Genomic DNA, 288,358 nt, shown 5'->3' with positions numbered 1-288,358 from the left:
CTGCGGGATATCACCCCTGATTCAAATGTGAGTCGATAAATAGGTACCATATTGGTGGGAAGGTAAACAGCATTCCATGTGTCTCACCATATAGTTATGCTGGCCACATGACCAGAAATGACTTTGGACAGTGCTGTCTTTCTCAGCCAAGAAATGGAAATGAATACCGTGAATACCTAGAATCAGGCATGACTGACAAGGAAACCTTTATCTTTAATGTGTTGTGAAACCTGCTATCCAATCAGTGTCTAGGTTTACACTAAACCTGTGGAAACTATCAAGGAGATGGTCTTCTCCAACAAAGGTTAGAATTTAAGAAGTTCTTTGTTGAAGTAGCACAACTCCCTTGCTTCTGAATTCTTCACCGTAATTTTTATTAACGTGTTCTCTTTCTTGTTTTTTCATACAGAGTAATTCATCCAGTTGCCAACTGGAAAATCAGGGGAAGTGATTTCTCACCACTCTAATATGGTGTTATGTCCCAGATTAATGACAACTTTTCAATTAACAAGGGCTGTTCCCAAGCTTTTATTGGAAGCTTCATCAATTGGTTGGATTCTCTTTCAAAGCAGCACACACAAAACTCTGTTACTATCGCTCTGTGCTGCAGTAATAGCATCTTGAGCTATTTAAATTGCAGAAAGGGGTCTCATGTTCTTGATGATCCATTAATAATCTCTTAAATTTCTAGAAATCCATAATACTGGGTTGACCTACCTGAGATTTTGATCATTGGCCCATGAACTTGTTTGTTTCTTGCCTACCTCCAAAAGGAGAAAGGACAGAAAAATGCATGAACATTTTTAGTAGAATGCCTCCTACACACATCTGCTTCAAGTTACAGAAGGCAGGGGGGGGGGGCGGGAATTGCTTGCAAGAACACACATTTCAGGGAAAAATCTGTTCATTTTTTTTTCTAAATGAACAGTTGCCATATTTTATCGATGTATAAATGCAGGACAAGTGCCTTCATTCCAATTCTGGCCATCTTTTCCTCTGCCTTACACCTTTAAATAGGGTGGTAATTTAGAGAAGAATGGAAGACTGGCTATAAAATATAAGTGTGTGTGTGTGTGTGTGTGTGTGTTGTAATTGTGCTGATAAATAAATAAAGGGAGACTAGTATAGATCTATTTCAAGCTATTTAGCTCTCATCAGCTAGCCATACCCTTACTGGGATTTGAACGATTTGTGACGAGCCGATTGACAGATGATGGAAGCTGTTAGCTTCCTCCCACCATAATTGGGGCTTACCAGGGGTTGTAAAAATCATATATATATATATATATATATATATATATATATATATATATATATATATATATATATATATATATATATATATATATATATATATATATATATATATATATATATATATATATATATATATATATATATATATACACATATACATATATATACACACACACACAGACACACTTAGATTTTCACAGGGGTAGGTATGTTGGTCTTGTTGTATTCGGGTCTTTTTCCGTGTAAGATTGAGATTGTCTTGGCAACATTTCAGCGAGGTCTCACTCGCCATCTTCAGGCTGGGTTTTGGGCTTAAAGTGTGATTGGAGCTGCCGTCTTTCTGTAAATCTTGGTGGGTGGGTGTGGAGTGCTGGCTTTGTTTCAATAAGTGGAGTGATTGGTGTGTGGTTGTATCATGATTGGCTGATTGGTAGCACCAATCAGCACCACTCTACCAATCATGATACAACACCACACAACCAATCACTCCACTTATTGAAACAAAGCCAGCACTCCACACCCACCCACCAAGATTTACAGAAAGACGGCAGATGTATGTATATATGTATGTATGTATGTATGTATGTATGTATGTATACATTGCTGTATGTGTGTGTATGTTGTTTCAGCATAACTCTGGAATGCCTCAAGCAATTTCAACCAAACTTGGTACACAGATGACTTACTTTTTGGAAAAAAATAATGGGGGGGTAAGACACACCTAATACTCCTTGGGTTGTGTGTTCTGTTTAAAATGATTTCTACTGTACTTCTATAAAATGGCTTCTACTGTACAGTGCAGTGGAGTTTCCATGGTAGCGGCTTCACAGTACTTCACAAGGGGGCTCCCTTTGCTAAGGGGGAAAGTCCAACATTAGAAGTTACGTTTGGTCGGGACAATTTCCCACTATAAATAAATACCCGGGCAATGCCAGGTTATCAGCTAGTTGGATATAAAACAAAAAATGCCATCTTCATGACAGAGAATTTTCCCGAGGATGGCCTAAAGCCTGAGTGCAAAAGCTCGGTAAACTAAAAGTCTGATCCTGTTGACTGACTCAGATTGGATCCTGCAATTTGCTTTTTACCTATTTAGCTTGGGTTCTGCCTTTCCTTCATGATAATTTGACAGCAAGTATAGAATTCCAGAAACAAAAGGATCCTGAAAAGCTATTTCTCCTTCTTGATGCAGAAAACCCAGAATTAGAGTAGACCTAGAGTAGACCTAATCACTGTCCAGCCAACCACAGCTTGAAGACCTCCAGGAAGCAAGAGCTGTCTACCACAGACAGCAGTTTATGAAATTATGCATTCTCTGGAGAAAGTAAATTGAAAATGTTGGTGGGAGACTTGCCGTTCACGTTGATTGAAATAACAGTTATCAAAACAGTGAATTGATGTAGACTGCCCTCCTTCACAAAAGAGACAAGTTCCCAGCCCTCTTCATAGAAAACGTGGGAGGAAACAGACAAGAGTTTTCCCTCCATAAATTGCTTATATAAACGTGTCTCATTTGAAGGTAGGGCACTTGCTGGAATTCTTGTGTTGCAACCTTAACCTTCCTACTAATAAATACAAGTAATCAGAAACCTGATTGCTTAGCTTAACTCTTTCTGATCTAAATGGCAAGGAAGGTAGCCTGACAGTATGCTTGTTTCTCCTGGGTTCCCACTTCATTCAGTGGAACTGATTATCGGACAGTTGGAAGCCAGTATGGATATAAATTTCTTGCTGAGTTGAGGAGATTAACATTTAGATCAATTGTTTAAATAGGCCTTTAAAACACATCCGGCAAAGAAAACTTGCAATTGTTTCCAGTGTGTGTGTGTGTGTGTGTGTGTGTGTGTGTGTGTGTGTGTGTATGAACAAACATGACAATATCTCCTGCCTACCATACATCTGGAAACCAGCCCTAGTCAACAAACGAACCCCACCAACCACCCAGGCCATTACAACACAAAACAACAATGGACACCAATCTACCAATCATGCTACAGCCACACATCCAATCAATCCACTTGCTGAAATGGGGCCAGTACTCCACACACCCCCACCAAGGTTTGTAGAGGGACGGCAGCTCCAATCACGCTTTAAGCCCAAAACACCAGCCTGAAGATGGCGAGTGAGACCTCACCGAAACGTTGTATAGACAATCTCAATCTTACACGGGAAAAGACCCGAATACAGCAAGACCAGCATACCTACACCCGTATATATATTATATTTAATTCAAGTTTTGTTTTAATTGCAAATTTCAAGAGAGGAAGGAAGGAAGGAAGGAAGGAAGGAAGGAAGGAAGGAAGGAAGGAAGGAAGGAAGGAAGGAAGGAAGGAAGGACTTATTCAGATAATGCACAATTGATTACAATAATTCATTGCTACAAATTGACAATAGTTTCACTACACACTTTAACTGATTTTGAACCATTTACTGGTTTGCAGAATACAATGGGAAGAACCAAGTGTGCCACTACAAATACCCTTAAAGAAAAAGGGCATAATAAATCAGGAATTGGCAGCAATTTTCAAGGGAAGCAGTTTTCTTAATTACCTCCAAAGATTTTAGGAGCTGTAACAGTGATGCACCAAAGTTACCACATGAAGGAAAACTAAAAAAGTTTTGCCCTTTTTCTTTCTTTTCTTAAAGAAATAAAATAGAGATATTAAGTTTCTCGGAAACTGAATGCACCTCGTTCAGTTTTTTTAAACTATAAAAAAAAACCTGTATGCAAATCACATTACCAGATGTTGCCATGATAATCAGGAGGTGCGAAAATGGAAAGTAGGAAGAAAAAAAAGTCCCCCCAAAAAGGTAACAAGGAAAAACAATGATAAGGAAAGAAGTAGAACAATCTGTCTCAGTAAGAGGATGTGTGAGGATTGGACTGTCAGTTTTCGAGAAGCAATGGAAGGACTATTCAGCAGGTGGGCACATCTATCTAACCATGTCAAGTCTTAGATCAGGTCCAGCTAGAATTCAGATGGAGGATCTGATAGAAATTCCAGAGTTGGAAGATGAATTTAATCACCAGAAATCAAGTTTGACTTGAACGTGTTTTTGCCTTTGTGACTTGCAAATGGCTTTCTTAAAGTGTCCAATTGATGGCCATAGCAGTCCATAAGAAGCCATAATGTCACATGAAAAGCAATGTATATATCCTGGCGTCATTGTGTAATTATGCAATTATGCCATGATGTCTGATGTAACTATGAGTCTCATTATTTTCATGGTGATGTAGGAGATAACCAGGCTGAGCCCAAGGGAAGGGTCAAACACATCATCAGTCATGAGTCTCTTCATGCCCACAAAAGATCTAAGTCCAGCTCACCTTGAACACCTTTGACTCTTACCTACAGCTAATTTGCTTGGACCATTAGTAGTTCAGATTCTCATAGAGAGCTTCAACTTGCAATAAATCTTTATACTCATCTGAACTGCCTGGATCTTATGATTTCCTTGACATAGTAACACACTGGTCGTGGACAGCTCTGCTATTGGCATCTATGATGGCTATGCTTTGAAGTAAGAAGATCTGTCAAGTTGCATATTAAATAGATAGCATGCATGTTTGTGTATTTTAGGGTTAACTGGATTAAAAAGTTATTTTTGAGGAAGGAGGTATTATGCTATCAAAATGAAGACAAACGTGGTTTCAGTATGGTCAATTACAGGCTAGGTGGAAAACAGATCAAAAAATTGGCTTTGTAAAAGTTGAGGATAATTTGTTTAAACAAATAAGAGATCAAAGCTCAATGCATATAAAGAGGATATATAATGTATTAGTACAGATGGATTCTGAAATGGAACTGATTAAGGATTGTATGATAAAATGGGCTCAGAATATCGAGGAACCAATAATGCTTGAAACATGGGAAAGAATCTGGGTAAGAAATGTGAAATTTACACAAGCACAAAACTTGAGAGAAAATTTTTATAAGATGTTTTATAGATGGCACCTAGATCCTAAAAAGCTTGCCTCTATGTATCCAAATGTTCAACCTAAATGTTGGAGATGTGGTTCTTGTGATGCTACATATTTTCATATATGGTGGACATGTCGTAATGTCAAGGCATTTTGGATAAAAATATGGTGGATCCTGCAAAATATCTTTAAAAGAAGGATAAAATTTACCCCCCCAGTTGTTTTTACTGGGTATATGTATTGATTTTACAGCAGCAGAGACTAATTTGGTTCTGTATTTAATAACGGCAGCAAGACTCTTGGTGGCGCAGTATTGGAAGAAGAAAGATTTACCTACAATTCAAGAATGGACTTTGAAAGTTATGAACTTAGCCGAAATGGCCAAAATCTCAGCATATCTCAAAGAACATTCAAACGAGAGATATAAACGAGACTGGAAAAATGGATTGATTACATAAAAAGTAAATATGGGACTAAGAAACTCCAGATAGCTTATGCTTAGTATCAGTAATAATTTAAATTGTTTAAAATTTGGGTAACAGTAAGAAGCTGAGTTCAATGTAGAGATATTTTAGACTGTGATTGTTCAAAAGTTATACCACGTATGGTCTTTGGGAAGTCGGGGGGAGGGAAGGGAGGTGGGGATTTAGGGGGAGGGGGGAGGGGGGAAATACAATATGTGTTAAATTCCATGATTGTATTGGTATACTGTGGCTTTTCAATGTTAGTGCGAAAATAGAACAAACCGAATATACTGGAAGGTAATAGATACCGAAGGAAAGAGTCGAGTGAAAGAAGAAGGAGGGTGGAGAGGGTGAGAGAGAGGAGGAGGAGAAGGGAGGGAGGGAATGGAGAGGGAGTGATAGGGTTAAGGTTAGAAAGAAGGGGAGGGGAAGTAGGCGTAGAGGGGTGTGTGAGAAGGAAGAATGAAAGTTGGAGGGGGTTGAAAGAGGGTGTATGGCAGGCCAAGGTGGTATACTGGGTTTGTATTGTAGAGGGCATTTTCTATATAAGTGAGGGCCGTGTTTATTATTCAATGTTATATGCCCTGATTAAGCACAGTGAATATGTGACTGTATAGAATGAAAACATAATAAAATATATATTTTAAAAAAAAATGAAGACAAAACAACAATCAACAGATTAGAAATCAGCAAAGGAAAATCTGCTTCTAACCTCCTTACTGACTGTTAGGAATTTAAAAGAATAAATCAGAAAACATTTGAGAAAACTTGAGTTTGATGTATGTTTTCCAAGTGAAAGTAAGAGTTTGCCAGCAGTAAAAGATGAATTGGTCAGTATCAAATTTCTCTTCCCACCCGCTGAGGTTTTTAAAATTTGCTTCCTCTCCTCCCACCGCCCGAATCAGAGAATATGTATTTAACAGTTTGTAAGAAAATTGAGGTGCACATGTCTACTCAGCTCATAAAATACAACGCATCACTTTGTTCAGCATATTCTCTCATTTCTCTCACAAATTTGTAGATTATTTTTAGGATTATGCATTATTTTTAATATTTACCCTTAGATATTTCCCCTCTGGTTTTATCAACCACCCATTAAAACTGCAGTTGTTTATCCAGTTGACTTTCTATATTCATCCATTAAACTTAAATGCACTTTAACTGGCTTGATTAACCTGCTTGCATTAGGGAACTGCATTTGTGTTTGGAATTTGTTTATGTACCAAAGGTGCTTTTTTTCAAGAGGTACCTGGACTTTCTGATTTTACTTTGAAGATGGTTCTTGGATGAGAAGCGAAAGGTTTTCAAAGAAAAAGCAAAAATCCAGTTGCCTCTTGAAAAAAGCACCTTTGGTACAACCATGAACTGGATGACTGAGAATCTCCATAGAATTTGTTTATGCTTCATTCATTCATCCATCCATCCACATTCTCCCCTCATTGTTACATTTATGTAGGTGGGTTTTGCCTCAAACGTCCTTCAAAATATTTGGGAAAGTCTACATTTTAAAAGCAGCTGTTTCTGCACTGCTACAAATGTGGTATGAAATGTTGTAAAATTGCATTAAAATGAACATTGAACCCCATTTCTTGTGTGCCCTGTACTTATAAGCTTTTGGAGTTTCGAAGCCAGTCTGACATTTTACACAGGGATGGGTTTGGAAGCACAGAGAGAAAAAGAAAAGGGGAAAGTGAGAGAAACTCCAGATGCTCTCTACAAGCAGCCAGTTGGCCAGATTCAATTCCAAAGACAGGAAAAGATATGTGAGGAAAAGTCTCCAAGTTCCAGGGTTTGCAGACCAAGTATGTATGAGCGTGCATTCTGGCAAACAACAATAATAATCTTGTTCTATGCATTGCCAAGAAACTTTAGCCGATGCAGGTGCAAATAGTTTTCCAATTCTGGCTCATTAAAATATGAATTTTGCAGTTTGAACATCTGGGATTCTGGGCTTTAGGGATGGAAGCACGTTGCAGAAGTGGACAGGACAGACACACGCACATTTATATGCACACCCACACACTGGCGCATACACCCAGTGCCTTGACTTCCAGGTCAAGCTGCTCAGTTTCAAGGTCTCGGAGTGGGCCCGAAATGGCAATTTGTGAGGAAGTCACCAAACAATGCCAAACACCCGGAAATTGACCCAAGAGTCTGTCGGTACAATCAACTGCTATTTTCATTGTTTCTGGGCAAATTTATACGCAGTCAGAAACACCTGGGCTGGCATCCAGCCCAGGTTTGACTAATTGCCAGGGGAAAGGAGCAGCCGTTTGTCTTCGGTGGGATTTCCTATATTGTTCCTCCAAACATGTGGTTTCACTTTTCCTGTCTCCCTGCAGGAAATGGCAGGACAGTGAAACACAGAATAAATGAGCTTGATTCGAAGAGTTTCCCTCCGCAGAGGCTGCACCAAAAATAATTGTCTTGTGAGACCCTGTTAATAATGTAGATTATATAGACAGTGTTCAGCAAAACTGCAATTCTTTCTTTTCTCCCCAAGCTCGTATGTATATCAATGGAGAAACAAGGGAGGAAGATGGAGCTTTATTTAAGAATTCTATATATTTTCGAGGAGGTGGGTATGCACTGAGATAAAACACAAACAATCCTTTGTCTAGTAGGCCTCATGGGCTTGGAGCTCTTATATTCCCGAGCAAAAAAAGAATTCCTTGTTCTAAAGTTTCTAGCCCTCATAAATGTATTGGAGGACCAGGTGGTCATTAAAATCTCAAACTACAAGGAATTTTGACAGGTGTTTCAGCTGTCAGAAATGGGAACAAAATCTATCAGTTATTGATTTCATTTTGTAATTGACAAGTACTGTACCTAAACAGTGATTTCTCGTAGTCTTCCACTTTGGACAATTTGGACATTGCCAATGGGGTTGGAATGACGAAGTTAATTATTTATACAAGAACACACCTATTTGAAACACAGAATGCAGAGAGAAGATTTTGCAGCAAGGATGTGCATATTATTATATTACCAATCTGATTTGTATCATTGTCATTGATTCAACTTGCAGTGTCAAGTTAACGCAGAGCAACAGTTTAAATCACTTTGAAAAAACCAAGTACATTTAAAGTGAAATCAAGAATGATTCCACTTTCACAACTTCTCTCTTATGTGGCAGTTTATGTGTAAGGCATGTCAGGAATAGCACTTCTGAAATTCAAGTTTCGTTTATCACATGCATCACCCTCAAGTTCTCAATGGCATGGTTTACCACACATGCAACCAATACGGAGGCTTGTAAATATTATATTTTACATGAAAAATCAATTTTTGACATCCCAAGAAAGGCAGTTAGGTCAGGAAAAACATCTGAGTGGTCCTAAAACTTTGCCCAATTAAACCCTCTGACATAAATCAGTCCCAGTAAAACCCAACTGATAAGAAATAGCCTAGATAAATCAATCAATGGATAATGTTCTAGGAACTTCATTTTGGTAGAGTGACATTGGAACTGATGGTGGGTGAGCCAAAACAAGACTCAATGGAATTAGGTCACCTGCCTCCCTCCTTCTGTTACTATGCCTTACAAGTCCCTCCTTCTGTTTTTAGAAGTTTTTTAAATTTAGAGACAGGGAAGGAGAGGGAGAGACAGACAGAGAGAGAGAAAGAGAGGGGAGTGGGAGAGGGGAATGGGGTGGGTGGGAAAAATAAGAGGAAGAGGGAGGGGGAGAGAGAGGAAGAGGGAGAGAGAAAAAGAGAAAGAGAAAGAGAGAAAGAAGGAGAGGGAGAGAGAGACGGAGACGAGTGTGTGTGATTATAGAGATTTAACAAGGTAATAATGATAACTGTCTTACTCTTATTTATCTCTATCTCTATCTCTATCTCTATCTATCTCTCTATCTCTATCTCTAATCTATCTACCTACACACACACACACACACACACACACACACCTACTTACCTACCTACCTACCTACCTACCTACATACCTACATACATACATACATACATACATACATACATACATACATACATACAGTATCTATCTATCATCTATTTATTTGTTAAATTTATTTGCCGTCAATCTCACGATTGGGTTATTCTAGGCATTTTACAATAATAAAAAGAAAAATGAAAGGCATGTAAACAGAAATAAAATAATAGAACATTAAAATAAGCAATGACAAAGGATCACAAGAAGAATAAATACATCATTGACCAATATAGCAATAGTACTTAGACTTATATACTGTTTCACAGTACTTTCTAAGCAGTTTATAGAGTCAACATATTGCCAGTTCCTGGTTACATTACCCTGGTATTGCAACCATTCTCACTTCCAAAACCCTAGAGCTGAATTGAAATACAACTGTATGATGAAATCCATATTTTTGTGAATTTTGCAAAGTAGAGTACCTATTACAAATATATGCAAAAATGTATGTATTAGGAGAGATTGTGGGAAAATACGTAGAAAGAACTGCACACAAAGAAGTCTTTCTCACGGGAATGCCTGTGTCAAAAATTTATCAAGCTTTTTCTGGGAACTGGGGAAAAAATGGTTGAAGACACTGATTGCAAACCTTTTACAACAACTGATTAGAACGTGTTTCTCTCATGACCAATTTATGCAGATTTAAGAAAACCTCCTACAATTAATTGATTAGGATGGACTAATTGATTAAAACTACTTGAACTGAGAGGTTGGCTTCAAGTATTCTTTTGGAGGAAATGTAATTTGTAACCAGAAGAGGCTGTAAGTTGGTTGAAAGATTTCCCTGGCTCATTTCTCAGCGATCTCTATTTGGAAAGGCATCAACAATAGTAATAATCCAAGAGGGTCTCGGTAGGTGGAGCTCAGCATCACCTTCCCAAGGCAAATTGTAAGACAAGGCCTGACATAAATCAATAGCAGGCTGGGGCTAATTCACACCAAATGTTTTCACGGGATTTTCTGATCAACCACAGAACTGCAAGGAATAGAAGAACTGACGGTATTATCCAGACATTGTCCTTTGCAACTTCCATCTGAAAATCAAGGTAACAATACACATAACCGCTGCCTGTGTGTTTCCAGCTCAAAGTCTATTCTGAGAAAATAATTTAAACTGCAAAGGACTAGAACAAAAACAAAAAATAGCCATAGTTTCAAGGTCTTTTAACCAAGAATTCAAATCAACTGCCAAAATCCTTTTTTTTAAATGGCACCTGTGAAATTAAGTCCTGGGACATCATTTCTGTACAGTGATAGATTTTGGGTTATATCTAGATATTTCCAATTAGAAACAGATAAGCAACCAGAATATCTTTGTTACCATTTGCCAGGCTAATGTCTGTGTCTGACTGTAACTTACAAAGTAGGTAGAGGAAACTCATTTGCTATTAGCATCATCTTTATTTATAAGATCACAGCAGATGGCAGCATGTGACATTGTGACAATCTTTTTTTAAAATGAGGTTAGGATTAGCACATGAATGGGAGACTGCCAAGAAATCTTGGATTATAAATTAGATTGGGAAATTGGAAAACCTTCCCAGAAGAAAGTGTATTGTTGCCAAGATGGATGGATTACATGGATGTGTAGTTACCAGGAATCAAGCTTGACTTGAAGGAGTTTTTACCTCTCTCCTGTTGTCATGTTGGGGGACTCAACCAGAAAACTTCTCAGGTTCAGTTACAGCACCTTTCATGGAGGGATAAGGACTGATAGGTTTAAATGAGGCCAGAAAAACAAGTGCAGATAAATTGGGTACTTACCTACTTACAACATTGTGGAATTACTGCATTCTTTCAGCCGTGGCTGCCCAACGGGCACTGCCATTGGGTTTAGGGTGTTACAGTTTCAGACAGTGGTGAAATCAAAATGTATTGCTAAAATTAATGTTGGACACTCACTGTAGCTTCTCTTCCCCCCCATTGATCTTCAGTTCTCATCTTGATCACCAACAAGGTTGAGGAACGTTCCAACTAACTAATTGAAAGAGTTAATGAGGTGACTTTAAAAAAATAATAGTGATCGTAAAACATTTCTTCAGAAGGAGAAAAGACATTGGGATAAAAGCAAGAACAGAATCTGGGCTAGAGTGAGGGAAGAAGAAAGTCCTCAGTTTGACATCTAGGAAGTACATCTTCTGTTTTTTCCTAGATGTATAGTAGCTATTCTAAGTCAAATTCCTAGAATTCCAAAAATTCATTAGCCCCCAAAGATCATTGTTCTTTGAATTAAATAGACAGCAATCTTGGAAAAGATGTTGGCTATCAAAATGGACACTCCGGGACCCCAACCAAATATTAGAGAAGGCAGTTTCATGTGTTCATGAAAATCAGAAAATCCAGGTAGTTCAAATGAGTAGAAAGATTTATAGCAAGCTTAAACTCTCTACAAGAATCTGAACTACTAACAGTAAAGGGAGATTGGTGGTAGATAAGAGTGAAAAAAATTCAAGATGGGCTGGACTTAGATATCTTGTGGGCACAAAGGGACTTATGACTAATGACATGCTTGACCCCCATCCTTTGAGCTCAGCCTGGTCATCTCCTACAGTTACATTCCTAATCCATGATTTACTTGTGCATATGCTAGTCATATATAGACTTGCTTAGACCCATTGAGGTCCTTCTACACAATAAAAAATATTCTTAACCACAATATGTCATTAACTGCAGATATTCATTTCTTTTTTAAATGGAAAGTTAAATCCCTTAACCTCAACTATGAAAAATTGATCTCAGAGAGCAAGATTAAAGCTTTGGGAAAATTTAAAATAAAAATGTTCAGGAGTCTTGTTCTTGGACAGACGTGGAGTCTTGGATTGGTATGATGCACAACCTTTATGTTGAATTCTACACAATGTTTCCATAGGAAAAAGGCACCTTTGTAAAACTGAGCTTGCACAGGCATTCTAGCTCTGTAAAATAATACTTAAGGATGGCCTGGACCCCTTAATCTTTCAGTCCTTCTAAATCCTACCCTTGGACTGGAGAGTTTGAAAGTCTCTGAAAAAGAACAGAAGAAATGGTGCAATGAACCTGCGTTATAGCTTTATCTCCAGTGAGACATGCAGTTTTTGACATTTTGAGACTCCACTGTAAAGGATTGCCTCTTTACAAGAACCACCTGTCTAAAATGACAGCTTGTTCCTTTAACTTCGGAACATATTTTTAAAATTAATTTACCACTTTAAAAAAAAGCAGGAGGGAAGTGGGGTTTCCCTTCCCCAGTTTTTAACAGTAACAATTAAGATTGCCCCCACCCGAGTGTTCTGCCTGTTTCAAATAATCCTAAACCCTTATTGGTAGTCTATTTTGTATAGATTTCTATTTCCTTGATCAGCTGAGACTGTATAATGTTTCAGTTGCCTTCATTTGGGGCAGAGGTTCAAGTCATATCAAGACTTTTCACACTAGCTATCAAACTCTTCATCCTGGTAGGGTGGACTGGATTACAATGGATTGGACATCCTGATCGTGCAGTAGGTTGGTGAGAGGCCCAAAATAATAGGGACAAGCAGGATACAATATTGTCCTTATCTCATTTTGGACAGACAATGAAGTCAAGGAGTTGGCAAAATGTAAGATTTTTGCTTTTGTTTTTTTTTAACTGAAAGCAAGGAGATAAATACTGTGCTCTTTCAACCAAAGTCTTCACTGAATCAGTGAAATAAACCAAATACTTATTTGGCTTATAATTGTTTATTAATTTATTTATTCAGTTTATTTTATTTGTATTTGTTACTTATGACTATTAATATTAATTAGTATTAATAAGCCAAAGATTTACTGTTTCAGTAGAATGGCTTATCTTCGGAAGTTGTGGATGGTCCATCACTAGAGGTTTTCAAGAAGAAATTTCCCAATTGGTCCAGAATCACATAGGGTCTCCTGCTTGATCCCTATTATTCTATGTTCTGTATTCTATGAATCCAGCATTCTGTTCCAAGAGTGTTCACCCACACAAGATTAGGGCTAGGTGTAGCTCCCACTTATTAATTCTAAGAATAGCACAGCACAGAATAGAATAGAATAGAATAGAATAGAATAGAATAGAATAGAATAGAATAGAATAGAATAGAATAGAATCACTAAACAAATATACAACAAAAGTGACCTTTAACTTATTTCATTACAGAGATCGTAATACAATATATCCAACTCTTTCAAATTTAAATGATAAGTATTTCAACTATCTTAAAACAATAACATTCTTAAAACTCAATATTCACATTATAGTCTTCTCTTAATTTTAACCTAACACATAATAAATGGACAAATATAAATAACCATATATTTTTTTTAAAACCACAAAATAGAGTAGAGTAGAGTAGAGTAGAGTAAAATAGAGATAGAATAGAATAGAATAGAAGAATACGACAACAGAGAATGGAATGGAATGGAATTTATTTGATGTGATTAGATACACAAGAAATTTGTCTCCAATACAGAAACTCTCAAGGTACATGCAAACCAACAGAGTAATAATTATAATATGACACCAATAAAATCCAACAATGATCACGAAGTTGCAAAAAAATAGCTAGTAGTTATTGTCTCTATGCAAAGCAGTCCATTTTGCCATCTCTGCTAATCAATTAGTTTCAATATACATTCTTCTATTTGTAGATATATCATCTTTGTTCCATCTTTGGTAATATAATATACTTATGAGGTAAAGGAGCAGAAAAAGAAAGAAACTTAGCTCTACTCGGGATCACTTTCCTTCCCTTTTTCTTGACAAAGGTGAAGAATGCAACAGATCATTTTACACTACGCAGCCCTAACGTTTCTCCTGCCACACCGATTGCAGTCTTGGCTTCTTTCTTAGCTACGTCTGAGCTGTTTTGACATGTTTATTTGTTTAATTTGTTTATTTTGACTAGCTCTGATTATAATTGGCAGCCAGGCGCAGAATTAACATCAGACAGTGTCTACGACTCGTCAGTTGCAATAATGCAAAAGGCATGCAACAACAACACTTTTCTGAAGTAGTGACAATCCTAAGAGTTGGTTGAGTTCCACTCCAGTCTCACGCCTCGCTAAAGAAGAAGAAAAGGGAACAGGAGAGCAGAAAGGTGAAATGACACAACCTGATGTTGTGGGCAATCCATTCTGCAGAAAACATTTTTCCTGTTGATGAAATGGAACTTCTGAACCATTTTAAATAGAGGAGATTTATTTTTGCATTGGGCATAGTAACATTGTCATGGTCAAAAAGATGAACCATCACTCAATAGATGATGATAGATGATAGAGATAGATGATAGATAGATAGGTAGGTAGGTAGACAGACAGACAGACAGACAGATAGATAGATGATAGATAGATAGATACAAACACAGATAGAATTATAATCAATTATATATATATAATCTGATTATATATAGAATAACTCAAAAATAAAAATATTGTGTTTCAATTTGATCTTCATTCATTCTCACTTAATGATTTTGGCAAACAGTCATGCCTCATTGCAGAATGTGTAAGTACCTTTTTGTCAACATTGGCATGCCTTAACTTATTCCATTTCCCCATTTTCTTCTTCTTCTAAGTTTTCATCATTTTCTGTATGCAATTACCCAATCAACATTCACTATTCAGCTCTATCTATCTATCTATCTATCTATCTATCTATCTATCTATCTATCTATCTATCTATCTATCTATCTATCTATCTATCTATACATACATACATACATACATACATACACACACACACATACACATACACATACATACACATACACATACATACACATAAATATGGTGTATATATACAGTGTATGTGTGTGTATACACACACGCACACACATATACATACATACACACACACACACACACACAAACACAAATGATGCATATTCTTCACTGCATGTGAAATACTGACCAAAACTCATTTGGGATCTCAGTTGACATCATGGCATTGTCTGACTGTCAACATACAAACACATTCACATCCCCAAGCAACATACATCTCTTACCTCTAAGATCCAGAGTCACCTCGTTGTGAGAAGCCCAGCAAACAAATTTAATAAAGAAATAAAGAAACAAGCAATAAATAACCACAGCTATTCCTGACACATTTATCTATGAATGTATTAAATAACAAAGAGAGTATCACACATCCTTGTCTTAGTCCCTGCTTACTTTTGCATCATTTGTTCAGCATTTAATTCATGCTCACACATGCTCTATTTCCTTTGCGGTATATACCACATATGTCGCATTCAGTAACCTGCTTTTAATTCCATACTTACCATCTGCTTTTTTCTAAATTAACAAATATACAATAAGTGTTATTATATTTGTGTATTTCTCAATGGATTACTGAAGATCAAAAATCAGATATGCATCTCCTGCTTCACATAAAACCAGGGCTGGTATTCTACCAGTTCAGACCAGTTTGGGCGAACCGGTAGCTCCAACCATCAGCTGGGAGAGAACAGGTTCTCTCTGACTTTGAAGTGGGCACGCCTGCCTGCCCCTGTGCTTAATTCACCTATATTTCCTTTTCCGAAGCCCAGCTGATCAGTGCGGCAGAGTGGATTTCCTTGCCAGTAGTAATGCCAAAGTTAAATTTTCTGTAAACGGCACACGGACAAGCTCAGCGAACCAGTTGTTAAACTGTTAGGATTCCACCCCTGCATAAAACCATGTCCCAAAGTTTTCTTACTGTCATCTTGAGCCTTTTAATCAAAATTCTGTCAAAAGCATTCCCAAGTTCTTTTACAAAGATAGCCACCTCATATTTTGTCTTCATTCTTGCTATCTTTTTCTTGATATAGTGCAACAATAACAGCATTTTTCCGACTGTCAGGCATAATATGTCGTAATGTCGAACAAGTCGTGCAGCCATAAGGCAGGTGTGTTCAAACTTGGGAACTTTAAAACTTGTGGACTTCAACTCCCAGAATTCCCCAGCCAACCATATCTTAAAGTTCCCAAGTTTGGACACCCCTGCTATAAGGAAACCACATACATATTTGAATCGTTTTCCGGTTACATCATCTGTTCCTTGAAAACCTACCATTTGTCAACTTTCTCACAGCATTTATGATTTTGTATCCTTCATATTGTTCTGGATGACTGCATTTATAAGCATTTCTTTCTGTTCCTCTCTTTAGCATACACAATCACTCCCATATAAATCTCCCCCAAAAATTCCTTCCAACTTTGTCTCCTGTCAGCTTCTTCCTACATGATTTCATCCCTCTGATTTTTAATTCCACTCATTCAGCGGGTGATTTCTTCTCACAGTCCCAAAATATCTTTGTATTTCCATCCAAAAAATAAATAAATGAAAATTATTTTTCCCCTCTGGCTTTTTTAACCTTAAAAGTTCCCTCTTCTTATTTGTGATATTCTTGGAAGCTTTTGTTTTTTTTTCTAAACGAGATCTCTTTCAGCCTCGTTTCTGCAACATTCTTCCATTTTGCGGGGAACATGGTTTTCTCTGAGCTTGGTGGTTTCCTTGCAGACATTTCCTTGCCTCTGCTTCGTTATTTGCTTTCGGCTGCCATTGAAATGGGGAGGGGGGGCTGGTATTTGGGAGGGGAAGATTTGGTATGGGAGAGATTGTTAAAAGGGAGTTTTGTTCTCACCATCTATTGCGCATGCTGATGGCTGGTGTTTAGAGTTGGTCAAGGCCAACCGTCCTGCATACCAACCTGATGATGCCCCTTGGAGATAAAACCCACATGATACCTGAGGGATTTGCAGATTGGACAATGGGATGGGGGTTACCGGGGGGAGGGGAAGAGGTCACATATTGATATGTATGATTTCGTGCTCTTTTGTCTCAGACCTTGCTTTGCTTAGCTGCTATTTTCATAACCAGTAAAAGTACTCTTAATTCTGCAAAATGGAGTTAAGTGGTTTCTTTCTTGGTTGCTGAGGGAGGCCGGCTTGATGTATTTCATTATTCAACTAGGTAACATCATCAGTACAAATATTTTCTTCTATTGGTACTTTTCTATATTCATTTTTTCTCATCCATGGCCTTGTTCAATTCATCCTCCCACCATGCACTCTTATTCAGACTTCTCATTAGCTTAGTGCCTACTCTTTGGTGGCATTCTGTAATTACTCTACTCCATCCTCTTTCCTCAGGTCCCCTTTCCAGTTATCCAATAGGGAAATTAAAATATCTTCATTTTTTTCCCCCTATAAGCCTTGTACAAGCTTTTCCTGTTATCGTTTTAGTTTCACTTTATTCTTTTTTTCCATGTCCATTTTTTCAAAAGTTCTACTCTTGAAACTATTAAAAAAACAAACCTCTGTCTCACATTCAGAATTTTGCATTAACCTTGTATCCTTTTGTAACCTGTCACTGTTTATCAGAAAGAGACAAATCGTGTTTTAGACTTGTATTCAATCTTCTGTTGTGAACATGCGTGGATTTATGCTTAAATGTGCTTAAAACAAACAGAACATTTTCTAAGCAAATGCTCATGAAAGAATCCTCATTTCATTCTTTCTTGGGTTTTTGGATGTTCCATAAGCTTTTTCTGTACTCTCATCTCATGTCATATAACCCAATATTTTTTGTGAGATTACCTTTTTAAAATATTGTGCAATTTTTCTCTCGAAATAACCTAGTTCTCCCGTTATCACCATTCATTAGAGCATTGCATGCAATTACTTCAGGGGAGGATTGCTGCCGGCATTACTGCTGGTTCAGCGTGCAAAAAAAAATATGCATGCACATTTGCACCTAAAAGGATCTGCACATGGGCAAAATATTTAAAGGGGGGGGATTACATTTCTGCAATGAAAATTGTTCCGCACATGCGCAGAACTGAAAATCAAGATGGTGCCCCCGAAGTTGAACTGGTTCAGGGGCATGGCAGGCCTGGGGCACTGCCGGTTCCAGCAACCTAGGCCGCCAAGTTACTACCGGTTCAGCCAAACCAATCCGAACCAGTAGGAGCCCACCTCTGAACTAGCATCAAGCTATGAATTCCTATTTTCAGACATATTCACCATAATCTACAGTAGATGACACCAATTTGTACTTTTTAATATACATCTATTCCTAACTGAACTTATATTTTCACTTTCTTATATGCATCCATTAACTCTCCCCACAATATCTTACCACCTTTATTTAAATGTATTACACTCGTCCCAGATTTTTTAAACTTCATAAGCATATAACATATTTATTTTCTTTCATTCATTTTATTATCAGTTTGTGTTCTTTATATCACTACTTTTAAGTTATTTATAAAAATAATGACTAAATAAATAAATGTTCCATATATCATGATAATTTCAAGATGGGCCCATAAATATTAGCCTCCATTACCCAGTATGGCTTTAGTGAAGCAAAGCTGTTAAATCATAGATGCAACAGCCTAGGTTAACGATTTTAGTCATTCCAGTGCCATAGTCACCATTCTGTGTTAATTTTAAGACTACCTGTTCTTTTCTAGTCTATTTTGGGTTCTGTTCCACAAACAAAATTAAACCCAGTTTCATCTGAAGCCCACTCATGCTATTCTGTATAGCTGTGATTTCTAAGCTGTGATTTCTAAGCTGTGATTTCTAAGCTGTGATTTCTCATTGATTTAACCCAGTTTATGTGTTAGTCTTGAATGTGTGAACTTCTTTCTCCCATATGTATCTGACAGAATCTTAAGGACCCGTCCTCAAATGCTTTGCTCTTCTGATGTTCAAAAGGGTTATGGAGAGATGGAGAGATGCTTTCTTTGTGGGGGCATACAGTACCAAAATGATTTCCCAACAGAATCCTCCCTACCACCCATCATTTTAATCTGCTTTTTTTTAAAAAAAACTTTTGCTAGGTTTTGGGGGTTCCAAGAGAAGAAACATTTTCATTTTCATCCCCCCCCCCCGGCCTTTTTACTATTTTATCCTTGTGAATAATAATCCATATATATATATATATATATATATATATATATATATATATATATATATATATATATATATATATATATATATATATATATATATATATATATATATATATATATATATATATATATATATGACCATGTGTCGATATGTCCCAGCATAACTCCGGAAGTCCTCGAGTAATTTCAACCAAACTTGGTGCACAGCTGACTTACCCTCTGGAAACAAATACTGTGGGGATAAGACACCCCTAATACCCCTCGGTGTGTACGTTCTGTTAAGATACAGACTGTTGTGCCTTAAAATGGCTTCTACTGTACAGTGCAGTGGAGTTGCCATGGTAACGGCTTCACAGAATTCCACAAGGGGGCTCCCTCTGATAAAGGGGGGGGGGAAACCTAACATTAGAAATTATGTTTGGTCTGGACATTTTCAACAAAGCTTTGATTATTAAGCATACCAAATGATCATGGATCAGCTAGCAAAACAACAAGGTGGTATCCCTTTCCTTGATGCTTCTGGGGGCACAGGGAAAACATTGGTAACTAATTTAATTGTTGACGAAATCAGGGCTTTTCCTGTCTAATACAAGATTAAGATAAATAAATCCCTCGGCAACATCGGGTTATCAGCTAGTATTTATATAATTAAAATCTGTCATGCAAAATCAGGTCCTCTTATTACAGTACAGTATTTGGGATCTTTTCTCCATTTTTTTTTTTAAAAAGGGGGTTGGATTGGATTGCTATTACTTCTTCCCTGCCTTTTTTTCCTGCTTAAGTACCCTGCACGACACCTACAGAAATAATGTTATGAGATATTGAAGAAACCAAATAAGAAAACGTCTCTTGGCATCTCTTCGCCAATCCCCAAGAAAGGCAGAATCTGAAGTGTTTGGCTTGCAGTCAGTTAACAGTGTTGCTGTAAACAGAGAAGAAGCTACACATTTTCCCAATCATGCCATCAGCAAGACAAGCAATTCCGATGTGCTATTGCAGTGCATATGGTCTACAGCCTCACACTTTTCATCGGCACCTAAGTAAATGGTGATGCTAGCAACCCCTCCTTCTGTCAGATAGACAATATAGCCATGTGCCCAGAAAATATGGGTAATTTTCTGTTGCTTGTAAACTGCACATCCTGCTCTCCTTAGTTGAAGATCACACATACGTAGAATTACACACACGCACCCACACACAAACTGTAGGCCCTCTTCTTCTCTGTGCTCACTGAAGCCTTTCCTAGCCATTGGTCCTCCGTGCTATGATTCTGCAACTTGCATCCACTTTCACGAAAGCCAGCCTTTGGGGAGACAGGATCAGTAGCTAAATTTGTCCCTTGGATTAAAATTCATTACCCACTAAGAAAATATCCTAAGTAGAAAAGTCAATCGGTTAGTTTTCTCTGTGATTTTCCTTAAGTGGAATCAAGATTTCCAATCTGAATAGGATAGGATAGGGTAGGGTAGGATAGGGTAGGATAGGGTAGGATAGGGTAGGATAGGATAGGATAGGATAGGATAGGATAGGATAGGATAGGATAGAATAGAATAGAATAGAATAGAATAGAATAGAATAGAATAGAATAGAATAGAATAGAATAGAATAGAATAGAATAGAATAACAGAGTTGGAAGGGACCTTGGAGGTCTTTTAGTCCAACCCTCTGCTCAGGAAGGAAACCCTATACCACTTCAGACAAATGGTTATCCAACATCTTCTTAAAAACTTCCAGTGTTGGAGCATTCACAACTTCTGGAAGCAAGATGTTCCACTGATTAATTGTTCTAACTGTCAGGAAGTTTCTCCTTAGCTCTAAATTGCTTCTCTACTTGATTAGTTTCTACCCATTGCTTCTTGTTCTACCTTCAGGTGCTTTGGAGAATAGTTTGACTACCTCTTCTTTGTGGCAGCCCCTGAGATATTGGAAGACTGCTATCATGTCTCCCCTAGTCCTTTTTTTTCATTAAATTAGACATACTCAGTTCCTGCAACCGTTCCTCATATGTTTTAGCCTCCAGTCCCCTAATCATCTTTGTTGCTCTTCCCTGCACTCTTTCTAGAGTCTCCACATCTTTTTTATATCATGGTGACCCAAACTGGATGCAGTATTCCAAGTGTGGCCTTGCCAAGGCATTATAAAGTGGTATTAACACTTCACGTGATCTTGATTCTATTATTTAGTTTGAGGACTATCCTTAAGTAGCTAGCCAGAGCTTGCCAAAGTACGTGAATCCAGAAGAAAGGGATAGCTTGGCCAGAAATTTTAAAACTCTAAATTTTAATTAATATGAATATAATACCTTGGGTATCCATTTATTTCCTATTGTCATATTCTCCAATGCAATGTTTAGGAAAGCTCTAAGAGGAACACAAGCACACTAAGGGCCACAGATAGTTTGCACATGTTAGATTCTGAGCAACCTCAGGAAGGAGAACCTCATAGATTAAACAATAAGAGAACAGTTTTACCAGCAATAGTAAGAATGATAGAGACCTTAAGTTATTCAGAAAAATAACTCCCATGAATTATAAGGCTGCAGCATCTTACTCTATTCTTGTGAAGGCAACCAAGTATTTCCTTCAAGATTCTTATTTGCTGGATCAGATTCTATGCTGGGAAAATTGATGGATCGGTACAGGATTGTAGCCTAAACAAAACAGTGCCCCATTGAATTGGTCAGGATTCCATAAAATGTTACTGATTCTAGTAGGTCTTAAATGAAAATAATACATCTCGACCCAATACAATATGGTTCCAGCACAAAACCGCACTCGACTAAACCGCACCCGACTAAACCGCGTCGCTGATGTCATCAACAGGGCGACAACAGCGCGGAGACAGAAGCACACTGTAAACCCTAAACCTAAAATTAACACCTAAACCTAAACCTAACCCTAACCCTAACCCTAAACCTAACCCCCCTAAACCTAATCCTAATCCTAAACCTAACCCTAACCCTAACCCTAACCCTTAACCTAACCCTAAACCTAACCCTAAACCTAACCCTAACCCTAACCCTTAACCTAACCCTAACCCTAAACCTAACCCTAACCCTTAACCTAACCCTAAACCTAACCCTAACCCTTAACCTAACCCTAAACCTAACCCTAACCCTTAACCTAACCCTAAACCTAACCCTAAAACTAACCCTAAACCTAACCCTTCCCTTAAGTTGAATCGGCTTGCTTTCAAAGCGCTATTTAAAGCGCCCTTCTTTCTCCGCGCTGGCTGTTGTCGCCCTGTTGATGACGTCAGCAACGCGGTTTAATCGGGCGCGGCTTAGTCGAGCGCGGTTTTGACGGGTCACGTACAATATAGATGAAAAATATCTCGTTCAGATTTTGTATTTTCTGGGGGAAAGTACTCAGAGTCCTATGGAGTGGGCTGCCTTAATAAATTAAACAGTGTTGGAAGGGACCTTGAATGTCTTCTAGTCCAACCCCCTGCTCAGGCAGGAGATCCTATATCATTTTAGATAAATGGTTGTCCAATCCCTTCTCCAAAAACCTTCAGTGTTAGACCACCCACAAATTATTTTGGTAATTTATTTTGTAGAGTAAATAAAATAGAACCATGTGCCCAACTAGCTAAGCTTTCAGTTTAATTCAGAAACTATAGGTAGTCCTTGACTTATGACCACAATTGAGCCCAAAATGTCTGTTGTTAAGTGAGATATTGGCTAAGTGAGTTTTGCACCACTTTATAACTTGCCAGTTATTAAGTCAACCATGGCAGTTGATAAGTTAGTAACATGGTTGTTAAGTGAATCTTGCTTCCTTGTTGGCTTTGAGGTCACAAAAGGGGAGCACATGAGCTTGGGACACAGCAAAGGTCATAAATATCATTTGCTAATTTTGATCACATGATCATAGGGATGCTGCAAAGGTCGTAAATGTGAAAAACGGTCATAAGTCAAATTTTTCACTGCCGCTGTAACTTTGAATAGTCACTAAATGAACGGTTGTAAGTTGAAAACTATTTAACGTATTTTTCAGAGTATAAGATGAACCTCAAAAAAGAGGCTGAAAATCTGGGTATGTCTTATACACTGAATACAGCAATTTTTTGCCTCCTGAAGCCCCACCCCCTTCACCAAAATGGCCATGCATAGATTTTAGGAGGCTTTCAGAGAACTCCTGGGGGCTGGGGAAGTCAGAAATGAGCAAAAAACAGGCCGTTTTTTGCCCCCTCATCCCCCAGCAGCACTCTATAAGCTTTCTAAAAGCTATCCATTCCCTTTTTTGACAAAAAATGGCCCCCTTTTTGCAAAAAATGGGCCATATTTTGCTCATTTTGCCCCCCCCCCCAACACACACCCTTAGGAACACTCTACAAGTAATAGCTAAAGGCTATTCATGCCCTTTTTTTTAGAAAAAAAGGGCCTGTTTTCATGAAAAACTGGCCATTTTGGGGAGGTTTGCAGAATGCAAAAACTTTTCTTTTTAATTTTCCTCTTCAAAACCTTGCTGCGTCTTATACTCCGCTGTGTCTTATACTCTGAAAAATACGGTATATTCAATGGGACAGATTCCTCCACTACACACAGAAGCAAACTACACATACTTCTTTTTTTTAACCTGCTCACTCTAGAATAACCTGTCCTTCTATGAAAAGCCAAGGAGCTGTTTTTTTTAAAAATGAATTATACCATAGAAAATAATATAACCCACCACTTAATCAAAATCAACATTGAATTTTCCTATTTTTTCAGGTGTGTTTATGTGCCTTTATGTCAGAGGGCAGATTCCATTACTATTCATTATACTGAGAAGTTGAATGCATAATATTTCATATCTTTTAGACGTCCAAGACCTTAAAAATACTAACAAAATAAAAAGAAATGGCAAAAACATGGCCAACCTGGGGAAAAAATGTGGCTTAGTACACATCAACTAAAAAGCAAGTGATGAAACAAAATCATGAATCATGCACCATGAAATCTCAAATCCTGGCCTTTCCTACTTGCATTCTGACATCAGACATAAGTGTCTAAGGCACAGGGTGTGTATCATGGCATAATATAAGCTTGTATTTTGCTTTCCTCTGAATCTTTATGTTAACATTTAAAGGGAATGTTATTATCGGTGCATTAACACAACTGAATAGGGGCTTGAAGCTTTGGGTGGAAATACAATTAATTGCCTAGGAAAAGAAAGAGGGGGAGGGAGGGAGGGAGGGAGAAGGAGAGAGAGATGTAGGATTGGCAAGAGGGTTCTGTCAGGACATGAATAGGAACAACAGAGAGCAAACTTCCAAATCACTAAATTAGTATTACATAAATATTAAATATATAAATATTACACTGTATTTTATTATGTAAATAACTAAATTTGTAGACCAGCGAAATGTTGTGGACATAACAGTTGGCTTTTGAAGGACATTCTGAAGCTGTACTCCTAAAATTACTATTATTTAAATAGTAGTTTAAATAGAGCAAGCAGTTAAAAGGGGGGTGTTGATCACTATTGCATGGTTGAATCCATATCTCCTTTTAACAAGAAAAAAAGTGGCAGAGTTTCTACTGTGTGGTTGCAGATGTCATCTTGACTTTTTATCAGCAGATGCTCTTTTTTAGTTGGGCACTTTTATACAAAGTCCTAGTGGACAACCATTTAAATATGAGCCAGCCGTGTGCAGCAGCTGCCAAAAATGCCAACACAGTTCTAGGCTGCATAAACAGAGGGAGAGAATCAAGATCACGTGAAATGTTAATACCACTTTATAATGCCTTGGTAAGGCCACATTTGGAATACGGCATTCAGTTTTGGTCGCCACGATGTAGAAAAGATGTGGAGACTCTAGAAAGAGTGCAGAGAAGAGCAACAAAGATGACTAGGCAACTGGGGGCTAAAACATATCAAGAACGGTTGCAGGAACTGGGTATGTCTAGTTTAATGAAAAGAAGGACTAGGGGAGACATGATAGCAGTGTTCCAATATCTCAGGGGTTGCCATAAAGAAGAGGGAGTCAAACTATTCTCCAAAGCACCCGAGGGCAGAACAAGAAGCAATGGGTGGAAACTAATCAAGGAGAGAAGGAACTTAGAACTGAGGAGAAATTTCCTGACAATTAATCAGTGGAACAACTTGTTTCCAGAATTTGTGAATGCTCCAACTATAAATTTTTAAGAAGATGTTGGATAACCATTTGTCTGAAGTCGTGTAGGGTTTCCTGCCTGAGCAGGGGGTTGGACTAGAAGACCTCCAAGGTCCCTTCCAACTCTCTATTCTATTCTAAAATTAATTCAGGACAAAATCTAAACTTAATTCACTTTTGCTTTTTATTAAATTCAGCTCATATGAACATTTTTCAGGCATGAATTTCATAATGGCGTCTTTCAATTACATTAAAAATAAATTCTGGAAGCAAGATAAGAACCTACCAAAGTTGTCCCAGGTATAAACTTTCAATCTATTTATATCCGTAGGTGTTTATTTCCATTTTATTTAACGTAAAAGAGAACATCGTTTGGACAGCAACAGAATTCTATTGTATTTGACTGATACTACTTCAAAGTGTCAGTGATAAGATTGCACCTTTAAATACAAGTCAACTTTTTCCCTCTTGAAGTTCACCCTTAATTATAAGAATGAGAACATTAGTAGGCAGCTCTCTGGTGCCATCCTATGGCAAACTCAGAAAATAGGAAATCTATTTGAAAGCCCTTTATAAGAACATTGGAACTGGTATCTTTAAAAGTGCTAGGAGTTCAACCATATTTTGGCTATACTAGCTGAGCTTTTTTGCCTTCTGTATTTACACCACATAGAGGTTGTTAGAGTTATATGAAGCTTTGATTTGGAGATTCAATTTGAAGGCAGTTCTAGAATCTTTGGACCAAATTGACTTTATGAATGGGATCTATCATACACTGCAGGGAATCAGATGTTGCTGACTCAATATGCATGCAGAATTTCTTTTTTTACAAATGAACTAGGAAAATGGATAACTGGATTTGACACTTTGAATCAAAGCATCAGATTGTCGAGTCGGATTGGATAGACCATCTAAAAGAAATGGACAGTTTCAATCAGTTGTAAGTTAATTCTTGGCATAACCTAGAAAGAATTTCCATTGTGCTAGTTGCAAGCACATAACAAGACATGGCACAGTTACAACAAGCACTGTAGGAATGCTACGTTCCTTTGAGGGGAAAACATCATGGGGAAATCAGCCAATAATAAAGGCAAATATTTTTAAAAGTGTACTTAAAAACCAGGTCACTTCAAGCAAAAGGAGAAGTTCGCAATCTGGATAATTTAGGACACAGGATAGCTTAACAATATTTGCAATGCCCCCACAGTTGCTATTGCTAGTGATTGTTTATCATGGGAAAACAATCATCCAGAGTGATGTTTCTCAACTTTGGCAATGTTAAGATGTGTGGACTTCAACTCCCAGAATTTCCCAGTGAGTTGGCTGGCTTGGAAATTTTGAGTGTTGAAGTCCAGATGTCTTAAAGTTGCCAAGACTGAGAAACATTGATCAAGAGAGCATTGCATTTCAAATATTAAATGAGAAAGAATGGATGCATGACAAAAGAGGAAGCATTAATGTTATAGACATAAGTATATATACATGCAGTGATAAAATAATGCCTCACTTCAGATCACTTTCTGTTTCTTTGCTTTCCAATATTACTATTTCTAGTTTTCATATTGTGAATTGTGGGATATTAGAAACTCTGAATGAGACTGGAATTGGCCTAAGCCAGATGATGACAGATTTCACATTCCTCAAATATAAGAGTTTCAATGCCATAGTGGCTGCAACACTTGCTTGGCATGTAGAATGTGACTAGTTCAAACCCAATGAGAAACATGAGAGTCCCAGTAAGGAAGTTACTGAAGTATTAAATATTAAGTGGGGAATATCAGATTCTAACCCACCTCTAGCAACATATTGTCCCTGGCTGACCTGGAGTTAGTCTGTCTGTCTCTCTCTCTGAACAACTTATCTCACATGTTTTAGTGGTGAAAAATAGATTTTTGCTACACTTGAATGTAAGAACAAATAGAAATCTAAATTGTTTTGTTCCATTTGGGATAGAACCCAAAATATCTTACTCAAGCAAGCCGATTTCTGTTGAACTTTGATGTTGGAGAATTGCAATTTAATTGTAGAAGAGTGTAATGCCAAATATATGTATTTTTGATATAATGTTAATTGCATGCACTACACATGGAATCATTCTCTCCAACATTGCAGATTCACAATTTTTTATTTATTTTCATAAATTTAGTATACTAGATCTAGGATGTAGAAATCTTCTTGTTGTTGTTGGTTGAGAAGTCATGTCCGACCCATTGCAACCCCATGGGCAACATTGCTCCAGGCCTTCCTGTCCTCTACCATCCTCTGGAATCCATTTAAGCTCACGCCAACTGCTTCAGTGACTCCATCTAGCCGCCTCCTTCTCTGTCATCCCATTCTTTTTTGCCCTCAATCGTTCCCAGCAGCAGGCTCATCTGCTAAATGGAAGCAAAGATAATTTTCTGTATCTTTTTGCTGTTGCCTAGTACCATTACAGCCAAGATCAGGTAACCCTAGCAAACTGTGCATAAATTTGTATAAATTTGTATATCGTACAGCCATGCTTGGAATAAAGGAAGGTATATATTTATAGATGAATACAGTGTGTGTGTGTGTGTGTGTGTGTGTGTGTGTGTGTGTGTGTGTGTGTGTGTATGTATGTATGTATGTATGTATGTATATATATATACCACTGTCCAAAGACGTCTCTGTGGTCATGTGATTGGCATGACTAAACACTGAAGGTAACGCTGCTACCTTCCCACCAAAGTGGTCCCTATTTTTTCTACTTTCATTTTTACCTGCTTTCGAACTGCTAGGTTGGCAGAAGCTGGGACAAGTAATGAGAGCTCACTCCATTACACGGCGTTAGGGATTCGAGCTACCAAACTTCTGACCTTTCTGATCAACAAGCTCACTGCCTTAGCCACTGAGACACCATGTCCCATGTTCTTATTTAGGCATGTTCTTTTTCACAGTGGCTAGGTGGATGTTTCAGGAAAGTCCTCAAGCAAGGTATAAAACAGTACTCTTTGATTTGTTCTTTCAACAAACAAGTACTCAAAGAACTCCTGCTACGTTCACCTGCTAAATCTAGTTCTTTCGATTTATATCACTTACTTTATATCACTTACTGGGTTCCTCAAAATACTAACCAGACAAATTGGATTTTCACAGCATGTCCATAAAGAATAATCATGTTTCCAAAGAATCAAGCTCCAAGTCCACTTTTGCCTCTGAAAATAACTTGTAACTTAACCACTGAGTCTGAATATAAATAATTTGGAAAAAGTAGTGTTGGAAGAAATGTCGTTCTGGGTTCGGCTCCAAGTGGGCAAAAAGACACTGGAGACATGGAGGTTGCTTGGAAAGATGGTTTTAACGGTGGACAGGACCACATGGCTTGAGTCCTGAACAGAAAAGGTGATCACATGTTTCAATGTTGGTGGAGAAGGGAAGGGAAGGGAAGGGCGGAAGAGAAGCTGAGTCCCTGGTTTTATGCCCTCTCTGGCCTTTGATCTTAAGCTTGTATTCTGATTGGTTGTCAGACTCCCATGGACCCATGCAGGGGCAACTCTCTAGGCTGCATTTTGAATCCAGGTTTGGTTGAGTTCTCAGATGCCATGTGGTGAGTTGGGTAAAGGGCCAATATTATCATGCCTTAATCCCATCACTCTGGAGCTGAAGGGGAGAACTCTTTATCATGTAAAGTGGACTAGCTCAGGCTTTAATGGCTCATTGACAAAGGGGGATGGGCAGGAAGCTGCAGGCAACTATTCTGCCTTTTAAAACATGTTTCTTCCTTTTCACATCCAGAGATCCTTTTCAATATTTCCTAGGATATTTCATTTTTTTCTGGGAGAGGGCTAGGTGATAACTTTCTACAGTAGGAAAAATGTAGAAAGTAGCAATTCAAATGATCAGGGGACTTGGAGCAAATCCTCTGTTTTTGTTTTTTAACAAATATATTAAAAGATGTGTATCCCTGTAGTTGAGTTCAGTAGTCAGGAGGAAGAGGACGAGAAAAAGGGTAGATAATGCATTTGTTAAACAAACCTGTTCATGGTATTTTGCTTTGGATTGCAACCTCAAAAATAGAAAGATCAGACAATTCTGCCCTGGTTAGTGGCCAATTCTTCTCCATAATTTCCTGTGACTTTAGCAAGTAGGTGGAAAGGTTCTGCAGTCTTTGGGAGTTTTCATCCCAGTGGTGGGTTTCAAAAATTGTTCAAATCTACTCTGTGGGTGTGGCCTCCTTTGTGGGAGTGGCTTGCCACCCATGTGACCGGATGGGAGTGGCTTGCCGCCCATGTGACCGGATATGAAGATGCCGACGACACTTGTCAGAACCACCTTAAATTACCTCACACACAGCACTGGCATGCATAAGAATATGATGTAAACTTGTTTTTTTAAAGGCATCTTTGTTTTGCGTGAAAACAACTTCAACACACGCAATGTTCTGATTGCACCACAAACGCAGTAGTCATCCTTACCTTTCACAGAGGCACTGAGTTTTATAAACATGAGCATGATAGTGTAGAATAATCATATCCAAGGATCAGTGGTGGGTTTCAAAAAATTTTGGAACCTCTTCTGCAGGTGTGGCCTGCTTTCCGGGTCCACTGGTGGAACCTCTTCTAACCGGTTCGGTAGATTTGACAAACCAGTTCTACCGAATAGGTACGAACTGGTAGGAACCGACCTCTGCTTCATCCCCAAGAGATGAACACTTGGTAGATAATAGCAATAGCTATTATGGAGTCCTTGGTGCACTCTGAAAAGATTGTTTTCTTCCAGATGTTTCACTATCCAACTTGGTAGATAATAGCAATAGCTATTATGGAGTCCTTGGTGCACTCTGAAAAGATTGTTTCCTTACAGATGTTTCACTATCCAACTAGGTAATATCATCAGTGCTAGAAGGGAGTGGGATTTGCTCTCTGTTTATAGAGAAGTGGTTTGCCCTATCCGTGTTGGGGGGAAGTGTTCTACTTGGTAGTTCCTTGATTAGGCTGTTGTTTATTGTTTGATTGCTTGTCTGGGTTGGTGGTTCCTTCATTGGATACAGTTATCATGTCAGAAAATGTTCCTTGTCCTATTGAACAAATGTCAGGAAAGCATATGTTTCACCAGCCTGCATTATAAATTTGGACCTGCTGAGAAGGAATGATAAAGGGCACAAAAATGGAGAAGACTCAAAATAGCAACAGTATCTCTCTCCTCCTGCCAGCCAGCTCAGAGCTGATGTTCTGCCAGGCATTGGGCAATCTGTCAAACAGCAGGTGTGTTTTGATAGAGACATCAATGGGTGCTTTAAATAAAAAGAAGGAGCAATAACTAGTTTCTTCCCCCCCCTCCACCCACCCACCCCCCACAAATAAAGAAGCCCACATTCTGTCGCTTAACATTAAAAAAAAATAAAAAGGTGTCCTTTGGGAAATTAAGTGTTGCCCTCAACAGAGAGTACAGCATATGTTAACTGTGTTCTCAGCTTCCTTCATCATACACTCAAACATCAATGTTAAATTATAGAAATGTGCTAACATTATTAGCCTAGTGGAAGCCTACATCTGAGTGAGGACCAGTGGATGATCTAGTCCATTGGTTGCAAAAGAAAGCTACCCCTTCTTTCTAAAGCTCTTGTAGAATATGACGTTGGAATCAAGGCAACAGTGCTAACCAGAGCCTATAGAAGGTTTGTCCTCTGGAGGCTGAACTGAAGAAAGTTGAACCAGACTCAGTTCCAGGAAGGGAAACTCTCAGGACCTCCTCTCCCTTCAGATCTAATTGGGATTAAGAAAGAAGAAAAGTGGAATGTAAATAAGGATTCTCCTGTACTGTATTTCAATATGAAAGAAGGGATGTATGATATTGTCAACCCTTCAAGTCTGACCTAAAAATACTTTTATTTTAAGACTAGCTGATAACCTGGTGATTTCCCAGGTATTTATTTATCCTAATCCATACATTTGTTCTCAAAAATAATCCCAGACCAAAGGTAATTTCTAATGTTTGATTTTTCCCCTTACCAGAGGGAGCGCCCTTGTGGAGTACGGTGAAGCCATTACTATGGCAACTCCACTGTGCTGTACAGTAGAAGCCATTTTACAGCAGTACGGTAGGAGCCTTTTTAAGTCACAACAGTCTTAACAGAACACACACACCAAGGGGTATTAGGGTTGTCTTATACCCACAGTATTTGTTTTCAGAGGGTAAGTAATCTGGGTACCACATTTGGTTGAAATTGCTCAAGGCATTCCAGAGTTATGCTGGAACACACATACACACACACACACACACACACACACACACACACACACACAGAGAGAGATTACAGAATCTTGTAACAGAATCTTGCATGTCTGAATATGTTTCCTCATCTCCTTAGCTTCATGAAAATTAGGGAAGGTCTGAGACATTTTCTTAAATTACATTTCTACATGGGACTCAGATTTCTTTTATCCAACAATTGAATTGATGGAGCTCTTCCTTTTGTTTTTCAAAATTATTCTTTCTTGCCATTACAGATTATCAATGGAAATTGCATTATCTAGTTATACCATTTCTATCTAACTCTGCTTCGTACAACATGCGGTTGTTTACAAAACACACAAAATAAAATTACAAATGAAAGCTCAATGTATTTTCTTCCTGAAGTCCCGCTGAACAAGAGAGTTTTCACTGCTTTGCAAGAAGTGGGAGGTTTTTCTTACCTCAAGGAGAAAAGGTGATTTTCCAAAAGGCAACTGGACTTTCTTGGTTTTTTTTTCCTTGAAAACATTTAACTTCTCATCCAATTAAGAAGCTTCTTGGATGAGAAGTGAAACATTTTCAAAGGAAAAGAAGAAGAAAGTACTCCACTCCTCTGCTCACAATAGAATCCCTTATGTCACCAGGCTCAAAATTTTGGGCTTGGACAACCTGGAACTACTCCACCTACGGTCTGACCTAAGCATAGTACACAAAATTGCCTGCTACAATGTTCTACCTGTCAGCTTCAACCACAATAATACAAGGGTAAACAATAGATAGGAACTCAAGGTAAAGCGCTCCAATCTTGATTGCAGAAAATACGACTTCAGCAATACAGTGGTCAACACCTGGAATGCTCTACCCAGAGGTGGGTTCCTACCAGTTCGCACCAGTTCGGTAGAACCGGTTCATCAAAATTTTGAAAGCCACCACTGACACACACACACACACAGAGAGACTCACACAGAGAGAGAAAGAGAAAGAGAAAGAAAGGAAGAAAGAAAGAAATAAAAAAAGAAAAAAGAAAGAAAAAGTGAGAGAGAGATGAAAGAAAAAAAGAAAAAGGGACATACAAAAGGAAGGAAAGAGAGAGAGAGAGAGAGAGAAAGAAAGAAAGAAAACACATGGCCAGCAAGCCACTCCCACCAGGTCACATGGCTGGCAAGCCACTCCCACAAAGGAGGCCACACCCACAGAGTATGTTCGAATTTTTTTTGAAACCCATCACTGGCTCTACCTGACTCCATTGCTACATCCTCAAACCCCCACAGCTTCAGCCTCAAGCTTGGTCCTTAAAGGTGGCATGTATAAGTGTGCAAGTGTGCCATCTATTTATATTCATTTCTTTCATTTATATCCATGTTTATACTTATACCTGTTATCTTGTAATGTTTGACAAACCACATACATACATACATACATACATACATACATACATACATACATACATACATACATACATAAAGCCCAGTTGCCTTTTGGAAAAAAAGACCTTTGGGATTTGGGGAACAAAATATCCCATAATATTTGGGCTGCCAGTGAGAAAGCTTCTTTTAAGTCCCACCTTGCCAATCTCATTTGAGGTGAGAACACAGATTGGGAGAGGAACAATTATGCAAATATGGGAACATATTTTCTTTTTTTAAAATGATTGTTAGAGGAGACAGCATGTAAATAAACATAAATAAATGAATAAAACTAAAATTAAAAACATGAATGATGTAATGGGCTGAGGAACAACTTTGGAAAACAGGAGGAAGAGCTTCAATCTAGAAAGGTAAAGCTTCCCCTCCCACATGCATGCTAGTCATTCCTGACTCTAGGGGGTGGTGCTCATCACTGTTTCAAAGCCAAAGAACCAGTGCTGTCCGAAGATGTCTCTCCATGCTCATGTGGCTGGCATGATTAAACACTGAAGGTGCACAGAACACTGTTACCTCCCCACCAAAGGTGGTTCCTATTTTTCCACTTGCATTTTTACATGCTTTCAAACTGCTAGGTTGGCAGAAGCTGGGACAAGTAACGGGAGCTCACTCCATTATGCGGCACTAGGGATTCGAACCACTGAACTCATTGACAAGCTCAGCCACTGAGCCACCAGGTCACGTTCAGTCTTGAAAACCAAAAAGTATTTCAGACTACAGAAGCAGAAGAGGGTGTAGGAAGCATTTCAGAAGGGACCCATGCTACTTTTCGGGAAAGTACAAATAAAGGAAGAGGAAATGCTTTCAGACTTGCAAGATTCTGTTAATCTTACAATAAAGATAGAATCAAGATCACGTGAAGTGTTAATACCGCTTTATAAGGCCTTGGTAAGGCCACACTGGGAATACTGCATCCAGAATTGGTCACCACAATATAAAAAAGATGTTGAGATTCTGGAAAGATTCTGGAAAGAGTGCAGAGAAGAGCGACAAAGAGGATTAGGGGACTGGAGGCTAAAGCATATGAGGAACAGTTGCAGGAACTGGGTATGTTTACCCAATGAAAAGAAGAACTAGGGGTGACATGATAGCAGTGTTCCAACATCTCAAGGGCTGCCACAAAGAAGAGAGGGTCATCTTATTTTCCAAAGCACCTGAGAGCAGGACAAGAATCAATGGGTGGAAACTAATCAAGGGGAGAAGCAACTTAGAACTAAGGAGAAATTTACTGACAGTGAGAACAATTAATCAGTGGAACAACTTGCCTCCAGAAGTTGTAAGTGCTCCAACACTGGAAGTTTTTAAGAAGATGTTGGACAACCATTTGTCTGAAATGGTACACGGCTGGAGTAGGGGATTGGACTAGAAGACCTCCAAGGTCCCTTCCAACTCTGTTATTCTGTTATAGTGTTAGTATTCATGCTTTGTGCTTCTGGCCTTGACTACCTTGAAAGGCTGGCATTTCAGACAAGAAGCTTATGTAGCAATTTCAAAAATGAGTTTTCAACTCAGGGTTTCCTTGTTTGTTCTTCAGCCTCTTTGGCAGGTTTAACCGACTTGCTTTTAACTTGGGAAGAGAGAAGCAAGCTGCAACATGAAACTGTCTCCCATCCAAACCAAAGGATCCACAGGTTCCACTTCTGCCAGCTCCTCGTTCCCATGCAACCCCATTTTATTCAGATCTAAATTCTAATGGTCATATGAACTCTAAAATCCTTAGAGCTGAATTCATCCAACACGTCACCTTCACCTTTGACATCTCGAGGAATCCGGATACCTGTTTTTTGTTCCTGAATGTCCAACTGCCCAAGATCAGTGAGTAAACCCATATCTGCATTCTGATTTCCACCTTCCCAAAGCCTGCACGGGTCACCTTTTAATGCAGGCTTTGTTTGAGACCTGTTCTTTGCTGTTAAAAGTCCTGAAGTTTTAATTGGTTTGACCAGAGGCCCCGAGGAAACTCTCTCTGGTTTCAGCTTTGCAGAAGATGTCAGAATTATTAAAGGAGACACTCTTGACCTCCGTGGAAAAACCTCTTCTTAATTTTCATCTTTATTGCTAGTCAGAAAGATATATATTCTCCCAATAATAGTCATTTCCTTATGGTGGAGTTATAGTGGCTTTGTGATACAATAAACAGCACCCTGTCATAAGTCTTGTGTAAAAAATGGCCTGACATTTCTTTAAAAGTAAAGAGTAACATGATTACGGAGATGACCTCTGCAAAAGGTCACAGATGTTTCGTATGGCCCAGAGAATGTCAGTTATATATTCCTGAGCTGCAATATATGATTTGCTTTTTTTATTTTTTTTGCAGAATGTTTGCCTGAGAAACTGCAGTATATATGGGTGGCTGGTTGATCTCCATTCAATCCTGTTAGTTTTTTCAGTGATATAAACCAGGGGGGGGAAAGTTGTTGCAAGGGAAAGAAGAATAACATAGCGTAGGAGTTTCCAAGACTTTTGGTTGTCTTTTTCCAAACTTATCTCCAAGTTCTCTTAAAGATATCAGCCCAATCTAGACAGGGATTAAGAAATGGGAAGCTACTTCTGGGTGTTCTAAACAATTTCTTTAAAAGAAAAACCCACATGGGGATTGTGGGAGAAACCAAGTTATAATCAGGGCCAAACAATGCAATTATATATACTGTACATTTGAAGAGTGACATTTCCTGGGATCATCAAGTTGGGGAGGAAAATTATCTGTTGTACTTTCTTTCAGCTAACTGCTGATCTACTCACAATTGCTCCCTCCTACCAGTAGTGTGATGAACGATTGGAGAAGACATTGTACCAAAACAAATCCAGAAGGATTGATATTTACATGAAGATTGCATAGGATAATGTAGGGATGCTCAGTTTGAAATGCAAGATGTGGAGAAGATTGCAAGCAGATGACCTCTATGGTTGCTGTTTCTATCAGTTGTCCAAGTCTAAGATAATGATATGATTTCTGCTATTGAAATTGGATTTGGAAAAGGTAGTCCTTCAAACAGAAGTAGAGATTGTTCTCTTAAAGTCAGTTAAATGGGGACTCACTTCTATCTCACCATGGAAGCTATTGTTTTCTTCAGAAGGAAATAGAGATCTCCATCTGTCCTTCCACCCTTAGGACATCAGAAACCAAGAAAAAGAGTCAAGGAGTTCCTTCATCTCTCTTAGAAGAGCCGAGGTGGTGCAGTGGTTAGAATGCAGTATGCAGGCCACTTCAGCTGACTGCTATCTGCAGTTCGGCGGTTCAAATCTCACCGGCTCAAGGTTAACTTAGCCTTCCATCCTTCCAAGGTGGGTGAAATGAGGACCCAGACTGTGGAGGCAATATGCTGACTCTGTAAACCGCTTAGAGAGGGCTGAAAGCTCTATGAAGCAGTATATAAATCTAACTGCTATTGCTAACTGCTATTGCAATTAGTCCTCTGATTTCAGCCTCCTGAACTGCATTCCTAAATGGTAGGGATACACCTGATGGGGAAAATAGCATGTGAGCAACTTAACCAAACACCCAAGGTTTGGGTGGGGGGTAATTAAAAAGTGATCTATGAATCTTCTCATTGGAGGTAGAGGGAATAAAATATTAGATACAGGTGAATTCAAGTGTATTACCTGATAGATGTTTAAATATACACATGTGTTATTTTTGCTACTATTTCATACTCCGATTTCTACAGTAAGGTTCTTAGGGAACTATGTTACCCATGAGTAATACTTTGTGGGTAATTCCTGCAAAACTCTGGTGGTGAGGACCAATTTTAAAGACTTGAGAGGGGAAAAGACAAATTCATGGAATGCAGGAGGAGCAAAATTCTGCTGAACCAGATTAAAAGCCAACAACTACAGATTTCTGCCCTCCTGGTGGCTAATTCCAAGCCCAGTCTAGCTGCAAAGAGCAATCCCACCTTCCATTTCCCATGGATATAACCTTTGGCCACCATAGTCTCAACCTTCACAAAATGATATACCCCTCTTTTAAAGCTCTCGTGTTGATGAAAACTATTGCATCAGCTGGCAGTGACTTATTTTTGAATTATGCACTTTCTTAAGTGACTTCAAATGTTCATATTATGAGCTACTTTCCCCATGTTAACCCCCCTCTAATACCTTTTTGCTTATGTCAGGGCAGAGGTGGGTTCCTACCGGTTTGGACCGGTTCGGCCAAGTAAGTAGTAACTCGGCCTTCCACGCCCCTGAACTGGTTCTATCATCGTCAGTGCCATCTTGATTTTCAGTTCTGTGCATGCGCATAACAATCTTCATTGCAAAAATGTAGCACATGTTTGGCTTGCATGCGAGTAAAGCATGCCAAAGCGGCAGTAATGCTGGCAACCCTCCCCTGGGTCAGCACCAGTCCCTGGCATGCCAGAAACTGGGCTGCATAAACCAATGAAGCCCCATCCATGGGATGCAGGCAGCATGTGAAACCACAGATGGATGAATTTTGGACTTGGCTTATTATAGCCAAAAGTTTTCTATTTCTTTGACCATTAAATTATATTTATAATTCTATTTTTCCCTTGACAGCTATTTATTTAGCGAATCCTGGCTGGGGAATTCTGGGAGTTGAAGTCCGGACATCTTCAAGTTGCCAACGTTGAGAAACACTGTACCAGAGGAAGATAATTGAAGGCATTGCACAATGAGGGAGCGGAGAAGAAAGGCAGAAACTAGAAGAAGAAAAAATAGGGGTGAGAGGAAACCGGGGAAAGATGGGGAGGGGGGTGATCTTCATCCAATTTTCCATTTCAAATTAAAGCAAGAACTTTCATAATTAGCTTTTACTCCTGAGAACCCTAGCAAGAAATTGACAAAGTGAAAGAACCATAAAGTAAAATACACCCCCCTTGTACATTAATATTTGCTCCCAAACAGCAGCAAAATAAATCTATCACAAGGAATGCGCAGTTTTAAAAATGGACCAATTGGGTATTTCAACTCCTGTCTGACCATTGGGATTCCTTAGCTCTTTGATCTTTTTTTCATCCGTTAGTATTTGCATAGTGGTTGGGGAAACAGAATGCCCAACGCTTGCAACAATCCCCAACTTGTCTCCATGTTTCCATATGAATCCACTCCTGAATCAGTCTAGGACAGCTGCCTGTAGGAAGGTTTGCCATGGCCAACTTGCCACAGGAAAATTCACCATGGCCAACTCTCCGTGGGACAAAAGTTACATTAATATGGAAGAAATGGGGGAGTAGAATCATTAAAGAAAGGATGCAAAAGGAGGAACAAAGTGAAGTGTGACTGACAAATAAATAATTTAATTAATTTAAATTGAATTGTTAGAATGTCCCGTGGCACGACAAAACCGCGCTCGTCAAAATAGCATTGATAAAACCATGTTGCTAAAGCCGCGATGTCATCACCGCGCGTCATCACCGCCGCGACAACAGCGCGGCGACAGAAGGGCGCTTTAAAACAGCGCGGCGGCAAAAAGCCGATTTAAATTAAGGTAAGGGTTAGGATTAGGTTTAGGGGTTTGCTTTAGGGTTAGGTTTAGGTTTAGGTTTAGGTTTAGGTTTAGGGTTAGGGTTAGGGTTAGGGTTAGGGTTAGGGTTAGGGTTAGGTTTAGGGTGCTGAGTGCTTCGGAAGGCGCGGATTTGCCCTCCGCCCTTATGTCAGCGCGGTAAGGTCACATTTGCTTTAGCAATTCGGACGGCGCGGATTAGCACTCGCGCTTATGTCTCCGCAGATAAGGGCTTCGCGGTATTGTGGTGGAACCAGAATGTCCTGCAGTGAGTTGGCCTGTGGCTAGGTGGATGTGGCAAGTTGGCTACAGTGAGCTCGCTGTGGTGATTTGGCTACAGTGAGCTGGCCTTGGCAAGTTGTCCCATTCCACTCCTGAACATGCTTTTTAAAACCCTCCTACAGGTAGTCCTCAACGTACGACCACAATTGGAAACTGATTTCCAGTCATAGGTCATTATGGTCATAAGGTGAGCTAACCACATGACTGGATCTGAATCTGCTGGAACAGATTAAAGGTCAGCAGCCAAAGGGATTTATTTATTTAAGTTATGACATAGAGCACATGGGTAACAGTAGTAAAAATATATGTAAAGGGAGCAAATACAACAGTGGTGCACAATCGATGGAAATACATAGTCAGTTTTGTAAGGTATGAGGTTATAGATAAGTTAGAGGCAGGGCCGGATTTTCCTATAGGCTAACTAGGCTTCAGCCTAGGGCCTCAAGATCAAGAGGGGCCTACATTCAAATTGTTAGCAAAATTAAAATTACACTATTCTAAAAACAGTGAACACTAAAACACTGAACCGAAAATAAGGAGAAATTCTACGCATATGACTAATAAACAAACATAAAAATGTATTGGTTAAGATCATTCCAGCGCTGCGGCAGTTGGGGAGCCCGCCCACATTCCCGGCACTGGCGGTCGGGCAAGAGGCGTGGCCGCTCCCAGTAGCCGCCCCGTCGACGTGGAGCCCGCCAGCGGCCAGGCAGATGAGGGAGAGGGGGTTGAGCCGGGCAGCTGAGCACAGCAGGGGAGGCAGCTGGCCTCGCTGCCTTTGCCACAGAGCAGAGCCGCCCTCCGTCGGGAGGCCAGCTATATATATTGATATATATTGATATATATCACAGTAATGATGTATTTTATTGTCTCTCATGTAATTTACAAACTTAAAAATGGGAGGTGAAAGGGCCTCATAAGTGGAATGGAATAGCCTAGGCAGGGCCTCTTTTCATCTAAATCTGTCCCTGGTTAGAGGTTACATTTTGAAATACATTGGTTCTTGAGAATGGAATAAGTGTATTAATAGGGCCACTTCAGTGGTGGGTTTTAATTTATTTTGACTACGGGTTCACTTGTGCACGCATGCTTGTGCGATGCTTCTGCCTATGTACAGAAGTGCCTGGGCAGGTGGGCAGAGTCTCCTGTCGCTGCCACTACCAGTTTGCTCAATCCAGGGTGAACTGGTAGAAACCCACCTCTGGGCCACTTATCCAATTAAGCTCAGGATTTGATAGTTGGAAAAAGTCTGCTTTCCCTCTGGTATAAGCTCTCAAATGCCAGCTACTCATTATGTGATCAAATGTTTGAGGATAATATCTATGGAGATTCTCAATCATTCTTGGGCATCAAACTGGCAGCCTGTGGGCTGGATCTGTCACGCACAGGCCACGCCCACCCCAGCTCCACAAATGTCCTGCAGTGAAATGTCATGTGATGGCAATGTGACGCCATGAGTTTGAAAGACATCATCTAGGTTGTGGTGGTCCCAAAGATTGCTTTTTTTCCCAAAGGCAACTGGACTTCCTTGTTTTCTCTTTTAAATGTTTTGCTTCCCATCCAAGAAGTTTCTTCAGAACGGAGGATGGGATGGGATGTTGGAATGTTTGACAAGGAGCATCACAGTCACACTCAGGGGAGAATACCCTGCCCAATTTAACAGAGAGTCTCGACAGATGTCATACAAGGTGCATATCCTATTCAGTGTTTTCCATCACTAGTTGGTATATTGAAACCTTCCAATTTTTATGTCAGGTCAGCTATAGTTGGTAAAGGGAGAACGTAAATTAGATCCTTATTAAAAAGGCAGAGGAAGTCGCATTTCCTTGGTCTGTTGTAGAGTAGTTGATCCAACTTAATCCCCTCCATCTTGGCCTTAGCAACTGCTCAGACAATTTATAAACAATATGGAAAAAAGAGAGAAGAGAAAATTTAAGGAAATGTTATAATTCTACTAAAGTGTAGACAGACTAATAGATGGAGACAGGTTGTGAAACTGCATAGATACTGCATTCAAGTCTTCTTTGTAAAACAGTTGTTGGAATGATTGTTAAGTCCTGCCTTAGCCATGAAACCTAACTGGGAAACCTTGCACCAATCTCTCTCTCTCTCTCTCTCTCTCTCTCTCTCTCTTCCTATTTCTATCCCTCTCTTTCTCCCTACAACTCCTCTCTCTCTCTCTCTCTCTCTCTCTCTCCCTCTCTTTCTCCCTATAACTCCTTCTCTCTCTCTCTCTCTCCCTCTCTTTCTCCCTATAACTCCTTCTCTCTCTTTTTTTTTATTTCTATCCCTCTCTTTCTCCCTACAACTCCTCTCTCTCTCTCTCTCTCTCCCTCTCTTTCTCCCTATAACTCCTTCTCTCTCTTTTTATTTCTATCCCTCTCTTTCTCCTACAACTCCTCTCTCTCTCCCTCTCTTTCTCCCTACAACTCCTCTCTCTCTCTCTCTCCCTCCCTCCCACCCTCCCTTTCATTTATTCTGGTTTCTCTTCAGATTGTATAAATCTTTCACCTTTTTTTCATTTCCTCTCTCCCTGCCACTCCATCTCTCTCCTCCCCTCTTCCTCCCCCCCACCACCACGCAAACCAAACTCACCTCAGAGGGTTATTGTCATGGGGAAAATAGAAAGAGGAAGGAATATTAGATATATTTGTTCCTTTGAGTTATTTGTAAAAAAATAATAAAGACAGGAAATAAACAAACAAACAAATTTGAAGAAGCACAGTGAGGAATGAAGTGCAATCTATGATAGATGTTTGCAAAAGGAATAAAGAGGTGTGTTCCACTTACATTTAAATGCCCTTTCTTGTAAGAAACAGTGCATTAAGAATCAGCTAACATCCAGCAAGGGTGCTTAAGTCTGAAATCTTATCTTAATTTCCTATCTACGATAATTAGAATGTGCATGAGAAATCGTTTTCATGCCTCTCCTTATCTTATGTGAAATGACTTACATGTTAATAATTTAATTGCATAACAAGATGTGAACACTGTATATAGATTTGTTTTGGCTTGTATAGGAAAGATACCATTGTATGTTCCTCTGTGCATCTTTGTGAATTTTCCCTAATTTCCTTATAAAGTTACAAGCGGAGGTGGATTGCTCCCGGTTCGGCCCAGATCGGGCGAACCAGTAGTGATGGCAGCAGAAGGCTCCGCCCACCTGCACATGCGCAAAAGCATCGCAAGCAAGCATGAGTGAACCGGTAGTAAAAGAAATGGAAAACCACCACTGGTTACAAGATACATCAGAATGGCAGGAGGTTGGAAACCCTTGCAAAATACAAAAAGTAAAGTGTGTAGCTGTTACCTTGTCCTACTTCCCATTCCAAAAAAATAACCCCGAACATCTATCCATGAACATTGTAGAAAGGAATTTGCATACTCTACATACTACTCAAGAGAATTGAATTGAATTGAATTTTATTATTTATATGCCGCCCTTCTCCGGGAGGACTCAGGGAGGTGAACAATTCAAAGGGGAAAAAGGGGAACATAAAAAAAAACGAAATACAAATAATAAAAGTAAGCAACAGTCGCACAACCATACATGTCGAGAGGGGAGGGAACTCATCACCCCCAGGCCTGCCAGCAAAGCCAGGTTTTGATGGCTTTTCGGAAGGCCTGGAGAGAGGTGAGGGTCTGAATCCCTGCGGGGAGTTCATTCCAGAGGGCCGGAGCTGCCACAGAGAAGGCCCTCCCCCGGGTAATAGCCAGGTGGCATTGGCTGGTAGATGGCACCCGGAGGAGGCCAACCCTGTGAGATCTAATGGGTCTGTGGGAGGTAATTGGCAGCAGGCGGTCTCTCAAGTCAAGAGAGACAATCAAAAAGCCAAAAAGGAAACCAATAGACCCAAACACCTCTTCACCAGCAATCAGCACGCAGGTGAGAAGAGCCTAACACCAAGATCAACACTAGACTGACAGTCAAGAAGTTAACCACACTCCAGTCAAGGAACCTGGGAGTCGAATCATGGTTACTGGACTTCATGTTATTTCGAAGCCTTTCATTGTTTATCTGAGTAGCTTCTCTTCATGCTTAGTCTTGGGAAAAAGAAATCAGAAACTAAGCTAAGGTTTATTTTGTGTCCAAGATCAATGCAGCGTTAAGCATTCGCCAGATTCCTATGATACGAGCTGATGCAGTTCAACAAATCACTGCATTAGATGTCAGGGGTTGGGTATAGATTTCATACTAATGAGAGCTATTTAGGGATGTTTGCTTGCTTGCATTTGCTGAAACATTAGAGATGCATCAAAAGCAGAACCAGAAGTGAAAGACATAGCATGTTCAAAAGAGTCCTTTGAGTATTCAGGTATAAAACCCTTTTTAATGAGCTTAGAAGTTGTTTTAAGAAGCAGAACTACATGAAATTTGTTCTCTGTATATGAATACATTCCGTACTTTCTATCAGAAGTTTAACTTAAAGGAGAAATAAATCCATTGCTTAAAATTGCTGGTTCACAACAAACAAGCTACAGATTGAAAGAACTTCAAGAAACTCTTAACAGTATATTACTTCTATTTTGCTGATGCCTATTGAGGGAATGGCCGCTAAAGGTTATGTTATATCAACTATCTGAAAAAATACGATAGCGAGAAGCTGCTGGAGGAGTTAAATCCAGAAACAGGAAAACTTTCTCTTTTTAATCAATCTTTCTGTTCCTTACACCTTACTGAATGGTCTATTTCAGGAGCTTCAGTTAATGGTCTACAGAGAGTTTAAATTTAGGAAGAAATGCATACTTGCTATTCCCAAATTGGTGTTATCTCTAAATCTTTTGGGACTGCAAAAGATCAAACTTTTTGTAGTGCTGATGTTAGATGTGTTATATTCTAAAAGAAATGCATCCACTTGCAGAAAAAAAATTCCCCTCATCTGCATATTGTACTGTACTAGCTACATACACTTAATTTACGTAATTGTATAGTGCATCTCTTGTTTGTCGTTTCTTTTCTCCCTTTGTCTCTCTTTGTTACATCCCCAATTCTTAGACTTTATTTTTAGATTAGAAAGTACAAAGGGACCTAACGAGAAAATAGTGCAATTATTTAGGGCTACCATATCAGGACTGCAAAAAAATCAATAGATGGTAATAAATTACCAAACAGTTCGGCTCTTTGCTTCCATCTAGTGGCCATCTATATATTTGCAGCTCAGATCTCAAAACCTTCCATCCTTCTATTTCAGGGGTGTGAAGCTCCATTTCATTGAGGGCTGCATCAGGGTTGTGTTTGACCTTGGGGGGAGGGAGGCATGGCCAGGGTGGGTGTGGCCAGCTCAACATCACTCATGTCGGCACTTCTGGTGGCCTGAGCACTCTGCCAGCGAAAACGGGCTCCTGAGCTCTGTTTTCGGCTGCGACAGCTTCCTGCAACCCTCTGCCAGCAAAATCGGATGTTGGGAGAGCCACACGACGCCCTCCCAAGCTCCATTTTCAGCCGCAATGGCCTCCTACAACCCTATGCCAGTGAAAATGGAGCTTGGGAGGGCTGCAGTGGTTAAATGCAGCACTGCAGGCTACTGCTAGATCAGCAGATCAGCAGGTCAGCGGTTCAAATCTCACCGGCTCAGGGTTGACTCAGCCTTCCATCCTTCCGAGGTGGGTAAAATGAGGACCCAGATTGTTGGGGGCAATATGCTGACTCTCTGTAAACCGCTTAGAGAGGCCTGAAAGGCCTATGAAGCGGTATATAAGTCTACTGCTATTGCATGCTCCATTTTCTCTGGCCGAGGCAACTTTGCTGTTTCCAGATCAGCCCTGCGGACTGATCTAAGCACCCCGCAGGCCAGATCGGTCCACAGGCCTTGAGTTTGACACCCCTGTTCTATTTCATATTACATGCAGTAAGCCTATGACCATTTCAAAAGTGGATCATCTTTGCATAAGAAAACAAGCCAGCCAGTGGTGGGTTCTGGATCCTGTGTCTTAGCCTGTGTCTTTGAATGCGTCTTAACGCCTCCGCGAGCATCCGTGACGCTCCAGCTGCTCGGCGGAGCATTGTACAGGTGTTGTATGCACCGTGCGCAGAAGCGCAGAAGACTCAAAAGACCGGTAAGGAGCTCGGGAGCACCTCCCAAACCCTCTCCATGTCAATTTTTGCAAGAAATGGGATGCAAGGGGTGGGGTTTCGGTAGGCTAAAAATGCTGTATTCAGTGTATAAGACGCACCCAGATTTCCTCTTTTGGGGGGGGGGAGAAGGTGCATCTTATACTCCAAAAAATACGTTAAGTAGTTTATGACTTACAACCGTTCATGTAGGGACCAATCAAAGTTACAAAAAAGTGACTTACGACTGTTTTTCACACTTATGACCCTTGCAGCATCTCCGTGGCCATGTGAAGAAAATTCAGACACTTGGCCACTAACTCATATTTATGACCGTTGCAATGTCCCAGGGTCATGCAATCCCTTTTTGCAAACTTCTGACCAGCAAAGTCAAAGGGGAAGCTGGATTCACTGAACAACGCTGCTACCAACTTAACAACGGCAGTGATTAACAAGTGTGGCCCAAAAGGTCGTAAAATGGGGCAACGCTCATTTAACAAATGCTTCACTTAGCAATAAAGTGTTGGGCTCAATCATGGTTGTAAGTTGAGAAGGGTATTTGAGTACGGTATTTTTTTCTACCAAAGACTAGTGTTGTGCTGAGGTGGGGTGGGGGAGGAGCATCTATCCATTCCCCCCCCCCCCAGTTTAATGAAAGAAAAATTGCAAAAAAAAATTATATTGTTGATGTTGCTGTGGTTTTACAGAGGTTTAGCTAGTTAGGGCCACTTCCTCTCTGCAGGGGTCTTCAACTTTCCTGGCTTCACACATTCCCATTCAATCCCCAGAGGAAACCTCTTTAAAAATGTCTCCTCTGGGCAGGTTGAGAAATGTAAGCATCCAGGGAGCATCCGAAGCAAGGAAAAATAACGGGAAATGAAAAACGTTCCTGACAAATAAAATCAGCTCGACAGCAACCCCCAAGAACTTCCAAAGACCTTCCCAAGCAGCCTGAGAAGACAATAGACATCGTCTCTCCCCCCCCCCCCCTGCAACACTGTGCAAATGAGCAAAGCACGACAACGTGAAGGGTCAGAAAATATTTTCCCAGGATGACTTCCAATTTGCTTGGGCTGCTCACAACCCTAAGAAAAAACGGATTGCTTCTCTCTATTGCCCGAGCCGTTCTTTCTTAACGATCTTCCTCGCCCCTCACCCCCCCACACCCTTTGCCCCTCGGTCCGCATTACATTTCAGACTCTGTGTTTTCAGGGATCTACGGGCTATTTCCAAACCCAGTCATTACCAGGGCACGCGGTGACATTAATATGAGTGAATGCAGGAAAGAGGATGAAATAAAACATATCCTATTGAAGGAAATGAGAGCTCCTTAAGAAAGGCAAACACACAGGGGCTTGGGCAACCCGGAATACAAATGAGGCCACGGGGAGCTCTGAATTCCACAAGCATGATGTTACTGAAATGTTTTGATACCAGAATAAGCACCTGCAGATATGAATTACATCCTTGTTCAGACCATGAACGCTGGAGTTCTGACATCTCAGGAAGTGCTTATGTTATATTTCAGGCCCTGCTGCCAACTGCGCCATGATCAAATAAATCAATCAGAGCTACAAGAGGCTCTTTTTTTTGGGGGGGGGGGAGGCTTGTTCCTCAAAAGCACCACCTGCGTCTTAAACGTCAAGGGGAAAGGCTTTTTTTTTCTGGGAGGGCTATGCAGAAATATCCTGATGCCAGCTCTCCAACAATGGCCCATCACCCATACCACGTAGATGCTTCTTGCAGTGGCAAGAGATTTCTTCCCCTACCTTATCCTGTTAAAACTCAATGAGTTGGAGAAGTTTAAGTTTAGTTTAAGTTTTATTTTATTTATATGCCACCCTATTCCCTAAAAGGGACTCAGGGCGGCAAACAACTTAAACGGGAAGGGGAAACATACAAGTACAAAATACACATATTAAAATGACCAACAACCACACCTGTCGAGAGGGGAGGGGAGCTCATCAACCCCAGGCCTGCCGACACAGCCAGGTTTTAACGGCTTTTGGGAAAGCAGAGAGAGAGGTGAGGGTCCGAATCTCCGCGGGGAGTTCGTTCCAAAGGGCCGGAGCTGCAACAGAGAAGGCCCTCCCCCGGGTCGTAGCCAGATGGCATTGGCTGGTGGATGGAAAGATGATACAACAACACATTGATTTGAAACCCAAAATATTTTTGTTGGGGATTTTACCAGAAACTTGAATAGAATAAAAGGGAATGGAATGGAATGGCCAAGTGTGATTGGACACACAAGGAATTTGTCTTTGGTGCAGATGCTCTCAATGTACATAAAAGAAAAGATACATTCGTCAAGAATAAAAAAGTACAGCATTTAATGATAGTCATAAAGTACAAATAAGCAATCAAATCCTACTAGGTAACAATCAATATAAATCATAAGGATACAGGCAACAAAGTTACGGTCATACAGTCATAAGTGGGAGGAGATGGGTGATAGGAACAATGAGAAGATTAGTAATACTGCAGACTTAGTAAATAGTTTGACAGTGTTGAGGGAATTATTTGTTTAGCAGAGGAATGGCGTTCAGGGAAAAAAACCTGTTCTTGTGTCTAGTTGTTCTGGTGTGCAGTGCCCTATTCGTATTGTTTTGAGGGTAGTAGTTGAAACAGTTTATGTCCAGGATGTGAGGGGTCTGTAGATATTTTCACAGCCATCTTTTTCACTCGTGCAGTATACAGGTCCTCAATGGAAGACCGGTTGGTTGAAATTGTTTTTTCTGCTGTTCTATAGTAAAGAAAATGTATATTTGATTATCCATGTAATAACACCAGCCAGGACTGTATTTGCAGAACACTGGAAAAGTGAAGAGATTCCTACAGATGAGAATGTGATTAGGAAAATCTTAGAATGTGCAAAAATGAATAGGTTGACACTTGCAATTAAAGAGAAGGAGCAAACTGAATATTATAGCATAGGGGAACTATTCTACCGATGGTTAGAGAACAAATATGAAAGTTAGAAATGGAAGTAGATTAGTGAAATATAGAAAATATATTAATAGAATTAAATAATTTAAGAAGAGGATTTGTTATAGTATCAGATATGTTATGTATCTCAGTATTAAGTCATGAGCACATAAATAATGAACGAGTATGGTTGTAAATTCTAATTGTTCTTGCACAAGATATTTGTACCCAGATGACACACTGTTTAATGGGAGATGGATTGTTTGTATTAAAATAAAATAAAATTTAAAAAAAAAAAAACGTCAGTGAGGATGGAGCTGTTCATCATCTCAGGTAGAAAGGAATTCTTGAAACCATTGAAGGACGTGCATTGCAGGCAAAGCATCTCTCCATAAAGTAAAATTCATGAGCAGAACCGGCAGAATATCATCTTTGACAGGTAGCTGAGCCCTTCAGATATTTTTATCATCTTTCGAAAAGCAAAACCCAAGTTTTATATTGGTTCCGGTAATACAGCAAAACACAATAGGTGCATGAGGCTTTGTCTATAAACATTCATTTGGTACCACTGGTGTTCCTCAGAAAGAGCAGGCAAAAAAGGGAAAAGAAAATCAAGGAGAAGTTTTTCGATCAATCTTTCAAATCTTGTACTATCAAGAAAAGTCTCCATTTTCCCATCCAACCCAACTGAGCAACTTCTATTTATCTATCATCTATTAATAATCATTTCAGCATCTTTATCTGCTGAACATGATGGCTCAGTGATTAAAAACGCTGAGCTTGCCAGCTGGGTTCGAGACCCCAGGACCATGTGATGAGGTGAATACCTGTTATTTGTGCAACTCCAGCTCACCTGGCAGTTGGAAAGCATGCAAATGTGAGTAGATAAATAGATACCATTTCAGTGGGAAGCTGTGCATCTTTGGCCTATATAGCCATGTTGGCCACATGACCACGGAAGTGTCTTCGGGCAACACTGATTCCCACAGCCAAGAAACAAAGAAGAGGACCATGCCCTTACATTACTAAACAACAATAAAAACCCTGATGTTTTATTCTCTTACTTATTCTCTTCCTTTTTTTCATTATTTCTCCATCCTTCTCCGTTTATATGCAAAAAAATCCTATTCCTAGTCAATTGGTCTAACATGTTATATGGCATTCAATTCTAAATTAAATAAATCAAATTTTCCCTTAGTCAACTCCCTCCTGAAGAGTTGGGACCATAATGCCTAGAGTTCCCCACCAAATGGGATTTCTGGAAACTATAGTTTCAAAAATTCTTAAGGAGTTTAGTTGGGAAAAAAACAGTTCTTTCCAAAAACTGACTATTACTTCATGAGGTCCATGAATACACATTCCCAGTTGTGATATTAGAAAAGGAATGGGCTCTACGATTATTTTACAAACCAGACTTAGCATATTGTGCAAACCCGACTAATTATGGTTTATTTAACAGAGCCTTCTTAAGCAAACTCAAGCTTATCACAATCTGTTGAATCAAATCTGTATCTGATCAAGAAATCCAATGAATTAACAGAAAGAGAATGAAAGAGAAGTCCTTCGTTATTATTGAAACCAGCTCCCTGTTGACAGGGAGATCATTATTTAGCAGAAAAGTTGAGTTAGCATCTCCAATTAGATTATGGATGGCAACTCACTGATGGGGAAAATATAGGGATTGCCATGGAATGTGACTCATGGATCCATCCATTTGAAAAGGTGACTCATCTACCCCAATCCCAGCTAAAAAGGGAAGCTGATCTAAGATTAAATATTACAAAACATGCCACTAGTCTCAAGAGAGCTCTCCACCGAAAGGAAGCCAAGTTTTGTTAGTATTGCCTCTGGAATTTTGCAGTGCTTAGAGAAGCAAGGAGCAAGTCACTCTAAGGGTTTTTTTTAAGCCAGTAATTCTTGCAAACTATTCATTGATTGGGTTAGTCTTCACTACATCACTACATCATGTTCCCAGTTGGAAGTTTTCATGTTAAAATACGATTTCACCTGGGTAAGATATACAGTGCAATTTCTCAAATTAATGAGATGGGGAAAAAAACCCGATCTGTTTCCTATGGAAGGGGATGGCGTAAGCAAGTTTCACTTTGTTTTTATATATTGGCTGTTCCATAAATCCTCTTCAATCCATCGCTCTTCTGCTGCTCTAAGCCCACCCCTCTCCCCCACCTCAGGCAGAATGATTGGGAAAGAACACACACAACTCAGGCAGTCCCCTATTCCCAAGGAAGGACCGTTTTGTAATTGTAATTTCATTAACAATCAGCCCCATCCAACAGAACCCATCTAACGATGTCGCTCTTAAGATTCTAGTTTCGTTTCAGCGTAACTGTCAAGATGTGAAAAGGAGGAATGAGAACAGCAAAGGACAGCAAAGAGTTTGAGTTTCTTTTGGAAAAGGAGAAGGGGGAAAAATTGCATCTTCAGGTGCAGTAATGCGAAAGGCTAAATGTGGGTGGAATAGTAATATGTAAGCAGTTTCTAAAGTTTTCTGATGGGAATATTTAACGGCAGAAGTATGCTTCCCCAGGAGATCTCCTCCACCATTTGGTCCAATTTCTTACTCTGAGAACTGAACCAGTTCGTGATGTAATGCTCAGGGGAAGGCGTTCCTCTGAAAAGTGTGCCTTTCTAGGGAGAAGACTGGAGAAAACATCTTAATATTGCTTAAATCAGCCTAGGTGTTTGCTAGCTGGTGTCTTTGAATTGAGAAAACCTGAAAAAACTGAAAAGGAGCTCCTGAATGTTCAGGACAAGCATGTTGCACAATCTAAGACTTATAGATTATTTGTGGAACCCAAGAACCTAAGGCAGTGTTGGTGAACCTTTTCTGCACCAAGTGCCAAAACAGGAGTCTGTGTGTGTGTGTTTGTGTGTGTGTGTGTGCCAGAAACCAGAAGATCAGCTGCCCGGTGTGAATACTCTTGATCTTCTGGTTTCCGGCATGCGCAAGCACACTGCTGGACAGCTGGACTTCACGCACGCATGCGTTCCAGAAACCAGGCAGCTGCTCTTCCAGTTTATGGTGCGTGCATGCACACCAGCCACCTGGTCTTCTGGTTTTTGGTGTGCATGCACACAGACATTGGAAGAGCAGTTGCGCATGCACGCACACCAGTCGGCTGCTCTTCCAGTTTTTGGTGCTCCCACGTGCGTGAAGACTAGCTGGCCGGCGCGCCAGCACCCAGAAGAGCAAAGGGCAACAACTCAAGTGCCTGGAGAGATGGCTCTGCATGCCACTTCCGGCACGCATGCCATAGGTTCACTGTCATGGACCTAAGGTATGGCCCCCTTGCAATCTTTCAAAATGATGTCATTAAAAGTGTAATTTTCAGTCAGATGCAACAGAATGGGAATTATTGAATCCTAACAAAGATGTCTTCAAATATTTTAAAATGCAAATGAATGAAGTCAAATTTGTTTCTGTCGTGGTCAAACCTATTTTTTGGGATCATGCTCTTTGACTCACTGCTCTTAGATCAATAGGAGTCTTCACCCGGGAGGAGGGGGAGGGAGGGAGGGAGGATTAAAATTAATCTGCACTCCTTTTCACTTTGAAGATGAAGGTGCAAGACTAGGCAGATTAATCCTGATTAAATGTATTCAAAAGCCATTCTGAGTAATATCCCTCTAATCTATACATCAGAACTAGTCTCAACCAACCTCATCACCAAACTTTGTGTGTGTGTATTTAAATCAATCTTGACTCTTGTTGACTTACAAGTCCATGTAGTTTCTGGGGCAACATTTTCAGAAGTGGCTAGTTTGCCCTTACCTTCTTCCTAGGGATGAGAAAGAGGGACTGGCCAAATGTCACCTGTCTTCACATCTAAAGCAGGATTAGAACTCACAGTTTCCAACTTCTAGCCCAGGGGTGGGCAACTATTGCAAATTTATGACTTGTAGAGTTCCATTTCCAGAATTCCTGAACCAGCTGACTCAGGAGCTCTGGGAATTGAAGTCTGCAAGTCATAAAGTTGTCATAGTTGCCCACCCCTGTTCTAGTCCAATAATGACTATACCACATTGGCTTTCTCCAGTCTCCTTATCCCTGCTCAATCCTCCTGAAGTCTGTCTTTGATTAAGGTAAGACCTTAGAGAACTTCTACAAAGATTACAAAAACAGGTTCTTCATTTTGTATGGGACATCCAAAGTACCTTGTAACCTGTTTTTTAAGGCTCCATCTTCCACACTTCATTTACTTTTTCAGGCTCAAAGACTATTATTATGCTGTTGAAACCTATCCATTTTTTTAAAAAATTGCTCTTCAGATGCAGTTTCTTCCTTAGCTCCCAATCCAGTCTCCCATCCCACTCTCTCCGCAGCCTCTCCCTTTTATTAATTTCTTATGTGCAGGAGTGGGCTTCAAAAATTTCAGCAATGGGTCCTCTGCCCAGTTGCTGGGTGGGCGTGGCCATGGTGGGCATGGCCTAGTTGGCCACCTGCACCATGGCTGGCGGGGGGGGGGATTTTCATCTTCCCCAGGCTCCAGAGGCTTTCCTTGAGCCTCTGAGATAGCAAAAACTGCTTCTTCCAGGCTCCAGAGACCCTCCGGAGACCAGCCTTCCAGAACTTCCAGGAGGCCCATTTTCCCCCTCCCCAAGCATCTGTACGGGCCCTGCACTTACTTTGCATCCAAAACGGGCCGCGTGGAGACTCCTGGGAGGGGAGGGGCAGGGTGGGCGGGGCCAGCCAGGCATGGGATTTATAGCATTGGTGGGTTGCAGACGGTACGCCCTGGTATGGGCATACCAGAGCCTGCCTGGAGCACCAAATACTGTTCCGGTACGGTGCTCCGGAGGGCCCATCTGCCTGCCCGAGCTTTTTACCTGTCTTTTAAGGCTTCCATGCTTCTGTGCACGCTCATGGCACATACAGCGCCTGTGCGACGCTCCACGGAGCAGCCAGAGCGTTGTGGAGGCTCGCGGAGGTGCTAAGATGCATGCTGGTTAGAACAGTTGGAATGGTATCCGGAACTCACCACTGATTTGTAGGTTCTTAGAACCAGCCATAACATTACCTACATGTTCTCCTGAACCCAGGCGAACCTGTAGCAGCCTGCTTCTGTGACTGAACAACTTGTCCAGCATAAATGATTTTTTTTTAGTGGAGAAGGGTGGAAAAGTGCTGGTTTTGTGAAATTGTCTGTGTTTTGTCCTTCAGCTAAAACCTGATTGAATCGCATATGAAGAGGTTAAAAACTATTATTCAATGCCCCACTGTAGTGGAAGGACACTCGCTATTTATAGTGATTTAATATGGTTTAATAATAACATTGAGTCATTTTTAACAATACTGTAGAAGCTAATGAAGAATGAAGTTCTTTTAATCTGTATTATGATAGCTGTTAATTTTATTTGCATATATATTATTATATATGATACATAATTAAGTACACTGGCCCAGTTAACTTTTGGCTTATGAAACCTGACTAATTGCAGTTTTGTGGTGAGGAATAATTTGGTTTTAATTGTGTATTGTATTTAGCTTTATGACATATTGTACTCTGCATTTTATATTTTGGTTAACTAGTAGAGTTGCCACTGCTCTGTTGTGAAAACTGTTGTTGGCTGTATCAATTATATTGTGTATCACAGATCAGAAACCTATTTAAAATCTTATTCTTGGCTTTACTTAGGTACTTGAAAATTTTAAACAATGTTTTTGGAATCTCAACTGCCTTTTTTATTAACAGTTGCCAGCTGGGGCGATATGAGAAAAATAATAAAGATTTGCAAGGGGTGGGGAGAACTAACACAAGAACAATTTATTTGCCAATTAAAAACCTGTTTGTAAAATGTGTGCGTGGAGAAGCAATACAGAAGAATATGTCAGAAGTGCATGAGGCAGTGCATTTGAATGTTTGTTGTTTATTATTATGTGGTTAATTTTTGGTGAGATTCACAGCCTTTGGGGCTGGTTGGTAGCTCATCAGCTCGAGTCCTAACCAAGGACCTAGGAACTGTTAAGGTAACATCGGAGGATATAAGCTGTTTCAAGTAGGGTGGTTTTTTGTAGAATCAGAATGTTCAAGTCTGATAAATGTAAAATTTCCAAATAGGGAGGTAGCTCTTTAGGTATTTCTGTAAGGGCTCCAATTACAATCGGGGCAACAGACGATTTCTTTTTCCACAGTCGCTCAACTTCAATTTGCAAGTCCCGGTATTTTGTGATTTTTTTTCTTGCTGTTTATCTTCAATTCGTGCATCTCCAGGTATTGCAATGTCAATGAACCATACATCATCATCATCATCATCATCATCATCATCATCATCATCATCATCATCATTATTATTGCTCGTTGCAGAGTCAGACAGATGTTTAGAATAGATTTGGCATTTGTATCCACCTATTGAGTCCTTCCCAAGGATTAGGACAGGCAGATGTTATTTGATGGTGCTAAATAATAAGCTATCCCAAGTAAAGCTGCATTTTGCAATTGACTGATTTTGTCAAAGCCGATGCTGTTCAAGTGATGCTCTAGTTGTTTTAGGATGAAATCCAAGGCACCTATTACTATTACAATTGGTACTATCTTTGCTTTTTTTTTTTTTTTTTTTTTTTTTGCTATAGTCATTCTACTTCTATTTGCAGGTCTTTATATTTCATTATCTTCTCCAATTCTTTATTTTCTTCTCTGTGGTCTCCAGCAGTGGTGGGTTGCAGGTGGTTATGCCCCAGTATGGGCATACCGAAGCCAGCCTGGAGCACCGAATACCGTTCCAGTGCGGTGCTCTGGAAAGCCCACACACCCGCCTGAGATCCTTACTGATCTTTTAAGTCTTCTGCGCTTCCGCGCACGTGCACGGCGGGTACAGCACCTGCACGACTCTCTGCTGAGCAGCTGGAGTGTTGTGGAGGCTCACAAAGGCGCTAAGACGCATGCGCGCTGCATGCATTTTTGTGGATGCCGCCAAGCCCGTTCCAACCGTACCGGTTGGAACAGGATCCGGAACCCACTATTGGTCTCCAGGTACAACTACATCAACTATCCACTTTTTGTCTTTTATATCAACGATTGTTAAGTCTTGGGTGTTAAGTGGCAGGTGCTTTTCTGCCTGTTTGAATTCTCAAACCCTCTGGTACTTTAGCTTCTTTATTTTCTATTATTTTGCCTATTTGTGGTCCCACCAGTCCTGCTCTTGCTTGCAGGCAAATGGTATTTCTTGCAGATCTTCTAACACACCATTGTTGCTACTTTATTATGCCATTGTTTGTAATCAGTCAGTGTGAGCTTCTTGCAGCAGTTAAGTAGGTAGTCCATTGTTTCTTCAAATTATTGTTAATATTATTACAAAATATTTTTTGTAATTTTATGGAAAAAAACAGATGTGCTTATGAAAAAGATCTTTGATTCTGACAATCTAATCTCTGCAATCTAAAGCAGGAGTGAAATTCAGAAAGTTCCGACAGGTTCTGGAGAACCGGTAGCGGAAATTTTGAATAGTTTGGAAAACCAACAAATGCCACCTCTGGCTGGCCCCAGAGTGGGGTGGGAATGGAGATTTTGCAATATCCTTTCCCCAGGAGTGGAGAGGGAATGGAGATTTGCAGTATCCTTCCCCTGCCACACCCACCAAGCCAAGCCCACAGAACCAGTAGTAATTTTTTTTAAATTTCACCAAGAAAAAGAACTCTCGGCCTGTGTGTGTGTGCTTGTGTGTGTATGTGTATGTGTGTGATTGCACAAATATACAACTGTTTATACACTTAAGATGTAGCCTAAGCCAAGAATTACAATGACTACTAGCTATTCAGTTTTCTGATTTATTAAACAAATGGTTGTACTGCTAACAATCTTGTGATATAAAATAATAACAACAACTTAGCAGAAGCGAAACTCTTGGTCACGAATGATGTTTCTAAGAGCCCCTTACCTTCCAATTAAGCAAGCTATGTTTGCACTTCTGTGACCACCAACAAAATTTGAGCAGCATCTGCTAACAGAGCACCAACATTATGATATTAGTAAAAGGGGAATATTAGTAAAAGGGGAAAAGGGGAGCGGGGAGAGAGAGAAAATGAACGAGAACACTTTCTGGGAGTCTGCAAGATGTCCAGACATATCCAGCAGAGCTACAAATTTTGAAGTGACTAGTTGAATGAAGGCATTGTTTCCGTTTAAGGCAGTGTACCAAACTGATCTGTTTTTCTTACTCATTCACTAGAGGCTATAGACTTTCTTTTTCCCCCCTGATGGTGTTGTTCTGTCCGACTTGTTGTGTGGCCAAAGAAAGTGTTGTCCAATTGCCCATCATTCTAGCACTCAACAGCTTCCTTGGGTTCTTAAATTTTTTGATTCTATGGTGGGGAAGATGAGAAGATTGGAAATTTAGGATGGAAACTAGGAGGAGGGCAAATGGATTTTCCTTCCAATTCTTCCACTGAAATTATGAGAGATTGGGGGTGGGTGGGTTGCACACCAGAGAGAAGATTGAGAGATTCTTGGTGCTCTCTGAACTTGCTTGTTTTCTTGCAGATGTTTCATTACTCAAACTAGGTAACATCATTGATGATGATGTTACCTACTTTCGGTAATGAAATGTCTGCAACAAAGCAAGCAAACTCAAGAGCACCAAGGACCCCTCATTTCTGGGTACTTGGGAGACCGCCTCCTGCCGATTACCTCCTCGAGACCGATTAGATCTCATAGATTAGGCCTCCTCCGAGTGCCATCTGCCAGCCAGTGCCGGCTGGCCACTACGCGGAGGAGAGCCTTTTCAGTGGTAGCTCCGACCCTCTGGAACAAGCTCCCCGTGGGGATCCATACCCTCACCACCCTTCAGACCTTCCGCGCAGCCCTCAAGAACTGGCTATCCTGCCAGGCCTGGGAGTAGAGATTGATCTGCCCCCACCCGAATGTTGGATGAATGTTGTTTACTTTTTAATTATATGTAATGTTATATGTTATTGTCTGTATCCCCCTTCCTATGAGTTGTTAGCCGCCCTGAGTCCCCTCAGGGAAAAGGGCGGCCTATAAATAAACCAATTCAATTCAATTCAATTCAATTCAATTTCAACCATGAGCTATAAATATTCTCCGTTATTGAGAGAGAAGATTAAACATTGAATAACGGGATATTTGGCCCTTGTGTCCTTCCATGTTTGTGATGAAATAAGCAAAAAAATACAACATACCAACCATGAAAATGTCACTGCAAATCTTTTCTTTTGTGGGGTGGCGTTAAGGCACTTTCTTTCCCATCAAAATGTGTGAGAATATCAAAGCAAGCACAAATGAAAATGAAAAGCAGGGTTGTTTTGACGCTTCTTATCATGAAGAACAGTGAGTATAACTAACTCCTACTAAATAAACAAAATTATATTCTGTGACCTAAACTCAACCAATGTTCTTGATACTGTAGTAATTGTTAATAGCAATCAAGAATCTTGGTTAGATTTTAGTAGCAGAATATAATTTTGCAGATAATTGTTTGGGCAAGTTATCTACAAGCAATTATACAAAACCAGAGGAACCCTCTGTAGCGAGAGAATTTGTAATGACGTGTACATGCTCTTACAGGTAGTCCATGTTTAATGACCACAGTTGGGGACTAACAATTTGGTCATTAAGCAAAATAGTTGTTACGTGAAATCATGACTGTGTCTTGCTTTAGCTTTTCTTAGTTTTACACACCTGTCAAGGTCATAAATGCAAGAACTGATCTCAGAGTTACTTTTCCGTCTCCATTCTACCTGAAAATGGTTGCTAAAGGCAGTTGCTAAACCAAGATTGGACATGCTTGCATAAGCTCCCCATATGTCCATGTGTTTGTTTCTATACATAGATTGAATTTGTCTACTTATAAATATAGGTACCTGTTCTGATCCCCTCCTCCGTCCAGTAACAAATGCCGAGACAAGCTTAACTGGAATTTCACAGCACTTTAATTAACAGGAAACATAAACTTTGGTGGCTGAAAGCCCAAGCATAAACAAACAGATAAGAACCTTGGCAGCAACTCAGACTTCGACATAGACAGATAATAGCTTCTCCAGCGTTCTGAATGAAGTTGAATCCTGCAAATTAGACTCCTCCCTGAGTCCCTCCTTAAATACAATCTTGAGAGGAGCATAATTACAACCAGCTGAGTCCAATTATTTTTTGTAACTGTGTAGCTGTTTTCTCCGTTGATCTGCCCGGCGTTGCCTGGCATCCAGGACCACCTCCCTTGTCTCCTCGTCACTACTCTAAGGCCTGACATCATGAGCAAACTCCCTTCGGCTCTCACTGCTGCTCCATGCCTCAGGCACCTCCTGGTGGCCAACCAGCCTCTCTGCGCCCTGCTCGGAGTCGGAACCCTGTCCAGGGTACTCCACCTCTTCCAGAGCCGACTCATAAGGCCCCTCACTGTCGGAGTCTGTTTGCAGTTCCACGGCTCCTGCTGGGCCACAACAGGTACCCATGAGCATTTAGAGAAATACGCTATTATTACCTTGCAATAATGGTGCCTCCTTTTCAAATTGGCCATGGAAATTAAACTTACCCAGACTTGAAGGGGAATTCCCAAACATTCCGAACAGGCTAGATTCTGAACATATGCCAATACTTGCTGGTGCTGCTTGTCAAGCACCAGGGAAGTCAGGAGGTCCAGGCACTTCAAATGAGTATAAAGTTTTATCGCAAGCTTAAACTCTCTACAAGAATCTGAACTACTAACGGTCAAGGGAAATTAGGAGTTAAGAATAGAAAGTAATTCAAGGTGGTCTGAACTTGGATCTCTTATGGGTGCGAAGAACTCATGATTGATGACACATTTGACCCCTCCTTCAGGTCAGTCTGATCATCTTCATTACCTTCCGTGATACAGTTGAACAAAGTCAACAAATCTGTAGATTAAATTAAGTGAAATTAAGATGCTTTTTCTTGGTTAGTACTGTTTAGATTGCTTCATTTTTTTATTTGCCCAAGGAGATTTTATTGAGAAGGTGAGCTATTAGTCTTAGAAACACCACATTTACCTAAAACATGGAGTTTTCGGCTCACCTCTTTTTTATAGTGCCTAAATGCCCTTGTAGGCTCCCTGCCAAAAAGTTACAAGTTTTTATTAATAAATACAGTTGTTATGCCATAAAACCCGATGTTGCATTGCGCGATACCTTTTTATGATTATTGAACCATAGACGTTCTTCACCAAAGTGATTGATGCTGGCAGAAAGAGCCTTAACGACTATTCACAAGGAGGGCATTTTAAAACCAAGCAGAACTTGGAAACTAGTCCAGAGAAAGCATCTATCAGGGGATTTGATTGCCGTCAGAGTGTTTAACTGTAAAAATCTGCCCAACTTAAATGTTTATGGGAATTTGGGCTGCATAAGCACTCCCTAAAATTTAAAACTTTTGATTCTCTGCTCGGCTTTATCGCCCATCAAGGAGCGACGTTCAAAACTGTGTTTTAGGAAAGAATCACCTTCTGAGTTCGGTTCGTTTCAGTAAACCCTACAAATTGAAAGTATTCCAAAAAGCACTTTATGAGTCCTGATCTTATCTGAGTTTCACCTGCAGAGGATAAATATAATCTCTCCCCCCTGCCCTATATTTTCTTTGGCTTTAATGTACGGGGCTAAAAATGTCCAACACCAAATCTATTCTGAGTGTAGAACTGTAACTCCTGCCAGTTTGAGTGAAGGACACATCGAGGGTTGGGGGAACACAGTTTTGTTTGTTTTGGCAGCCTCATAGGGTAGAAACGGTTTCCATTCCATCCGAAAGCAGTCAAACGCTATTGAAATATTGCACAATAAAAGTCATTCATTATAACTGTCTTCTTGGCTTTCTGAAAAAAGAAAACAAAACAGAAAAAAGGCTGACCAGTTTCAAATCCGTGCAGGGGGCAGGAAGTGAGGAGGCAAGAGGTCATTGAAAATAGACCAACACTGAGAATTTTTTTCCCCTCTTCTGGGTCTCGGTTAGGGAATATGTTTCATATTTTTATTTCCATCACATACTAGATTTCCCTCGAGTTCTCCAAAGACTAGCTCAAGTAGTTAATTGCTCTGTTATGCACAATTTACAAGGTTTAATTACAAAACTAATACATTAACCTTCTGGTCTAAGTGTCAAAAGCAAAGTTATGCCTTCCCCTAAGCCCTGTGGGGCAGTTATAGCAGTCTTCAGACATCAGCGTGAGTGCGAATTCTGACATTGGAAAAGACAGAGGTCTGTACAGAACGTGGAGGGAGAGAAAGAACGTTGGAATTATTTAATCATTATGACATTTCTTTCCTGCATTCGCTTGGGGGTATCAAGTAGATAGACAAAGGTTTCCAACTTATTTTAGAACCAAGAGTCCTGTTGGGTAGGTTGGCTTGAGAGAAAGGGACGGAACTAAAGTCACATGTGTTTAGGTGCTGAGTGGAGGTTGGTCTTTGGTCTCCCTTTTGCTGACCTGTTTAACAACTACAGGTATAAATTAAGAGACTTGAAGTAGCAAATCCCAAAAAGTTGGGATCTGGTTATGCCAAATTGGCTTGCTAAATAACAACATATACAGAGAATGTGTATGTTGAAAACCTGCTAGCTTTTTCCACTTCATCAGTGGTTTTCTTTGCATAGACTTTGAACTACACTGTGTTTCCCTGGAAATAAGATCAGGTCCTATATTAATTTTTGCTCCAAAAAATGCATTAGGGCTTAAGTTAGGTCTTATTTTCAGGGAAATACAGTACTAAATGCATCCGTCTGACCTAGGGCTTATATTCCGAGCATCTTGAAAAATCATCCTCGGGCTTTTTTTCTAGTTGGGTCTTCTTTTGGGGGGGAGAGAGTAGTAGTTGGTTTAAATGGGTGTATCTCAGAATTACAAAAGCAACGATAGGATTCTGCTCATTCTTCTTTTGAAATCACCTCCTTGGTATTTGTCTTGGGAGCTCCTCAGCCCACTAATCAGAATGACAACTAGTTCCATGCTGATAAAAACAAACTGGTGGATTCATTAAAGGTTATATTGTCATTATATCATTAAAAGTCCAATGAAATTTTCTACACATTTTAATAAAAAATTAAACTGAACACATTTAGAATTATTTAGACAAATAAAGTCTAGCTAATATAATTTGTAAGAGCACCTGGGTTGGCTGGCTATGGATTTCATACTAAATCCAACATATAAATATAATATTCTGTTCAATTCACTGATTGGAGTTACCAAGCTGTCCTATTTAGTCACACATACTTACACAAGCACAGAGTTCAAGTGTTCATATGAGAGAGAGAATCTTAAGGGAGCAGTTTCATAATGAAATGTTTCATTTATCAAAGTCTCAGATTCAACTGCTAGCATCTGAAAGGGTAGGAGAAAAGGCAAAAAACAGAACAGAAGGGAAAATTCTATCTTAATGCTCTAAAGAATTATTTCCAATCCAAATATTCCATAGTAGATAGTCTCATCTCTATCTTTAATTGAAGATGCTAATAATAAAACCAGAGACTTTCTGTACATTCCAGAAAAAACTCTTGATCAACTGTAAGGAAGAAAGCTTGTATATACAGATAGTATATACAACCACAATTGGAATCAGAATTTCCTGTTGCTGAGCTAGAGAGTTAAATGAGTCAAGTCAAATTTAATTTCTTTGTGATGGCCGCTAAGCAAATCACTACACTTGTTAAATGAAATATGCGGTCATTAAGCGAATGCGGCTTCTTCCATTGACTTTGCTTGTCAAAAGCCAGCTAGGAAAGTCGCAAAGGGCAATCACATGACCTTGAGATGTGGTAATCACTGTAAAAGTTTGGCCAAATCTAGATCACACGGCTGAGGATGTTGCAAAGGTCATAAGGACCAGCCATAAGCCACTTTATTCAGTGCCACTGTAGCTTTGAATGGTCACTAACCACTAACCAATGACTACCTGTAATCGATCAAAGAAAACATTGTCTCAAGAAATAATGCAGCACGATGAAGAATTTTTCCACATCTTTATATAGCTGAGCATCAGAAAGAACACAAGATACTTCTGGCACCATAGATTTTTCTAGAAATGCAAACTGTAATCAGGTTATCACTGTTTTGAGAAGTACTGCAGGTCTGTGCACAGGAGACAATTGAAGCTAGGGAAAAAAATAGCCCTCAGCCCATCTCTATTTATTAAAAAGAAGAGGTCTTTTGAATAAAGCAAGGATGTCTAACCACAAATGAACAATTGCTCTCCCCAAGATCACAGCACTGATTAAAAATAGGATTTAAAAAACTTTACTAGTAAAGCCACCGATAGGCTAAACTCTTCCGTGTAATACTAGACTAACATGAGGGCTGGAGAATTCAGTTTGATGTGGAAACAAAGCTATTTGGTATACTGTGCTTTGGCTTCATGCAGCCAATATATAGTTTGCGCGTCAACATGTGAATATTTCAATTGTGCATTGTTAGCTGAATTTAGCCTTTGTGACCCTGCGGCTAGTGACTTTTGCTAAGTAGTACAATGCAAATTTCCCTGCGTTTCAATCTCTCTCCCAGTAGACGGAAAACGAAACTGCGCTTGAAAGAGTTAATATTCAAAATTCATGTTGGCCTTCTGGCATTCATCCAGGTTTTCCAAATGGGAGGCAGATGTGTTTGATTCCAAACCCACAACAGAGAGCTGAAAGCCTCCAGAAGCTGTAAAGCAGAGTTTCTCAACCTTGGCAACTTTAAGACAGGTAGACTTCAGCTCCTAGAATTCCCCAGCCAGCATGCCAGCTGGGGAATTCTGGGAGTTGAAGTCCACCCGTCTTAAAGTTGCCAAGGTTGAGAAACACTGCTCTAAAATATGCTAGTCTTCGTTCCTCAAAGATGCAGAGGCTTAGTCACTGGTTGAAGTGTTTTCCTTACATAGTTCAGAAGTGAAGAACCTCTTGCCAATGTTCAAATCAAAGGGTCCCAAATATGTAGGGAGCAAGTTGCTAAAGTGTTTCACTGAAATTTACTTTACTCTTTATTATTATTATTCCTTTATTTCCTTTATTTGTATGCCGCCCTTTTCCCTGGGGGGACTCAGGGCGGCTCACAATTCAAAAAGGGAGGGGGGGGAGACAAACAGTATTCCAATATGGAAACAATACTACATATTAAAAGAGAGCACAACAGTCACACAATTCGGGTGGGGTTGGAATCTTAACCCCAGGCCAGCCGGGACAGCCAGATCTTCAAAGCGGCGCGGAAGGATTGGAGGGTGGTGAGGGTCCGAATCTTCACAGGGAGTTCGTTCCAGAGGGTCGGAGCAGCCACCGAGAAGGCTCTCCTCCGGGTAGTTGCCAGTTTGCACTGGCTAGTAGATGGAATTCGGAGGAGGCTAATCGATGCGATCGTATCGGTCTAGTGGAGGTAATTGGCAGTAGGCAGTCTCTCAAATACCCAGGCCCACTCCCATGAAGGGCTTTATAGGTGATAAGTAGCTAAGTAACTTATGCTTCAAGCCCCAATTTTGCTCAGGTTACAATGCCTAGCTTTCAATTATTAGTTGGACTGAAAGGCTAAACAATAGCTGTTAACAATCTCCGAGTCATCTTGGGTTCACTGCTTTATTATTTACACTCAACCTTTCTTGATATATTAGCAAATTGTCTTTTGATGCCAAAGGTAAGTGTACCGTAGAAGCAAACCAAGAGTGATAGATGGATCCCAATCTATCATTCAATCATGTATACACAATGTGAACTTCTCCCTTCCCCACCCACGTTTTACCTACTGCTCCTCAGTCAAGAGCATTTCACAGCGTCAATAAAATTGAAGCGCAAAAGGTGAAATGATTTAAGGTAATGCGCATTTCAGACCATCCGAACACCATGTTTTGAAATGCAATGTTATTTATTCTCTGTCTTTTGGTAGCAATAAAAGGTTCTGGGGTCATTGACTGCTTAACCTATGAAGCTAAAATATGCAGAAACCTTTTTTTTTTAACAAAGACAAATATCCTTCCCAAGTCTTCTGTAGTGGAAACGTCAAAACTAGATCCCCCACAAAACGAGAAATTACAAATCAGAGCTATGTTTTACTGTTCTAAAGGCAGCTCCAATCCAAGCACTATCCAACTTCCTGGACTGGTAAATAAAAACAGTAGCCCATTCAGCTGCGTGTACAATTGCAGTGAATCAGGGTGGCGATGAGATGGTAGCAGATGAAGAACTTTGCTCATAAGTGCTACAAGGATGGCCTCATATCACCTCTAGAGGAGCAAGAAGAGAAGACATACTCTATACAGGCAATTGTGGAGTCATATCTTTGTTAACATTATATACAAAGTAACATGTCCAATAGTGTATTTTGCAGATATTTCCAGCAATTGTTAGGTGGGTATGCTATTTAAGGGTTATGGGAAACATAATCAAAAGCAGTATTTTTCAACTTTAGTGACTTTAAGATGTGTGGACTCCCAGAGTTCTCCAGCCAGCTGGGAACTGAAGTCTACACATCTTAAAATGGCTAAGGTTGAGAAGCACTGATCCAAAGCCTCGGGTGGTTATAAGTTGCCTGCTCCCCTGTTATACTGCAGCCATACACAGTGACATTATGAATATAAACATTCTGTGTATACGGCATAGCCTTTTAACGTACTTTGTGTATGTGTATATTTATATATATATATATATATATATATATATATATATATATATATATATATATATATATATATATATATATATATATATATATATATATATATATATATAAGATTTTTACAACCCCTGGTAAGCCCCAATTATGGGAGGAAGCTAACTGCTTCCATCATCTGTCCTTCGGCTCGTCACAAGAGTCCATCACGACAGAAACCCAATATTTTTATTTTTACTCAAATCCCAGTAAGGGTATGGCTAGCTGATGAGAGCTAAATAGCTTGAAATAGATCTATACTAGTCTCCCTTTATTTATTTATCAGCACAAATAAAAAAACACAAATATAACAAAGGCAACAGTAAAAATATTGGGTTTCTGTCGTGATGGACTCTTGTGACGAGCCGAAGGACAGAGAGTGGAAGCAGTTAGCTTCCTCCCATAATTGGGGCTTACCAGGGGTTGTAAAAATCTAATAGATACCTTTCACCCTGGCTTCGCTGATAAACGGATAAGAGCCTGTGGCCTAATGGCTAAGATCTCTGCCTAGTGTGCCTAGTATGCCATATAGCCCAGGTTCAAATCCCAGTAAGGGTATGGCTAGCTGATGAGAGCTAAATAGCTTGAAATAGATCTATACTAGTCTCCCTTTATTTATTTATCAGCACAAATAAAAACACACACACACACACACACATATATATATATATATATATATATATATATATATATATATATATGTATGTATATGTATGTATATGTATATATGTGTATGTATATACATACATATATACACATACACACACACATATATACATACATACACACGCATACACACACACACAGTTCCAAAAAATATCCTTAGAAATTCCAGCCAAAATTTCTTCTTGCCACTGTCCCCCCCCCCCAAAGAAATAAGGATTGTGTGGATTTTATTTTTATTTCTTCATATTCAATGTTAGGTGTCAAAAGAGAAAATCTCATTGATATAGCAAGTTAGGCAAAAAGAAACCAGGATCTAGTAAAGATTGCTTGTTACTCTTTAAACCCATAGAGAGCTGCCTGAAGATCTTGCTGAATTGAGGCCCATTGCCAACCTGCCCCCTGCTATTTTATTTCTCAATGCTTTTCATGTCTGTATAATCAAAATTCTCTATCTAGAAATAGCCTTGAGGTTTCTATGTGATAAAAAAAGAAAACAAGGATACACCAGAATAGTGGGGGGAAATGGGCCAAGCATAGCTAAACTCATTTATAACCAATGATAAGCTGAGAAAGAATAAGTTGATTTCTCCTCTAAGCACGCCCCTACTGCTTTTCATTCTATTTTAGTAGAAAATACTTCATCATACTTTAGCTTGTTACTGTACATCAGTCTGGTTGCAGTTCAACCCAATTGAGGTCTTTCTTCTTAGATTTCTACTGTCAATAGTAGCATTAAACAGGGAGTAATCTGTAATTGATGCTAAAGACAATTAGAACAATCACCACCTTGAGCGCCACAGACTTGCCCTGCTTGGAAAAGGATTAAAATACATCTGTATTCACCTGGATTTTGTCATATTATTATGTATTTTTTTAAAGCAGAAAAAAAACTCCCAGCATGGTGATATACAGTGCCTTTCACAAAATTAAAGGTGCAATCACTTTTTAAAAAGTGTTTAGAAACACCCCCGTCACTACAGATGCATAAAACTCATGCACAGCTATACATCTTGAAAAAGGAGGAAGACGGAACACTTGGGGCTTTCCTGCCACCCAAGAGTTGTGGCACCCAAGATGCTCTGCTTTTAGTACTTTAATGATGTCCACTTCAAAATGTTTGGAGACCTGTTTCCAGTGATATGTGCTTGGTTTTAACTTTTATTCACATTTCTGGTGGAACTGCATTCAACAGTCGGTAATGAGAACTACATTTCCTACAACGTATGAGTTTTGACAGCTAGGTGCAGTCTTAAATTTCCATTTACTTTTGAGTAGAACCTATTGGATTGCTATCCCTTTCTCCATTTCTGTTTTCAGTTCCTTCAGTTTTTCTCTTTACTTCTTTTTGGGAAAAGCAATGGAAAAAGAAGAAGTCAAAGGTCTATGCAGTCTTAAAAAATATGAAGACACGTAAAAGCTCTGCCTAACTTGAATGGCTGAAGCAAAATACTTCACACAGTCCCCTTTTGGACAGCATCAATCTTAATTTAATGAGTAGGTTGATTCTTCAAGAATTTACTCATTTCAAATGTTTTTCGATAGCAGCAGTCACTTTTGTAACCCAGACTGGCTCTTCTATTCCTTGGAACATTAAAGGGAACACCTTGATCTTTTTCAGCTTTCAATGCGCAGAAGCTCCTTCTTCTTGGTCCATTGAGGCTACTCACGGCAGGCTTTGATTCTTGAGGACCAGCCAATGACAGCCTTTTCGGGGCTTTGCAAGGGATCTCAACCCAGGCAAGGCCCTCACTTTCTGCATCTTTCTGACCCCTCATGCTGCGTCTTACTTTTTTTGTTACATTCCTATTTTCCTCAAAATGGTTTAAAAGTGCAATGTCATCGGCTGTCCAAGAACAAGGTGGCAACTCGCCCAGGTTTCCTCCAGGAACACCAGTGCTGTTTCCAGGACTTTTTGACTCAGTGCCCTCGGTGCTCAGAAGGTCTTCCGTCAATCTTCTGCTTTTTCTTGGGTTCCTTTTAAAGTTCACCCCGTTGTTTTCACTCATTACCTCCGTTGCAAAATCTACGGTGAAAAATGAATTTTCTGTAGCCTTGATATTTTTACTAGGTCCACAGATGTTCAGCAACTCCACCAGCTGCATTTCTGTCCTACTTGACAGACAGTCCCTTCCGGCCACCTGTTCATTTCCATTTAAAGAAATCTTCAGTTTTTCAGGAGAGATTTTTTCGGGCATGTAGCCAGGAAGACATTGTTTTCTATTGTTTAGAACAAGTTCTTGAAGCTGCACGAATGAACTAGCTGAGCCATCTTCTTCCCGAGGGCTAGAATGTTGATCGTGGCTGTCCACTCCTACAGCACAAGGTAGACTCTTTTTGTCTTCAGCTGTTTCATCGATAAACGTAGCATGCAGGACACTTAAAGAATCGTCTAAAACAAAGTTTGAAATGAACAAGTCAGAATATGATTTCATCTAGTTGTGCTAATCTGGATTTGGTACAAGGGACTCAATCCCATTGTTTAAAGGCAGTTTGTCTTATAATATCCTCCTTCTAGCTATTTTCACCACTATTGTCTTGCTTCTAAGAAATTGCAGGAGTTTAACATGCTATATAGTCTTGTTCTTTTACCAAAATCAGTTCATTGCAATCGGTCCCTTGAAATAGCTTCCTGACTTATGTCTTCCTTGCTTACTTTGCCTCTTTTTGAAATATTTTATTATCCTAGGCAAGCAGTCCTCGGTCATTCAGTACTTTACATTCATTTACAACTGAATGTAAAGTACATAGAGGGAGTCCTTGACTTATAACCATATATTTAGTGACCATTGAAAGATACGATGGCGCTGAAAAAAGCTGCTTATACCCAGTTTTCACACTTATGACTGTGTCCTTACAGTCATGTGATTGGGACTCTTAGCCTGTATTTGTGATAATTGCAGGGGGGGGGGGGAAGGTTTCCACAATCACCATTTGCAACTTTCCCAGACCGGAATGGGACAATTGTCACAGCCAACACACCATGGGCCAATTCTATTTAAATTTTTAACAATTCTATTTAAATTTTTTTTTAAAAAAACATTTTTATTTTTGCCATTCACATTTCATTCTGTCCCACCTTTTGCATCCTTTCTTTCATGATTCTATTCCACCCTTTCTTTGATATTAGCATAACTCCTATCCCGCAGCGAGTTGGCCGTAGCAAATTGTCATAGACCTTTCCCACACAGCTTCCAACAAGTAATGTCAACAGAGGAAGCCAGATCTGCTTAACAACCACATCAAAAAAGAGCAGTAAAATCAGGCTTGGCCACATGAGAACTCTTTTACAACTCATCACTTAAGGATACAGAAGTTCTAACTGTGGTCAAGATCTACCTATAATACAAATGGCTACGCTATTTTTAAATAGACTGGCCAACACGTCCTAAGATTTTGTTGGTGGAAACAAATTTGCTTATATTATGAAATCTCCATTACCTATGCATATAATTCATGTTTGTTTTCCTTTTCATTGCTAAATGAAATAAATTCATGATGCTTAAGAGAAAGATGCATTTTGAAAAATACTCTGCTCCAAAGTAAAGATAGACAACACCAACCACTATTTATTGTATATCTAAACTGTCGTCAGTCGTAGTTTCTATTGCAATTGCAATGAATTATAAAGTCCACCCAGATTGGACAGAATTCTAGTTCTTGCTTCTCACATGTCATTATTTTAACTTTGTCTGTGATCTATTCTAACATAGCAAGGGAAGGAGCCTTGTTAATCTACCAGTTAAAGAAAAGATGAAGAAAGGCAGCTTGTAATTTTACGTACCTGAAGTGGAAACGTTTAATGTTGGTGTATTTGGGTAAGAGGAACAAAAGGAGGTATTTTCTGTTATTTCTGGGATTGGACTTAGAAAAGGTTTCTTCGATACCCTCTCGCGCGGCCCATAAAATACTTTCTGCTCCTGTTTCTTCTTCCTCCTCCCCCTTCTTTTTCCTGCCACTTTGGGTCGGACAGCCTGAAAATAAATGGGAAGGCACCCCATTAACAGTGCTAAAGATTGCTAATATTTCTAGGCACTGAACAAGCAACAAATTTACATATGAAATAATGCCATGAAGTGGTTTGGCTTTTTACCTTGCTTTTTTCTTAACATTATCACACTAAAGATCAATATAACATACAGTCCAATTGATTTGAATTGTAGCAAAGGATATACAGTAGATAATAACAGAAGATAATAAATATACGTAGATAATACAGCTAGTTCTCTACTTACAATTACAATTCAGCCTGGCAATTATTATGACCTTTTTTTAAAATGGTGGTTGTTAAATGAATGTGGCAGTCATAAAATAAACCCCTTATTCGCTATGCTAAATCGGAAGTAGCTGGTGGTTTTTGACAAAAACATTATAAATTGCGGTTATGTGACTGCAGGGCACTACAAACAGCCATAAACATGGGCCAGTTACAAGATGCCCAAAATGCGATGGTGGTGGTGTCCATTGTGACTTTAAACCAGCGGTGTCCAAACTTGGGAACTTTAAGACTTGTGGACTTCAACCATGCTGGCTGGGGACTTCTGGGAGTTGAAGTCCACAAGTCTTAAAGTTCCCAAGTTTGGACACCGTTGCTTTAAACGGTTGCTAAGTGACTAGGTGTATAGATAGAGTGATATTTTTCAGAGCCAGCTTGGTCTAGTGGTTAAGGCTAGAAACCAGGGGACTGAGAGTTCTAGCTCTATCTTAGGCATGAAAGCTGGTTGGGTGACCCTCAGCCCAATTCACCTCACAAGTTTGTTGCTGAGGAGAAAACAGGAAGAGGAAGGAGCATGAGGTATGTTTGCTGCCTTGAGTTACTTATGAAAATGATAAAGGTGGGATGTAAACAAATCAATAATCAACAAAGTGTTTAACAAATGTATTTTTTTAAAAAAAAAATCTGACCTAAGACAATGTGTGAAGCCAACCACCATAAATACCACTATGAGATTTGCCTTGAGGTAAGAGGGACAGCAAATAAGTCAAACAAACAAACGACTATAAACTACATACATCTATAACGTAAGTTACTTACTGGGTTTTTTTTGAATTTGGTTGAAGTTTTGGCTTTCTGCAATTGGTTGAGCTGATTCTGGACTTCAGTTTTGATTGCAAGACGTTTTTCTTCTGCTTCCACTACGCACTAGACATTGGGAAATATCTGTATTAAAATACGGGACCGTACGGAAACTATACCTTACATACAGAATTATAAAAACAGGAAAGTACAAAGAAATAGTAACATGCAACTTGGAATTTTCAAAACAAAAGAGACATGCAATAGATTTCATAATCTCATCTATTAAGCATTTGCCAAATAGTGAAAAATAACGATTTCAAAAACAGGTATCTGTAAAGTGAATGGAAACTTCCAGCAAAGCTATTCATTTATGCCTGTTAATCAACTTATGAAATATTCCTTTTTATTTATACCTTCCTTTTAGCAGAGTTACGAGTGGGTCTAATCAAAGGAGCCTGATGGTCAGTAGAATTATCTTTTCTTTCTAAAGATGAACAAAAGTTAAGTTAGGCACAAATCTTTGGCTGATATTTCAGTAACATGTATGGTTGGCTTTATCAGAAGCATGTAGTATATTAAAAAACCGAGCAGTTTGAAATAAAATATATTTTAAATAAGGAAATAAGAGAATGCAAAAATTACAAAGCGATAATGGCTAGAAAAGAACAGCATAAGAAGATAAGCTTTAAGAGATGCCTAAGGCATACATGAGGGGCAGTATGGGTTAATGGTTAAAGCACCAGGCTAGAAATCAGAAATTGTGAGTTCTATTTCCACTTTAGGCATGCAGCCATTTGAGTGACGGTGGACCAATCACTCTTTCTGAGCTCTAGGAAAAAGGCAATGGCCACTTCTGAAATCTTGCTAAGAAAACTGCAGAATTTTGTCAGATGGTCTCCCGAGTCAAAAGTGACTTGTAGATGCACACAAACCCACACGGCACATACTGTATGCACATGGTACAGCACAACACAAAGTAGAGGCTATTCTGTGAGACAAGCATCGCTGCTAAACTATTTCTACATCGACACCAAAAAGCAGTTTCAAAGTTATTGTGCAGAGGGCAGGCTCCCTGGTAGGCTGATAGAGTTATCTATTTAATCAACCAATTAGCCATTTCAATTGCAAAGGAATTCAAGGGAGTGTGCAATAATAAAAAAATAAAATAAAAACACTGAGGGAACCTGACCCTATGCTGTTTAGGGATTTATATAGCAACACTAATATTTAGAGTCTGGTTCTTTAGCAGACCGATACTAAAATACAAATTGTAAAAAAATATAGGAGCACATCTTCACCTTCGGGGTCAAAAGATCCAGTACATATCGGCGTGGCCATTTCCTCTGATGATCCTTGAAGATCCTTTCACAAGAAAGCAACATTTCAAGCATTAAGTTCTTGAAAGACCTGAAGAAAGTTCTTTAATTGAATTCAAGGTATTTGTTGAAGATTTGCAAGAGAAAATAAATGTATAGTTCAGGGGTCAGCAACCTTAAACGCTCCAAGTGCCACAAAGGTCCTAAACGGAAGCCCCCCCCCCCCCCCCGTTCAATTCTGGAGCTGACCAGAAGTCAGTTTTCCCCACCATAGAGACTCCTTCTAGCGCAGCATCCTTTTTCCTCTACCTGTCCTAATCGAAAGCCCTATCAGTTGTGGAGCTGACTGGAAAACCCTCCCCTTGCTATAGAGCCATGAGGGTGAACCTATGGCACACGGAGCCATGTCACCAGGCACGCGCGGCCTTGCCTGTTTGTCTTCCGGGTTTCTGGCACGCATGTGCGTGTGACGATCAGCTGTCCTTCGCGCACATGGCAGTGCTAAAAACCAGTGCATGCATATGCACCGGCCAGCTTCGTGTGTGCAGCAGTACCGAAAACCACCCTGCACATGCACGCTGGTCGTCAGGCGCGCATGCACACTAAACCCCCAAAATTCATCTTTTCCGGAGCGCAGCCCCGACGAGATGACCGTACGATGTTTCTACATGTTTCACCATCACTGCTATAGCGTCTCTTCCTGGCACACCCTGTTCCCCCCCGACCAGAAGCTGCTCTCAATATTGTGGTGCCAACTGGCGACAGGGAGCCGCAGCAAAGCGATGAAAGAGCCACATGTGGTTCCAGAGCCGGGGCTTGCTGGCCCCTAGTATAGTTAGTATTTAAACACCAACCTTCAAGCCTTCGGATGCGATTTTGACTGGTGTTTTCTTCAGAACAGAACGAAGGGAATTGGGAAATGAATGGCCTTTCCCCACAGGCGTAATGGGTGGTTTGCTTTCATCAAAGATTTGCAAGCGCTGCTTTTCTGAAAACCGAACCTTCTTACTGCTGGGTTGAGACGTGTTGTTTCTGCTCAATTCTTTGTCTTCACCTCCACAGTACAACAAAAACCACATTGAAAGCAATTATGACAACACTTACTCAATGATAAGCCACAAATAACTCCACATAACATGTGTCCATTGCCAAAATAAGGTCGGCCCCATCTGCTACAATGTGCTTAAAAATTTGTGATCGCCCTTCATGCTGCATTTAAATTAAATAATAGTGAACAACTTTTGAACTCAAGGTGACTAGAAGTTATTATGCAGCTTCCATCACTGCAGAGTAGTCCTTGACTTACAACCATCTGTTTTATGAATGTTTTGTTAACCCTGAAGTGAACCTGGCTGAGGCCATCTTGAAAGGTTCAGGGTTGCCACAAAATGGTGGAAAGAGGGAGCTACCGTATTTTTCAAAAAAGAGGCTGAAAATGTGGGTGCATCTTATACACTGAATACAGCATTTTTGACCTCCCGAAACCCCATCCCTTCACCAAAATGGCCATGCATAGCCTTTAGGAGGCTTCCAGAGTGCTCCTGGGGGCTGGGGAGGGCAGAAATGAGCGAAAAATGGACCATCTTTTGCTCAATTTTGCCCCCCCTCAACCCCCAGGAGCACTCTATAAGCCTCCTAAAGGCTATGCATGCCCTTTTTTTGACAAAAAACGGGCCATTTTTGGGAGGTCTGCAGAGTGCAAAACCCTTTTTTTTAATTTGCCCTCTTCAAAATCTTGGTGCATCTTATACTCTGGTGCGTCTTATACTCCGAAAAATATGGTAGTTAGATGGGGTTTTATAGGCAAAATAATAGTTTTCCTGTGGGAACCAAGGCCATTCGCACAGGTGGTTGGCCAGAGGAGGAGCAAGTAACTAAGCGACGAGTCAGCACTTGGATTGGACAGTGTGGCCAGTGACTTAGGGGAAACTTTTATTTTTAATCAGGTGAAAGCTGTGGGAAATTTCAGAGACTGCTTTCACCAGTTGTGTCAATATGATGAATCAATACTGTTGTTTGAGGAACTTGCCTGTGTCGGGATTCTGTTTTCCATGAGTGCATTCCTTGGAACACTGACACTTTTGAAGTTATGACACTGGAAAAAGTGACTTATGACCAGCATCCCTATGGGATTAAAAATTCAGGCACTTGGCAACTGACTCATATTTATTATGGTTGTGGCATCCCAAGGTCATGTGATCCCTTTCTGCAACCTTCTGATAACCTAAGTTAATGGGGAAACCAGATTCACTTAACAACCATGTTACTAACTAAACAACTGCAGGGATTCACTTAACAAACACAGCAACAAAAGTCATAAAATGGGGGCAAAACTCACGTAACAAATGCCTCCCTTAGCTACATAAATTTTGGACTCGGTTATGTTGTAAATCGAAGATTACCTGTACACAAACATTTAACTTAACTCATTCGTTGTTATTAAGCAGCCATTTCTAATCTGGCATCACTGAAGATACAGATAGGAACAACTGCAGATGTTGTTGAATATATTTAGAAAGTCGACTGTTTCTAAGAATCGGTGGAAAGCATTAACTTGCAAATATAAGCCAGCATTCAAAACTATTTGTGTACCATTTTCATATTTGTGGCCAATATGACCAAAACACAATTAATGAGACGTGCTATAAAATCAATCATCATCAACCAGAAAGAAAACCTCCACACCTTTTTGTATTAAAATAAAGCCTTAACATGCAAATTCCTTCTTACCCCTTTCATTCTTTGATACGCCCGTACTTGGAGTAGCTACCAAAGATACACGTGTAGTTTCCACAGCATTCGCTGGAGAGACCTGAATGGCCTGGGAACACACAAGTTAAGTTTCTATTCTGACATCTTAATTTTAATAGATGATGAATGGCCATCTTTGGTGTTTGGGGATATTCAAAGTAATGCAGAAAAATTCTTGGGAGTAGGGAAATAGAAAGGCTGCTATGCTATCAATCCATCCAATTGTTGTTTGGCTTCTTAGATGAAGGCCAAAGGAAATTTTTTAAAAAGAAAATTAAAATCTGATTCATTTCCTACACTTCTCTTCCATGGAATAACTGAGACTATATCTTTAATAGGCTGAAAAGAAACAGTGTCAAAACAGGTGCTCTGCTCAACAGACGGCAAGAATGCGCAGGAATCAACCCCTATGAATGACCTTCACAAGGTGCATTGTATGAATTCAAAAGCAAACAATTATATCAACTACTCTTTTATATATGAAGCTAAGAGTCTATATCCGGGATGGTGAACCTATGGCACGCGTGCCACAGGTGGCAGGAAGAGCCATTTGTCAGACCATGCAAGGCTTTGCCCTGTTAGCTGGCCAGCGCACATGTGCGCACTGACCAGCTGAGTTCAGCCTTTTTTAAAGCCATTTTTTGCCCTCCCCAGGCTCCAGAGGCTTTATAGGAGCCTGGGGAAGCCAAAAAGAGCCCCCCCCCCTTGGAGGCTTCAGGAGCTTCCCTGAAGCCCCCAGAGCACAAAAAACGGCCAGTTTTTCAGGAACAGTTTGCTCATAGGGCCGGTTTAAGCCCTCCGGAAGGTTCAGGGAAGCCTCCTGAAGGTCCCTGAAGCCTCCGGAGGGCCTCCCCGGGGGGGGGGAGGCTGTTTTCGCCCTCCCCAGGCTCCTATAAAGCCTCTGAAGCCTGGGGAGGGCGAAAAAAGCATGCAAAAAATGGGGGGAGGGCCTCTCATGCACGCATGTGCACTGGGAGGGGTCGCAGGTTGCATTATGGGTGCGGCATACCTGCACACGACCCCCCTACGCTCCCCCCCCATGGCATGCGAGCCAAAAAAGGTTCGCCATCCTTGGCAACTTTAAGGCATGTGGACTTCAGTTCCCAGAATTCCCCAACAAACATAACTGGCTGGGGAATTCTGCGAGTTGAAGGCCCATTTTTTTTTATTTTTAAACAAACAAGAACAAACAAAAACGTAAAACACATACATCCTTCTTCCATTTCATATAGCATGTCGTTTTGTTACAAGTTTTTGCACATCCTATCCACGGTCACCACTTGCAATTATATATCGAGTCACAAATTGTTCATTTGGTAAACATAGATACATTATTGTTATGTGTCAATTTTTCAACTATAATTCTTTTTCCTTAATTTTAAACAAGGTATTCTAAATATTGAATCCATACATACAAAGGACACATATCTTAAAGTTCCCCAGGCTGAGAGACATTGGTCTATCTATACCACATTGTATAGGGCGCACAGTTGGCAAACTCATACAGCATTATCTAACTCTATACAGCTATCTATAATTCATACCTTAGGCATAACATTTGCGCCAGACAGAAGGGGCTTCTGTGGTGGAAATCTGGAACTGTGCATCTGGATATCTACTGATATACCATCTCTGTTCATAAATTTATTATTTAAGTTTTCTTCAAAAGCATTATTTGTATCCTCCGGGCACCATGTCTGGCTCAACGTTGATTGCTCAGGGAGTTTGGTGTTTGCTGCATTCAACACAGATATAAACATTACCAAATAATCCCCATTGTAAAGGACTAAGGTTTTCCAGCAGTACAAGTTTCTACAATACAACTCATCATTCAGTTTCTCTCACTGCAATATCCTTCACCTCCAAAACAAAAATATCATAATTTAAACCAGAAATATGCATGTTTTGGTTAAAATATTCGGTAGTTAACAAATCTTTGTTCAGTAATAAAATGCTTCTTATAACTGAGATTAGATGTGGGCTACTTACAAGTAGGAAGAATATGGACTGTCTTTTCTTCAGTTTCTTCGAGGGCTTTAAATGAAGATTGGAAGGCAGCTATTTTGTCTTTCAGCAACGTGTTCCGAAGATGACAAGGGCTAGACTGCTCAAAATATAAGGAAATATGCAAATAGTTTTTTTCCCCTCTACTTATCCATGTCATGGCAAACTTGAGAAATCTCTAAACAAGTTTGTTTATGTTGAATCATATAAACCAGGGGTAGTCAACCTTTTTATACCTACCGCCCACTTTTATATCTCTGTTAGTAGTAAAAATTTCTAATGGCCCACCGGTTCCACAGTAATGGTGATTTATAAAGTAGGGAAGTAACTTTACTTTATAAAATTTATAAAGCAGAGTTATAGCAAACCCCTACCGCCCACCATGAAAGCAGGAACGCCCACTAGTGGGCGGTAGGGACCAGGTTGACTACCACTGATATAAAGTTTGCACTATACACAACTAATTCAAATATTTAAGTTTCATTTCAATATGTCACATTATTACTTACTCAAAGTCTACTTTATATACATATACGTGTGTGTCTATGTATGTATGTACCTCCTTGCAGCAAACAGCGTGTTTCAGTTTTAGACTGATTAGAAAGAAAAAAAATCTACCTCTGCCTCCCAGCAATTTGCCTCCTTGCAGCAAACAGTAGGGACCTCTGGATGATCAGCTGTTTCAGGCTGCAGGGATTGCCATAGCCTATTGCCGCCTCCGCAAACCCCATTTTCCCGTTTGCTGCAAGGAGGTAAATTGCTGGGAGACAGAAGCCAAAGGGTGGGGGCCGGTGGGTGGCTGGGGTTACCGTACATTTGGTGTATAAGACACATCCAAATTTTCACCCTCATTTTTTTTTGGGGGGGGGGACGGTGCATCTTATACTCCGAAAAATATGGTGTGTGTGTATATATATATACACATACACACAGACACAATGTGTGTGTGTGTTTGTATACTGCATGTATGTATGAAAGTTGTAAAACAACTGTTGATTGAATAAGCTACATTTTGCTGGCTTCATCTACAACAGGGGTTCCCAGGTCCATGACCTAGTGTTGGGCCGCACTCATTCAGAACAGAGCTGCAGAAGTAGTGGGTGAGTGCACATGAGCATTTGTAATAGCGGTGTGCGCATGTGTGCAAAACCGTCCCCAATCCCCATCCTACCCCCGCTGGCCCTACAAGCAGGAAAGGCTGGAGACCTCTGATCTGCAACATTAAATTATATGTCATATAATATACAGACCATTATATAGGGGTGTGTGTGTGTGTGTGTGTGTGTGTGTGTGTGTATGTATGTATGTATGTATGTATGTATGTATTGGAGCTAGATTTTAAATAATGGTTGGTTTATAAGCTACATTTTGCTGGGTTCATCTACAACATTAAATGGTAAGCCATTATATACGGATCTCTAGAATTAGATTCATATGCTATCCTAAAGGAAAATTGAACAAACCAAGTTATGGCTTAGTACAAAACCCAAATCCAGACAGTGAAGCATAAAAGGCCGTTAGATACTCCAGGACTTCTGAAATGCCTTTCAGTTTCAGAGCAACAATGGATTAACTCCTGTCAGCACCTACTTGGAAAAGGGAATAGGGGGAAGACCTCCTGCATGGAAGCAAATACACCATCGCCACCCAGTGGCAAACTGACAGTTTAATAATTTACCAATATCTGAACTTGCCTCTTAATCAAACCCCCAAAATAGATTCCTGTTAAAGTCAGCAATTGAATCTTCAAAGCATGACTTTCTCAGCACAGGTCTAATGTTAGATTTCAGAAATTAATCAACACTTCTTTGAAAACACAGGCTTCCAAAACATTTTGTCAAAATAGTCAAACTAATTTTTTTTCCAACTTGATTCGATTATATCATCCAATGTCCAACATGGATGGAATTACCTGATCTGGGCTACAAAAATCCATTTCCTTTTCCTTTCCTATTTAGCAATTATCTGGAGTTTTGCAGCCCAGATATTAATCTTTGCTCATTTGATCTAAGACATTTTTGCATCCTGTTGGGTGTGGGGGGGAGGTTTAATGTTCCTACTCTGAGTTCCACCACACTTACTTGTGTCAAAGTTTCTTGCACCTTCATTCTCCTTTGTCGAGCAATATATTGGATGAGAGAATTATTTTCTGGAGAACCTCGTGCTCCAATTGTAGACCGCCGTCTTAATTTTTTCAATATATTGTTGAATTCCTCTAAAACAAAGGCAGGCTTTGTTGAAACACCCATGGAAAAAGCAATTTGAAAACCAACAGCAGCACATTTTTACTAATTTTCTTACTTCAGTCAATCCTTATGCTGTGGTGCTCTCTGAATTTAGGTGTTTGTTGGCAGGCGTTTCAAAAGCTTATCCTGCCAGTGAGATTGGGATTAACTCTGGACAAACTCAGTGAGAATTTCAACTGGGCAACTATTAGCATCTTAGACCAAGCCCCATCTAAAATCAAGCCAAACTACTAGACAATTAGTGGAAGCTTACTATAGACAGATCAAAATAGTAGACACATAGAGATACACCACGTTCACACATCATTCAAAAGAGAGTTAAAATACCTAGGAACGAAACAAAACAATTAGACAACATCCCCTCCAGAATCTGATTAGGGATCTTCACCAGATAATCAAGCAGAAAACTATCTTCTACTCAAGGAAGAATACGAAGAAAGAAAATGCACCCTCATTGGCAGGGAAAGCTGTTGAATATAAAAAAGCAGCAAACCCCACACTCGCTTGCACTGATGATATTTATCCAGTTGGGTAGTAAAACGTCTGCAAGCAAGCAACCAAGCTCAGACAGCACAAAGGACCCCACAGTTCATCGCTTAACTAGATATTCTTTTCTATCTTGGAATTCTAATTCCGCTGCATGGCAGAGGTAAGTTATGAACATACTATTCTTCAGAATGCCAGCTGTTTGATGGCATTTTCCTAACCATCCCTGACGGTCATAATCCTTACCTTTATTCTGGCTTGTAAAAAACTCTGGCATAATCTTATAATCAACTGCCACACTGTCAGGCAAGCCTCTAGATGGTGTAACGTGGTTGTTTGCAATCTCAACATTTGTATTCTCTTGTGATTTTCTCCTGGGAGTTGTTAAATCATCTGTATCATTCGTGAACATAGGGTGATTGTTGATCAGGGTGCTTCCCAAATTCTCAGAGACGGCAGTGCTTGTACACAAATTTGCTGCTGGAGCATCTGCTGGACCACTTGTGAAGAGAGAGTCCATCTTCTCCATGCTATTGATTGGGTTTCCGCGCCCCAAATGCAAGTTGTGTTGTGTATTGCAACACTCAGAAAGTACTGTTTTAGTATTCTGATTCTCCATCGGAAATGCCTTTGCTGCTGCTAACTCATCAGTGATATTGTGGCTTTCTTGATAAATAGTTTGGTCTTTAGAGTGGGACTTTTAAGCAATATTGGACTAGAGAAGTCTGGATACCTTTCTTTTGAAAAAAAGGGATAATATTAGACAAGGCAAATAACTAGTCCTTGGCCTGGTTACCTATATGACACATGATCTGCTCCATGATTAAGTCTTCAGGCTTAGGAAGTCAAAGTTCAACACGAAAATTTTGCATAGAACAAACACAATTTTCCTCCTTTCCTTTTACTCTCCAGAAAACCTCCCCAGGGAAGGTCAGTTTCCAATACCCATCTTCCTTCTATGGGCAAAAATCCCTTTTGCATGACAATTGCCTTGTCTGCAGCAATTCTTCCTGTCTCCCAAACCAGACTGGGACATTTTATGGCTCTGAAACCATATCCAGTCCTTTGGCTGTTCGTATCTGGCCATTATGAAAGTATTTGGAAATGAGAAATCAACCGTAAATAAGTGCAACTATCATGCACGCAGTACAAATGCATTGTTTATTTTGCAGTTTACTTTTTACAATTTATGTATGTGCATGCATGCCTACGCACCTTCACAGCCCTGTTGGATCGAGGCCTCCCACCACAGTCCCAGTTTCTCATGTTGGCCCCTGGGAAAATTAATTCCCCATCCTATCTCAGACGATTGCAACCCTGGACCAAGAGACTCCCTCTTGCACATAGAACAGAATAACAGAGTTGGAAAGGACCTTGGAGGTCTTCTAGTCCAACCTCCTGCTCAGGCAGGAAACCCTACGCCATTTCAGACAAATGGTTGTCCAATCTCTTCTTAAAAACTTCCAGTGTTGGAGCATTTCACAACTTCTGGAGGCAAGTTGTTCCACTAATTAATTGTTCTTTTTTTATTATTGAAAAGACAGTGCCATGTCAGGATAACAATTACAAATAAAGCAAAGCAAAAGAAAAATCAATAGTAAATCTTAACATACAAGCTAATAACTATAACAGTACTAAATTAACAGTAATACAACCAAAAGAAAAAGAACGCGAGCTTTAACTAAATTTCTACTTACATTAGCTTATTTACAATTTTTCCATATTATATCCACAATTTTATACATCTTTATTTTCCAAACTAACAATTATTGACATTTGTAAACTTCCCCCTCATTTCCACCCCTTGTCTCTGTCCATTCATAAAATTTATCCCATGTCCTATAATATTTCCAGACTTCTTTATCTTTAATTTTTAAGATTAATCTATCCATTTCTGATTGATTGTTTTAACTATCAGGAAATTTCTCCTTAAACTTCCCATCAATGGGAAACATGCATTCCCAAAGAATGGAAGGTGCTTTGTTTTCTCCTTCTTAGGGATTGTCTGGCATATTGCAAGGATTGCCCTACTAGATTTATGAATGTCAAGCTTGGCCACTGTAAGAGGGATGGACTTCAACTCCCAGAATCCCCCAGCCAGCAAAGGGATTCTGGGAGTTGAAGTCCATCCCTCTTACAGTGGCCAAGCTTGAAAAAATACAAGTCCAGAGCTTCGCTACCATAAATATAACCCTTCGAAGCTTTCAGGGCTGATGTTGGGCTTACCGTAAGTATGCAAAAGGATGGGCTAAAGCAACACGATACGACCATTCCGACTTCGGCGCCGACGAACGGCCGCCGGCGACCCTCCGCTCGCGCCCTTCGTTCAAATTTTCTCTCACCGCTTGCCAAATCCGTGTATCCCTCCGCCGCAGGAGGCGGAGGCGGCTCCTTCTCTCCACTCAAACGGGGTCCGAGACGGCCAACCGGCTTCAGATACGAAACCCACTGGGGATGCCTGCCCTCTCCTCTGCTTGCTGGAGGAGGCAAATCAGTGAGGCCAGTGGAGAACTATTTCACACACCCCCGGAAGAAATCCCGGCCCAGCGGATGGATTGTTCGTTCAGAACGATGAAAGAACGGTTGGAGGGATCACGTGATACCAGCTTGGCCAATGAGGAGCGAGGCTCGCTTTTCGGAGAGGAGGAGTAAAAAGACGAGAGTCTGCCCCGCCCTTCTCCGTAAGCCCCGCCCTTTCTGCTTCTTGAAAAGCAAATCGCACGGACGGACGCCTTCCCAGCCTAGAAGTCCCGCCCCCTTCGTTTCCTTCGAATCCGATTGGGCAGAGGAGAAAACGAGCCGGGGGCGGATTGGTGGGTGGGCCTGTTGGTTAAGGAAGCCACTCTTCCGGGTTTGTAGCCAGGCTGGTACAGCAACTCCAGAGGGAGGACATGAAGAGAGTCACCCTGTTTGTTAATGGCAGCCCCAGAAATGGGAAGGTAAGCCGGCCGATTCCTCTCGGATGGGGCAGCGGGGGAAAAGAAGCCCCGGCGTGGCTTTTTACAACGGGAGTGACTGGCCCTCCCTCTTTGATCCTGGGTGCATCGGGGACACCACAAGGTCTCTGCAGTCTCCAAGAGGGGAAACGGCCGAGCAGGGAAGCTGATGGAGCTGCAGATGGAAGTCTTGTTCTCTCTCCCCAGAGAATCCTGAGGTAGCTCCCATGGGAGCAATTCCCATTGGATTTGATGAGAAGTGCTTAGAGGGCAACTTGAAGACTTGTCGACTTCAATTCCCAGAATTCTCCAGCCAGCCATGGCTGGCTGGGGAATTCTGCGAGTTGAAGTCCACTAATCTTGAAGTTATGGGACTCGGCGACTAATGCATGAGCTTGTCATCAGAAAGGTTGGCAGTTCGAATCCCTAGGGCTGCGTAACGGAGTGAGCTCCCTACTTGTCCCAGTTTCTGCCAATCTAGCAGTTCGAAAGCATGTAAAAATGCAAGTAGAAAAATAGGAACCACCTTTGGTGGGAAGGTAACAGCGTTCCGTGCACCTTTGGCATTGACTCATGCCAGCCATATGACCACGGAGACGTCTTCAGACAGCGCTGGCTCTTTGGCTTTGAAACGGAGATGAGCACCGCCCCCTAGAGTGGGGAACGACTAACACATACGTGCAAGGGGAACCTTTACCCAATCTTAAAGTTGCCAAGGGTGTGGACACTCTTGGAATAGTCCTTTCCAGCATTCAAGCTGATATAAAAAGGATTGCAACCCACCAATGTCTACTTTTAGCTTTCTATGGAATTCTTCTCCCCCAGAATTTTTGAGCTACTTCCTCCAGGGTTGCCTGGAATTTCACCCCACCCTTCTCTGAGCTGGCCACCTTCCCAGAAAAGGGACGAGGAAGTCTCTCTTTGCAGAAGAGAAATCTACGTAAGGGTTTTTTTGGGGGGGAGGTGGAGGTGACTGCCTTTGTTTTTTAAACTTTTTGATCTTGGCTACATCCTTAGGATTTCCTCTGGTCTCCTATTCCCCCCACCCCAAAAAGATTTTACCAGCTCTCATCCTGTTTGGAATTTGGGATTAATCAGCTAAGGGCAACCACCTAATTTGGCAGGACTTGGCACTCCCATTCCTGGTTTCACTCCTATGAAGAGTGATGAAATGTGTTGTTTGACAGATCTGGAGGATGTGAGAATGTGAAAATAGAGGCATTGGCTGTATATTGGCTAGCGTATCTGACCTGCAAAAATCTGAAAGCACACCAAAAGGAAAGAACAGCCACCCAATTCCTGTCCTCACCTTTTCAGATCAGCTATGTATAGTCTTCTTAGTAGGTTTCATTGCAATTTGATGTTTAGCCCACAATAAAGTAATGAGTACTTATCCTATTCCTTTTCTGGTGATTGCATTGTATTTCACCCAGCGATGACCTTCAGATTAGAAATAAGTATTTAAAGCATTTTTGATGCAGAGTGCTGTAGAACATCATGTTACATGAAATCCACAAAATAAATGATCGCTTTGATAAAAATGCAAATCATCAGAACTGTGATGTACAATAGTGTCAACTTTTTGATTAAAACTTCTTTCTTCCCCCAAAGGTGCTGATTGTTAACAATTTAATTTAAATTTTGCCCTTCTACCTAGTGGGTACTCAGTAATTTAATACCAATTATTGAAAAAGGAATAAAGTTTGCATTCACACAACACTCTTAACCTGTCAATGATTTTTTTCTGCATTTTCACAATGCATAAATTAAATGACTGGTGCGTGCAAATCACAGAGCCACAGAAATCCTAGCTTAAGCGTAATGTATTGTGCAGATACAGCCACTACATCTTTTAGTTCTCCTAGTTAGGAATATTTTGTACCCTTAGCCAGAGTTGAGCCCTCATGCAGCTGGCTTTGTTCCTTCCCTTGTTTGCCTACCCTCATTCCCTAAACGCTGCTGGATTAAATATACAGTACAGGATTATAAAGACTGCATTGAATTATAGGTTTAATTAATACAGGGTCATGGTTTAGGAGAAGGGAGCAGGAGAAATTGCAGTAGGATGAGGGACAAATTGGTCTAAGGTTCATTTATTTAGGACAATTTCCTAACAGCAAATTCCAGATTAACCTATTATGTCTTAGAACTATGTGCGAAATTAGCCAGTGACTTGGCTGGTTGTGTGCCAGTAAAAAGTCCTTTTCACACTAATGAAAATGCAAGCTTTGCATCACTTTTTCCTGGACCAAGGAATAGGCATAAATTAACGAATGCCATACACTTATAAATCTGTTTGGAGACATGCTGTTTTCTCAGGATTTAGTCTTTAAAAGGTCTGTGTCAGCACCCAGCTGTACAAATAACCTTTGTAGGTTTATTTTGATAAAATGGAGTTCGGCTTCCTCCCAAAATAGTTTTTCTTCTCCCGCAAACTGTTTTTAAGGAGAAAAACACAGTTCCGTATTCAAACAATATTGTGATGCTTTGCCCCATCTTCCCAGTGCAGAAAAAAATTCCAAAAGTCTAGCATATACCAAGATAGATTTTTTTTTCTTTTTCCAAAATAGCTACATCATTTTGCAATAGTTCTATTCATTTACCAATGTATAGCTTGGGCATACATGGAATATGTTGTAGCGTTATTCTAGCAGCAAACTCTCTTACCAGATTCCTTGAGAGTATGGTTGGGTTCTCACATCACAGGATGTTGTGGTTAGATTTTGGCTTAGCAGAATGTGTGAACTGAGTTATGATCTTTAGTCATACTTGAATTAGTCTGGCAAACTTATTCAATCAACTGTTTGCTTGCCTGCAGTATCTTCCTTTTACAATTCTATGGTTGGTGTTATGTATTAATGCTGTGGCTGGTTCAGGATTTGTAGGATCTGATTTGAGTCCGTCACTGGGACCAGAGGTTTTGTCTTCTGAGCTTTCAATGCTGGAGCCCATCCTCAGGAAATTTCTCTCTAGCAAAGTGTGTGTTTTGGGCTATTCTTTGTGTGGTAATTATATAATGCCTGGTTGTATGTGGGTTTTTTTAGTTGTTGGTTTTGCTGTTGTTTGTTGGCTATTGTTTCCTTGTACACAAGGAAATAAGATCCACCAGTTTAAAAGTCAGCCATCAATACCCCGTCATCAACTAAAAAGCCACACAATCCCAGGCCAGGCATCATACAAATATCACACACAGAACATCACACACTCTGTTAGTGAGAAATTCCCTGAAGATGGGCTTCAGCAAGTCTGAAAGCTCAGAAAACTAAACCTCTGGTCTTGGTGACCAAACTAGATTGGATTCTGCAATATGAATCCTGGGACACACCCATTTGCCTTCAGTCCCAACAAATTGTTGTCATCTTAATCCCTAGGCTTTTCATTCTTACCGTGCCAAATACTGGTATTCTTTGGACTTCAGCTTATTGGGCAATACATGGTTGGATTTCCCCAAAATGCTAAATCATAACTCCCTGATTAACAAGTCATAATGATTGAGATAATATGCCAGTATGTAACCAAACAAACGCTATTACAGGTCAGTACAATATACAACAGGGGTCAGCAAACTTAAACACTCAAAGAGCCACAAAGGTCCTAACTGGAAGCCCCCTATTCAATTCTGCAGCCAACGGAAGTCCAGTTCCCCCACCATAGAGTTTCCTCCTAGCATGGCATCCTTTTTCCTCTACCTGTCCTAACCGAAAGCCCTATCAATTGTGGAGCCGACCAGTGACAGGGAGCCGCAGCAAAAGGAGGAAAGAGCCACATGCAGCTCCAGAGCTGCAGATTGTCGACTCCTGGTGTACAAGAACCTGTCCTAGGAACTCTTGAGTTGTTACTGGAGTATAAGTACCCCATAAGATTTACTTCTTTGCTGTCATAATCTAATAATAACTCAACAAGCAGGAATGAGAAAACCAATATTGTATGGAGGATTAAGATCTAAACACAAAACAGCATTTGTCTTTGTTATTTCCAATGCTTTGTTGTTACAGGATTCTTTCCCACAAATTTTTTTTCTGATGTTGTGCATTAAGGACTAATTATTTGGAAACAGCTGTCCATTATCTAAATTTCATTCCCCCCACTCACTCTCTTATGATTCACAATGTAATAAATTAACAGATTAACAGAGTTGGAAAGTACCTTATACATAATTTAGTCCAAACCCCCCCCCCCCCCGAAGCAGGACACCCTACACCATTTCTGACAATTGGCAGTCCCAAATCTTTTTGAAAGCCTCCAGTGATGAAGCTCCCACAACTTCTTATGGCAGCTTCTGTTCCATTGTTGATTGTTCTCACTGGCAGAAAATTCTCCTTATTTTTAGGTTGAATCTCTCCATTATCAGTTTCCATCCATTATTCAATGTCTGGCCTTTGGGAGCCTTGGAAAATAGCTTGACCCCTTCCTCTCTGTGTCAGCTCCTCAAATATTGGAAGACTGCTATCATGTCTCCCCTGGTCCTTCTCTTCACTAGACTAGCCATGCCCAGTTCCTGCAACTGTTCTTCATATGTTTTAGTCTCCAGTCCCCTAATCATCTTGGTTGCTCTTCTCTGCACTTTTTATAGTCTCAACATCTTTTTTATAGTGTGGTGACCAATCACATGTTTAGTGTCTCATGTGAATTAGGTGGTTGTGTGAAAACATATTAAATTGTAATGTCTTAAAATACAAGACTTCCATCATTAAAAAAATAGCAGTAAGGTTCATTCCATAAAATATATATTTTTTAAAAAAATAAGCTTTGGGAGTGAGGGGGTTAGGTTATTTGTAGCTTTCCTCAAGAAATATTTCAATTCAGATATGCTTTACACCAGCTAAAGAGAAACAGCGTCCTGTTTGTCATTGAGATAATGCACAGCCCGAGCCCTGATCGATTTTTAGGATAGACAAGGAACTTCTGGAGAACTTTGCCACTTGAAATTTCCCAGATATTCTTCTTGGTTGACGTTTGCTCATTTTGATGGAGTGTGGACTCTGGAGGGCTGGCTAGGAAATGGTGGGATGACGTTTTGACCGATCAAAAGTTTTTCTTACTGCTGTTTCTGCTCACTCTTAACAACAGGTGGCAGGGCTGTGATTGGGAACAGGTATGGAAACTCTGGATTATAAACAGCGGATGACTGGGGATATTATTATTATTTTTTTAAAAAAAATTCGTGCATCAGATCAGCCAGCACCTGTGGAACCCCGTTGCTCTGGGTTTATGAAGTGACTGGCGTTTTAAAATGATGGCCTTTGACATACGAATCTGTGCTTTACCTTGTTGTGAATGGAAAACAAATGACAAGCGCAGGATGTGGTTTCCCATCTGTGGTTGAGAGAGACACAAAATAAAACAGGAGCTCTCCTCCATCTGCCGCCGTAGACTTTGTTGCATTCCAGCAGACACTGAAGTTATAAACATAAATATTGAAAGACATAAACGTTTAAGAAAAAAAAGAGAGAGAAAATTATCTCCAGTGAAAAAGCTGGATAATTCTACATGAGGTGATTAAATCTATCACCATCTAATATTGATGTGGCCTATTAACAGTTTTGAAATCATTTTACCTTCTGATTGCTTGGTTGACCCAGCTTCCTTCAATTAATAATGGGATTGTTCTGACATCAGTTGTAACTCGGACGAATGTTCCCAATTTGGAAATACTTCCACTGGTTACCTTTATCAGCTGCACAATGTATTTAAAATGTACAATAGTCTACTTTTTATGGTCAATATGTACAACCCAGAGGTGGTGTTCAGCAGGTTCTGACCAGTTCTGGAGAACCGGTAGCAGAAATTTTGAGTAGTTCAGAAAACCGGTAAATGCCACCTCTGGCTGGCCTCGCCCCCATCTATTCTCTGCCTCCCGAGTCCCAGCTAATCAGGTGGAAATGGGGATTTTGCAGTATCCTTCCCTTGCCACATCCACCAAGCCATGCCCAAAGAACCAGTAGTAAAATATTTTGAATCCTACCATTGCTACAATCATATGTATGTATGTACACACACACACACAGACACACACAGAGTTACATTGCCACCGTCGCTGAGATTCTGTTTTTAAGGTATAGCTCTATGCACATTTACATAAAAAAGATAAATTACTCAGTTTGCAGTTGATGCTGTGTCAAAACCAAACAAACCACATTGAAATACAGGCAGTCCTTGTTTAGTGACTGCCTCATTTAGTGACTGCCCCATTTAGTGACCGTTTGAAGTTATATTAGTGATGAAAAAGTAACTTTATGAGCAATCCTCGCATTTACCACCTGGGCAGATCTGGGAAAGCTGAAATAAGATCATAAGCAGAGTTGCATTTCACTTTGTTACTGCTTTGCCAACCAAATTGCCAGTTCCAATTGCAGACACTAAACAAGGACTAGGATAGTTTACACAAACCCAACCAATTGTGGCTTATTACTGAAAACTGAAATAAATAAACCACATTGTGGTGGCGCAAACTCGGCCCCTTAATTCTGCAGGATAATGCCGTGACGCTGTTGGGATCCAATAGGAATCTAGAAATGGACTTCATTTAATGGAAAAGGAGTTGGTAGCATGACTGTTCTCTAAAATGCCTTAAACATAGCAGATCTCAAGTGTGGATGAAACTATTTCCTTGTTGCAATCGACATTGTGGAAACTGGGAATGAGAAAGAAGCACAGATTTTCTAAGGCTGATCTACTTCTTGGGGGGGGGGGGGGAGGTTGTGCAATTTATCTCCGGCTGACTCTGAAGGAGATCAAGAGCGCTGCACAGCGCATGGATTTGCATACTAGTATAAAATATAACTGGATGAAAAATCTGGAGCAGCTAACTGTGTGTCCTGAATTAAAAGACTTAACTTTCTCTTGTAGGTTGTGGCTGTTTATGGAACACTGTCTGATTTGCTTTCTGTCGCAAGCAATAAGCTTGGAATAAAAGCAACCAGTGTCTACAATGGAAGAGGTGGACTTATTGATGACATTGCCTTAATTAGGTAAGATTAGCCTGTATTGGAAATGTGTTCATTAGAGCCCTTTTGAATAAGCCTAACAGGCGTGAGAACTGCTTGGAAGGTGACATAAAAGCTGATTTAGGAATAATATACTTGTTGTACTACAATAGAGTACAATGTATTGATATTGAAATGGCCAGGAACCTCTTTTCTACAAAGCCATCAACAGGGATTATTATCATCATCGTTTAACGACCCCATAATCCCTTGCAGGTTGGAATCTGGGCAACTGAATGAAGCTAGCAGTGTGTTTACTGGCCAGATGCCCTTCCTGTTGCCAATGCGGAGTTATACTCAGCAGATATATTCTCATCTTGCCCAGAGAGAGAAATATATGTCTCTACCTAGGATCGAACTCACAGCCTTCTGATTGTGAGGCGAGAGCTCCACCTCTAGGTGGAGATATGCCACACCACTCCTATCAACAGGGATTATTTTATAGAGAATATATTATAGCTCCATCTTCTTCTGTAACAGATGGAAGACTATCAAAGGGGAGTTCCAACCTAGAACCAAGGATAAATTTCCTGGCAATCAGAATTAACCAACGGAACAACTTGCCTTCAGAAGTTGTGTGTGTTCCATAACTGGAGGTTCTGTATTCTTCCATTTCCACTCTTTCCCCCTATCCCTTCTTGCTTATGTGATATGGCCACTTTGCAGACCTCCATCCTGAAAAATGCTAAGTATTGCCTTTAGCAACCAAAATGTTGGCTACCCCAGTTTAAATAACAGTTTGCTGAGCACATAACGGTGTCCCATTTCACACAATATTCAGCAATATAATGCAGTTGTCCTGGCTTAATTGAATGCCATGCCCAAGGCCAAATCTAAATAATCCATAATGGTGGCTTAGTATAAAGCATGGGTCTATTCTGACATCTGAAAAGCCCACTCTTTAAACCATAACCCCAGCCCCATTCAAGCCATGATTTGATTCTGATTTGGAAATGACCCAAGATTAGTGTAATGGCTCCTCTCCTAACTTGAGAAAGTAAAGACTCTTGAAATGGATTATTTCAAAAGGAACTTTTAAATCAAGCAGGATGGAAACTATTAGAAGCAAAGCAGCATCTGAAAATCTTTAGGCCATGCAAATGGGATTAAGCTGATAATGACCCCTCCCCTTTGTCCGAATGCAGATTCTGACCAATACACAAGTGTGAAGATGCTTCCTTAACTCTTCTGCCCTGGGAGTCAATAAAGCACACGTTCCCATGGCAATCTCTAGTTAGACATCAAAGTCATATATCCCACATGGCTACCATAAACATCCCTCCAAAGATATTGGGACCTTCAGTCTCCTGGTGACAGGAAACCAATTGTGAAGTTGTAAAACTCAGTTGTTTCAGATGTAGCTAATGATTTAACTCTGAGGCTCCCCCTCCTCCCAATTGAATGGCAATATCACTTTTAGGGATCTGACAATTAGCTAACAAGTCAGTGAAGAATTCAAAACTATTGTGAACTAAGTGTAGGCAACCTGATGTCTTCCAGATGTCCAGAATATAATTTTCATGCTGGTTGGACATGGTGAGAGCTGTAGTCCAAAGCATCTGGAGGGCATCAAGCATTTATCCTTGTTGCACACTCTGATTACAATAAATGAAAAAGCAGAGGAAGGAAAAGTCTGAGCTTCGGAGTCAAATTATATGATTTATATAGCTTCTCAACTGGGACAGGATTGCATGTGGATTCCATTGTGTAATGGTTACAAATAGGTTTGCATTCCATCTCTCTTGGCCAGAGAATTGCTATCCCATCCTATAGATTGTCTTCTAACAAATAATTTCTAGTAAAAGGGTTTGTTTGTTCCATGAGTCCTATGCTTATTGAATTTGTTGGGAAGTACGCTGTAAACAAAGCCTCATTACCAGAGCATCTTTGCATAAATATTACTGTAACTCTCTAGCTTGACTCTTAACTCTCCCACTTTTCCAAACATGAATGTCATTGCATTTAAGGAATTTGGATCAAAACCATCTGCAAAAGCAATTGAATTTAGAGCATGGAGAGTTTGTTGATTTATCAATGTATTTTTATTTTCCTGACACTGAAGCAGTGGAATGTAGGAAAACAAAAATCAAACTCTGAAAAGGGATGGTTTTAGATAGTGGTGCTCATTTCCTCTTTTGAAAAGGGAAAAAAAAAACAGTCTTGGTGATTTCACATTTATTTAAACTTTTATTGCTTAAACGCTGCATTTCAGAGCAAGTCTGATATACTTATTCTTATTCTGAATCCCTGGTTTTCTTTCTCATTTCTTTCAATCTATAGAGATGATGACGTTCTTTTTGTATGTGAAGATGAACCCTTCATTGGTAAGTACACCAAGTTGTTTTCCTCCTGAAGAATAGGAAGTCTGAAGTTGTTACTATACGTTGATATGCTTTCCATGTTCATAGATCCCCAGAATGACATCAACACTCTAGAAACATTAACAGGATCTCATTCAGACTGGATAACACTCAATGTAGGAGGACGGTACTTCACAACTACCCGGTATGAGTCTGTTTCCTTATTGGGAAGTTCATTATTGGAAAGATAATATTGCTAAGGGTTAAATGTTCAGTTGAGTTTGGCATTATGTGGGGTAAATTGTAGGGGTGATACCAAAATATAATTTTATCATCTTTTATTTATATATTAAATTATTGTATTTTATTCCAATTTCATTTTAGATTGTATTTTATCCAATTCCATTTTAAACTGTTTTTATCAGATTTTAGTAATAATTTGTGTCTGGAACTCTGCACTTTGATATGGCCCAAGGGTTAATCAATAAACTAAGATAAGATAAAAGGGTTAAATGCATTGGCTATTAATAAAGCTGTTGACAACTTTTGGATTCAGTAGTTGGATTCAAGCTTCATGCTAAACTGTGGGGCTATATACGAAGGCAGTTGTTAGTTATTATTATTATATACAACCCAGACCAAATGATTTTTCAAACATCCATGATTTTAAATTGCTAGTTTAATCTGATATTGCCTTGGCTTTCTCTATTTTTTTTAAATAAGCAATTCCATAAATTAAAGGCTCAACCAACATTTCTCAATCTGGTGTTGAACCACATTTCCCATTATTTAAGTCAATATTGGGACCTAACTTGCTGATAAAGATAAGATAATCTTTATTATCACTTCTTTCTGTGGACATAAAAAGAAAATTAATAAACATAAAATAGAAATAATAAATAAGCCAGATGTATATATATTTTTAATCCCCATGCTACTCCAGATGCCAAGGTGGCCAATTGATTCATTAATTTCTCTACATTTCTTTCATAGGAGCACTTTGGTTAGTAAAGAACCTGAGAGCATGCTGGCTCACATGTTTAAAGATAAAGGTTGGTATGACTTGAGATACATATTCAGAAGCTCTATCCAGTACCCATTTTGCAAATCCATGTCATGTAAACACTTCTTTGTTGCAAAGTAAGGCTTGATGTAGATGATTCTGAGGAAACTACACAGACCCCAGTGGCACCCTTTAGATTTGTCTCTATAGACAAGGAAGAGGGTTTGGGCTTACAGCATTGTCTACTAGCTCAGGGGTCAGCAACCTGCGGCTCTGGAGCCACATGTGGCTCTTTCATCCCTCTGCTACGGCACCCTGTCATTCAAAATATGTGTCACACTGCCAATGTGTGTTACCCACCAGCACGTGATTTATTGAGGTTTCCGACCCATCTTTTTTTTTTTTTTTTGGAGTTCAAAATGTTTTTGTTGAATTCAGAAATAAAAATTTGTTTTCATTGATTTCATAAATAAATAAATATAGGGTTTTTTATACATAGCATAAAAGTAAACACATGCTGTGCAGTGCTATCTTATTTTAGATGTCAAAAGGGTTTTGTGGTTCCCGGTGTTTTTTTTCTGTGGGAGACGGGTCGAAATGGCTCTTTGAGTGTTTAAGGTTGTAGACCCCTGAGCTGGCTCTTCTTGAGGAGATGTCCACAGGTGTACTTTGAAGAAAGGAACAGTTTAGCAGTTCATTTACCATATTTTTCGGAGTATAAGACACACCTTTTTCCCTCAAAAAAGAGGCTGAAAATCTGGGTGCGTCTTATACAATGCAGCATTTTTTGCCGCGCCCCCCCCACAAAACTCCGCCCCCTTCACCCAAATGGCCATGCATAGCCTTATGGAGGCTTTCAGAGAGCTCTTGGAGGCTGGGGAGGGCAGAAATGAGTAAAAAACGGGGCGTTTCCCCCCCCCCCCCCCCAAGCAGCACTCTAAGCCTCCATAAGGCTATGCATGCAATTTTATTTGATGAAAAACGAACCCATTTTCTCGAAAAATGGGCTGGTTTTTTTTTTGTCCCCCCCCCCCCCGGAGCACTGTGCAAGCCGCCGCCCCCCCCCCCCCCTCCCAAGGCTATTCATGCCTTTTTGGGGGAGAAAAAACGAGCCTGTTTTCTTGAAAAATGGGCCTTTTGGGGGAAATTTGCAGAGTGCAAATTTTGGAAAGCTCTTTGATTGATGAGAAATACATTGATCAAGTGCTGTGCCAGCAGAAACACTTACCTATCTACTGTATTTCTCTCTCTCTATTTTTCTCTCTCTATTCACCTACCTACCTACCTACCTACACAGTCACTCTCTCTCCCTACTTACCTACTGTATTTCTCTAGCTCTCTCTATTTCTCTCTCTATCCCTTTATCTACCTACCTACCTACCTAACTACTCTCTCTCCCTACCTACCTACTGTATTTCTCTTTCTCTCCCTCCCTATCTCTCTATCTACCTACCTACTTTTTTAAAAATTTACCTCTTCAAAACTTTAGTGCTTCTTATACTCCGGTGTGTCTTATACTCCGAAAAATACAGTAAGTCAGGAATGATTTTCAGGCTAGTTTGTTGGCCATGGGCTACAGAAGTGCCACAAAAGAAGAACATAGTTACTAATATCTTTACATACCACATGTAAACAGGTTTGGGACTCTTTCCTGCCTCATACAGGGAAATGTAATTCAAATGTAATGTAATTCAATTATATTTTATATTAGCCTTTCCCAACGGGTGGCCCTCCTCATAAATGGTCTTCAATTCCCTGAATTCTTAGCAATCTCCACGCTCAGTGGTGAATTCTAAAAATTGAAGTCCACCTATGTGGAGATGCTTATAAAGCAGAAAAGATTCTAAATAGTGCCTTAGAACCCTTTCTGCAGCCTCCAGAGTACCTGTTGAGGCTGGGGCCAAAAATGTCCCATTGCATGGAATTGGAGGAGTATTAAGTTCACTTCTTAAAACCATGACTTATCATCTCATTATCCTGCTCCTGCCTGCTTTTAGAAGGTAAATATAGTAAAACCACCAGCAAGCCAACAGAACATGTATTTCCAGTTTAGAGGATGTCATTTCCTCCTTATTTACTATGTCCCCATTCTAAATTTGTGATGGCAACCAGTCTAAGTGTAATTTCTAAATGTGACTGCAGATCATCCATTTTAGTTGCTGGGGACAGATGGAGATGGGGAAGGTGAGAAGGAAGTGAGACGGGAAGGGTGAAGAGAAAGTCTTATCTCAGGACAGGTTAAGGAAAGCATTTTTTAAAAGAAATGTGTCCATCTGCAACAGATGCTTGGGGAAACAAGAGAGATCACAGCGGAGCTTTTCTGATTGACCGAAGTCCGGAGTACTTTGAACCGATCTTAAACTATTTGCGACATGGACAACTAATTGTGAATGATGGCATTAATTTGTTAGGTATGTACTAAGACGTATAAAACATTTTGTTGCCTTTGTTACAACCAAGCTTGTTCTCAAGACAGTACTAAAGCCAAGCTTCCTGAATAGAACCAAGGATGTGAAAAACTCACGCGAGCTTTTGGCGTTTTGGTACAATCTTGGGTTTCTTCAGACCTAGCCCCATATCATAACCAGTACATATATACTATGCTTGTTCATGTCACTGAATGATTTGGGCTGGTCATTCATTCTTTGCCCAAACTAATAGGGTTGCTCTTGTGGGGCAAAATTGGAGGAACAAGTATTAAGTAAACAGCCTCTTGAGCTCTTCGGAGGAAATGTAGGGTTAATCAATCAACACATGGGTAAACAGAGATTGTGGAGTTTTTAATCAAACAGATCTGGAAAAGGGATTTAAAATTAAGGTGACTAGTAGTGGTGGGATACGACCAATACGTCCCGGTATGGACATTCCAATGCCTGCTGGGAGCACCAGGTACCGTTCTGGTACGGTGCTCCGAAGGGCCCGCCCGCCTCCTTACCTGTATTTGAGCCAATCAGGACTTTTGCACATGTGCACGGCCCCTGCAAGCAGCTAGAGCATCACGGGTGGTAAGTATGCCGGGCCCCATGGCAACATACCGGTTGCAACGGGATCCGGAAACCACCACTGGTGACTAGATAGCTTTGCTGATCTGGTTTGCAGTAAAACAGCATACTGCAGGAAGCTGAGGGAGTGGGGCGGTGACCTGGAGGAGGTGGAGCTTTCACTTCACAATCAGGAGGCTGTCAGTTCGATCCTAGGTAGAGTCAGATATTTCTCTCTCTGGGCACACTGGGAATATATCTGCCAAAAAGAACTCGGTATGGGCAACAGGATGGGCATCCGGCCAATAAACACTATGCTCCATTCAATTGCCCAGACTCCACCCCTCAAGGGATTATGGCGTCGTTAAATGAGCGATGATGATGAATGCATTAAGCTGGGGAATTGTGACTTACAATTCATCTTCAAACCATTGTTTCCCCTTAAGTGCTAAATCATGGTTGATATCTAATATTAACTATGATTGAAACCAGTCCTGGCAAAGGGACCTTGGCCCAATGAAACTGTCTGATCCTGTGCATGGATCACTGTGCACCTCTAACCTGCATTAGAGAGCAGGAAGGTTGAGTGGTGAATCTTGTCATTATTCCTAACCATTGCTAGCTTGTATTGTATCGCTCCTCTTACGCTAGGTATCTTAGAGGAAGCGAGGTTCTTTGGAATTGACTCACTAATTGAACACCTTGAACTAGCAATTAAGGTAATGCTAATTTTTGTATCTCCTTCCTTTCTGATTTGTTTTGGTTTTTCTGTTTCATTTTGGTTTTTATGTTAATATTGTGCCATGGAAATTTTTTCTATATCTTAAAAACAAAAATATATTTTGAAGACATTTTTTCCCGAGAAAGAATATTTTTTGCACTTCATATTTTTTTCTTTCTTTTTGATATCACATGGTATTATTTTTTTAGCATTGTTCGACTAATAAAAAAAAGTATGAAAAAGTGGACAAAAGCCAGTAACATTTAATAGACAACATTCTGAGTGGATTCCAGGCAAGTTAGTTATTTTCAAAGAGATGCACACAATGGTGGGATTCAGCCAGTTTGCACCACTTTGGGAAAACCAGTTGTTAACTTTCTGACCAGTTTGGTGAACTGGCTGTTGGAAGAAATCATTAGGACAGAGAATCAGTTGTTAAATTATTTGAATCCCACCACTGGATACACACCTACTGTATATGGCTTAACTTAATTTCAACTTAATTTTCTTGTATGTCATAAAGAGCAGTTTCAAATTGCTGCTCCACAGTAACTGGGCAAACCAACAGTGTATATAGCTTTGTTCTTCAGACATAGACATTAATGGGCTCAGCCATGCAGTATAGCCAGAAGATGAACATAAGCAAAACCCAATGATTTCTAGATGTGGTTTAGAGGAAAGAGGCAGCATTAGATGGAGCAAGCCTACAATGTCAACATCCCCAATAGCTTTTCCATGGGTAGTAAATATCATTACCTTCTTGAAAATGCCCCAAACGTCCCCTCACTGCTTGTATATCACCCAATATGTGCTATTCCATCTTGTATTGTTTGGGCTTAAGCCCTTCTCCCCTTCCTTGACAGAATTCCCAACCTGCAGAAGACCACTCCCCGATTTCCCGAAAGGAGTTTGTCAGGTTCCTCCTTGCAACCTCAACCAAGTCTGAGCTACGCTGTCAGGTAATATGATTGTCACTGAAATTAAAAAACAACAACAACCCAAGGACATCTTTTGGGGAGCTGGCTGTTGTAGCCTACCAGAGCCCAGCGGAGCTGGCAGCGGATTCAGACAGTGGGGAGGTTGGGGAGGAACATGGGCCAGTCCTGGAGTCTGGGGAAGGCTCTGATGAGGGCTCTGTGGCGGAGGCAGAGAGGGGGACAGTGCTGTCTGACAGTTATCAGCTGCCTTCAGAGTCAGACATCGGTGAGCCAGATGAACAGTTGGAGCCTGTTCCCAGTGTGCACATGCGCAGAGTTGCCAGATGAAGGGAGCAGCTAAAGAACAGGGGTCGACCATTGTCCACCTGTAAGGCCACAGATGGACGATGAATGGCTCCTCCCAGAGGAAATAAAAGAGGAGCGAAAGGGGAGTGGAGTTTGCAGGAGACTATTAGTTTGCTTAATTGGTTCAAGACTCTCCAAGACCCCTTGCCAGGTTTTGCAGATATCGACCTGGCATCTCTCCAAACCAGATAAAGTCTGTGACTGTAAATCCTTCTTGAAAGACTTTGCTGGATGTGAATGAGCAGAATTCACAGTCAATTAATAAAAGGGTTTTTTGTCGGGACCAGGAGTTTGCTTCATGCTCTTGGGAAGTTTCGGTCAGAGCACTGTTTTGCAGAACTTGTAAGGAGAAAAGGTCCTTCTGATATGCAGCCCTGGATAGCTAGTAATGTGGTCCCACAAAATAATAAAAAATATTAAAAATTAAGGATGTTTGCTTATATACATTAACTATGTTATATATTTTATATGCAGCCCATTCCACTTCATTCAATGCAATCCAGGGGAAACAAAAGGTTGGACAAGCATCCTTTAGAGCAGGGGCCACCAACTTTTCGGGGACCAGGGACCACTTCGTGGAGAGAAGTTTTTCCGCAGACCGAAGGGAGGCATGATTTTGCATGCTGCCTGCATCCCATGGATGGGGCTTCATTTGTTTGCGCGGCCCGATTTCTGGCTTACCAAGGACTGGGGTGGTGGTCCATGGACCCCTGCTTTAGAGGAACCTAGATCACATGTTCTTGTGTATCTTGAATGGGATGTTTTAATGTTTTTATTGTTTTAAATTGTTTTTATAAGATGTTGAGACTCTAGAAAGAATGCAGAGAAGAGCAACCAAGAAGATTAGGGGACTGGAGGCTAAAACATATGAAAAACAATTGCAGAAACTGGGCATGGCTAGTCTAGTGAAAAAAAGGACCAGGGAAACCCGATAGCAGTCTTCCAATGTTTGAGGAGCTGCCACAGAGTGGAGGGGGTCAAGCTATTTTTCAAGACATCTGAACGCCAGACAAGGAACAATGGATGGAAACTGATCAAGGAGAGATTCAATCTAGAAATAAAGAGAAATTTTCTGACTGAAAGCAATCAACCCATTAAATAGAAGTTGCCTTCAGAAGTTGTGGCAGCTTCATCACTGGAAGCTTTCAAGAAGTGACTGGACTGCCATCTGTCAGAAATGGTGTAGAAATGGTCTCCTGCTTGGGTGGAGGGTTGGACTAGATGATCTAGAAGGTCCCTTCCCACTCTGTTAATCTGTAATTGTATTTTTAATTGCAATATATGTTCCAAAGTGTAAGCCTCCCAGAGTCATTCTCTGAGATGGGTGGCACTGGGAATTGAACAAATAAATAAACGTTGAGTGCACTCCTCCTCTGGGTTAGGTTAGACACTTTGTCTTCAAACCAATTGAGTTTGGATTTCTGAGCTGGATTTTGCCATAGTGGTTGCAAAACGTAGATAACAAGAGTGACCCCATAGTTTCACTTTCAGAAGCGTTGTTTTGAGCTTGATCTAACCCATGGCAGAACTGAAACCGTCATTTTGAACTCAGATTCTTTGTGGATTAGGTAACCTGACCGCTGCTCTCTTCTCTATACAGGGGTTAAATTTTAGCGGAGCAGACCTCTCCCGTTTAGATCTCCGGTACATCAACTTCAAGATGGCCAACTTGAGCCGATGCAACCTGGCCCACGCGAACCTTTGCTGCGCAAATCTTGAGCGGGCTGATCTCTCCGGATCTGTTCTAGATGTGGGTGTTATTTGGATAAGGCCTAATAAATCACACTTTCAAACTTTAGGCAAAATGGATTAACCTCTCCATCTGATGAGTAGTTAGCTTTGTCCCATAGTAGTGTGCGTAAAGTAGTTACCGTATTTTTCGGAGTATAAAACGCACCGGAGTATAAGACGCACCAAGATTTTGAAGAGGCAAAATTTTTAAAAAATGTTTTTGCACTCTACAGACTTCTCAAAAACGGCTCTTTTTTTTCCCCAAACAAAATGGCATGTATAGCCTTTAAGAGACTTATAGAGTACTCCTGGGGCTTGTGGGGGGGGAGCACTCTGAAAGCCTCCTAAAGGCTATGCACTGCCATTTTGCCTCCAGGTTTCTGAAGGCAAAAAAAAAAGCTATTTTCAACGTATAAGACACAGCCAGATTTTCAGCCTCCTTTTTGAGGGAAAAGGGTGCATCTTATACTCTGAAAAATACAGTAGTACGCCCTTTGAAAAAGATGGGCTCTGCACAATAGCTGCCTTATGGAGCGTGCATGGCCTGAATTAAATCTTAAGATGTGACTAGGAATGACCCTTGTCAATCACAGCAAATGCCCTACCCATCAGTGTGAACAATGCTATGTCTAGCATAACTAGAACAATGTTATCTATCTGGTGACAGCTTCTAGTTTTATAAATGCTCCATGTCTCTCTACTAATTTGGATTTATTTGCAAAGAGATACCAAGAAACAGAAGAGATGGAAACATACTGTACTTCAGGGGTTTCAAATTCAAAGCCCGCAGGCAAGATCCGGCCCACAGGGTACTTAGATCTGACCTGTGGGGGTATCTTGAAAATAGTGAAGGACTGGCCCACGGTACCTCTTCCAGCAAAAACGGAGCAGCATCCCCAGGCCCGTTTTCAGCCATGGAGGCGTCTTGCAGCCCTTTTCTGGTGAAAAAGGACCTTGGGGAAGCTGTGCTCTATTTTCCCTGGCAGAGGGCTACAGGAGACTGTCCCAGCTGAAAACAGGGGGGAATGCTCCCTTTTCACTGGCAGCTGCAAGAGGCTGCAGAGGGCTCCACCCTGGCCACAGGGCCACCCTGAGATCAAACACAACCCTGATCCAACCCTAATGAAATCGAGTTTGATGCCCCTGCTGTACTTGATCAGGATTTGGTATGATGGACTTGAAAAGATGAAAGAGATTATTACCCATGAAATGAATCAAGAGACCAATTTTAAGGGTAGTTAAAAGTGAAGTCCTTTCTGTTTAGGTAAAGCCCTGTGATTTGACACCTGCAGATTCTGCTAACAAAGGCCGTGGAATTTTCTTCCTAGTGTTTTAAGCAAATATGATCAGTCCAACATCTGTCAAATGTAGCCTGCATATTTCTAGATGAGATGAAACGTGGCCTCTTTTTCATCTGAGATTTTTGTTTCCCTCTTTCTTTGGCAGTATGCCAACCTCCAAGGTGTAAAGATGTTGTGCTCAAATGCAGAGGGAGCATCCTTGAAAAGCTGCAATTTTGAAGACCCTTCTGGCCTTAAAGCTAATTTGGAAGGTAAACTCCATCGAGTCTTTTTTTTCTATGTAATGCAGTCAGTATCATTCAGGAAATGACTGGATGTGTGTTTTTGACCATTAAAGGTTGGTCGTTAAAACCGAAAGGAAATATTAATCAGATCAACAGATAACGTGATGAAGAAAAGTTGCCTTCAGAGCAGAGGAGAAGTAACTCAGAGCATCTGCTATGTAGATAAAAGATCCAGTTTAAATGAACAGGAAGCAAAGAAGGAAAACAACGCTAGTTGAAATCCAACACAGCTTACACATATTTAACAATTAAATGATGACTGAGCATGTTGCATGGTACATGGTTTGGTAATCACAACTTCTAGGTTTTTGCGGCTCTGTCCCACTTTTGACCCCCAAGGATAAGTAGATTTTAAGAAAAAAAAAGAAATAAAGCCCAATTCACAAATATTCGTTAAACATACAGGCAGCATAACATATACAGTTGCAATTCATAGCCTCTTCAACCATTTCTGAAGGGCTATGACATCCATTACTTATACACTTGCACTTCAATTAATAATAAGACAGGACCTGGAGACTGCAGAATAGAAGAGAAGGAACTGAAGCAGATAACAAAACATAAAGACATGCGAATAGAAATAGAACGACTGTGGCAAAAGAAAGTAAATATAGTACTAATTGTACTACAATCCAGAGGTGGGTTCCTACCAGTTCGGATCAGTTCGGCCAAGTAGGTAGTAACTCGGCCTGCCACACCCCTGAACCAGTTCTATCGGTGGTGCCGCCATCTTGATTTTCAGTTCTGCGCATGCACAGAACAATGTTTATTGCAGAAATTTAATTTTCCTTTTCTAACATTGTGTGCATGTGCAGACTTTTTTAGGTGCAAATTTGCACACATGGAGCACGTGTGTGTGAGTGAAGCTTGCATGCATGCACAATTTTTTTTGTGCGCTGAACTGGCAGTAATGCCGGCAGCAACCCACCCCATGTACAATCCTATACCAACTGGAGTACAACCTAAACACCATCGGCATTGACAAATTCACCATCAGTCAATTGCAAAAGGCAGCTATACTCAAAACAGCTTACATCCTGCAATGATATCTGTAACACCATCGAACATCCACATAGGCCATCCCAGGTCCTTGGGAAGGATTTGATAGGCAGGCAAAAATGCTAAATCCAGTCCTAGCATCCATCTGTCTGTGTAACGAACAATAATAATACTAACAATATCTGTCTATCCCAGCTCTTGGGAAGGACTTGATAGGTGAATAAAAATGTCAAATCCAATCCAAACATCAGGCTGACTGTCCGACCAACTATAATAATTGATTAAATTTCTATGCCATCTGACTCTCAATGATTCTGTGTGACTCACAACATTAACTAAATAAATGACAATAAAATAAAACAAATATAAAATATGGCAACCTTTTATAGTTGGATGCCTTTGTTAATGAATAATGATTGCCTAAGATTTTTATGATTGTTATTTACTGGAAAAGAAAGATGAACATGATAGAATTTAGTGCGTGTACAATATTTCAAATGGTTCAATCAACATATAAGTCAACATCTTTTGCTATGTCTTGTAATAAAGGACCAGTGAGAGTGAAATGGAATTCTACCTCTTTTTTTGATGGGCTTGAACTTTGTGGCTACAGGTGCTAACTTGAAAGGGGTTGATATGGAAGGAAGTCAGATGACTGGCATCAATCTCCGAGTTGCAACTCTAAAGAACGCAAAGTTGAAAAACTGCAACTTGAGAGGAGCAACCTTGGCAGGAACTGATTTGGAGGTAAGATCTCCATCTTCTGATTTTTGATGGGCCCCCACGGAGTTAAAACAAGGAGTTCATTGGGAATTTTCCTTCCAACTTCAATAGCCATGCTGCTTGGTAGGCAAGTCATCTAATATCTAGATTTCTGCTAATAACTTCCTCTCTTGTTCCAGAACTGTGACCTGTCAGGCTGTGATCTACAAGAGGCCAACCTGAGAGGGTCAAATGTGAAAGGAGCCATCTTTGAAGAGATGCTGACACCATTGCACATGTCTCAGAGCGTCAGATAGGTTGCCTGCTAAAGACTCTTGGTGCTCAATGAGGGAATAACGTTCCTTCCACAGCATGCCTTTCTCAGGGGTATCTGAGAAGCTGCTGCTGGATGGAGAGAAGGACCTTCTCTTGTCTTAGGTATAGGAATAGCTATTGAATCCAGTTGGGACAAGAAGCTTGCTCATAACTCCCAAAGACATTGCTATCTTGGCCCTACTTTGCTTTAGAACGCTCCTCTAGAAAAAATATTTATGAAAGCACAATATATGCAATTTATATTTATTCAACTTCCAACGAGGGTTTTTAAAACATGATCGGTTCACACACAGTAGCAAACTCCCGGGCTTTCAGCCTGGATTGATGAACTTTTATTTAGAGTGGCTTATTCAATGTGGGAGTGGGAGGAATTGGAAGATCGAAAGGTATCCAGATTTGGATCTTCTTGGCAAAACAGAAATAGCTGTATTTCTTAAAAAGAGTCATCATGGATACACTTGGGGTCTTCTTTTAAGCCTGTTATGCACTAATTTGAAATAGCTGGGCTGTGAATACTGTATGCGTGGGTTCTTTGACTTAGAACAGTGTCATGAATATTAATTGCAAAAGGGGAACACTCATTTTTAACATCTGCTCATGCTTAATAATCAGGAATTGAAGGTGCAAATGAAATACAGAGGCTCCTGTGAGCCCTGAATTCCTAAGTTGTACTTTTTTAAATTGTCACTGGACCTATAAGCCTTGTGGACTAGAGACATTAGAAGTGAGCCAATTGGTTTTATATCAGCATTGGGAAAGTACGTCCTGAACATTTTAATAGGCTGGTATTATTACAGGCTTCCATCATAGTGAATAATGACCCTGCCGTTGAATTATCTTGGTCAAAAGTTGAGTGATATACCCAGTGGTGGGTTTCAAATAATTTAACAACCTGTTCTCTGCCCTAATGACCAGCTGGGTAGGCGGGGCTTGGTGTTCATGTGACTGGGTAGGTGTTGCCAACTCAACATTACTCACGTCGATGGGCACTTCGTCTTAGCTCTTACAATATAATCAGGGTTAACCGGAGAGGCAGTTTCTGTAAACGGCAATAAAGATTAGGCTAGAAAGAATACCAGAATGCTTCCTTTCTGCCTTCCTTATAGAATTATCCCGGTAAAGTGGGGAAAAACCAAACGGAGATTTTTTTCCAACAACCGGTTCTCCAAACTGCTTAGAAAGTTAACCACCAGTTCTCCTGTATAGGTGTGAATTGGCTGAATCCCATCACGGTATATATCCTGGGGATCCTGGATAAAGTAGGGAGCAATCATAAATAGTTCAGGTTACTTTGCATAGTGATGTGAACTTAGTTTGGTAATGAAACATCCATAAGATTACAACCAAGCTCAGAGAAGACCAAGGACTCCACAGTTAGTAGTCTTTTCTGTCGGTACTAGGAAATAAAGAGCTAAGAAAATACACAGCCAAAAGATGCCTAGAAATGTTTTTGAAATGTTATGAAAAAAGGAAAGTCCCTATATTTCCCCCACTCTTGCGGGGGGTGGGGTGGGTTTCTTTTCTTTTTTTAAAAAAAATGGAAAAATAATTCTACAAAGTCTCCAAAAAGCGGTCAAAACATTCAGCTCCGGCATTCCAGTTATGCCAATACGAAACAAGAAACACCTCAGCAGCGCTCCATGCCAAGAAACAAAACAGGGTTACTTTAATTTAACCCAATCCAGATATCACAATGTTAAGATTTGATCCTAAAGGTCCTTCCCTACCTCACTCCCGATCCTTTTTATGTGCCTATGCAAATAAAAACACGAACCACCTTCATAGTTTTATAGGGGGGGGGGTCAAGAAATAAAACTTGTTTAAAATTGCAAATGGAAACTGATGTTTCATCAGCCTATAAATCTGGAACTGGTGTTACATGCTCGGGTTGCCGTTCTCATCATTCATTGTCATTAGCCAACTCACTGGGTCTGTTGGGAAAGGTAATTTAACACCACCTATATAAGTCTGGCCTTATAGATAAACAAGTTTCAGCTGCAACAGAAATAAGATTCCAGCTATATTTTTCCTGCTAGAATATAATTAGGGAATCTGATCTCTCTGGATACCCTGTAACTCTCATAAGCCCCACGGCAGCATGTGGCTGTATGCAAACTCTTAACCTGTGCACATTTCTAGCTGAGTTACAGAAACAGAAGTAGTGGATTCTCCTGTTAACCAGAGCGAACCTGATTTAAATGGGCTTAGAAAATGTGCTTGGGACCACAAATCATGCTAAGCTGTGGCCTTGCAATTCAGCCCGAATTGGAGAATTCGTATGACACACTCAAGTCATGCAAACCAGGTCATGGCTTACAAATTCCCTGTGATGTCAATACAGAACATTTCAATGCTCTCTGTGCCTGTGGGCCTATAGCCAGATTGTGCACACAGAGATATAAATGAAACTGGGTGAGCGCTTACCTTAGATTCAGAGCTACAATCAACATCAAAATGTATAGAGATTGAAGGGAAATTCCAATGAATGAGGCAACAGCTCCAGAACTACATCCTAGAAAGGGACTAAAATCTATACTTCTCCGCTGCAGTTGCATTTGGAGGAATTGGCCTGTCAGCTCCTGGGTGGGTGGGTGAGGCTCATGGACACTAATCATCTGGTCTGGACATCAGTTGATACATGTCTGTGGGAAGAATCCATTGTACTTAACGTAGTTTTTCATTCAGCTTCTGGATGGGGAAGGGAACCAGGCTGGGGAGCATGGGAGTACCCTAGCCAGACAGAATCAAGAGGTTGTAATAGACACAGAGTTTTCATTACATGATTACATGGGTGACTTATTTAGGCATGCATTAAAAACTATGGGAAAAGCTGTTCTCTGACAATATGCTCTCAGTCCTTTCTTTTTCATCCTAAGCCACAAATGGAAGCTGACTGGACAGTCCATGCTGAATGGTGCCTTATGTCCAACTCCCCTCCCCCAAAAGGGGGATGATTAAATTGGTAAGGCTTAGAGCAGGGGTGTGAAACTCACATTGCCACGTCATGTGACATAGTGACTTCCCCCTTCGCTAAAACGGATAGGCGTGGCCAGTGTGTGACGCATTCAGCCCATGGACCACAAGTTTGACACCCCTGGCTTAGAGGAATTGTACTTTTCGTGACCCTTGAATGAAAAGCTAATAGCAAAGGGTCTATTGTGAATTCTCAGTCTTCCTTCCATACAGTGGAAACTTTGCTTTAGTCATTTTGAGTGGGGGTTTTTGAACTGGGTTGGTCTGGCTAGGATATTATAACAACAACAACAACAAAAAAAACAAAAACCTGATGCTTATAATTTCACCAAAGTTTTAAAAAAGGAGCATGGGGCGAGGAAGAATGACATTGTTTCAAGGATACCAAACTAATTTATGCAAGAATATATAATGAGGATTTTCAAGTTTGAAGAAATCAGATTTACAGTGACTGGATATTGATCAATGCTAAATTGATGAAGAAACCGATTTAGCTATATTTCTTCCCTCCCCCCCACCGCTGCCTTTCTATTAAACACATATATCTCAGAAAGGAATTAGATCTTCTATTGCAGAATTCTATTTTCTTAATTCTGTGTGTATAAGTTATATCCATTTTCTTGAAGCTTGTTTGTCTTAAATAATCACAATATGTTCACCTATGCATAGGAGACCTTCATGACTTCCTTGATCAAATCATGGAATACACTCAGTATAAATAAAGAACATCAGAAACTTGCAAGCGTTTGTCTATTAATTTGGAAACTAACACTATTAAAGCTGAGGTTGGGAAGCTTAATCAATTAGTCCTTGGATATAAAAATAATTTGATCTTTTGTAGTTAAGGGTGTTGGAAGAAATGTCCATCTGGGTTCAGTTCCAAGTGGGGGTAAAGACACTGGGAACATGGCTGGTTTAATTGTGATGTTGTGGTGTGCTGCCAGCCTGCGAAACTGGCAACACAGTCGGACAGTGAGGAGGTTGGGGAGGAACATGGGCCAGTCCTGGAGTCTGGGGAAGACTCAAGATGAGTGCTCTGTGTCAGAAGCAGAGAGGGAGCCAGGGCCATCTGGTAGTTATGTGCTGCCTCTGGAATCTGACATCAGTGAGGCAGAGGAAAAGTGGGAGCCTGTTCCCAGTGCGTGCATGCGCAGAGCTGCCAGAAGGCAAGAACAATTAAGAAAAAAGAAGTGATGCGGGAGTAAGGCTTGGAGATTATTGGCCCCTCCCATAAGACATAAAAGAGGAGCAAATTGACATGAGCCTTTGCGGGAAGCAATTAGTTCATCTGGTCGGTTCAAACTCTGAGAAGTTCCGTTTGATTCTGCTAAGTTTGGCCTTGCAAAACTAATTGGCCTCTGGCAGCATTTCAAGGGAGAGAAAGGTGGGTGCTTATCAACATTACCCTGAAAGATAATGGCAACTCGAGCAGATATCTGTCGGAATCTTCACAGACTGTTTGGAAAGCTGTGCGGGCTGTGAATGACCATAATTCACAGCTGTATAAATAAAAGGGGTTTGGGGACTAAGATTGTGATTTATGCTTTCTCAGGAAGCCTAGGTCAGAACAGGTGAAACAACCACGAAGAGAAGAGAAGAGGGAATGGAATGGAATGGAATAGAATTCTTTATTGGCCAAGTGCGATTGGACACACAAAAAATTGTCTTTGGTGCAAATGTTCTCAGTGTATATAAAATGACAAGATACATTCGTCAAGAATCATAAGGTACAACACTTAATGATAGTCATAGGGTACAAATAAGCAATCAGGAAACAATATCAATATAAATCGTAAGGATACAAGCAATAAAATTACAGTCCTACAGTCATAAGTGGGAGGAGATGGGTGATAGGAACGATGAGAAGACTAATAGCAATGCAGACTTAGTGAATAGTTTGACAACGTTGAGGGACTTATTTGTTTAGCAGAGTGATGGCGTTTGGGGAAAAAACTCCTTGTGTCTAGTTACAGTTTGTTCTGCAGCATTTTGTAATTTAGAGGTTTGTTTTGTGTATTTTGTTATGTGATTTTAATTAGATTGTCTTGTGAAGGCCGGCAATGAGTTTGGGTTTTAAAAATCTTTTTTAACAAATGTAATTCATCCTAGATGCTGGCTTCCTTGTGGTTTTAATCCTGTCTTGAATGCATTACCAAATCTGCAATTCTAAAAGTTGGCACCTTAGTTTCTACTTGGGGCAGAGAGCTGAGGCTCTGAGTTTCTGTCTTCAGAAACATTTTATCCTTTAGGGAAAATTATAATATTCTCCCTTTTTTAATATTTCCTAAAATATTTCATTCTTCTAAGAGGGGTAGGTGCTAACTTTCTGCAAGGGTGTTGAGGAGGGTTCCTGCAATGATAAAACTTGGCAACAATTTCCTGTGATTTGGCAAATATAGAAGCATTTTTAAAATATGTTATAAATATATATTATATAAAAATATAAATATATTTTCCAATATAACAATTCAAATTTTATTCTATTTACTCCAGTTTCTCAAGAAACATTTCCAGTATCTCTTTCAAATTTTAGTTATTTTGAACTTTTGTTCAAGTTTATCGAAGTGTGTTGGATGTGTTCTCCGCCTTGAGTTATTTCTAAAAATAATAATAAAAAATAATAATAAAGGCAGGATCTAAGCAAACAAGTTATAAATCTGTATGAAGGAGATGTCATCTCAAGGAACCCCTTCAGCAGTGGAATGGAGCTAGCGAATGTAGCCAGAGTTTCTGTATCATTGGAAAACTCACTTGGCCACCCAACCAATTCAGCCAAAATACACACAGAGCATTATGCAACAAATATACGACTTGCTTACGACAGCCCGTTTGTCTTTTAATTGCAAATAAATGGCTTTCACAGCTTGAATTTTTGCTGTCCCTGTATGACGTCTACAGGAGCCCTTGCCAATGCAGTGAAATTGAAGGAAAAAAATACATTAACCTTTAACAAATCCTCATGAAATATTTTCTGCAAATTACCCTTATCCATTAACACTCGGAGGAAACAGGAGGGAAACGCTGAAGTAAATTGCAGTAAACCCTTATAAAATCTCAGAGGCGTGGAGTGTAATAGTCTTGTTCCCATCTAAGGCGCAGTTGACAATATTTTAGAAGCTAATTTTCTTGAATGCCCTATAGTAGTTGATTATAGCTCTATTATTATTTTTCATTTATTTGTTAGTTCACACCTGGTGTGATGGCCCAAACACCCTCTGGAAGACTTAACTCTTTAGCTTCTTCTAGAGGGTGATCAGGGTGTAGGCTGTCCTGGCTTCAAGCAGTTTAACCTCAATATGGCACTTTGCTCTTTTGATGAGAGATGATGAGAGATGATAGATAAATTCAGTATAAATTCAATTCTATCACAGTGTTCTCACAGTAAGGTCTGGGGAAGTCATAAATAAAGGTTCCCCTGGCACATATTTGCTAGTCATTTCCAGCTCTAGGGGGCAGTGCTCATCTCCGTTTCTAAGCCAAAGAGCCAGTGCTGTCCGAAGACGTCTCCGTGGTCATGTGGCTGCCATGATTCAACACCGAAGGTGCACGGAGCACATTTACCTTCCCACCAAAGTTGGTTCCTATTTTTCTACTTGCATTTTTTATGTTCTTTTGAATTGCTAGGTTGGCAGAAGCTGGGACAAGTAATGGGAGCTCACCGCGTTACACAGCATTAGGGATTCAAACTGCTGAACTGCTAACCTTCTGATCAACAAGCTCAGCATCTTAGCCACTGAGCCACCGTGTCCCCTTTTTCTAATACAGTACATATGAATAAATATAACCTACATAAACCAGAGCTCATTAGGGTCTTCAGTCATACTTGGGAATTCAGTCATATACCATGTGGGGTCCTTGGTGTTCTCTGAGCTTGGGTGTTTTCTTACAGATATTTCATTACCCAAACTAAGTAATATCATCAGTGCTAGAGTAAACCCCATTCTTTACTAGCACTGGTGATGTTACCTAGTTGAGTAATGAAACATCTGGGAAAAAAAGCACCAAGCTCATAGAGCACCAAGGATCCCAAGCTACAAATACTCCCTTCTATTAGTCATCATTCAGTGAAGCATCCAATTTCATTGACCTCAGAAAGATGGAAGACTGAGTCAAACTTGAGCCAGTGAGATTCGAACTGCCAAATTGAAGGCAGTCAGCAGTCAGTAGAATTAGCCTGCAGTACTGCACTCTGACCCCTGGGTCACTGTGGTTATACTCTCTCCTTGCATCTTGTTTCATTCTTTTATGAATTCGCTTCCTAAAAGTCTGTTTTAACCTTTCAATATTGGACTCTAATTCTTTCAGAAAGATTCTAACAGTCCCTAGCATACCTCTTGCATCCAGGAGTTCTTGTACTGCCTCCAATTGGTTCCTGTTTGGTATGTTGGTCCACAACATACTATAATCAGTTTTTGCCATCTTTATGGCATTGTCATCATATTAAAATTGCCTTAAGTGTTTAGGTGGGACTGATGGTCCTCAAAGGTTCCTATTTATCTGTTTTTCCTAGCAGCTTATCTAGATGCACATCATCTAACATGGTGGAGTGGTTAAGATATTTCCCCCCCCCCCCCCCCCGGTTCCAAAGATTTTATTTCTTTTAAAAAACACAAATATTTCATCATTCGTCAATCATTAAAACATTGAAGTACAATTTTTTGTATGCCCCTCCCTCCCTCCCTCCACACACCCCCCCCCTAGTGGTTAAGATATTGGAGTAAGACTGAGAAGAGTCAGGTTCAGGTCCAATTTTGACCATGGGATATCAAGAGATGTCTTTCAGCCAACGGTGAAATTCAATTTTTTTTACTACTGGTTCTGTGAGCATGGCTTGGTGGGCATAGCAGGGGAAGGAAACTGCAAAATCTCCATTCCCACCCCACTCCTGAGGGAAGGATATTGTAAAATCTCCATTCCTACCCAACTCTGGGGCCAGCCGGAGGTGGTATTTACCAGTTCTCTGAACTACTCAAAATTTCCACTACTGGTTCTCCAGTACCTGCTGAATTTCACCCCTGCTTTCAGCCAGTTACACACTCCCATTGTGTTGCTAAATGTACCACACAGGGTTACCGCAGAGATACAAAAAGGAATGAGAAAAAATAGAGTATAACTCATGCAACAGATATAAAAATACAACACATAAGATAGGAACAGAAGATGATGGTAGGATCTTTGAGAATGCTTCTGAGAAAGTTTTTCTCCTGGAACCCTGGATTCAAAGCAGAGGTGGCTTCCTACCAGTTCGCACCTATTCGGTAGAACCGGTTCGTCAAATCTACTGAACCGGTTACAAGAGGTTCCACCCGTGGACCCAGAAAGCAGGCCACACCTACAGAAGATGTTCCAATTTTTTTTGAAGCCCACCACTGATTCAAAGGGTCTACTTTTGATACCGAACTGTGAAAGCACAACCGCAGCTATCATTCCTTCCCAATCTTCTGAATAGATAGAGGAGAAGACCAAGACTCTTGAAACCAACCAGTTGCTCATTAAAAGGCTTTCCCATTAAAATACTAAAATCGCCTGGATTTAGCACATCTCAGTTTGCAAGCAATCCCTCAGGAAACCTAATCCGTGAAGATTCTCAGTCCTCTAGATAGAGTTGTCTAGAAGTTCAACCAGTCTGAAGAAGTTATTTGGCTAAGCAGTGCAATGTTTCAAACCAAAAGAGAAAAGAAATCCAGTTGCCATGACTCATTTTCCAGACTCAAGAAAGGTTGCTCAGCTTTTAAAGAGAAAAGATCAGCTTTGTTTACCAGCTAGCCAGGAAGGACATCCAAATCCTTTCTTCTCATTATGACTTAAACAAGGCCACAATTACAGTCAGTATGAGACAGTTATGAATGGGGCTGCCTGGGGCAAATGCGTCAAGGATGGAGAAGCGGTATATTTATAAGGCAAGGAAGCACCTTATCCCACACCTAAGAAGGTCTCAGAGGAACCATTTCCATCTTTGACCATCAATCAGGTAACACAGCTATAGGATATGCACAATGCATGTTGGCATCTTCAATAATAACTATTCAGAGAAACTTGTTAAGATTTTTCTTTATTTCATTTCTTCTGCATTAGCAGAGCTGCTCCTTGGTCTCCAGAATGCAGAAGATAAGCTTCTTCCTATTGCTCATCTCTTTATCAACCTGCTTTGCCCAGCATTGGTCATATGGCTTCCAACCTGGTGGGAAGAGAAATGTGGAAAATCTAAGGGACTCCTTCCAAGAGGTAAGTTAGCTTTTGGCAATTTCAATCACATTATGATGCAATGTTTTGCCATTTATGGTGGTCTTGTGACAAAGCAAATAAATATTGGAGTAGGACTCACATCTTAATACAGAAGATTCTTAAAGTGAATATAAAAATAGATCCAGAAACTTTTTTTTAGGTTCAATGGATAAAGGACCTGGGAAAAAAAATATGGCACTGATGTTATATATGTGGACAGCAGCAAGAATACTTTATGCACAGAAATGGAAGGATACTTTGATTCCCACAATGGATGAATGGCTGCAAAAGTTGATGGAGTTAGCAGAGATAGCTTAATTTGCTTGCTTTGATTAAAGAAAAGAATACAATTAATTTTGTTTCTAATTGGAAACCACTTTTGGACTTTGTGCTTGAGGTGGAAAAAAAACAAAACATTGATTTTGGGTTTTGCGGATTAGACAGATTAGTTGTTATAGAAAAGACTAGTATATATTATGTAAAAGTTAAAATTCAAGATTGTATGTTATTTACCTTATTTCTACTATGTCAAAAAGAGTCAGAAGCCAATGCTTTTTTTCCTTTTCCCTTTTTCCTCTCCCCACCCCTATTTTTTATTTTGTTCATTTGATTTTATTTAGTTTATCAAACATGTAGAAGATAACAGGTATAAGTATAAACATGGACATGAACAAGGGAAATGAGTACAATTAAATGGGGACAGTAGGACAGGGACAGTAGGCATGCTCGTGGGCTTTTTCATGACCCCTTTATGGACCTCTTAGGAATGCGTGAGGTTCACGGTAGACAATTTAAGGTTGAAGCTATGAGGGTTAGAGGATGTAACAGCAGAGTCAGGTAAAGCATTCCAGGTGTTGACCACCTGAAGTCTGAGGAACTCTGGGAGTTGAAATCCACAAGTCTTAAAGTTGCCACGGTTGGAGACCCCTGCACGAAACAATTCCACTGCACAACCTCTGAAGTTTCTAACCCAAAACTGACTTTCCATAATTTCAGACCATCGCTTGACTCTTTTTTTCTCCAACGCAGATTGAAAATGAGATGGACAAAACTGGGGAACTGCAGCCTGTTGAATGCAGTGTGCCACGCCAGCGTTTCACACTCAGAGGACTGAAAGGTGTCCCTACAGGTGAGCTCTCTTTTAAACGTTATTTTCAACTTTTGCAGTATTTTCTGTTCCAGTGATTTAACAACAGGGCAATGTAATTGTCAGCCCCGTCAGGTTAATCAGACCAGGAAACCACCACCACAGGAAGACTAAAACTATTGTAGAAACCGAATCGTGTTACATCCCCTCCCCTTCTTATATTCTTGTGAAGTAGTGGGATGCATGTCTGAATCCCTTCTGAATATTATCTATTTGTTGTGGACCTGGGAGGTTTTTCCCTCTTTTTTTTTTTTTTTTTGCTAATGGAGCTAGTTTCTCTCCACCAAGGTCATCTTCCTTACTCTGTACAGTAATCTGAAGCTGAACATATTGCTAAGGAGAATGCTAATTACATCTTTTTTAAGGTGAATGGGAGAACTAGAGGTTACCTTTTATTTTAAAAGGATGGATTGAAATATTTCAGCCTCAGGTGAGGGCTGGCTTCATAGCCCACTTTTCATAATGATTTTCCTCCAGCAGTTTGGTCCTTTCCCCCCTTCGGTAGCTACCATATTTAATAGTTTTAATATCTTTCCTGAAAAACAAAATTTTCCAAGGTCCAGTCAGTTAATATGTCTGGATGCATATATCTCACTAAACAATAGCTAGTTTTATTGTTCAGTGAGATATATGTATCCAGCCATATATCTGAATGTAGTTCAAAAGGTAAATCAGTAGTCTGGATTTACACTTAACATTACATTTATTGTAAATGATTTTGAACAAGTTGGCATCTCCTCTTTGGAATCAGAGTAAACATATGAGATGCAAATATTGTAAGACTTGAATAAACCTAAACCAACTCCAGCGAATTCATCCTTTGTCTTTTGCTCTCAACTGCCATGCACAACAACATAATCTTCTCTTGGGGCCTTCATAGAAATGAAGGCAACTTCGTTTATATCATTATCTAGCCCTTCAAACATCATCTGTTACTGCTTTTCTTGCAGTCCATCATCTTTTACTTTAAAAAGTTTTTTCTACCTATTCCAAATGTTTAGACTAAGATACTGGGCTAAATATCACACTGGGCATTATGTTGATCTCAAAATGCTAAGGTCTAATATAGGCGTCCCCAACCTCCAGACTGTGGCCCACTACTGGGCCTGGGCCAGTTTGGAAGTGAGCTGTGGAAGTGGCGGGTCAGTATGTGTACACACAGCTTGACTTGTGCAAGTGGTGAGCTGGCATACATGTGCAGACATGCACCAGCCCCTGTTTGCATGGGCCAGTTTGCCTCCCCCCCCCGGCTCCTAAACCATAATGGTTGGGGACCGCTGATCCAAACTATTCGCTAGTCTTGGAGAAGGAGAAACAAATAAAACTAAGTCTAAATTCTAAGTTATCTAAGTTAACTAAGACAAAGACTAAGTTGGGACGTGGTGGCCTAGCTCTTAATATGCTGGGCTTGTCGATTAGAAGATCGGTAGTTCGAGACACAAGTACCACATGATGGGCTGAACTCCCATTCTTGCCTCAATTCCTGACAACCTACTAATTCATACACATGCAAATAGATAAATAGGTAACACCAGGGAAGGTAATAGAATTCTGTGCATCTTTGGCATATAGCAGTGTTGGCAAACCTTTTCGGCACCAAGTGTTGAAATGGGAGTGCGATGGAAACCAGAAGTGCAGCCACCCTTACATATGAATGGAACGTTAAAAAATAAAAACTAGTTAAACTTAGTGAAATTTATTGACAATAGATATAGTTTAAATAAGTAATTGATAATGTTACTAATGTATACAATGTGTAGTATTATGATGTGTATAATTGGATATGAATATTGAATGGTATCCATGTAAGGAAGAAGTTTTGATTATTGGGGGGGAAATGTTATGATACAGGATATAGTTAAATAAAGGAGGGATAAGTATAACAACATATATATATATATATATATATATATATATATAGATAGATAGATAGATAGATAGATAGATAGATAGATAGATAGATAGAGATAGAGATAGAGATAGAGATAGAGATAGAGATAGAGATAGAGATAGAGATAGAGATAGAGATAGATATAGATAGATATAGATATAGATATAGATATAGATATATAGATATATAGATATAGATATGGGTATAACATAAGGAAACTGGATGTAAATTGTAAACAGTGATTTGGAAAGGAGGATTAGAAAATTTTGTTATTAAATATTATGGATGTTTAGCTAGAATAGGACATAAGGATTCAGTGTTAATGCTGTTTTAGAAATAGTAATTGAAAGGCCAGTATGTGGTTATGTATTAAATCTGGGTATATTTTATGATGAAGGATGTTTAAATAATTACAGTCAAATGAAAATGGAGATATGATGATGGTAATATGTATGAATATTTGAGTTAAAATGCTTGGGTTAATATGAATTATGTTTGTTGACTGTGGAAGAGATGCACGAAAGTCTTTTTGTAACCAACTGATACACTTTCTACAGCATGTAAAGAAGGATTTTGTGTTTGTTTTAAATTAAAAAAATTTTTTTTAAAAAAAATGAGGTGGAACAGGTCTGTCCAATAGGCAAATTGACTCAGAAAATAATTCCAGGAGGCTACATGCACACGCTGGGAAGATGATCTTCTGGTTTCCGGTGCACCCATGTGCATTGGCCACCTGGTCTTGCTGTTTCTGGCATGCATGCATGCACCAAGACTACCTGGCTGGTGCGCATGTGCATGCTGGATACCAGAAGAGCAGCTGCCCAGTGCGCATACATGTGCTGGGAAGATGTTCTTCCAGTTTCTGGTATGCATACATGCACAAAGACCAGCTGGCTAGCGTGCCAGAACCTGGAAGAACAACAGGCGATGGCTCGCGTGCCCGGATAGGTGGTTCTGCATGCCACTTCTGGCACACATGCCAAAGGTCTGCCATCACGGGCATATAGTCATACCGGCCACATGATGACGGAAGCTTCTTCGGACAATGCTATCTTCCTTGGCTAGGAAAGAGAGATGAACACCACGCCCTACAGTCGGACACAACTAGGCAGTAGAAACCTTTACCTTTTTTTTTTTAAAAAAAAAGGTTTTTCAAAGTAACCACTGAGCATGATGGGACAACTACAGACTAATGTGAAAAATGATGATTCTTTCAAAGCTCAGAATTTATTTCTTTTTACATTTTTTGATCCTGCCTCCTAAGGATTCTGATAAAAGACAGACCAATCTGGACATTATGTCAGACAGGGAAAGAGATGCTATTGTCTGATTTACTTTTTATTTCCCTATTACTTTTTCTCCTTCCTTTTTGCATCTGTTTCTGTTCTGAACCTGTCAAGACCGAGTTGTAATAGCTTTACAATGCTGAGAAAACCACTGGTACTTCACTATAATATTACAAGTTCCAAACAATGTGCTTCAATTGAAATAATTTTGAAATGTTGAATAGTATTGAGAAAAAAGACTTTAAATGTTTAAACGATTTTAAAATGTATCTCTTTTAAATTATCATCGATGTGTATTTCAGGCAAGTCTAATTGAAGGAGAAAACGGGCAATAGGAGATCCAAAGCTACGCAAATCCAGATGAAAAATAAAGCAGAATGGAACCTTTGCAAATGAAACATTTAACCGCAACATCTGATTTAAGTATGCAGTAAACGAAACAAGAGGGGGGCGGAATCTAGTTTGCCATTGTGTTATTGAGCTTCAAATAAAATATCCTTAAGCTACTTGCCAACAGACTGCAATTTTCTCTTGGGAAATGTAAACACACCTCTGCTGATTTGGTGGAGTCAAACATGCTTATCATTGCTTGCAGATCACTTTGCTTATTTGATCTAGAAAAAGGGTCTGCAATTTCGTGAAGCTGACTGAGGAATTCTGGGTGTTGAAGTCCACAAGTCATAAAGTTGCCAAGGTTGCAGACCCCTGATGTAGAAGACAGGCTCAATATCCTAACAATGGGTGATTGTTCAAGAAAATTTGGGTTATTTACTCATAGGCTGTTCTCTCAAAGTCTGGCAGACTAATGACATCACTGAATATGCCATGATTGGTCCTTCTCATCTCTGTTGATATACATCACACAACAAGAGAACGTAGGTTTTACTTGGTTAACTCCTATTCTTTTTTCTACTACCAAGGAACCTTTATATTTGATAGAACATGGGAAAAATATGGATTTGGGCTGCTAGCTGCACAATCAAAAGCTTTGGTCCACTGTCTTCTAACATCTTTGCAGTATTCAACCCCACTCGATAGCAGCCCATACCTGTTAATATTCACTTTCATTCCTTGCAGCCATTCTCTCTCAAGAACGCAATGGATATAGAAATGGCAGGTCAATTCAGCAACCATCCCCAACTCTTTTCTCACACTCTTAATTAATTAGTTGATAAAAAGTTTTCATAAATCAAAAAAGCTTATTAGGTTGTCTAATAAAAGGATGTTGCCTTTGTGGATTTTTTTTCCAGGATTAGCAATATCAACTTCGCACATAGATTGTTCTCCCTTCAAGACCTCTTAATCTTATTCAATAGAATCCCATGCTTATTCAGGCCTTTAAGAATGACTGCTTAAACTCAAATTCTAGATTTTTTTAAAAATCACTCCCTTTAATACTGGGTTGTCTTGAAACGAAAGAATGGACAAATAATTTGATGGAAGCATACTATTTTAAAATTTTAACCTTCAGAATCATACAGTTTTGATTCATGCAACTATCATGCATAAGAGCCAAGGTGGCGCAGTGGCTACTTCTGCCGGCTGCCTGCAATTTGGCAGTTCAAATCTTACCAGCTCAAGGTTGACTCAGCTTTCCATCCTTCCGAGGTGGGTAAAACGAGGAACCAAATTGTTGGGGGCAATAGGCTGACTCTGTAAACGTCTTAGAGAGCTGTAAAAGCACTATTAAGCGGTATATAAGTCTGTGATATTGCTATTGCTATCGCATAATAGCTACATCATAACAGGAAGGTTTTATTTTTATAAAAAAGGCCAAATTGGAACTTTTTTTTTTTAAAAAAAAAAAGTCAAATCCCAAACTAATGGATATGTTACTTGGCATGAACTGCATGAAAAAAGATGTTCCACCTAAAACAGTTATTCTACTTTCATCAACTGCTGCTTCCTTATTAAAAGAAATACTGATGCATGCAATTCTGCAATAAATTCTTTGAATGGAGGTATACTTCTACAAAGAGAGGCAAACAAACATAGAATCGTATTTCTTTAATATTTTCATTTACAATTATAAAAATAAATAAGGCAAGTCTGTTGCAATAAACCCTGTACTGAAAATAACATTTTAATGTAGTGGTCAGTCAATAGGCACAACAATGTTATGGTGCTATAAAACCAGCCAGATCTAAGATCTCATGCTTCAAACATTACCAAATCTTTGGACGTGCCCTTTGGATCACAGAAAAAAAAACCTTTTCTCTAAGGAAGCTGATGGCTAACAGCCATTAATCTTCCACACTTACTCTTGTGTGTGGAATTATTGACTATGTTGCCAAATGTAGACCACAAATACAACAGTTCAGGAGGTAACATGCACCTACAGGGTGCCAGGTTTGAGAAAGGCTTTAGTAATGTTCTTGGACGTGGGATACAAAAGGAGTGTGGCCTTATACGTCATATGCTGCAGAGGCCAGCTGCTTGCACAGTGACTATTTTCCGACATAGTTGTTAAAACTATCAACAGGAAAAAACTGAGGGCAGCTGGCATACAAAAATTTCAGCTATTCCTTGGAGAACTACATTTTAAAACTTCATCCATGTCTTCTTAGACCTCTAGAAAGCTCAGGCATGAGGTCCCAGGTGGTTATCTAACCAGATCATAATCTGCTTAAAACCTCAGCAAGTCTGTTTCATCATTGGCTTGAGAGCCTCCAGATTTTACTCATCCTTTTGGTTAGTTTAGTGCTATGGTTCTCAATATTTTCTTCACTATGGAGCCCCTTTAAATACTTTTTGTGGCTATGGCCACGGATCCCCAAGACTTAATGCAAGTTTTAAATCATAACATTTTTTCAAGCCTTTAAGGACCTTCTTTGATGACATCATAGCCCCCCACAGGTTTAACCACAGGTTGAGAACCACTGGTCCCTTATCATACAAAGGGAACATGGGTAAAAGAATTGGAAGTGGCAATGTCAACTTGTAAAAGCATTCATGCTCGAGTCTCATAAATTAATTAGGGTATCTTTCGGAAACCTGACAGGCATCTCTACACAGATTAGCCATTTTCTCCTGCCCATTTTGGGAAGACTTGACATCACCCACAGAAATCCTAGAAGACAACCATCGAAAAACAGATGGTTTTAAGTCATGAAACATTCATCTCCAGGCAGAAGCAATCAGGAGCTGGTATCATCTTCCAGGAACCCTAAAAGGGAGGAGAATGAACGTTGTTCCAGGAGTTCCCCATGTCTTCCTGGGATGGGCAGAGAGGAAAACCACAGGTTTTAAGACACTTGTATCTTCGCTGGTAACTAGCGCAGCTGGAAGTGGAAGCCTGAGCAAAGCTGAGAATTTTTTTCCACAGTGAGAGTCAAATATTCCCACCCACCAACCCATCCAGCCTTCTCAGTGTATAGACAATCTGTTTTCCGAAGCCAACTAGCAACAAAAGACAGGCAGAAACTTTTCCAAATTCAGAGAAAAAAACTGAAGAAAGGGACTGGAGAGAAGAGAGAAGAGAAGCTCAATCAGGAAGAAGATTCTACAAAAAATACTGCCATCTTATGGCTTTGAATGTATAAACATTTTACAGAAAAAGGAGATGAACACTACATTTTGTAGCCAAAGGGAGAAATAATCTGCATATGGTTTTAGCACAACAAAAAAGAGACAACCCATTGCTTGCTCCAAACATGAAAATGAATGCACTGCTGATTTAACATATAGGTAGTCCTTGACTTGCAACAGTACATTAAGTGACTGTTCGAAGTAACAACGGCACTGAAAAAGTGATATGACTGTTTTTCACACTTATGACTGTTGCAACATCCCCATGGTGATCAAAATTCAGATGTTTGGCACCTGACTCATATTTAGGATGGCTAGTGTCCTGGGGTCATGTGATCACCTTTTGTGGCCTTTTGAAAAGCAAAGTCCATGAGGAAGACAGGTTCACTTAACAACCAAGTTATTAACTTAAGGAGTGCAGTGATTCACTGAACAACTAAGTTGTGGTAAGAAAGGTCATAAAATGGGGCAAAATTCACTTAACAGCAAAAATTTTGGGCTCAATTGTGGTTGTAAGTCAAGGACGACCTGTACACAGTGTGGTGTAATAGAAATAGTAGGAGTGTCATAATTGGCTATGATATACAGACAACCCGGTTCAGCAAACTTGGATATCTGCAGGTTCTCTATCTTAGTTCTATAGTTGAACTGGATTGAATAATTGTACAACTATACAACAATATTCATAAATACACTTGCTCATTCATTATCAATGAAAAGACTTCAAACTCATGTCATCAGAAAGAAGTGACAAAATGCTCCATTCAATCGCCTTAAGATATAAATCAGCTCCAAATGGGAAATAGCCAAGTTTCTCAAATTTTTGTAACCTCAACTCTTTCATTTCAACAGACCTTCCTAAAATGACAGGATGATTAGGGAGTCTGGAGACTAAAACATATAAAGAACGGTTACAGGAACTGGATCATGGCTAATGTAGTGAAGAGAAGGACCAGGGGAGACAGGATAGCAGTCTTCCAATATTTGAGGGGCTGCCACAGAGAGGAGCTATTTTCCAAAGCACCTGAAAACCAGACAAGGAATAATGGATGGAAATTGACCAAGGAAAGATTCAATCTAGAAATAAGGAGGGACTTTCTGAATAATCAACCAATGGAACAGAAGTTGCCTTCGGAAGTTGTGGGGGCTTCATCACTTGAGACTTTTGGACTGCCATTTGTCAGAAATGGTGTAGGGTCCCATGCTTGAGTGGGGCGGGATTGGACTAGATGACCTATAAAGTCCCCTTCAACTCTATTAATCTGTTAATCTGACTGATTTGTGCCTGAGGAGAGGATTACTTATGGCCCAGGCAACATCCCAAATGTCTGAATCTAATTCCAGGACCTCAACAATTATTGCCCATTTAGAAATGGGAATTCTATCAGGACACAGAACTGTCAATAGAGATTCTCAGTCATCCAGGTCATGGTCGTCCCAAAGGTGTATTTTTCTAAAGGCAACTGAACTTTGTTCTTCCTTGAAGATGTTTCACTTCTCATCCAAGATGCTTCTTCAGTTCTGACTGAAATGTCTTCAAGGAAAAACAAAGAAAACCCAGTTGTCTTTTGAAAAAGCACCTTTGGGACTTTTTCAACACAGAAAGGACACAGAAAGTTGCTTCTCCATCCAGCCTACCATGGTCTACACTCTACAAGGCTTCAACTCTTGACCTCAAGCTACATCATCTGTCACTTGGTTCTTCAAAAGGGTGAGACCAGAAATTGAACTTGATAACTTGCAAATTTGCCACTAAAGCTTATGACTAGGTCCCTGGGAGTTGTGTTTCTCCACTACCTTGTCATGGCGATCAGTAATTCATTCAGAATTATGTCAGGACAATAATGTACTGGTAGATAAAAGCAAGAAATCAATGCCATGGATGTACTTTTAACGTCACATCTATAGTAACAGAATCTTGCAATGTATTTTCTCCTCTCTCACTTTGTCTGAACTAAGGCTCAAGCTCCTTATCTGACTATTGCCTTAGTAGGGCCCCTTCTTTCTGTCTTTTGGGGCATTCCCTATTCTTCTACAAAACACCGTGGACTGAATCTCTAACCATCTACAGGCAAAGTGTGCCTTTTATCTCTGAAGGACAGCTGCTTTGTGAACAAGCCAAACAAGCTTCTTAATTCTTTGGAATGCATCCCCCGCCCACAATTGGCCAATTAAGCAGTTTGGATACACAATAATGTTAATCTATTGGCATTCAGACTCAAACAGCAAACAAATTTCAACAGCTTTAATTCAATGACTTTGCCTTCCATGAGCTGCATTGTTGGGAGGAGGGAGACAGAGTCATCCCAGAACCTTGCTTATACTATAAATAGGGTTTGAATCTTACTCTTGACAGTTGCCCGAATAAGGGATTTCTTAGTTCTTGCAATAAACATCCTCCCAAAGAACTGTATTCTTGAATCACTGCCTGTGGGGGTTCTATTTGGAACATTGGCCAAGAGAGGCTTAATAACCTTTGAGTGTTGCTAGTCATAAAAATGAGGAAATCTTTTAACTGCATACACTGGAGTCTTCGTCAACCTGGAATGCTAAGAAATAGTAAAAAATGATCAGAGACCAATGATGGTCAAAATAAAAGTAGAACTAATGAGACAGAGGGTTTTTAAAAGAAGAAAAGAACTATGTACAACATTAAAATGTGAACCTCAGCTTTCTGGCTAGACATTTTACCTAGGGCAAATTATACCTGAATTACTGAGATGCTGTTAAGATATATACAAAATGCTGGGTTCAGTAAACAAAGTTAGCTTTACCACTGCGTGCATTAAATTTCTGCTGGTGGTTTCTTTGAACAGACAGTGCATACGTTTGCGGAATGACAAACAGAGCCATGCATTTCTCTATAAATGCATCTTTTCTCTTGTATATAAATTAAATAGTTTGGATTCCCCCCTATAATGTTAATCCATAGGCTAATCTCAACAGCTGTAGTCTGCTAATGCAAAGACTGTGCTCTCTGCTCCAACAGGGCCATGCCTCTCAGGGTTTCCCCCCCAATCTCAGATGTTATAAATTATTTTAAAAAGTCAGTGTATATAAACTTTCTACTTTGAAGGCATGATGCAACCTTAAAGGTTAATGTCAAAGAACATCTTTTCAAGCACTTGGAGAGATGGCCATTCATCAATGATCAATACAAACAATTCATAATCTGTGGGCAAGGATGCCCAACTACCCACCATTAGAAAATGGTCTTGCGCAATGCATTTACTCTGGATTAATTATCTACCTTGTGGCTGGGTTCATGCACCATGCTAAGCCATAATACAGTGAGTTGGTATTTGGCTAAACCTCTTATGTGGTCAAACATAATGTTTTGGAAATAATTGTTAAAGCAAAACATGGCATCATGTGATATGTGAACCTAGTCCATAACTTCAATCCCTAACTGAAGATGGACAGAGATAGCATAATCCAATTATGTGAACTATCTCTGAGATAAATTTGAGTCCCATGGGGGCTAAGCCCTGAGTTTCTGCTATAAACAAGTAAACACAGAGGCAGCATTTAACAATAAAACATACAAAGGGAGATACAGTAAGAATCTAGAATTCAACGGGCAGCTTGCATTTTAGCAAAGAGTTCAATAAGACATTTAAGTTGCTGCCCAGTCCCGGTTTATCAGTTCTTGTTTGGAAGCACTTTCAATATGCAGTCCATTCTTCAAATTTCCAAGGATAATTACACCTTTATGTATTATCAACACATTATTGCGTAAAGAAAAATAATACATCCAGAATTCAGTTAAACAAGTCTCCACAGGTATAGTAGTATAGGCCACTCCGTTTGTATGCAAAACTTTGGAACAGCGGCAGCAACAGAAGGAATTAGTGGCGCATTTGATAGTGTTTGCACACACTTGAAAGAAGAGACCATAAGACTTTCAAGGGCACAGTTGGTCAACTATGGAAATAGGCAGATGCCAAATTGCTTTTGTTTTTAATCCACCTTCATATTGTTGGAAAAATAATATCTCAACATTATGGAATCTACGGGTCTGTCCAATGCTCTGGCTTGTCATATATAAATCCATATATTATATTAGATTAGCTTTATTGATTAGCCTATCAGCCATATCAAAAAATCCATATATTCCAACAGAGGCCATGGGAATTAGATTCTTGTTGCATGTTTGGAATAAATAGGCTAAGCAGGCCAAAGAATCCTTCCTCTTAGACCAGATTTATCCCATTCCAAGGTCTCTACTGCTGGCCAGAGAGACTGATGGAAACCATATCCTCATTGTCCAAGTGCAGCAAAGTGGGCTTGAATTTGTCACACATATCCACTCTAGTGGCAAGTGGGTGTTTTCACAATGTGCCGCTTAGCTGTTTGAAGACCAAGGAAGACCTTGGATGTTAGGAAATTGATTCCCCTGAGAGAATTTCTGCAGTGCTGGTGTTTTATCCATGGTGGAACAAGGACTGATGGATGACAGAATGTGGTTTCTTTAGCCTTGCAGAAGCCCTGATACGCTATAGATGATCAGAAGATACGTCTTGGGATGTCAATAGAGAAATCAGAAGCCAGGAAACATCAGCTTTGCCAAAATTTCTAGCAGCTGATTTTTGTTCACATCCCCAAACTTTGTGCAGGAATGGAGGGGCGAAGCTGTTCAGCAGGAAGAAGCCAATGCTGAGACGTTCTGGAGAACTAGATACTGTACATCCACAAAGCACCAGATGTTCAGTTCCAGATGAAAAGAGACAAGATGATGCAGAGTCCTCATTGTAGATCTGGCTCTAAAGAAAGGATACCGGATTTCCTAGCTTTAGGAGGAGGAGGAGGAGGCTTGGGTTCTCGCCTGGTAGGCAGAGGTGGAGCCACCTACAATAATGCAAACATAAGAAAGAGACAGTTAGACTCCTAAGTAAAATCCAACTCCAGATTTGATAGAGAGAATGGGAAATGTAGGACCTACAATCATTTCTTTTAGAGCAGGACCAGTGATATCATTTGATAGAGTGCCAAGGCAACTGGCGGGTCCCAGGGATGTCACAAAGAGGCTTTTGTGTTGTGAACATCTGTGACGGACTTAGCATTGAGGAAGACCCCTGGGCAAAAGCTCCAGATTTAAAGAAACAAGACACAAAACTAGATAAAATTCTTCTCTTTAATTAAAACACTCAGTCTGGCTTTTTTGCTCCAAACCTGGGGGTGGGGTTGAAACTTTTGTTTTTAGGTTTTAATGATTGGAACGATTTTGTTATTATACAGCTGGCTTGAAAGGTTGCGCAATGCAAAAGCAAAATGTGGAGGCTGTATTATATAGTTGTATATTACTGCACTGAAAAATTCCAGAAGGCACCACTTCCCCCTCCCCCCTGCTCTTTTCTCTCTTTTTTTTTAGTTTCCTAACTTTTGTTTTTTCTGCATTTTTACCTTGTAATAAAATGCAATAAAATTTACAAACCAACAAGCAAAAGATTTAAAGAAACAAAAAGGAAAGAATCTTCCCAGCAAGAGCCAGGAAGTCGGCCCCAACAGTCACACAAGGAGCATTTTACATTACCTCTGCATTGTGTGTTCTCTCCCCCCTCCTCCGCTTTCATTTAGGGAGGGAGGGGGGGACACGGTTTTCTTTCTGGTAGTTTCAGGGAGAACGCCATTCAACTAACCAAAGACTTTTAAAAACAACAACAATAAAACAACAACAACAACAAGGTACAACCCTGAGAATCCCCTGGGGATATTTGCAATGGCGCTCCTGTCTCAGGTAATAGCATCCAAACGTCATGTCGGTACCTCTGTGGAGTTTCTGGAGCTGTTATTCTCATAGGGCTTGCATTTGGGCGGCGGTGGGGGAGGAGAATTCTGCAAGTTAACGGTTGTTAATCCATCTGCTTGCAAGGAAGGGAAACCTGGAGTGGTGGAGACGAGAAGAAAGACAGATGGTAGCCATGGTTAGGAGGGGGGTGGGAACAATTTCTAACAGAAGCATACTTGCATCTCCGCTACTTTGGGGGCATGTCTGTTTCTTTTAGCGGTTGATTGTGAACAGATGTGTCAATCTGGAATCCCACTTGTCGTTCCCCAGGCCCTGCTATCGCAGAAGCTTCGGCCACGCACAGCCCATGAACCTAAGCACATGTGAAAAACGCACGCCTGGGGACCAGGAAAAACAAAATCCAGAATGACACCCGATGGGCTCCCTGGGCTTTGCTTTCACATTGGACTTTATCCGTTGCAGTCTCCAGAACTCTCTTGCGAGAGGAGGAGGCAAGCCACCCAAACTTCTCATGAACTTGGAGGTGAACTGCCTTAGCATTAACAGGAAAATATAAACCAGGCCTGTTTCAGTTTCCTTTTAGGATGAGTGTTTCTTTTTAAAATTACATTTGGAATATATCTGTCACTCAGTCTTCATGAAGGATCAGGCCAGACCCAGGGCTGGGGAATCCATGATCAACTTTCCTAATTTCCTGTTGTTGTTAAAGGGTGTAAAATTTGTTCTAAGATCAATTTCCATTTGAAAATGTGTGCGTATACATGTGTATCTGTGTGTTTCTCTCTACATGGGTGCCTACACACATATATGTCAAAACCCCTAGATATTTGAAAGAAACAATAGTCATACTTTAAATTTCAGCCAAAAACAAGCAAAGTAATCTTTTATAAAATTTCAATTAAAATGAAACATTCAGCCTTCATCCGGGCCCTACCCACTCTCATGGCCTTCCGAAAGGCTATTAAGACCTGGCTATTCCGGCAGGCCCCGGGCTGTTGACCTCATGACTGAGGTCCAGCCCCAATTAGAGTGTAAGTTGTGGTTTTTTTAATCTATGTTTCTTTGTTTTTAACTTTTCTATTTTTTAAATGTATTTGTTGTGAGCCGCCCTGAGTCCTTCGGGATTGGGCGGCCTATAAATTCATTAAATCTAATCTAATCTAATCTAATTTATTAAAGGGGTATCAACCTCAATTTCATTGAGGGCTGCATCAGGGTTGTGTTTGACCTGGGGGAGGGGGGCAGGGAGGCGTGGCCACTTTGATGTCACTGTCAGGGGCCCCTGTGGTGGCCCGAGCACTCCGCCAGTGAAAACGGCCTCCCAAGCTCCGTTTTCCGCTGGGACAGCCTCCTGCAACCCTCTGCCAATGAAAACGGAGCACGTGCCCCACCCGAGCTCTGGTTTTTTGGCAAAGACACCGCATGTTGGTCTTTCGCTATTTCCAGGGTGAACCCACAGGCCAGATCTAAGCATCCCACGGGCTGGATCCAGCCCCTGGGGCCTTGAATTTGACACCCCATCACTGGAGGATTTTAAGAAGAGACTAGGAAGTCACTTGTCTGAAATGGTATAGGTTCTCCTGCTTAAGCAGGGGGCTGGACTAGAAGACTTCCAAGGTCCCTTCTAGCTCAATTCTATTCTAAATTCTAACCCCTGATTTATAACATATTCGGGAAACCATGTCTAGGTTTGAATTTGATCTAGATAAATCCTGATAGATTCTAAGAAGCATTGAGATACATACAAGACTTCCTACTTTGGATCTATTAAAATGTCCAATATCAATGTAATCTACTCACACAGGAGATGTTTACCCTGTCCAACGTGACCAAAACTGTTTTTACCAAACCCCCAGAACTGCCATGTTATGGATCACCACCAAGTTTGGTCAAATTATATTGAATTTGGAGAAAGGTGGGATTTCAAAGAAAAATGTATTATCAAATTCCAAGTTGGCAGGTATCCCCACCCATCTTGAGGATGGCAATTTGATGATGGCTAGACTAACCTTTTCTGTCAACACTTAAGCACAAATCAGGGCATTTTATGCGCACAGGACCATATCCAGCACTTTGGCTGTCCCTGTCTGGCCCATGTGAGGTCAATCAGAAATTAGAAATCAAATGTAAATAAGTGTGCCACGTGGAACAGAAGAAGAAGCTGAATTGTTTATGGAGATTCTAGGTAATCCAGATCATTCTTGTCCCAAAGTTGCTTTTTCAAGAGGCAAATGGGCTCTCTTGTTCTTCTTGGAAAACATTTAGCTTCTCTCATCCAAGAGACTCCACACCCATTTTCACTATTCAGGTGACCTTGAGGACACAGATAACGTTCCAAGTGGCCTCAACAACTCTCTAAAAAGGATGCAAGTGACCAGCTGCAGGGATGGTATTCACTTACTTTCCATACCAGTTTGCAAATGTGGAGGGCGCGCACTAGCTTCGCTCACACACGCCCTGTCCATGCATATTTCCTCGCCTTCTGCGCATGCGCTTTGATCACACACGCGGCTTGCATGCATTTGTACAGTTTGAAAACATGCCTAAACAGGACGGCATAGAGCCAGGGTGGGTGGGCTGGCCCACCCACAATTTCCACTACCGGTTCGGGAGAACCGATCTGAACCGGCTGAATACCACCTTTGACCAGCTGTCTGCAAGCAATATAAATCCTTCCATTCCCCAGTCAGTGTTGGAGAAGTTTCTTGGATGAGAATCAAAACATCTTCAAAGAATAACAAGAAAGTCCAGTAGCCTCTTGAAAAAAGCACCTCTGGGACAAGAAGCTGAGTTGGGTCTGGCTCTGTGTGATTGTTGTGTGCTCCTTCAATCAACTGGTGGCTGCTGGTGGATGAGAAGGGGAAAGCACTTTTCTGCGGCAGCACACAGTGCTCACCCACCTGGAGCAGCCTGAGGAATCGAGGTGGCATTTGGCCCTCCAGTTTCTCATAGGGCCCCTTGAGAAAATCAATTGCCCACCCTTGCTTTAAAAGAATAGGAAGAAGTAGAGGTTGCTCAACATACTTTGAGTTCTCGGTGTTTTGGGAGTGATTGGTGGTGGGCTGAGTGCTCCAGCTTGGTGAAGTGATGAGTTCTGATGCAGAGTCAGTTTGCTCTCTCCCAGTTGCAGGCTCTTTGGCCTTGGTGCTTTTCCTGCTGCGTTCTGTAGAGCAGAAAAGGAACAAACCTTTACTGAAGTGATTTGTGATGCCACCCTGGACATTACACTATAAATCAACTACTTTCCTGAAAATTTTAACTAAAGGACTTTCAGAAGCATTTTGTGTAGGGAAAAAAAACCCTCAAACAATGAAACAAAACAGGCCTTCAATGAAAGACATGGATATGAAGGAGTATTAAAACCCGTCTGATGGCCTCTAGTTGTGTTGATTATACTGTAAATCCCTCATATGTTACCGGAATTGATGATAGATACCATCCAACCCAAATGGAAGTCCAAGTCAAACTTTAAAACGTAAATGGGTTTAACAATACAATGATTAGTAGAGATTTAGAGAGACTTGGAACGTGGATTATGATTATAGTTGCAACTGATAGTTTGGTGGAATTAACCAGAGGTCCACCTAGGCCAGAAGTCAGCAACCTGTGGAGCTGCATTGTGGCTCTTTCATCCCTCTGCTGTGGCTCCCTGTCACTCAAAATATGTGTCACAACCGCCAATATGCAACAACCGCCAGCATGCTATTTATTGAGCTTTTCAACCCGTAGTAGGCCAACCATGGATAAATCCAAGAAAGGAAAAGTTTCAGAAGAAAACAGAACATTTAATTCAACTACATATGCTAGTTTTGTAGCCGCTCAGTAAATAGTCAGGCATGGGAAGGGTTTTGTGCAGTGGTGGGATTCAATTTTTTTTACTACCAGTTCTGTGGGCGTGGCAGAGGAAGGTTACTACAAAATCCCCATTTCCTCCTGGTCAGCTGGGATTTGGGAGGCAGAGAACAGATGGGGGCGGGGCCAGCCAGAAGTGATATTTACTGGTTCTCCGAACTACTCAAAATTTCCGCTACCAGTTCTCCAGAAGTGGTCAGAACCTGCTGAATACTACCTCTGGGCTCTGTGGCTCCCGGTGTTTTCTTTTCTGTTGGTGGCTCTCTGAGTGTTTAAGGTTGCCGACTCCTGACCTAGATTGATACAGATACCCCTTGAGGTGATGATCAAATGTTCTGCTAGCTGAATCCCTCCCAACCTCTCTTTTAACAATGATGCGAATAAGCTTACACAGCTAGGAGAAAAACAGCATAAGTTCCCAGGGGAAATTCATCACTCTGATGCATTTATTACCGTTTTGAAAGCCAACTCAGCTTCTGGCTCCTTCTCGGCAATAACCTGAGATTTACTGAGACTCCAGTCTTTCCGACGGAATTTATTAGCCCGGTTGTCTGCATCATCTTTGGCAGGCTGCTCTTCCATCCTAGAGGCTGCCGAACTTCTCCTTTCCACCAGTGGCTCAAGAATAGATCTGTAGCCCACACAGAAATACTGTCATAAAGAATTATACCCTGTCTCTTCTGGTCAGCCTGAAAAAAACAATATTTCTTGTTTTCCGGAGATGTGAAGTAATCTGACAAGAGATCATTTTCTCCGTGATTGCCTCCTATTATTTATTTGTTTTGTTGACTTTGCAGCAGTGGTGGGTTCTGGATCCTGTTGCAATTGGTACGGTGCAATGCGGCCCGGCGACCACCACATGAAAGCGTGCAGCACGCACAAGCATCCTTACCTCATGCAATGCCTTCGTGACGCTCCAGCTGCTCGGTGGAATGTCGCGCAGGCACTGTACTTTCCGTGCATGTGTGCGGAAGCACCAAAGAGCTCAAATACAGGTAAGGATGGCAGGCGGGCTCTCTGGAGTACCGTACTGGAACGGTACCTGTTGCTCCCAGCAGGCACCAGTACTCCCGTACCGTGGCGAACCGCCTGCAACCCACCATTACTTTGCAGGCAGTCCTTGTCTTACAACATTCATTTAGTGACCATTCAAAGTTACAACAGCACTGAAATAAGTGACTTATGGCAGTTTTTCATACTTACGATCATTGCAGCATTTCTTTGGTCATATGATCAGAATTGGCAATTGCTTCATATTTATGATGGTTGCAAGGGATCCCGGGGTCATGTGACCCCCTTTTGCAACCTTCTAACAATCAAAGCCAAGGGGGATACCAGATCCACTTAACAACTATGTTACTAATTTAACATGTGTGCAGTGATTCACTGCACAACTGTGGCAAGAAAGGGGGTAAAATGATGCAAAACTCACTTAACAACAGAAATTTAGAGATCAGTTATAGTCAGAGGTTGAGGACTTCATGGTAGTGGATCTGAGTACTTGAGAGACCGCCTTCTGCCGATTACCTCCCTCCGACCGATAAGATCGCACAGACTGGGCCTCCTCCGAATCCCATCCGCCAGTCAATGTCAACTGGCGACTACACGGAGGAGAGCCTTTTCTGTTGCAGCTCTGACCCTGTGGAACGATCTCCCCGTCGAGATACGCACCCTCACCACCGTCCAGGCCTTCCGCGCAGCCCTCAAGACCTGGCTCTCCCAACAGGCCTGGGGATAAGTCTCTAATTTGCCCCACCCGAGTGTTGAATGTTGAATGCAAGTTGTGTTTTTATTACTTTATTTGTTTGTATATTGTTTATTTTGATTTGCAGCCCCTCCCTGGTGATTGTAAGCCGCCCTGAGTCCCCTCAGGGAAAAGGGCGGCCTATAAACCCTAATAAAATGAACAAAAAAAATATATGAAATGAACTATCTGTATTATCCACCCAACACTAACGTTGTTATTTAAAAAAAACCTACAAAAACAGATGAACACATCAAATAGTTTAAGGTAATAGAAATTCTCCTGTTTGCATTTCTCTCACAGACTCCTTTCTATCAAAAATCCCTTTCAATCCTTCCCATCAACTTACCCATCAGATCCTGGTCTGGAGGAAACGCTGTCAGATGATGTAGATGAAGTTGATCCAACTGAAGAAGTGACAGAAGTAACTGACAGCCTTCTCAATGTGGAGGACATGATGTATGGCAAAACCACTGAACCGGACCTGCTCTGCTTTCTCTCCGTCAGTGAGGAAGGCTATTGTTAGAATACAAAGAAGGTTGTGAAAGAAATCCAAGGTATTTGCTCATCCGGAGAAGAACATCTGCATCTTCTGAAACTTTAGAGGTTCTTCTCCCAAACCATTTTTGAAGAGATGTTAAGTTCTGAAATTTCTTTTGAAGTCCCCACCCCCTGCTGGTCATGTAGCTCTGGAAAAAGGAGCCTGATTGAAGCAACAGAGTCTGATCAGGTGACCTCCCCAGTTTCAGGAGGACCTTTGCTTGTTTACATTAAAGGTGGCCATTAGCTCCAAAACAGGTTCAATATAAACCCTAGAAACAAATTATTTGGCAAATTGCTTTTTCCAGTATAGGTTCCAGGTGTGGGTTTCAACCGGTTCGTTGCAGTCCTTGCAAACCGGTTGGTCGGCGAACCCGGAAGTAAGTAACTTCCGGGAACGGCGAAGGGCGCGCCCACCCACGGTCCTTACCCGTTTTTGACGAGTTCTGCGCTTCCACACATGCACAGGATGCATACAGAGCCTGCGCGATCCTCCAGGAGCAGCTGGAGCGTCGCGCAGACGCTAGTACGCATGCGTGCACTGCGCGCGTGCACGAGGACGCTGCCGGCCCCGTTCCAACCGAACTGGTTGGAACGGGGCGAGAAACCCACCCCTGATAGGCTCATGTGATAACTAAAATCACTGGAGAATATTTTGTGAGTTATCCCATCATTTGTACATTGTTATCTGGAATTCACTTGGATAAAGGAGTGGTGACATCCAAGCTGTCCCCCTTTAAAATTTTAGTGAGTGGATTAAATATGGGTGCCACTGGTTGGGTTTTATTAACTCCCTTCCTTCCTTCCTTCCTTCCTTCCTTCCTTCCTTCCTTCCTTCCTTCCTTCCTTCCTTCCTTCCTTCCTTCCTTCCTCAACAATACAAAAGTTAAAATACATAGCAGCTGAGAAAATATCCTATCCCATAATCTTCTATACATATAAAAATGACTGTCTGTGTGTATGTTCCAGCATAACTCTAAAATGCCTTCAGCAATTTCAACCAAACTTGGTACACAGATGACTTACTCTCTGGAGACAAATACTGTGGGGGGTAAGACACCCCCAAACCCCTCGGGGTGTGTGTTCTGTTAAGATACAGCCTGTTGTGCTGTACTGCCGTACTGGCTTCTACTGTACAGTGCAATGGAGTTGCCATGATAATGGCTTCTCAGTACTCCACAAGGGGGCTCCCTCTGGTAAGGGGGAAAATCCAACATTAGAAATTACATTTGGTCCTGATATTTTTCCCCTATAAATAAATATCTCAGCATTATTGGCTAGTCACTAATAAAGCAAAAAAAAAAAAAAAAGGTTTCCACCACACCTATGGGGATTTAGGTCTGGGCATAAAGCCAGACAAGTATGAACTTTTGCTTTACAATTTCTTCCTTGACTGGTGTTTTCATTTGTGGCTGTATACGCGCCTTCAAGATATTCTAGGATCAAGAAAATGCCAGTTCTAAGAACAACTGTTCCCCACCCTAGCTGATCACATCACCACAGGATAAAAAATTGGCTGAATTTCTTCACCTAACTTAAAACAACCAACTATGTAGTTGGTTTGTCTTTGCCAACTCCCAATATTTAAAACAAAACATAATTCTCATTTGAAACCCCCAGTTTCTCAAAGTTTGCAATGCAGTTTGACAAAAAGAAATGTTTACATTATTGCACAAGTATGGAAAAGTCTCTAGTGTATTAGTATTTTTTTTTAAAAAAATTCAATTCGGATAACTAGAACTTGGCATATTCACCCAAATGAGAAACTGGAAGAAATGAAAATCCACAGATTTGATTATCCCCTTGTCCTTGCTATAATGATCTCATTCCTAGTGACTTTTCATAAGCAAGACTCAGTGCATATATACCAGGGTGATCACTCCGTAGAGCTTCTCCACTTTCTCTCTCAGTTCCTTGAAGCAAGAGGTTAGCCTGTCATGAAGAGGCTTCAATTGCTCGGTCAGTTTCTTCCCATGGATTCTAATCCCTTCAGCCAGCAAAGGCATCTGCAAGAGGCAAGCCAGATTAGAAGATTAAGAAAGCACAGAGGTAGACAGATGGCACCTGGCTGCTTCTAAACTTGTCGAATTCAGTATTCAACTCATTTTGAAACAGAAATCTTGTCCCGGGATTCATCTTTTTCCCGATAATCAACACACAAGGAATAACTTGCTGACGTTGATTGCCTTGTGACTTGCTATTTCTTCTGGCCAAAATAACAGGTCATGTGGTAAATTATGTGGTTTTCCCACTACTTGTTGGTTTTAGTATTTGGCACTTCTTCTGGAACTAATTGCTGATGGGTGCTGAGGTACCACTGTAGTTTCAAATGAAATTTGGAAAATGAAAAGGCTCATATTTCTTGGCTTATCTTACCAATGAGATCAAGCCAGGCTTAGGCATATCTAGATTATAGGTAAAGGTAAAGGTTCCCCTGCACATGTGTGCTAGTTGTTCCTGACTCTAGGGGGCGGTGCTCATCTCCTTTCCAAAGCTGAAGAGCCAGCGCTGTCCGAAGATGTCTCCATGGCCATTGGCTGGCATGACTAAATGCCGAGGGCTCAAGGAACACTGTTACCTTCTCACCAAGGTGGTTCCTATTTATCTATTTGTATTTTTACATGCTTTCAAACTGCTAGGTTGGCAGAAGCTGGGACAAGTAACAGGAGCTCACTCTGTTACGCAGCACTAAGGATTCGAACCGCTGAACTGCCGACCTTCTGATCAACAAGCTCAGCATCTTAGCCCCTGAGCCACTGCGCCCCTTACATATTATACATCATGCTTATTTGAGTAAACTTAAATAATTTGGAGTCCTTGGTGCTCTCTGAGCTTGGTTGTTTTATTGCAGACATTTCATTACCCAACTAGGTAACCTCATCAAGTGGCTTGTCTTGTTAATGTTGATGGGAGTGTTTTTATATTTCACCTTTCCTCCAGTTCAATTGAATTTATCTAGCACTCTTCTTCCATGTTTTCTTCCACATTTCCATGGTTGAAGATGGGTTTGAATCCCAATGCCATTTCAACTCCTTTTTTTTGTCACAATCCCGATCTATTGTTTCATACTTTGTTTGTTTATTTGCATCCTGGTTAGGAGTTATGTTTAACTGAGGGGTTGTGTTTAACCGTCAGCAAGAAAAATGTGTTCTAAATAAACATCAGTGAAGCATAATTGGCTGAGTTCACCCAACATGAGAAGCTGTAGACTACGGCTTATGGCCAGTTTGCAAGTTACAAGTCAAACCCAAACAAACTTCATTGGGGCTTAATGTGATATCAATCAAATCTCTGATTTAGTCTATTAGTCAGCAACTGACTGTGGCTGTCTTCATGTTTTTCCTGAGTGAAAAGGTTAGGCATTGTTGGACTTCACTAGCACTTTAACCACAAATCACCAAGACATATTAGACTAGGAATAAAAGAAAAATGCCAGAGAAAGCCAATACTGAACCACTTTGTATCACTCTTTTAACATAGACATGCTTACATGGTCCCCATCAAGAATCAAACACCTTGAATGTCTACTTTTACCTTGCTAATTTAGATTTCTAAATTAATGCTGCTGGTTATTAGTATTGTGCAAAACTTTGGCTTTAAGGGCATAAGATGCTTCAAAGGTCTGTGAAGGTGTGAATACAGCAGGTGTCTGCAACGCCTTAAAATTTAGCTGGATTGCATAATTCTAAGGGGAAAAAACCATTTGGTTTACGAAGTTGCACACAAGTGATATGTGCATGCCCCCATTTATTTCAAAGCACCTTTGGTCTATAAACTTGAAGCACTGTGTTGTTCTTTTAGTCAGAACTTAAATATTCTGCTTGCAGAGGTCATGCTTTTTCACTGAGCATTATTCCTGCCCCTTAATAAGATTATATTCAATGATTTCCGTAGCACTTTTGTGATTACTTCTAGCTTAACCAATACATTATGCCAAATATGCCAAGAAACGATGCATTTCTATATCTTAAGTTGCATTGCTATGCTTAGTTGTTATACTTTGGGAAGCATTTTAGTGTTGTCCGTGTGTGTGTCTCCAAATCATTATTGGCTCTCTGACGCCCTAGATTAGTCCCTGAAGTTCTCTTGGCAAGATTTTGGAAGTGGTTTGTCATTACTTCTTTCCTAGGACTGAGAGAGAATAGCAATAGCAATAAGATTTATATACTGCTTTACAGTGCTTTTACAGCCCTCTCTAAGCTGTTTACAGGGTCAGCCTATTGCCCCCAACAATCTAGCTCCTCATTTTACCCACCTCAGAAGAATGGAAGGCTGAGTCAACCTTGAGCCTGGTGAGATTTGAACTGCCAAATTGCAGGTAGCTGGCAGTCAGCAAACGTAGCCTGCAGTACTGCACTCTAACCACTGTGCCACCGCAAAATGACTGGTCTCAGGTAATCCAGCTGGTTTCTTGTCTACAATGGGACTAGAACTCACAGTCTCCTAGTTTCTAGAGTGATGCCTTAACAATTGCACCCAACTACTACTTTTTTTATGAGCAATGCAAGTTGTCTGTCATACAGTAACAGCAGGTAGAATCCTGGTCAGATGATATCCCAACATCTGCAAGATGCTACTTCAGGAAAAGTTTCACCGCAATGACAATATTACTTCTGCAAAATAGCCTACGGACATCTTTCCACATATCTGCATTCCTGCAGGTACCTGTAGGGCAATTAGTTGCTTGAGTAATTCAATCTTTTCTTGATCTTCAGAGTGTTCCTGAACATATTTCTCAGTGAAAAAGGCCTGCAGAGATGAAATGAAAAAAGAAGACAGGCTAAGTGTTTGATCCTATAATGAAAAGAATCAAATTAAGCTATATGGACAGCAAGAGAAAACATCTTGAAAGTTGTTTTTATATATGACAACTTCAGCAAGATAAATCAATGCTCAAAAGTGAAATGGTTTAACATATCCACAACAAGGAATGATTGGTGAAGATGATGAGACTTCAGAGATGGCTAAATTGACTTTCTTGATTAGGGAAAATATGATAAATTATGGCTGATTGGAAGACACACAGCCTTTCTCCTTTTTTCATGAGCTAGAACAAAATGCAGTTAACATTTGGGGTGAAAAATAGGTAATTCAAAGAGTGAGAATTGTTTTTGTAACCATAGTGTAAGAGATAACTTTGTAATGTAGTAGTATTTGCTGGATGCTTCTTTCTAATTCTTTTTATCATTTTTCTGCATTTTTTCTTTTCTACTTTCTTTTTCTGCCTTTGTTTTCTTTATTCAGCATCAGTGTCTGTAAGTTTTATCTTCTTTTTAAAACTTTTAATGAGGGAGACAGAGAAAGTGGGGAGGACACAGACAGACAGACAGACAGACAGACCGACCGACCGAGAGAGACAGATACAGAGAGAAAGATAAAGTCTCTGTCTATGAAGATTTAAAATTCTCAATCTCTGGAAGCTTTTAAGAAGCAGCTGGACAGTTGTCTTTCAAGGTTAATTTATCTGGTTTTCCAGCAGTAAATTGAATTAGATTATTCCTGTTGTCCTTTCCAACTTCATAATGATTCTACAAAAACTTCCTCCTATGAATAAACCAGTTTTTTAAAATAAAAAAAACCAAGAAAGCTAAAGGCACAAGATAGAATCTTATGTACTTTTATTTTAATGCTATGCAAAACCTCACTGCATTCTTTCAACTCTGATTTCTGAGGATAAGTAGGAGAGGATAGCTAGCTTCCTAAGGAATGAGTGAGTAATGGTTCTTAGGCCTTGAAAAGCTTCAATCCTTGTATTTAAACATCACAGTAACATTTTTTAAATTGCCTTATACTTGGTCCCCTAAGTTCTTTCAGGAAATACAGGATAATATACTACTATTTGCGAGTTCTGACATTACTAATCCATACCCCAATAATCTGCACTCAACCGTTCTCTCCTGAAACAAGAGGAGTAAGGTTAAGGAGTACTAGTTGCAGCCTGCCTGACTTCCTTGTAGAAGGATGAGTTTTAAATGGAAACAAAGAGTCAGCCACAGCATAATATAGCTGAAAAAAAAATCAAAGAAAATGTTATGTGCAAACATCCCACCCTTTCCATGGAAACAACACATTTCTTATTTTTGTATTCAGGATGCTTACTCACTATTTTCTTTCAGTGCATACATTTCTGTTACTGGAATTTTTGAACACCATCATAATAAATGTCATGTTATCTTTAAAACAACAAGAACTACAACCTAATCCTTGGAAATACTGTAGATCCAGGCTGGAATCATACAGCAACTATTCATAGTCCTCCAGATTCATCTCTACTGAAAAGAAGCACAGTGGCTTGAGGAGTGGAATGCTGGGCAGGCCGGTTAGAGAGGCCATGTTTGAGACCCACGAGCTGTATGGGCTGGGGATAAGTGCTCATCCTTCAGTCCAGCTCCTGATGGGGACATGAAAGGAGCGCCTAAAAGGGGTCCCAAACTGGGCTTCAGTCAGTGGTGGGATTCTAAATCTTTTTCTACCGGTTCTATGAGAGCGCATTTCATGCACGCACTTCACATGCTTTGCATGTCAAAGCGCACAAAGATCAGCGCTGGTCAGCTGAGCTGTTTTTTAGCTCAGCTGAGGTACAGCAATCCACTCTGCCTTGTGAATAAGCTGAGCTAAAAAAACAAGGGAATATAGGATAGGGCACAACTGGGGTGGGAGGGTGGGGCCAACTAGAGGTAGTACTTGCTGGTTCTCTGAACTACTCAAAATTTCCACTACTGGTTCATCTGAACTGATCCGAACCGGCTGAATACCACCTCTGGCCTCAGTGCTTGTGACTTGAGTTTAGCATCTCAACTGAAATCTGCAAGGACTTGTGCAGAATTTGACACGATTGAAGGGAAGAAAAGAAAGAAAGAAAGAAAGAAAGAAAGAAAGAAAGAAAGAAAGAAAGAAAGAAAGAAAGAAAGGCAGCACAGTATCCTTTGACTAAGACGAATCAGGTTGAGTCCCCACAATTCAGCTTAGAAGTTGCCTTCCTAATCTAACTTATGATCACAGAGAGGCTGAGAAAAGGAGCAGGGTGAATGGATGTGAGAAAAACACAAAGTTGGCAAATAAATAACAATTAATAGTGTCCTTGGTCAGATCTAACATGGCAGAAACCCCCTTTTATATCAACTGATGAGCAGCCAAAACAACTACTAGGCTCACCAAAGCCAATTTCCATAATGTTATTAAAGAAAAAAATAATACTTGAGCTAGAGTGGCAGAAATAGGAGCAGAACTGATTCTCAGAGGCATGGATGGGGAATGTGCAGCTTTACAAATGTTGCAGTATTATGATACTAACTTTCCTAGAATCTTATAATTGTAGGAGATAACCAGGCTGAGCCTGAGGGAAGGGTCAAACGCGTTATCAGTCAAGAGTCCCTGAGTGTTCACAAGAGATCTAAGTCCAGCCCACTTTGAATTCCTTTCTTAACTCCTGCTAATTTCCCTTGACCATTAGTAGTTCAGATTCTTATAGAGTTTAAGCTTGCAATACATTTGCACACATCTGAACTGCTTGACTCTCCTGATTTTGCCGATGCTTGACATTAATCCTAGAAATTCAAGCAGGGTTTCTAGCTTGAGCAGGGGGTTGGACTAGAACATCTCCAAAGTCCCTTCCAACTCTGTTATTCTTTCCCCATCAATGGGCATCCTGGGGATAATTTAAGAACATCTGCAAGATTACATTTTCTCCAGTCCTACTCAGAAGTATACAACAGTATGGGATAATATATAAGCAAGTTTTAACTCCTTTTGGAGCAGAAAACTAAACCGTGATGCCATTTTCTTCTTTAAAAATAAATAAGTAAAACCCTGACTAGCAGGGGAGAAGGTATTGTGGCAACAGGATAAAACCCACAAAATTCCATCAGCTAGAATCTGAAGTGCTGAGCCTTGTCAGAAAACCACAAAGCCAAATGATTTGTGCAGGACATTGATTTCTGGTTTTTAATGTGAAAGAAAGATTTAGATTATTATTATTAAGTGCCCACAAAAGCCCAACTCCCTACCCCAGCTGAGTCAGGGAGAGGAAAAAATGAGCAAAAATAAAAATAAAAATAAAAGGTTGATAGCTTTCAGATGTGGTAACCCCATTTGGAAGAAGCCTTGACAGCATTTCCATTTTTGCAGAATCTAACTTTAGCACCGAAACTAGAGAAGCGGGAGCTCAAAATATTTCCTTGGCATAAAATTGGATCCTTTGTCCATGCCACAATTGCAGCATTTGCTGGCTGCCTGTATCACAAAGCTTTCCACACTAAAGGTACCCACTGTGCATCAAAGTGATTTTAATACGTCCTAGCTAGAAGTAAGCCTTGCTCACTTGGGTGGTAGTAGAGAGACACAAGATGTTAAGATGTCCCACCCATCCTAATTTCCAGATATGCACAGGGGTTTGCAATGATCTTTATGCCTCTAACCCAAAAATCAATTAAAAATTCTGTTTTCTGGAAGCACATTTGGCATTGCCATACTATCCATAACTGAAATCCTAAGGAAGAAAAAGACTTTGATCCTGGATAGCAACGGAGAGTTTCCTCCTTTAAATTCCCAGGAGTCTATCTCAGCGAAGATCTCACCTGGAAAATCAACATGACCCAGGTGGCCAGAGAAGGCCCAACAGAGACTCCAAGGGTCTTGTGAAAAACTAAAGTGGAAGAACAACTGATGACCTTTTACTGGTCCACAATAGAAAGCGTCCTCACTCATTGCATTACGGGGTGGTATGCTAGCTTGATAGCCATGGATAGAAAAACACTACAGAAGGTGGTGAGCACAGCAGAAAACACTGTGGGCTGTCCCTTGATACCACTAGATGACATCGCTGGGGCTCACTGCCTTAGGAGAGTGAGGAAAATCCTCAGGGACGACTCACACCCTGGTCAGCCCTTCTTTATTCTCTTACCATCTGGAAGGAAATATAGAAGCACAGGCAGCCGCACAAACAGGCTGAAGAACAGTTTTTATCCCTAGGTTGTGAGACTCCTGAATGAAAAATAACCCTACAACAACATAGTACGATTGACTTGTGGGGCCGGCGCAACATGCAATAATTTAACATAGTGCAATAGGACTGGGTGTTTGTTAATAGGATTCCCTGGGCTAGGGATTTTTTGTGTTGTATTGTGTAGGGGGGGGGAATGCACGAAGGGAGGCTCAGCCAATCTGATCGTTCACACGTTGTACTCTTGATAATAAAGGTTTGAATTGAATTGAAGTTTCAATTGGATTGGATAGGATGGTGATATAAAACATATGTACAGATAGTCATCCTACAATCACAGTTGGCCTCAGAATTCCCATTGCTAAACAATGGAACAATGGCAGTTGTTAAATGAATTGTGTCTGATTGTATGATCTGTGCTATCATACTTGTTAAATCATGTGGTTTTTAAACCACTGCAGTTATTAAGGGCATCACGTAGTCATTAAGAAAAATCTGGCTTCCAACTGGGAAAGTTGCAAATGGTGATCACATGACCCCGAGACAGAGCAACGGTCATAATTTTGATCCTGTAGTCATGGGGATGGTCATAAGTGTGAGGACCAGTTGTAAGTCGCCTTTTTCAATGCCCCTATAACTTCAAATAATTTCTAAATGTACTTTTTTAAAGTACATTAAAAAAATGCCATTCCTATTGTGGGTAGAGAATCCACAATAGATTATCACTATCTATATGCATCTATGGAGATTGTCAGTCATCCAAGGTCATAGTTGTCCCAAAGGTGCTTTTTCAAAAGGCAACTGGATTTTCTTCGTTTTTCCTTGAAGATGTTTCACTTCTCATCCAAGAAGTTGAGAAATAAAGAAGTTCCTTGGAAGAGAAGTGAAGCATCTTCAAGGAAAAAACAAAGAAAGTCCAGTTGCCTTTTCAAAAAGCACCTTTGAGACACTATCTATATCCATGATGGCGACCTATGGCATGCATGCCAGAGGTGGCACACAGAGCCCTCTCTGTGTGCACTTGCGCTATCGCCAGCTGCTCTTGTGCCAGACCAGCTGGCTGATGCATATGCATGCACCAGATCCCAAAAGAGAGCAGCTGGCCAATGCGCATGCATGATGGATCAGCTGTCTGGCATGCATGTGCGCGACGGAACCTGGAAGAGCAGCTAACTGCTGGGGTGGAGCCCAGAAGACAGCAGATGGCTGGTGCTGCTCTCTTCCAGGTCCTGGCACTTTGGTGCGTGTGTGCTCCAGTTTTGGCACTCGGTGCTGAAAAGATTAACCATCACTGATCTATGTAATATCTGAATGGACAACATTTGGTGAAATTTCAGTAAAGAGGAAAAACAGAGGAGGGCAAGTTAGACAAAACCTCCTATACCTGTCCTTTTCTTTAGAGTTTATCTTTGCCTACTGTCTATCCCTTCCCTTGTTCCTTTTCATTTTAAATTAGAATTCCAGAATGTCAAGTACTCTCTAATTAAGTTTATTAAGTTATTATTATAAAATGAATGAGGTCCATAGCTCACCAAAATGTACCTATTACTACAGAAAAGGAATGCTTTAATGAATGGAAACCAAATCCTTTGACTTCCACCCTTAAATTTAGTGCCAGCTGCTGCAAGGATCCCCCCCAAATTCTCTGATGTCTATAGTACTGATATCTATAGTATCTATATCAGTACTCTCATATCTATAGTACTCATGTAGCTAGATTCTATGACTCTGCCTCTCTGTTTTAAGAAACTGACACAACTGTCCCATTCCCGAGATTCTTGTGTGACCTACAACAGAGAGCAAGGAAACAACCAACCTTCTCGTAGTTGGTATAACCACCCATTACTGCTGGATCCACAATGCCATTCAAGAGCATGGAGAGAGGATGGACAGGCAGGGCTCGGTCCCAAGCATGTTGTTGCACGCAGTTACTGATCTTCTCATTTGTCCGCTCCATGGTTTCAATGGCGTTCTCCAAGGGGCTGATTTCCTCCTGGAAAGCACCACGAAAATGAGTTATGACTACAATGAAATAATGGATGCTAAGCAATGAAAATTTCAACAGAAAATCAACTTTCCCCACTAAGTAACAAACTTAGCAGAGATGGCTAAAATATCAGCATATCTCAGGGATTACTCAGACGAGAAATATAACCTGGGGTGGAGAAGATGAATTGATTATATTCAAAATAAATATGGGATTAAGAAACTCCAGATAGCTTATGATTGAAGAAGCAAGGGATGATATAATTTGTTTAAGTTAGCTCAACAAAAGGGGAGTTAAAGTACAAGTGGAGGATGATGCTAAAGTCTGTTAGTTTACTTTAGAATATGATTGTTAAAGATTTATACCCTGTATTTGCTCTGGGAGGTTGGGGAAGGGGAGGTAAATATTTGTAAAAGCTTTTTAAATTTTTAATAAAAAAATATAGTTACTGCTCTGGGATAGCTATTTTTCAGCCTATCTGTCCTTGTTTTTATTGTCCTGTACCATCTGCCAGATGGTAATAGTTCAAAAAAAGGGTGCCCAAGATGAGAGGGATTTTTAAGGATGTTTTGAACTTTCTTAAGGCAGTGGGATCTATAAAGCTCTTCCAAAGAGGGGAGAGGGAAACCAATGATCCTCTGGGCAATAATGTTAACCCTCTCTAAGGTCATTGGAGTAACCTTAGGCCAAATTAGATTCCTTGAAGGATTGTGATACTATGCAGACATTTAGACGAAGGGCCAAAATAAATGTACATTAAGAGGAAGGACTAAAATAAACTGTAATAAATGCAGTAAATCAGCTGTGGCTTTCTCTGTGGGATTGGAAGGTATCAGTTTCCCATTTCTGAGTTAAAAAAAAAATCTCACTTTACTAAATTATTTGGACATGTCCATATAATTGCCAAACTGACATTAAATATTAAGTGTAGAAGGGAGTGGGGAGAGAAAAGAAAGCCCAGTTTAGCAAACTTTGCATGGAATTTGTTTCCTTTAATTACCGATCATCCCAACAGTTCGTTCAGAAAGGGGACAACAGAAAAACTGTGGCGCTATCCAACTGCTTGTGTATCCAACTGCCCTTGAATGCTTCTTTATTCATAAGCACTTCCTCATGGGCACATAGAGAGATTACATTTGGGAAGGCGGGTAAGAAATCGATAAAGGTTCCTTGAACTTTTCAAAGGAGAAGGTGTGGAAGAAAAAAAATGACACAATAAATCAAGCTTTCCCTAGTCTGCCAAAAACCCCTTTCATTAATTCTGCTTTCATTTCATTCTGCTCATTCACATCCAAAAGTCTTTCAAAGGAGCATTTACAATCACAGACCTTATCTAGCTTGGAGAGCTGACAGGCTGATATCTGTAAAACTTGGCAAGGAGTCTCGGAGAGTCACGAACCAATTACGCAAACTAATTGTCTCCTGCAAACTCCACTCCCCTTTTGCTCCTCTTTTATTTCCCCTGGGAGGGCCATTTACCATCCACCTGTGGCCTTACTCCCAAGTCAACCCTTGTTCCTTAGCTGTTCCCTTCGTCTGGCAACTCTGCACATGCACACACAGGGAACAGGCTCCAGCTGTTCTTCTGCCTCACTGATGTCTGTCTCAGAAGGCAGCTGATAACTGTCAGACAGCCCTGGACACAGAGCCCTCACCAGAACCTTCCCCAGGCTCCAGGACTGGCTCATGTTCCTCCCCAACCTCCTCACTGTCCGAATCTGCTGCCAGCTCCACTGACTGCTGGTGGGCTACAACCGATTCTTAGCTCACAAACTCACAAAAATTAGCTGAAAACTTAAGACATCTAAAGGCTACCAAGTTGGGGATGGCAGTGAATTAGAGATGGCAATGAAAGCTTCTCACCATAGTGACTTGCTTGACTTCAAACCATTTGAGGATTCCAGGGAAAGAGTAGGCGGTTGTATAGGTGGTACGTTCTATCCACATAGTCTAAGAAGAGAAAAAGCACAAAAAGGAACAAGATATAAAAAAAGTATGTACATTTTATATTATACCTATGCAAGGAATATTCTCTCTTAGCCCTTCCTCAGCAGAATGATGGGCCAAGAATCAGAAGCTCATTTTCCCTCAAATCAATCTAATGCAAGAATTTATGTCTGGATTCATACGACATGTTAGTCTAGGCAAAAACTGAATATGTGGCTCATGATGTAGTGGGAGCTACGAAATCATAGCATGGTTTGTTTGAGTTACAGGTAGTCCTCGACTTTAAGACCACAACCGAGCCCAAAACTTGTGTTGCTAAGTGAGACATTTGTTAAATGAGTTTTGCTCCATTTTATGACCTTTCTTGCCACAAGTGTTAAGTGAACCCCTGCAGTTGTTAAGTTAGTAGCACCGTTGTTAAGTGAATCTGGCTTCCCCGTTGACTTTGCTTGTCAGAAGGTCGCAAAAGGGGATCACATCATCCCAAGACATTGCAAAGGTCACAAATATGAGTCAGTTGCCAACAGTCTGAATTTTGATCACATGAACATGGGGATGCTGCAATAAGTGTGAGAAATGGTCATTAGTCCCTTTTTTCAGTAATGTTGTAACTTTGAATGATCACTAAATGAACTGTTGTAAGTCAAGGACAACCTGTACAGTATTCAGGAATGCCATTTTGTTAGCTTGACTCATAATCTGACATGGCAGCATTATTGGAGGCCAGGGATTGTCAAATTTGTTGACAATCAGGGGATGATGCTTTCATCAATATTGACTACCAAGTTGGGTGCAGTCATCCACCCAGTATTCTCCAGAAAAGTGAAACAACTGCTTAGTCTCTCTAAGGATGTTGTCTAGTATTTTATCTTTTTCCCCCCTTTTTTCAAAAATATCTTACTTCTTATATCTGCACCTAGTTGCACATTCATTACTTGATTCAAAGAACCTAAAAATAAAATGAAATCGGGAAGAGTAAGGAGTTGGGTGGCCTTCATGTAAAGACCTAGCCTATATTGAGATCAGATCCATTGGAAAAAAGATGTTCTAAAATATTTTAAAGTTCTCTGATGTTTTTCATTTGAAATAAGAGTTGCTCAAGACCCACTGCTAATTAGCACAGGCAAATATTAAATAAAAGTGAAGCTGGACAATTTGTTGTAGTCAAAGAATAAGGAGATCACATTTCCCATATGACTTAAAATAGGCTTCTTCCCACCATTCTTCTGAAATTGAAGTTAGAGAGATCATTATATTTTGGGGGATGAAACTATCTTATTATCTATTCCCCATTCACTTTACTATTATACCATTTAATTTGTTAAGGTCCCAAAGGATGCAACCCTACCAACAAAAATAATCCAGACTTGTGTTCCATCTCTGGACAAAGGGTTTTGTAGGAGTAAAGATTTTAGGGTTTGTATAACTGTTGATAATTATGTCCTATTGTTTTGTACCAAAATGCAAGAATTTAATCCTCTGAAATTGAGGAACCAAAGAATCAAGTTTAAAAAAGCCAACATATGAAAAACATGGTGTGTCACACCATGAAAGGAAAAAAATGACAGGGAAGGCAGAGAAGAAATGACTCACTGCAAATTCATTCTCGGGATCTTTTTCTCCTTTTCTGAAAGGCCGGGAGTATTGGAACTGTTGCACTTCGTTGGATCTATAAAAGCTAAAGCAGCAGATGAAAACAACTTAAAATTTCAGCCAACACCCAAAATCTAAGTCTGATATCAGTGCTATAACAATCCAGGTGAGTGGATATTGAAAGCAGGAGAATACCTGAATGCACGCTACATAGATACTTCATTCAATTTCCTACATGACTGTGGGTTTATTCAATTTTGGCTAAATAACTGCATTTTATTCAATGGCCTAGTGGCATATAAGAATCAGGTTACTTAAATGATCTGATATGATGCTCCATCTAAATCAGCGGTCACCAACTGGTGGTCCACGAGAAAATTTTGGTGGTCTGCAGAACATTTTTTGCATTTTTTATATTGCACTAAATCAGGGGTCCTCAAACTGTGACTCCTGGGCCAGATACATGCAATGAATGCTTGTGTTGCTACAGAGAGTCTCCCCCTTTGGGGTCTTTTTGTGTGGGTCGGAGGGGGGGGAGAAATTCCAACTTGGGGTCTGCTTCAGCCTCCTGGTGAGGGACTTTGGGCAAAGGCTGGAGGGAAGTGCTACATTCCAGTGGGACTGTATCAGGTTCTGGAATTGGCTGACCATCTCAGCCTGCTGAGCCTCCAGGCGCCAGCACCTGGCCTTGCACTCCCACAGGTCTTCCCTCTGCTCGGAAAGCCTCTGCTTGTAGTCCCCAATGAGGTGCTTCTGCTGAGCCTCCTTCTCGGTCAGATCCAATTAGGACTGAGCCAGCTGTTTTGCCAACTCTTTCTCGTGACGGCTGCTGAGTTCCAACAACTGCTTCCTGTTGGGGCCCTAAGGAGCCCAAATGGACAGGTGAAGAGTGGCTGGGAGGAGAGGTGTGAGTAGAGGCCAGTGAGGCGCCCCTTGATGTGAGTGGCATCAAGTTGGCCACGCCAACCCAGTCACATGACCACCTAGCCACGCCCGGTCATTAGGCAGATCATATTAGTGGTCAGCGGGATTTAAAATTACGAATTTAGTGGTCTCTGAGGTCCAAAGGGTTGGTGACCCCTGACCTAAACACTTCAAAATCGTAGTTCCAGATACATTCCCTATGAAACAACTAGACCTGACTTCTACGATGGGGACAGATTAATTCACACTTTCAGCCATCAAGAATGTAGAGGTCAGTCTTCCTGAATTTTGGTTTTTATGAAAACAGAGCAAAGCAGCCCTTAGCTAAGTAATTTCTTTCTAGATGCAGAGAAATAAGTTGGAGGTGTATCCTTACTTTAGAATCTGCTCTGGAACAGGCTTGTCTTTGTAGCTTGGAGGAAGGTTCATGACAGGCTTAACTAGGAAACACTGTATGTCTGTATATACAAATTAAGGGGAAAAAAGGAACAAGAAGGTGACCAGAAGGTGGACAGGAAGATCCTATGATCTGTTCCTCATTAAGAAAGAAAAATGAATACTTAGGAGGGGCTACAATCACAACAACTGTTTTACCCCATGCACTAAACCAAGTAAGTTATAATCCTAGTGGTGGCATTCAGACATGCTAAGCTTGATAAATTTCAACTATGGTTATTTCAGAATGTGTCTTATGGTATTGTGTGAATCCAGGCTAATGGATAGTTAGCCATTGCAAAACCTGGGTAACTAGGTTAAGCTTTTTGTGTGAATACAGCCTGACATATTAACATTGGTGTTGAGTATCTTTCTCCAATATGAACACTTCCAGATCTCATTTGGGGTAGTTGTAATACTAAAATAATAAAATAACTGTAAGAATAAAATATCAACCAACTTGCAGAATAAACAACCTAAATGACAATTCAAATAAGTCAACCTTGGGAAAATGGAAAAAGGAGTGGGGAAGTCAGACATTTGAAAATAATAATAATAATAAGCCACAAGTTGGTTATATAAAAATCCAACAATGCAATCTATGACATTAATCTGTTTCGAGCAACAGAATAATGGAAATTGGACATTTTTCAAATTCTCAGAACTTAGCAGGGAATCTAAATGAAATCCAAATTGGTTTACAGCTGGTTTCCAAGTCCTGCTTTGGATCCAGGCATCCAACTTCTGTCTTTAATGCCTAGTTTATGCTGGACTTCAAGCAAACCATTTGAATCTCAATGGCAATACACTGTATAGTCCATTTCTGATACCAGAAGTGAGTCAAGACTGGTTCAACCCTCCCATTATCAACTTTGCCAGTTTTCTACTCTCCATATCAACTTTGTTATCTATAGGGCATTCAAAACCTTTGCCAGACCAATCCTCGAATACAGCTCGTCTGTCTGGAATCCACACTGTTTATCGGACATTAATACAATTGAGCACGTCCAGAGGTATTTCATGAGAAGAGTCACCCACTCCTCTGCTCACAATAGAATCCCTTATGCCACCAGGCTCGAAATTTTGGGCTTGGACAACCTGGAACTACGCCGCCTATGGTCTGACCTAAGCATAGCACACAAAATTGTCTGCTACAACACTACTTGTCGAACGACTATTTCAGCTTCAACCTCAATAATACTTGGGCAAACAATAGATACAAACTCAAGGTAAACTGCTCCAAACTCGATTGCAGAAAAGATGACTTCAGCAAGAGAGTGGTCAACGCCTGGAATGCTCTACAAGACTCCGTTGTTACATCCTCTAACCCCCCCACAGCTTCTACCTTAAACTGTCTACCATGGACCTCACCCCATTCCTTAGAGGTCTGTAAAGGAGGCATGCATTAGCACACCAGCATGCCTTCCGTCCCTGTCCTACTGTCCCCATTTATTTGTGCTCATTTCCTTTGTTCATTTCCATGTTTGTATTTATACGGGTTATCTTATACATGTTTGATAAACTAAATAAAATAAATAAATAAATATTTAGCTCCTAAACTCTCTTCCTTCCCAAAAGATACATTGCTTAAGAGAAGCTTTGACATCTTCTGTTGGCGGGGCGGTGCTGCTCATTTTCTCAGCATTTGGAAACTGGGTGAGCAGTTTCACAATGAAGTCTTCCCTCCTTTCATATTCCTTTCCACGGTAGATGAACATCTTGTTCTAAAAGAGGCAAGTATTAGAAATTAAACTGGAAGAACCACAACATTCTCCGCATTGGGGACAATAGGAAAACAGAATGGGGCACTTCAAGCAATTGAGTTTTGTGGGTAACACTGTTCGGTTTGGGGTGGCTTCAGTCTAAAACACACTCTCAGCATTCCAATTGTTCAAAGGTACTGTATATACCAAATTATTTCCCAATTATTATCTAAAAGTAGGCAAGTCTTGAGTTAAGTTGCTAAGCTTGGGGTCTTATGGAGATGCTCGTCGTTGGAGATGGCTGATGGACTAACTAGGAAAAGACTGCTTCTATACTGATCTTACATTTCTATTTAATGTATTTAATATTTTTAATATGGTTGATATTTATTTATGATTTTAATTGCAAGATGCCCGGAGTTGTATTTTAGATTGAGATGGGCACTATATACGTTTAATAAATAATAAAATAAAATAAACCCTGCTGGATAACTTGTATACTGCTTGCGTTGTGCAAAACCTAAAATGAGAATCACAGAGAAACTGGCTTCAGAAACAGGAAACCTTTGCAGTTAGTCCTGGAATGGAATAACCGACAATATAGAGAGATAAACATATTTTGCACTACGTTCAAACCCAAGACCTTCTTTTTCTTTGCTCACACAAAGATCTATAAAACGCAGCTCTGAAGTCCATCTTATTAGAAGTCTAGATTACACCAGATATTTCAATTCTGGATATAGTGCTAAGATTTTCCAAGTCCATCATTCCAGGAAGAATGTACTAGCATTTTTGTTGCCAGAATTCCTATCTCATTTTGGCGAAATATATTGTGTAAATATGGAGAAATACCTTCACTAAATATCAAGGAGAGAGAATAGAAGTTGGTAGATGTATTTATGAACTAATTTTGCATGGAAATAAAAACAAATCAGGAACTACAGGCAGTCCTCAACTTACAACCACAACCGAGCCCAAAATTTCAATTGCTAAACAAGACAGTTGTTAAGTGAGTTTTGCCCCATTTTACAACCTTTCTTGCTACAGTTGTTCATTTCCTCACATGACCCTGGGACACTGCAACTGTCACAAGTACGTACCAGTTGCCAAGCACCTGAATTTTGATCAAATGACCAGGGGGATGTTGCCGGAGTTGTAAGTGTGAAAAGTGTGAAAAACAGTTGTAAATCACTTTTTTTCAGTGTCGTCGTAATCCTGAACGGTCAATAAACAAATGGTTCTAAATCAAGGTCTATGCTGTACTAGCATTTCTCTCTGTTTTCAGCCTAGTCCTGTGACTAGGAGTGGCATGCAGAGCCATCTCTTCGAGCACACGAGCCGTTGCCCATTGCTCTTTCAGGTTCCGGGGCGCTGGCTAGCTGGTCTTCACATGTGTGGGAGCTCCAGAAACTGGAAGTGCAGCCACTCAGTGCGCATGTGTGTTCTGGGAGGCTGCTCTTCCGGTTTCCGGCATGTGCATGCGCATTGACTAGCTGGTCTTTGAGCGCACATGCACGCCAGAAATCAAAAGACCGGGTGTCTGATGCGCATGTGCACTCCGTAAACCATAAGAGCAGTTGCCTGGCACACGCATGTGCACTGGGCAGCTGCTCTTCCGGTTTCTGGCATGCACACGCTTCCGTTTTGGCACTTGGTGCCGAAAAGATTTGCTAACACTGATTTAGTCTGTATTAGTTCTAAGGCCATTTAGGAGGGGGTGTATATAAATTGTGCAATACATACATACATTCTGAGAAAGCCACAACTATTTCTCTGTGGCTAACAGAAAAATAACAAGGAGTTTGGATGAACAGTGAAAGCAAAACTTGCTGCTACCTGCAGCAACACTCACCTAAATGCGTTACTAGATAATGGCATTTTAGTTAACCCTTTATCGGTGGGACGAAGCACAGTTGGTGTATCTGTGCTACTTATTCAGAGATGAAGAATTACCCCAAATCAAACATTCTCCTGTCCGTTTGGATTAAAGATGGAAGTTAATCATAATTACAGGATTGTAGGCTACATCCCAGGGTTATTCAGGACCACCACCGAGACCCACTTAGCATTCTTACCCGAAGGAAGGAAGGAAATCCATGGCCAAAATATCCAACAGCAAAATATTCTGGTTGAGGCCTCATTGCTTTCATGATGTTCTCATAGAAGGTGGCCCGTTTTTTCTGCACATACATGTTAAAAAGAAGAAGAGTAGATTGGGTTGTGATTTTTTTTAATGTTTCTTTCCAAGCTTCTAATTTATTACTTGTCTCTCAATCAGGAACATAAGAAAATGGCTTTGGGATCCATACGATTGACATTCCTCTCACCCAGTAGACAATGAAAGACCTCCTTCTCTTACCAGGAGATTGCCCAGGCTCTCATAGTCAAAGACTTTGTTCTCGTACATGTCAGCCAATTCTTTGCTTAGCTGGATGGCTTTCTCCCACATCTTCAAGGAGTTAAAAGGAAAAGAGATAAAAGAGATCATTTTCATGAAAATCAATGAATGAAAGTATATTCTATATGGCTACTCCGTACTATTTCTGATCTTCTAGTTCTACTTTCATATTGTTTGTGATCTTCTAAGTTGATTCTGGTGGGTTTTAAGTGCTGAAACTGCCTTTCCTCTGTTTTTCCATCAAGTCTTGCATGATCCACCTTTGTGCTCCTGGATGGCCATGTACATTTAACTGAAGCCTTTGTATGGATGGCATATATGTCAGAATAAGTTATGGAGTTTCATGTTTTCCTAGTCCTTCACATGCATCATAGGTACTCAGTGTTTTGAATTGTAAAAAATATATATACTGCTTTATCTTTCCAAGAGTAAAGAACCTACCAGTGGTAGGATCAGAAAAACCTTTGTGGATTGGAAAAAAAAAGATGAAGGTATGTTAGGACTCTCTGAGATTACATGTTTCCCTGAAAATAAGACAGGGTCTTATTTTCTTTTGACCTCTGAAATAAGCGCTTGGCCTTATTTTCGGGGAAGCCTTATTATCTTTGAGGTGCAGAAGGCAGCGAGTGTGGTCACCTCATAGCTGTTGCTACGTTGCAATACTTTCGGAGAGGGCTTATTTTCAGGGGAGGGTTTATTTTAGTGCATGTTCTCAAAAGCCCAATTGGGCTTATTGCCCGGGAAGGTCTTATTTTTGGGGAAACAGAGTAGCTGTTTGGAGAAGGCTCTATGTGGTCACTAGGAGTTGACTATGACTTGACAATACGTATCATTATCAATAAATAGTTGTAAAAACAACTATGTGAAAACAAATAATTCAAGAGAAGCCACCCTATTAATTGGAAATTCCACCAAGACCAAATTAAGTAACACACAAATCATGTCCACCCCATCCCTTTCAAGGGTGAGGACACCTGTTACAGACTCACTTTGCCTCTGTCGAAGAAGACTATGATTTCTTGGTAAAGCTTCTCCTTCAGTTCCTGTTGTGAATAGACATAATAGCTGTCCCTCTGAAGCAGATGCTGAACACATGGCTGATCAGACCACTGGGATAAAAGAAAGACCAGATGGAATTAAGGACATCATAGACAAGTTTGCTCTAGCTCTTCTTCTACAAGAGGAGGTTCCATCAGGTTAAGGACCTGAAGACTCAAAAAGTGTTCTTCTTCTTGTAGATGAAGAACAGTGATCTCTTTATGTTCCACAGTTAATGCCTTGGTTGCCGCTGATGCTTTGACTCTCCATCTCAGCAGCGTGCAAATTATAATTTGAAAACATAATAACAACCTAGACAAGTTGAAGTATTTGTGCTACGTGTTTGGCCAAAGAAGCAAGATTCCACTTGTTTTGGGCAGGTTTTGATTCTTGATGAGGTTCGGTGTAGCAATTTGAATAGCTTTTGATCCCATTGTTTTGGATTCTCCAGGAGCACTGGAGAAAGGAACAAGATTTTTTTTCTTAAAAAAAATATCAATGTTAATTTGTGCTGTTATGCCTAACCTGGTTGTACCTATGTGTAACTATAGCCTAGTCATACCTTGACATGCTATTTCTCAACATTGGTAAGTTTAAGATCAAACATAGAATAGAATAGAATAGAATAACAGAGTTGGAAGGAACCTTGGAGGTCTTCTAGTCCAACCCCCTGCTTAGGTAGGAAACCCTACATCACTTCAGACAAATGATTATCCAACATCATATTTAAAACTTCAGTGTTGGAGCATTTACAACTTCTGGAAGCAAGTTGTTCCACTGATTAATTGTTATCACTGTCAGGAAATTTCTCCTTAGTTCTAAGTTGCTTCTCTCCTTGATTAGTTTCCATCCATTGCTTCTTGTCCTACCCTCAGGTGCTTTGGAGAATAGCTTGACTTCCTTTTCTTTGTGGCAGCCAAGATATTGGAAGACTGTTGTCATGTCTCTCCTAGTCCTTCTTTTCATCAGACTAGACCAGTTCCTGCAACGTTCTTCATGTTTTAGCGTCCAGTCCCCTAATCATCTTTGTTGCTCTTCTCTGCACTCTTTCCAGAGTCTCAACATCTTTTTTACATTGTGGCGACCAAAACTGAATACAGGATTCCAAGTGCAGCCTTACCAAGGCGTTATAAAGTGATATTAACACTTCACATGATCTTGATTCTATCCCTCTGTTTATGCAGCCTAGAACTACGTTGGCTTTTTTGGCTGCTGCCATACACTGCTGGCTCATATTTAAATGGTTGTCCATGAAGACTCCAAGATCCCTCTCACAGGTACTGCTATTGAGCAAGTAACACATATACTGTACCTGTGCATTTTGTTTTTCTTGCTCTTCCTGTGTGGATTCAACTCTCAGAATTGGCTGGGGAGTTCTAGGAGTTAAAGTCCACACATTTTAAACTTGCCAAGGTTGAGAAATGCTGCCTTAACAAAATTTAAATATGATTATTGCAAAGTGCCGTACATGGATCTACTATTCAAGATCTTCCACACTTACCTGAAGTAACTCTGCATGAAGCAGGAGTGTGTAAGCTGCCTCAGTGTAGCTCTCGGAATCAGTGTGCAAATCTCGCAGCTTATATAGGTACCTAGAAAACAACAACATACTGTCTGAGAATCAGAAGTACTATACTATTTTGTGACAGCTTATTCAGAAGTCTGAAGACCTACTGACATTACCTGATGTAGATATCCTCTCTTTTCTTTTCTTTATAAAAATTCTGCAAAAGGAAAAACAAGTTTGGGAATAACCAAATAAATTCAGTAATAGAATGTTAAAAATGGACAACTTTTGATCCAGTTCGGACATCACCGCAAGCTTGTCAGTTAGCTTTTGAGCCTGTATTCATAGGCAAGCTATGGACTTTCAAACTGTAGTTGATTTAAATCAAACTGTGAAAAATATTGTTTGCCAACTTAGACACCACTACATTACAGTTCAGTCTCCATACCTATGGTGTGATGTGATGCTTCAACTGATTCTACATATAGAGTCTATTTGGAGGGAAGTAAGCAGTGGGGTATCACAAGGTTCCATCTTAGGCCCAGTACTCTTCAATATCTTCATATAGGACTTAGATGAGGGAATAGAAGGGGAATTTACCAAATTTGCGGATGATACTAAGCAGGCAGGAATAGCTAACACCTTAGATTTTAGGCTCAAGATCTTGATGCACTTGTGGATGGATCTTGATGCACTTGTCCTGTGAGAGGTGCTGCAGACGTAATAACAGTGGAAATCACACCCAAGCCAATGTGGTTTTGTGGTGACAATGGGTGACAAGGGATCTCATAACGAACTCACTGGGTGGCTGCATGGAAACCCTTTTTTTTTGGTTCTGACCTAGGCTTCCCCAAAAAGCACGAGGCAGAGCCCTGGTCCCAACAAAACCCCTTTTATTAAATGAATGTGAATTCCTCTCATTCGCATTCAGCAAGGCCTGGCAAACAGTTTTTCAGAGGAGTAATTATGACTACAGACCATATCTATCTTGGAAAGCTGCTATGTAAATACTTTCCAAATGAGGTGCTATGCAAGGAAAAACTGGGCAGAAAGTCCCTGGGATTCACGGACAGATCTTCAAACTCCTAAAACAAATCTAACAACTGAAGGAACAAATTGTTTCCAGCAAGAGTCCACTTCCCTTTCACTCCTCCTTTATTCCCTATGGGAGACCCCAATCACCTTCCACCTGTGACTTTACTTCTAAGTCAACCCTGATTTCTTAGCTATTCTTTTCTTCTGGCAGTTCTGCTCATGCGTACAAAAGGAACATGCTCTAGCTGTTCCTCTGCCTTACTGCTGTCTTGCTCCATAGCAGGGGTGGGTTTCTGCCAGTTCTAACCTCTTCTATAGTGCCGTTAAGAACTGGTTCCAGCTCCCTCCCCCCGCCCGTCCGCACATCATCAAGATGAAGAGCGAGAGGAGGAATTCTGGGAGTTGGAAGTCCACAAGTCTTAAAGCTGTCAAATTTGAACACCCCTGGGATTTTTTTTCTAAAGGGTTAGGGGTGCAAGGGTCTTGTAACTTGACAGCTTTAAGACTTGTGTGCTTCAAATGCCAGAGTTTCTGAGCCAACATTTTGGTGGCTAAGCAAGAGCGTTGTTAAGTGAGTTTCACCACATTTTATAAGTTGGCCATTCCCACCCAGTCACATGGCTGACAAGCCACCCCCACAAAGCACCTACAGAAGAGGTTCTAAAAAATTTTGAAACCCACCACTGCTCCGTAGGCACCTGATCACTGCCAGATGGCCTCGGCCCCATCTCTGCCTCCGATGCAGAGCCCTCGTCTGAGCCTTCCCCATCTTTCCAGGATTGGCTCATGCTCCTCCCCAACCTCCTTACTGTCTGACTCTGCTGCTGCTGGCGGCCCACAACACTTTTGTAATCTCAGCCCCCAACCTGTATAATGGGAACAAGAGTGGCCTGTCTTGCATGGTAGTGATGAAAGTCAGCAAAGATTATAGGCGCTTTGCAAATAAGAAAAGATCATGCTAAACCCATATAAGTTCCTAAGCTTCTAATGCAGCAGGTCCAAAGTGGGTCTAAAGTGGTTTCATAAGAACCAAGATTTGCACCCATACCAGTAAGTTGACAGTGCAACTCATGCGGTTCTCCTTGCTCCCATCATGCATAATCGCTCGGTAATCCAAGAGGTTCTCAAGCAGGCTGCTAACCAACAGGGCAAAGACTTCGCCTGAGCTTGACAGGTATTTATGCTTCCGGCAGTGTTCCAAGAGGCTGCAGACATTTCCATTGATGGGATCAAAAAAGAGGAGAGGAGAAAAAAGAAAAATAGAGAGATGAATAAAAAGAGAACATCATAGCCCCTGGTTTTAAATAATGTGTTGGGTTAGATCCAAAGATGTAGAAGTAAAAAGCTTATCGGGAAGATAAATATTATGACCGATCATCTGCATTAAAGTTTTAGATATTAAAAGGTAAAGGTTCCCCTTGCACATATGTGCTAGTCGTTCCCGACTCTAGGGGGCAGTGCTCATCTCCGTTTCAAAGCCAAAGAGCCAGCACTGTCCGAAGACGTCTCTGTGGTCACGTGACCAGCATGACTAAACTCCAACAGCACACAGAACGCTGATACCTTCCCACCAAAGGTGGTCCCTATTTTTCTACTTGCATTTTTACATGCTTTCAAACTGCTAGGTTGGCAGAATCTGGGACGAGTAATGGGAGCTCACTTTGTTATGGGGCGCTAGGGATTCAAACTGTCGAACTGCCGACCTTCGACCAGCTCAGCGTCTTAGCCACTGAGCCACCACGTCCCTTTTTGGATATTACTGATTTGATTTTTATTTTATTTCTAAGCTATTCTTAGTACATGAGCTCACAGTAGAAGGTAAGAATACAAGGACGTATGCATACCCACATACAAATAAACAAACAAATAAATACACTGTGGCCAATCCACATGAAATCCTTCTGGCTCAACAAAAATATTGCTAGTTATTGTCTTAGCATGGTGTGGAAAATAGGTCATTCACTTGAAACTATAATGTGACTATTTGCACAGGTGGTCCTCAACTTACAGACATTTATTTAGTGACCATTCAAAGTTACAACGGCACTGGAGAAAGTGAAGTTTGAGCAATCCTTGCTTTTACAAGCATTGCAGCATCCCCATAATCACAATTTGGATGCTTAACAACTGGCATTTATTTATGATGCTTATGACAACCGTTTGTGACCTTCTCAGACAGGGAAAGTCAACAGGGGAAACCAGATTCACTTTGTGACCACATGATTCACTTAACGTCTGGTGATTTTGCTTAACTGTGACAAAAAGCTCACAAAATCTGGCGTGACTCGTTTAACAACTGCCTTGCTTAGCAGTGGAAATTCTCACCCCAACTGTAGTCGGTTCCACCACAAAATCGCGCTCGACTAAACCGTGCCCGACTAAACCGCGTCTCTGACGTCATCAACAGGGCGACAACAGTGCGGAGACAGAAGCACGCTGTAAACCCTAAACCTAAAATTAACCCCTAAACCTAAACCTAACCCCCCTAAACCTAATCCTAAACCTAACCCTAAACCTAACCCTTAACCTAACCCTAAACCTAACCCTTAACCTAACCCTTAACCTAACCCTAAACCTAACCCTTAACCTAACCCTAAACCTAATCCTAACCCTTAACCTAACCCTAACCCTAACCCTTAACCTAACCCTAACCCTAAACCTAACCCTAACCCTAACCCTTAACCTAACCCTAAAGCTAACCCTAAACCTAACCTTTACCTTAAGTTGAATCGGCTTGCTTTCAAAGCGCTATTTAAAGCGCCCTTCTTTCTCCGCGCTGGCTGTTGTCGCCCTGTTTATGACGTCAGCGATGCAGTTTAATCGGGCGCGGTTTAGTCGAGCGCGGTTTTGACGGGTCACGACTGTAGTCTAAGTTAAGGAATAGCTTCATTGGCATAGCAGGTTGTGTGAACAGACCCATTGCATTTTGCTAATAGAAGGTTAAAGTTTGCTAGCAAATCCAGCTAGTAAATATGAAAATGCTGTGCTAAAATTCCAGCTGAGTATTCAAAAACCGAACATTCTTCCTAAAACCTGTTTGACAACAGAATGAGTTACTGATGGAGGAGATAAGCTCCTCTTTTCTGAGTTGGGTTCAAATAAATGCTACCTATCAAAAATGCTGTGGTTTAAATTCCTCATTGGATGGCTGACCTCTAAATGGCCCCTTCCAATGCTATGATTCTACAACTCAAATAAATAAATAAATAAATAAATGCTTTTGTTTCAGACTGAATGCTTACACCTGTATGCAAGTTCAATCAACACACAGATTAACTTCCAATGAATGTGTGTGTATAAATTCAATGAATGTGTGTATTATGTGTCTCTATAAATGCATAAAAAATGTTCATGCTGGAGACTAAAAGAAGTATTTGTCTCTTGCTCATTTGATAAACGTGCATGGCGTGCTTGGGAAGCTGGCATGTTCCCTGTGCAATGGAATGTGAGAAAGCAACACCACATGACTAAACGTGACCTGGAAGATAATCAAGAACATTCACACACTTACAGTTTCTCCAGCAGGATCTTGTACGGCTCATCTCCCCGACCTCCTTCCACTTCTTGATCTAATTTAGTGATCAGTTCATTTTCAAACTGCAGGTTAAAGACCAAAAAGGGGAGGGGAAACATTACTTAAAGGATTTCCATTAATTTTTTTAAAAAAATCAGAAAACAAGGTGGTCACCAAACTCTTCAGTCCATTGATTCCTTCAAGAAATTTCAGCTTGTTCCTTGATCCTCCCTCCATTTAATATGAAAATAATTTAATAAACATGACTTTTAAGTAATAGTACAGTACTACTACTACTAATAATAATAGAGACAATTCAAGACTGCTTATTGCTGGTGCTGACCATCCAATCCTTGGTAACACTGTCCCACTGCTAGCTACCTTCCATACAGACTAGAGATTAGTATGAAGTTCTACAGATGTTCCCAGAAGATCAACTGATGCCAATTGACCCTTCATCATTTGTCAACCATCTATTAACCCCCAGACATTTACTGATTCCTTTTAAGCCCAATTTATTGACTCATTGGATAGTCCAATTGTCCCTTGATATTATTTTGAGGATTGATCCAAGATAGATGGATCAATCAGTCCTATTTTTATCTCTCTCTGTCATTTTAGGTAAGCCAGACCTATTGGAAGCCAAATAACAGTTCATTTTAGGCAATCGTGGTTTGATATTGATTTAGTCAAACCAACTTCTGAAGTTTGTTCATATACACCAAAGAATGATGCTTTGTTCTAAACAACAAACCAGGGTTTTGCCTTCAGGTGTCTCTCCCTTGCAGGCCTCATCGGTTTATTCATAATTCCTTGAAACTAATTCTCAAACTTCCCCCATGTTCTGTAAGCCAATTCTGTACCATACGGAAATTTCTGCCCCCACTGAAGTTGAATTCGCATTGCATCATGTCGAAAAAGATAGGGATGGTTGCTTTCCGCAGCTCAGGCTCTGGCGTCAAGGTCACTTCCAGGATGGGGCCCACCATAGAAGGGATGAACTTGATCTTATGAGGTCCTGAGAAAACAGAAAAGGGGAGGGGGAAACAGGAGTGAAGATCAAGCGGATGGGCTGTGTTGTCTAACGCAGCTGCTGCTGTTGAGTCATAAATCCCTTTCAATTCATTTTTTAAAGTCTTTCATAGGCAAACAGTCCAACAGAGACCTTCTGTCACCTCATCCTCCTTTCTCTTAAGTTTCCTACGAAACTCTGTAGGAATTCACCATCATAGCAATATATCAGTGGAGATAAGATGAGGGGAGAGTCGTTATAAAACATTAGGAATGTTTCCTTAGTTCAACTTATTTCTCTTTTTCTTTGCCTGTTGTCTTTCGTTCTCTCCCATTTAATGAAGACTTCTGAAAACCTTCTCAGGAATACGATCATGACCTACCATGTTTCCCAGAAAATAATACCAGCAGCCCCACCCAGCAGGAGCCCGCTGCCGGCCCACTTCTTCTGCAGCCGCTTGCCACCACTTGAATGTGTGGCACCCAACCTCCATTTTGCTGTCAGAGGCCTTCTGGAAAGGCCTCTGCAGCTGATAACAGAGGGCAGGGACAATGCACGCAAGTGGCAGCAAGCAGCTGCAGAAGAAGCCGGCTGGCAAGGCAAGGCAGATGTTAGTGTGTGCAAGGCCTGGTAAGTAGGGTAACTCCCCCCACCCCGCTTAATTTTTACGCATGCACTTCACCCCACCCTGGAGTGAGCGGGATCTTAACTAGGGTTTATTTTGGGCACACATGTAAAAATCAGGCTAGGGCTTAATTTCAGGATAGGTCGTATTTTCAGGGAAACAAAGTATCTGGAACAGGCAACCTTCTTGAATTTGGGAACCCTCGAAATGCATACATTCCAGCCTCCAGAAATCACAGCAATGGTCATTTTGCTTATTACAGGAAGGTGAAGGCTAAAGATTGGGAAAAACTGCTCCAGATTATTCATTTTTTTTTACTAGGAGGCTTATTCACTTCATTCAGGGACTGATCTCCTAGTAGATGCATTTATACAGCATTCAAAGCATATATTTTTAAGAAACTTTATTAGTGTGTCCCCCCCCCCCGTTATGAACAGAAGAAGCTTCTTGGATGAGAAGCTAAATGTCTTCAAGGAAAAACAAAGGAAGTCCTGTTGCCTTTGGAAGAAACATCTTTGGATAAATATGTGTATTTTCCCCTTCACATAATAGTTAATACATTCCATTTCTCCCTTTTCTTGTCCTTTTATTAGTCAAAGAAACCCCTCCTTGTGGGTAGTGATTAGTGTTCCCTTCTTTTGACACAAACAAAAGAGCTGATGTTCCCAATCATTCTTTCGGTATCCAAGAGTCCAACTTTGCAAGTCAATTTGTTCTTTCAATTTGCTTCACTGCTTACCAAGGTTGTACCACATGTCCCTTATCTGGAAGCCAATTTCCTTCCTCATATCTCCATATCTACAGGGGAGGGGGAGAGAAAAGAGAGAGAAAACATTCAATGATTTTGCTTAAATCTCTGGGTACAAAATATATTATTGTTCCAAGTATCATCTTTGGAATGAAGTCTGAAACTTCCTTTCAAACAAGCATTTATATTATTGATTTGTATTATTGTAACCAATGCTTTATTTGCTTGTTTATTTAAAGGATTTATATAGCTAACTAATCACAGAAGTGATTCTGGTAACTTATCAAGATGAAAAAAACCTGATAAACCATCACATACCACCATCGCTACCTCTGGTGTCCAAGGACGAATAATAATCCCACTCACCGAGAAACATGTCAACAGCAGCAGTCAGTAACACATCAATAACTGATGAAAGTTGAAGCTGGAGTTGTGCGTATAAAAGTATGGAAGTCTATGGGATGCAGCTGTTAAGGATGTTGAAGCAGGACTGAAAATATTCAAGTTTAAATAGCTGCTTAATTATGGAGGCGCATCAGATTTCTAGGTGTTATGTTCTTTAGTAACTTCCTAAAACCAATACTGATTCTGTGCTACAGACTATTGTCGCATAAGGTCTCCTTAGTGGTATTTATTGAACTGAATGGGATAAAAATAACCAACGTACCTATAGGGACAATATATTTTGATGTATATTAAGATGAAGACTTTCTGATCTTTCTAGCAATTTCCTGTGATATGATAAGAAGACCACATCATAGAAAGGAGAAGATTGGTACAGTTTTTGCATAACTACCTCCTAGTTCCAAATCAACTAGGAAACAACTATTACATGTGGCTACTCTCTTGCTAACCAACATCCTTCACAGGTTCATTGTTGGAGGATTAATTGAGGCCAAGAGCAATATTTATACTTCTTTTGATTCCCAGAGAGAAATCAGGATGGGCATCAAAATCAGAATGTGTAATCAACCAAGCTTCATGGGCTGAAATAACATTAATGCATGTTTTAGATATACCCATCCTTCAGATTTTCAGTATCATCCATATAGGAAAATGTGATGGTTCAGAAGTAATTGAAATACTTACTTTTGTGTGGTGGGAGAACTTAAGTGAAAATTAAAAACTCAGGTGAAAACTTACTTCTTCATTATCTTGCTCCTTTTAGCCTGGGAGAAAGTCTCCAGTTGAAGGGATTCATGAGTAAGAAAGGCCACTGCCAAATGGAAGTAATTATTCCATAGCTATGGGAGCATGGAAGAGAGAGAGAGAGAGAGAGAGAGGGAGGGAGGGAGGGAGGGAGGGAGAGAGAGAGATCAGACCAAATTAATTGTAAAATAAGATAAAATTATACAATGGCATGTAAGATAGGAGAGCTATTAAAATTTGTGTTCTCAAAACGTCTGCTCCAACAAGAACTTGAGAAGCTGCTTGTTGGACCTAAATGTGCTTCTGAATCTTTGAGGACTGACTCCAAAAAATATGTTAAGCATTGATTGAACTATTCAACAAATTATAGTTTAGTGCAACGTCTTCATCAATTCAGGTATTTATATCCACCTGCTAAATTATTGGCAGGCAAGATATCCTAGGACAGTGATGGTGAACCTTTTTGGCACTGAGTGCTGAAAAGGGAGTGCACATGCACGCTCGTCTGAAATGCAAACCAGAAGTGGGGCTGCCCAGGGGGCATGCATGCACCGTAAAATGCACTTCTGGTTTCTGGTGGGTGCATGCATGCTAGCCAGCTAGACTTCCAATTACTGGCGAGCATGTGCATGCAATGATCAGCTGGCTGGTGCGCATGTTAATGCCAGAAAATGGAAGACCAGCTCAGGGGTGGGTTTCTCGCCCCGTTCCAACCGGTTCGATTGGAACGGGGCCGGCGGCGTCCTCGTGCACGGCGCAGTGCACGCATGCGTACTAGCATCTGTGCGATGCTCCAGCTGCTCCTGGAGGATCGCGCAGGCGCTGTATGCGTCCTGCGCATGCGTGGAAGTGCAGAACTCGTCAAAACCGGGTAAGGAGCGCGGGCGCGCAGGTGGGCCCTTCGCCGTTCCCGGAAGTTACTTACTTCCGGGTTCGCTGACCAACTGGTTCGCGGGGACCGCCGCGAACTGGTTGAAACCCACCCCTGGACCAGCTCTTCCAGTTTCCAGCACTGCCGCACACACATGCGCATGCATGCTAGAAACCCAGAAGAGAAATGGGTGATGTCACACGTGCCAAGCGTCATGGCTCCATGTGCCACTTTGGGCACACGTGCCCTAAGTTGACCATCACGGTCCTAGGAGAAAAATTTGAATTTGACAACCAGGTGTCAGGCAGGCAGAAACAAGACCAACTGTTAAGTTCCAGTCAAGCTGATTTATTGTCCATATCTATACACAAGGCTCTAACTAATGGCGAGCATTAAATTGGTGCTAGAAAAGAGTTAGCAAATTTCACAAGGCGTTGGACTTAGACTGTTTATGGGAAGGTAAGAACTCTAGACTTTGCTTCTCCTTCTCCTACATTATGGTTTTAACTATCCACTACACCTTGAAGCATGTAAGACAGTGGTGGGTTTCAAAACTTTTTTGGAACCTCTTCTGTAGGTGTGGTCTGTTTTGTGGGAGTGGCTTGCTGGCCATGTGACCGGATGGGAGTGGCTTGTCAGCCATGTGACTGGGTGGGCATGGCCAACTTATAAAATGTGGTGAAATTCACGTAACAACGCTCTTGCTTAGCAACCAAAATGTTGGCTTAGAAACTCTGGCATTTGAAGCACACAAGTCTTAAAGCTGTAAAGTTTCAAGACCCTTGCACCCCTAACCCTTTAGGGAAAAAAACCCCCAGGGGTGTTCAAACTTGACAGCTTTAAGAGTTGTGGACTTCAACTCCCAGAATTCCTCCTCTCGTTCTTCATCTTGATGATGTGAGGACGGGTGGGGGGAGGGATCTGGAACCGGTTCTAAATGGCACTGTAGATTTGTGGAACCTCTTCTATAGAAGAGGTTAGAACTGGCAGGAACCCACCCCTGATGTAAGAATGGTCTTAACACGATTGCATTGGCCTCAGTCAGAGATAAACAAGCTGAAATCCAAGTGTTTTATGGAATCTCTTGAAACAGGTTCCACCGCCCCCCCTCCAATCACTGTCACCATAATGCAATTGTCAATATGAAGTGAGAACTACCCAGATATTGTACAGGTAAGTCCTCAAATCATGACCAGTCCCTGAGCGACTATTTGAAGTTACAGCATACCTCCCTTGGAGGTACTTACAATGAGGTTCCAAAGTGATCACCCCTCCCAATGGGGTCATGTGTCTGTATACTGAATGCTCAGCAATCGGCTTGCATTTGCAGATGTTTGCTATACCCAGCACATTTTATGGTGGTTTTGAAAAAAAAAATTAGGCATTTTGGCAAAACCGGCCCACAACAAACCATTGGTTCATTTCATGCTTAACAACTGCTGCAAAAAAGATCATAAAATTGGATTGGAACGATCTGATTTACGACTTTCATGACTTATCACTATGATGGGGAAACTCCATTATGATTGTAAGTCGGGGACTATACGGAGAATAAGATTTCAAAATATAGCTAAAAGACAAAGGAATGACTTACGTGTTTCAGCATTTAAGGGAGAAGAAAACTTGACGTATTATATGGCCCTATCTGCCATGTTTTCTGATGCTTTAAAAATGTTAAAGAAGATCCCTTGGCTATCTCTTGACTTCTCCAAGCAAGTTCTCAAACTTGGTAAGTCTTTTTAAAGAAATGTGCATTCTTTGACCATGATATCTTGTTTTACAAATCTGGTAAATGGTAAAGACTCACCTTCCAGGTAACCACCAGCCCCTTGTGACTAAAGGGAGTGGCTGTTCTCTCTTACCTGAAGCTCAAAGCTTGCTTGATCCAAGAAGAAACGATTGAGCACAGAGGCATACTGATTGATGGCTCGAAGGAAAATCCTGGAAAAGTGCAGGGGGGGGGGAAGAGCCATTTTATAAAACAGCTTGGGAGAAAGGCAGAGGCTAAAAGCACCTCCTTGTCCCATTGAAACCACAGGAAGTGCCTGCTGTGTGTTCACAACTTCTTTGGCATCATTTGTATTTTCACTGCTCTTAAAGCAATGGTGCCAATTTTCATATAAATGTCTGCCTTCTCAAATTGAAAGGTTTGATTTAGAAGGTTCTAAGCAACCACAGTCAAGAGAATTTACAAGTTAGCACGCTACTAAAGGCAGAGAATTTAAACCACTATGAATAGCTGAGCAATCCTGCAGGGATTCTCTCAATCACATTTATTTTTAATCCAGACCAGACTTCAAGGATCATGAAACAATGGCCATTGATTGATACACTGTGCTAAAAAAAGACACAAAGAATTGGAGGGGGAAATATTCTGGGCTACAGACAATGAGACTTTTTACCTGTTCTGCATCATGTTCATCACCATCCAGTCATTTGCATAGACATTTTTCCAAATCAAATCTTTAAACATGATGAAAGTTTCCATCAGAAAATCCTACGGAGAAGGTTACAAATCAGAATGGAGAGGGACCAGATTTATATTAGCTTATAGATCAGCCTTCCAAATATAATGTTCTCCAGATGTTCTTGAACTCTACTTCCCAGAATTGGCCATACTAATTGGGAATTCTTGGAACTGTCTTCCCAATCCTTCCAGAGATCACCAGGCTATAATCTTCCATGGCTTCCTGTGTTCCCCACCCTCTACCTGCTAACACTGCCAATAAAAACTTTTTGTTAAAAATGGTACAAATAGAAACTCTTTAAATACATATGTCAACCACTCAATTAAACCTAAACCTTTGTTTGGGTCCTTCCTATTTTTTGGAGTTAGATCCAAAGTCTTATTACTTAAATAGCAATAGCAATAGCAGTTAGACTTATATACTGCTTCATAGGGCTTTCAGCCCTCTCTAAGCAGTTTACAGAGTCAGCATATTGCCCCCAACAACAATCCGGGTCCTCATTTTACCCACCTCGGAAGGATGGAAGGCTGAGTCAACCTTGAGCTGGTGAGATTTGAACAGCCGAACTGCAGAACTGCAGTCAGCTGAAGTAGCCTGCAGTGCCGCATTTAACCACTGCGCCACCTCGGCGCAATTGAGAATCTCATCTTAGACTACATTGACTGTATTGCTATTATCCTTCTCATCTTTCTTACTACCTTCTCCTATTGGTATCTTATGATTTAGGCTTGTATCTTACAATTTATAATCTATGACTTATCACTTTGTTGTTTGTATGTATATGCCGAGAGCTTATGCATTTCAGACAAATTCCTTGTATGTCCAGTCACACTTGGTCAATAAAGTATATTCCAATTCCAATCCATTTGACACCTCAATCCTATACAGCTCAAGAAAAAGAAGATTTAAGAAAGTCTAAGAAATACTACCTAACAACCAGGTTTCCTCCCAAAGATATGCTTACTTTTAAATACAACAAGAGAGTTTATACCAAAATAGTGTTCTCAGTCCCATAAAAATTCTCTCCACCAAAAAAACCATAACCATGGAAGTTATGTACATGTAGAGCCATAATGGCTCAGTGGTTAGAATGCAGTATTGCAGGCTAATTCTACTGACTGTTGACAGTTCGATTCTGACCAGCTCAAGGTTGACTCAAATTTCCATCTTTCCAAGATCGGTAAAATGAGGACCCAGATTGTTGAGGGCAATATACTGGCTCTGTAAACCACTTAGGGAGGGCTGTAAATCACTGTGAAGTGGTATATAAGTCTAAGTGTTATTGCTGCACATACATATATAGCCGAGACTGGCCTAAAGTCACTCTGGGTTTCCTGAGTGAAAATCAGCTCAAAGCTGGCCCTCAATAGTCTGTCTCTCCCTCAAACAATATCCTTCTCTTCTGCATCATGTCAAGAATGTTCTCTTTTCCACCCATTTTAATTCATGTGTAGACACTCACACTCATAGCATATCTAGATATCTAGATATTATTTTACTATTTATTGTTTCAACCTTCCTTGTTTGCATTTGTTGTTTTTTTCTTCCATTTAACCCTGTCTGATTCTTGATGACTGTCTGGACAAATATTCACAGTTTTCATAGCATGATTTTTAAGAAGAGATTTGAAAACCATTTTTCTGAAATGCTATAGGGTTTCCTGCTTAAACAGGGAGTTGGACTAACCAAGTAACAAATTTGGAAGGGACCTTGGAGGAGCCCAACCCTTGGACTAGAAGACTTCCAATGTCCCTTCCAACTTTATTATTCTGTGATTCTGTTTTTTAGGAGTGGTTTGCCATTGACTCCTTCCCAGGGCTGAGAAGAAGTGGTTGACCCAAGGTCACCCACTGGCTGGCTTCATGCTTAAGGCAGGACTGGAATTCACTGTCACCTGGTTTGTGGCCTGATGTCTTCAACACTGGACCAAATTAGCTTTCATACCTAGTGCAGCAGCTCTAGAATTATTGAAAAAAGCTGCTGATCATTTCCTTTTGCTGTTAAGGAAAGGGTTTGTTTAGAGCTTTCCCCGCCCTGCCAGAATTCCAGTGAAAAACAGATCTTTTTCTCAAATGTGCTATTTGCATTTTTCAAACAGAGCTGCTTCTAGAGAGAATGACAGATTTAGGTTTTGCTGGGAAATGCAGAATGGTCTCACTCTCTTGGCAGTACTTGAAGTTGGAACTTTTATCCTCGCAATCAGGACTTAAGAGTCCAAAGTCTAATCAATACTAGGTTTTCTCCCTTAAATATTTTTCGATCATTGCTGCAAGGATTTATGTTTTTTTAAAAAAATAGTTATTTTACTTTGTTGGTGTCCTTTATCATGCCTTTTTATGAAGTGCAATTAAGAAGGGTCTATAAGCTGGAGGATGGTGAAAACTATTGAGATGTAGCCATGGAATTGAAACTTCATCTTTTTTATGTGCCTTGTGCACATGCCACATGCAAAAAGGGATTTGATCACATACAGTCCTCAGGTTATGACTGCAATGGAGCCTGCCTATCCATGACTTTGATTCATGACTGTTGTGGCCCGGCAGGAGCCGTTGGAGCTGCTGCCAGACTCCGACAGCAAGGGGTGTTATGAGACGGCCCTGGAGGAGGTGGAGGACCCTGGACAGGGTTCCGACTCTGAGCAGGACGCGGAGAGACTGGTTGGCCACCAGGTGGCACCTGAGACTTAGATCAGTGGGGAGGAGACAAGAGTGAGTGATCCAGAAAACACCTGTGAGTTGTTCTGGGATGCACGCCGCCGAAGGGCTACTTGGCATCAAGAACAACTGCGTAATTACAGGAGGTGATTACACTCAGCTGATGCTCATTAAGATCCTCTCCTGATTATAAAAGAGACTGCTTGTGCCACGCCTTTCTGCAGAAGTCAACGTTCAGGACTAACAAGAAACAAACTTGGCAGACTGGATTGCTGCCAGAGTTTGTTTGCATTGCTGCCAAGTTTTGTAGGACTTGCTGCTAGAGTGCTTATCTCTTTGTTTATGTGGCTTGCATCCAATGAAAGTCTGGACAGATTAAAAGAAACATTCTCATTTACGTTGGTTTTGGCTTTCATTCCTGGACAGAGAAGGGGGGGTCAGAACACATGACTATCATAAAATGGGTCAGTAATGTGACCATGATGATTTTATGACCTTTTCTGCAGCGGTTGCTAAGTGAACTCTGCAGTCATTAAAGGAACAATTGTTTCCTAGTTTGTCAGCTGCCCTTGTATGCTTGTTTGTGCTTTGCTGCTTTGTGGTGACAGACTGACATGAACAGTAGGAGGAGGCACGAAGGGAGTGGATTGCTTGGGGAAATGAAAGTAACTTCTGAGTCTTCTCAAGATGCTGCGTCAAGGTCCCCCAGCTGGAAGAAGAAGGGAGTTGCATAGAAAACTATGCTTGCACTCACCATTATGAAAACATCTTGCGGAACTTACTTGGTTACACGGGGTGGGCAATTGGAGTCAGTTAAGGGAGGGAAAAGTAGAATTTAGGGATTTTGGAGCATGATTCTCAGTTCTGGCTTTGAAATACTGCAATACACTTGACTTCTAATAAAACTATACCAGGGTCGGCAAACTTAAACACTCAAAGAGCCATTTGGACCATTTCCACATAAAAGAAAACACCAGGAGCCACAAAGGTCCTAACTGGAAGCCCCCTGTTCAATTCTGGAGCTGACCGGAAGTTCAGTTCCCCCACCATAGAGTCTCCTCCTAGCACGGCCTACTTTTTCCTCTACCTGTCATAACCTAGAGACCTATCAATTGTGGAGACAACTGGAAAACCCTCCCCTTGCCATAGAGTCTTCTCCTGGCCCATTGTGCTTCTCTCCCCCCCACACTGGAAGTTCCTCTCAAAATTCTGGTGCTGACCAGTGACGGAGCCACAGCAGAGGGAGGAAAGAGCCACATGCGGCTCCAGAGCTGCAGTTTGCTGACCCCTGAACTATACTTTTCTCAACAAATGGAGCCAAGGATTGCTTCTATCTGGAGTTGGGGTGTCAAACTTAATTTCGTTGAGGGCCGCATCAGGGTTGTGCTTGATCCAGAGGTGGGTGTTTCCCCCAAGCTCCATTTTCACTGGCAGAGGCACCATGGGCCAGTCCTTTGCTGTTTCCAGGGCGGCCCCATGGGGCAGATCTAAGCATCCCATGAGCCCCTCATCTAGAGGATTAAGGTCTGACAGCACTTTTGCTGAAAACCAGAAGTAATTGCCATTTTTCAGCAAAGCTGTCTTAAAATGCATGTGACTGCAGGACACCACAAACAGCCATAAATGCAACCTGTATGCTGAGTAACTGAAGTGCAGTCACATGACAATGGAGGTGGTCACCCATTAGAATTTCAACTCTAGGTCATAAGAACCCACCAAGTAGCTTCATCCATACTTCAAACGGTCACTAAGTGAGGAGTCTCACTTAGGTTACCTGTAACAGCAGTCACCATTTTAATTTTTGGACCTTTCCTTATTGACAAGATCCTTTGCATAATAATGAGGCTGAAAGAATTATCTCCATTCCAAAGTACTATTTTCTAGCTATTTTTAGGAACAGGGCTCTTATTTTCATAAAAATAAATCCTACAACGGATACATTAACTACAATCAAGCATTAAATGCAAGGGGCATGAGGCCAGCATAGGATGAAAGTGTACTTTTTGGTATGGCAGGAGATAGTTATATAGATTTTATTTCAACTTTTCACAGAAGTTCAAATAAACGTGTCTTTATGAGATTAAGCAGGAACAGCCAAGACAATGGATGTTTTTCCAGCTAAGGACGCCACATAAAAGGTCATTTTCATATTTAAAAATACAGCAAGATACATAGCTGGGCATGACTAGAAGACTACAGAAGGAGACATGGCTATGGCTATTTGCTAAAGAAAATAGGATCAGGCATAATTAAATCGGCCCTTAAATGATATAATTTTAGTTGAGAAGATGGAGGCACTGTCAAGATATGAACGACCAATTTAATGACATTAGTCCAAATTGCTTGGCAGATATGATGTCTGGACCACAAAGGAGAGAAGGGAACATCCATTTATTTTATATATAGTCATAATGTATTGATTATTAAGATTAATATTTCATAATGAGAGAATCCAAAAAGGGCTCTGCAATCAATTCACATGGCTACTAGATTGTGCCTTTGGGAAGACAGCAAGGCATGTCTCTATTCTGCAGATCTTATTATTCAAATCTTTCAGAATATATGGCGCAGTAAAGGTAAAGGTTCCCCTTGCACATATGTGTTAATTGTTCCCGACTCTAGGGGATGGTGCTCATCTCTGTTTCGAAGCTGAAGAGCCAGCGCTGTCTGAAGATGTCTCCATGGTCATGTGGATGGCATGACTAAATGCTGAAGGCATACAAAATGCTTTTACCTTCACACCAAAGGTAGTTCCTATTTTTCTACTTGCATTTGTATTTTCAACTGCTAAGTTGGCAGAAGCTGGGACAAGTAATGAGAGCTCAGTCTGTTACGCGACATTAGGGATTCGAACTGCCGACCTTTCTGATCAACAAGCTCAGTGTCTTAGCCACTGAGCTACTATGCCCCTATATGGTGGGGACATTTACAAAATAACTGTGATGGGATTTACAGGATACGCAACTTGATCCGCCTGCTAATTCCTAATAAATACTTATTTGGATAGTTGGAAATCGACATCATGCTCAAAGGTAAGTATTTAAATGCAAGGTTTTGAATGGAAAAACTATCCTCATGTTGACTACCCTTTGATGTATGGGTACCTCAAGCTTTTCACAGTCAAGGATGTGTCCATCATTTATCAATCAGGGAGTGTCTATGAAGATTCTCTGTCATCCAGGTCATGGTTATCCCAAAGATGCTTTTTCAAAAGGCAACTGGGCTTTCTTTGTTTTTTTTCCCCTTGAAAACATTGCACTTCTCATCCAAGAATCTTCATCACCTCTGACTGAATGCTGGAGAATGGAAGGATTTATATTCCTCTATATTCCTGTTTACAACACAGTCCTTTCAGCAGTTCCGAGAAGGTTCCACACCCATTTGCACTATTCAGGTGAAACGGAGGGCACAGATTAATCTCCAAGTGGCCTCAATGACTCTTAGAAAGAGTACGAATGGCTAGATGGCTGCAACTCCTTCCATTCACTACCATTCAGTCAAAACCGAAAAAAGCTTTTTGGGATGAGGAGTGAAACATCTTCAAAACAAAGAAAATCCAGTCACCGATGGAAAAAGCGCCCTTGGGACTACCAGTCAGAGAGTGATTTGAGTAGCTACTGAAGTTAGGAAAGGCTGCTTGAAAGAGAACTGTATGTGTGAGGTTGGAACTGGCATTTGAGCCCACACGAACAGCAAGGGGTAGGGGTCAAGATCATTGGCATCTTGCAAAATGACTGCATAAACCCAACTCCTGGCATCGCTTCTAAAGCTAACTCATCCCACTCTTGAGTAAGAGCATCCACACCAAAGAGGCGTTTGAGTAACTCAATCCCAGGGTATGGAAATTTTGGAATGAAAACCTCAAAAAGACACATCTGAGGGGGCCTGAGGATTTGGTTGCAAATAGTTTTACTTAAACACACACATACAAAATTGGCATTTCTGGAAGCCGATCCTAATAGTTCACCATTGCCAGCTTCCCAATGTGCCATGCAGAGGCTTCAAAACACCTTGGCAGAAATCCATAGCAAAGAACATCACAATCTTACTTCTTTTCTCTAACAGCAAGTTAAACAAATGCCAGGCTCCACAAACTGCTATGCTGGGCAACCCTTTCAGATTCTTCCATGTCACAAAGTTGGCCTTAATTACTCATGACTTAAGTCGACCGAATGCAGATTCATAGTATCCCCAAAGAGGAGAATAAGAAGGAAGGAAGAACCCCCAACTGATCAGACCCAGTGCTTAAAGTGCTGAATAAAACAGGAATAGACAGAGGGAAGAAATCTATCTCATTACTTTCAACCAGAGGCACCAGGAACTGAACCTGCATGTAAAGTTGGTGTTCTGCCAATGGGCCACCAAGTATCTCCCCTGAAGTAATGAAGGAAATCTGGATTGCATCAGATTCCTAAATCTATTCCAATATTGTCATTTTTGATTTACAATAACTCAACAGAACTTCAGGCAGAAGGCAATGAAAGCTAACAAACTTAAGTGCTAGGATTCAGTTTGAGGCCTTTGCAAACCATGTTCATAACCATTAAGGAATAATCTTTTAGCAATAGTAATAGAACTTAGACTTATGGTATATACTACCCCATAGTGTCTTACCTGCTCTCTAGGGTATATTGTCCCCAACAATCTGGGTCCTCATTTTATTGACCTTGGAATGATGGAAGGCTAAGTCAACCTCGAAGCCATCAGGATCGAACTCCAGGCTGTGGGCAGAGTTAGCCTGCAATACTGCATTCTAACCACTGTGCCATCAGGGCTCCTTTTACTTGTGTGGAGTATTGCATCTGCTCTTCAATAAGACCTGCACCAAATCAAGGCTCATACATGCCCTGGGCAACTTGCACGTGGGCATGCACCACTTCCATTCAGTCATGGGTCCAACATTTTTCTCCTATGTTTCTCTAATGCTGCCTTCATTTCAGCCCCAAGGTATAAGCAAGATCATCCTAAACTGTCCTTAGTTCTACTGGTGTTAATCATCTAAGGACAGACCTCAAGGTATCTCAAAAAGATTTTCTTCCTGATCATCTTGGAAATAAATTAGGGAACCACAGTGTCAGAGAACAGAAGCAGATAAAGAATCAGAAATGCAGAAATGCAGAGAACCAATTTCATGCCAGTATAGTTTCTGCCAACTCCAAGAGTGACAGAGAGCAGTTCAACTGAATGTAGGAGAAAGACTTACCTGCTAGCCCTCTTTCTGGATTCTGAGATGGAATTAAGGATTGCTCTTTACATTTCAAGCAATGCAGGCAACCAAAAAAAAATGTTTGTTTTGCAACTGAATCTGAACTTCTTAAGAAGATGCATTCAAGAGTTTTTCTGCTCTTTGGGATGTCATAAACATACCTGTCTACTGTCTATATGACCAAAAATTAAACACATGCTAATAATCATAGTAAAGAAAGCATCAATAGTAAGGAGGCACCTTGGGTTCAATCCGAAACATCTGGAGCACAACTTAAATGCCATCAGTATTGACAAAATCACTATCAGTCAACAGCAAAAGGCAGCTTCACTTGGAACAGCTTTCATTCTCTGACATCACTTTAACAGTGTCTAACAACATCTGTCTATCCCTAGTCCTTGGGAAGGAGTCAATATGTGGATAAAAATGGAAAATCCAGTTTAAACATCTGGCTAATTGTGTGACTAACCATAATAATAACAATTTCAATCAGACTTACAATAAGATCCTGTCTGGTTTTGAAAGTGCTGATGTAGTAATTATAATGGGAATCATCCATCTGTCTCAAGGTGGCTGTCATGCAGGATACAAAACTTCCCTAGAAAAAGATGGAGGGAAAAAACCCTTTGTCATTTAAGCTTTTCATGAACCTTATATGTATTGTAAGTCCATGCATGTTATCATCATCATCATCTTTTAATGACCCCATAATCCTTGCGGGGTGGAGTTTGGGCAACTGACTCCATGTTATGCCATATGCTAAATAAATAAATCCTGGAAAGAATGTATATCTTAAGATAGTCCTTGTGGGTTTCTTAAAAGGCAACTAGTTAGCCCTTGTGAAATTTAGGATCTGGACAAGATGGACCACAAGAGACTTTTAGTCATTTAGAAGATGATCAGTCTTGAGAGGATAGTGTTCAAAGCCCACAGGAAGATACACTTGGATGGGAGACAAAATATTCAACTATAAAATATTCAACTACAGCTGTCTAGTAGCTGATCCTATATATCAATATATTCTTATTTTAAGAAGTTACAACAATTTTCTAACTTTTGTTTTTCCAACAAAAGTTAAAAAAAGTATTTTTGTCCTGCCCCCATCCAGAAATGTGATGACAGTGTCTATCCTCACTCCTGTTGCCTCCAGGCACTGAAGGAAGAAGTTGAGATAAAGAAGATCTTCCATCTCTTGTCCATGTCAAAAAAATCCCCATGTTTAGGCCCTGGGGAAAATGCCTCCGTGCATTTGATACGTTGTCCATCAAGTGTCAAGAGGTGTCAGCTCATCAGGAGACTCCATGGCCGGACTCCTACCAGAAGTCTCTAAACAAGGGACATATGCCCCCAAAACTCATGGGACAATTAATCAAGCACACAAGAATCAAGGAAATTGCTCTCACAATGTGTGTAGCCTGCCTTCCCATTCCAATCACAGTCCGGTTTATCCTCCTCAGTAGCCGTTCCATGATCAACTGTATGTGATCCGCAGTTGGACCCTGAAGGAACCAAAGAAATGGAAAGTAGGTTAGATGGGTTCTTATCACAGGGATTTTCACAACATTGTCACAAGAGGTTCTGGAGATGTTCTTGGGGGTGCAAGATAATTCCCAATATTATGCAATTAGACTGAAAAGAGAAGGGAGGAGTTCCTTTCTATGAATGTCTCTTTCTTTGCCATGTCTCACTTGCTAAACAAATCCTTTCCTATTCCATGATGAATTCCTTTCAGAACAAAAGTTTTCCCAGGATAGCCTGGTGATATTAAGACCAAGTTAAAGGTAAAAATTCCCCTTGCACATATGTGCTAGTCGTTCCTGACTCTGGGGGGCAGTGCTCATCTCCATTTCAAAGCCGAAGAGCCAGTGCTGTTCGAAGACGTCTCTGTGGTCATGTGGCCAGCATGACTAAATGCTGAAGGTGCACGGGATGCTGTTACCTTCCCACCAAAGATGGTTCCTATTTTTCTACTTGCATTTGAACATTTTTTCAAACTACTAGTTGGCAGAAGCTGGGACAAATAACAGGAGCTCTCTCCATTATGCAGCGCTAGGGATTCAAACCACCGATCTGCTGACCTTTCTGATCAACAAGCTCAGAGTCTTAGCCACTGAGCCACCGCATCCCTTACTGAGACCAAATTACTCTATGCTTAATTTTGGTTATTTTTATCTTTTTTGAGCATTGTATAGATTTCCCCCCCCCCCCCCCACATTGACTAGGGAGCTACACAGCGAGAGAAGATATGTAATTGTATGGTTATATGTAAACATATTCCAGCTGTTTGCCATCTTGTCTACCATTTCCCTTGCTGCTAAATTTTTTAACAGAGCCCTCCTGCAATTTTCAGTTCTGTATAATTTTCAGTGTTCAAAACCTGCCTCAAAACATCACATCCAAACTATCTGTTACATGGGAAAGCTTTATGGTTTTTGAATTGATTTATTTGTATGTGCTGGAATTAAATAAAGAAAGAAAAGCAATATCAGTCAAAATTGCAAGAGTGGCGGAGTCGGTTTTTAAAAACCATTTATATTTATGCTATTCCTTCTCATAAAAATGCTGCTAAAACTACAGACTAAAAATATCAAACTAACAAATACCCTTCATGTCAGCTTTTCCTTGGGAAATAATATGTCAACATTATGTATATTTTGATGTGAAAGTCAGCAATACATCCCGGAGAAGCACAAACCGATTCAATTGTATTAAAATTAAACCACATATAGTAAATGGATTCATATAAGTTACCAAAGTCAAGAGCCAGCCAGCCATCCCATTCCATCCCATTCCATCCCATCTATTCCATCCATCCATCCCATCATCCATCCATTCATCCCATCCCATCCCATCCATCCATCCATCTATCCAATCTATCCCATCCATCCATCCATCCATCCATCCATCCATCCATCCATCCCATCATCCATCCATCCCATCATCCATCCATCCCATCCATCCATCCAATCTATCCCATCCATCCATCCAATCTATCCCATCCATCCATCCATCCATCAATCCATCCCATCATCCATCCATCCATCTATCCATCCCATCCCATCCATCCATCCAATCCAATCCAATCCATCCATCCATCCATCCCATCATCCATCCATCCATCCATCCCATCCATCCATCCATCCATCCATCCAATCTATCCAATCCATCCATCCAATCCATCCAATCCATCCATCCATCCAATTTATACAATCCACCCACCCACCCACCCATCCATCCATCCATCAAATCTATCCAATCCAATCTATCTAATCTATCCATCCATCCATCCATCCATCCAATCTATCTAATCCATCCATCCATCCAATCCATCCATCCATCCATCCCACCCCCACCCCACCCCATTCATCTAGTCCATCTATCCATCCTGCAACAGTTCATTTTCATTTCCAAAGCAGCTGCTCCACAGTTTTAGACAATGTTACTCTCAAGGAAGAATGGAAGAAAACAACAGGTACTTACCACCTCTTTCCGATCGAGTACCTCAAGAATATTGCTAAGCAGCTGTGAGCAGGCTTCATGGTCAGGTTTGTGAGAGTTATCATCCAGTTGTCCACTGAGCTGGTCTACCAGCAGGGGGAGAAGAATGTCACGACATTCTAGGATACAGAATGAAGAAGAAATACGGGAATGAGTCAATAGACCTGACTTTACTTGAAATGACTCAGGTTCTGATTTCCATTTTAATATAAAAAACCCCAACAACTCCAAAAACAAAATCAACATTTTGCCCATAATTCAGGAATAGAGGAAAAACGAAGATCTCCAAAAAGTACTGAGTTGTAATTTTAAACATCCCTATGATACGGAAAGCTATATTTACCCCTTCACTTAAACCACTTAGAAGGTGGGGTAAATAGACAAAGAAATAGTGCAATTCTTCAACTGTCAGTCCACAGATCCACAGACTCCAGCTGCCTGCATTGACTTATCTATGACTCATGGTAGAAGATGCCATGATGCCCCACTGAGTTTGTAGAGCAGGGGTGCCAAACTCAAGGCCAGATCTGGCCCACAGGATGCTTAGGTCTGGCCCGCAGGGCTGCCCTGGAAACAGTGAAGGACTGGCCCACAGTGCCTCTGCCAGAGAAAATGGAGCTTGAGAGGACTGTGTGTGGCCCTCCCAAGGTCTGCAATGGCCTCCTGCAGCACTTTGCCAGCAAAAACAGAGCTCAAGAAGGCGGTGAGTGACTCTCCCGAGCTCCGTTTTTGTTGGCAGAGTGCTGCAGGAGGCTGTTGCAGCCAAAAACAGAATCTGGGAGAGGTGTCCACAACACAAATGATATCGAGCTGGCCACACCTACCCCAAGCCACACCCATCCGGCCCCTGAGGTCAAACACAACCCTGACGTGGCCCTCAATGAAATCTAGTTTGCCACCCCTGTTGTAGAGCAATTGGCATGTTGAGAGTTCAGTACATCATTGGAATGCTGAAAATGGGAAAGAGAAAGAAAGAGAAGAAGAGAACAAGACCTAACTCACCAGACTGACGGAAGAGGTCACTGTCCACAATCTTGGTCATACAATTGAGCTTCTGACGGACAAGCTGATTATCAGGGATGCTTTGAATAAATTTGCTAAAAAGGACGCTGAAATAGGTTCAGGGAATGGGGATAGAAAGAATATTTTATTCCATTAATATTCTGGACACTGTTTTAGTTAACATTTATAGAAGGCAGCAACTTGACATAGCTATAAAATAAATTCCCAGGGTAATGCAATGGAATAACAGGTGCATTGTGGTATTGTCACGCAAATGGTGGAATGAGGATGTCGTGATATCTGATGTAACTATATTCTTGTTGTTCAATCACTAAATCGAGCCTGATTCTTCATGACCCCATGGATCGTAGCATGCTAGGCTCTCCTGTCCTCCACTTGTCTCCCAGAGTTTGCCCAAGTTCATGTTCATTGTGTTGATGACACTATCTAATCATCTCATCCTCTGCTGTCCCCTTCTCCTTTTGCCTTCAATCTTTCCCAACATCACGGTCTTTTCCAATGAGCCTCTCTTCTTCAAGTATGCAAGTTGCATCCATTAAACCAGTGATGGCTAACCTTTTTGTCGTTGCGTGCCCGAAAGCACACCTGTGCACCAGTGGCACATGTCATAGGTTCACCATTATGGCTTTAAACATAAAATGACACTTGTCATTCGTTTTCCTTTGTCCCCTCTTCCCCATGGATGCCCTTGTTCATAGGGATTCCTTAACCAAGCATCCTGATTGAATTTTATCTTCCCATATCCAAAACTTTGTGGCCTTCCCCTCCAATAAGAAAAGAAAATTATAATACGGCATAACTGTTATGGTGAGCTTTTTGCAGCAACTCATGCAATTTGATATCTACTTTTCATCGATAAAGGGTGGGAAATATGGTACCTGAGTTCCACTGGATCAAAGACTAGTTTGACATCATTAATTATGCTTGGCAAATACTTCAAGGCAGCACCCTGGAACAGGCAAAAAGAAAGCAAATTAAAATTGAGATCTCCATTCTAAAAAAACTTCAATCATTCTCCAAGAAAGGATTCTTTAGACGTGTGAACTTTTCTGCCACATAGACTCTGATGAGAATTCTATGAACTCAAAAGGCTCCTATGTTGTAAAACGCTGGACCTGGCTCTCTGAACCCAGTGCCCTGAAATACTTTAGAACCTTAACCCTCAGAACTTTCAGCAGTATGGTTCTACCAACTGAGATTTCTGAGAGTTGCAAGCCCAACATGTTGGAGAAGTCCGTGGGTGGAGAAGGTTCTAAGACCGAATTAGATCAAGGGTAGGAATTCAGGCTAAAGGTCTTGCATACCGTAGTTTTTGGAGTAATAAGATACACCTTCCCCCCTAAAAGAGGGTAAAAATACGGGTGCATCTTATACACCAGATGTAGCCTCATCCACCTGCCGGCCTCCACCCTTTGGCCGTTTTTGGCCTCCGTGCATTGTGTTTCCGGCTTTCACGTGCTGTTTTAGACCTGTTCCAGCCTGTGGGGATTGCCACAGCACATTGCTGTCTCTGTGCCTCGCATTTTTGGCCTCAATGCATCACATTTTTGGCCTCCGAATACTCCATTTTAGACCCATTCCAGGCTGCTGGGATCGCCACAGCACATTGCTGTCAATCACCACCTCCATGCATCGCGTTTTCAGTCTCCACCCATTACAGTTTTGCCCCCTCCCCTGTTTTTTGCCTCCACACATTGCATTTTCTGGTGGTTCCAGGCAGCGGGGATCGATGGGGGTGGCAATCCCCATCAACTGGAACCATCCGAATACACAATGTGCAGAGAGATCAAAAACACAATGTACGGAGGCCAAAAACGCGAGGCACAGATGCGGCGATAGTCTGTGGCAATCCCTGCAGCTTGGAACAGCTGATTGTGGGTATTCCGGGAGGCCGCTCCAATCAGCTGCTCATGCTGAATCAGGCTGTGATAATATGCCGAAGCTGACCAGGCTGTTTGCTGTTTGCTGCAAGGATGCTAGCCAGATGAATACCGATGGATGCTGGTAGACAGAGGGAGATTTTTTTTCTTATTTTCCTCCCCAAAAACTAAGGGGCATCTTATCCTCCAGAGCATCTTATACTCTGAAAGATACGGTATTATGGGTCTGCTTCTAAAATTACGTTCTATACCCATGCTCCATTAGTGTTCCTCTGAAGATCCCTTCAGAGTGTCCCATAGGGAACGACTGACTCTGATGTTAAGAGGCTACAGAGACCGATGTGTCTTAATTGTGGTGGAATGGCTGTTCCAGGGAGATCCAAGCAAAACAATAGGGGGAGACATGGGCTCTCTTTTTCCATGCATCCTAACCTTCTGCCTGAAGCAACTCCCCCTTTCCTTCTCCCCCAAGAGCAGAGCTGTCCCTGCCACAATAAATTCAGTGGTTTGAACCCACCTTGATTTTGACAGCTTCTTCAAGTGGTCTATCCATGAGGACATTAAAGGAAAGGAATAGCTTGCGAATGGCATTGTTAAACTCATCCCCATCTTCACTTTTGCCATAAAATCTGCAAAAGAAAAAAAGAAGAAGTAAAGAAAGTAGGCAGACCATGACTTTTGAAATTCCTTTCGACCCCTTTACCAGCAGGGTTAAACATTTCTCAGTGTAAGTGAAGCTGGAAGAATAGGGCAGGTTGCCTAAGCTGAAGTCTGGGTCACATTAAAGGTAAAGGTTAGGATTAGGGCCAGCATGACTAAACGGTAAAGATGCACGGAACGCTGTTACCTTCCCACCAAGGTGGTCCCTATTTTTCTACTTGCATTTTTACGTGCTTTCGAACTGTTAGTTGTGACAAGTAATGGGAGCTCACTTCGTTATACGGCACTACAGATTTGAACCACCGACCTTTCTGATTGACAAGCTCAGCTTCTTAGTCAACGAGCCACTTTGGGTCACATTAGAGAATGGGATTTAGAATACAGCAGTTAGTATCACCCAAACTGCAGTTCAATTGCCTTCTTGGGTCACATTAGAGAATGGGATTTAGAATACAGCAGTTAGTATCACCCAAACTGCAGTTCAATTGCCTTCTTGCACTAAGGGAATTGAAGGTGCATGAGTGGGTGTGCCCCCTCTCTACTTTGTAGATTTCAGGTGAATCTGCTCTAATTTTGATCCTGATTCTTCTTTTTCTGGCTTCTTTCCATACCTGGTTTAACCCTATTCTAATCGTGTTTTGGGAAATTACGCTTATACAAAGACAGCGTATCAAATCCCTTTATATAATTTATAAATTTAAAAGTAAGAATATCAACTTGCAGATCACAGCTTGCATTTCTGCATTGCTCATTTATTTTAGTTGCCAGAATCTTGAGGCTGAAAGCGATGAGAATTTGAAGGCATGAAAATAATACTTAAAGTACCACCTCAATCTCTGAAGCTGTAACAATTCAATGACCATGTATTAAATAATATCCTTCCCTTTCAACGATGGCCAATGTCACTTGGCTCAAGAAGCCATTTGTCAGGCAAACTAATGATAGGATTGGCCCTCACACCACCTCAATTCATGCTGAACCATGTTTTCTACATGTACCTCTCAATTGTTGACTGTAATCCCTGTTACAGACCCCAAAGCAATGACAATAACAACAAAAGTTGTTAAATTGAGTGGTAAAATCAAACTTGGCATAAAATTCTCATTCTTCTTGGATGCAGCATGCATGTCTCCATTTAAATAATATAGTCAGAACAACTAAATTAATGGGGAGGAGGTGTCACAAAGCAGTTAAGATTGTGGGCTTGTTGACCAGAAGGTTGTTCGTTTGAGACCCAAGCACCCCGTGGCAGGGTGATCCCATTCTTGCCCTTAGCTCTGCCCATCTAGTAATTTGAAAGCATGCAAATGGGAGTAGATAAATAGCTAGCACTTTGGTGAGAATGTAATAGCATTCCGTGTGCCACGGCATATAGTCATCCTGACCAAATGATCATGGAAACGTCTTCGGACAAAGCTGGTTCCCTTGGCTAGGAAATGGAGATGAACACCACCTCTTAGAGTCACATATGACTGGACAGGGGAAACCTTTATCTTTTTTACCTTTTTATCCAAATTAATAATGGTTGCCTTGCAGCTGAAAGGAAACATTTGAATGGAGTCTGCCTGTTGGGCTGTTGTTGTTTTCTCACTTACCCTAAGTAAAGAACTCTCGATTGTACTATGAACCTGAAGAGATACTTCAAAGCTTTCAGAGCAGCAAATAGCAAATCTGTCTTAGTAGAATCATCTGCATTTCCAACATAGAAATTCAGAACCTTGGTGAGTTTTCTAATGAGAAAGAGAGAAAGACAAAGGGAAATTATAAATTCAGCTTCAGAAGTTGGCTACTTTTTCCTCATCTCCTTGGTACACTGGCGGGTTCCAGATCCCGTTCCAACGGTTGTAACAGGCTCGGCTTTATCCACAGGGACGCGCGCAGCAAGCACGTGCATTGTACCTGCCTGCGACGCCTCTGCAACACTCCAGCTGCTCGGCAGAGCGTTGTTCAGGCACTGTACGTGCCATGTGTATGCGTGTAAGTGCCAAAGGCTTAAAGGACAGGTAAGGAGCTCGGGCAGGCCCCCCAGAGCACCATACTGGAACGGTACCCAGTGCTCCGGACAGGCTCCGGCATGCCCGTGCCAGGGCGTACTTCCTGCAACCCATCACTGCCTTGGTACTACCCTGGATCCCTATTACCTACAAGACTAAATAGGTTACAGGTGAATAATAGCATCTTTCTCATCGGGCAGCCATGTGGAACTCAAACTAGAACACAGGTGTCAAACTCGCTGCGTCACGTTGATGTCACGTGATGTATTGCAACTTTTTTGCCTTCACAGAGCTGGGGAGGGTATGGCCTGTGCATGACACACCGGTGCATGGGCCACCAGTTTTACACCCCTAAACTAGAACATCAGCAAATATTTATTTGGCAAAGGGACAATCAAGCTTTATTGGGAGTGCCTTAGAAATTATTCACTGGGTGCAAGTCTTCAAAAAGGCGTGAAGGAAGGGTGTTGCAAAGAAATCCTTGCACTTATGACACCTTATTACTTTTCGGGTTTATTCTCTTTACCTTTCTACCCCAAAGGGCATTCAAAATCTTGTATCTTGGGGGATATGAGAATCAGAGGAATTTGAACAAACTGTTCTGACCTAGGTTTCCCAAGAGCATGAAGCAAACTCCTTGTCCCGATAAAATCCCCTTTTATTAATTTACTGTGAATTCTTCTCATTCACATCCTGGCAAGGAGTCTTGGAGAGTCATAAACTAATTAAGCGAAGTAATTGTCTCCTGCAAACTCCACTCCCCTTTTGCTGCTCTTCTATTTCCTCTGGGAGGGTCATTCATTGTCCATCTGTGGCCTTACTCCCAAGTCGACCCCTGTTCTTTAGCTGTTCCCTTTGTCTGGCAACTCTGCGCATGCACACACTGGGAACCGACTCCAGCTGTTCGTCTGCTTCATTGACGTCTGACTCTGAAGGCAGCTGAAAACTGGCATACGGCTCTGGCCCTGACACAGAGCCCTCCTCAGAGCCTTCCCCAGACTCCAGGACTGGCCCATGTTCCTCCCCAACCTTCTCACTGTCTGAAGCTGCTGCCAGCTCTGCTGGCCACTGGGGGGCCACAACAAAAACTTTGTTTGCTCACCATAAGTAAGATTACTTTGCATTCAGTGTGAGAGCATTTGTAACAGAACCTTCACATGTAAGGAACATTTTAACTTATTTATCAACAGCCTGGAAGAATGGTAAGCACTAAATGACGCTTGCTGGGGTCCAAAATATAGCTATTCATGAAACACTATACTTACACATAGGCCAAGGTGGCACTAAAGTGTTTATAAATGTAGGTCTCCAGTACAGGATTAAAATGCTGAAACTTGATATCTCCAATCAGGGAAATAATAAATACCTAATTACAAAAAGAAAAATAGAAATCATAAATGATTTAACCCAGCAAAAACAGTGATGTTATATTTGATTTCGATTTCATTTCTCTCAGGACTTTATCCTTTCTGAACTGCTTGAAGCAGCTGGATTCAGAATTATGTAGAGGTTCCTGAAATTCTGTATTGGTGCCCTGAGCAATAGTAACACTCAGAAATCCAATGTGCGAAGAGAAAGCTGCCTTAACTTGTTGCAATATGTATCTTGAGGCATAGTTCTCGTGCCTAAACATTTGGGGAATAAAATGTTTGTGTGATTGCACAATACCAAGTGTGAGCATTATAGAAGTGGTGAACAATCCTCCTTTCCCAGCAACACTCTTTGAGACCTTAATCTCTCCACTTTTTTAAAAAACTAAACTTTTATGATTATTCATCATCATCATTATCATCATCTAGATTTTATATCCCACCTTTTATCCAGGGGCAGCTTATATGGGAATTTTATATATTTTACTCTCACAGTCCTCTGAGATGGGTTGGATGAAAGAGAGAACATGGCCTATTGAATCAAAATTACCAGTTTCTTTTCACAGATGAGAATTCACCTGACTGGCCCTACACTGTAGCTCAAGAAAGTATATGTTAATGGCCCTCAAATTACTGGTAGATGATTCAAATATCCATAATACTAATGCAGTGGTGGGTTTTCACATAATTTTACCACCGCTTCGCCACACACCCAAAATGTGAGCACACGTACACATGTGCACCTTCCACGCATGCATGTGGTCTTCCATGCATGCACTTTGTGCATGCAACTTGCACACATCTGCGGGGCTTAGAAAACATGGGTAAATAGGATGGCATAGCGCTGCCCACCTGCAATGTTGCCACTAACGGTTCATCTGAACTGGTCCGAACAGGCTGAATACCACCACTGTACTAAAGTCTCTTAATTGTTTATCTGAGGATGCAGAAACATTCGGCGATTGGATTAAATAAATAGATCTTTCTCTCACAGATCTCAATTATGCTAGCTAGGAAATGTCAAGTTGACGTCCACACATCTTAAGGTTGTTGACAATAGGAAACAAGAGATGGGCAATGTATGAAGTGGCTGGGATATTGGATTTGAACAAATGAGCTCTAGATACAAGTCCCACTGATTCTCACTGAGTAACTTTGGCCTAATCATTGTTCCTATCAATTCAATCTCAGGTTGTTTGTTTTAATGGCACAGTTGTAATGGTCTAAAATTAGGGAAAGGTCTGATGGATAGTGCCCTTGAGTCTCTATCAATGAAAGACATCAATACAGCACTTGTTTAAAGCAAACATTCAATACAGAGGATGAGAGGGAAAGTGATTAGGCCAAATGTCTGAATCAACACTAGGCTACTACTGGTTAATAAAAACATAATGAGGGGCATCCAGATAGACAGAAAACTTACCAATGCATCAAATACAAGAAAATCGTAGGATTCATTGTCAGACATCTCCATCATTATACTAAAAAGTGCATCAAGTGTATCTTGTAGAAACTAGAAGAAAGAATAAGAAGGGAGTTGAAGATAAAGAAAAGATTTAAGTTACCCGCTGGAATTCTTGCTTTACCTCTTCAGTTTTTTTTCCTAATCAATTTTATTAATTTGAGCTCAAGAGTATTGTTCCTTGGCTATTTTTTTTCTCAGTTATGATTGATACTAAATAAATATCACACCAATACTAAAAAAGTGGTGTTTTGATATGAGTAACACAGAAAAAAATTATGGGATGAAAATAGGCTTAGTCAAGAAAAATACTACATCTCTCTTCCAAACTACTTATTTTGTTCATCTTGTTGTTAAATGGGACCCTGGTCCTTAAAGACCTACCCATCCCAAAGGTTTGCCCCCATGTGGCCCCTTTGTACCTTAACAATTTCTCCTCCTTCCACGTCCATCAGCTTCTTCAGGTTACGTCCTATATTCTGAGAGTTTGAACGCCAATTCAACAATCCTAGCAAGTCAACTGGCAAAGGCAAAGTAGCAAAAGTCAGACCACAATAAAGAACAGGTATCTGAGCAGCAATGGTCTTATTTAAGAAGAAGTACCCACAAGAGACTTGTTTTCTGGTATTGAACAGCATTTTTAGAAAAGAGACCCGAAGTTTAGTGCTGGAAACCAGAATTTCTGAAAATCACCACTTTGGATTGCTAAATGTCTATGGAGATTCTCAGTCATCCAGGTCATAGTTGTCCCAAAGGTGAGCTTCAGAACTGAAGAAGCTTCTCAGATGAGAAGCGCAACCAATGGTGGGATTCAATTTTTTTTTACTACCGGTTCTATAGGCGTGGCGTGGCTTAGTGGGCATGGCAGGGGAAGGATACTGCAAAATCTCCATTCCCTCTCCTTTCCTTTCCTGGGGGAAGGATACTGCAAAATCCCCATTCCCTCCCCACTCTACTAATCTGCTTTCCAGCTCCGTTCTCCTGTGAGGGCAACAACAAAAAAACACCCAGCTGATCAGCTGGGACTTGGGAAAATAGAAGGGGACAGAGCCAGCCAGAGGTGGTATTTGCCAGTCCTCCAAACTACTCAAAATTTCCACTACCAGTTCGCCAAAACCGGCTGAATCCCACCTCCGAGTGAAACATCTTCAAAGAAAAACCAGAAAAAGCATCTTTGGGATATCACTTTGGATTGTTTTAGAACAAGCAAGTTTCTAGACTTGAGGGACTGAGAAGGTAGGCATGAGGATAATCAGGGAAGATTAAGACAAGTCTCAGAAGACAAAGAGTGACACAGACTTTCTGTATATACCCAGAAGGATAGACATGGCTGAATATCCAACAAACTGCATAGGATTTCCCCCTCACTCTGAATAAGAAATATAGTGTTCATAAATGATTTAACCCATCAAAACAGAGGTGCTATATTTGATTTCAGAAAGAAGGAAAAAGTGCCCATAGTGAGTCTCCTTGGAACATCCTTTACTTTATGACATGATGCAAAATCAAAAATTGGGAAACCCTGTCCAAGGTTTTATTGCATACAGTCCCCATCTTGATGGTGATATATACAACTTCTGCCAAAAAAAAAAAAAAAAAAAAAGGCATGGGATGGAACTTTTCTCCTCTGTGTCCATAATTTAAACAGGGATTATTCAATAATCCTAAAGTTGTGATGGTGAACCTGTGGCACGCGTGCCCAAAGTGGCACACAGAGGCATGTTACCTGGCATGCATGGTGTCACCCATTCCTCTTCTGGGTTTCTGGTGCACATGCATGTGCGATGATCAGCTAGCCCTCGTGCGTGCATCAGTGCCAGGAACTGGAAGAGTTGGTCTTCCATTTTCTGGCATGAGCATGCGCGCTGGCCAGCTGATTGTCAAGCACGCATGCATGCCAGTAACCGGAAGTCTAGCTTGCTGGCACGCATGTCTGCACCAGAAATTGGAAATTCATTTTCCAGTGTGCTTGCCCCCTAGGCAGCTCCTCTTCCAGGTTGCACGCACACACTCCCTTTTTGGCACTCAGTACCGAAAAGGTTTGCCATCACTTTCCTAAAGGATATAATATTCCAGACTAACAAAAAGTAGATCTTTGCATAGCGCAACCCTAAAAATGAAATTATCTGCCACAAAGTGTAGTGGTGGTCACCGCTTCAAAACACGCCAGAATTACAGAAAACACAGAGAGCAATGGCTACGCCCAATTTTGTTATAGTTGTTTCATGGGATAGTTCAAGATGTCCCGTCACAACTTGCCCACCATTCTTCCAATTTGCCCACAGCTGAACCTACCATTCTGTGTTAGTTTTGTCGAGCAGATGAGTGTTGCAATCTGAAAGCTGTCCTTGGTGCTGTCTTTATTCAGAGTAAAATTGGCCGTGTGTTGCTTGGATGCAACTCCATCTCTGTCTTCCACCTCCAACTTGGTGCTGGGAAGCGTCAAGTAAAACTTAGCATCTTCCATTTTTTTGTTCTCACCCTGACAACAGGAAAACCAGAGACATCAAAAATAGCATTAATTATTAAGCATTTGTCAGGTAATGAGGATTTAATAGCTGCCAGCTGATGTAAGGTTGTAAGCTGATGCAATGCAATGCAATTCAGCAATACAGGCATAGCCTCTTTAAGACTCTGATGAGGTCCACACAAGGCATTTACCTTTTTTAAGAGGTGTCTATATATATGTGGCCATTAGAGGGTGTTTCTCTCTCTTGTCGTGTATCTCATTTCTCTCCTTGTGTCCGTAACTGAGTGGTAAGAGATTTATCTACCAATGTGTATATCTGCATATATGTATATATATAAACCACTATTAATTGTCTAAAGGCTGTATGTGTTGTGTGCTTTGTTTTGCTCCTGGGTTTATCTCACAATAATAGTCACACTGCCAAAACTCTGACAGTATTGAGTATTAACCATTAATAGTCCAGCATAAACTGCAAGAGCCATGGTGGCACAGTGGTTAGAATGCAGAATTGTCAGCTACCTCAGTGCTTACTTTCAGGAGTTCAACCCTACCCAGTTCAAGCTTGACTCAGCCTTCCATCCTTCCGAGGTTGGTAAAATGAGGATCCAGATTGTTGGGGGACAATATGCTGACTCTGTAAACCACTTAGATAGGGCTGTAAAGAACTATGAATCAATATATAAGTCTAAGTGTTATTGCTATTGCTATTTTTCTAAGGAAGGAGAGTGTAAGAAAGAATGTCAAGTTTCTTTCACATACACCCAAGTCAGTTACGTGTACCCAACTACAAAACTCATGGGAAGCAACACAATCATACAAGTTCTTATGCAACAGACACACAAGCATTCAAGGCTAGTTCACGCTGCTCACGACTCCATTTTCCTCCAGTCCTACTCCATCACCACCTACAGTTTCTCCAATTACTACTTCTTATGAGGTCCTACTACTTTCAGTCCTACTGAAATAAAATCTCCCTATCTCCCTCCCTCTCTCTCCCTCCCTCTCCCTCTCCCTCTCTCTCTCTCTCCCCCCCGCCCCACTCTGCTTTTAGGCTGGGTCAGACTGTTTTACTTTTCCCACTCTCCAAAACACTAACACAATTGGTCCAACTGTCATCCCCAGCTGCCTCTCTGCCCAGCTTTTTCAGCCATACATTGCTGGGCTAGCCAAGAAGAGGTCTTAAATGGACAGGACACCAGTAGTTTAGGTGTTGGCTATTTTGTAGGCAGCCTGTCTCTCACAAAGAGACTTGAATGGATTAAAGAATCAAGATCTTCTAAAATAAGCAAGCAAGCAAATACAGAAACAAAATAAATAGAACCATACCTTGTAGACTACTAAATTATGCCTGCCATCCTGCAGAGTGGTACCATCTACATTCATCAGCTTCAGAAAGGCCATCCCAAAAGCTCGTTCGGATTTATCTCTTGCTGCAGAGAAACAAACATCAGTAGAAATCTCCTGCTAGTGCTTTTTTTTTCACTGCATGATGAACCCAGCAATTTTATGGCAGATATTTTCTCCTGTGCAAAAGGCATTAGGGCAGTGGTGAGGATTATATAAGTATAAGTATAATCTTTATTGTCATTGTACTTAAATACAACGAAATTGGTTATCTCCATCTACATGAAGCTACAAAACCCTATTGTAGCCTGCTGCTATTTAGGTAATTTCTAAAATGCTTTTGCATTGTCCCTTTGCAAAACTCATCGTAAACATTTATGGACCTGTATTTATTTAATTTAGGGAGAGGGGGCACAGTGGCTCTATGGTTAAGCTGGGTTGTGGGCTGGAAAGGTTCGGGACCTGAGTGTCATGTGATGGGGTGATCTCTCGTCCTTGCCCCAGCCTAGCAGTTCGAAAGTGTGCAAATGCAAGTAAATAAATAGGTACCACTTTGTTGAGAAGCTTACAGTGCTGTGTGGTGTCATACTGGACACTTGACTGTGGAAATGTCTTCGGACACTGGTGGCTCAATGGCCTTGAGACAGAGATGAGCACCGCCCTCTAAAGTCAGCAACAACTAGCAGAGTAAATTCCGCAGGGATTCCTTTTATATATTTAATTTAGATTTTTCCTTTTGTGCAAGTGTTCAGAGTGGCAACTGCGGCTAGTGGACAACCTCACCTCTCTGGATTATTGCTTTTTCTGATGTGAACCTCTAAATACTTCTCCCTTGTGTGGATAATACTATTTTGGTTGCATCAAGGAAAGGCGTTTGCAAGTTAGATGTCAATATTGGAAGGGTTGATGCTATCATCTGCCTATTTGAAGAGACTTTTGATAAAAATAGGGTGAGCCTCTTTGGAGCTGTTAGCTGATTTGAGGGATTTCAAATAGAACAACTTCACACCATAAGTATTTGGAAATTTTAATTTTCTTCTTGTAATCAAAATTGAGACATGACGTGATTCATTTTGCTTTTTAAAGATGTGCTGACATCATCTCAGGATTTAACAAAGTTGTGCACACATACAGGGAGCTGAATTAGGTTGATGGTTGCTTTCGTTAAATAAATAGTTTCTTTGTAAATGAATGTTCCAAAGGTGCTTTTCCAAAGGGCAACGGGACTTCTTTGCTTTTTTGCCCCCTTGAAAATGTCTCCGCCAAGAAGCTTCTCAGTTCAAGAAGTTCTCAGAATTGAAGAAGCTCCTTGGATGAGAAGCAAAACATTTTCAAGGAAAAACAAATCAAGAAAGTCCCATTGCTTTTTGGAAAAGCACCTTTGAGACAACCATGACCTGGATGACTGATAATCTCTGTAGACATTTGCAAACAAATGGTTCGGAAAACTACAATTTGGGGTGGAAAGGTGAAGAATAATCCAAAGCCCACAATCTATCCTTTCCTTCGATTTCCTTCCAAACCCTTTTGTGCTTCTAAACCGAAAAGATATTGTTCTTCTTTCATGCTTACATTCCTGTGATGAACGGTGCCGGAAAGTAAATCTTAAATGGTAGCGGCCAACCTCTTTTATTTCTATGGAGACCTGCATGTGATTAAGAAAATAAGTAATAATTTTGTAGAAATGATGAACAGTAACAAGCGTTGTGAATAATAAAATGTATAGAATTCAGATGCGTCTCAGTTAAACAAATTTCCCCTTCCTTTTTCTCTGTTTAATTGTGTAGCCTTTATTGTCATCGTACATCATGTATACAACAAAATTGAAGGTTTTAACCTCACTGGTGCAATTCATGACAACAGATACAAACAACATAAATAGTATAAGGAATGATCTCTATGAAAGTAATTAGGAAAAGAAAAAGGAAAAAAAACTAGCGTGTGCATGGAGTGATTGTGGTTGTATTTAAAAGTCTGACAGCCCAAGGATAGAAACTATTTTCAAACCTATGTGTCCGGCTGGCTACACATTGATGTCTTCTGCCCGATGGTAGAAGTGCAAAGAGACACTGACCAGGGTGTGAATCATCTCTGAGTATCTTCCTTAGTCAGCTAAAGCAGCGCGACCTGGCGATGTCACCCAGTGGTGTTAGAGAGCAACCAATGGTTTCTTGTGCCGAATTGATCACTCTCTTTAGTGCCTTCCTGTCCACAGCTGTTAAACCAGTGTACCATAGTGTAATGCAGCATGAACCGATAGAAAGAGGTCATCAGCCGTTTCCTCCTCATTTTATAAATCCATATGCATTTTTGTTTTAACATGCCAGTAATCCTCAACTTACAACTATTTATTTAGCCACTGTTCAAAGTTACAACAACAATGAAAAAGTGACTCATGACTAGTTCTTGTGCTTACAACCGTTACAACATCCCCACAGTCAGTGATCAAAATTTGAGTGTTTGGAAACTGGTATGTATTTACGATGCAGTGTCCCCAGGGCATATGATTGTCACTTGGGACCTGACCAGCTGGCTTCCAACAAGCACAGTCATTTGGGGAAGCCAGAGTTGCTTGATGACTACGATTTATTTAACAACTGCAGTGATTAGCTTAACAAATGTGGAAAAAAGAACTGTGGTAGCATAGTGGTTAGAATGCAGTATTGCAGGCTAACTCACAGCCAGCAGTTCAATCCCGACCAGCTCAAGGTTGACTTAGCCTTCCATCCTTTTGAGGTCAGTAAAATGAAAAAAGGTTGTAAAATTGGGCATAACTCTTGTACCAACTGTCTTGCTTACAAACAGAAATTCTGATCTCAGTTGTGGTCAAATCTCAAGGACTACCTGTAGATGACAGTGTGTACATCTGCGTGATGTACATAGTTTTATTACCATACTTTTCGGAGTATAAGATGCACCAGAGTATAAGACGCACCAAGATTTTGAAGAGGTAAATTAAAAAAAAAGTTTTTGCACTTTGCAGACCTCCCAAACCCTCGGCATACCTTATTTTTTGTGAAAAACAGGGCATGCAGAGAGTTTGAGAGGCCTGCAAAGTGCTCCTGGGGGCTGGGGAGGGGAACAAGAAAAAAGGCCCTTTTTCGCAAAAACAGGTCCATTTTTTAAAACAAAACAAAACAAAACAGGGCATGCATAGCCTTTAGGAGGCTTGTAGAGTGCTCCTGGGGGCTGGGGAGCACAAATGAGCAAAAAACAGCCTATTTTTCACTTATTTTTGCCCTCCCAAGCCCCCAGGAGCACTTTGCAGGCCTCCCAAACCCTCTGCACCTCCATTTTTGTGAAGGGGGTAGGGTTTTGGGAAGCCAAAAATGCTGTATTCAGTGTATAAGATGCACCCAGATTTTCACCTTCTTTTTTTGGGGAAAAAGATGCGTCTTATACTCTGAAAAATATGGTAGTTTCACAACTGACCACCATCTGCTTATGCTAATCCAGCTGTGCTGAAGCTGAAGCTGAAATAGGCTGTTTGCTGCAAGGAGCAAATTCCTGGGAGGCAGAGGCCAAAGAATGGGGGCCGTCGGGTGGGTGGGACTACATTCGGTGTATAAGACACACACACATTTTCACCCTCTTTTGGGGGCGGGGGAGTGTGTCTTATACTTTGAAAAATATGGTATATCTCACACCTGTAGCAATATAAGAATGTATCCGAACCAAGTCAATTTCCCATTAGATAATCTCACCTTTACAGTTTCATACCAGCAAGGTTGCTTGACTTGATAGTAGACGACTGATTTGTATTCTGAAATACCTTCATAGCCAGCACCCGGATGGATAGCTTTCTTTGGAGCACATTGGAAACAAAAAGCAAAAGGAAGAAAAGACAGAAAATGAGACTTAATCAGTGACGGGAGAGAAAACCTTTCAGCTATAAAACTAAGTTTTCACATAACTTCCAAAGAGGGGCCAAACTATTCCACAAATTGTAGAAGTCCTTTCAAACTATGCAATGTACAGGGTCCATGGTGCTCTTTGAGCTTGGTGGTTTTCTTGCAGACATTTCCAAGGTCCTGTCCAACTCTGTTATTCTATTCTATTCTATTCTATTCTATTCTATTCTATTCTATTCTATGATGGAATGCATTAGAATATTATACATGATGCAGCCATTGCATGGGGTGTCTGTTGACTGATGATCCCAAGGCCTGCTAAAAAAAAATCCACATTCTAAGGACTTTGTCCCAAGGATTGGTAAGATGATCCCAAAATGTTCCCAACTTTGGGGTGAGATACAGAACACTTATGCATTTCTTTGGTTTACCACCAACTTACTATTTTGGAAAACCCTTCCTACCTCTAAAATGTTTCCATCTTCATCATGAACTGACATGGTAACCTCAACATTTTTAGGTGTCTTCTTCTTCCCTTTGTCGAACTCTCCATGCATCAGCGTGACGTAGATATCATTCCGAACTTCACCTGCCAATTAAAATAGAGAATTCTAAGAACCCTTTTTTGTCCGACTTGGAAATTAGGATACAATCTTACTTTTTTTCTCCAGGAATTGCCTCCCCCCCAAAAAAAAAAATTTGGAAGACATCTGGACCCAACTATTTCTTTTTTCATAAAAAGATGTAATCTCATTCTTGTTTTCCCTTAAATTACTCACCAGGCAATATAATCTCTGGGAATCCCATTTTGCGGGCAATAGCTGTTGATCTGTCAATGAGATGAGAAAAATCCTTCTGAACCTGAGCTAAATCGCCAGGCAGCAGTTTCAGAGAAACCCAGAGGCCTAAAAGGGGACAGAGAGCAAAGAATATAACAAAAAGCAGCATTAGTACTATTGGAAAAAAGTACCAACCCATGCAGATTTGATAAGGAAAGAGAAGTGAGTGGAGATTAAAATCAAAATGTATTTCTTTTTGTTTACTAGGGCTTTTTTTCTTTTTTCACTTTTTTGGGTGGGGGGATAAAAAGCATTGGGGCTGTTTTTATAAAATTAGTCTTGTGCTTAGGACTTTTCCAGTTTGTGCATGGCAATTTTCACAGGACATGATTTGAACTTTTCTTCTCCTCAATAAATTCAATCCCGTGCTTTCAAAAGGGTTCCAGTGGGGTCTATACTTAAGGGTTTTTCTTAGGATTTTCAAAGTTCAAAGGTGAAAATGAGGTCTTCTAGTCTAACTCCCTACTTAGGTAGGAAACCCTACACCAGACAAATGGTTATCCAACAACTTCTTAAAAACTTCCAGTGTTGGAGCATTCACAATTTCTAGAGGCAACTTCTGTTCCACTGATTAATTGTTCTCACTGTCAGGCAATTTCTCCTTAGTTCTAAGTTGCTTCTCTCCTTGATTAATTTCCACCCATTGCTTCTTGTCCTGCCTTCAGGTGCTTTGGAAAATAGCTTGACTCCCTCTTCTTTGTGGCAGCCCCTGAGGTATTGCAACACTGCTATCATACCTCCCCTAGTCCTTCTTTTCATTAAACTGTTGACTTTACAGGATGGCAGCATACCTAACCACGTAGGCACCTCCATGTTTTATTTAGACTTTTGGAGATTTGGTGGCAAAAAAAAGTTGTCCCTCTTGCTCATATCAAACAGGATTGATTTAGGGATCTCTTTTCCCTTTGAGAACATTGTTTCTTTCAGGTCAACCCCTCTTGCAATTGCCCACTAACATAATTTTATTGTAGTTTGTCATCTACACATCATCAGTGTGCCAGCTAAAATTGTGTGGCTCTTCCCATTCATCAGGAAAACTGAATCAAATGGATGACAGATTTTCTGAGCAGTCATGCAGGAAGGAGCCTGTCAATGTCCTTGACCAGTGAACCATCCAAAGCCATGAATGAGTTTTCACCTCAAAGGAATGTCCCTCCCTCCTCCCCTCCCCTCTTTCCAATGCTTCCAGGAGCCATCTTTCCAGTGTGTACCTTGTCCTTTATGATTCACTTCCTTGGCCGCAATAACTTTGTTGAAGACCAACGTGAGGGGCTCATTCTCTCCAATCACGTGAGACGTTATTAATGGTGCCATGATTAACTGCCGCTGCCTGATGTATGTTTCCATGGCAATCCTGAAAAGGAAAGAGGAAAGGAGGAGGAAAAAAAAGTGGCACATTTCCAGATTGTCAACATTATCAGATTATGAATAAAATAAATAAGATTCTTCTTGCAGGAGGAAGATCTGAAAGACGAGGTTAGGAACAGATCTTCCTGTCTGACCCTGTCAATGTGGACACTTAAGAATAAAATGATGAGTTGATGGCACTCCATCCATCCATCCACCCATTCTTCAAATGTTGCAGGACCGGATAGATAAGAATAGCTTGTAGAACTCTTCAAGCTGATTGGCAAAAACTATTTAGTCTCATAATAAACATAATTTGTTAATTCATAGGAATAGTTGAGGGTGAAAGCCATATTGGGGGGTAGGGACACAATTACTTGTGTGCCACTTCCTGTGTTTCTGCACTTAAAACCCCTGCATTATTTTATCTTTCTTTATTTCAGCCCCGTTCCATGCAGGGAAGGTCTAACCACAAGTTACATGCATGCCAGCCTGAATCCTAAAACACAGCTCGTTCCATGTGGAGAACTCTGATTATGTGTAATTCCAATCAAGTAAGGAAGTGATACTGTATAGGCCTGTGACGGAAGCTCCCCGAGATCACTTCTGATAAGTCACATTCATTGCTTCAATTGAATTTACAGACTTTATCTTAGCTTATCCCACTTCTTGTCTTGGACCTGCCCACTTTCTGGAAAGCATATAAACATTTATTTTATTTATTTATTTTAATTTGTCAACAAGTACAAGGAAACAAGTAGGAAAAACACACGAAAAAAATGGCACAAATAAAAGGATAAAAATAAGCAAAACATAACCATAAACACATAAAAAGAGTACCGTATTTTTCAGAGTATATGACGCACCCTTTTCCCTCCCAAAGGATAGTGAAAATTTGGGTGCATCTTATACACTGAATAGAGCATTTGTGGCCTCCCGAACCCCCTCCCCCTTTGCAAAAATGGCCATGCATAGCCTTTAGGAGGTTCCAGAATGCTCCTGGGGGCTGGGGAGGGCAAAAATGAGGAAACAACGGGCCATTTTTTGCTTGGTTTTGCCCCCCCCGCTAGCCCCCTACAAGCCTCCTAAAGGCTATTCGTGCCCTTTTTTTGACAAACAAACTGGGCCTGTTTTCATGAAAAACAGGCTGTTTTGGGGAGGTCTGCAGAGTGCAAACCTTTTTTTAAAGGTCTTCAAAATCTTGGTGCATCTTATATTCTGAAAAATACAGTACATATAAATGGGACAGTAGGACAGGGACGGTAGGCACGCTGGTGCGCTTATGCACGCCCCCTTCGGGACCTCTTAAGAAACATGTAAAGTCCACAGTAGACAGCTTAAGGCAAAAGGTATGAGGGGTTAGAGGAACTAACAACAGGATCGGGTAGGGTGTTCCACACATTTACTACTCTATTGCTGAAATCATTTTTCCTACAATCAAGATTTGAACCGATTGCATTAAGTTTGTATCTATTGATAGCCCTCGTGTTGTTGCGGTTGAAGTGAAAGTAGTCATCAACAGGTAGGACGTTATGGCAGATTATCTTGTGCACTAAACTCAGGTTGGAATGTAGTTCGGTTATCCAGGCCTAAAATTTCAAGCCTGGTGGTATATGGAATTTTATTACGAGCAGAGGAGTTGAGTCTTCTTCTTGTAAAATACCTCTGGGCCCTCTCTAATGTATTAATGTCCAAAATGCAATGTGGGTTCCAGGCAGGGAAGCAGTATTCAAGGATAGGTCTGGAAAAGGTTTTATATGTCCCAGTTAGCAGCATAGCGTTACTAGAGAGAAAACTATGTAAAATAAGGTTGACAACTCTGAATGCCTTTTTGGCAATGTTGTTACAGTGAGCTCTGGGGCTTCGGTCTTTCAAAATGATGACCACCAGCTCCCCCAAAATTGTGCATTTAGAATTTTAACTACTTACTGCTGAAAGGGAACAAAATGCTGCTTCTCTTCATCGTCCACTTTCCCATGAATGATGTCTGTAACGTCCATCACTAAAGGGGAAAAACAGGCTTTTACTGATTACAGCAAAAATGTCTTAATAGGTTGGTAACTTTTGATATAAATTTCAAATCTGTAAAGAACCTCATGTCTTCCAGATGTCCCCGTTCATCAGTTTCCAGAAATCCCATCAACATTATCAAAGGCCCTGTTGGCTAGGAATTCTAAAGCTCCAATGTGTGTAAGATCACAAAAACTAGTTGAAACCAAGACTTAAACCAAACTCAGGAAAAAAACATTGGTTGGTTGACCATCTATCAATCATGCAAAAAGATATAACTACCTATTGCAATGCTTTGGAAATAATTCACACAAAGTACGGAACATGTCCTACTGGATGGTTCCTTCCTTTTTTCATTTAAGTGATTAAGTCATGGGTCAGCAACCTGCGGCTCTGGAGCTACATGTGACACTTGCATCCCTCTGCTGCGGCTCCCTGACACTCAAAATATGTGTCACAACCGCCAATGTGCAACAACATTGACCGGGCACATGATTTATTGAGCTTTTCAACCCCCGGTGGTTTTTGTGGCTCCCCATGTTTTCTTTTCTATGGGAAACAGATCCAAATGGCTCTTTGAGTGTTTAAGGTTGCCGACACCTGGATTAAGTGATTAATCTGGCCACCAATCTCACAGCGGCAACTTTACATGGAGAACAGAAAACCAAAACTAAAAGACAACCTCCACAAAAACTGATCTGATCTCTTGACAAGTTATAAGAAGGATAGTGGGATTCAGAACATCTATAAACTTCCACTCAAGATCTTCTCTTAGCATGAAAGGTTTAGAATAAATTATTAGGGAACAATGACTTAACATCTTTTAATTTATTATAGGCATACTAGTACATTTATATTTGGAGTGGCTTTACAAAGTAGGTTCCTATTTATATTATATCTCTCTCTTTTTTGGCCCAGAAGATACTTTTAGAGGACAGAGGAAAAGACAGCTATTAGGACAGCAATAACTTGCCGACTTATCCTAAACACATTTTTTAAACCCTGGCTGTGTCCTCATGGCCTCTTAATCTCATCCACAGCTCATTTGAGAAGAAACGCTAAATTGTCCTTATATACACCAAGATCAAAGTAGTATTTAACTTGCAATTCTAATATCATCTAAAAGCCACCTCAATGTGCCCCAAATCTTCCATTCCTTGAGGGAAACTCAGATGATTGTGTTGTGGCCAGCCAGTGGACCTGGCAGCAGATTCAGACAGTGAGGAGGTTGGGGAGGATGATAGGCCAGTCCTGGACTCTGGGGTGGTATTGTGTCCACTGGCAGCCTGTGGAGCTGGCAGCAGAGTTAGACAGTGAGGAGGTTGGGGAGGAACATGGGCCAGTTCTGGAGTCCGGGGAAGTCTTGGACAAGGGCTCTGCATCAGAGGCAGAGAGGGAGTCAGGGCAGTCTGACAGTTATCAGCTGCCTTCGGAGTCAGGCATCAGTGGGGCAGAAGAACAGCTGGAGCCTGTTCCCAGTGTGCACATGCACAGAGCTGCCAGGAGAAGGGAACAGCTAAGGAACAAGGGTCAACTCGGGAGCAAAAGCCACAGGTGGACGGTGAATGGCCGCCCCTCCCACAGGGAATAAAGAGGAGCGAAAGGGGAGGGGAGTTTGCAGAAGGCAATTAGTTCAATTCATTAGGGTGAAGATCTGTTCCTGACTTCTTGCCAAGTAATTGCTGCTACAGCGTGGCGTTTGGAAGATATCGGCCTGGCAGCTCTCCAAGCCTGATAAAGATCTGTAGTTGTAAAATCTCTGGAAAGACCAGGACTTTGCTGGAGAGGAATTCCCTTTAAACTAAATTAAGGGTTTTTTATCGGGATGAGGAGTCGGCTTCGTGACTTTTGGGAAGCCTAGGTCAGAACAGATTGATTTGATTTGATTTGATTTGTCTTGTATGCCGCCCACTCCCGAAGGACTCTGGGCGGCTCACAATAGACAAGGGAAAGGGGGAAAACTAGACAAAGACAACACTTTAAAAACAAAACCACAACATTCACAATTTCAGTGGGGCTGGATATTTCACAGGCCCCCCGGCCAGCTGGAGCAGCCAGGACTTGGTGGCTTTGCGGAAGGCCGGGAGGGTAGTAAGGGTCCGGATCTCGACAGGGAGATCATTCCAGAGGGCTGGAGATTGCAACGATGGGGAACAGATGAATCAGAAGCAAGACAGGGACAGCCATTTCCCATGTCACTGGAGTTTCCTGATGGATCAAGGATGAGGAAGACCACTTCAACTCTGCAGTAGAGAAAGGGCCTTTAACTTGCTTTCATCTTCTTATCGTGTTGAACCTCAGCATGCAAATGGCCAGATGAAGAACAAAGCCCAGAACTTCAACCGTTATTTTCCAGTACACATTTGTTGAAAAGAAGACCTTAGCACCACCACCACCCAGTCCTTGTACCTGCTACTCCAAAAGGTCTCCGGAGGCCACAAGTATGCTTCTTGCCTTCTTTCAACTCCATGTGGCCAACTCGTACTATTTGACACACTAGGCTGACCCGAGGCCGGATCAAGTCAGAACTGCTGAGATCCTGGCGGGGCAACAAAAATAATCGTTGAAGTATAAAATAACTTGGGGCATATTGAATTGGCCTAGGAACACATGGAAAGAATCTTGTTTATTTATTTATATCCCTTTATTAATTTTATAAATAATTCAAGGCGGCGAACATATCCAATACCCCTTCCTCCTTTTCTTTTCCCCACAACAACAATCCTGTAAGCTGAGTTGGGCTGAGAGAGAGGGACTGGCCCAAAATCACCCAGCTGGCTTTCATTAATAAGATAGGACTAGAACTCATGATCTTCTGCTTTCTAGCCTGATGTTTTTATCATTAGATCAAACTGGTTCTCTTATAGAGAAAGAATCTCTCTCTTTCCTCCCTCCTTCCCTCCTCCTCTTCCCCTCTATCCAACTATCCATCCATCATGTCTTCCTGCCTGCCTGCCTGCCTGCCTGCCTGCCTGCCTACCTACCTACCTTCTGTATCTATATTATATGGTCCAAAACACATGAATGTGTGTAGCTTCCTTCCTTCCTTCCTTCCTTCCTTCCTTCCTTCCTTCCTTCCTTCCTTCCTTCCTTCCTTCTTTTCTTTTTTTGCCTCTATATCAGCTTTGACTCCGGGTGATTGCCTGGACTAGTCTCCACAATTTTCTTGGCAAGATTTCAGAAGTGGTTTACCTCCTTCCCAGGGCTGGGCTGGGACAAGGTCACTCAGTTGGTTTTGTGCCTAAGGTAGGACTAGGACTAACATTTGTGGTTTCCTGGTTTCTAGGCTGCAGCCTTAACCATTATGCCAACCGGGCTCTTGTGCCAATTTCTATTAGGAGTGTTCAAATGACCAGCATTTATGCAAGGAGTATTTTTTTTTTGTGCCAAGGGGAAATGAATCAGCAGAACGAGCTTCTACTTTAGGTTTGCCATCTTTATTAGCTAGATTAAGTAGATTCACTCCTCCTCCTGCTTGTTACAGCGGAAATACCTCTGTCTCCTGGACTTTCTGCCAAAGTGAAATTGAAAACAGGAATGGACATTGTTCCAACAACTGTGAAGCAATATCAATTCCCCTATAGCTCCACGGATGGAAAGAAGTTGGGGTGAATTAGGCAGGAGGGGGGAGGGTAGTTGTTGCTGCCAAGTTGCCCCAAATAAATTGGGCTAAATTGGTACAGGTAGCTTTCGACTTATGCCCAAATTTTCTGCTGCTAAATGAAACATTTGTGAAGTCAGTTTTGCCCCATTTTATGACTTTCTGGCCATAGTCATTATGTGAATCATAGTTAAGTGAATCTGGCTTCCCCATTGACTTTGCTTGTCAGAAGGGTGCAAAAGATGATCACATGACCACAACCAGTTGCCAAACATCCGAATATTGATCATGTGACCATGGGGACGCCCTAATGGTTCTTAAGCGGCTTCCCCATTGACTTTGCTTGTAAGAAGGTCGCAAAACAGGATCCCAGGACCCCAGGATACTGCAACCATCATAAGCATGAATCAGTTGCCATTTTGATCACGTGACCATGGGAAGATGGCATTATTTGGCCGATGTTAAGAATGCTCATTGCCCAGCCCTGTTGTTGTGATCAATAAAACTAACTTTCTAATGCAGAACCTTGCCTAATGATTACATTACTGTACACACTAGCTTTGTTTTTTGTAAAAATGTTTTTAATTTTTATTTTTAACACACATATAATCCAAAGTGTACCATTACACCTTAACAAACATTTTTTTAAAAAAATATTCAATATATCAATTCCTTTTACCATCAAGCCACATCACCTTTCATTTGCCTTTCTGCTTTCCATACACCTTATTATAGTCTGTTTCATCTTCAACCTTTCTCCTCTCCCTCTCTCTTCCTCCCTACCTCCTTTCTTCCCTCTGCCATCTCTCTCTCTTCCCTACTTCCACTTGCTCTCTCCCTCTCCCCTCTTTCCACGCCTTCCCTCTCCCCTTCTCTTTCCCTCCCTTCTGCTTCCCTCTCTCCTGTCTCCTCTCTCTCTCTCTCTTTCCCTTTCTTTCCCTCCCTTCCACTCTCTAATTTGCATGGTGTATTTCAGTGTCTCAAGCTCCATTTAATATTAGTGGCATTAATAATTATATTCCAGAAAATATTTTCCATATTGCTAATTTTACATACCTTCTCCTTGTAAAGTATACTTATATACAGGTTCCATTTATTTCACCCCCCCAACCCCCCCTCTTTTTTGGCTGAAGTGTGAGCTGGGTTCAGGTTTCCAGCTATTCTTACAATACTATTACATAGTTATACATCATTAAGCGCCCATATTTTTTAAGCCTCGTATACACACTAGCTTTTAAAGTAATTAAATTTTCCAACCCTTAACCATAAGCATTATTGGCTATGACTGGAGGCAATTCTTCAAGATTTAAGGTAAGCTCCCCCCCTAAAATTGAAATATTAGGGGAGAAAACAGACCAAATATCCCAGCCTATATGCCAGGGGTACCAAAGTTTTTCTGCCTCTTTATGTATGTTCAGCTCCCAAAGATTAATTACATGAAAACAATTTAATAAATGCTACTTTAACTAAATAGGGGGCGCAGTGTCAATCAGAAAGCTCGGCAGTTCGAACTCCCAGCACCGTGTAACGGAGTGAGTTCCTGTTACTTGTCCCAGCTTCTGCCAACCTAGCAGTTCGAAAGCATGTAAAAATGCAAATAGAAAAATAGGGACCACCTTTGGTGGAAAGGTAACAGCATTCCGTGCGCCCTCAGCATTTATTCATAGCCACATGACCACAGAGACATCTTCGGACAGCCCTGGCTCTTGGGCTTTGAAATGGAGATGAGCACTGCCCCCTAGAGTCAAGAACAACTAGCACATATGTGTAAGGGAAACTTTACCTTTACCTTACTTTAGCTAAAAATACTCTGAATAACAGCAGTGGACAATCCAATTGACTTTTGGGATTCAATATTAACCACTTTGGAAAACCCTGAGATACACAGTAAGGAACATATTAAAATCAGAGATCAGCAATTGAGTGGCCGACTGGTTGGAAAGATCTGTTATCCAAGGTATGGCTGAGAATCAAAGCAGTCAGGTACAGGTTGGATGTCAAAATGACCTTTTTAAAAAGTTAGTTGGCTTTGTTATAGAGATAAATCCGAGACATCTTTCCAAACCATTGTGCTTCTTAGACAATGAAATAGATTATGTTGACCCTTCCCATTCACAGCATGGCTCCTTGCCCAATGACGCTATCACAACAAAGGTACAACAAAGGAACACAGTTATAAAAATGAAGTTATCTGCCAGTCAGTACAACCCAAAAGGCAAGGAGAAAATTTACCGTAAAGACAGCTTGAAGGTTGTTAAGCTTTTCAATTTCCTTCGGCATTCCATTGCTTCCCCAGCGAACCAGGTAGTTTTCACTAAAATAATAGTAATAATATAATAATAAAAGACCTGCAAATAGAAATAGAACGACTGTGGCAAAAGAAAGCAAAGGTAGTACTTTTAATATTGCAAATAGTAATACTGTAGGTGCTTTGAGCACAATCCCAAAACAACTGGAGGACCACTTTAACACTATTAGAAGTGACAAAATTACCATTGGTCTATCAAACACCTGTATCTGCCTGTCCCAGGTCCTTGGTAAAGACTCAATCTACTTATATATATTAAAATGTCTCTCTCTCTCTGTGTATTTTCCAGCATAACTCTGGAACACCTTGAGCAATTTCAACCAAACTTGATAGACAGATGACTTACTATTTGGAAAAACATACTGTGGGGGTAAGACACCCCTAGCCCCCCTCGGGGTGTGTGTTATGTTAAGATGCAGCCTGTTGTGCCTTAAAATGGCCTGTACTGTCCTGCCATAAAATGGCTTCTACTGTACAGTGCAGTGGAGTTGCCATGGTAATGGCTTCACAAGCACTCCATCAGGGGGCTCCCTCTGAGAAGGGGGAAAATCAACATTAGAAATTATGTTTGGTCTGGATGTTTCCCCCCTATAAATAAATACACGGGCAATGCCAGGTTATCAGCTAATAGGTGGATAAAACTGCCAAATCCAGTGCGAACATCTGGCTGACTGTGTGATGAACCATAAAATTGGACATGCTGTTGCTGTTCAGGACGTGCAAATCATTTTGCCCAGCATTAAAACAATGCCAAGGCAATTTTATGTCCAAGATGAATGCCAAAGGGAAACAGATTTTTCAGGTGCCTTTGGCTTTTATAGAAATAAAACAAGGAAGTCCTTCTGATCCTAAATTGCAACATATCGTGAGCCAGTTTCCAAAAGAAAAAAAGAGAGTGAGAAAATAAGGGCACGAAGAATTGCATTAAATGGAAATTATAGTGTTTGAGACTCCCACCCCCCCCCACTTAGAAATAAGATCAGCAAAGGAGAAACTGATAGAAGAGATAGATCTAAAGCACTAGCATATTGTTTACAACAAAATTTTCCCATTCCCATTATAATTATTCAATTATAATGGTTAAGCCACAAGTTCCTGCTTTGTTTTTCTTTTAATGAAAGGATAGTTGTTTTCTTCAAACTAAAAATCAGCTTTTCATCTTCATAACAGGCCTGTGTGAGATACAGCTAGTCCTCGACTTACAATACTTCATTTAGTGACTGTTCAAAGTCACAATGGCACTGAAGAAAAAGATTTCCTCAAATTTTTCCCACTTCTGACCGTTGCAGCTTCCCCATTGACTCATATTTATGACGTTTGCCGTATCCCAGGGTCATGTGATCAGCTTTTGCTACCTTCTGACAAGCAAAGTTAATGGGGAAGCCAGATTCATTTAACAGCCATCTTACTAAGTCAACAACTGCAGTGATTGACTTAACAACTGTAGCAAGAAACTTCATTAAATGGGGCAAAAACTTCCTTAAGAATTTTGGGCTCAATTGTGGTTTTCAAGGGCTACCTGTATTGTTAAGCACTGAAGTCATAATCAATCTTGGTGATTACAGTCAATATACTGCAACATACAACCAACTTTCCCTAAGACAGGTTTTAGAAAAAAGATTTTTACTAGCAACATACCTAATAAATTTGGATTGGTCTGGATCATAAAGGCTCATAAGCAGCTCTGCATCCTCACCAATATTGCAGACAAAATTCTTGAAATTGATGTACAGGCTGTAAGTGTGGGTATTATTAAAGATAGACTGTCCTCGTCGGTCTACATTCTGTTGAAGAGACTGGTTGGGAATAAGAGATTAAAGGAAATGTGAGAATGTAGAAAGAGCTAAATTATCCAATAAAGCTGTCTGTTTTTCCAGCCATGATCTAAGTAAGACTATTTTAGTTCCCCTAAAACTGAAAAGTGTGGCATGCTCCCACACCATGGCAACACGTATGCAGAATCAGGGCTGTGATTAAATGAATTTTGTGATCAACTAAAAGAAGATCAAAATATCTGAATACACACTCATACCTTCAGTAGTCAATGCATTTTTATTCATCCATCCATCTATCTAGCCATTAATTAATTAATTAATTCATTCATTCATTCATATTCTATAGCCGCCCAATTCAACCCAGTGACTCTGGGTGGCTTACAGTTCAAATTCTACTTATAAAAGCTGGGACTATTTTAAATGGATGGATAGATGGATGGATGGAAGGAAGGAAGGAAGGATAGATAGATAGATAGAGATGATAGATAGATAGATGATAGATAGATAGATAGATAGATAGATAGATAGATAGATAGATAGATAGATAGATAGATAGATAGATAGATAGATATAGATCGATATTCCAATTCTACTTCTAAAAGCTGGAGCTATCAAGCATCATCTTATAAAGAGACACCCTCTTTTCTCAGTTCTAAGATGACGCCAGGTACCACAATAAATCAACCATAATGTAAATTGGAAGTTTAATAGTAGCGTTAGAAAGCAGTACTTCACAGGAAGAGTAGTGGAAGCTCCAACCTTCCAATGGATGAGGTGGATCAAACATCACTAATTAAGATAACATGACAGTCATCTAATAAAAATAAAAGTAAATAAAATAGAAAAATGAAAGGAAGAAAGAGAAAGAGAGAGAGAGAGAGAAAGAGAGAGAGAGAGAGAAAGAAAGAAAGAAAGAAAGAAAGAAAGAAAGAGAGAGAGAAATATTCTACCTGTACATTCAAATCAAGAGATTAATCAAACAAAACTTCCAGAAAGATGAAGTTTTCATCTCATCACAGGGGAGTTTAATTAAACTTTCTTCCATGGATTAGCAATGCTAAGCAGCATCATTATTTTATTAACCTGCATTAAACCCAGCTCTATCTTATTTATGCTTGCAACATGAAGCAAATATCAGGAACTCCCTTTTGCTGTTTGATGAATTAAATCTGCCGGGCTTCAAATCCAGTCTAAGGTACATGTAAAAAGGCTGAATTAAACCAGCAGTCAGGGCTCAACAGGACTCAGGAAGATGGTTATACAACAGGGAAAATCTGAGCAAATTAATCCTTTCTCTACCATTGGTGAATGCACGTTCAGCATGTAATTTCCCCACTACACAAGAGTTCAGTCCTTAAACTCCACTCCAAATAAAGTACTGGATTTATTTCTGTTTTTTTTTTCACCTAAGGGACTCCTTCAAAGTGCTGCCATTGTTGAAATGTTCATTTAGGCCCAGAAAGGGATTCCAGTTCTTCTCCTCATAAAAAGAAAGTACCGTATTTTTCGGATTATAAAATGCACGTAGCTTTAGGGGAGGAAAACAAGAAAAAAAATCTACCTCTGCCTGCTAGCAATTTGCCTCCTTGAAACAAACAGCAAACAGCCTGTTTCAGTTTCAATTTCAGCACAGCCTGATTAGCACAAGAAAAAAATTCTGCCTCTGCCTCCCAGCAATTTGCCTTCTTGCAGCAAACAGCAAACAGTCCGTTGCAATTTCAGCACAGCCCGATTAGCACAAGCAGCTGATTGTTGGTTGGATTGGCCTCTTGCCGATCAGCTGTTTCAGGCTTCAGGGATTGCCATAGCCTATTGCCACCTCTGCCCGCCCCATTTTCGGCCTCCGCATCCCATTTTCACTCTCCACACACCATGTTTTCAGCCTCCGCAGGCCGCATTTTCCACCCAGAATGGGCGGTGGGGATCGGAATGGGAGGAAAATGAGGCACTTGGAGGCCAAAAATGGAGTGTGCAGAGGCAGCAATAGGCAATGGCAATCCCTGCAGCCTGAAACAGCTGATGGTCAGGAGGCTGACCCAACCGACACACTCAGCTGCTTGTGCTAATCAGGCTATGCTGAAACTGGCTGCTTGCTGCAAGGACGCAAATTGTTGGGAGGTCAAAGGATGGGGACTGGTGGGTGGGGCTACATTCGGTGTATAAGACGCACCCAAATTTTCACCCCCTTTTAGGGGGGGGGTGCATCTTATTCTCCAAAAAATACGGTACTTGTAAAATTTCCAGGTTAATCCTAGGCAAGCAGAAAGGCTGCTCACCATCCCTAAAAAAAGCACAGCAATTATTGATTGTACTGATATTGAAATGTTGAGACGGAAATACAAGTTCTGTTTGTTCAAAGCATAGCCTCACCACACACTTACATCATGTTATACCACTGTGCATCTCTTTTGAGTTTTCATTCTTGCATAGAGTTATTTCTGGCCAACTTCCTGATCAGGAAACAATATGCTTAAAAAAAAAGTACCTTTTCTTCTTGGATCCTGTCCTCAATTCTTTTGGATGCTGTCTCATGTGCTTTAAAGAGGGAAATCATGCTGGTAACATCTGGATCCAGTATGTTCCCATTATCATCACGCACCACCAGGTCCAGTCCCAAAATCCTTGCAAATAATCCAGAAAAACAAGGAGGTAATCAAGAGCAGAGGAGACATAGAAGAACAACACAGGAGAGCAAACTCATCAGGACAAAATTCAGCAGTCCATCTGCATTTGAAGACAGCAAAGTCCACATTCTGGACAGAGAGGAGTGCTGGTTTAAAAGAGGGGTCAAAGAGGCCATCTATGATAAAATTGTATAGCCCTCTCTCAACAAAGGGGGAGGATATATCACTATCTCTCTCCTGTTTACAATGCAGTCCTTTCAGCAATTCCAAGAAGGCTCCACATCCATTTGCACTATTCAAGTGACTTTGAGGGCACAGATAAACCTCCAAGTGGCCTCAATGACTCTGAGAGAGAGCGCTAATGACCAGATGACTGCAAGAAATATAAATCCTTCCCTTCTCCACCATTCAGTCAGAACTGAAGAAGCTTCTTGGATGAGAAGCGAAACGTCTTCAAGGAAAAAAACAGGAAAGTCCTGTTGCCTTTTGAAAAAAAGCACATTTGGGACAAGGGCAAAGAGAGAGACCTAAAAAATCCGGACAGATAACATTTGCCTCCTTAATGACAATAACTTTTCAATTAAACTAAGAACCCAAATCCTAGAGCCAATTATATCTATTTCCAGCAGGTGTTTTTAAAAGTCTTCTTTTATCGGCATATCACTGAAAGCAAACGGAACACTTCATATAAGGGAAAGTAACACAGCCCAGATTCGAGGAAAACGTGAAAGAATTTTGCATAGCTAAAGGAAGTATAAAGGTAAAAAGGTTCCCCTCTCACATATGTGCTAATCATTCCCGACTCTAGGGGGCAGTGCTCATCTCTGTTTCTAAGCCAAAGAGCCAGTGCTATGTGAAGATGTCTCCGTGGTCATGTGGCCAGCATGACTAAATGCCCAAGACACACAGAACGCTGTTACCTTCCCACTAAAGGTGGTTCCTATTTTTCTACTTGCATTTTTTACATGCTTTTGAACTGCGAGGTTGGCAGAAGCTGGGACAAGTAACAGGAGCTCACTCCATTATATGGCACTAGGGATTCGAACTGCTGAACTTCTGATCGACAAGCTCAGTGTTTTAGCCACTGAGCCACCATGTTCCTTGAGCCCCCACTCAATATGTCAATGTCTCTCTGTCTCTCTCTGTCTTTCTCTCCCTCTCTCTCTCCCTCCCTTCCTCCCTCTCCCTCTCTCTCTCTCCCTCCCTCCCTCCCCCTCTCTCTCTGTAAAATGTACATATGCCTTAATAATTTAATAACAAAATCTGGAACAGGAAGTAAGAAGTTCCCCACCGCAGAGATCCCACTTTAAGGGTAGCAGTATCCATGAGTTTTCCAAACTTTCCCCTATGCAGTTCTACAGTCATTTAGGAAGCTTCAAACAAGAACTGAAATGCTCAGCAAATGCTGCTGCTGAAGCAACATTCTGGCCCTAAATACATTTAGTATCCAAGGCAACTTTAACACTTATGGACATCAACTCCCAGGGGAATTCTGGGAATCAAAGAAGTCCACAGATCTTAAAGCTGCCAAAGTTGGACACTCCTGATCTACGGGTTTCTTTTACATTTTATTTCTTTAATCCATTTATTCTGCCTCACTTGTAGTCACTCTAAGCAGCGAACAAAACAAAACTGTGAACACGTACCAAACCAAAACATGACATAAACTAAATGGAAGAGAATGATGTTATCTGGTTTGTTAATGAAAACTACCAAGCTCTGAAAGCACCAAGGACCAAGAACCCCACATAAACAAAACCTCCAGAGTATCTGATTTGGATGGGCATTAATATCTGCAATAACTGAATGGTGCACAAAATCTGGATATTGCTAGTGTTGGATTCAAAGCATCCTTGCCTACTTGGGATCCAAATGTTGGACCTTTCTAGAGCCAATCTATATGAGGGCTGGATCGCTCAAGGTGGGCGATAGCCAAAGACCAGAATGATGCATGGCTATAACAAGACCCAGATGGCCACATCCAAACACTTAGCCCACTGCACCATCCCAGTAGAGGAGGAGGTGCAAAATTGGTAGTTTGCTTCTACTTTAAAGAGAACTGACACTTTATACTTTGTAGTTGCTGGGTGTACCCCCTGAAAAAGCTTTCCTAGTTATTATAACAGACTAGCTTACAAAAAAAGTTACTGTACATATATCCTGGAATCCCTGCCTGCACAGCTTTTAATCTAGTATCAGTCAAGGGAAGTTTGATAATCTTGCAGTATTGTTGGCAGCCACATGGAAGTAGTTTGCTATTGACATTTCTAGGAAGCTCTGCGACTTTCCAGCACAGTCCAAAATTTTGACATTTCATGGTAATCGCCATCCAACTATAATCAAACCTGATTCTGCTTAATTTCCAAGTCTCTCTTTCACACAAACATATGCATGAATGAATGAATGACGGTGGCTCATTGGCTAAGACACTGAGCTTGTCGGTCAGAAGGTCGGCAGTTCAGCGGTTCAAATCCCTAGCGCCATGTAATGGAGTGAGCTCCTGTTACTTGTCCCAGCTTCTGCCAACCTAGCAGTTCGAAAACATGTAAAAATGCAAGTAGAAAAATAGGAACCACCTTTTTGGGGTAAGGAATCTCTGCCTGCACAGCTTTTAATCTAGTATCAATCAAGGGAAGTTTGACAGTTTTGCAGTATTGTTCCGTGCACCTTCGACATTTAGTCATGCTGGCCACATGACCACAGAGATGTCCTTGGCTCTTCAGTACTCATCTCTTGAAATGGAGATGAGCACTGCCCCCTAGAGTCAGGAATGACTAGCATATATGTGCGAGGGGATCCTTTACCTTTACCTTTACTTTTATGAATGAATGAATGAATGAATGAATGAATGAATGAATGAATGAATGAATGAATGGAAAGGATAGGATAGGTGTGCAGACTAGAGGAATTGAGTTGTGGCTGCAAGTTCACCCTCCTACTCCTAGTTATGAAGTCCAACGTATTTAAAAAGTGCCAAGCAATTGGAGGATGTTTGTTGTGCACAAGGGAAAATAGGTGTCTGGTGGATTTGGGGGTATCTCCATCCTCTAGAGCTCTTTAGAATCAACATCTCCAGCACCTGTTCCTCAAGCACTAACTCTGGCGTCTGGACAACACTGTGCTTATTCACTCAATGTGCCACTTGTCCCATAATCTAGTGTGAAATCAGACTTGGCGTATCAACTATAAAGAAGTCTTTGGAAAAGGGCAGGAGAACAAAGAAAAGTGGGATCCAAAGTGAAATGGAAATAGAAAATAAAGTGTCACGCACACAGAAGTGGGATTCACAGCTTGATGGAAATAGACTTGTTTTTTTTTTTTAAATAGTATTTGTGACTTTAGGTATCTGGAAGATCCTACATGCAAACATATGCTGTGTGTAAAGGGGGGAGAAGGGGGTGAAAAATCTCTACCATGAACCTTGACTGAAAACATACAGTTTCAGATATCCAGCAGACTGCTGGTATCCACAGCTGTCAAGAGCAGAGAGGGATCTTAGTTGGTGGCAGAGGGCATACTTTGCAGCCACGATTGGACTCTTAGCCTTTATGAGATGAATAATGGGAGCTGACAATATGAGCATAACAGTAAATGAACAAACAGCCAAAACAAATAAGAAAACCAAATGGAAAAAAGTCAACAAAATATACTCAAGTAAGTAGACTGCTTTATACAGGTAGTCCTCGACTTACGATCACACTTGAGCCCCATATTTCCGTTGTTATGGTGAGACATTTGTTAAGTGAGTTTTGCCCCCTTTTACAAGCTTCCTTGCCACAGTTGTTAAGTGAATCGCTGCAGTTGATAAGTTAGTAACCCGGTTGTTAAGTGAATCTGGCTTCCCTATTGACTTTGCTTGTCAGAAGATCACAAAAGGGGATCCCATGACCTTGGGACACGGCGACCGTCATAAAGATGAGCCAGCTGTCCAATATCTGAATTTTGATCATGTGACCAAGGGCATGCTCCAAAGGTTGCAACTGTGAAAAATGGTCATGTCACTTTTTTCAGTGCCGTTGCAACTTTGAACAGTTACTAAATGAACTGTTGTAAGTCGAGACTACCTGTTTGGCCTGAATCCAAAGTCCACCTTTTTTGAAAATAAGTCCATAAACTCAAATTTTAGAGCTGGGCTCATGTGATCAAGGAGATTCTGATGTCAACAAGCTGATCCATCATATCTAGACGCAGTGAGAACATTTTCTTTTCACACTTTCACCTCTAGTTATTTAATTTGAGGATGTGACTGAAGTCTGAGAAAGACAGCCTGTATTACCTGTTGCCATAATCGATTTTGGCCGTGACTTTCTTCTTGAGTTCAGCCAACTCATCCTTGGGGAGAGTGCCTGATAGGATCTGGGATCGCCATTCAATCAGACTGTAGGTCATCTGTTGTACAGTGCGAAAGAGGGAGCTTTTGTTCTCCTAGAGCAGACAAGAAATGAGAAACAGAAAATTAAACAAATAACACAACAAAGGCATCCTATACTAATAGGAAACTCATGCCATTAGAAGAGAATATTTGTAGCTCAAGGTTGAACCTTGGTGCCCTCTTGAGTTTGGCTGTTTTCTTGCAGAAGCCAAAAATCAACACCCAGATAAGTAGATTAGGTAAAGGTAAAAGTTCCCCTTGAACACATGTGCTAGTTGTTCCTGACTCTAGGGGGCGGTGCTCATCTCTGTTTCAAAGCCAAAGAGCCAGTACTGTCCAAAGATGTCTCCGTGGTCATGTGGCTGGCATGACTAACTGCTGAAGGCACACAGAATGCTGTTACCTGCCCACCAAAGGTGGTCCCTATTTTTCTACTTACATTTTTACATGCTTTCGAACTGTTAGGTTGGCAGAAGCTGGGACAAGTAACGGGAGCTCACTCTGTTACGTGGTGCTAGGGATTCAAACCACTGAACTGACCACCTTCTGATAAACAAGCTCAGTGTATTAGCTACTGAGCCACCGCTAAGTAGATTAACACAGGATTAATACCAGACCGACAATCAATCAGTAAAGAATACCCCAAAGGAAATACCAACTCAAACAAACAAACAGTAAACAATAGCCTAATCAAGGAACCAAGAACACTCCCACCAACATTGACAGGGCAAGCCACATTTTTTATAAGCAGATAATTATCCACCTTCTAGCATTAATGATGTTACCTAGTTGGGTAATGAAATGTTTGCAAGAAACAACCAAACTCAAAAGACCCCACAGGAAACTCATAATCTTCCACTTATTCATTTCCCAAAAGGTTATTCTGAATCTGTTGTGGCTCGCCAGTGGCCCGAGGAGCTGGTGGCAGACTCAGACAGTGGGGAGGTTGGGGAGGAACATGGGCCAATTCTGGAGTCTGGGGAAGGCTTTGATGAGGGCTCTGCGTCAGAGGCAGGGAGGGGGCCAGGATGGTCTGACAGTTATCAGCTGCATTCAGAGTCAGATATCAATGGGGCAGAAGAACAGCTGGAGCCTCTTCCCAATGTGCGCATGCACAGAGCTGCCAGGAGAAAGGAACAGCTAAGGAATAAGGGTTAACTCGGGAATAAAGGCACAGGTGGACAGTGAATGGCCCCTCCCATAGGGAATAAAGAGGAGCAAATGGGGAAGGGAGTTTGCAGGAGACAATTAGTTCAATTCATTAGGGTGAAGATCTGTTCCTGACTTCTTGCCAAGTATTGTTTGCTACAGAGTGGCATTTGGAAGATATCGGCCTGACAACTCTCCAAGCCGGATAAAGGTCTATAGTTGTGAAATCTCATGAAAGACTGTTTGCCGGGACTTTGCTGGAAAGGAATTCCCTTTAACCTAAATAAAAGAGGCTTTATCAGGACAAGGAGTCTGCTTTGTGCTCTTGGGAGGCCTAGGTCAGAACAGAATCCAAATGAATCACCTATAGTATATATTACATCACTGAATAGGATGTATTTGGTTATATCTTCCTGCCTTTCCAATTTATCTTCACAAGTTCACACTCCACAAAGGAAGTATACTTGGTAACTTTCAGCCAGCATTGTTTACCTTGCAAGGTTGTTAAAAGAAAAACATGGATATAGATCTATGCATGCCAGCTTGAGTTTCTGAAGGAAAGGCAGGATATAAAGCAAAGTGTAACCACCTCTTTCTGGTTTCTAAAAATTGTTCCTATGGTTATAATAGCCCAAAAGAGCCGAGGTGGCGCAGTGGTTAAATGCAGCACTGCAGGCTACTTCAGCTGACTGTAGTTCTGCAGTTCGGCTGTTCAAATCTCACCGGCTCAGGGTTGACTCAGCCTTCCATCCTTCCGAGGTGGGTAAAATGAGGACCCGGATTGTTGTTGGGGGCGATATGCTGACTCTGTAAACCGCTTAGAGAGGGCTGAAAGCCCTATGAAGCGGTATATAAGTCTAACTGCTATTGCTATTGCTGCTGCTATTGCTAAAGCTTATCCACCTGAACCCATTGTTTGCTTTGGGAAAGAACTTATGGTGGCCCAGTAAAGAGAATTAGTACTTACCACATACAGCCTATGCCAGATCACTACCCATTCTCGCAAAGTAGAGGTGAGTTCTTGGACCAATGGAACTTCACTAGGAATTACTGTCTCATTTTGTCTATGGAAAAGTGGTTGAAATTATTGTTGGTAATTTAAGGTCTGCCCAACAAACTGTTTTTAGGACTTACTAGATTTACATATATACATGTTGTGCTTGCATGTCTTATTTATTAATATTTTAAGCCTCAGTGGCACAGTGGTAAGAATGCAGTACTGCAGGCTGCTTCTACTGACTGCCGGCTGCCTGCAATTTGGCAGATCGAATCTCACCAGGCTCAAGGTTGATTCAGCCTTCCATCCTTCCGAGGTGGGTAAAATGAGGACCCAGATTGTTGAGGGCAATAGGCTGATTCTGAAAACTGCTTAGAGAGGGCTGTAAAACACTTCTAAAATGGTATATAAGTCTAAATGCTATTGCTATTCTTCTGTTATTGCTTTAAACAAAGCTCCCAAAGTTTAACTTGGCTTATTCTGGATGTGGTCTGGGATTACCAAAAGGAAGCATTCCTCAGTCTCACCTGTCCATCTCCTGGACACTTTTTCATATCAGTTCTCAACAATTTTGTATAAATAAAACTTGTGAATACTGTATGAAATAATGCAGACAACTGTTTGCAGAACTCGATTCACAGAATGGAACCTGTGTAATTTAAAAAAAATAGAATTCTAGAATTTGTTGCACATTTTTTAAAAATGATCTTGGCTACTCACCCACCATCTTGCACCGTTGCCTCCTTGAGATGAATGTAGGTTGATGGGAAGATACCCTAAACAAAAGACAAAACAATCTATGACTTTATCAAATGGGTAGAGAATTATGAAAGCCAAGAAACTGAGCTTCAAGCTTCCATCACTGCAGGAACTCTAGCCCAACAGCTCTATTTACCATCATGGATGGCAAAATGATTACTATTTCCTATAATAAGTCAAAGATAGTTGATCTCAATCAATTTCTTCCTCTACTACTACAAGGAAGAAAAGTGAGTGACAAGTCATAAGCACAAAAAAAATCACAAACTCAGAGAGCCCCAGTTTCAACCCTGAGCTACAAATATCCTGTTCTATTGCTACTGTAATATTGGTTATGTGAAGTTCTCTGAACTATCAGAGACAAAGAGGCATCCAGTTTTGATCCCCACACTATTAAAAAAAAGATGTTGAGACTCTAGAAAAACGGCAGAGAAGAGCAACCAGGATGATTAGAGGACTGGAGGCTAAAACATATGAAGAACGGTTACAGGAACTGGGCATGGCTAGTCTAGTGAAGAGTAGAGCCAGGGGAGACATGATAGCAATGGAGCTGCCACAGGGAGGAAGGGATCAAGCACTTGAAGGCCAGACAAGGAATAATGGGTGGAAACTGACCAAGGAGAGATTCAACCTAGAAATAAGAAGGAACTTTCTGACAGTGAGAACAATCAACCAATGGAACAGAAGTAGCCTTTGGAAGTTGTGGGAGCTTCATCACTTGAGACTTTCAAGGAGAGATTGGACTGCCATTTTTCAGAAATGGTGTAGGGTCTCTTGCTTGATCAGGGGGTTGGACTAGATGACCTTCCAATTCTGTTAATCTGTTATACCATTTCCTTCTTTATATATCCTTCCAAACCTTTGCTTTTCCCCCCTCTTGTTGATTCTAACACTAGATCTGCCTCTTGGAATACCTACAGGATGCTATCTTCCTTACATTTAGGATCTAAAGCATGAGAGGTACAAGAGATATTAAACTTGTCCCCAGTTATTCTCCTAATCATCCTGAAAGTGTTTTGTAGGAAAGCTAGCATCACTGAGTGACTCAAAACCACAACAAAAAACATTGTGGGATGGTTTTATATTCTGGCAGGGAAAGGGGGCATATTTCCACAAAGAACTCCTTTCAATCCCAACTAAATTGATTATCACTGGTAGCTTTTAGAATTATACACAAGGAAGCTGTGCCAGCAGTTTTAATCCAAGAAGAATTCCTCTAATGTAAGGATCATGCTAATAAATATGATAATTAGTAAAAGAAGAAGAGGGTTAAGAGAAGAAATCCTTTCCTCTCAAAGCATTAGAGAATTCCAGTTTCCTCTGCTGGTCTTAATTTTATGCAGGTGGCAAGTCAGTTCTAGAGGAAGTGGTTATATTCATAAGCAGCAAAACTCTAATAAACACAAAACATGCAGTTTCCCCATCCCTTCCTTTAATTAACTCTGCCTCCAATATTTCATTAGTTTTCTACACAGTCTAATCACAGAGAAAGTCCCCTTCCTTGTAGATTGCATCAATTATTCAAATCATCCAACTTCAACTTTTTAAAAGATCAATCTTCATGCTTCAATTTGATGTCCAAATATAGATTCAAACTTATTATATTTTTTAGCTGTAAAGCCAATGCCAACAGTAGGCAAACAACTGTTTCTTTGTATTAATATACAGCATTTATTTAAGAAAAATTATATGGCCACCCAAATCACTCTCAGTGACTCCCATTGGTATATGCTTTGTTCCAGATAAATCAAGAGATATGAATTAAAGTTACAATCCTTCCCAAAAGCATGCTAGAAGCAAAACAGGACAACTTTTCATGTTTAGGGGCATAAATAACACACAAAGTTGATCAATGTGTCCTTACATAACTAGGCATGTTTCTTTTAATAATGTCAGTTTTGGAAAATCTACCTCCTTCTTAACGGTGAAATGAAAATGTTTTTACTTCTGGTTCTGTGGGCATGGCTTTGTGGGTGTGGCAGGAGAAAGATACGGCAAAATCTCAATTCCCACCACACTCTGGGACCAGCCAGAGGTGGCATTTGCCTCCAAACTACTCAAAATTTCCGCTACCAGTTCTCCAAAACCTGTCAGAATCTACTGGATTTAACCCCTGCTCCTTCCCCAAAATTGAACGTTTCAGATCCACCTCTCCATAATGCTTCTTAATCTTAGGCCACCAGCAGAAAAAGATTGGCTGCCATGTTTTTTAAAAGGCTCCAGTGATCTTTCATTCTGGTATCCCAGCTAAGTATCATTTCTGTGAGTGGAAGAACTGTTTATGCACATCAACAGCTCAAAGACTGAATGGGGAAGACCCCTTACTCCCTCAAAAAGAAAGTCTCTCCAGGAAGATAAATGAGCTGTGGATTAAAGATCTGAGGAAAACATTGCGAATGAGATCCCCAACCTCTTGCAAAGCTTACTTTGCTGTGGTGAATAATTTCCACGGATCAAGGCAGACTCAGTGACACTAATGCATTTCACACAGAGCATCGATATGGAAATGGCTCCAAGACAGTTTAAAGCTTTGATTATCCAACTGTGATAGAATGGAGAATATCCAAGAATGCAAAGTAGCTACTGTAGTTGGATTCTGGCTTGCTTGCTTGCCAGGGAAATCTAAAGGCATCTTTCCAGTCTGGACAGGATCTGGATATAGTTCAAAGAAAAGGAATTTGGAAAACAGAAAACCAGTTCTATCACATCTCCCAAAGTGAAGTGTATCCCATGGAAAATTAGAATGGTGCCCTAAATATTGTACTGAATCCAGGAAAAAAAATCATAATTCAAGTAATTATGGATGGGATGGGAAGGGATGAGAAGGGAAAGGAAGGGAAGAGAAACCCTATGGATTTGTCAGAAAGAAACTTTTCAAAATTTGAGTGAAATGATCATTAATTCCAGAACTCCTATTAACTGAACAAAACTCCTAGAATACAGTTGGCAATCTGTGGCTCAGAGTTCCCCTTTTTCCATATCCTTGTAGGCCACCGAGGGTTGGGTTCCTGTCAGTTTTAACCTCTTCTATGAGGTTCCACAAATCTACAGTGCCGTTAAGAACCGGTTCCAGCTCCCTCCCCCCACCCGTCTGCACATCATCAAGATGAAGAGCAAGAGGAGGAATTCTGGGAGGAAGTTTTAAAGCTGTAAAGTTTGAACATCCCTGGGGTGTTTTTTCCTAAATGGTTAGGGGTGCAAAGGTCTTGTAACTTGACAGCTTTAAGACTTGCATGCTTCAATGCCAGAGTTCCTGAGCCAACATGACTGGAGGAGGAATTCTGGGAGTTGAAGTCCACACGTCTTAAAGCTATCAAGTTTGAACACCCCTGGGTTTTATTTTCTAAAGGGTTAGGGGTGCAAGGGTCTTATAACTTGACAACTTTAAGACTTGCGTGCTTCAAATGCCAGAGTTTCAGAGCCAACTTTTTGGTTGCTAAGCAAGAGCGTTTTTAAGTGAGTTTCACCACATTTTACAAGTTGGCCACGCCTACCCAGTCACATGACTGCCAAGCCACTCCCACTCAGTCACATGGCCATCAAGCCGCTCCCACCTGGTCACATGGCTGGCAAGCCACTCCCACAAAGCAGGCCACACCTACAGAAGAAGTTCTAAAAAGTTTTTGAAACCCACCACTGAGGCCACCCCATAATTTAGTAAGATCAGTGCTGAAAATTGTTGCATCGGCACTAAAACAGCAGGCAGTCTTTGGGGGCAGGGAGCATTTTTGGGATTGTGACAACCCCCGGCACATAGTGCACCCTACCAAAGTGAGGAGTATGGCTCAAGAAAAGGGGTCTCCAGCCTTGGCAACTTTAAGCCTGGAGGACTTCAACTTCCAGAAGTTAAAGTCCTCCAGGCTTAAAGTTGCCAAGGTTGGAGACCCCAGCTCAAGAACACTGAAAAAGTTCAGGCTGGCTGAAGCCGATGAGATCTTCTAAGTGAGAAATTTGAAGGTGGAAATGGCAAGAGTTACGAAAGAAGCATAGACACTGTGCAAAGAGTGTAAGATATAGAGAAGTTTAACAAACAGTTTTGACAAAAACTAGTTTTAGTGACATTTTTTTTTCTCACGTCATGCCTTTAATTATTTTGTTGGATTAAGTCTTATTCCCTTTCTGCATTCTTTATAGAATACCTCACTGGTAGAACTTTTCACTTTGCCTTAAGAAGATGGAATAAATCAAAATAAATTTTGCATTATGAAAAATTGAATTTTTCATAATTGAGGCAACACAAATATGGACTCATTTGCCTACTTTGCGTCATAATTTTTTTAAATCAGTTACAGTGACTTACTTAAACACACCCACATCCTCCATAGTCCTTAACCGCCAAAGTAGTTAAATGTGACCTCAAAATCTGGCTGCATGTGCCCCTTAGATTGAATGCTGCAAACATTCCTCATAATCCAATTATCCACAAACTGGTTCTATTTCTAATCCAGGCTTTTGCTGTTTGCACACCTGTCTTGAAGTCTGCTCCTGGTAAAAGAGCTTGCTGTTAGATCGTCACACTGTTAACAAGATTTAACTCTTAACTCAATTTGTCTCAACTTCTACCCTCAAAATGATGCTATAGGACACTGCACACCAGAACTAGACACAAGCAGAGTTTTCCCTCCGAATGCCACCACTCTGCTTAACAACTAATTCCCACAACACTGTCAAATTATTTACTAAGACTCAGTGGTGGGTTTCAAATTTTTTTAGAACCTCTTCTGTAGGTGTGGCCTGCTTTGTGGGAGTGGCGTGCCAGCCATGTGACCAGGTGGGAGTGGCTTGTCAGCCATGTGACTGGGTGGGCATGGCCAACTTGTAAAATGTGGTGAAATTCACTCAACAATGCTCTTGCTTAGCAACCAAAATGTTGGCTCAGAAACTCTGGCATTTGAAGCACGCAAGTCTTAAAGCTGTCAAGTTACAAGACCCTTGCACCCCTAATCCTTTAGAAAAAAGAACCCCAGAGGTGTTCAAACTTGACAGCTTTAAGACTTGTGGACTTCAACTCCCAGAATTCCTCCTCTCGCTCTTCATCTTGATGATGTGCGGACGAGCGGGGGGAGGGAGCTGGAACCAGTTCTAAATGGCATTGTAATTTGTGGAACCTCTTCTATAGAAGAGGTTAGAACTGGCAGGAACCCACCCTGCTAAGACTGTAATATTATTATTATTCTCATCTTTCCTAGGACCTATCTCTTCCTACTTGTGACTATAACCATGTTACTTGTACCTTTACAATTTATATTGTTTTGTTTCCTAGTATTATTAGTAACCTATGATTATCACTAAGTGTTGTATCTTATGATTCTTGATGAATGCATTCTATTTTATTTTTGTTTATGTACACTGAGATCATATGCACCAAAGACAAATTCCTTGTGTGTCCAATCACACTTGGCCAATACAGATTTCTATTCTATTCTATTCTATTCTATTCTATTCTATTCTATTCAACTTGCAGAATAATTTCATTGTATCCTCATTTTTTCATAATCTGTTGACTCCTAGCACTCTTCAAGGCATCTGAGAAACCAGACATGTTCCCGTCTCATGAATTAACTATTGGTATGCCTTCTTGGTCCTTTTCTTGCTTCTTTTACCAAATAGTGACCTCAGGGCCTCAGCGAGCCAGCTTTTTAAATCATAAAGGCCAGAAACACAATGATCTATTTTATTTCCCTTCTGCTTAATTAATATCGAATTGCAATAGTGGCGAATATCTGTAGCTTGGGTACAGGGTGAGGGTTTGTTCTTAGCGCTTGTGGTTTGGTTTCTGAACATTTTGTTCCATCACAAGAACCATCACAAGACACACTGATGACTCACGGCTGACCCAACACAAGACCCCCTCCCTTGACACACCCACACCTGAAGTCCTTATAAACAGAGGAACATCAACACTGACATCCCCTAAACTCCCCTGAAGATGTTACCTAGCCTGGTAACAAAACGTTCAGAAACTCACCCACAAGCTTGGAGAATGAACTCTCCCCCTCATAATATTGAATTATTGCATGGCTAAGTGCTGAGAGGTTTTTGATACTGATTGAAAAGCTGTTAGATAGGCAGCAAGATCACAGAAATGTAGAATGCATAAAGCCCCAAAATATTCTTTTTAAAACACTACCACAATTTAGGAAAAGCTTGAGAGAAAAGAGATGTGACAGAAGACTGATGGAAGATGAAGTTGCATCAGGAATGCCAAATAAATTTTAAGAACAAAGATTCAGAGGAATTAATGTATAGACACAAGGGGGAAAATATTTGGAGAAGTTGTACCTTTTTGGATTTATTTCGAAGACTGTAGCCTCTGTACCAGTCTGTCAAGGAAGAAGAAAACATACACAAAAATGATTTCACAATCATAAATTATTTTCAGAATTTAGTGAAATGATTCTACAAAGATGCACTTTTTAAGCATGGAACTAATTTCAACAACCCTCAATTAAAATTTCTTGCAGGCAAGCTATTTAAATTTCAGTCAAAATTCAATTCACACTGCAATTTACACATGTTTGAATTCAATTACTTAAAAGGTCGTATACAGATCTTTTCTCTTTCTTGACTGTTTATAAACTTTGGGCTACATCCCTAATGATTCAGATGTTGGCTGTTGATTTGTGCTAAAGGTAAGGGTTCCCCTCACACATATGTGCTAGTCATTCCCGACTCTAGGGGGCGATGCTCATCTCCGTTTCAAAGCCGAAAAGCCAACGCTGTCTGAAAACATCTCTGTGATCATGTGGCCAGCATGACTAAATGCCGAAGGTGCACGGAACGTTGTTATCTTTCCACCAAAGGTGGTGTTAGGCCTGCAGTCATATTCCTTTTAAGGATCTTTGGTCTGCCACACTCTCTATTATTTCATTATGCTGTTTCATTAGTGTAGTAATTGGGAGGGGGAATAGAAAGGAGTAGAATTGTGGAATGTGTTGTTGTCATTCCTTTCTAGAAGCCCAAGATCGTCTTTTGTCTCCACACCTCTGCAGCTGACCGGAACCAGATGGGTGGAGATGCCAGCGTGGCCGAAGAAGGTTGGCCCATGTGATGGATTTATGGGTGTGGGGATAAGATCATAAACTTTCAACTGGGTGGAATCCCAGGAAGTTTTTAGATTTGGGATTCCACAGTTTGTGCTAACATGTCTGTCTTATTAAATTGGAACTTTAAGGATAATTCTGCCTTGGACTCTGATTTAATTCTGCTGATATTTGGAACGCTGACAGGTGGTTCCTATTTTTTCTACTTGCATTTTTACATGCTTTTGAACAGCCAGGTTGATAGAATCTGGGACAAGTAACAGGAGCTCACTCTGTTACACAGTGCTAGGGATTCGAACTGCCAAACTGCTGACCTTTCTGATCGACAAGCTCAGCAGCCACTGAGTCCCTTAAACAATTTGTGCTACACTTCCTAATATAATCTGTGGATGTCTTGAGTGTGCTTTTATTTATACTTTTTTTTAGAAAAATGAAATCAGAGTATGAAATGGTCCTCTACTGCACTGCTGTTTCTGGGACTGGAAGGAAGAGGGGAGATCTCAACACAGAATATCCAACTTAATTCAAGAAGTCATGCAAAGCTTTAAACAAGGCAAGTGGTGTCTCCCAGATGGATGCTGTCATTGCTGTGAACAGTCGTCATTAAGAAATAAACAAGCCAGATGCCAGCTCCGGCCCTTTTCAGCCTGGAACAAACTGTACCAGTTTCAGCTCATTTGATAAATTCTGCCATGGACCACAATAGCCATTGTGACACACACACACACACACACACACACACACACACACACACACACACACAGTGGCTCCAAGCATCTCATGGCCAGATATAGAAAACTCTCCAAATTAGAAAGTCCAGGAATTCAACCAAGCAAGTTAGACATAAAACAGATGTGATAACTAGAGATGCTATCAGGAGTTCTTATTTAGGTCTCTAGCTGGCCAGATGTGCCTGTTCCATGTGTGTTCCAAAGACTCCCTTACATTCCTCTGGTATGATTCTCATCTGGTCTCATATATTTAGCATTCAATGTTTTGTTTAGTTGCCTCTTTATTGGAGCTGTTAACTTCTCTCTTAAGTCTTTTCTTCCCTTCCCTTCCCTTCCCAATTCTGTTCCTTCCCTCTTCCTTTCCATTCTTTCCCTTTTCCATTCCTTCCCTTTTTTCCCCTTTTCCATTCCTTCCCCTTCCCTCTTCCATTCCTTCCCATCCCTTTTCCTTCCCTCCTCCCCCCTCTTCCATTCCTTCCCTTCCTCTTCCTTCCCTTCCCTCTTCTGTTCCTTCCCTTTTCTTCCCTCTTCCATTCCTTCCCCTTCTGTTCCCTCTTCCTTTCCTTCTGTTCCCTCTTCCTTCCCTTTTCCATTCCTTCCCTTTTCTTCCCTCTTCCATTCCTTCCCCTTCCTTTCCCTCTTCCATTTGTTCTCTTCCCTCTTCTTTCCTTCTCTTCGCTCTTCCTTTCCTTTCCTCTCCCCTCCCCTTTCCTCTCCCCCTCCCTTCTTATCTCCAAAACCTCCACTGAGTTGTGAATATTATAAATCTGGTTGCATCAGGATTCTTAGAAAAAAGTGTATCCTATTAATATAGACATTTGCCATAAAAAGCAATTGCAGATAGGCAGATATAAATGATAACTTCACAGCAGGGCTTCCAAAGTTGTATCAATGACATAAGGATCTATGAAATCTGGGAATGTTCAAACATAATAAATAATCAGTGGAGACCGGTTTTCCTGCATTAAAGTAGAAGTCAGCCATTAACTGCCTGGTCTTCACACTTTGCACAGCAACAACTATCAGCTAAATAAGGAAACAAATTCTTGAATCTGCCTCTGAACTTTGGCCTTATTCATTTGAATGAATGACTCAGTCCGTCCACTGAGATTTGGATAAAAGCTGGATAAAATTAGATGAAGAAAGTGGAAACTTTAAAGATAACTCCTCAGATTGTTCCGTATCCCATGAATTCTCAATTTTGAACTTAGCACACCTAGCTAGATGCACTGATTTTCTACCGTCTACTGGAAAGGCTTTAGAACAGGAGTATCAAACTCGATTTCATTGAAGGAAACATCAGGGTTGTGTTTGATCTTGGGGGACTGGAATGGGTGTGGTCAGAGTGGGTGTGACCATCTCAACATCACTCATGTTGGGGGCGCCTGTAGTGGCCGGAGCACTCTGCCAATGAAAACAGGCTCCTGAGCTCCGTTTTTGGCTGCCACAGCTTCCTTCAACCCTCTGCCAGTGAAAATGGAGCTCGGGAGGGCTGGCAGAGGGTTGCAGGAGCCATGGTAGCCAAAAAGAGAGCTCAGGAGCTTGTTTTCACTGGTAGAAGCACCGCTGGTCAGTCCTTTGCTTTTTCCAGGATGGACCCAGAAGCCCTATCTAAGTATTCTGTGGGCCGGATTGAGCCCCCGGGCTTTGAGTTTGACACCCCTGCTTTAGAGGAAGGTCTTCCAGTTCTGCTTTTCTAACAGGCCATCAAAAACTCAGGCTTATATGTGAGTATATTTCTTTACTCAAACGAGTGGAATCCCATATAGTGAAAGCTATAGGTAGATGTATATAATCCCGATACTAGCTGCGGTAAAGTTCAGTTTTCTTTGCAGGAAAGAGAAACAAGGAGAGGTCTTGGGCAACTGCTGTTCCATTTGAAGTCTTTGAGTTGAGGGGAAGGACAATAGATTTAACATGCCCAAGAACTAGAGGATAAACTGATCTTGCATATGAAAAATAGAGATAAAGTAAAAAAAGAAAAAAAAAGTTGCTTTTCCCCTTTCCTTAAAAGAATGACCCTCTCCTTTTTTTTTCAACAAAACAGAACATTCTCCTTGGCCTCCTGATATTGTATGTTGTCTTGGGGAAAAAGTCAAACTTTTTTTCCAGCAGTACTTTGAGAGTGTTGTTGATGGGCAGATTTTCAAGGCAGGGATTAATATTAGGTTAATCTATTAATTTAGTAATGGGACGCGGTGGCTCAGTGGCTAAGACGCTGAGCTTGTCAATCAGAAAGGTCAGCAGTTCGGTGGTTCAAATACCTAGTGCTGCATAACGGAATGAGCTCCCGTTGCTTGTCCCAGCTTCTACCAACCTAGCAGTTCAAAAGCATGTAAAAATGGAGGTAGAAAAATAGGGATCACTTTGGTGGGAAGGTAACAGCGTTCTGTGCACCTTCGGTGTTTAGTCATGACCATGGAGACATCTTCAGACAGTGCTGGCTCTACAGCTTTGAAATGGAGATGAGTACCACCCCCTAGAGTCAGGAATGACTAGCACATATGTGCAAGCGGAATCTTTATCTTTACCTTTATTAACATAGTATCCCAGCTTTATTATTTTTGCAAACAACTCAAAGTGGATAATAACTCAACACATATTCCTACTCCTATTTTCCCCACAATAATTAACTGAAAGGAAGACGGGTTGAGAAAGAGTGACTGGCTCAAAGTCACCCAGTCCAGTCCAGAACCCACAATCTCCTGCTTTCTAGCTTGGTGACTTAACCACTAAACCAAACTGGTTCTCAAAAACACATTGCTTTGCTTTGTGGATAGGAGAAAATATTGTCACTGTTCTTCCTGATAGGAAATGCTGATTCTAATTTAACCGTCTAGTTTAAATGGCTCCTCGGGAATGGGACCAATAGTTTCCTTCGTTTGTCTGTCCCGCTTTCCCATATGCAAGGTCAGCCAATGCCCTGGCTCTCTGCTGCATTAAATCTACCACTAGAAAGGAATCCACTCCCCTCAAATGCATCTGCCAATACAGCATCAGCAATAAAAATCTTTTTTGGCACCTGAGCTCTAACTGGCTACTCTCTGATGTCAAGGACAAGCCAGCCTGAAAATAAAATAAAGGCCTAGAGCAGGGGGTTAATTAAGCAGCTGGTTTGACTTGCTGGTGAATCCCAGGTATTCAGCTCCTAACTTAACACTGACAGGATGGAGGGCATCATAAAAATGGAGACTCAGCAACCCTTTGCAATCCTCACGTGACTCAATTCTCTTTCCAGCCAAGGTGGATTAGCTCAAATTCTATTCTCTGGTCTGTTGGAGCATAACAATGAAATAGCAACTTTCAAGAAGTATATGAAATGCACTGGAAGTTAAGCATGGGATGAATCACACATGAAGCCGCTCATCCATTCCAGCAGGGAAAGTTAGCTGTACAGCAAGGGATCCTTTACTGATCAATCAAAAGCCACACTATGCCATAAAAATTCAGGCAAGTCAATAAAAATTCCACTAAGGGGATCCAATTTAGCCTTCCCTATTGACCCAATGCATCTTCTTCCAGGTATGCTGGATTATAATCTTATTCCACAACAATCCCGGGCTGAGAAAGCCTCAGGTTAAACTAGATTATCACAGTCATTAAAATGCCAGAAATGAAGTCAGACTCAAGATTACATTTAATTACAAAAGCAAAACAAGAGTCTTTATGTTAGGATGCAATTGCACCTACTATACGTCTGTATATACAGCTTATCATGACCTCCTTGTGGGCTTCTCAAAGTTACCTTTGTGTAGTCAGAGAACTTGAGAGTCATTCAGAACTGCTCCTTGATGCGGTTGTTCTCACATGCATCTTTTACTCATGCCAAAACAACCCAATTATACTGGAGCACCTATACATTTCTACTCAGTGAAACTTTAAAACAACAGCCAAGCTAGAGAAGATGCAGAAAGAAGCAGCTGGATCGTATAGCAACTGAGTGGCCATCGGTGGAAAATAATATCGATCTTCACAGCTTCTTATATTTGGAATTCCTGCTTCAGATCTTAAGAGTGCTCTCTCTGGAACAGATACAACAATAATCTGTGTAGCTGGGTTTCATCACCTGAGATTTATTTGCTTTGCCTCTTTCCATTTTGTTGATCCATACTTTCAAATACAAAACCCAGTGTCTCCCACTGGACCTACGAGCCTTTCCCGTTCTCTCTTGGCCATCCAGAGCCTGCTTACCTTCATACATCTCCAGGATGTGAACAGTATCTCCAACCTGTAAAGAGAGCTCCACATCCTGGACTGCTTTGTAATTGTAGATGGCTGAAAAACAAAAGCAACAGATGGAGAAAGAAAGACATAAACTAAAGGTGGCTAATTGCGATTAAAGCTAGCATCTTCAACTCCTACCCTTAAGTAACTCCCAGGACATAGGATCCTGCTGGGCGATTCACCCAGGTCTGCCATCAGCAAGGTGGGCAAGATAAACCTTCCCTTCAACTTCCTAGATATTTAATAGCCATGTTTTGCATTCCCCTTCATAATGAACGAAAGAGCATAAAAATGGAATGGACGTGCTTTCCATTGGTCTTACCACCCATCTCATTTTCCTATTGGCCTAATAGTTGCCTAGTCAGAGACTACCTGTTTATCTAGTGGCACAGTGGTTCGAATGTAGCTTTGCAGGCAAATTCTGCCCACATCCCTGGAGTTTGATCCTAATGGGTCTCAAGGTTAACTCAGCTTTCCATCCTTCTAAGGTCAGTAAAATGAAGAGCCAGAGTGTTGGGGGCAATATGCTAACATTGTAAACTGCCCAGAGCATACTGTAAAGCACTACGGGGAGGTATATAAGTCTTAAGTGTTATTGCTATTGCTAATCTGAGTTGTCATGACACAACACTATAAATGAACAAGTAAAGAATTAAAGGCAAATTTTAGGCAGAACAGGTAAGTCAAGAACAAGTCTTGGTTATGTAGATGGTGTCCAAAGTGCTCACTTTTCACCAAAGTTTAACATAAGGTCTGTGTTGGGACATCTTGCTAGACCTAGTATAGTTTATTTTGCAGAGCAGAATTATGAGTCCCAAGCAGATGCAATTTCAAAAAGTCATACTTATAACAGCCGCCTCCTCCCATTAAAAAAAAAAGCAAGGGATTTTGCCCTAGGCATTAATTCACACTCGTGGATTAAATCACACTAAAACCAGTTAACAATGGTTGAAGGTCTATGTATAGGGCTTGTAACCATCTCTTGGTGTAGATCAGGGGTGTCCAATCTTGGCAACTTTAAGACTTATGAACTTTATTTCCTAGAAAGCTCCAGCCAGCATGAAATCCACAGGCTTTAAAGTTGCCAAGGTTGGACACCCCTGGTGTAAATACTTTGCAGGATTGCAGATAGCCATCAAAGGACCTATGATGTGCATCAGCTAAATGGTTAAAGTAAATATGGGAGCTACCTCAATATGACGGAATCAAGGTGAGTGAGCAGTTAAGAACTCTTGGAGAAAAGGGAAATAAGAAGCTGGCATTCAATGGATCTCTTTGTTAAAATGTTTTTATTTTCCATTTTTCATTTTCATACAGTCACATATATACTGTGCATAACCGGGGCCATACAACATTAAACAATAATCACAGCAGTTTCTCTTGTCAGCAATACCCCCAGAAATATAAATGAAATAAAACTCAAACTCAAACTCAAATAGAAACCCAATATACCTCTTCCGCTCTCCATACACCTCTTTCTTCCGCCCCCCTCCAACTTACTATCTTCCCTCCATCATTCTCCTCTACCCTACTTCCCCTCCCCCTCTACCACTCCTCTCTCCCAGCCCACTCCCTCCCTTCCTTCTCACCCTCCCTCCCATCCTCTCTCCGGCCCTCTCTACCCCTCTTCCTTCTATCCGACTCCTCCACCCCTTGGTGTATTTCTACTATATGTCAATGTATTCAGCTTGTCTTATTTTTACGGAGAAATTAAAGAGAAACGTATATGTGAAATCGCATTACGTTGAAATCTAACTCATAGTATATGTCCCCCCCTACCCTACCCTCCCCCCTAGCACCCCACCTCCCTCCCCCCGACTTCCCAGAGCCCGTACACGGTATAGATTTTTAACAAACACAGTCTAAAATATATTGAGACAAAAGAAATAAAAAAAGAGGTTAATAACATCTCTACATTGATCTTAGCTTCTTCCTGTTACACTAACTTTGAACAGTTTAACTCATTCCTGATCCTAAGCGTAGACTACAATGAATCTCTTGAAAGACAAAAGAGCCTGCAATTCCCCTCTTCACGCCAACTCTTCTATCTGTGAAGTTGTCCATCCCATTTCTCAGCTTCTCAATTCTATATGAATCAAGAAACATTAGTGCTAACTGAACTCACATGATGAATATGGTCAAAGACACTCTTGTTAAAAATGATACCTAACCAACCCCAAGAGAGACATTTAAAACAACTCATTTGTACTGTAGATCAAGGGCCAAAGAGCCTAATGCTCTGCCAATCTTCTGAACTACAATTCTTAACCGGAATTGGTGAGAATTGTCTCCCTAAACCTGAGACACTGAATATCAGAGTTGGAAGGGGAGTTCTTCTAGTCCAACATCCAGTCAAGCAGGAGACCATTTCACACAGGTGGCTTTTTAGTCTCTTCCTAAAAGCCTCCAAAGATGGAGCTAAAGACAAGCTGCTCCACTGTTGATTGTTCTCACGGTCAGGAAATGTTGGGTCTCTCTTTGATTAGTTTCTTGACTTCCCTTTGGTGCTTTGGAAAATAGGTTGACCCCCCTCTTCTTCATGGCAGCCCTTCAAGTATTTGAACACTTCTATCATGTATCCCCTGGTCCTTCTTTTCACTAGACAAGCCATATCCAATTCTTGCAACCATTCCTGCAATCTGTCTTAGTTTCCTAATCATCTTTGTTGCTCTTCTGTGCACTTTTCTAAATCAACATCTTTTTTATAGGGTGCTGAGCAAAACTGGATGCAATACTCCAGGTGAAGTCTTACTAAGACATTGTAAAGCAGTACTAGTACTTCACGTGATCTTGATTCTATCCTCTGTTAATATTAACACGACACTGGCTATCCAGCTTGAGAACATCTATGAAATACTTTTCCTTCTGTGTGCGCATTTGAAGACGTAATCTTACAAGAACTTAACCAGGAAATACACTGGATTCATCCATAATTAGGTATATGACTTCCTGGGCTAGTGCCAAGGCAAACAAAGTGGTCATAGTTTACCACACAGGAAATAATAAACTTGCAATGATTTCTTTCAACTCTACCGACTATAAATAATACTGCAATAAATGGCAACTTGAAGGTTTACTGGATATTTTGAGAACTGGCCGCTGGATGAACAGACATCTATTTTAAGTCTTCTTCTCCTTTTCCGCTCCTGAAACCCCAGCTTTTAAACAAAGAGTTTCCTAGCTCTCTTCTTACAGTTGGGATTAATATTGTCAATGTGAAAAGAGCCATGCAGGTGGTATTTTCCTTATCCATCATCAGCTGAGCATATGTTTGGGGCAGATTCACATGAGAAGGCAAACACAGGGGGTGAATAATCAGCGCATGAGGAGGGGAGAGAGTTTTAAAAGTCAGCTGTGCCAACAAATACATAGCTCCCCCACACATTTCAAGGAAACTCCTTATCATGGGGAATGTCTGTTGAAACATTAAACAATGTTTCTCTTTGCATATTGCAAAGAGACACAAAGTTATGTCCCTTGGAGCAGCAGAATAACAGAGTTGGAAGGGATCTCAGAGGTCTTCTAGTCCAACCTCCTGCTCGGGCTACAAGCCCTACACCATTTCAGACAAACAGCTGTCCAATCTCTCCTTAAAAACCTCCAGAGTTGGAGAAAAGTCATTTCTGTAGCCTTGTAAAACTTCTAAAACTTCTAAACTATAGTTTCATTCTGTTTCACTCAATCTAAGTAACTATGGGATTATGAACAGACTAGCAACCTATTCATTTCTCCTTCATCTGGACATAGAGATTGAGAAAGACTAGGCTAAATTAGTTTGAAAGTACATGCTTAGGATCATAGTGAAGAGAAGGACCAGGGGAGACATGATAGCAGTCTTCCAATATTTGAGGGACTGCCACAGAGAGGAGGGGGGTCAAGTTATTTTCCAAGGTGCCTGAAGTCCAGACAAGGAACAATGGAGAGAAACTGATCAAGGAGAGATTCAACCTAGAAATAAGGAGAAATTTTCTGACAGTGAGAGCAATCAAGCAATGGGGCTTCATCACTGGAAGCTTTCAAGAAAAGACTGGACTGCCATTTGTCTGAAATGGTGTAGGGTTTCCTGCTTGGGAAGGGGTTCGGACTAGATGACCTACAAGGTGCCTTCCAACCCTGTTAATCTGTAATAGAAATGGGATTCCCTGCTTCATGGCTTCCCAGGCAAACTTGAACTGGTAAAATAAGAACAACTCTTTGTTTCTGATCAGGGGTTGATGAGAATCACTGCAAATCCCATTTGCTTTATTGTAAGGGTTAGTAGTTTGCTATTCAAATTAGGTGTTTCTTTTTATCATCTAAAAAAAAATCTATTTACACTCCTATTGTTGAATAACAAAGCCTTTAGGTACAGCAAATTAATCCTATAACTGGTTAATAAAATGTCTTAAGAATCATTTTCTTTAAAAAAAGGCAAATCAATATGCTTTCTGTGTTTCTTAGGCGTGTGTGAGTTGTGTTTTGTTTGAAAAATGACTGTCCCTGTTTGGCGAAACTTTCAACAACTTGTTGTTGTTGTAGTTGTTTCAGATATTCTCCCCCGTTCTCAATTCTTAATTTTGGAAAATGAATGCCAACAGAATTTTGATGCTTGCTTTCACTTTATTTGGAATTATGGGAACAGAATTTGTTTTGGGTAAAATTCTATTATACTGTCCTACCTTATATCCCAAATACAACAAATACGGACTTACTAGTTTAAACACAACACTATATTGCACTTCCTTTTCCCAGTGAGTTCCTGGATTGTTTATTTGCACTGGCTGGTAGGGACAAGAAAGCAAAAGTGTTTGGCCAAGATATATTTGCACGACAGAGAATATGTTGACCCATTCTCCTTCTGCCACAAAGAAGAAAGGGTCAACCTATTCTCCAAAGTGCCCGAAGACAGAACAAGAAGCAATGGATGGAAACTAATCAAAGAAAGAACCAACCTAGAACTACAGAGAAATTTCCTGACAGTTAGAAGAATTAATCAGTGGAACAAAATCAGTGGAATGACTTGCTCCAACACTGATGGTTTTTAAGAAGAGATTTGACAACCGTTTGTCTGAAATGGTATAGGACCATGATGGCAAACCTATGGCACGCATGCCCAAAGTGGCATGCATGACTGGAATGCCTGGCATGCGCGGCATCACCCGTTCCTCCTCTGGGTTTCTGGTGTGCATGTGGACATGCCAATCAGCTGGCCTTTGCGCATGCAGCAGTGCAGGAAACCGGAAGAGCTGGTCTTCCATTTTCCGGCGTGAGCATGCATGCCGGCCAGCTGATTGGCATGTGCGCATGCACAGCAGTAACTGAAAGATTTGCTGGCTGGTGTGCATGTGTGCACCAGAAACCGGAAGTTCATTTTCCAGCATGGGCATGTCCCCTGGGAAGCTCCTCTTCCTGGTTGTGGCCCAGACGAGCGCGCGCATGAAAAGGTTCGCCATCACTGGTATAGGGTTTCCTGATTGAGCAGGAGGTTGGGCTATAACCTCCAAGGTCCCTTCCAACTCTGTTCTCCTGATGCTGCTCTGCCCTGATGAGTCGGGGTTCTCCACAATTCTAACTTCAGGCACCATTCAATTTTCTTGAAATCTGGTTGTCAGTCTTAAAGAGAATGATATGAAGTTCAAAAGATGTATATATTCACAGAAGAGAATACTCAATAGATACAAACTAAATGTAATCCGTTCTAATCTTGATTGCAGGAAAAATGATTTCAGCAATAGGTTCAAGGTTCAAGGTTAATTTTATTTATATGCCGCCCTATTCCCGGGGGGGACTCAGGGCGGCGCACAAACCCAAAGGAGGGGAAGGGAAACACAAGAACTACAACAAAAAGTACAGGGAATTTAAACAACCAACAGCCACACGATTCGAGAGGGGAAGGGAACTCATCGACCCCAGGCCTGCCGACACAGTCAGGTTTTAACGGATTTTCGGAAGGCCTGGAGAGAGGTAAGGGTCCGAATCTCTGCGGGGAGTAAATAATAGCAATAATAACAGTAGACTTATATACCGCTTCATAGGGCTTTCAGCCCTCTCTAAGCGGTTTACAGAGTCAGCATATTGCCCCCAACAACAATCTGGGTCCTCATTTTACCCACCTCGGAAGGATGGAAGGCTGAGTCAACCCTGAGCCGGTGAGATTTGAACCGCTGAACTGCTGATCTAGCAGTCAGCCTGCAGTGCTGCATTTAACCACTGCGCCAAGATGTGGAACACCCTCCCTGATCCTGTTGTTAGTTCCTCTAAACCCACCCCCCACCTTTTACCTTAAGCTGTCTACCGTGGACCTTAAGCATTCCTTAAGAGGTCCCTAGGGGGACGTGCATAAGTGCACCAGTGTGCCTACCGTCCCTGTCCTACTGTCCCATTTATATGTACTCTTTTTATGCGTTTATGGCTATGTTTTGCTTATTTATATCCATTTATTTGTGCCATTTTTCATGTGTTTTCATAATTGTTTCCTTGTACTTGTTGACAAATAAATAAATATATAAATAAATAGCAATGGGTTGCACTCTAACTGCAGTACATTCTACTGTATCAGAATCCTTTATAATCCTCAACTGATGTTCATTGATATTTCTACAACTGGCATTTATACCAATTAAGCCAGTGTTTCTCAACCTTGGCAACTTGAAGATGTCCGGACTTCAACTCCCAGAATTCCCCAGCCAGCGAATGCTGGCTGGGGAATTCTGGGAGTTGAAGTCCGGACATCTTCAAGTTGCCAAGGTTGAGAAACACTGAATTAAGCATATGATTTGTTGTTCAACCTGGTAACAAGAATATTCTTCTTCCCCCTTGTTAATGAAAACTGTCTTTTCTTTTTCTAAAGAGTCTCAGCTTTAAAATAATCCCATTGATGGTCCCATAAAGGGTAGAGGTAGTCATTTACTGAGGCATATCCAAGCAAAAACAAAAAAAACAAAAATAATAACAATCCCTGCCTGGGAACACACAAAGCTTTAATCAAAGTACTGTTCTACTAAACCAACAAGAAAAGTCAATTTGAAAGTCAATTTGATCACAAAGAGGCTTAACTTTTGCAAAGTGAAAACCTATCGTCCAGGTTTTGGGCACCAGGAACTGGTTCTGTGGAGACAGGTTTTTCTGTGGGTGGAAAGGACATGGTTTCAAATGCTGCCTGCACCTCTGTGGGCTTAACTTGCTTGCATCGCCCAGTTTCTGGCTTGCCATAGTCCAGTGCTGATCCATGGACCAGGAGTTTGGGACCCTTGATCCAGGGAGACACACTAGATAGCAAGCCAAATTCAACTAGAAGATAAGCAAGTATTTATTCTATTTTCTTCATTCAGTTATGATGCCATTGAATGAACCCCTTCAGAAGAATTTCATTTTCTCCACCTACCTAAAGGTAAAGGTTCCCCTCGCACATATGTGCTAGTCATTCCCGACTCAGGGGGTGGTGCTCATCTGTTTCAAAGCTGAAGAGCCAGCGCTGTCCAAAGATGTCTCCGTGGTCATGTGACAAGGATCACTAAACGCTGAAGGTGCATGGAACGCTGTTACCTTCCCACCAAAGGTGGTTCCTATTTTTCTACTTGCATTTTTACATGCTTTCGAACTGCTAGGTTGGCAGAAGGTGGAACAAGTAATGGGAGCTCACTCCATTACGCAGCACTAGGGATTTGAACCGCCAAACTGCCGACCTTTCTGATCGACAATCTCAGCGTCTTAGCCACGGTGCCCCTCTGCCTACCTATAAAATTGATAAGAAGATAACACTGATTCCAGGTTTCTTAGGAAATCTTGGAGATGATATGCCATAGAAAAGTGTTGATCAAAGAACACAGGAGAAAACTGAACTGTTAGATGCCTCATCTAGGGGAAGAGATTTGAACAATATAATATGGTGTTGACCTCACAAGGAATTTATATACCTCCTGAATTTGGCAGACGGATAAGACTTTTCTTTCATTTATATCTGAAACATTTCCAAATTTATGAAGTTCTTCATGAAAGTGAAACTGGCAGACTCATTCATTGCTGTGACCTGGCTTAGAAGGAAAGGTTAGGAGGACAATAACTGTCGTAATTTAATGGCCATTGAGTGACAGCTTGGATAATTTTTGCTAGGAGCTTCCTGGTTCATACCTAAGCTGCTGAGTTTTTACTTGAAACTATTTTGCACTTCTCCTTAGATTATAACTGGTTTAATATTTAATTTGGGCAAGGCTGGGGATTCAAAACATGCATTATACCCTAGATTCAGCAAGCCTGAATTCCATTAACTGACAAACGTTTAAAATTGTATTTAAATATTATACATATTCTCTTTGCAACAACAACAGCATGAGTGGGCAGGTCAAAGGAAGAAAAAATTCTGCAGTGGTCCAGCAATAAATCACCTGGAGGAACCTCTGAAGTAATTTGAGATAAAATTAGTCAAAGTACAAGCCTTCAGGTCAAAGCATATTTCTTAGTGGGACAAAACCAAATATTTCTAGTTCCTTCTTGCAATTTTACAATTTGCAAAGAATTATCTGCAGCTAAGCTAGCCTCAAATCTATACCTCCAACTTTGGAAGCTCTATCCCTTTAAGTTCTCTGAAGGTACTCTTTCATGGAAAAATTGAAACAAGCAAATCAACTAACCAATTTCATTGTATTTATTTTGTACAATGACAATAAAGATTATACTACTAACTATTAGAGAGGATTTGATAATGGGACACCAGTGGAAAGTCGGCATCTAATCATCATCTTCATACGATTACCACATTTTGCTTCTAACATTTCTGAGTGCCGAGTATTGGAAGCAACTCAAGTTTTGATCATAAAAACAAACAACAATGTTATGAAGATAGTTCTCAATGTGCAAGCATAATTGAGCCTGGAATTAAGAATTGTAGGTCATTGTAGTCATAAATTGAGGCATCACATGACCAGACCTGATTTTGCACCTTTTTTTTGGAGCAAATACAGTGGTTATTAAGTAAATCCATTTTCCACCAAAGGGGACTTTTTAGCTGAAAACTGGAAGAAAATACCAGAAATTGGCAAAAAGGATTGCAAATTATGGTCATGTGACTTTAGGGTAGTGACAATGGCCATAAAGGAAAGCCAGCTGCCAAGGCCAAAATGAAGTTGCGTGATTGTGAGAGGTTACGACCATCGTAACTTTGAAAATGGGTTGTAAATAACTGGGGAGATCTGTTGTAACTTCAAATGGTCATTAAGTGAATGATCGTAAGTCAAGGACTATGATCAGTCACTAAAAGCTAATCTTTACAGATAGCAAACTACATATACCAAGGTATATAAAAGGTCAGCAATGAGATTAGTTCATTGGAGAGTAAACTTCTAACTAGTTTGGGTGTGTTAGGGGAGCTTTTTAGATTTGGAGTTGAGTAAAATATTTTAGGTATATTAAAGGTATTAGTGGATTGATTCATGTAGGAAAGGTGCAGAAAACTGGGAGGCAGAATTAAACATATCATGGGTTAGAATTGTTGCATTCTCACACAAATGCTTCAAGTCTTCCTTTTTTGCAACCTTGTAATCTTTAATTTGTAGAGTTGGGATGACTGGATGGAGCTGAGCATTTACTGGCCCTTCCTGACATCATGCGGAAGTCTAAAGGTCTAACATCCCTCCTAAATCCTGTTGGCCTTATCTGATGCCAATTTAGTACTGCACTTTAGTCGATCAGATTCTTGTGTTTAAAGGTAAAGGTTCCCCTCGCATATATGTGCTAGTCGTTCCCAACTCTAGGGGGCAGTGCTCATCTCTGTTTCAAAGCTGAAGAGCCAGCGCTGTCCGAAGATGTCTCTGTGGTCATATGTGGCTGGTATGACTAAATGGCAAAGATGCATGGAATACTGTTACCTTCCCACCAATGTGGTTCCTATGTTTCTACTTGCATTTTTTACTTGCTTTCGAACTGCTAGGTTGGCAGACAAGTAATGGGAGCTCACTCTGTTATGCGGTACTAGGGAGTCAAACTGCAGAACTACCAACCCATTCTGATTGACAAACTCAGCGTCTTAGTGACTGAGCCAGCGTGTCCCAATTCTTGTGTTTAGGCTTAAATAAATGATCTATGCTGCAACTTAATTGATGGTCCTGATTCTTAGTGCTTCATACTGATCCATTTAACTATGCCCCCTCTTCCCTCCAGCTCTGCCTGTTCTTCTCCTAAAATTCACCTGTTCCATGGCTTGTTCTTACACATTATCTAAACATCTTGCTATTGAAAACCATCAATCCTCTGCTGAATTTCAGGAGCCCAAACAAGTAGGAGTAATGAGTAATATGGTTCATCACAGCCTCCTGAGGAGCTGTAATGTACTAATAATCTGATGGACTTCAGGTTTTCCGTCTCTGCCAAATATCACAGAAGCAAAATAATGTTTCAGAAAATGTAATATGCCTCTGTTAAACGTTAGGAAAAATGCTCCAAGAAGACATGCAATTGAACAGTACAAAGCAATTAGCCAGAGAGGGACCAGATTCATTCAAGCGGAGTCTAGACAGGCATCTGTCAAAAATGATTTAATTTGAATTCTTCCAATGAGCAAGAGGTGAGTGAAAGCCTTCAGCTGAATGCCCAACGGAAATGAAACACGATTACATATGATTGTATTGATTGCATCCCTTCTTTGACTTTCCTTTTCTCCTCTTCCTTGCAAACTTCTTTTCCCTCACTATCCAAAGCTCCTCATTTAAAGCAGTGTTTTTCGACCTCAACACCTTTAAGATGTGGGAACTTCAACTCCCAAGAACACCGGGAGTCGAAGTCCACACACCCCAAAGGTGCCCGACTACTTTTTAGGGTGGGAAAATCATGTACACTAATATGATCTATTCTGTGTTGTTGTTTTCTACACTTGTTACTGTTTTTACTCATTTATTACTCTTTGTGAGCTGCCTGGGGTTATGTCACACAAGCTGAGTGGCTGCTCAAATCTTTTCAGTGAACAAATAATCAAGCAAACAATGGCATGGCCATTTCCACATATCTACAAGCAGCCTGCAGCAACAGCCTTCATGATTGTGTCATTGCTTCTCTTTCTAGTACAGCGGTAAGCTATGTTTGTCGCTGGTCTCTTTTTTCCCCAGCGCCAATACTATAGGCCAGATCACCCCCCATTTTGAAATTTGGCATAAGAACCCTAATTTTGATTGCATCTTCAGATGCTGGTAATGGTTTCCTCCCAAAAGGATTCCAAGGATTCAGGGTGGCTCTCGTGATCAGGATCTTGTCCTTTTTCAGCTCTTCCAACAAAATCTGTTACCATTTTATGCATGGTTTACTCAAACCCCTCCAGATCAATGGTGTAATCATCTGAAGTCTGCTACCGGTTTGGTGAGTCTGCTACTGAGCATGCGCAGGAGCCCCTGAGGCACACCTGTGCAGTGCTAAAGAAGGAAAATTTTGAAGCCTTCCAAGTCTGCAAAGGTAACTGGAACAGCGGGGGGGGGGGGAATCTGCTGTGCCACAGATTTAGTTTAACAAGAAAGCAGGAAATCCAACTATTCTAGCTAATATAAATTGTGTGTCACAGCTTATCGTCGGAAATACCAGTTTGCCCAAACAGGTAGCATTTTTCACTACTGGTTCGGGCAAACCGGTCCAAACCGGTAGCATTTCAGCCCTGCTCCAGATGTTTTAACTATGAAAACTATCAGTCCAATCCATCCATCTATTGAGCTTCTCCCACTCTTGTTCCAATTTCTCTGCAGCAGTTAAATGGCAGGGATGGGATGGGCAGTTCCTACCTTGCTCCCGACAGGCTTTCCAGACAGACCTGATTGGAAACATGACCAGATTTGCTAATTTTACTTTATTGCAAAGCTACATTTATGGAATATTGCTGGTCTGAGTGAAAGTACAAATCCCCCACTGTCTTCTTTACAGCATGAGAAGCTAGGAAGAGTCCTTTCTGAGCCTCCTTATCCACCCATTATGTAACTGTGGGCTATGCACTCTCTTATCTGCCTAGACAGCACCTCTTTGTCCCGTCTCTCAAGATTTTTCTCACGTACCTGGAATAAATCTATATTAATTCTATCATATTCCCAGTTTATAGCCTTTAAAATAAAGCTCAGAATGAATGCATTCAGTCCTGAATACAGTATTTTGCCTTTTAAAGGTTCCCATTTAAAAAAAATATATATACAATCCACTCCTCCAGAAATCTCACATTCAGTCCAACAGCACTCTGCTGCTATCTGTCTCCCCTGTGGCTCTTACAGACACAATAAATAAATAAAATGGAAAGATATACACGTAGGTACTGCAAAAAAGTAGCCAGCTGGTTCCAATGGAAAATAACAGACCAGAGATCCAATCCATGTTTGATATGACATATATACCCCATAGCCGTGATGGGGAACCTGTGGCATTCAGAGCCCTCTCTTTGGGCACACGAGCAATCGCCCCAGCTCAGCTCCACCGCATAGGTACACACGCTTCCCGCCAGCCAGCTGGGCCCATGCAGGAGATATGCATGCATGCGTGTTGATTGGGGGGGCGGGAGGTGTGTGCATGTGCAGGGGTTGCACATGCATGCACAGGGTGGGGTGCATGCAGCGGGTGGGGGAGTGTGGCAGGGCACATGCATGCATGGGGATGGGGCACATCGGGGTGGGGGTCATGCACGCATTGCATTGCATGTGCGCACTTTGGCATGCGAAGACAAAAAGGTTAGCCATCACTGCAATATAAGGAAATGATCCTCGTATACGATGTAATATATACTGGCAAATCAATGGCTTGTTCCATGCATTTTTTCACATTTATATACAATATTTCCCGACGCATGCCCACTAAAACTTTTACTGTCCTGAAGTCAAGATTCCCCCCCCCCCCCCGGCCGCTTACCATGAACATCCCTTTACATCTTTTCAAAAGTTTGTGTTTAGGTTGAGCAAAATGTGTTCTTTTTTCCTCTCTTTTTCTTTTACGTAAGCAGCAAGTAGTGTGGTCAACTCCAATTAGAAGCAGAGATTTAATGACCTCTATTCCCCCTAAGGGATGGTAGAGCCTAAAGGATTTCAAACATGTTTGTATGCATTCAATCTGTGGGATCTCTTTGACTAAAATAATGAACTTAGACTTGGCTTAGAAATCTCTCTCTCCCCCCACTTCCCCCTTGCAGCCTTTGAGCCAACGACAAGAAGAGCTCCTTTCTGAGCAAGCAAACCACTCTGCCTCTCTAGTGGCATTTTGGCTCAGGCCCGTAACCTGATAGAAGGCCCTCCCCTTAGCTTCTGTGCAGAACAAAGAGCTGTATTGATTGCCCTTGAACCAAACAGTTCCAGCCTTATTACATGGTTCAGGCAAGAAAAAGGAAGGAAAGAAAGAACAGAAAAGGAGGGGAAAAAAGAAAAAGAAAATCACAAAGGATTGCATGGGATAAAGAATTGCATTCTGTCGAGCCATGCAATTTAAAAGTGGTATTTAGGCTGTTTTTCGGGGGGGGGGGGAAGAGCTGCTATGCGACCTACTTGCTCAGTTTGGAGCAAAACAACAGGGACTTTATTGAGAAGAAGTGGGAAGAGGAGAGGGCTCTTAAGCCACGCCCAAAGAGAAGGTCCTTCACTGCTACAAAGACTTTTGATCTCTGGGGAAGTTTTGAGATGCCATGCCTGGATATTAACCATATCAAAGAGGACAAGATAGGAAAGGACTGCACATTTTGGAAGAGGAGCCCCAGCACGCTATGCAAATCAGAAGTCAAGTACAGACGAAGCATTAGCAATATTTAACAGTTAATTACTTGTCTCTGTTTCATCCGCCTCCCAGGGTAATAAAACGAGAATCAAAGCTCATATGATGTCTTTAATTATTACTGTTGTGAAAGATTTATCACTGGTACTTTGCATGGCGACTCTGTTGCCCTTCCTTTCAAATCACATATCATGGCCCTTGTTTCACTATATTCTTTATCTATAATATTGATCGATCGCTCAGTCAGTGTACACTTGGCATTAATGTGTAAATGGTCCCTATTTTTCTACTTTTACGTGCTTTCAAAGTGCTATGTTGGCAGAAGCTGGGACAAGTAAGGAGAGCTCACTTTGTTACGCGGCCCTAGGGATTCGAACTGCCATCTTTTCTGATCTTTTGATATTCTGATCTTTTGGAAATTTTCTTATATATACTATAGTTCAATTATCACCTTCTCATTGAGAAAAGGACAACTATGACTTAACTCTAGCAAACAAAAGTTATGCCAGCATAAAGTTAAACTTCTAAACTGAAGAAAAGAGAGGTTCCTGGACAATGCATGGAATTTTATGACAACAGTGCTAGTAAAACCAGCCATGAGGACAGCAAAGTATGAAATCTTGTGAAGACACAAAGAAAAAAGGAAGAAAACAGCATATTTTAGGCAGTGCTGAAATTTCCCAGACAAAAAAGCCTCTTATTTGCTACATTCCTCCCTTTGCTCAAAGTTATGCCAAGCATAGGAAGGGGGGAAAAAGCAAGATGAAAAGGGAATTCATTGTCTAGGAGAAAAAGCAAACCACAAAGAGAAGCAGACAATGAAGATTGTTAAGCGGGGTCTGGGTGAATGGATACGACAAAGTGTTCAACTTGAATTGAGGAAATTAGCTTGCAAGGCTTCAGTTAACCATGAACCCAGAATGGGGCTCCAGAAAATCGCCAGCCTCCATGAAGAGGAAAGCTATAACTGGGACATTATTTCATTATAAATATTTTGTATAATCATTGAAAGGTCTTGCGACAAATTACAAAGAAACTTCAGGAGGGGTGCTTGCTAAATATCAGTTGAGCACAGCCCAAAGGTAATTAAGTGTCAGTTGAATTCGTGCTCTAATGAATCCAAATACAAATTTGGAAGGAAAAAATAATAATAATTGAAACAGTGCCAAATTAAACTAAAGTTGTCCGCTATTTAAAGGAGAAGCAGATAACCAGGAACAACATCTTATATGGAGGGAAGGGAAAGGAGATGAGGTGAGGATCAAACACAAAGCATCATTTCATAAACCAAATAGGCCAAAGCAAATGAATGTGATGCCTCATTAGCCTTCTGAGAGGTCCACCAATTTTGGCTCACCTTCTAAGCAACCAAACATACGTCGTTGCCAGGATTTGCACCATCCAAGAAATTAAGTGTGCCTTCAAACTTTGCCTAAATCACATCCAAACCTGGACTACAGTAACTGTCATGCCCAATGAATGTACTCAATTGTCAGAGATGATGAATTTTCCTTACTACAATTGTCCTGAACAGCTCATTTCCTTGGTTTTGCATATATACTTCATTTGCCTTCTAAATGTCTTTCAGTTTGCATGGATCTGTGTTTAAACTTGCTTACAATGATTTGTTTCCTGTCTATTTTATTTTGGAGCAAATACAGATCTCTGCACTTCATATATGGTTTTTAAGATACCCCCACTCTATTTTTATGCTATACCCTTCCATTGTATGGTTGAGAAGCATATAGCAATAGCACTAAGACTTATGTACCACTTCATAGTGCTTCTACAGCCCTCTCTAAGTGATTTACAGAGTCACCATATTTTCCCCAACAATCTGGATCCTCATTTTACCCATCTCGGAAGGATGGAAGGCTGAGTCAACCTTCAACCGGTGAGATTTGAACTGCCGAACTGCAGCTAGCAATCAGCTAAAGTAGCCTGCTCTAATGCACTCTTACCCCTGCACCACCTCGGCATATCACATGCACACAAACTGAAAATGGACAAAGGCAGTATAGCCAACAATCCGGAATTTAAAAGGGGGGGGGTCAAGAAGTTACCAAGAAGCTACCACAAAAGCAAATCTGCCCACAGTAGTTTTAGTAACATATGTTGATAGAAAGCTGATTTAATCAACAGCCCAAGATCCACAAAAAACTGAGATGCAATGAAAACCATCCAGAAAAAGATGGGCATTTAACAATGGGAACAAAATCACATTGTCAAAAATTGCCATGCCTAGAATTGGCAATTTCCAGCAAAACTATGGCGCCACCATGACTAGATATCTGAGTTTAACAATGCTCCCTCTTATTCAGAGTCTTTATCTACCTTGTTAGTACTTCAAAGAGAGTCAGAATTACCGTATTTCTCGGAGAATAAGACCCACCGGAGTATAAGACCCACCAAGGTTTTGAAGAGGTAATTTTTTTAAACAGTAGGTAGATAGATAGAGAGGGAGGGAAAGAGAGAAATACAGTAGATAGGTAGGTAGAGAGAAAGAGTAGTTAGGTAGGTAGGTAGATAAAGGGGGAGACAGAGAAATAGAGAGAAATACAGTAGGTAGGGAGAGAGAGGGTGTGTGTAGGTAGGTAGAGGGATAGAGAGAGAGAAAGAGAGAGAGGAGAGAGAGAGGAGAGAGAGAGAGGAGAGAGAGAAATACAGTAGGTAGGTAGGGAGAGAGGGTAGTTAGGTAGGTAGGTAGATAAAGGGATAGAGAGAGAGAAATACAGTAGGTAGATAGGGCGAGAGAGAGTATGTGTACGTAGGTTAGGTAGGTAGGTAGGTAGGTAGGTAGGTAGGTAGAGGAATAGAGAGAGAGCAATAGAGAAAGAGAGAAATACAGTAGATAGGTAAGTGTTTCTGATGGCACAGCTCTTGATCAATGTAATTCTCATCAATCAGTTAAAGAGCTTTCCAAAAGGAAAAAAAAAAGGTTTTTGCACTCTGCAAACCGCCCAAAAACGGCCCGTTTTTCATGAAAATGGGCCCGTTTTTTGTCAAAAAAATTGCATGCATAGCCTTATGGAAGCTTATAGAGTATTGCTGGGGGGGGGCAAAAATGGCCCATTTTTTGCTCATTTGTGCCCTCCCCAGCCCCCAGGAGCTCTCTGAAAGCCTCCATAAGGGTATGCACAGCCATTTTGGTGAAGGGGGTGGAGTTTCTGGAGGCAAAAAATGCTGTATTCGGTGTATAAGATGCACCCAGATTTTCAGCCACTTTTTTGAGGAAAAAAGATGTGTCTTATAGTCCAAAAAATACAGTTACAACAAAAATACTACAGCACTTTCCCTTGAATAAATAGAACTCACACAAATTCTTCATTTTTCATAATCTGCCAGTAGAATGAAAAGTGCAAGGAAATAGTAAGAACAGGGGAGAAACAAAATGTGGAAAAAATCACACAGTTTGTCCCTCAAACAAAACATATACAGTAAATCTCGAAGTTGAAATCCATGTATCTTAAAATTGCCCTGGTTGAGAAATACTGAAAAAGCTTTGTTTTGTCTAGGTAGGAAGGGAGCAGGCTGTTTAATTCCCTTGACCCAGAAATCCAGCTGTTTTGGAGTCATCTGCATGTAGCCCAGTTATCCTTAATTGAATACTCTAGAGATCACTGGATTTCAACTCCCAGCACTCTAAATCAAGATAATTTTGTTGTTCAACGTCTGGATTTCAGACTAGACCGTTGCTTCCCTCCAGGCTAATCTTTTCTCAAAAACTTACTGAGCAAAAAGAGAGAAATCAGAAGGACAGGGAAAATAACTAACAAAATGATCAGGAGCAAAATGAAATTGTTCAGATTTGCAACAGATTTCTTACTATTTACACATCACTCATATTCGACATGGTGGTTCATTGACTAAGACACTGAGTTGTTGATCAAAAAGGTCGGCAGTTCGGCGGTTCGAATCCTTAGCACCGAGTAATGGAGTGAGCTACCGTTACTTGTCCCAGCTTCTGCCAACCTAGCAGTTCGAAAGCATGTAAAAATGCAAGTAGAAAAATAGGAACCTTTGGTGGGAAGGTAACAGCATTCCATGTGCCTTCGGTGTTTAGTCATGCTGGCCACATGACCATGGAGATGTCTCTGGAAAGACCTGGCTCTTCGGCTTTGAAATGGAGATGAGCACTGCCCCCTAGAATCAGGAACGACTAGCACATATGTGTGAGAGAAACCTTTTCCTTTACCTACACATTATAATAAGTCAATATTCTATTACCTTTAGCTGTGCTTAATCAACAGGTGACTATTTTAGTTCCCCACTTCAAGAGTTTGTTTTTTTTTAAAAAGAGACAATTCTACAAATCTTGGAGTCCCCTCTCTGCAAATACTGTTTCATAAGCAAGAGGTTTTAAAAATTAAGCTTTGAAAGCCAAACAACCAAATGAAGCATATGTGCCATAGCAAAAGCCCTGGATAGCGTAACTTGGCAGAGAAGAATCATCCCAACAGAATCTTCTCCAAGATAAATCCAGGTGTTTATTGACCTAGTTCAGGGGTCGGCAAACTTTAACACTCAAAGAGCCATTTGGATCCGTTTCCCACAGAAAAGAAAACACCGGGAGCCACAAAGTTCCTAACCGGAAGCCCCCTGTTCAATTCTGGAGCTGACCAGAAGTTCAGTTCCCCCACCATAGAGTCTCCTCCTAGAGCGGCATACTTTTTCCTCTACCTGTTATAACCAAAAGCCCTATCAATTGTGGAGACAATTGGAAAACCCTCCCCTTGCCACAGAGTCTTCTCCTGGCGCACTGTGCTTCTCTCCCCCCCACCCCCCACCCCCACTGGAAGCTCCTCTCAAAATTGTGGGGCCGACCTGTGACAGAGCTGCAGCAGAGGGAGGAAAGAGCCACATGCGGCTCCAGAGCTGAGTTTGCTGATCCCTGATCTAGTTGATTGCCCCACCCAGACACTGATTCAGAATATGCATTACTTTACAGAGATTCATTTAAAAAAAAAAAACTAAGGTGGTGTTGAATGACATCAATATGTTAACAACAACAACAAGTCAAATCTCTGGATGAAATCATTCAACACTGCCCATTAGATGTTAAGCAGTTTGGGAGATAACAAAGCAGCCTGTGGACCCACAATTTAACTGCCTGCCAGAGGGAAGGTAACCATGCCCTATTATTAATTTCTTCAACTCAGCATCTAAATAAGATTGAGAGATTCAAAAGAGAGTGAGGTAAAATGAAGCCAAATTATGACATTTACCTCCACAAACTATCTTTTACTTCACGTGGCAACCAAAACCTCCCCACTTCTAATGCCTGTGGGGAAAGGAACCTTAAAAGCCACTGTGGGTTGGACTTGGGATCAATTCTGAATTACTATGACTTCTTTTTAAAAAATAAAGTACATGTTAAACAGTCAGTTTGGTCTAATGGTTAAGGTTGGCCAGGCTGGAAATCAGGAGTTCTAGTCTCATTTTAGGCAAGAAAACTGACTGGGAGACTTTGGGCCAGTCACTCTCTCTCTCAGCCTAACTCACCTCACAGGGTTGTTGTTGTTGTTGTGGGGAAAATAGGAAGAGGAAAGAGAATGAGGTATCTTCGCTCCTCAAATCAGCCTTCCATCCTTCTGAGGTCAGTAAAATGAGGACCCAGATCGCTGGAAGCATTATGCTGATGTTGCAAACGGCTAGGAGAGTGCTATAAAGTGCTATAGAGCAGGGTGGGTTTTTTAAAAGAATATTTTTTTTAATGGATGTTTTAAAATTTAAATCAATTTTTTTTTAATCAAATTTATTTTAATAAAAAGCTCTCGGAGTACAAATCTATCCAAAGATAAAAGATAGTAAAAACTAAAGATAGATCTGTATTTAAGATACATTAATAATTTAGTTTAGTTATGTAGCATGAGGCTGTGTATTCAACAATATTTACATATTTCGTAAACTCATTCAAGGAATCCAAGCTCTGCAAGCTGAGATAACATGCACTGCATTGATGCATTCACACAAACTATGTGATAAATCATAAAACAAAGTTCAGGAATATTCCTTTATCTCATTGTTTTGCAAATCTAGGTACACTACAAACTGCATGATTCTTTGAAGAGAAATGCATCTGTACCACCAGGCTCTAAGTGTGAGGAGGAAGGGCAAGCAATAAAAATGAAAGTGAAACTTTCTAGGCAGCTTATAAATATAATATTAAAGAGCACCTGTCATTTGAGATCCATCATAGCAGCAGGCAGCCACTCACCTGCTGCCTGACATGTCCCTCACCTTGTTGTGTCACTGCCACATCATCAGCCGTCCCATTAAAGTGAATTGGACTGTCGACAGGTATTCCTGCCTGTCCATTTTTTCTCAACTCCAGATCTTTGAGAAGGAAAGGTAGCCGGCCAGGTGTGCAGCTCCTTCCCATAAGGACCATCTGGATTTTTATTTACAGACTTATTGTATATGAAGTAAGGTTATGGATGGGAGCACTGTACGAGCAAACATTTTTCATTCTCTGCTGTGTAGGGATTTTTTTGATAAAATTGGTGGAATAAGCAATTTGTTTCTTGTTCTGTGTTTGTTCCCATGCTGGCAGATTTGAAGAGGACAAACTTTTGAAAGACTAGAAATGCTCTTTTGTGAAACATCAACAGCAGGTCAGAGGAGAAGCTGCTGTGGGACAGAGACGACAGTTGCTCTTTAAAAATTAGGATTTAAATCAAGTCGATTTAATTCAAGCCTTTTTACTAGTGATTTAAATCATGACTTAAATCGACTTGATTTAAATCAGATACCACCCTGAGTGGTATGTAAGTCTAAATGCTATTGCTATTATTTATTTTTAAAAAAACAATAAAGTGGGATTAAAAAGGGGGGATTAAAAAACAATAAAGAGGGGATTAAAAATCTAAATAAATGAATTAAATAAATGAGGTAGGAGAAGCTGTCCTAGGTAGAATATTGAATGGTTGGAAAAGAAGATTTTTTTTTGCTGCAGGTCATGAAAACAAGATTTAGAGCAAAGCTATGGTTGAATCTGCTTCTATAGTGGGAACCTCCCAGATAATTATAACCATACTGCCAGGGTTCCAATTTAGTTGTAGCTGTACTCTGCTGTTTGCCTTACATAAGGGTATCTCCACTCTTTTTCCATCCACTCTTACCAAACAAGTACTCACTGATTTAAGATAAGAACACTCCCAAGCTGATTACATAGGCTATATTCTTTTCTACTTTACCTCTTGGTTTTAAGTGATACCATCAAGGTCAGATTTCTGGTTGTGGATTTGGGGGGGGGAGAGGAGGGAGAAGAGGTTAGCCCACCCACCCCCAATCAACAGAAAGAGCTAGGGTAAGGGGTTCCAAACTTTAAAGTACAACATGTCCTATGTAAAGGATAGTCCTCATAGGAGGACTAGTATAGTCCGATTATATTTTAATGAAAAGGAGGAGGACTAGGGGTGATATGATACCAGTGTTCCAATATCTAAGGGACTGCCAGAAAGAAGAGGGGGTCAACCTATTCTCCGGAGCACCTGAAAGCAGAACAAGAAGCAAAGGATGGAAATAAGGAGAAATTTCCTGACAGATCAATCACTTAATGGAACAACTTGCCTTCAGAAGCTGTGGGTGCTCCATCACTGCAGGTTTTAAAGAAGAGACTGGACAGCCATTTGTCTGAACTAGGCTAGGAAACCACCAAGGTCACTTCCAACTTTATTCTGCTGCTCTGTATTGCAATACTAGACTTTCTGTTTACATGTCGAAGAACAAGAGTCCATCATCTGCTCCTCCGTGCACAAAACTCCTACTGAGCTCTTGAAGACGGTGTTGGATAACAGCCACCCATGCAGTTGAAGACAACGTGTAGTTTGGAGAACCCAAGAAAGCTCAAACACAACTTGAGGATCTGTCTTCCCGACATGTGTGGCCACTTCCCACCTTTTTGCCCCAAGGCAACAGCTGTGTTCTATCTCATAGATTTAGAGCCACTGAAAATTGCGTCATTTAGCATGTCGCAGCATAACTTCTTGAATGCATTGAGAGCGATTGTTGTTTTGTTCTTGCTCTCTAAAGAGATCCTTGTTTCATACAAGCGTCTAAGCAGTGGCAGTTCTAAATTGGATTCTGAACTCATAAACTAGCAATTACCAATTGCTCCATTACACACACACACAAACACACACAAACACACACAAACACACACACACGGATATGCATAAATTATACTCTTAAGCGAAATTACCTCCAGTTTAAGAACCACCAAGCTAAAACATAGTCTTAAGTTATAGGAGCTGTTTTCCATGGACCAAAGTCACAATTATCTTCCAAGTCAAGAGTTGTGAACAATAATATTAGAAGTATTAATGACTTCCAGGAATGTGTAGTCTTATTATTTCAGAATCTCAAGAATTATATTGAGAGGTCTCTGAACAGCAAACGCTTCCTATATATTTTTTACTCTTGCTGTGAGTAATGAGTCTACTGTAGCTTATAGAGCAGGAGTGTCAATCTCAAGGCCCGGGGGCCAGATCTGGCCTACGGGGTGCTTAGATCTGGCCCACTGGGCCACCCTGGAAACAGCAAAGGATTGGCCCACGCTGCCTCCGCCAGTGAAAATGGAGCTCAGGAGAACTGAATGCAGCCTCCCGAGCTCCGTTTTCACTAGCAGAAGGTTGCAGGAGGCTGTCGCAGCCAAAAACGGGAGCCCGTTTTCTCTGGCAGAGCACTGGGGACCACTAGAGGCGCCCCCGACACGAGTGATATAGAGCTGGCCATGCTCACCCCGGCCACACCCACTCTGCCCCCCTCCCCCCAAGGTCAAACACAACCCTGATGCGGCCCTCAATGAAATCAAGCTGGACATCCCTATTCTAGAGTTAAAGCATTCCAATTAAATGCTTTTGTTTTGTTTCTTTCTGACAGAATCTAGTGGCAAAGTTACTTCACTGAATCCATCTCCATCCAGAAAAGATATTTGTTTTACCGTAAGTAAACAGAATAAGCAAATGGCAAAGATGGGAAAGATCCTGTCTTACAACCAGAGGTGACATTACTGTGGAATACTAAAAAAAAAAAAAACTTCATTGCTAGCCATTTGCTGGGACCATGTTGGAGTTCCATGAATCACTTTGAGAAAGTCTATATCCAGAACTGCTGAAATTGGGCCCAGAGGGCCCAATCAGAATGTCCTGGGAGAAATGAAATAGTGCTCCAGAATTCTACCTTTTAAAACTCATTCAGAGTTTATAAAACGGGTCTTGATTTCTTTCTATAACTAATGGATGGTTTTATAATGCAAGTGGTCCTTGACTTCGTTCAAAGTTACAATGACACTAAAAAAATGACTTATGACCTCCCCCCACACTTATGACCATTGCAGCATCCCCATGGTCATGTGATTTACACTCGGATGCTTGACAATTGGTTCATATTTATGACGGTTGCAGTGTCCTGGGGTCCTGTGATCACTTTTTGTGACCTTCTGACAAGCAAATCAATGCAGGAATTAGATTCACCTAACAACGGTGTTACTAACGTAGCAACTGCAGTGATTCATTTAACAAATGTGGCAAGAAAAGTCATTAAATGGGACAAAACCTACTTAGCAAATTTCTCATTTAGCAACTGAAATTTTGGGCTCAATTGTGGTTGTAAGTCAAGGACTACCTATACGGTTTAGTCACTATGTGGCTTTTCACTTTTTCTCCTGCCCTGTTCTTCCAAAGAAGCAACCAATTTAGCTGGGATATTTTCCAAGATCACTCATGCATTCAGGGAATCATGCAGGTGGAAGGACTTTGGAAGTCTTCTAGTCTACCTTCCTGCCCAAGGAAGGATACTTTAGCCTCAAGAGCATCTTATTATACCAACAATATTAATTAAAATTGAAAAGCCATACAGGAAAGCCAGCTCATCAATGACTCACCGGAAGCCAGAAACTAACATGAAGGTGTGCAGATTAAATATGGTTTTTGTTTCCATTTAGATAAGGCGGCAAGCTATTTTCATCTATACATTGCAAATACATTTAGAACTGATAATGAGGCAATTCAGTTTACAGAATCAACAAAAGCTCAGAGAAAGTGAATAATGATGCTGTTCACCCATCTCGACCTAGGTCACTTTGAAGTAAAAGCTGGACATCAGTGTTTGACTACTATTCACTTAAAGATTGATCAAGGCAAACAAAGGTTTTCTCACTTGCATACTAGTTCATATTGCAACAAAACTCCGCATTGGCGACAGGAAGGCCATCTGGCCAGTAAACACTCTGCTAGCTCCATTCAGTTGCCCAGACTCCACCCCACAAAGGATTATGGGGTCATTAAAAGAAGATGACGATACTAGTTTATATTGCAGGGTCCAATTTGGGTTGATTTTGTCTTCCGAACTTCCGGATTCGCTCTGGAGCCCATCTTCAGGGAACTTCTACATATACTATAATAACTGCAGATGCCGCACTAAAAAAATGTTAACAAAGGTCTTGTGTCACCAGGGTAGAAAAAAATGGGATTTTCCATTTGTTTCCCCCACTGAGGGAAGTAGATTAAATGGTAATAGGACGCTTAATAAACTTCTCATCTTTTTTTGGTCAATCATCAAAACTAGAAGAATACAAGGACTGTCCAAAAAGCAGCTGATTATCTCTTCCCGTCTGCTCTCAATTTTAAACGACAGCATGTAATCTTTTAACCTTTCCTCCTGTATGTTATGTGGGCAAATACTTAGGTACTTCATTTTTTCCCCTAAGGGACGCTGAGTTCCCACTCAAAATTCCCTATTACTCACCCAACTTAAAATGATGGAGAATAGGCACTGAGAAATAACATACTTTCAATATAACAGAAACATACTGAAAAATCTCTACGGTTATTGTACACATATAAGTGAGGCTTAAATGACCTTGTAGTTTAGTGTCTTGTGGCAACTCTGCCTATGTTGTACAATTAGTCAATTCCATTAATCTAGGATATGTTTTATTTGTTTGGACAACAACACTATGCCAATCAAACAATTATCTTCTCTTTGGTTTGTGTGCAGCATGTACCCAGCCAACTGTAAATTTCAGCTGAATTTAACAGAACGTCTATTTCATATTTTCTATTTTTGTTATTCTTATAATTAAGACATTATAATTTTGAGTGAGAAAGAGATCTCACAGATTGCAGTTTTATGTACAGGTAGTTCTCAAGTGAAGACCATTTGTTTAACAACCATTTGAAGAGTGCTGGAAAAAAAATGGTTGCAAAAAACCCCATTGCAACAATCATAAAATTTGGATGCTTGGCAATCAACATGTGTTCACAATGAGTTCGGTGTCCTGAGGTCACATGATTGTCATCTTCCCAGGCTGTTTCTGACAAGCAAAGTCAGTAGAGGAAACTGGATTTGCTTAATAACTGTTGCAATAAAGGTCACAAAATTAGATGTGCCTTGTTTAATGACTGCATTGCATACCGCTGGACTTTTTGGTCCTAAATCGGAGACTTCCTGTACATGTATTGAGATGCAATTGCATTGAATTTGATAGTATTTTCTCCAGACAAAGTTAAAAAGGGGTTGCAATCAGTTAATCACTAGAGGATATGAATAATATTGTATTTCAGTTATACTGTATCTCAGAATATATAAATACACTGTTTTGTGTTCTTACATTAATTTAAGGTAATGGTTAAATATATATATATATATATATATATAAAGTTCCTCTTTTTTCAAAGTTCCCTTATGTGAGGTTCAGATTTAGTATTCACTGAAAATCAATGGAACCTCAATGAGCCATGACTAATTCACCACGCTGATTTCAATGGGTTTGCCGTAAGCATGATCCTGACTCAAACCCTATGATTCAATTGGTCCCAAATTTCACAACCGGGGAGAAATAATTCATATTTTTAAGCAGATACTTTAAAAAAATCTGATTTTCATAGTATTTCTGAGGCAAGAGTAATGGAAGGAGGGATTTCAGAAGGACTTCTGTTATTCAACCAACTAAGCAGACTGGAAACTCATTTTTTCCAAATGCTTTTGTAACTTTGAAGTGTCACTAAATGAACTGTTGTAAAACAAGGACTATATCCTGTATCCATGCAAGCATTGGCTGTAATTTGTACCGTTCATTAGTTATTGCTTCTTTGAGTGGTGCGATGGCATAGAGGGGGAGATCTCACCTCATAAACAGGAGGCTGTGAGTTCAATCCTAGGTAGAGGCAGATATTTCTCTCTGTGGGCACAATGCTGAATATAACTCCGCATTGGCGACAGGAAGGGCATCCAGCCAGTAAACACTCAGCTTCATTCAGTTGCCCAAAATTCTACCCCACAAGGGATTACAGGATGTTTAAAAGAAGATGATTAGTTATTGCTTTTTTATTTCCCCATGCAATTCAAACAATCTATGGAACCATGATTTGCTTAAACACGCTTTACTGAATTGTCTGGGTATGCACAACCTGCTACACTGTAGACCACAGATTGCAAACTGCAATAGGTAGTTACACACAGCTCTCAAAGCTAAATCATCCAGATTAAGACATAAAATGAATCTACCACTCACCCAGTCAACATGCTTGCTCTTAACCGAGATCACCAAGCATTTGTCTGAAAACCTTTTAAGGCTATTATTGCTACCACTTTCTAATTCTTTTATTGACCTTGACTGGTTAGCTGCCTTTTGCTACAAATAATATACAACAATTCTTTCTTAAAAGTGCAGAGAAAAGCAACAAAGCTGATTAGGGAACTGGAGGCTAAAACATATGAAGAACGGTTGCAGTAACTGGGTGTGTCTAGTTTAAGGAAAAGAAGGACTAGGGGAGACATGATAGCAGTGTTCCAATATCTCAGGGGTTGCCACAAAGAAGAGGGAGTCAAACTATTCTCCAAAGCACCTGAGGGTAGAACAAGAAGCAATGGGTGGAAACTAATCAAGGAGAGAAGCAACTTAGAACTGAGGAGAAATTTCCTGACAGTTAGAACAATTAATCAGTGGAACAGCTTGCCTCCAGAAGTTGTGAATGCCCCAACACTGGAAGTCTTTAGGAAGATGTTGGATAGCCATTTGTCTGAAATGGTATAGGGTTTCCTGCCTAGGCAGGGGGTTGGACTAGAAGACCTCCAAGGTCCCTTCCAACTCTGCTATTGTATTGTATTGTATTGTATTGTAGTATGTCATCAGATATTTTGTGGTAATAAGTTACCCAACTGAATTCATGTTATGACCCCAAACTACTTTTGATCTGGTCACTCATTGGATGTCTCAGAATTCCAGAATGATATTCCCTTTTTCCAATTCCCCATGCAACTCAACCTTTCTTCTGCTTTGGGTATACAAATGGTACATACTAAATTGCTCCTTTGCAGCTAAGAAAGCACCAGCTCACATACAAGGAGGAAATGCAAGTAGCAGTTCTGTGGGAAAATCCAAGAATTGCAGAAGTGCAAACATTTTGTTGGAAACAACAGTTTTAATGGGGAATTTCCTAAACAGCTCACCGAAGACCCACATTTTCTATGTAACGCTAACATATTCTGAGACAAATAATCAAAGTACAGATTTCCAGAAATATTATTCTAAAATTTTCAGATCAAGATAACAGCAATAGAACATACATTTTATGTCATTTCTTGAATCAATTAATTAAAGATCTTGTCATGAGTATTCTCTAGGAAGAAAAAGAAATACTAAGTCAAGGGAGTCTTGTGGATTTCAACTCCCATAATTTTCCATCCATCCATCCATCCATCCATCCATCCATCCTATTTGCCTGCCTGCCTGGGGAATTCTGGGAGTTGAAGTTCACAAATCTGAAAGTTGCCAAGGTTAGACACCCCTGCACTAAGTGAAGCCATCCAAAAATCTATACAGGTTAAAAGATATGGGTTTTTCCCCCTAAGATCCATAGAAATCAAAGGATAGTTCCAGTGCTGGAAAAAATATCGGACTGAATAGGACTGAAAGTTTCATAAACAGAATGTTAAGCACTCGTGACTGTATGCTGGAAAAAGAGACTAAAATACAGGTAACAAAATAACAGACTTGGAAAGGACCTTGGGGGTGTTCTAATCCAATCCCCCCCTCAGGTAGGAAATCATATATCGTTCCAAACAAATGGTTGTCCAATCACTTCTTAAAAGCTTCCCACAACTTCTGGAGGCAAGTTAATTGGTTAATTGTTCCATCTGAAAATTTCTCCTCAGTTCTAGGTTGCTTCTCTCCTTGATTAGTTTCCACCCATTGCTTCTTATCTTGTCTTCAGGTGCTCTGGAGAATAGCTTGACTCCCTCTTCTTTGTGGCAACCCCTGAGATATTGGAACACTGCTATCATGTCACTCTTAGTCCCTTTTTTCATTAGACTAGACATACTCAATTCCAGCAACTGTTCTTTATATGTTTTAGCCTCCAGTCCCTTGAAGACAATTTTCAATTTGCAGCTACTATTTCTTTAGCAACTGTCTGAAGTAACGGTAGCGGTTTTTTAAAAAGGAACTTTACAACCAGTCCTCACACTTACAACTGTTGCAGCATCCCCCATGGTCACATGATCAATATTTGGGTGCTTGGCAACCATCATATATTTATAATGCTTGCAACCAGCCGTTTACAATCTTAGTAGACTTCCGACAAGCAAAGTTAATGGCGGAAACTGGATTCACTTAACAAACATGTGATTCACTTATCAAACATGTGATTCACTTAACAACCATAGCAAAAAAATAGCTACTCCAACTCTGCTTTTTCACTGTAACCCTTTAAGGTTGATCAGGCTGGAGAAGAGCAAATGCTCTTCAGCCTCAGGTAGCAAGTGCTGAGTTATTATGAACCTGAATTCAGGCTTCCTAAAAACATGAGGAAACAAAACATTTGGTGGGGGAAATATTCAGTTTCAGGCCTACTTATGATTTTCAGTGGAATTATTTTACACGATGTGTGAATCAAAGAGCTCCTGACATTGCAAATATCTCAGTCATTAATGAGTAGCTGCTACTGGCTTGGAAACTGCTCCTAAGGCCCAGGATCTTTTCCTTGAGGAACGAACCAGAAGGCGTTACACATCTGGATTGGACTTCCATTTGTCAGAAATGGTGTAGGGTCTCCTGCTTGAGTGTGTGTGTGTGTGCGGGGTTGGACTAGATGACCTATAAGGCCCCTTTCAACTCTGCTAATCTGTTAAATCTTCCTCACTTTTGCCTAACTGCCTTGAGTTGTTGCCCACCTTGATTTCCAAGTCATCAGCTCTCAGAAGAAAAGGACAGATATAATAAAGTTAATGTGATGGTGAAAGAAAAATAGAAGTAGGAGGAGGAGTTTCCAGGTCTTGTTTGGGCTAAAAGTGACCCTGAGTTCTGGGAAAACACAAGATAACTACGGCTCATCGGACTAGAAGATCCAGGAACTGCATACAAAACACCGACCGGGGGTGGGGGGGGTGGGGGGAGGAGAACATTCCTCTAAGGAGAATTTTACTAACAGTTACAGTAATTTATCAGTGGAATGGCTTTTCCCCCCAGAAGTTGTGGGTGCTCCAACACTGGAGGTTTTGAAGAAAAGATTGAGCCACCGTTTGTCTGAAATGGTATATAGGGTTTCCTGCTTGGGTTGGACTAGAAGACCTCAAGACCTCAAGTTCCCTTTGTTATCCTGCTAAAATGGCTTATGGAGAAAAACAGCATTTAAATTCTGATGGATCGCTTGAGATGGCCTTGTGCATGGCACCAAAGTGAAGGGTCCATTGTTTGAGTACATAACCTTTCACATCACCCCCCCCCTCCCCAAACTAGCTCACCTCTGCACTCCCCATTAATTAATCTGATGTAACTGAATATTTACGGCTGAGGCTGACAGCCTTTCAGTGCCTCCCATCGGGCTGTATTGGAGGTTAATTAAGCCATGGCAAACAATATTCCAAACCCCCAGCCTTTGTTTTCTCTCTTTGCAGTCCCAAAGGTGACTCACAAGCTCCCTGGCACTAAAAATCCCATGGGGTGGGGTAGGGGGTTGGGTGGGGGCAAGAAGGAAAACAAAACGATCTGTGGGGTCCTTGTGGTCTCTGGGCTTGTTTGCTTACAGATGTTTCATTACCCAACTAGGTAACATCATCAGTATATAGATTGCAATGTATAACAACGTAATTATTTGCAAAAGCAAAAGACATGCACAGCAAAGCAGGCCACAGAAATGGTGAGGCTGCACATGATTTTATCTTATACAGCCCTTCAAACACTGATGATGTTACCTAGTTTGGATAAAGTGCAAGAAAACAACCAAGTTCAGAGAGCACCAAGGACCCCCTAATTTTAACCCTGAGCTACAAATATTCTCCTCTATGGACAAAAGCATATATTTCCCCCCACCCCCACCCCATCTGAGCTATGCAACAGGTTGGGCGATTCGAATCCCTAGTATAGGCATCCTGCGTGAGCAGAGGGCTGGACTAGATGACCTCCAAGGTCCCTTCCAACTCTGTTACTGTTCACTTCCTCCAATTCCCATGTCTCTCTACCTCCTGGCTGGGGATAATGGGAACAGGGAGCCCTGCCCGTCTGGAAGGCGCTTTGGCAAAGTTGAGGAAAAAAAAGAGGCTGCGGAAAGAAGGAGGGAGAGAAAAGGCGTTTTTTCCCTCTACCGCCGAAAAAAAGCATCGGAGGGTGGGGTCTCGTTTCCCACTCCCCGGCTGCGAACCGATTGGGTTTCGCACCAGAAAACCGGCGGGATCTTTCCGGCGCCCGAATATATCAGAGCGGGAGTCAGTGAAGCCTCTCCGGGCCAAGCAGGAAGGAGGACAGAAAAGGAACAGAAAAAAGCGAGCTGATGGGAGGAAGGAGAGAGAGAGAGAGAGAGAGAGAGAGAGAGAGATCCGCCCCGCAGACAATCTCTGGACTGCATGGGAAAGTTCCGGGCAAAGGGACGGGCCGGCGACACGCATCCTGCACGTGGGAAACAGGGAGGCGTGCGGGGTTTGGGGAGGGGGAGCTCAGAGTGGGGCCCTCGGGGACTCACCCACGCCATATTTCTCCCGCTTGGTGGGGATCCAGCGAGCCATGCCGATGCTGGGCTGGAGGGGGGAGCCTCGCCCCTCCTGCTGCTGCTGCTGCTGCTGGCCGAGCCCCGGCTCCGCGCTTCAACCTCCGCCGGCCTCGGGAGCCTCCAGCTCGCCTGCCATAGTCGGGGTGAACCCGGTTGCTGGCTGGCTGGCTGGTCCGCTGCTGCGCCGCCTTCCCCCTTTCTCTGCCCAAGTTGATTCTCCAGCCGCCGCCCGGGCAGCTTTGGGAAGTCCAACGGCCCGCCTTCTCTACCGAGGGCAGCCAGACGAGCAAAGGGCGGGCGCTCTCCGCCTCTTGCCGGGCGGGATCACCTGCTCCGACGGCCTCTCTCAATCTCTCTCTCTCTTCTCCCCTGCCCGGGATGGGAATGACTCGGCCGCCCAGGACGACGCTTTGGTGGGTCCGTCCGCACCAGCTTCGGACCTTAATCCGAGGAGCTGCCGGCGCAGAAGTGTGTGTGTTTGTGTGTTTAATGCATGTGTGTGTGTGTTGTGTGTGCTTCTTGGGGTTCCCCTCTCACGTGTCTTTCCCAATATTTTTGCCATTGGGGGGGGATTTCTCCTCCCCCCCCCATCCCCAAGCCTGCTGGTCCTTCCCTTCCAAACGATGACCTTGGGCCAATACTGGTAGTCCTCGATTTACAACAGTTCATTTAGTGACCGCTCAAAATTACAATGGTCTTGGAAAAAGTTTTTCACACTTAACAACCACCATGACTGTAGTGGTAATGGTCATCATTACAGGTCATTACAACAATGGTCATTACTGAATGACTGTTTCTCAACCTGAGTCGTTTTAAGATATTTGACTCCAACTCCCAGAATTCCACCTCCAGCATGGCCATTGGCAGGTATCCTGGCACAGGTAGTCCTTGATTTACAACAGTTCATTTAGCGTCCGTTCAAAGTTACAGCGCCACTAAAAAAAGAGACTTACGATCATTTTTCACACTTCTGACCATTGCGGCATTTCCATGGTCACATGATGAAAATTCAGATTCTTGGCAACTGACTCGTACTTATGACGGTTGCAGTACTCCGAGGGTCATGGGATTCCCCCCGTTGTGACCTTCTGACAAGCAAAGTCAATGGGGAAGCCAGATTCACTTAACAACCATGTTATTAACTGCAGTGATTCACTTAACAACTGTGGCAAGAAAGAGTTGTAAAATGAGGCAAAATTCACTTAACAAAGGTCTCACTTAGCAACGGAAATTATGGGCTCAATTGTGGTTGTAAGTCAAGGACTGCCTGTATTCATTTTGCCCTTAGAAATAAATTTGTTGTTGAACAGCATTTCTCAACCGCAGCCCCTTGAAGATGTGTGGACTTCAATTCCCAGAATTCCCCAGCCAGCAACAGGAATTCTGGGAATTGCAGTCCATGCATCTTCAGGGGGCTGAAGTTGAGATACATTGGTTTGGTATATAGTACTCTGCTCCAATTGAGATATTTTGAACTACAGTTCCCATCCTCCCCATGCAAAAGTCTACACCGAGTCTTCCCTGATAGTCTTAAGGTAGGGGAAAATTCTAAACTTGTTCCAAACTTGTGTTGTTCTTGGCTTGAAAGGAGCAAGTCCAGAAAAGGACACTGGTTTCAGTTTAGATCTGGCCTGGTGGCTAAGGAGACCCACTTCTTACCATGGGCAATGTGTGCAAGACACCATGGATTCCTCCACCACATTTTCGGATGTGCAGGGTGCATAAAACCAGGTATGGCATGCAAGGCTGCGTTTACATGCCACCGTAACCCGAAAGAGAGTTGGATATTTTCTAATTAAAAATATATATTTGGTTTTGTCCCTTGGAATGCCAGTTATATCTGACTGCAACATTGTTCCAGCAGAGAGAAAGTTATTGCAGTTTTAATGTAAAACAAGCATTTTTTTTTAAAAAAAGTATACACTGCACCTTTAAAGATACAGCTGCTAGGCTTGGTCAGCTGTTTCAGGAATATGTAGCTGAAGGGCACCTTACATGCATACAGCATTAGTCATCCTAGAGGACTGATACACCCAGCTCCTAATTAAACAGGCAAGGTTTCATGGCAGTGTCTCATCCTGGTGCTTCAAAGCAGCCTACTGGTTGTGGCCTGGGACCGATCCATACAGAACCCGACAGCTCTTTTTAAAATAAGGCAAACACTCCCTACTCCCCACCTTTGCATTTTAATCTGGACTTTAGAGTAAGAGGTGGTTCCTATCTTCCTTGATTCACTCTCCTTATCAGAAACGAAGTGGATTTAAGGATTAGAAGGCCTCACATGACCACAATTTCTGGCTGGCAAGATAGATTCAGAAGGTCGAGATTCAGATATTTTAAAAAGCAAAGGAGTAACCCAACCCTGGAAGCTAGGAGTGACCTCTTGGGAAAACCAGGAAAGCTAAAACTTTCCAGTTCACTTCTTTTAATTTAGTTTAAGTATTTATTATATCCCATCTTTATTATTTTTATAAATAACTCAAGGCGGTGCACATACCTAATATTCCTTCACCCTATTTTGCCCACAATGGCAACCCTATGAATTGAGTTGGGGTGAGAGAGAGAGTGACTGGCCCAAAGTCACCCTAGGTCAGTGGTTCTCAACTTTCCCAATGCCACGACCCTTTAATACAGTTCCTCATGTTGTGACCCCCAACCATAAAATTATTTTCGTTGCTACTTCATAACTGTAATTTAGCAATTTTCCATTGGTCTTAGGTGATCGCTGTGAAAGGGTCGTTCGACCCCCAAAGGGGTCCCGACCCACAGGTTGAGAACCGCTGTCCTAGGTCTATTTCATACCTAAAGTAGGACTAGAACAGTGATGGCAAGCCTTTTAGACATTGAGTGGCGCAACAGAGACCTGAAGACGGGAGACCCGAGAGGGGGGGCATCCCAACACCGGTTCCACCACAAAACCGCGCTCGACTAAACCACACCCGACTAAACCGCGTCGCTGATGTCATCAACAGGGCAACAACAGCGCAGAGACAGAAGCACGCTGTAAACCCTAAACCTAAAATTAACCCCTAAATCTAAACCTAAGCCCCCTAAACCTAATCCTAAACCTAATCCTAAACCTAATCCTAAACCTAACCCTTAACCTAACCCTAAACCTAAACCTAACCCTAGCCCTTAACCTAACCCTAAACATAACCCTAACCCTTAACCTAACCCTAAACCTAACCCTAGCCCTTAACCTAACCCTAAACCTAACCCTAGCCTTTAACCTAACCCTAAACCTAACCCTTACCTTAAGTTGAATCGGCTTGCTTTCAAAGCGCTATTTAAAGCACCCTTCTTTCTCCGCGCTGGCTGTTGTCGCCCTGTTGATGACGTCAGCGACGCGGTTTAATCGGGCGCGGCTTAGTCGAGCGCGGTTTTGATGGGTCACGCCCAACACCGGCAGCGCAGCAAGAGGTAAGATCTTTTTCTTTCGTGAGATTCTTATTTGTTGTTTGCAGGGGAAAAGAAGCTCACGAAAGAAATGCCATGGAGATCTGACCTGGGGCAACTGTGCACGTGCCAGCGGAGAGGGCTCCGTGTGCCACCTCTGGCACGCGTGACATAGGTTTGCGATCACGGGACTAGAACTTACAGCCTCCTGGTTTCTAGGCCAGCACCGTAACCTTAACCAACTGGCTCTTTAGCGAGCAGTCTTCCTTGAGTTAAGCTCAGTTCCTATGGATGTCACAGACTGATTCATACCATTTTGTTGACCATCAAGCCAACACTTAATGACACTGCTTTCTTTTGGGATTACTTTACTTTACTTTCAGTTTAGTCTATAGCCCAGGGATTTCTTAGAGCAGAGGTGTCAAACTCAAGGCCCAGGGGCTGGATCTGGCCCATGGGGTGCTTAGATCTGGCCCGTGGGGTCATCCTGGAAACAGAGAACTGGCCCATGGTGCCTCTGCCAACAAAAATGGAGCTCGTGAGGGCCACGGATGGCCCTTCCAAGGTCTGTTTTCACTGGCAGAGGATTGCAGGAGGCTATTGCAGGCCAAAACAGAGCTTGTGAGCCCATTTTCACTGGCAGAGCTCTCAGGCCACAACAGGCACCCCCGACAAGAGTGAGGTTGAGCTGGCCATGCCCATCTTGGCGCCTCAAGGTCAAACGCAACCCTAATGCCCTCAATGAAATTAAGTTTGACACCCCTGTCTGTTCTGACCTAGGCTTCCCCAAACCACAAAGCAGACTCCTTGTCCTTAATGAAAAACACTTTTCATTAAGTTACTGTGAATTCCTCTCATTCCTATCCAGCAAAGCCTTTCAAGGGAGGATTTACAGTCCTTATCTGGCTTGGAGAGCTGACAGACCAATATCTGCAAAACTTGGCAAGGAGTCTCAGAGAGTCAGGAACCAATGAAGCGAACTAATGGTCTCCTGAAAACTCCACTCCCCCTTTGCTCCTCTTTTATTCCCTATGGGAGGAGCCATTCATCGTCCACCTGTGGCCTTACTCCCAAGTCGACCCCTGTTCTTTAGCTGTTCCATTCGCCTGGCAACTCTATGCATGCGCACACTGGGAACAGGCTCCAGCCGTTTGTCTGCCTCACTGATGTCTGGCTCTGAAGGCAGCTGATAACTGTCAGATGGCCTTGGCCCCCTCGCCGCCTCCAACACAGAGCCCTCATCAGAGCCTTCCCCAGACTCCAGGACTGGCCCATGTCCCTCCCCAACCTCCTCACTGTCCGAATCAACAGAGGCTATTGCAGGTGAAAACGGAGCTCGGGAGCCCGTTTTTGCTGGCAGAATGCTCAGGTCACCACAGGTGCCCCTGACAAAAGTGCCATTGAGCTGGCCATGCCCATATTGGCCCCCCAGGGTCAAACACAACCCTAATGTGGCCCTCAATGAAATCAAGTTTGACACCCCTGTCTTAAGAGTTTTCCACTCAAGAACTGCCGTAAATTAAAGGCAGGATTCTCTTCTCAACTGGGGATGTTTGATGTCATATTGTTCAAAGGCCAAGATAACCTCCTCCAAGGGGGTGGAACCAAAACTGTCTACTAGATTAATCCTACGCAGAACACAACCAACACCCTTTCGCCTTTCTTTCCCAGTGAACAGTGTCCAGAAGGCCTCTTATTGGTTGCATTGAAGTCATCACTTAAGGAGAAACTGTAGAAAAAGGTGTGGAAGATGCACACAGGTTCGAACCTGCCCATCCCTGGCCTCATATAAGAGCACAAGAATTGAATGCCAATGGTTTCAGCTTCAAGTCTTAACAGTGACAACTAAAAATCACTGAGGATTGACTGGGATGGTGCAAGAAGGAAAAAAGCCATACAGATCACAGTAGAGACATAGTTTTGCTACCTTTGCCCATCTTAGCTCCTGCAGCAATTCCAAGCCACAGTCCATCACAGCTGTTCCTTGAAGGTGGAGAGAGCTCCCAGTTGACCAACAATGAAGTGAAAGATTGGCATTCCACTTAGAGTCACCATTTCCTTGCTGGCCTTCTTTCTCTATAGGGGACAGAAGAGGGGATAGCAATGATTATCTGAGGGAGCGGCAAAGCCATATTTCCTCTTTAGAAGAGATTGGGGAATCCCAAATAGGGGGCAGAGACAGGACTTCCATCAAGGGAAGCCACCCATCCTGAAGCTCTGAAATGTGCTTCAAACCTGTCTTTGTTGTCCATCCTCCAGAAAACACCAGATCTTAAATGAATTGGTTCAGCTTGCAAAGACTTCCACAATCCCCAAGTCATCTTACGCAATGCAGAATGCACAGTAGCACAGTTGGAAGGGACTTTGGAGGTCTTCTAGTCCAACCCCTTGCTCAACAGGAGATCCTATACTATTCCAGACCAAAGGTTGTCCAGTCTCTTCTTAAAAAACCTCCAGCGATGGACCACCCACAACGTCTGGAGGCAAGCTGTTGTCCTGGTTAATTGTTCTCACGGTCAGGAAATTTCTCCTTAGTTCTAGGGTGAATCTCTCTTTGATAAGCTTCAATCCATTGCTTTGTGTCCTAAAGTCAGGTGCTTTGAAGAATAGGCCAACCCCCTCTTGTCTGGGACTGCAGTTTAGTTAGATATAGGAAGGCTGCCATCATGTCATCCCTAGATCTAGCCCTAGCCCTAACTGAGAGGGAGGGAGAGGGATGAGGAGAGGGAGAAAGAGAGAGGGAGAAAGAAATGGAGAGAGAGAGGTGGGGGAGAGAGAGAACTGCTTCCCACAGGAAAAAAACATAGCCACAAAACCTGGGTAGGTAGCAATAGCAATAGCAGTTCGACTTATATACCGCTTCATAGGGCTTTCAGCCCTCTCTAAGCAGTTTACAGAGTCAGCATATTGCCCCCAACAACAATCCGGGTCCTCATTTTACCCACCTCGGAAGGATGGAAGGCTGAGTCAACCCTGAGCCGGTGAGATTTGAACAGCCGAACTGCAGAACTGCAGTCAGCTGAAGTGGCCTGCAGTACTGCACCCTAACCACTGCGCCACCTTGGCAGGTGTGGCTGCGGGGTGTCATGTGACTCAGGAGTGAATGACATCAAGTTGGCCACGCACACCCAGATTTTGTGGCTCCCGGTGTTTTGTTTTCTGTGGGAAATGGATACAAATGGCTCTTAGAGTGTTTAAGGTTGCAGACTAGATATACATACTCTACCTACCTACAATAAAGAGTCGTGGATAGTTCCCACGACTTTATTGTACACTTTAGCCTCCAGACCCTTAATCATCTTCATGAGATGTAGCCCTAGTCTCAAACTGGTCAGCATGTACATATGAAGGAAGCTAGATGGAATATTTATCTGGATCAGGATTGAGTGAGTAAGAGATTGGAGACAATCTTTCCCTGTGGAAAGTCGCCTTCCTTCTCAAATATTTCTAGCTAAATTGCCTAACTAATTGCGGAGGAAAAGTTACCAGTTCCTTGAAAAGCTCTGCCAGTTAGAGAACTGTGTTCCCAAGTTCAGTGGCCACACGGAACAAAACCTCATTGTTCCCTGGAGGTAAGAATCTAATGTAATTGTTCAGAGGGCAGCAGGTTGCAGTAGGCTGGAGGAGACAATGCAAGTAAAGAAACGTAAAACAATCTGATGTAGGCATATAAGGCTTATGGTTGGTTGTTTTTCTGCATACATTATAGCAGGGGTGTCCAAAGGTGGCCACTTTAAGACTTGTGGACTTCAACTCCCAGAATTCCCTAGCCAGCTATGGGCTAGTCATTCCTGACTCTAGGGGGTGGTACTGATCTCCCAGCATTTCAAAGCTGAAGAGCCAGCACTGTCTGAAGATGTCTCTGTGGTCATGGCATGACTACACGCCAAAGGCTCATGGAACACTGTTGCCTTCCCATCAAAGGTGGTCCCTATTTTTCTACTTACATTTTTACATGCTTTCGAACTGCTAGGTTGGGAGCTGGGACAAGTAATGGGAGCTCTAGGGATTCAAACCGCCAAACTGTCGACCTTTCTGATTGACAAGCTCAGCGTCTTAGCCCTATGAGCCACCTATAAAATTATTAAAAGGGACCAATTGTTTTACATCTGAAGTGGGTTGGAGGCCCTTCCTTGCAGGCTGTTCAAACAGATAAAATAAGGATATATTTGTATTTTCAAAGCGAAAGCCATGCTGTTCATACTTACAAAGGGCTTATAATTTGAAAATAACTTTCTGATTGACAAAGCTTTGAGCCAATCGGCAGTGGCCCAAGTTAGGAAGAAGAATAAGGATGGCTGTTAGCAAGATCAGCAATAAAGCTGAAAACACGGTTGCTATTTAGGACACATACTGTGAAGGAAAGAGGCAGAGAGGATATCTCCAATGCTTGAAAAAAATGAGGAGGTCAGCAGAAGACTAAGCCTCTAGATCCTGTCACAGAGGAAGTCAAAACTGACCTTACAAGAACTCACAGGAGTAGTTATTGACATATAGTTTTGCTGCACTGATGGCTGTTAAGTCACAATCAAAGTCTGGAGCATACCGACTGCTGAATAACTTGAGATAGGAGCCATGGTGGCACAGTGGTTAGAATGAAGTACTGCAAGCTACTTCTGCTGATTGCTGCTTACCAGGGCAGAGAACCAGTTGTTAAATTATTTGAATCCCACCACTGATAACTAACAATTTTAGGATTTGGAGTCCAAACATCTTAAAACCCTAAGGTTGAGAAACAGTAATGGTCACCATACTACAAAAAAAGATGTTGAGACTTTGGAAAAAGTTCAGAGAAGAGTAACTAAAATGATCAAAGGCCTGGAGACTAAACCATATGAAAAACGGCTGCAGATTTATGGTCTGGCTAGTTTTAAAAAAAAGAATAATTAGCGGTGACATGATAGCAGTATTTCACTATTTAAGGGCCTGCCACAAAGAAGAGGGGGTCAAATTATTCTCCAAAGCATTGGAAGGCAGGACAAGAAACAATGGATGGAAACTAATCCAAGAGAGAAGCAACCTGGAATTAAGGAGAAACTTCTTAAGAGTGAGGACAATTAGCCAGTGGAACAGCTTGCCTCCAGAAGTTGTGAATTCTCCAATACTGGAAGATTTTAAGAAGAGATTGGACAGTCACTTGTCTGAGATGCAGGGGTGGGTTTCAACCGGTTCGCGGTGGTCCCTGCAAACCGGTTGGTCGGCGAACCCGGACATAAGTAACTTCCGGGAATGGTGACTGGCCCACCCGCCCTCCCGCGCTCCTTACCCGGTTTTGATGAATTCTGCGCTTCACGCATGCGCAGGGCGCATACAGCCCCTGCGCGATCCTCCAGGAGCAGCTGGAGCATCGCACAGACGCTAGTACGCATGCGTGCGCCGCGCGCGTGCACGAGGATGCCGCCGGCCCCATTCCAACCGAACCAGTTGGAATGGGGCGAGAAACCCACCCCTGCTGAGATGGTATAGCTTCTCCTACCTGAGCCGGGGGGGCTGGACTAGAAGACCTCCAAGGTCCCTTCCAGCTCTATTCTGATTCTAATGTAGAAAGAATCCATTGCCTTGAGTTATACAAAATAAAGGCAAGTAGTAAACCTATACATAAATAAAAAGGCTCCCCTGTGCATTCAGTTCTTATCATTCCTAATCTGTGTGGGCCAGGGATGAGTCATGATGGGAACTGAAGATAAAGATTTAGGAGGCCATCGGACAGCAGAGCCCGAGTTTGAATTTTCTATATTGATTGATTGATTGCCATCTAGTGGCCGTCCCTGTGGTAAAATAAGAATAACAAATGAACGTAAAAGGAATTTGCAAAAAGTGTCCATCTTTTGTTTCAGGGTATCCAAGGTTTTCATTAAGGCTAATTTTTTTTTCCCAAAAGAAAGGAAAGCAAGTTTTTGTCAGTAATAAGTGTAAGTAATACTGATTGCCACAAAACATTTATTATTCTGCACACCAGCTACATTTCCCCCAAATGGACTTGACGCACATTTTCAGTTTTTTTTAAACAGATGAACACAGTTGGAAGGGATTTGTAAATCATCTAGTCCAAAACCCCGCCCAAGCAGGAGACTCTACACCAAGGGTGGGTTCCGGCAGGCACTACTGCCGGTTCGTTCAGGGGTGCACCCATGCGTAAACACAATTAAAATTGTTCTGCGCATGCCCAGAACCGATAAACAAGATAGTGGCGCCTATGATGCCGCCTGGAGAACCGGTTCGGGAGCATGGCAAGCCTGGATCACTGCCGGTTCCAGTTACCCAGGCTGCCAAACCACTACCGGTATGGTCAAACCGGTCAGAACCGGTAGGAACCCACCTGTCAGTGTCTGCTACGCTTGCTTACTATCGGCTGCCATAGGAACGGGAGGGGGGCATAGTATTGGGGAATATTGTATTGTATTGTATTGTATTATTTGTATGCCACCCTTGCTATAGCAATAGCAATAGCAGTTAGACTTATATACCGCTTCATAGGGCTTTCAGCCCTCTCTAAGCGGTTTACAGAGTCAGCATATCGCCCCCAACAACAATCCGGGTCCTCATTTTACCCACCTCGGAAGGATGGAAGGCTGAGTCAACCCTGAGCCAGTGAGATTTGAACAGCCGAACTGCAGAACTGCAGTCAGCTGAAGTAGCCTGCAGTGCTGCATTTAACCACTGCGCCACTTCGGCTCGGGAAGGGAATTATATTGTACTGGAGGAGTCTTATTCTCATCATTTTCTGCGCATGCTGGCGGCTGGTGTTTGGACTTGGTCAAGGCCAACTGTTCCACATGCCAACTTGATGAGGCTGTTTGAAGGTGCACCCCACATGACACCTTAGGGAGTTGCGGATTGGACACCCGGTTGGGGAATTGGGGGGGAGGGTGCTGGGTAAACGTTTGATATGTATATGTTCCCGCCTTTCTGGCTCAGATCTTGCTTTCCTTTTCGCTGCTTTCATATCTAGTAAAAGTACTTTATCTCTATTAATATGGAGTTGAGGTTTTTCTTTCTTGGATATTGAAGGAGGCATGCCTGACACCACCACTGACCTACAGCATTTATGACAGATGGCAGCCCAGCCTCTTCTTGAAAGCTTCCAGTGACCCCACAACTTCTGAAAGCAACTTCTGTTCCATTGGTTGATTACTCTCACTGTCAGAAAGTTTCTCCTTATTTCTAGGTTGAATCTCTCCTTGTTCAGTTTCCATCCATTATTCCTTGTCTGGCCTTTGGGTCCTTTAAAAAAATAGCTTGACCCCCTCCTCTCTGTGGCAGCCCCTTAAATATTGAAAGACTGCTATCATGTCTCCCCTGGTCCTTCTCTTCACTAGACCAGCCATGCCCAGTTCCTGCAACTGTTCTTCATAAGTTTAGTCTCCATTCCCCTAATCATCCTGGTTGCTTTTCTCTGCACTCTTTCTAGAGTCTCAACATCTTTTTTTATAGAGTGGTGACAAAAACTGAATGCTGTACTCTAGGTGTGATTTTACTAAGGCTTTATTGAGTGGTTTCAGTACCTCACTTTGATCTTAACCACATCCCTCCGTTATTGCAACTAGTACATATTGCTACTATACAATTCAGAATGTTTTCTTGCCTGAAAAACTTTTGAAACTTCTTATTTTGGGAGAATGGATTATCCAATTAAGGCTTCTGAGAGTTGCAAAGCGCAGAAAGCAGGACTGCACTGCCATCTTTTGGCAGAAATATGGAACACACAAATTAATATAATACATATTCTGAGAGACCGATTCCAATAAAATATTTGGCTCAATGACATTTGGCTAGCAACTCCCAGAATTCCATGCTGACTCAGGAATTCTGGGAGTTGAAGTTCACTGATTGTAAAGTTGCCATAGTTGCCCACCCCTGGCCTGAAGCAAGTCCTTACAATCAGCATCTGGGAGTCATACATGTGTAATCTTGCCTTGCTTACAAGTCTCAACTCAGAAGTACCATTTAATACTCATTAGTGCAAGAAGATGAAGCTTTAGAACAACTTTGTCAACTTTAAGAAGTTTGGCTTTCAATTCTCAGACTTCCCCAGTCCAGCACATTAACTGAGAAATTATGTGAGTTGAAATCCACATTTCTTATGATTGACAGGTATGAAAAACCATTGATTTATAGCAGTAGACTTATATACCGCTTCATAGGCCTTTCAGGCCTCTCTAAGCGGTTTACAGAGAGTCAGCATATTGCCCCCAACAATCTGGGTCCTCATTTTACCCACCTCGGAAGGATGGAAGGCTGAGTCAACCCTGAGCCGGTGAGATTTGAACCGCTGACCTGCTGATCTAGCAGTAGCCTGCAGTGCTGCATTTAACCACTGCGCCACCTTGGCTCTTGATTTAGAAAGAAGCAGGCAAGAGAATATTTTGCATTGTCATCCAGGGACAACATACATACCAAATTGTTATCAGTTACCTAGTGAGATTGCCTGGATATTCCTGTCTACTGAAAACAAAAGACTGACAATCAAGAGAATGGATCCCTATCACCTTTTGCTCATTTTACACAACAAAAACTAGTTCATTTACAAACCAGCAACTGCTTTCCATGCCACACCAGGGATGGGCAACTATAGTCCCTTTATGATCTGTGGAGTTCAACTCCCAGAATTCCTAAGCGAAACATTCGGGGAGTTGAAGTCCACAGGTCATAAAGGGGACATACCGTATTTTTCAGAGTATAAAACAGACCTTTCCCCCTCCCAAAAAAACAGAGTGAAAATCTGGGTGTGTCTTATACACTGAATACAACATTTTGGGCCTCCCAAAAACCTACCCCCTTCACAAAAATGGATGTGCAGAGAGTTTGGAAGTCTGCAAAATTCTCCTGGGGACTGGGGAGGGCAATAATGAGTGACAAATGGGCCGTTTTTTTGCTCGGTTTTGGTCCCCCATCGCCAGGAGCACTTTGCACACCTCTCAAACTCTCTGCATGCCCTATTTGTCACAAAAATGAGGCATGCAGAGGGTTTGGAAGGTCTGCAGAGTGCAAAAACTTTTTAAAAAATTTATCTCTTCAAAATCTTGGTGCGTCTTATACTCCAGTGCATCTTATACTCCAAAAAGTATGGTGGTTGCCCCCAATGTGCTATACTAATGTTGATAAAGGCTCTTTAAAAATTACTTAATGTGTGGTATCCTATTTTTTTTTAGACAGTTTTCATTTATTTATGGCTCAATGCCTTCCAAAGCATAGAAAATTCAAGAATCAGGTTAAGTTTGTTTAGAAACAAAATCTTTAGCAACTAACAACTAACTAACTAACTAACTAATTAATCAGCAACTTCAGAAAATAATAAAAATTATGTATACAAACAGTAAAAATCTGGTTCCATTTCCCCTCTTTTTTGTGTGTTTTGTCTGCCTCACTATAATAACAGGTTGACCAGTTAGCCATTCTGGCAGCAAAGTTAGATATAAATGTTTTGGTGAATGATTGCAGCAATTAAGGGATTCTGTGGTTATCTAAATGACCTAGAGTCTGATTGGTTTTCCTTTGTGGTCAGAAACACTCCCTTTCCAGGTAGTGCATGGCCTCACAGTCTTGTGATCTTTGCTCCAAGTATTATAATTTGATTCTTCTCCATTTTTGGCTCACTTTTCATGAGCCAATATGGCTGAGATTGCAAGGGCACCAGGTTCTGACCGATTCTTGTGAACCTGTAGTAGAAATTTTGAGTAGTCCGGAGAATCAGCAAATACCACCTCTGGCTGGCTCCGCCCCCATCTATTCCCTGCCTCCCGAGTCCCAGCTGATCGGCATTCCAGCTTATTGGCTGTGTCTTCTTCTGTTGCCCGGCAAAGGAGAACAGAGCTGGAAAGCAGGTTAGTGGGGTGGAGAGGAAATGGAGATTTTACAGTATCCTTCCCTTGCCATGCCCACCAAGCCACGCCAGCCCACAAAACCGGTAGTAAAAAAAAATTGAATCCCACCACTGAGGGCCATCCACAGAGGGTCAGAAAAGTCAAGATTGTGCGCCTAGGATCAAAGCTCCATTCTTTTAATGCAAGTTGACATCCATTAAAAAGGGGAAAGGCTTCATTCATGCAACCAAGGGCGCCATCTTGATTTTTTATATACTTCCTGCTCTCTTCCTGCAGATGCCTCTGGGTTAAAGGGTGTGTCTTGCATTCTGCTTTTCAATGTAATGTAAAGTGCCAGAACGTATGGGAAAGAAGTGACTGAAGATTATAAACAACTGTGGTGGAAAAAAGAGTGAGTAGATCAGTTCTTTGTAATTTCTCTCTGGACAAGGAGAGGATTGGAGATCACTCAAGTGTTCCAGACAGATGCTACTGAATGACTTAATGTAAGCTACTAAAATTGAATACAATTGTTGTGATGAGGGAAGACGTCATTTCGTTATATATTTCTTTACTTTTTAAAACTATATTCTTTTTTCTTCTATAACTATTTCCAGACATGTCCAAGAACATCACAACGTTTCTGTCAATAGCTACGTGTTCTAAGTCATTGGATGCCCACATATTGTTTCATGCTTCTTTATTTGTGCTGTCTGATGTTTGTTCATGGTCTAGTTGTATAGCAAACAAATTTTACATTATCACAGCCTCCCATTGCCTCACTTCTAGCATGAGAAACTATAGTAGAAACCTACCCATCGGTGGTGACATATCTTCTCTCAGAGCTAAGCCAGTGGTTCTCAACCTGTGGCCTGCAGGCCCTGGGATGTGTGTGTGTGTAATACTATCAAAGAGGGGGGGGGCACAAAGTAGAAAAAATATTATGATTCAAATTTTGAATTAAGTCTTAGGATGGGATCTGTGGCCATAGTTCATGGCTACAAAACATATTTAAAGAGATTCCGTGGTGAAAAAAAAAGTTGAGAACCACTAAGTTAAGCCGTTCTTTGAATTCTCTGATTGGTTTAGAGGACCATAAATAGATCATTTACTATCTTCTTGGCTTATCTTCAAGACATATTTCTTAGGATCACGGGATCACCATTTACCAACTCTGGCCAGTTTCTCATAAAGTCAGTGGGAACTTGCTGAATGACCATGTGGTTTTCTTCAAGTCAGCACTTCGAGACTTTCAGCTTCCTCAAAGAACTGCTTTATTGAATACACCATTTTGGCATAGATGATCCTAAAACCAACTCTGGTTATTTCTCACAGTTTCAGCATAATTAAATATTAGAGATCCTGACTCCCGTAGTGTCACAGGTCACATTGTCCATTTAGGTGTTCTGGTGTCCAGTCTCAGCCTCTGGCTGGCACCTGTTGGGAGCGACCTTGGTTCTCACGAGATAGTAGGTTGTTTTGGCTAGATCACATTCCACTCCTCTACCCCCTTCCTGAGTTGTGTGGCAACTTGAGAAACAGAAGATGGCTGCTGTGGGCTCCATCCATTTCAAAGTTGACATCCTGATCCATCAGTTGATTCTCATCAGCGTTTTATATAAATCTTAATTGATTCTGTTTATATATCAATATTCCATATTTTCAGGAATGAAAACCAATCATCTAAAAAGCCCGTTACTTAAAAGAACTTAAAACAAGAGGGAAAACCAGACAGTATTGATTTAACCAATTGCTTTTATCTAATTAGGTTTATGATGTATTGACTTGCCACTTGGCACACACTGTGGCTTTATTGCCATCATATTTCTTTGGAATATAAGCCTTTTAATATCAAACTCGATGACTGTCTTTGCTGAGTCTGCATAAAAGCCTCAATCAATCTTGCCAATTTAGTATGATGGTGTGGTATAAACAGGAATTAACATACTAGAAACTTTATAAAAAAGTTGGTAACTTCATTACCTACATTAGATTCAGATGTGTGTTTAAGAAACATGGCTAATTTAAAATGTGGCTAGATTTTTTGTGTGTGGACATTTTGATAAAAAAGACTCAGAGGATTGAACTTGCAAAGAAAATGGTAAATTCAGTACTTAGTTTAAACCAAGTAATCTGAACACAGCCACTGTGTTTTCATAACCACAATTGTAGCTGCATTGTGACCCAGTATTGAACAAAGCAGTAAAATCACATTGAATTGAATAAATGCTGGTTAAAGATTTCATTTGGAAACAGTTCTCAGGTTGAAATCAAGATTAAGGAGCAATAAGCATTGGTCCAGTCTTGCTGCCTGATGAAATGTACAATATTTTTCCCTTAACAATACTTATACAAAACTTCAGCAGTCACAATGAGTCACAAACTGGCCAATCATACGTTAACTTAATTTGGACTGCCAAAATTTAGACAATCAGTTTAACAGAGAGAATAACAGAGTGGGAGGGAGCCTTGGGGGTCTTCTAGTCCAGTGTCCCCCAACCTTTTGGGCACCAGGGACCGGTTTCATGGAGAGAGGTTTTTCCATGGACCAGAAGGGGCGTGGTTTCATGTGCTGCTTGCATCCCATGGGGCTTCATTTGTTTGCACAGACCAGTTCCTGGCATGCCCCAAGCGATGCCATCCATGGCCCGGTGGTTGAGGACCCCTGTTCTAGTCTAATCCCTTTGTTGTGGCCCACCAGCGGCCAGTGGAGCTGGCAGCAGATTCGGACAGTGAGGAGGTTGGGGAGGAACATGGGCCAGTCCTGGAATTTGGGGAAGGCTCTGATGAGGGCTCTGTGTCAGAGGCAGAGAGGGGACCAAGGCCGTCTGACAGTTATCAGCTGCCTTCTGAGTCAGACATCAATGAGGCAGAAGAACAGCTGGAGCCTGTTCCCAGTGTGTGCATGCGCAGAGTTGCCAGACGAAGGGAATAGCTAAGGAACAAGGGTCGACTTGGGAGTAAGGCCACAGGTGGATGGTAAATGACCCCTCCCATAGGGAATAAAAGAGGAGTGAAAGGGGACGGGTGTTTGCAGGAGACAGTTCATTCCTGCATTCTTGCCAAGTGTGAAAGATATTGGCTTGGTCGCTCTCCAAGCCTGATAAAGGTCGGTAATTGTGAACTAATTTGAAAGGCTGTGGGCCGGGACTTTGCTGGAGAGGAATTCACTGTAAATTAAATAAAAGGGGATTATTGGGATGAGGACTTGGGTTTCTGCTGCTGGGGAAGCCTAGGTCAGAACACCCCTGAACAGGAAATCAGCAGATGGCAACAAACCTAACCCAAGCCAAACCAAAGCCTTGACAGGCATCTGGTGTTTTGGGTTTTGCAGCCCAATCTTGTAACTCTAATTTTAGATTCCCCAGTTTATTGATTTATTGTTTGGAATGATATACCAACCCAAGAATGGGGATTAGTTCCATCAGCTCTAATAAAACATGAATAAACATGATATGCAAACATAAATCACTGCGTTATACACTAAGTAACTACAGCATCTGCAAGGTTTAGGGTTCATAATTGATAAAGCAAGTGCTACCAATGCATGCTTACATGCATTTCTATGTGCATTGCACATACATATGCAAAAAAAAAAAATCCAAAACCTTGAGGCTTCAATGATACAGCAGTAATCTTGACAATTTGTTTCATCTACCTCTGCCCAGACACCCTTGCATCCAACATACTACTCTCAAATGTGGTGCAAATTCAACCCTTTGTTGTTAATTTATCTATCAGGACATCTGTAAATATTAATGATAGGATTAGACAGGATTAAGAACATGAATAAGGGCCACTGTCCATTTCTCTAGGGCAGGAATTCTCTACCTATCTCCACCCTATGGGGAAAGCAATTTCCCTCTGCCTTTTTTTGGGGCACTGTCAAAAGTAGTATTTTTTCAGCTGTGCCCATGTGTGTGATATTGTTGGATTCATCTACTTGCTTCATTCCCTTATAGGCAAAGAGCTGCACTGCAAGTTCACCAGTGGAAACCTGAATAATGGACATCACACACACACACACACACACACACACAAACACACGTTTACTGATCAATTTTTTTCCCACCGATGACAAAGTGAAAAAAGTTGGCCCTGTATAATGAATTTGCCTTTATATGTTTTTAATCAGAAGACTAACCAAAGAAATCTGCATTTCCCTATTCAATCTCAGTGACAAAACCCCTTCTGTTGTGGCCTTTTGGCCACTGGCTCCTCCAGCAGCTGAATCAGAGGAGGTGGTGATTGGGAGTCAGCATCAAAGCAACCGTAGAGATCTGAGAGGGAAGAGGGAACGGAACCGTCAGAGAGAGACGGGGGAAGAGCCTGGGCTGTCCGTCAGCCCTCAGATGAAGAGTCAACAGCCTCCAAGTTTGGAGGTGACTGATAAGGAAGAGGAGGAACATCTGGGTCCAGTACCTGACGTGCGGATGCACAGAAGGCAGAGGAGAGGAGAGCAGTGGAAATCCACTGGGAAGGAACAGCCACCACTGCTAACGAAGCCCCACCCTAGCTCTGGGAATGAAAGGCAGGGGCCAGAGATGAATAGATGTAGAAGACAACTATTCATCTTCCAGACAGATGGCCTTGTTAGCCTGCATTAAGAGAGAAACTTTTTGTAGGGTCTGCCGGCACTCCTAATTAAAGGACTCTTTGAGCACTTCAGAGGCTTTGTCATGTTTGGGGAGCTGGGTCAGAACACCTTCCTTCCTTCCTTCCTTCCTTCCTTCCTTCCTTCCTTCCTTCCTTCCTTCCTTCCTTCCTTCCTTCCTCCCTCCCTCCCTCCCTCCCTCCCTCCCTCCCTCCCTCCCTCCCTCCCTTACTTTCTTGTAAAGAACAATCGGAAGCCACAGAACATCAGGCTATCATTATGGAGAATGGAGAATGGGATTGAAATCCAAAAAAAGACTTTTAAAGCCACCTTTATTTCCAGCGATTATGTGCCCAAGGCTACAGGGAAAATCCTTATGTGGCTTGAGGCCAGCTTTTCAGAAAAATAGGTCAATTCCGGTAGAAAATACTAGCTGAGACTTATAGATGTAGGGCAATAGGCAAGACCGTTGAGTTAAAAAGCTGGTGAGAACAGACACCATTGTTTTAAAGACAGTTTGTTGCACAACAGTGATACTAGAGGGCGTTACGAGAAAAGCAGACTCTTCATTTAGTGGTAGCTAAAATAACAGGGATTCTTAAAGGCACTATATTAGATTGCAGAATTCTAGCAGCCTCCAAGGCTATTGACCAGAGGTGGAATTCAGCCAGTTCTGACAGGTTCTGGAGAACCGGTAGCAGAGATGTTGAGTAGTTCGGAGAACCGGCAAATAGTCTGGGCCTGCCCTGCTGCCTCCCAGCTGATCTTCTTTTGTTCCCCTGAACAAGAGAACAGAGCCGGAAAGCAGGTTAATGGGGTGGGGAGGGATTGGGGATTTTGCAGTATCCTTCCCCTTCCACACCTACAAAGCCACACTACGCCCACAACTGCTATTGACTCCATGTACCAAATAGAAGAACAAATCTGTATTTGTAAAATAGGTAAGATCTCTTTCTTGCCAGTGAAAATTTAGACCCACCGTATCTGTAGAAAACAATATACAAACCAAAAAGGAAGAAAACCCTTAATTACAGTACATTGTAAGTTGGATTCCTTTTCATGACTTGGACAAATACATTTTTCTGTGAGTACCTGAGTCAAGTTTCCTTCCCTAGTTAGAGTTGCCTTAAACATTGAGATGGACAGCAAATAAATTTGCTAATAATAATAATAGTAGTAGTAGTAGTAGTAGTAGTAGTAGTAGTAGTAGTAGTAGTAGTAATAATAATAATAATAATAATAATAATAATAATAATAATAACCCGACTAGTAACCAATGCCAAATCCGGCGAAACAACTGGCCGCTGTGATACAATTGTATAATAATAATAATACAGCCTGACAAAGTAGCAACAAAGGTGCATTGGAAAATCTTCAGTAAATGTCATTTGCCTACAAGAAGAACTGGCAGGTCCATAAAATAGAAATAAAATCATAGAAAATGAAGAAGCTACAATGCCCTGGAGTTTCAAACAGACATAACACATCAAATGTAACAATTGTTGATAACTCCTCCCCCCCCCCCCCAAAAAAAAATCTGGATTGTGGATGTTGGAAGAAATATCCATCTGGTTCAGTCCTAAACTGGAAGAAAGACACTGGAAACATGGAGGCTGATTGGAAAGATGATTCATCAATGAAGCAGAACCACATGGGTTGAGGTCCTGGACAGTTGGACATAGAGTTGAGAATGAGGGTTATTTATATCTTCTCATGGGTCTTGCTCTTGAGCTTCCTATTCCTGTGGCGAGGGCACATCTTCTATTGGTTGCTGTCAGACTCCTATGGGGCTATGCAGGGTTCATAGCTGAGGTGGTCTGAGCTCCCAGGTTTGGTTGAAGCTTGCTGATGTAATGAAGGGGCTTGTTGTGCAATTCCTATCATGGCTTAATTGCTTTGTCCTGGTTTGGATTTTGAGTGAGGGCTAATCCCATCATGGTCCAGTCTTTCTAGGGCTATTAACAAAGGTGGCGGGTGCTTTCCGAGAACATGTTTCTCCTTCTTTCTTCCAGGGAGGTATAATATTCTGCCTTTTTAGTATTTCCTAAAATATTTCATTCTTCTAGGAGATGGCTGGGGGGCTAACTTTCTACTTGGACATGTCAGTATCTGAAGATAGCCCAATAGAAAAGAAAGAACTGGAGGAGATAACACAATACAAAGTTCTGCAAGTAGAAACAGAATGATTGTGGCAAAAAAAAGCAAAGATGGTGCAATAGTAATAGGTGCTTTGGGTGCAATCCCAAAACACTTGGAGCACCACTTGAATTCCATCGGCATTGACAAATTCACCATTAGTCAATTGCAAAAGGCAGCTTTACTTCGAACAGCTTACATCCTGCAATGATAACTGTAACACCATCAAGCATCAACATCTGCCTATCCCAAGTCCATGGAAAGGACTCAATCGGTGGATTAAAATGCCAAATCCATTCTGAACATTCTGAATGTGCAATGAACTGCAATAAATAATCATCATCCCTCCAACCTTTCTAATTTAAGACTCTTTTACAAGAAACCATGCTTTTCTTTCAGAAAAGGTTTTATACATAACCAGATGATTCAAAACCAATGAACTCTTTTCCTCCTAAAGGTAAAACGTTCTCCTGGCACATATGTACTAGTCGTGGCAGACTCTAGAGAGCAGTGCTCGTCTCCATTTCAAAGCTGAAGAGCCAGCGCTGTCCGAAGATGTCTCTGTGGTCATGTGGCCGGCATGACTAAATGCTAAAGGCTCACAGAACTCTGTTAGCTTCCCACCAAAGTGGTTCCTATTTTTTTTCTACTTGCATATGTGCTTTTGAACTGCTAGATTGGCAGAAGCTGGGACAAATAATGGGAGCTCACTCCGTTACATGGCCCTAGGGATTCGAACCACTGAACTACTGATCTTTCTGCTCAACAAGCTCAGCGTCTTTAGCCACTGAGCTCCCACATCCCTCTTTTCCTCCTATCTTTTAGTAATAGAAACTTGTATAGCTTGTGACCCATTGGGAGGAGATTGGCTCCTCCCTAAAATAAGTCTATACATGATAACCTTCACAACATCCTTACTTTGTGCTTCTGCAGTGGTTCAGTGCTGGCAAGGACTGGTCTTGTTTTAGCTGGATGGTGTTAACAATATCTGCAATCAGCTGCCACAATATAACCCTGAGAAATGCATTGTGTGTATTTCCAACCAGCCATATCCTTTTTCAGAAACTCTGCATTTCAGCCGTAACAAAATGTTGACTTAGAGAGAAGGCAATTCAATTTAATCCCTGGATCTAATTGATTTTGTTTTTGAAGCGAGTCATTGATTCAGATGGAATTGGATGCCTCCCAATCAATATGATGGTTTAGGAAGGCTCTCGCGCATGCAAAAAATAATAATCATTGAAATCAGTTTTGCAAACTGCACTTCCTGAAACCGGTTCAATTTGTCCAATTGGCTCCATCAACAATCCGTTTTTGAGTTAATGTCTCCAACCAGAGGTAGGTCCCCTGTGCCATGCTTTCAATTCACCTTCAACGTGTCCCTATTTCTGCCACGGTGCATTCTGGCAATCAGTCTCTAGTGTATGTGCATTGGCATTTTTGCAATGCTTCCTCCCCCCCCCAAACATTAAACCAAGATTTGCCCAAATCTGCTTTCTGTCTCCATAGATGGTTTACACCGAGTTGAATGAGAGAGAATGAGAACTTCTTTAGAGAATGAGTTGGTAGCTTTTCTTTTGCAGGGGAATGAATGCTACATTCTGTGATTTATTCTGCTAATTGTTAGCCTCATGAATGCTTCCCTCTGTTTTTGTTCTTTTAAATTTTTCTCATCGTTGACCAAATAAATACTGATTGATTTTTTTTTCTGCAGAAGAATTATTTCTCACTAAGAATGCCTAAACACTTACATAGTAAAGCCAGTCATACACAAATGGCCTCAGCAAAAATCGTGCATTTTGAATCAGAGAAATGTAAAGACTTTGTAAAAGAAAAGAAAAAAAGAAAAACCTGTAAAGGCTGGTGGTAAGAGAGGGTTATAATTAGAGGCTAAAAAGGACATTGAATAGCAGTGTCTCTGACTGGTGACTGGAAATCCTTTATGGGCTTTTTGTATCAAATGGGAAAAATCAGAATGTAATATACTTTGATGATTAGACAGGGTCAGAATTACAGAAAGAAGGGAATATATAATGTAACTTTAGGGCGAAATATATTAGTTCTTACAATTGTTGTGAAGAATACCAGAAGCTGCTTTGTAACTTTTTTCTTTTTTTTTCCTATTTTTTTTCCTTTTATCATCTTGCACATTTGACTTTTTCTTTGATTTCTTTCTTTCACTTTCTCCCCCTTTCTTTATATTAGTTTCTCTTGGTTTTTCTCTTCCTTTTAAATAAGTGTTAAAATAAAAAAAAATACATACATTCTAGCTTTTGCCTTCCTTAACATTTGTATGTCCTCACTTTAATCATACTGAAGTAGATGGAAAGATGGATGGATTAATGGATGGATGGATGGATGGATGGATGGATAGAAAGAAAGACAGGCAGACAGACAGACAGACAGACAGACAGACAGACAGACAGACAGACAGATAGACTGACTGACAAATAGATAGATAGACAGAAGAGAATATTTTATAGCTCAGGATTAAACAGTGGGGTCCTTGGTGCTCTCTGAGCTTGGTGGTTTTCTTGCAGATGTTTCTGTGCATTGATTATGTTATCTAGTTTGGTAATGAAATGTCAGCAAGAAAGCCACCAAACTCAGAGAGCACTAAGGATCAGAGAGACAGAGAGAGAGAGACAGACAGAGAGAGAGAGAGAGAGAGAGAGAGAGAGAGAGAGAGAGAGAGAGAGAGAGAGAGAGGAGGGAGGGAGGGAGGGAGGGAGGGAAAGAGACAGACAGACAGAGAATACATAGATTTGGGAGGATAGAGAAAAGAGTTAGCGAGAAAGGGAGAGAGAGAGAAACTCCTTCCAAACAACCTTAGTATTGGTCTCTTCTGATCTGCAATATTGAGGGGGGGAGGGGCGAGCCTTCAGCATGATTAAAATAGTATTTGGTGAATAAAAGCCAGCAAGTGGAGGAAAGATGAGCAAAAGAAAGAAAAGAAGAACAAACAGTTTTCATGCTTATTGCTAAAAGCTTGGACATGGTTATGAGTAGCTTACATATTGTTGACTGCAATCTTCTTTTCAAAATCAAAATTTTAAAAAAAAACATTCAGTGTTTTGCCTCTTTCCTGTTTAAGAAACCCAACAGCTGTCGATCCAGTTACCTGGCTCTGTGGTTCACTACTCATCAGGCCCCTGGGTTAAAACTCTAGTCAGGCTGGTCAAAAATGCTTTCGGGGCCTTTCCTGCAGCTGGGCACTTGAGGGCAGCCAAACTCCTGCAAGTGAATAAGGATGGAAGAGATGAATCAGCACAAGGCTGGAGATTTATTTCATCTACTACGATAAAAGAGTCACTTTACTTGACAGAATAGCCCCGTAAAGCAGATATCAGCAATTTTACCTACACAGGGCTGCATTCTTTCTTTAAAAAACAAACAAACAAATGAATCTACAGTCCCATAGAAAGGCTATTACTTGAGGCAGTTGGGTGGATATTTCCCCCCATTTCTTTTTAAAAGCAAAATACACACTACCTTAGTCATGGTTGTAACAGGGCTGCATTTATCTGATTGTGAAAGCAATGGAAATTTGCACTGGCATCGTTCAGTGGTAAGTTACTGACATGGCACAATTTGCAGGGCGCTCTGAGGGGGTTTCCAAAAGACAACAAAACCCATAGATCCTTGCTTGTAAAGAGGCTTGAAAGCTCTGTTGCTTTTCAGTCAACAATCCAACTTAGTGCAAAATGGGTTTAGGGTAGCCATTGTACAAATTGGACTCAAGTATTTGAGTTGGGAATTATTCCCCTTTGGATTTTTCATTGCTAGGGTTGTCTCGGTGGTGGGTTGCCAATTTTGTTACTACCAGTTTGGGGGCACTTGCGCATGCATGATGCTTTTGCGCATGGACAGAAGCATTCGGGTGTGTGGGCGGAGCCTCCCGTCACCACTATTACCGGTTCACCAGATCCGGGATGAACTGGTAGCAACCCACACCTTTGGGTTGTCTCCTCCTTTGTAGGCATCCTTGGTACCCATCCTCAAGGGGCTTCTTGGTTGGAGGAGTCCGGCTTAGGACCTCTGATGAACCCTCTCCTATGCATTACATTGGTGGATTTCTTTTGGTAGCACTGAAATGCTACCCAATTCAAATTCACCATTGGTCAATTGCAAAAGGCAGCTTTACTTGCAACAGCTTACATCCTGTAACACCATCAAACATCAACATCTGCCTATCCCAAGTCCATGGGAAGGGCTCGATTGGTGGATTCAAATACCAAATCCATTCTGAATATGGAGGAGTCCAGCTTAGGACCTCTGATGGACGCTCTTCTATGCATTACATTGGTGAATTTCTTTTGCTAGCAGTGAAATGCTAAAAGAGTCTAGTAGATGTAAACCTTGACATTTGCCACAAGGCTTTGGACTGAGGTGATATTGAGGGCATTGTGAGAAATTAAGATGGAAAACAAATTTTCAAAGGAGGCATATCGTAGGAGAAGAGGAGGCAGGGTCAAGAGAGTTATCAGGTTGGCGTCATTACATTGCCACAAGTGATCCATGTCCAGCCCCCTTGAATTCCATTAACTCTAGTGCCAATTGACTTGTTAGTTGACTAGATTTAAGCTTGACACACACAGCAGCTTTCAGACAGCTAACAGAAGATACAAAACGTATTCTGTTGTAAGTGAACTTGATTGCTATTATATGCAAAAATGCTAAATTAGCATATTTTTGACATAATGTATTTTGACTGAATATATGAATTTTAGTCATTCTATAGCACATAGAGCTTAGTTTAGTTTAGCTTATTGTCATTGCACGTGGTACAACAAAATTAAATGCCCTAACTATAAAAATAATTTAGTAATTAATTTAGTAATTTAATAAATTTATATGCCGCCCAATCCCATAGGACTCCGGGTGGCTAAAACACATCCTTTACTTTCTATATAATTGAATTTGAAAACCCGATATTGCACTATACCATAGAATAAAATATGGTTACTGCCCCGGGATAGAAGCTGCTTTTCAGCCTATTTGTCCTTGTTTTTATTCCCCTGTACCGTCTGCCAGATGGTAATAGTTCAAAAAAAGGATGCCCAGTATGAGATGGATCTTTAAGAATGTTTTGAACTCTTTTAAGGCAATGGGAGCTATAATGCTCTTCCAAAGAGGGGAGGGGGCAACCAATGATTCTCTGGGCAATGACATTGACCCTCTGGAGTGCTGTCCTATCTGTCACTGTGCAATTGGCAAACCATACATAGGTGCAGTAAGATAGAGTGAAATATTGGAGAAAAAAAACTAGAAACTCTAGAAATTGTTGCTTGAAAAACTTCTTGCAACATCATTTTACAAAGCTAGGCCTTCAAATTATTTGTATTAGTAAAATTTGCCCCATACCAATAGACTACAGTTGCAGCTTTTCTAATCACTGGGGTTGATGGGAGTTGAACTACAGGACTGCCTGGAGACCCATGGAATCTCTCTTCAGATTTCTCTTGGATGTTTTGTTTGTCCTACTTTCAGTGGTCCGGCTGGAGATGCTCAAGCTCTGAGCAGCAGCATTTTAGACCTTCAGCATTTTGTGGCAGTGCCCACTTCTACAGTCAGAACAGAGAACAAGCCCTTGTTGCCAAATAGGCTTTCAAAATTATTCTTTGGTTTGTGTAATGCATTCTCTACCCCATCTGTCTGCGAAGGACTCTGCAAGAAAAATGGTTTCCCGAAGATGCAGACAACCCTGCCTTCTCCCAAAGGCACCCATCGGCTGCTCTAACCTTGGAAAACTCCCTGCTTCTTTGCCTGCAGTCTAATTCCGAAGCTTACTTTAGACTTATTGATCACACCCCATTAGTCTGCAGAGCCATTTTCTGCCGCTTTCTTCTGCAATTTGAGACCTTCCCAGACAAGGATGTTTATGCTTTGGGCTCGCAAACTGTTCTCCACAAAGGAAAGATGATGCTACTAAAATCTGGTTGGAGACCTTGGGCTGCTTGAAGGAAAAGCCGAAATGGGTCTTCCTCACCGTTCATGAAAAAGGCACCTGGACCCTGATTGAATCTTAGATCTTTGATTTTGGCAAGGAAGTTGTCAAGCACCCGGGAAATCAGGAGATCCAGGAAGTTCAAATGGATCTAAAGATTTGTTGCAAGCTTAACCTCTCTACAAGAATCTGAACTACTAATGGCCCAAGCAAACTGGTGATAGAAAGAAATCACAGCAATTCAAAGTAGGTATGGGTTCTCTTGTGGGCACGCAGGGACTCAAGACTGAGGACATGTTTGACCCCTCCCTCCAGCTCAGCCTGATCATCTCCCATAGAGGCTAGGTTTTTCACTGAAGTACAAGTTGACCAATCACTTCAAGTTATAGAATGTAAATGGAGCCTCCATCTTCAGATGCAGCGTATATCCCTCAATCCCATTTTTGAATGCATCCACGCTTTGAGTGAGGCCAAGGTTGAAAAATGCCATACTAGAAGAACACACCAGCACTATGCATTCCTTTAGCTGGGGAACCTAAGTAAGAAAGGACTGTTACTATAGTTCTCCAAATGGAGTGGTTTGCATTCTTCTCCAACCCCATTTGAAGTGGAATGCAAACAGAAGAAGATATGCATGCTTGCTGCAATCAAGCCTAACTAACTCTTGAGAAGGATCACAGAAATTCGTAGACTCCAGATTGGTCACTGCAACATGACAACATAAAGGGGAAAAAATATTTTCTATTCATCTTTAAAAAAGAGCTTCACAGCTGAAAAATGGCGCAATCAATATAAAATCACAATAGCAACAGCACTTAGACATATATACCACTTCACAATGCTTTCACAATGTTTTATAAAACTCTCTAAGCAGTTTACAGAGTCAGCATATTGTCCCCCAACAATCTGGCTCCTCATTTTACCAGCCTCAGAAGGATGGAAGGCCAGTGAACTTTGGGCTGGTGAGAATCGAACTGCAGAACTGCTGGCAGCCGGCAGTCAGCAGAAGTAGCCTGTAGTACTGCCTTCTAACCACTGTGCCACCATGGCTCATTTGGGTAGGAACAGAGATAATTTCAATGCATTGGTTCTTATTTTATTAATCTTACTATGGGAATCTGTTAAAGGGGATTTTAGTGACCAACCACACTCAACGTGTAGCCCTCAATGGAACTGCATCTACATGGAGGAAAGTATGCAGTGGAGTATCCCAAGGCTCTGTCTTAGGCCCAGTACTTTTCAACATCTTCATCAATGATTTGAATGAGGGAATAAATGGGGAACTCATCAAATTTGCAGATGACACCAAGCTGGCAGGAATAGCCAACACTCCAGAAAACAGATACAGAAGGATCTTGACACTGGGCAACACTCCAGAAAACAGATACAGAAGGATCTCAACACTGGGCACTATCTAATAAAATGAAATTCAATGGTGAAAAGAGTAAGGTACTACATTTAGGCAAGAAAAGTGAAATGCATAGGTACAGTTTAGGTGGTACCTTGCTCAGTAGTAGTAACTGTGAAAGGGACCTTGGAGTCATAGTGGACAACTATTTAAATATGAGCCAGAAGTGTGCAGCAGCTGCCAAAAAAGCCAACACAGTTCTAGGCTGCATAAACAGAAGGATAGAATCAAGATCACGTGAAGTGTTAAGACCACTTTATAATGCCTTGGTAAGGCCACACTTGGAATACTGCATTCAGTTTTGGTCACCACGATGTAGAAAAGATTTGGACTCTAGAAAGAGTGCAGAGAAGAGCAACAAAGATGATTAGGGGACTGGAGGCTAAAACATATGAAGAATGGTTGCAGGAACTGGGTATGTCTAGTTTAATAGAAAGAAGAACTAGGGGAGACATGATAGCAGTGTTCCAATATCTCAGGGGTTGCCAAAAGAAGAGGAAACTTCTTCAAACTATTCTCCAAGGCACCTGAGGGCAGAACAAGAAGCAATGGGTGGAAACTAATCAAGGAGAGAAGCAACTTAGAACTGAGGAGAACTTTCCTGACAGTTAGAACAATTAACCAGTGGAATAGCTTGCCTCCAGAAGTTGTGAATGCCCCAACACTGGAAGTCTTTAAGAAGATGTTGGATAGCTATTTGTCTGAAATAGTATAGGGTTTCCTGCCTAGGTAGGGGGTTGGACTAGAAGACCTCCAAGGTCCCTTCCAACTCTGCTATTGTATTGTATTATAGTAGTACATTCACAGAATCATAGGGCTAGAAAGGATTTTGGAGGTCCACTAATCCAACCTGGAGATCTTCCTTATCTCTCCAGTGGACATACCCTTTGGTGGACTTCATTCTACCTACTTTTTAAAAGTGGTTCTGTTCCCAGAACATAGTTCTCAAAATCATGGACTAACTAATCTCAAAAGGGATGGGAATTTCTGAGCATTCTCATTTCTGAGAATTTCATACATTCTGGCTGTATCAATCAGTTAAAGTGCAACTATAGGTAGCCCTTGAGTTACGACCACAATGGAGCCCAAAGTTGCTGTTGCTAAGTGAAACATTCGTCAAGTGAGTTTTGCCCCATTTTATGACTTCTCTTGCCACCCTTATTAAGTGAATTATTGCATTTGTTACGTGGTTGTTAAGTGAATCTGACTTTCCAATTGACTTTGCTTGCCAGAAGATCGCAAAAGGGGATCACAAAACCCATTTTGACTGTAACAGTCATAAATATGAGCCAGTTGCCAAGGGTCCTTCTTTTGATCATGTGACCATGGGGATGCTGCAATGGTCATAAGTGTGAACAACAGTCATAAATCACTTTTTCAGTTTCATCGTAATTTTGAACAGTCACTAAATGAACCTTTTAGCAAACCGACCCCACAGGGCTGTGCTAAGCATGTCACTATAATGACAATGGTGGACATCTGGAAATTTCTTGAGTAAGTACCTCTGATTATTGCTGAATTTTCCTTCTTCCCTTCTCCCTTGTTCCCAGCTGCGTATATTTTTTTCTGGCCCTTAAAACAATGACTTGATCCAGGAATAAAAGTTTTCTTTCTTTCTTCATTGGTGCACAGAGAGTTAACTCAAGAGAAAAAATTCTGCAAGGGCTGAACGGGTGATGCAAAATCTCTCTGCAGAGCAGACTGCAGTATAACTGGGCTGGCCACACCCTAGTAAAGCCGCAGCTATCACGCCTGCCCTTCAGACAAAAGCCTCAACCCCCCCCCATTCCCCTACTGTCTCCCCACCTGATTTCTAGAGCCATCAATTCAGATCTCTCTGAGTCATGAGGGGGGGGGGGGAAGGCAGAACATAAAAAAGGAAGGCTGACATCATTTGGTGCAATGTCTGGAATACAGCACTGACTTGCATAGGTTGGGTGGAAATCAGACAAGGGTGGGGGGGGGTGATCTCTGAGCAAAACTCCTGAAACAGAAGGGGCAATTCCCTTCATCTTCAGTGCAGTAGACATAGAGAGGTCCTGTAAGTTCTTTCTGCATCAACAGATTGCTTGAAAAAAAAGGCAGGAGCAGAGAGAGAGACAACCAACTTAGGGTCCATGAGTCAGGAATGAGAAAGGCTTGAAAGAAAATCTCCCTGCCCCACTTCCTTACAGCAGTTAAGACGCCGGGCTTGTCGATCGCTAGAAAGCACCACGTGACAGGGTGAGCTCCCATTCCTTGCCCCAGTTCCTGCCAACCCAGCAGTTCGAAAGCATGCAAATGTGAGTAGATAAACAGGTACCACTTCGGTGGGGAAGGTAACAGCCCTCTGGGACATCATGCTAGACACATGATTGCAGAAATGCCTTCGGACAGCGCTGGCTCAACGGCCTTGAAATGGAGATGAGCAGCACCCCCTAGAGTCAGCAACAACTAATGGAGTAAAATCCACAGGGGCTCCTTACTTACTTCCTTCCTTTCAACCCATAGGTTTAGTGCACCATTCTGCCATTTTGTTTGCAATAGCACTTAGACCTATATATCACTTTACGGTGCTTTACAGCCTCTCTAAGTGGTTTACAGAGTCAGCCTATTGCCCCCAACAATTTTGGTCCTCATTTTACCCATCTCGGAAGGATGGAAGGCTGAGTCAACCTTGAGCCTGGTGAGATTTGAACTGCCAAACTGCTGGCAACTGGCAAGCCTGCAGAACTTCATTCTAACCATTGTGCCACCAACAGCTAATAAGTTAAATCATGGTTTGATTGGTTTTCTTTTTTAATTGGTCCCAATTGACCTGGTACAGGAATTATGAAAAGCCATAAACCACAGGGATTGAGTTTACCCATAAGTATCATCATTTCCATATAAAATGACCACAGTAAAGCTTGACCCTATGTGGCAATTCCATATTATAAGAAACATTTGCACCCAGATCTTGCCTGGGTGCTTAATGTGAGTATTCCCAGGATTGCTTTTCGAGGTGGAGGAAAATGGGCTCTTCCCGATGTTGGGAAGACGGACAACTTTCCAACCTTACTTACAGGATTTGCAGCCACGTTCCATGACTGTGCAAGGATAGGGGAGATGACTATGCTTAAAAAGACAAGAAGGTGGAGGAGGGCTTACTGTTTTCAGAATGAGACGCTGTGATGCATTGTGAGTGCAATGTAGAAGATTCCTGTTCAGGATGTTGCCCAGTCTGTGAAGAGGTGGGCTGCTGGGGGGGTTTGCAGGGGTTCAGGAGAACCTCTAGCTAAGATTCTGTGCAGTTCGGAGAACCCCCAACTCCCACTACTGGCTGGCCTCGCCCACCCCACCCTGCCCCTCCCAGGAGTCCCCACATGGCCTATTTTGGATGCAGGTAAGTGCAGGTTGCGTGTGGAGGCTCAGGGAGGGCAAAAAAAGGGGCTTACAAGAAGTTCCGGGAGGACCAGAAATTGGCCCACTTTTGGCCTCTGGAGCCTGGGGAGGCTGTTTTTGCCCTCCCGGAGACTCAAAGAAAAGCTCCAGAGCCTGGGGAAGGCAAAAATACTCTTCCTGCCATGGTGCAGGAGGCTAACTAGGCCACACCCACCATGGCCACACCCACCCAGCAACTGGGCAGAGAACGCCTTGCTAAAGTTTTTGAAGCACGCCCCCCCACCCCGAGTCCATGCAAATCACTTTCTGAGATGAAGCATATCCCTGCCTTTTTAAGCAAACCATTGATACAGAGGGAACATCTTCAAAGGGCATATTGCATGGATTTCCTTATATTTAGGGTTACTGCAATCCAGGTTGTCTAATGCTGGTTCACCTGGAACAAATGGTCCCTCCCTGTGCT

General features: G+C 41.2%; 4 protein-coding genes across 5 annotated transcripts; 2 read left to right on the top strand and 2 right to left on the bottom strand.

Moving 5' to 3' along the window:
- Nucleotides 1-61,038: 61,038 nt before the first annotated feature.
- CDCA2 (cell division cycle associated 2) lies at nt 61,039-79,708 on the bottom strand. Of its 2 annotated transcripts, XR_015695559.1 has the most exons (12): nt 79,234-79,708; nt 78,337-78,470; nt 76,241-76,355; nt 75,796-75,986; nt 74,231-74,321; nt 72,355-72,554; nt 71,483-71,546; nt 70,598-70,668; nt 70,200-70,307; nt 68,949-69,138; nt 65,815-67,556; nt 61,039-61,213 (listed from the first exon to the last, which is right to left on the bottom strand). XR_015695559.1 is itself a non-coding variant. In XM_087706195.1 (11 exons), the coding sequence occupies exons 1-11, from the start codon at nt 79,604-79,606 to the stop codon at nt 66,655-66,657; spliced, it is 2,439 nt and encodes an 812-aa protein (XP_087562321.1). In that variant the 5' UTR covers nt 79,607-79,708; the 3' UTR covers nt 65,459-66,654. The 2 variants fall into 2 exon arrangements, 1 of the variants encoding a protein (XP_087562321.1); XM_087706195.1 differs by lacking the exon at nt 61,039-61,213 and having other exon boundaries at nt 65,459-67,556.
- Nucleotides 79,709-81,830: 2,122 nt separating this feature from the next.
- On the top strand, nt 81,831-102,796 carry KCTD9 (potassium channel tetramerization domain containing 9). Its single transcript, XM_087706194.1, has 12 exons — nt 81,831-81,926; nt 88,773-88,894; nt 91,190-91,233; nt 91,318-91,414; nt 92,203-92,261; nt 94,495-94,623; nt 95,845-95,912; nt 96,778-96,873; nt 98,798-98,947; nt 100,375-100,480; nt 102,126-102,259; nt 102,415-102,796. Exons 1-12 carry the CDS (start codon nt 81,879-81,881, stop codon nt 102,529-102,531), a joined length of 1,170 nt encoding a protein of 389 aa, XP_087562320.1. The 5' UTR covers nt 81,831-81,878; the 3' UTR covers nt 102,532-102,796.
- Nucleotides 102,797-111,622: 8,826 nt separating this feature from the next.
- Nucleotides 111,623-116,901, top strand: GNRH1 (gonadotropin releasing hormone 1). The gene is made up of 3 exons (XM_087703769.1): nt 111,623-111,748; nt 112,778-112,877; nt 116,375-116,901. Exons 1-3 carry the CDS (start codon nt 111,623-111,625, stop codon nt 116,386-116,388), a joined length of 240 nt encoding a protein of 79 aa, XP_087559895.1. The 3' UTR covers nt 116,389-116,901.
- A 6,289-nt stretch (nt 116,902-123,190) lies between these two features.
- On the bottom strand, nt 123,191-257,413 carry DOCK5 (dedicator of cytokinesis 5). Its single transcript, XM_087706193.1, has 52 exons — nt 257,222-257,413; nt 226,539-226,622; nt 220,856-220,896; nt 214,535-214,590; nt 213,785-213,881; nt 211,573-211,721; nt 207,158-207,293; nt 204,536-204,693; nt 202,822-202,903; nt 199,398-199,527; nt 196,908-196,980; nt 194,843-194,985; nt 193,572-193,697; nt 193,257-193,381; nt 192,646-192,744; nt 190,514-190,586; nt 188,924-189,027; nt 187,423-187,609; nt 185,550-185,647; nt 185,089-185,178; nt 183,561-183,661; nt 181,897-182,031; nt 180,159-180,270; nt 178,640-178,710; nt 177,741-177,847; nt 176,721-176,857; nt 174,644-174,739; nt 173,740-173,838; nt 165,315-165,409; nt 164,775-164,853; nt 162,036-162,136; nt 160,884-160,942; nt 159,371-159,525; nt 158,505-158,590; nt 156,042-156,198; nt 154,135-154,175; nt 153,953-154,043; nt 152,403-152,522; nt 151,375-151,464; nt 151,091-151,195; nt 148,895-149,036; nt 147,254-147,335; nt 145,954-146,038; nt 144,277-144,363; nt 142,243-142,419; nt 136,151-136,234; nt 133,354-133,491; nt 131,295-131,461; nt 129,655-129,832; nt 128,374-128,512; nt 125,367-125,482; nt 123,191-124,448 (listed from the first exon to the last, which is right to left on the bottom strand). The coding sequence occupies exons 1-52, from the start codon at nt 257,262-257,264 to the stop codon at nt 124,347-124,349; spliced, it is 5,628 nt and encodes a 1,875-aa protein (XP_087562319.1). The 5' UTR covers nt 257,265-257,413; the 3' UTR covers nt 123,191-124,346.
- Nucleotides 257,414-288,358: the final 30,945 nt, after the last annotated feature.

This window comes from Thamnophis sirtalis, unplaced genomic scaffold, assembly GCF_051295495.1.
Source record: "Thamnophis sirtalis isolate CommonGarterSnake01/CBP01778 unplaced genomic scaffold, rThaSir2_p1.2 scaffold_2, whole genome shotgun sequence".
In the NCBI taxonomy this organism is placed as follows: domain Eukaryota; kingdom Metazoa; phylum Chordata; class Lepidosauria; order Squamata; family Natricidae; genus Thamnophis; species Thamnophis sirtalis.
The sequence above is the reverse complement of the archived record's forward strand: the minus strand, read 5'-3'. Positions and strand labels throughout refer to the sequence as shown.

Bases quoted from the DNA above. Each gene is read 5' to 3' on its own strand.
- KCTD9 (XM_087706194.1), top strand. From the start codon at position 81,879: ATGAAGAGAGTCACCCTGTTTGTTAATGGCAGCCCCAGAAATGGGAAG. The intron at 92,262-94,494 runs GTTGGTATGACT...CATCTGCAACAG, and splicing joins TCACATGTTTAAAGATAAAG to ATGCTTGGGGAAACAAGAGA. The intron at 95,913-96,777 runs GTAATGCTAATT...CTTCCTTGACAG, and splicing joins ACCTTGAACTAGCAATTAAG to AATTCCCAACCTGCAGAAGA.
- DOCK5 (XM_087706193.1), bottom strand. From the start codon at position 257,264: ATGGCTCGCTGGATCCCCACCAAGCGGGAGAAATATGGCGTGG. The intron at 174,740-176,720 runs GTAAGTACCTGT...TGGTTCCTTCAG, and splicing joins TACTCGATCGGAAAGAGGTG to GGTCCAACTGCGGATCACAT. The intron at 151,196-151,374 runs GTAAGAGAAGGA...ATGTATGTGCAG, and splicing joins AGAGCCTGGGCAATCTCCTG to AAAAAACGGGCCACCTTCTA.
- CDCA2 (XM_087706195.1), bottom strand. From the start codon at position 79,606: ATGGAGAATCAGAATACTAAAACAGTACTTTCTGAGTGTTGCAATACA. The intron at 70,669-71,482 runs GTGAAGATGTGC...GTTCATCTTTAG, and splicing joins TGGATCTTTTGACCCCGAAG to AAAGAAAAGATAATTCTACT. The intron at 69,139-70,199 runs GTAAGTAACTTA...ATTTATTTTCAG, and splicing joins CCAAATTCAAAAAAAACCCA to GCTGTCCGACCCAAAGTGGC.
- GNRH1 (XM_087703769.1), top strand. From the start codon at position 111,623: ATGCAGAAGATAAGCTTCTTCCTATTGCTCATCTCTTTATCAACCTGC. The intron at 111,749-112,777 runs GTAAGTTAGCTT...TCTCCAACGCAG, and splicing joins TAAGGGACTCCTTCCAAGAG to ATTGAAAATGAGATGGACAA.